Raw genomic sequence first — 288,358 nt, 5'->3', positions numbered from 1 at the left:
TTTTTTTTTTTTTTTGACAACTGGCTGGTTTGGGGAGATGGCGGGGGGGATCCCAACTCTTGACCTTGGTATTAACTATGCTCATGTAATCGCCCCTTATTTTTAACACAGATGATTATATATATATATATTTGGCGGGGAAATGAATGAACCTTGGTCAAATGACTATATTAAGTACACATATATTACTTATTGTTTCCCATGATCTCCTAAGCTTTCTTTGTTCTGTTTTTATTCTTATTGTGAAAATACATGCACTCAGTTGCCTAGATATAGCAATCATTGACATTTTGCCATATTTGCTTCACCAATCACTTCTTTTTCCTCAAGTATTTCAAATTATAGACTTCATGAAATTTTTTTTTTTTTTTTTTTGGCGGCTAGACAATGGTAAGGGGATCTGAACCCGCGACCTCGGTGTTACCAGGCTGCTCTCTAACCAGCGGAGCTAACCAGCCAGCCAACTTCATGAATTTTTGTCACTAAATCCCTCAGACTGTGTCTCTAAAACCCTGTGGAGGGCTTTTCCCAAAATATCTTTTACAACTGGTTTATTCAAACAAGAATCCAGTCAAGGACTACACATTACACATGGTTATTATATATCCCACGTCTCTTTTAAAATCTGGAATAGGGGATAGCCTGTGGCTCACTCGAGAGAGTGTGGTGCTGATAACACCAAGGCCACGAGTTCAGATCCCATATAGGGATGGTCAGTTAGCTGACTGGGTGAGCGTGGTGCTGATAACACCAAGTCAAGGGTTAAGATCCCCTTACCGGTCATCTTTAAAAAAAAAAAAAAAAAATCTGGAGTAGTCCTCCATCCTACCCCATTTTTTTTCCATGATATTAACTTTTTGAAAAGCCCAGGCCAGTTGTCCTGTACAACATTTCACCTTCAGGAAGATTTTTGTACAACTTTAAACTGTTGTCTCATCATTGGACCAAAGTGTATGATCCAGATGAATTCATGATTTTTAAATTCTCTCCTGACAAGCACAATTACATTGCATTGCTTTTTAGGTTTCTTTTCTTTTTTGGGTCTGTTAAAAGTTATTAATTTATAACTGCATACATTTAACATCACACAATTTTGATAATATGTCACACGGTTAGAATACCCACTTTTTATTTTTAATATACAAGTAATCTCCAAAAAATGGAAGTGACTGAGCCTCTCTTGAACCTAATAGCCCCAGATTATACACTCAAAAGAAACTGTGAGCGCTGCTAGTTTTGCATTTCCCATTCACTCTACTTATGGTTAGATATCTCCACCCCCAAATCAATGATTTATTCCCAGTCATACAATATAGTCTTCATTGCATTCAGAGCTGGCTGCCCTTGGGCATGTCACATGCAATATGAATTTGTTCCTGACATGGCCACATCTGCACAGGCACCTTCCTGAAGCTGTGACAATCATTTCCTGGAGATTAAGCTGAATTATTTGGCCAGTGGCTCATGACTCTTTTTCCCCTTGTCACCTTAATTTCATGCCAACGTTTCCTGGGATGGTGAAGTTTTCCTCCTTCAATACAAAAGCCCTCCGCTTGCCAGTGGTTTCAATTATAATCTATGTCAACTGGAAGGATTATTTGATTTGGAGAGATCAGCTGAGCCACCCCAGACCCAAAGACCTGCCAAGACAGCCCAAAGAATCGTGAGCTATATAAGTAGTGGTTGTATTGCGCTATTCAGTGTTGGGGTGGTTTATTATGCAGGAAACAGAGCTGATTTTTTTTTAATGTTAAATTAATTGCTAACATTTAAAAATTTGGTGCATTCATATATAATTCAGAGTACTGGTTCTTTCCCCCCCACCCAGCTGGCTGGTATGGGGTGCTGGTTCTTTTGACAAATGGAAAGGCTGAGGCCAAGGACAGGCTGCCCCTGAAGGTAGGACTGAGCATTCCAGTTGCCCAGTCCCCACTTCCCATATTGCAGAGAGAGAAGCCCTAAGAGGTTCTTGTATAGTCACCGAACAAATGTATTGAACAACTGCTAAGCACCAAGCACTGGAGTAAGCAAACACAGACACAGTTCCTGCCTTTGAATATTCTATAAGATGAGATAGGTAGTAGTCAAGTAGACAGATATTAATCATTCAGTAGATAATGATTGGGCCCTCCCATGTGCTAGACACTATTCTAGGCAGGAGATAGAGCAATAAATGGAGCAGGGTCCCTAATCTCATGGTGCTTGCATGGCAGGGGTGAGGGAAGGGAGACAGACAATAAACAAAATAATCTAAGGGAAATATATAATCTGTTAGATAGTGGTAAATACTGTGGATTAAAAAAACAAAGTAGAGAAAGAAACCAGGACTGATGGGGAGGGATTGCTGTTTTACATACAGAGGTCAGCAAAGGTTACAGAGAAGGTGATTGGAAGGAAGAACAGAGTGAGTGAGGGGGGGGAGGCATGGAAGGTGGAAGAAAGTGTCTCAAGCTGAGGGGACAGCCAGTGCCAAGGCCCAAGGGTGGGATGGCACCTGGGGGACATGTGGAGCAATGAGGGGGCCAGTATGGCTGGAGGAGGTGGGGGAGAGAGTAGGGACAGCCATGGCCAAGAGTCAAGGAAGGTGTAGATCATGGGGACTTGGGCTTTTCCCAAGAGTGCAATCTGAGGACATGAGCAGCCAAGCCCCATCGTCCAACTGGTGTGTTCTTAGGATCCCCGCTCTGTGTAGAACAACCTAGAAGGGCAGGAGACGCCAGGAGAGCAGCTAGAAAGCTACCACCATATGCAGACTTGTCCCAGGATGGGAGCAATGTTGATGGAGAGAATGGTCAGATTCTAAAGGTGGAGACAGATGGGTGGGTTGGATTGGGAACATACAGAGAGGGAGGAGTCAAGGAAGTCCCCTGTTTTTTTCCCAAGTGGCAGGATAGAGTCGCCAGGAACTGATGTGGAGAATCCTCTAAGAGCAACAGGTTTGAGGTTGACCAGAAGTTTGGTTTTGAACGTGTCTCATGTGAGAGCCTCTCTATGCCTAAGTGGACATGTCCAGGAGGCAGTGGCTATTTGAACCCAGAGTTCAGGGGACAGGTGTGAGCTGGAGCGTTGTGAGGAACAACTGGTGTTTAAAGCCATAGAGGCTGCACGAGAGCAAGAACGAAATGCCTGTAAACAGAGAAGACAGAAAGTCCCAGGACTGAGCATTGGGAAGATGTGAATTGGGAGGAAAACCGGGCAAGTGTGATGTTCTGGAAGCCCAGGAGGTGTTTCAAGGAAGATGAGCTATGCTGAGTGCTGCTGGTAAGTTTAAAAAGACAATCTCTGAGAACTGACCATTAAATTTAACAAGGGGCAGGAGGGCGTCAGTCTCTTCTAATCTCTGGCTTCATCCCCCTTCAGTGAACAAAAGCAATCATGTAATCATTCAAAATACATCGAGCTGTGGTAACTGTGGCAGGGCACAGTAGGGACACGCCCCAGGGAGGCTGCTTATAAATATGCAGACTGGATCGGCCAGGACCTGCGCACCAGGCGGGGAAGGAGGGGCAGAGGTCGGCCATTAGGAGTTTGCACGTGGGACCGAGAGGATGGAGAATGTCGGGGCACGTGCATCTCTCTCTGGCGGAGATGCCTGCGCATTTTGGCACATACACTTGCTTGGTAATAAAACCCTGTCATGTTCGGTTTCTCTGTCTCTCTCATTTCCTTTTACCAAAAAAAGAAGATAGATTCTTCTTTCATGGATCAAGAACCTGGATATGCTGCCCGGTAATAGTAACCACTCTCCAAGATGGTACCCAGTTATTCTTCCCTCCCACACCGAATAAGGCTGACCTCTTCATCAATAGGATATTGCAGGAATAAAGGTGTGTGACTTTTGAGACTAAGTTATAAAAGACACATTGTCTAGAATCAGTGGTGATGACTGCCCAAGTTTGTGAATACACTAAATGACACAAAGTTGTATACTTTTTTTTTTTTTTTTTTGGTATCTGGCTGATACAAGGATCAAACCAACTTGGCTAACTGGCCAGCCCCAGAGTTATATTTTAAAAGGACAAACTATATGGTATGTAAATTTATCTCAGTAAAAGAAATATACATATAAATAGATATAAAATAAATGGAAAAAATTAATGGAGGTAGTATGAATCAGATCAGTCATGTCAGGTACCACAATAAATGTGAATGAAATTAGTTACTCTGATTTTTTTTTTAAAGGCACTGTGGCTACCACTGTGCCCTCTCCCTGATCACTCCCTATGGGGAAAACTAGTACCATGTCATGAGGACACTCAAGTAGCCCTGTGGAGAGGTCCACGTGCCAGGAACTGAGGCCTCCTACCAACTGCCATGTAAAAGTCCCATCCTGGAAGCAGATCTTCCAGCCCATCAGGGCTCCAGTTGGTAGCAGCCCTGGCTGACATCCTGGCTGCCACCTTATGAGAGACTGCAATCCAAAACCATATGACTAAGCCACTCCCAAATTCCTGACCCACAGAAACTATGAGATAATAAATGTTTACTGTTGTAAGGCACGAAGTTTTGGGTAATTTATTACATAGTGATAACCAATAGATGCACTGACACTGCTCGAGGCACTGGCAACCGAGAAAGAAGGAGGCGTGGTACTTGCCCTCAGAGACTTTGTGGAGTCACAGGGGAAAGTTTCCATTCTACATGTCACACAGCATTTTATATCACCACTAGTCCCACTTCGCACGTAAGGAAACTGAGGCTCAGCCGGGTCAATGACATGATCGCTTCAGAGTCACAGCACAGTTAGACAAGTGCCACGACAGCTGTCTAAATCAAGGGCTGTGCAGTCACAGAGGAGGAAGCTTCCAGCTCTGTTTGAATATAACCCCAAAGCTTCTTCAGAAAGAGAAGAGAGAACACTTAGAAATAAGAAATACGAGGGGATCGTGGGGAGATTTCATGACCTTAAAAAGTGCTTAACTGTAGAATAATCTCATGATCTGTTCCATCTTTGCCTTCAAGTCCCAACTCGAATGTCACCTTGTGAGTGGAAACTAACTCCAGATACTTGCACAATGCATTGTCTATTCAGCTAAAAACATTTATTGAGCATCTACTGTATACAAGGCTTGTACGAGGACCCAGGAATGCATCATGCGAGTTCCTAGCCCTCAAGAGACTCAGTATCTGGTTGGGAGACAAATTTGCTAACAAGTACAGCAATTTATGTCCCACAAACAAGAAAATGCTGTATAACTTCATGGCAAAGAATGCTACCTCCAGAGACAGACCAGAAGGTGGCGGTGGGGTAAGGGTAGTTTTGTCACAAAGGCTACTTAAAGGAGGAAACCCTCAACTCTTGAAAGATCAGGAAGGTTTTCTGGAAGAAGTGACATTTGAACTGGATTTTGAGGAATATATTAGTGACAATATGTGACCATCACATTGTATTATTTTTAACGTGAGAAATAATGATATGCTTAACAAAAGCAGCATTGTTTGGGTACAGTCATGCATGGCAGACCAAGGCAACGCTTTTTCCCAGTGTCTGTTCTCCTCTCCTTTTAAATTAGCACTCCCGTGTTTTAGCTAGACACATGGCAGCTAAATATTACTTCTCCCTGTCTGCCTTTTTCACTAGTGTGGCCATATGACTAAGTTTGGCCATGTGGTGGGAGAGAGAATCAGGACATGCCCTTAAAGGGACAAAGTATGAGGGCACTTCAAAAAGTTCATGGAAAAATTGAATTAAAAGATAATATGAATCCTTCCGTGAACTTATTGAATCCTCCTATGCCTCCCCTACTTCCATCCCTGCTAGTCAGCACATGGAATAGTCATCTTAGACCATGAAATGGGAGCCACATGTTGGGGATGGCAGAGTAACAAGATAGATAGTGCCTGGGACCCTGTCGCCAGGGAACCACCATTCAGCCCCAGGTTCCTTATCCCCAAACTGTTGCATGATAGAGAATCAAACTTCTATCTTGTTGGTTCTTCTTATAGCCACCAAACCTGTAACCAACAAAAATGCAGACATCATAAATTAGTTCCTTGAAAGCCATTTACAAGCCTTCTTTCCTTTGCCATCCTCTACTAAAGAGGCTAGGAATCTAAAGTACTTATCTTCTGAGACTCCCATGCATTTAGGGGTTCCCTGCTCTGGGCAATGAGATACAGGCAGAAGTTTCTAGGAATGGCATCCCTCTCTGGAACTCCGATTCAGGGCCCAGAGGTGCTGCAGCCATTTGTGACCACGAGGACAAAGCCATATGATGAAGATAGCATAGCAGAAATGTGGGAAGCTGGGTCCTGAAGACATTCTTGAGCAGTTGAATTGCTACATTTCCACTCTCAGATGTATGGTGTCATGCAACACATAAATCTTTGTCTTTGGAAGCCACAATTATCTGTTACCTATAGACAAATACATTCCTGACTGATCCGTTCTAGAATATAAAAGCTAAAAAGAATCATGGAAAGTTACCAGCACAGTTCCACTCAAAGAGTGTTCCTAAAGAGTATTGTCATGGAATATTAACGTCATGCGTATTAAAGAGGGAGGGAATCTTTGTTAAAGAGCATGGGAAATTCTGAGTTAATACAGTCAAACAGGTTTTATTGCTGCAGGGCTTGTCAGGGCCTCCAGGATGCCAATGGGCCTTAAGAGTCTTCCTAAGGAAGGTATGCCCTAAACTGTTTGATCTTTTACTGAGGAACATTTCTCTGGGTAAGTGTTTCTCAGAACACACTGAAGGACAGTCTCTGCATTTAGGAGATGAAGACCAGGGACCCAAAAGGGTTGCTGAATTACCCATGATACACAGTGCTGGGGGATATAGGGCCTCCTGATGAAGGACCCATGAGGTGGCGGTTGTCTTGGACATTCTCTTCTTTGGGTTAAAAGTCTGATTTCTTAGATGATTGGTGGTGACATGAACAAGGTTGGACTAATTATAGCCCTTTCCTGGAGTTCTCTAACAAGTCTTTTCTGTCTAGACAGAGGACAGACCTTTGTGTTCCATGGCTAGTGTTACAGCCTTGTCAGGACACAGGCCTGAAATAGTGGAACCAGTGAGGAGAGAAATACAAGAACACAGTCAGGAAGCCACATTAGATTGTCCTGGGGGTGTCTGAGCCCCTATACACAGTTGCCCTTCAAGCCAACCCCTCACTAACCCCGTCTCCCCTCCTCTGGATTTCTCCCAGGGATCTCCATGTCTTCTCCCCATATTATACAGAACAGCCCCCCTGACCTTCCCACATACCCCTAAACTCTAGGAGGAGGGAGTCGTGGTGTGAATGAAAAATAGAACCTCACCTTCTACCTCAAGCAATTAGGAGAAACCCTAAGGCCAAGCCCTCCTTTCAGGGGTTCTGGGGAAGGTAGTATTCTCCATGTGACAGCACTGGGTGCTTCCTGTGCCTGAGCAAAAGAATAGTGTGAAATATTGTTAACACTGCCTGCCATGTTTTGTCCTCGGATGCTGTTCCATCCAAGAGGACCGTGGTCAGGGACTGAAGTCCATCTGGGCTGCTGAGCCATGAAGGTCATGGTTAAAATAAGTTATTTTATTTTATTATTCATCTCCTAATAAATTATTAGGGAAAATAGACCTTAGGAGAATGGATTAGCCCAGGAGGAAAAAAAGGAGAAGAGCTGAGAGACTAGCCCTGGGGAAGGGCAGGGAGCTGAGGCTGGACCTTCTGCCCTCCTTTCCTTCTCTCTCCCAACCTCACTCTTCCTGTTTTCCTCGGTCTCTCCACCATCACCCACCACCCCATTCTTTCCCATGAGCAAACTTGCTCTGGGGAAAACATAGGAACATAAGCTCAGCCTTGCTAGCCACAACACAATAAAAAGCTAAAACAACCATAGCTTCCAATCATCAAGGGTTCTCCTGGAAGTGCTTTTATGCATACACACACACACACACACACACACACACACACACACACACACTATATGTATGCTCATATTTATATATATGCACACATATGTATATGCACTTATATACCTTTAAAACAACTCTGTGAGGTGGGCACTGCTATTAGCCCCATTTTATAAATAAGAAAATGAGGAACAGAGAGGTTTAGGAACTTGGCCAAGGCCAAGGTGGAGGAGGCCTAGGTTTGGACACAAACAATCATGTTCTGGATTCTATTTGCTTAACCGCTGTGGAATGCATTGGAAGGATTTTAAACAGGTTAGGGATGCTTCTAGACAGCTTTTTAAAGAAGTGCACATTTCACTTGAAATATTTATACATATGGGAATATCTCAAGCCACAAATTCTGATTTCACATTTTTTTAAATACCAAAATATTGCACCAACAAAAATAGTATCACACTTCTTAAAAATAGCACTATATACAGGGATATTAAAATCTCAGAAAGTGGCTTTGCAATGAGTAATCGCTAATGACAAATGAAACTAAAAAGGAAATGAGGGTGGCTGTTTGAGTAAATACAGTCCTAGACACGGGGGTGTGTCGAGTGAAGGATTGGAATTCCACATACAAGAAAAGGAGCCCTTAGCCTGCTATTTTATGTTTGGTCATGTCCTCCTGTTAATAAACTTGCTGGGCTCCTATTGGGCAAGCTGCTGGCTATGCTGTAAAAAGGCATTGTCCTCAGAACATATTTAAATTTCAAATGCATGCTTAATAAAACTGAGCCCAGTGCTGGTTAAATTCTCTGCATAACTCAAGGGGTTATTTCATTTCACTCCAGCTCTTTGGAGTTCTCCAATTGGGTTTTGTCCATGGCCCCCTGCCCCCAAGCCTGTCTTTCTTTCTCTCTGCAGTCTGCTAGTGGCAATTAGCCTAAAAGATATACCTTTGTGCTCTGGTTTGGTTTAAAAAGACATTAATCTTGGTTATAGGGAATACTCTATGCTAATGTGTGTTTTATTTTCAGCAAGTCTTATTGATCTACACTTTCTATTCTTCCTTATTAATGTCCAACAGTCCAACTTTTAAAGGGTCAAATTTCAAAGAGACTACATCCTCTCCTTGGAAAGTACTTCCACTCATATTTCTGGAAATGCAAGCTGAATATCTGGCCCCTGGTCCATATGCATGGATTGGATCATATGAGGTTCCAGGGTGCTCAATCCAGCCTTGGAAACTAAGGGTACACAAATAAGAAATTCTGAAGGTCACTATTTTATAGAATTTTATAAAATGCTAAGAAAAAAAAAAATCACCTCTGAATTTGAGAATCTCTATCTTATGTTTCAGGGCTCACCGTTTCAAACGATGCCTAATCCAACTGGTTTTTTCCTGCTATTTATGGAAATTCTAAATTTAGTCATTTCAATGGCTATTGTTAATGACAGCAACAGAAAGTTAAGTGTGGAAAGATGATTCCAACCTCTGAACTTATCTTTTTAAAATAAATTTCTTGTTTTGGAATAATTTAATTTTAAGGAAAAATTGAAAAGATATTGTATTGAGAGTTCCTTCATACTCATCACCCCATAGCCCCCAATTTTACCATGGTTTGTTTGTCAAAACTGAGAAATTAACATTAGTAAAATACTATTAACTAAACTCCAGACTTTATTTGGATTTCATAGTTTTTTCACTAAATGTCTTGTTTCTGTGCCAGGATTTGATTCAGGATACCATGTTGCATTTTTAGTGATATTTTTAAAACCTTACTTTGGTTTCATTACTTTGGCCTTCCCAACAGAGCCTCCCCTCAATTCCCCCAACTTTTTTTTCCTGCCATTCAATAAAAAATTACAGAAGAATGGATCTTCTGAAAGGAACCCTAAAGTCTATTTTGTTTCAGTATTTCCTAAATGGAGGTACACATCCATGGGGGTACACATGAGATAATTTTAGGTGGTACACTGACTAACATTTCTTAGTTATGTACATATTTTAATCGCTTTTAGAAAAATCTATAACAAGCCAGTAAGACAATTTCACAGATATTATTTCCAAGGATGAGGCGAAATGTAAAACGATGAGTCAGTATAAAGATGGTTTAAAGGAAAATATTAACTGAGTAATTATACAAGTGATTTACAGTTACATTAAATACTGGGAGGGAAGTACTTAAAGGACTGAAATTGGGAAACAGTAATCTCTTTCGAATTCTTCCTGACCCACATGAGGAAACTGAGGCCCAGGAGGGGAGTGGCTTGCACCTGCCAACTGCCATGCCCCACCGCTTCCTGGCCAGCTCTTCCCTGGGTAGTCCCATCCTCATAGAGTCTGAGCCTCTCTGCAGACTCAGGGGACAGCTCCTGGATGGTCCTGTATTTCCTGCAGGTGACGGGTGTAGTTATGGGCTTGAGATGGTTCTGGTCCATCAGAATCAAGAGCTAATCTGCCGGGGCGCTTCTGAGAAAGTTTTTCACTATCTTTAAAAGGGTTAATAAGGACCAGCCCGTGGCTCACTCGGGAGAATGTGGTGCTGATAACACCAAGGCCACAGGTTCGGATCCCATATAGGGATGGCCGGTTAGCTCACTGGGTGAGCGTGCTGCTGACAACACCAAGTCAAGGGTTAAGATCCCCTTACTGGTCATCTTTAAAAAAAAAAAAAAAAGAGTGAACAAACCATGCACCTCCACATAGAGGAGTGCTACAGAGCCATAAAAAGAAGTGAGGAATATCTATTCCCTTTATCTCACTACGGAGGGATGGCCAAGGCATAATGTCATGTGCAAAAGCCAGGAAAAGTGTATATGGTATGCTGTTGTCTATCTAAGAAAGGGAAGTGGGGAAAGCAAGTATGTGTACCTGTTTGCCTATATTAAAAAATCAATAATTGAAAGATGAACCAAAAAATTTAAACACTGTTTACCAATAAGGGAAGGAAAGAGAAAGAACAAAGAGGTCAGGCCAGAATCCTCTCTAAAAACTACTTTGGTAAATATGATATTGGTCCCATGTAAGTGTTTTACATAATTAAAACCTAAATTCAATTTTTTTAAAAGCAATCCCTGAAATTTGAAAACAAAATGAAAGAAAAGAACCTGTGTATTATTTACTTAGTAGCATAACTAGACAAAGAGGAAAGATTTCAAGTTATTTAAAACACAATAATAATTTGACTGTATATCCTTGGTGGGGTATATATGCCCTTAGGACTACAGAACTACAAAAAAAATTTTTAACTGTTTTTCAGTAATCATACTGATCGTGGTACTGCTGTTCTTAGCTGGTTATGTGTACTAAAATTATAATTTTATTAAAAGCCTTTAAATAAAATCTCATTGTAAATTAATACATACTTATTCTGTAAGATGTTGGGCAAGCAAATAAACTTAATAAAAATCACCTATAATCTTATCATGCAAAGATAGCCAGTATTATTTTTCATCCAATTTCCTATGCATAAGAAAGACATATGCATATGTCTTTTACAAAAATGGCATCATTCTTAATACACATTTGGTAATTTTTTTATTGTAGTAAAATATATATATAACATAAAATTTACCATTTTAAACATTTTTAAGCGCACAGTTTAGTGGCATTAAATACATTCGCATTATTGTGCTTTTTGGTAACCGATTTTTTTAAATTACTGCATGAAGTTTTTTTATATCCCTAAGTGTTTTCCTGCTTTTGCCAAATTGTAAACTCCATGAAGGTAGGACTTTTAAACAGTGTTTCTCCAACTTTATTCTCACATCCCAATCAAAAATCTTGCCATATATGCCTAACACCTGAATAATTATTTACCTAATATTTTCCTTTAAAGCAACTCACAATTTTACTTAGTTTAACCTTATGCAATTGTCTTCTTGAAATTATAGGCTTGATATGAATTTTCAATAATACTAATACATACAAATGTTCATCTATGTTTGATTTTAAATCATCTTGTATACAGCTAGATGTGTGTGCAACATATTTTGCCAAAGTTCTATAGCATCATATTTAATGGCTAAATAGATTTTAGATTTTTTAAATTATTGACTTTGTACATGTGTTTACATTCTATGAGTTCTAACATATTTTCAGAGTTGTGTAACCACTGCTACAATCAGAATACAGAACAGTTCAATTCCCCGCTGCTGCCCTTTGTAGACTTCTCTTGTCTGGACAGACTATGTCTCCTACTGTTGGGTCAAGTTGTTTCCTAGTCTTCTCTTTAATGATCAGCTTCCTTCCTTTCACTATTATTGTGCTGGAAGCCTTCTGGAATAGCTTCAAATTGTAATCAGTCTGGGGTTTCTAAGCACTTATACAAACACCCAGACAGACCTATCTGGTCTTCCTTGTGATTTAATTCTCTGTCTCCCTAAGATTTTACGCATTTATAAGGAATTCATGGTGTTTGTTGTATCTGAGCACGACTAAATAAAGATAACTGGTATAAACATTTCAAAGATGGAGTATCTCGGATCTAATACCCAATACACGTGGGTACCTGATTTTGACTTGGATATTCTCTGTCCCATTCCCCGAGTTCTTCCCCACCCTTTCATGATAGGCAATCCAGCCTTGATACTAATAACACTCCCCAGAACACGTGCCACGTCTCCTCTAGCCTGTGTCAGTGAGAGGCATCACTAATCAATTGTTGCACTCTTCAGTAGAACCCTGATACACCTCAGAGCCCTTCTCAACCCAGCATTCCCAACAGTTGGTTGGAGTTGGCACACCAGATGAAATGTATTTGCTATTCTAACTCCATCCTAGGCTGAGGTTAAAGCAATCTCTCTATCTTGACCTGCTGGGTCTCTTCACCCACCAGTCTTCAATTCTTGCACCTGAGTTCACTATACCCATTTGTAGACCCAGCTCCAAATCTATACTTAGAAGTAAAAGAAAGACTATTAAACTGTAGCAAAAAGTAGTTCTTTTAGAGTAATGGAACTGTTTTTTACCCTGATTGTAGTGGTCATTACACGAAATGAAACGTGTTAAAACACATCACATTGTACACCAAAAGAAAAAGTCAATTTAAAAAATTTTAACACAAATGAGGGTGGGTGCTATTATTACAGAGGTAACTTTAATTCCCTCTAGTTTATAAACAAACCAGAAGTAGTGAACCACATTCTGACTTGGGTACTCGAATTCATTAGGCAGGTTGCTTAGCACACATCGCATAAGTCAGGGCATTTATGTCAGGAGACCACTGAGACTGGAAAGTGTGGGCAGGAGCAAAGAGGACTAGCTGATTTTGAACTTCTCTCTTTTGGCCACAGATATTCTCATTTCCTGGTAAGCAGGGTCCTTCACAGTGGGGTAGTTGTTAACGACTTTGGGCACCTGGGCGTCTTCTCTCTGCACACCTGCCCCCACCCCACATTGCTCCCTGAGTTCTTTGCTCAGTCACAGGCATCTTTTTTACCCCTCTTCTGCCTCAGGAAGTTTGGCCACAATGCTGTGGAATAGCCACCTTTCCCTCCTTCTCCTGGCTTTTCTCTAGTCTTTCTTGCTCATCCTTCCAGTTTCCTTTCCACTTCTGGTACACCTAGATGAAGAGATGACTCCCACTTGAATTTATATAGTACCTTTCCTGGTCTGGGGCAGGGGAAGCCTTCCTGGAAATAGACAACTAAGTCAATGCTATGCAGGATCAGTTCTTTGGGGTGCAGGGGCATAGAGCATACAACTAATATTCATTGAAGCTATTCTAATGTCAATCTAAAGCTGCAATCCCAGTCCAGCAGCATCAGCAGCATCTGTAAACTTGTCAGAAATGCAAATTCTCAGGCTCCACCCAAGACCTACTGAATCAGAAACTCTGGGGGTGCAGCCCGGCAATCAGTGTTTGCACCAAGCCTACGAGTCATTTTTGCCTTTGCTGAGAAACTCTAAGGTTTGAGAGCCACTAGCCTAGAGTAGTGGTTCTCATCCTGGCTGCACATTACAGGGGGCTCTTCAATATCAATATCCAGATCAGAAGTGATGGACAAGGGTGGGAGCAACGGGAGGGGTGAGAAGTGGCCAGACGGGGGATATATTTCAATGGCAGAACCAATAGGATTCACTGAAAGGCTAGATGGGAATCCAAGGTTAGAGTCACCTGGGGAACTTTAAAAATCCTAATGCAATGCACCCCCCTCCACCTCCAGGCCTAGGAATTGGTAAATTTCTTACAAGCTCACCAGGTGTTTCAAACATGCAGCCAGAGTTGGTAACCAACCTGGAAGAGCGTTTCCCAAGTTTAAAGTGCATAGGGAACACCTGGGGATCATGTTAAAGTTCTGCAGGTAGGGGTGGGACCTGAGCGTCTTCTTTTGTAGCAAGCTCCCACCTGATGCAGGTGTTGCTGGTTCTGTGGGTCCATGGGCCACACACACAGTCAGAGCCCAGAGCCCAACAACTTGGCCAGCTTCCCCTTCTCGCATACCCTGCATCCAATCAAAAGGTAAGTCCCATCTGCGTTACCTTGAATATATCCAGATTCTGCCCACCTCACCTCCTCCACCACACTGGTCCTGGCCACCATCTGTCATTTGCCTGGACAATTGCAGTAGCCTCCTGGCTGCTATGTCCCTACTTCCATGCTTCCCCACTAACGGCTGATTTCTATGTAGCAGCCGGAGCAACCATCCTAAACTCCAGCTCAGATCACACTGTAGCACTCTCCACTCAGTTCCCTTTGCTGGTCCTACATAACCTGCAATCCCCATCCCAACTTCTGACCTTATTTCCTACCACTGTGTTTCTCCTCTGCATCACTCCAGCCGTGCTGCCTCCTTACTGAACCGTAAGCACATTCCTGCCACAGTGCCTTGGCACTTGCTCATCTCTCTGCCTTGAAAGCTCTTCTCCCATATCACATTATTCAGTCCCCACTTTATTTGGGTCTCTGCTCAGATGCCCCCTCATAAGAAAGGTCTTCCCTGACCATTTAACCTTCTACCACCTTTCACCTCACATCACTCACTCTACATTATCTCTTACTGTGTGACAGATTATCCCCAAAATTAATGGCTTAAATGATAATAATGATTGATCATCTCATGTGATTTCTGTGGGCCAGGAATTCAGAAAGGGCACAGTGGGGACAGCTTATTTCTGCCCATAATAATTGGGACTTCAGGTGAAAGACTAAAAGGCTGAGGACTGAATCACCTGAAGGCCCCTTCACTCACATGTGGGCTGTCACTCAAAACCCTCAAACGTGGCCTCTGTGTGGCCTGGGCTTCCTCCCAACATTGTGGCTGGATTCAAAGGGCAAGCATCCCACGAGATAGGAAGAGAGCCAGGCAGGAACTGTATCGTCATAAGCCACATTCTCACTAGCTGACAGCATCCAAGGGCACTTTCCCAGCTGGCCGTTGCCATAACAAACCAGCTACCTGGGAGAAAGGGTACAGCTCATGGAAGAGTGCCTTAGCCCCCGTTTCCTGGGTTATTTCTGATCTGCTCAAGTGAGCGACTCTTGCCTTCCCTAATGGGCTGCTTGTTCCAGAAGAGGAAGGACTATACCTTATTTTCTTGGTTTTCCACATATAACGCAATATACTTAAAACTCAGTGGCTATGCGATCGAGAGACATCTGGCATGGTGGAATACTAATAACAGTTAGTGTTTGAGTGTGTGTTGGGTGCCACATACAGTGTCAAACATTTGATCTGTATTGCCTCCTGCTCCTTAAATAGAATTGTGTCCATTTTGTAGATGAGGAAACTGAGACCCAGAAAGGAGGAGAAGAAGAAAAAAAAAGACTCAAGGGTCTAGCACATGGTGGGGACTGTTAATATTTGTAGAATGATTAGATTCCAATTATCCGGTTATGCCTCCTCATTGCATGCACTTGACCATTACATACTGTGTCAAGTATGTACTGTAGCTATATAATTGGAGTTTAGAATTTGGTTGTAAATAAATTTATCATTTGTCCACAGGCTACTAGCTCCTGAGAAGCCACATGGAGACTAAGCCAGCAGAGGCACATCAGCCAGAGATATTGAAATGGAGACAAATGTAGCCTCTGATGTTGAAGTCCAGTCCCACTGCAGTTGGGTAGGTTTGTTTTACTATATTAATACTGAGTAGCTGAGGTAGTGTTTCTGGAATTTTATGTCTGTGATTTTGTGAGAATGGTGGCCCCTGGACTTGTGCAATGTGGTGTCTTGTCTTCCCCAGCTAGGTTTTCTTTCCCTTGGCCATCCCGCTTCCTTTGGGGAACTCCTTCCCCACTCCATGAAGTAGTGAGGAGGCTGTCAATCATGGTGGCTTACTGTATATGCCCCACCCACCCAGTCAGCCAATCCGAACTGTATTCCACCCTCCTACTACCAACACTGCCTCCCTAACTGGTTTAGAGATGAACAAAGAGCCAATTTGGAGCATTCCCCAAAACATCTCTTCCAAAACTAGCATAGAGAATAAATTTGCCTTTAAAGATTAAGGAAAACTCTAGAAATCAAGTGCCTTTAGATCTATGTCATCTTCACCGCCACCGCTATCCCAGATACAGTCATCTACTTAATTGCAACTTTCTGAAGGCCAAGAGAGATTTCTATCCTTGCCCCCAATGCCCACCCTCACAGTGCTGATCCACATATATCAGATCTTAGACTGGGGGTAGATGGGGGGGGTGCCTGGCAGTTGCAAGGGAAATGAAAGTATTGGTGTCTTTCCTTTATATTTAGAATAGTATTTTTTTTAAAAAAACAAAAAACTCATTGCATATTAGTACCAACAAAGACAATGTTTACTATTTATCCTGATTTGAGCCTCACATATTGCACACAGGTATTGATATCCAATGCTGTACCCCATAGATATGTACAATCAATTATGTTTCAACAAAAAAAAAGGAAAGAAAAAAAATTGATAATGTTTAAATCTGGATGCTGAATTCATAGTAATGAAGTGTGTGAATGACCCTCTAATGCTTTCATTTGTGTCTACTGCCCAGTGGTTTTATGCTAGTCATTGTGCTAAGCACTGGGAGATACAACAGTGAGAAGACACACTGTTCTAGAGCTTTCAACCCACTAGAACAGCAGAACATTAGAATTCAGCTCTCCTGTGTCTTTAGCTATGAGAAATTTTCTAAACCCATCTACTAGGAGCCTATCATAGTCTGTTAGCCCAGTGAGTGGCTTCAAACATGTCAGTCTCATCCTCTTCCTTAGACTACAAAAAATTCTGATAATTCCTCCCAGTTTCTCTCAGGTTTGTCCTGAGATAAATGAACAGCTACCTATTTGTTCATTTGCCTTGAAGTAATTTAAAATTTCAGAGTTTGATCTTACTTTGTAGGGTTTATTTATTTATTTCAAAATAAGTTATACTCATTTTTTTAAAAAGTCATTACCTAAAAATTCAAATACTATATGAATATATTATGACAAAATTAAAAGTCTGTAGTACATCTTAGAGAAAGCCACTGTTACTAGTTTGGCATATTTTCTATCAGACTTTTAAATGTATACATTAACATGTATTTATTATCTTTTAGGGGAATCACACTCTTCACACTATTTTTCAACAAGCCTTTTCTCTAAACAATACATTCTAGATCTGTGTGGTCCAGTATAATACAATGGGCCACGTGGGATTTAAATTTAAATAAAAAATTAAATTAAACATTAAAAATTTAACATTTTCATAAGTTGCATTTGCCACATTGCCAATGCTACATTTGGTAGTGGCTACCTAATTGGACAACACAGACAGAGAACGTTCCATCACTGCAGAAAGTTGTATTGGACAGCACTGGTGCAGATAATTGTCTATGTCATTACATAAATTTTCTACCTCATTTTTTTATCATCTGATCATTTTTCTTTGTATATACCATATAATTAATCATTTCCCCATTGATGGACACTGAGTTTGTTTTCAATTTTTTGCAGTTGCAAACAATTCTACAAAACACATCCTCATACATAAAACTTGGTTCACTTGTGCCATGATTCTACAGAATGAAGTCCCAGAAGTGGAAACACTCAGTCAAAAGCTATAAAATCTACCAAATTTTCAGTTGTAAAAATATATCCTTTGTTCTGCAGGAGCTAAGACTGAGGGGAGAAGTTCTCATGGGTTGATATGTCTAATTATATGTCAGTTTGGGGTAGAAGAAAGTAAAATGGTTTGTGGCTTTGGGTAATTTTAATATCCATAAATTATAAGAGTACAATTTGCAAAGTTGCATATGAATTAGAAGTATGATTTTGAAGTCACTGTGGAAAGTAAAATAATATGTATAGTCCAAAAATTGCCCTCAAGAAATTCTTTATATTGCCAGTAAAATATCATCTGTCTGACCTTGTGAACACTGTACCTTCTCTTAATGAGCCTGACAGAACCTGGCACTCTTTCACAGCAGGAAGCACTGGCTACCTAATGCGCCAAGAGCCACATGAAGAAGTGGTCTTGAACATAAGGTCCTTTGTATCAAAAATACTTTCGTTGTTTTGTTTTGGTGGGGAGTTTTGTAGAGTTGTCTTACTGAGCAGGTATCACAGAATTTGCATTAAGTTAAATGCATATAGGATGCAACCTCAACATATCTTCCAGGTCTCCAATCATGAGAAAAAAAGTTAGACAAACCCAGACTGAGGGACATTCTGCAAGATACCAGACCAGGACTCCTCAAAAGTGTCAAGGTCATGAAAATCTAGGAAAAATGAAAATGATCACAGGCTAGACGAGGCTAAGGAGAACAACCAGATGCAAAATGGATCCTGAGAACGATCACAGACCAGAAAGGGGACAATAGGGGAACAGTGATGACATCTGAATAAGGTCAGTAGTAGTAGTATTAATAATGAGGGAGTAGGTTTACAATAATGATAATAATGTACCAGCATTAATTTTCTCTTCTTGATCATTGAAATCTGAGTGTGTAAAACAGCATGAGAGAAAGTAGGTGAGGACTCTTCGTACTGTTTTTGCAACTCTTCTGAAGATTAAAATTTCTACTAAATAAAGATTTTAAAATTAAATATTGGCTGTATTAGAGTCTCCAGAGAAACAGAACCAATAGGGTGTGTATATATACACAGAGAGACTTATTTTAAAGAATTAGCTCACATCATCATGGAGGTTGGCAAATCCAAAATCTGCAGGGTGGGCTGGCAGGCTGCAGACTCGGGAAGAGTCAGTGTGGCAGTTCAAGTCCAGAGGCATCTGCTACAGAACTCCCTGTTGCTTGGGGGAGGTCAGTCTTTGTTCTGTCAACTGATTAGATGAGAATCATCCTGTTGGGTTCCAGCAATAGCTATGCTAATTATCTGGTTAGGAGTATTTTCAGACTCCTGCCGACATAGCCAATTATAGAGCTACATGACTATGCCAATTGTCTGGCTAGGCAATTCATAACTAAAGCCAAAATGTTTCATTATTTTAGTTACACCAAGTTTTCCATTTGTATTGTCAGGGCTAGGGGTTAGGGCTCACAGACCCTTCAAACCCATTGTACAGACTGGGTCACAGACCCCTCATACTCCTGGCTGGGTCACCACACTCCTCACACGCAGGTCCATGCTCTGCATAATTGGGAAAAGATCCCGGGAGCCATTGACAGATGACATGAGCTCAGTCCTCAGCTTCTTTGGCAGCAGCTTGTAGCAGCCTCCAGCAGATCCAGGAACAGCAGTAGCGGCCTACCTGTGGCCCGCCCCCCGGGGGCATCCCAAGGGTGGGGGGCATTGTGGATCAGAGCCACTTGTCCTTTATACTTAAATCCATAACCCAGGACACCTGGGTGCACATGCACAATTACATTACACACTAACCAAGGAACACATGGGTGCACATGCATATTTACATCAAATGCTTGGCAAGATTCTGAACATCTGAGGGGCCCTGACCACTTTCCTTCACTTTCTCTACACATCCATATTATGCAGGGCTGTCTGCTTTATTCAAAGCCCACAGATTTAGATGTTAATTTCATCCAAAAACACCCTCACAGAAACATCCAGAATAATGTTTGACCAAATATCTAAGCACTGTGACCTAGCCAAGTTGACACTTAAAATTAACCATCATACTGGCTTTACTTAGGACCAGCTTAAATTAGACCAAGAAGTGGTTAAGTTACTTTAACAACCCTGGGTCATACTTGGGTGCTGTCTTAGTCTGTTTGTGCTGCTATAACAAAATACCACAAACTAGGTAATTTGTAAACAATAGACATTTGTTTCTCATAGTTCAGGAGGCCAGGAAGTCTGAGATTAAGGTGCCAGCAGATTTAGTGTCTTGTGAGGGCCCATTCCTCATAGATGATGCCATCTAGGTGTCCTCACGTGGCAGAAGACAGAAGGGCAAAAAGAGGCTGAATACCGTGTCTTCACATGGATGAGCAGAAGAGAGTGAACCTGCTCCCTCAAGCCCTTCTATAAAGGCCCTAATTCCATCCATAAGTGATCAGCCTTCATAACGTAATCCCCTGCCATAGGCCCACCTCTTAATACTGTCACTTCGGTCATTAAGTTTCAACACATGAATTTTGGGGCACACATTCACACCATAGTAGGGGCTTAGATGCATGGACAGAATTCTGAGCCTCAAGACAAGAGCACAATGTTCTATGTACGAGCAAAGGCAGGGCAGGGGGAGAGGAAGAAAGGAGGGAGATACATTTACAACAGTGACTAACTTTGTATAGCACTATGTAGCTTTCGAGGTCCTTTCCCATCACCCATTACACCAGCTCTCAGAAAAGTGGGCAGAGGAGGTATTGTAAACTCCAGCTTCCAGAGGAAGAGTCTGAAGCTTGGGGAGTTGAAAGATGAACCTGACTGCAGAGAAGCAGAGATTGAATGTGAAATCACAAGGCGGTCACAGGCCCTGAGCAAATGAATCAATAAGGCACCTTTTGATGACCAGGTTGGCTGAAGGAGTGAGGGAGAACTGGAGAGGTACCTACACCAAATAACCTGATTCTTCTCTTTACATGATGCATGTGGTCCTTGGGGATTTTGGCAAACTACTTGCCAGTTTCTGCCATTTTGGTTCTGAAAGTAGTCACGAGCTCGTAAACACATAGCTAAAGATTTTCTTTAGAGTGGAGGAACCCAACAAATACTACCCCAGCCAGGTGGTCTAACTTAACGCCAACAGTGGTGAGTCATGTTGCTAGTGTGCAACCTTGATGTGATGCGATGAAAGTGGCGTCACCTCTGGTCTTCCTCCCCCAAACACATAACATCAGACAATTCCCAGCTGAGGGGCATTCTACAAAATACCTGACAGATACTCCTCAAAACTGTCAAGGCCATCAAAAACAAGGGCAGTCTGAGAAAGTGACAGCCAAGAGGAACCTAAAGAGACATGGCAATTAACATAATGTGGTGTTCTAGACAGGATCTCAGCACAGAAAAAGTACATTAGGTAAAAACTAAGGAAAACTGAAAAAAGCATGCACTATAGTTAATGATAACATATTGATATTAGATCATTATTGTAATATACCATGCTAATGGAAGATATTAACAGGGGACACTGGGTGTAGGGCATATAGCAACTCTCAGTACAATCTTTGCAATTTTTCTGTAAACCTGTTCTAAAGTTAAACTGTTCTAAAATTAAGTTTATTTGTGTTGGGAAAATAGAATAGTTTGGTCAGGGCCTTTGCCTGAGGTCTGGTTGGGTGTGGTTTTAGCACATCCTTTGTAAGCAAATTGTGTGTGTGTGTGTGTGTGTGTGTGTGTGGAGTTAGTGCGCATGCGCACCAATGTATCTTTTCAGGTTTTTTGCTATTTTGGTGTTCTTCAGAGGGAGAGAGAGAGCAAGAGAGGTGTGTGTGTGTGTGTGTGTGTGTGTGTGTGTGTGTGTGTGTTTGGTGAAGCAGGCAGATGGGCATCGGCCTTGGACATCTGCCCAGTGCAGCCATGCTTTCCAACCTATGGCTTCCAAGGAACTTTTGGCCAGTTACCTAGCTCATAGACCTGCGTGAAGGGGTCTGGTGACTCCGCCTGGCATTTGAAGGGCTTGTGACCCAGTCTGGAATAGGCTTGAGGGGTCTGTGAGCTCCAGACCCAGCCCTGTGGCAACAATTGGCCCAGTTGGTGCAGGATTGCCAGCAGGTAAAAGAGCCCGACAACTGGCCTGGTCGTGGAGCTAGACAATTGGCGTCATGAACAGGATTAAGAGCACTACAATTGCCATAGCCATACAACTGGCATAGTTAGCAGGATTCTGACATTAGCAGTAGCTTGACAATTTGTAAAAAAGAGAATTGATTGTTTAAATCAAAAATAACAAAGTTAATTAAGCTTTATAACATCAGTAACAGTAAAATTTGCAACAAATACAGTACAAAAGACATGAGGGGGAAAAGAAGGTCTATTGCTACAAGGCTTTTACATTGTATGTGAAGTGTTATAATATCATTTGATGGTAGACTGTGATGAGCTAAAGATGCTTATAATCCCTAGAGCAACAACTAAAAAAATATATAGCTAATAAATCAATAGCGGATATAAAATGGAATCCTAAAAAAAAAAAAAAAAAAAAAAAAAAAAACTCAATCCAAAAGAAAGCAAGAAAAGAGGGGAAAAAGAAATGAAGTACAGATGGGATGATGGAAAACAAAGAGCAAAGGGCTGGCCGGTTAGCTCAATTGGTTAAAGTTCAGTGTTTTAACACCAAGGTCAAGAGTTTGGATCCCCATACTGGCCAACCACCAAAAAAAAAAAAAAAAAAAAAAAGCAAGGTGGTAAACTTAAGTCCAACCACACCAAAGATTACAATAAGTGTAAATGAACTAAACATTCGAGTTAAAAATCAGAGATTGTCAGGTTGCAGAAGAAAGCAAGACCTAACCATGTGCTATCCCTAAGAAACCCACTTTAAATATAAAAACACAGATACATTAATGATCCTATATACCGAACAGCCTAAAACCTCTACAAAAAAACTGCTGGAATTGATAAATGATTTCAGCACAGTAGCAGGATACAAAATCAACACACAAAAATCAGTAGCATTTCTTTTCTCCAATAGTGAACATGCAGAACAAGAAATCAAGAAAGCCTGCCCATTTACAATAGCCACCAAAAAAATAAATTACTCAGGAATTGAGTTAACCAAGGAGGTGAAAAATCTCTATAATGAGAACTACAAACCACTGCTGAGAGAAATTAGAGAGGATACAAGAAGATGGAAAGATATCCCATGCTCTTGGATTGGAAGAATCAACATAGTGAAAATGTCCATACTACCCAAAGTGATATACAAATTCAATGCAATCCCCATCAAAATTCCAAAGACATTTTTCTCAGAAATGGAAAAAACTATCCAGTCATTTATATGGGACAATAAAAGACCACGCATAGCCAAAGCAATGCTGAGCAAAAAAAAATAAAGCTGGAGGCATAACACTACCTGACTTTAAGCTATACTACAAAGCTATAATAACCAAAACAGTATGGTGCTGGCATAAAAACAGACACACTGACCAATGGAATAGAATAGAGAATCCAGAAATCAACCCACACACTTACTGCCATCTGATCTTTGACAAAGGCACCAAGCCTATTCACTGGGGAAGGGACTGCCTCTTCAGCAAATGGTGCTGGGATAACTGGATATCCATATGCAGGAGAATGAAACTAGATCCATACCTCTCACCGTATACTAAAATCAACTCAAAATGGATTAAGGATTTAAATATACACCCTGAAACAATAAAACTTCTTAAAGAAAACATAGGAGAAACACTTCAGGACTGGGCACAGACTTCATGAATAAGACCCCAAAAGCACGGGCAACCAAAGGAAAAATAAACAAATGGGATTATATCAAACTAAAAAGCTTCTGCACAGCAAAAGAAACAATTAAAAGAGTTAAAAGACAACCAACAGAGTGGGAGAAAATATTTGCAAAATATACATCTGACAAAGGATTAATATCCAGAATATATAAGGAACTCAAACAACTTTACAAGAAGAAAACAAGCAACCCAATTAAAAAATGGGCAAAAGAGCTAAGTAGGCATTTCTCTAAGGAAGATATCCAAATGGCCAACAGACATATGAAAAAATGCTCAACATCACTCAGCATCCGGGAAATGCAATCAAAACCACACTGAGATACCATCTAACCCCAGTTAGGATGGCTAAAATCCAAAAGACTCTGAACGATAAATGCTGGTGAGGTTGCGGAGAAAAAGGAACCCTCATACATTGTTGGTGGGACTGCAAAATGGTGCAGCCTCTATGGAAAATGGTATGGAGGTTCCTCAAACAATTGCAGATAGATCTACCATATGACCCAGCTATCCCACTGTTGGGAATATACCCAGAGGAATGGAAATCATCAAGTCGAAGGTATACCTGTTCCCCAATGTTCACTGCAGCACTCTTTACAATAGCCAAGAGTTGGAACCAGCCCAAATGTCCATCATCAGATGAGTGGATACGGAAAATGTGGTACATCTACACAATGGAATACTACTCAGCTATAAAAACGAATGAAATACTGCCATTTGCAACAACATGGATGGACCTCGAGAGAATTATATTAAGTGAAACGAGTCAGGCACAGAAAGAGAAATACCACATGTTCTCACTTATTGGTGGGAGCTAAAAATTAATATATAAATCCACACACACACACACACACAAAACCGGGGGGGGGGGGGGGGGAAGATATAACAACCACAATTACTTGAAGTTGATACGACAAGCAAACAGAAAGGACATTGTTGGGGGGGAGTGGGGGAGGGAGAAGGGAGGGAGGTTTTGGTGATGGGGAGCAATAATCAGCCACAATATATATCGACAAAATAAAATTAAAAACAAACAAAAAAACACAGATACATTAGAAGTAAAGAATTGGAGAAAACACTCCAGGCGAACACTAAGCATAATAAAGCAGAGTGGCTATACTAATTTCAGACAAAGTAGATTTCAGTTTGAGCAATATTATGAGGGATAAAATGGGACATTTCAAAATGAAAATGGGGTCAGTTCACCAAATGACATAATCCTTCATGTGTATCCCCCAGTAACAGAACTGAAAGAATACATGCATATGGTATGGAACTCAAACAAAAACATGGACTCTGCTTGGCACATGGACAGGGAGTTTATCTGTAGGACAGATTCCCATAAATTGAATTCCTGGGTTAAAGTATATACTGATTTTAAAGTTTGATGGATACTGCCAAATTGCTCACAAATGAAGTTCTACCAATGTATACTTCTCCAACAGTAAGAGATGAGTGAGTACAGGAACAATTGCTTCTAACAATAACCATCCCAGTAAGAATAACAGCTATGATTTTTTGAGCATCTACTGTGTGCCTGGCTGTAATAAATGTGTCCATTTATTAACCTTTTACTCCTCTAAAAAAGATATTGCTTCTCTTCCATTTTATAGAAGATTGCCAGGATAGAGGATTATTAAAAGAACTGTGGATTCAGGCAGGGACAGACACTCCAAGTAATGATTATCACAAAGCCTGGAAATCTTTGCTTAAACACACTCTTTTAATTTTTTCCTGCATCATTGTGTAGTAAATATGGAGCATATTTCTCTCTAACCTCCTCTCCTCCTCCTTTTTACTTCTGGTGGCCTCAGTGCTATTCTCTCCTTTTGAAATTTCAACGAATTATTGTGATTGTTGTATTTTTCTTTTTTTTTTTTTTTTTTTAATTTTGTTTAGCTCCCATTTATGAATGAGGATATATGGTATTTCTCTTTCTATGCCTGGCTTATTTCACTTACCATAATTTTCTAAGTTCACCCATATTGCGGCAAATAGCAGAATTTCATTCTTTTTTATAGCAGAGTAGTATTTCGTTGTGTATATATATATACCACATTTACCTTATCCAGTCATCCATTGATGGACATTTAGGTTGGTTCCAACTCTTGGCTATTGTAAATAGAGCTGCAGTAAACATGGGAGTACAGGTTTCCCTTCAACATGATGATTTCCATTTCTTTGGGTTTACACCCACCAGTGGGATTGCTGGATCTTCTGGCAGTTCTATCTGTAGTTGTTTGAGGAATCTCCATACTGTTTTCCATGATGGCTGCATATAATTTACAGTCCCACCAACAGTGTAGGAGGGTTCTCTTTACTCCACATCCTTGCCAGTATTTGTTATTCTCTGTGTTCTTGATAATGGTCAGTCTAACTGGGGTGAGACGATATCTCAATGTGGTTTTGATTTGCATATCCCTGATGCTTAGTGATGTTGAGCATTTTTTCATGTGTCTTGTCCATTTGTGTATCTTCTTTTGAGGAATGCCTATTCAGCTCCTTTGCCCAGTTTTTAATCAGGATACTTTTTTTTACAGTTAAATTGTTTGAGTTCCTTGTATATTCTGGATGTTAATCCCTTGTCAGATGCATAGTTTGCAGATATTTTCTCCCATTCTGTAGGTTGTATTTTCACTCTATTAATTGCTGCTTCTGCTATGCAGAAGCTTTTTAGTTTGATATAATCCCATTTGTTTATTTTTCTCTTGTTGCCTGTGTTTTTGGGGTCTTATTCATAAAGTCTTTGCCCTGTCTTACATCTTGAAGTATCTCCCCATTGTGTAATGTTGAATATACTAATTATCCTGATTTGAGCATCACATATTGCACACAGGTATTGTACCAAAGGATGATGTTTCAATATATAAAAAATGGACCGATAGATGTACCAATCAATTATGTTTCAATAAAAAAAATAAAAAGGAAAGAAAAATGGAGTGTAGAGTAGCCAATTTGTTTTCCATCTCTCCCTCCCTCAGGATTTATTTGCTTTTCTTTACTATTTTGGTTTCAGAAGCTGTAATCTACATTCCAATAGAGCTTTCTTAATGGACACTGCAATGTAAATTTCATAGAGTTTTCAAGTGTCCTGAAATAGTCTTTTTGATTTTCTCAATTATTTAACCAAAATAAAGTGTTACACCTGTGTGTGTGCATCTACTGCAACCCAATTGAACATTGTGTCCCTCCCTTTCAGAGATTTCAATCACCTCCCCACCCCCACCCAGCTTAACATGTTTCCTTCCATTGTGAAAAGAAAATTCCATGAATGCAGAAGCTGAGACTCATGAATTTTTTTTTCTGCTCAAGGTGCTTACCTAAGAGGAGCTTTGTGATTGGAATGCAAAGAGACATCAAATGCATCTCGGTCGCATTAGAGAAGATAAGCAGTTATCAGATGGTTTGACTGATTGGATGGTAAAGGATTTGGGGAAGGAAGCCACTTTCAGTATCTCACATTCAGGGGGGCTTATGACAAAACACGTCTGGCCTGGCAAAGTCATCGTTGTTAACCTTTCATTTGGGCATACAATTTTTTTGTTTTTGTTCTGTCCGTTGCAGCCAACACGGGTTTTGGTTTACAAATTAAAGGGCTGGAAAACCTCTCTACTTTGTTGCCTGCCAAGGCAATCCCAGATCACTCTGTGTAATCCCTGCCGTAATCAAAGAGACATCTGTTTTTTCACATGAGGGTGTGGGACAAAATAAGATTATTTTAGGGTTTCCTTCCAAGATGCAAGCTTCCATTTCTGAACATTCCAAGGCAAATCGAGCCATTGGTGACACATCCTAAAATGAAAACGCTCATGATTTCCAAAAAAAATTTTTTAAGTCACAAATGCTCCTGTTGCACACTAATCATTCTTTTCTTTCTTTCTCTCTCTCTCTCTCTCTTTTTTTTTTTTTTTTTTTGGTGGCTGGCCAATACAGGGATCCAAACCCATGACCTTGGTGTTATAAGGCTGTGCTCTAACCAGCTGAGCTAACCAGCCGGCCTATACTAATCATTCTTAATCAACTTTTTCTTTCTTTCTGACTAAATATGTTCTCAGCATTTGAAAAGTCCCATTCACTGCATGAGTTGTAATATTCATCATAATAATATCAGTCATAAAAATGACAAGGATTTAAAAAGCCAGATACCAACCCACTAAGAAAGAGTTAATAGGACATGCAGGGAAATCCTGAATCCAACTATAAAGCAAGGACAAAATTCTTGAATTCTTGCAATACATCTATCTTCCCTGGTCAAATTGTATCCTTTCTCCTGCCCCCACACTGCCTCTCCTGCATTTCCATAAACAATATGGCTATCGGCTGAGCCCCTTGGTCAGCAAATAAAGGCAGAGGGCTAAGTAAATTTGCTTCCCCAGCAATTATTTTTGTGAGGTCATGGAGTTAAGCATTAAAAGAATACTAGTGTGGAGGGGAGTATTCAGTAACTGTATGATTTGTGCAGCAAACTGACAAAAGAACTCAGCCTCTCCCTTACTTTCATACCCACAGAAATCATTGACCACGGAGTCTTTGTTCCCTAAATTCATCTAAGAGGAATCTTTCACATGAACGCCCCTGCATATCCCTTGCTAATCCCCCCCAGCACTCGGTTTCTCAAAGAATGTCAATTTGGTCATCTGGTCTGAGTCCACACCTGCAAATTATCAGGATAATTATGATCTTAAGAAAATATAAGAAAATAAAAAAAACAAAGTGGGGGGTCGGAAGAAAAATCCACCAAGGTTTTTAGTACCTAAAGCAGAAATTAACAAACTGCTGCAAAAGGGCAGACAGTGAATATTTTCAGCTTTACATGTTATATGGTTTCCACTCAACTCTGTGTTGCACTGGGAGAGCAGCCACAGACTGTACTTTTTATGTAAATAATGGTGGTGGCTGGGTGCAATTAAATTTTCTTTATGGATACTGAAATTTGAATTTCATGTGATTGTCATATGTCAAATATTCTTTTGTTTCTCAACCAATTTTTTAAAATGTAAAAGCCATTCTTAGTTCATGTGCAGATCTGGCCCAGGGCCTATGTTTGCAGACCCTTGATCTGGAACAACCTGGCCTTGGAAATGCCTTTTGGTCTGAGTGATATGGATTGTATTGAATGGACCTGCATGCATTCACAGGGAGGAGTGGATGCTTTTGAGAAAACAGCTGGATGGTTTCAGGGTTTTAATTTCCTATTCAAAATATGATGAATTCCAGGAATTTAAGCCTAGAAACTGGAAGTCAGTCATGCCATATACACTGAAAGGTCCTTATCAGGTTTTTAATTGCAAATTAACTCGTCCTGACCTAAGAAATTTAGCATTCTGGTCATAGAGCAAGAAGTGTCACCCAGGTTCCTATAAACCATATTTCTCAACCTTGGGACTCCTGACCAAATAATTCTCTGTTGTGGGGCTGTCCTGTGTGTTAGAGCATGTTTAGCAGCATCCCTGGCCTCTACCAACTAGATACCAGCTGTATCCCCCAAGTTGTGACAACTGAAATGTCTCCAGACATTGCTAAATGCCCCTTGGGAGGCAAAAATCTTCCCCAGTTGAAAACCACTGACCTAAATCAGCTCTATCAATAGAACGTTCTGTGATGACAGAAATGTTCTGCAGTGCACTCTCTACTAACTTTTGGCCACATGTGGGTACTGAGCACTTGAATGTACTAGCACGCCCGAGGAGGATGAATTTTTAAATTTTATTTAACTTTAATTACTTTACATTTCAATAGCCAGATGTGGCTAGAGGTTACCATATTGGACAGCACTGCGCTAAATCATGACCAAACTCGCCACCACCACACAGTGCAGGGCTTGAGAGGAAGCACAGCTGGGTGTTAAGTGCAGGGACTGGAGTCAGACACCAATTCTGTCATTCATTTATTCAGTTAACACATTTATTGAGCACCTACTATGTGCCTGGCACTGTGCTGGAGATACATAGATGAACGAAAAGAATAAAGTCCCTGTGCCCACGGGGCTTTCATTCCAGTGGTCAGAACAGACCAAAATATAAATTGAAATAAAGTAATTGCAATTCATGATTAAGGCTCTCTGCAGTAGAAAAAGAGGGCTGGAAAAGGTTCTCCTTTAGATCAGGTATTCCACAAATGCCTCTCCAAAGTCTAGAGGATGGCTTAAATTTTAGTATTTAAATTAAAAATGCAATGTGAATTGCTTAACGTAATGCACAATGCCTGCTCTTAATAAATGTTGGCTGCTTTTCCTCTTGAAAGCCAGCATTCCTTGACCTTTTGCAGCATTTACTACTTGCCAGGCACACTCCTAATTTTCACAAAGATTTTTACATCTATCATCCCCATTTTACAGATGAGGAAAACTGAGGCACATTAACTTGTTCAACATTGCACATGTCGGAAATGATAGAGCTAGGATTAGAACCCAAGCAGCAAAATAGAATCTGTGCCCATTATTATATTAACTATAGCAACTTATTTGAACTTTCCAGAGCACTCTGGGACCAAAATATATTAGCATCAGTTTTCAACAGCCAATCCTTAGGAGAGGGAGAGAGATAACAAGATGTGCTCTCCTGTCCTGGGGGAGAAGGACTTTTGCATTCTTCATCTCTTGATTGAAATCTCCTAGCCACTGAGAATTCTTCAGTAATAAATTGTAACTCATCTTGGGTGTGTGAAATCTCTGGTTTCCATGTGCTATGGAAAATCCTGCCTCTGATTCATAATTCCTGGTGAAATCTGAGGTGCTGGGTCCATTAAGAGACTCTCGGCTGCAAATAAGTGAAAAGTTTTGACTCACATCTCTCTGGCAACAACAGCCCTGCAGCCTTCACCATCAGAAAGAGCAGGCTGGTTCTTCTGACTGCACTCACGCCAAGGTAGCCTTCAAAAGACAGTCAGTGCTCATCATTTGAGGATTGCGTGTTTGCGAATTCACCTCCTGTCTGAAACGTGATGGTTAACTCCAAAAATCAACACTCCCGGTGCTTTTAATGTCATTTGCAGACATGCGCAGAGCATCGCCCGCATGAACAAGGCAACACCCTACCTTCGTGCTCCAGCTCTCCCACGGTGTATAGGTGTCCTTTCCTCAGTCTCTTTAGTGCCTCACACCTCTGTGCTTTTCGTCGGCGGTTTCAAATGCCCCCAAGCACAGTGCATCAGTGCTGGCTAGTGTTCCTAAGCACAAGAAGACTGTGCTGTGCCTTACAGAGAAAAGAAGTGCGTTAGATAAGCTTCCTTCAGGCATGAGTTCTAGTGCTGCTGGCCATGAGTTTAATGTTAATAGATCGATAATACTCGTATATATTAAAGTGTCTTCAAACAGAAGCACACATAAAGGAAAGTTATGTTTTCATCAGATGATGAAAATGTGACCAGAGGCTGGCAGGAACCTAACCCTGCCTTTGCCCTAGGAGCCATACGTCAGTGTTTGCTAATTCGGTGCTAAGGGGGACATTGTAGAACGTAACTGCTACAGACAATGAGAATCAAGACTATGTAGCTTGCTTGGCTGGCCCCAGTCAGAAAACATGCCTGGGTGCAAACCATCTGGGTAGCCCTGCCAGCTGAGACCAGAGTATACCAGACCAGAGCTGATGCATAACAAGTACTTGCTACATGTGGGCAAGGCTGGCACTGCAGATCATGTTTTCTCTTTTATATTATGAATTTTCAGTGCATTTCTGTGTAGGATGGTTTCCATAAAAATCCTCGAGGCTGTTTTTCAGATATACCATAATTGTGTAACTCAGACATGTAAGTAATGACAACAGCTAACATTTTTTTTTTAATTTTTAATTTTTTCTTGATGGCTGGCCAGTACAGGGGACAGCTAACACTTATGAAGTGGAAACTATATGCCAGACATTCTTATAAGGGCATTACTTATATTTATTCACAACCTTCCCAACCACCCTACTAGATGAATTTTATTATTGTGCCCATTTTACAGATGAGGAAACTAAGATCTTGAGAGGTTAAAAATACTTGTTTAAGGTCACACAGCATGTGAGCTACTGAGCTGGTATTTGAACTCAGAGTCCATGACATTGTGTGGCTGTCTGATCCCCACTGATTCTTCCTCCCTCCTTGTCAGTCCACCCCATGCCCTCAGCAGATGTCAAACAGGATGAAAGGAAGACATTTGCCCTTTAACTCAGATCACATAGTGCAAATTTTCTTTCTCAGAAGATAAATCCTAAAAGGCTGGCTTTCCAGAGGAGCCACTGCAGGGAGGAAAGCTGTCAAATTTCCAATGTAATCCTTAGCAGAAAAGATCTGATTACATACGACCAAATATTCAAGTGACTGCTAATCTAGATTGTCAGTATATCTTCTTTATGCCTCACCCATGAGTCCATGCCAAAATATTTCCCAGGATGGCCACAGGCCGCCATTCATCTCTCTGGCCCTGACTTGGCACCATCTTAGATTAATCATTTATTCACCCCCATCATTTACTCCAGACTATGTATTTAGTGCCTACTGTGTGCCAGGCACTAATCTGGCCACTAGATGTGAACAAGACAGAGTCCTGGCATGAGAATATATACAAATCATTTAATTATTCTTTTGAACAGTTCCATAATGGAAACAGGGAAGAGCAGAGTGGTGGCCAGTGTGGCTGCCACATAAGTGAAGTGGCACAAGATGACAGAGGAGTTGGGTGCAGACACCCAGATTTGGGTGGAGCCAAATCACAGAGGGCCTTGGAGGACGGTAAAGAATGAAGACTTTTTCCTGATACAATGGAGATTTAAAGAAAGGGCTTGGGCTTTTTTCTCCCCCAGTACTAATTTTTTTGTTGGGACATAATTTATATACCCTAAAAATTACCCTTTTAAAGTGTACAGTTCAGTGTTTTTTAGAATATTCAATGATGAATATACTAAAACTATGTGAAATTTAGTATAGTACATTATACATTTTTATAATATATATTACATATTATAATTATAAATATAATATATATTACAACATATTATATAATCATATATATTATAATATTCAGTAATATCTAGTATATTAGTGATGGTTGTGCAACCATCACTACTATGTAATTGGAGAATATTTTCACCCTCCCCATCCGGAAAAACAATACTCAATACTGGAAACAAATCTAGCAGCTAGAGGTGAACAAAACTAATATGATTTCTGTCCGTGAATTTGCCTATTCAGTACATTTCATGTCAACGGAATTATATGTGATTTTTTACGTCTGTCTCCTTTCATTTAGCATAATGTCTTCAAGGTTCATCCATGTTGTAGCATTTATTGGTACTTCATTATCTTTTGTTTGGTTGGTTTTTATTTTTATTACGTCAGAGATTTTGGGGGTTTTGTTATTTTTTTATTTACCCTAGAACGGTTTTTAAGTGTATATTATAGCATCATTAACTACATGCACATTTGTTGCACTATGTGCAACAAATCTCTGGAACTTTCATCTTGTACGACTGAAATCTATACCTACTGAACAACAACTCCGTTTTACCCTCCCCCCAATCCCTGGCAACCACCGTTCTGCTTTCTGCTTCTAAGTGTTTGATTACTTTAGATACCTCATGTAAGTGTAAGCATGCAGTATTCGTCTTTTTTGTGGTTGGCTTATTTCACTTACAGTAATATCCTCAAGCTTCTTTTATACTGTACCGTAAGACAGGATTTCCTCCTTTCTTAGGCTGAATGATACCTGTTTTATGTATATACCACATTTTCTTTACCCATTCATCCATCAGTGGATGTGACTACTGTGAGTAATGCTGCAGTGAATACCCTGCACACCTCTCTTCAAGGTCCTGTTTTCTACTCTTTTGGATGTATACCCACAAGTGGGATTGCTGGATCATATGACAATTCTCTTTTTAATTTTTTGAGGAAACTTTATACCATTTTCTATAGTGGCGGTACCATTTTACAATCCCAGCAACAATGCCCAAGCATTTTGATTTCTTGCCAATACTTTGTTTTTTTGAGAGTGGTCATCCCTAACAACATAAGGGGATTCTCATGGTAGTACTGATTCGCATTTCTTGATGATTAGTGATGTTGAGCATTTTTTCATGTGCTTATTGGCCAATTGTATTTTTTCTTTGGAGAAATGTCTATTCAAGTCCTTTACCTGTTTTAAAATCAGTTTTTGTTGTTGTTATTGAGTTACAGGAGTTTTTATATATTCTAGATATTAACCCCTTTTCTGATAAATGATTTGCAAATATTTTTTCCCATTCGGTAGGTTGTCTTTTCACTCTGACTTTTTTCCTTTGCTGTACAGAAATTTTAAGTTTGATATAGTACTGTTTGTCTATTTTTGCTTTTGTTACCTGTGCTTTTGGTGTCATATCTAAAAAATCACTGCCCATTTTGTCATGAAAAATTTTCTCTGTTTTCTTCTAGGAATTTGATAGAGTCAGGTCTTACATTGAGCTTTCTAATTCATTTTGAATTAATTTTTGTATATGGCATAAGAAGATAAGGATACATCTCCATTCTTTCGCATGTACATATTCAGTTTTCCCACCATTTGTTGAAGGAGACTATCCTTTCCCCATGTGTAATGTTGTCATCCTTCTCAAAGATCATTTGACTGTATTCATGAAGGCTTATTTCTTGGCTCTCTATTCCGTTCCATTGGTCTACTTCATTTTTTATGGCTGAGTAATATTCCATTGTATGGATTTATCATATTTTATTTACCTATTTATCAGTCACTGTATATTTGGGTTTTCACTTTTTGGCTATTAGAAATAAAGCTGCTATAAACTTTTGTGTAAAAGTTTCTGGGTGGACATATGCTTTCAACGATCTTGACTATATATCTTGGAGTAGCATTTCTGGGTCAGGTGGAAATTCTTTGTTTAATATTTTGAGAAATATTAAACAACCTGTTTTCCAAAGTGGCTGCACCATTTTACGTTACCACCAGTAGTGCAATTTGTCTATATCCTCGCCAACACTTGCCACCATTCATTTTTTTATTATAGCTACCCTAGAAGGCATAGCGTTGTATCTCATTGCAGTTAGAATTTGCATCTCCCTAATGACTGATGTGGAGCATGTTTTCATGTGCTTATCGATCATTTGTATATCTTTTCTGGATAAATGTCTATTCAAATGTCTGCCCATTTTTCTTTCTTTTTTTTTTTTTTTGTCGTTTTTTCGTGACCGGCACTCAGCCAGTGAGTGCACCGGTCAGTCCTATATAGGATCCGAACCCGCGGCGGGAGCGTCGCCGCGCTGCCAGTGCAGCACTCTACCAAGTGCGCCACGGGCTAGGCCCTGCCCATTTTTCAACTGGGTCATTTGTCTTAAAAACAGTACAATTATTAAATGGTAAGAGTTCTTTATATATTTTGGATACTAGTCCCTTATCAGATATATGATCTGGAAAGATTTTATGAAAAGGTGTTAATTAAGGCAGTGAAATGATCCTATTAATGCTTTCAGAAAATGGCTCGTACAGGTTCACGCATTGCTAGCTATTTACCAAAAGATGAAGACGATAATGGTACCTGTGGACATCCTTGTATGTTCAAATCATCAACTAGGAACGGTGTGGTTTTAGAGAATATGAGTGGTGGCCAGAATAATGATACATTTATAAGGTACCATACATCGGGCACTATTTTAAGCATTTCACATGTTTTAAACTCATTAATCCTTCTGTAATTACTCTTATCCACCCAATTTTATAGATGCAAAATCTAAGGTATAGAGAACTTATGTACCTTGACCAGGTTACACAGCTACTAAATGATGGAGCTCAGATTTTAGCCCTGTCCTGTGCTCCAGAGTCTGAGTATTTAACCACAACACTATCAGGAGCCTTGGGAGCAGCTGGGGATCTTTCTTCTCCTCTGAAATCTCTTTTCTAGTTTGTAACTGTTGGGGAAATAGAATAGTTTAATCAGGTCCTCTCACCTTAGGTACGGTTGGGGGTGGTGCGGCGCATTCTTTGTAAGCAAATTGTGCGTGGGGGGTGGAGTTAGTGCACATGCCTGGTGCTGCAACTTGGCTGGCATCTGCCTCAGGTGTCCATGCCTCACATGGCCATACTCTCCAACCTATGGCTCCAAGGACCTGTTTGCTGGTTGCCTAGCTCATAGACCTGTGTGTGAGGGGTCTGGTGACCCAGCCTGGCATGTGAAGGGTTTGTGACCCAGTCTGGAATGGGCTTGAGGGGTCTGTGAGCTCCAGACCCAGCTCTAGCTCGACAGTAACCAAAGTCAGGCTCTCAGGCTCATCATTCTAAAATCAGGTTGCTAAATTAGTTGGTTCTCAGGGTCTTTTTCTGCTCAAAAATCTGATGTCCACATTTCTCTTGGTCAGGAATTTAGAGACAGCTTTACAACGCACAGTTAATCTCATTTTTATCATCCCAGTAGGCAGCTTTACATTGAATAATTTGGAGTACAGTTTTTTCAGTCATATGTTCCTGGGTTCAAATCCCAGCTCTACCACTTGCAAACTGTGTGATCACAGGCGAGTCACTTAACATCTCTGAGGCTCGGGATCCTCCCTTGTTACATGGGTGTGCTAATAACCGTCCCCACTTTATAGGTTATTTATAGTTAAGCAACATCATGCGTTCGCAACATTTAGCTAATAGGTTACACCTAATTAAATAACTATTTATAATTACATAATTATAATGAAAATAAATAATAATTTAACAACCCAGAGACATAGGTAATATCAGCTTCATTTTACTAATAAGGACATTTGGGGTCAGTGATGATGATTGCTGGGCTCAAGATCACACTGTTGCTAAGTGTTAGGACAAGACTTGAACTCTGACCTCCAAAACCAGGTTTTATGGGGTTTTTTTCCATCTCCCCAGAGGACCTAGTAACCAAACACATATGTTTATGTATGAACTACTTATTCATTCAGACGCTGGAAACAACATAAAATTTTGCATGACGAAATATATAATTTCTATGCTTTTCTGTTTCAAATACATCAACAGGAAAAAAATAAATATTTTCAAGTTAAATATAAATTGTAAGTTGAAAGGAACTATAAAAACCAAACAGGGACAGTGTGAAATGCTGATATTACAATTTAACAGAAATGAAAAAATAACCACCTAACATTCAATTATAAGATTTGATTGAATAAAGTCAGAAGGGGTCAATATATAGTGTCATATGTGCTTTTCTTTAAAATAAAAATAAAAAAAACCCAAATAAGGAGGATATGAAAGATTAAGTTATTTCCTTTTTTCTTCAAATTACAGATTTCAAGATTAAACCTGAGGTATTTGTTGCTGTCACAAATACTGATTTGTCATTTTATTTTATTTTGCTATGGTCACAACACTTAACACGAGATTACCCTCCCAACAAGGTTTTAAGTGTGCAAGGTTTCAAGACCTCTAGAGCTTATTCATCTTGCTGAACTGAAACTTTACGCCTGCTGATTAGTAGCTCCCTATTTCCCTCTCCCCCCAACTCCTGGCAACCACCATTCCATATTTGAGTCTATGAAGCTGACTGTTTTAGATAACCCATATGAGTGGATAACCCATATTGTTTTCCATTACTGATAACTAGCACATCTTCCAGGGGGTGAGGGAGAAATGCTCAGCCTTAAATAAGGTCTATTTCAGGAAGGCTGTTGACTGGTGGGCAAAATACCACAGTGTTTGCCAAGGTACTCTTCTCCCTGCTGAGAAGCAAGTGTTCTGTGGGTTTTTTGGGTTGTCTTTTTTCTCCAGCACCATTACTGTTCAATTCCTCCCCAGTCAGGAGAGAAATGTGAACAGTTTCTAAGAGCCGAGCCTTCCATTCATACTCAGTGGGAAATTGAATGGATTTCGGGTGGACTGGCCAAAATTTCCCAGAGGTGAACTGCGTGGTGCGGAGAATCCCGTGCTGACCTTTCCTAAGCTTTAATTCAGAGTGTGGTGGAAGCAGCTTGGGCGTGTAAATTGCAGGAAGTGCCCAAGAACTAAAGAAGATCCCTCTGAAGCGTTCGGTCAGGAAGGGGTGGCATCAAGGATCATAAATTGCCCTGTGGCTTTTCAGGCGTTTATGAGCCCCCAGGCCTCCTACACAATAGGATGCAGGGTGACTCTTAACACCCCATTAAGGTTGTTTTTTACCAAATGCTAATAATAAAAAGTAGCCCTAAGAGCCCGGCTCATTTTTATTCAGAATCCTCTCTGCCAGAATATAAAAAGATGTCATAAAATGGAAATACAATGGAGAGCCTGCATCTTGGGTGGACTCATTAAAATGTTCATGTTGACCAGGATCCCACACTGGGGGGCGTCAGGCTGGGCACCTGGGGTGGGAAACTGCCTTCCCCTCCTGGCCAAGCTGCCTTCAGTTTCTGGAAAAAATGGGACACCAGTCAGGCCCATGATCTCTGTGTTGCTTCATTACCAACTGTGAAATATTATTTTGAACTTTCTCTTTCTGATCGCAACACAGCTTTGTCACTGGGGCCTTTTCATGAGCTGTCCCTGAAGCCCTTTATTTATAGGATAGTCTATGGCATCTATAAGGGTAAAACTAATTTTTTTTTTAAAGGGAGGACCAGTGCTAAAAAAATTTTTTTAAAAATTAAAAAAAGGGAGGGGGAGGTGTATTCATAAAACCTGGGACAGTGAGGAAAGTTGCTGCCTGTGAGCCCTGGAAGTTGTTCTGCCATCATGTACTAACCAGGCCCAACCCTGCTTAGCTTCTGAGACAGGACAAGATTGGGCGCCTTCAGGGTGCTTTAGGGTGTAGACTGGAATTTGTTCTTATTTCCAGGGATTCTGGAGTGAGGCAATGCAGTTAGAAGTTAAACGTGGACCATCCCTGAATGGAAACCCACTCAGTTGCTGTCCGGCTGCCTGACCCTGGTGTGGGACCTCTTCTCTCTGTGCCTTTCTCTTACTCTGTTAGATAAGATCGAGAGTAGCAGGACCTACCTTTGGGCTGTATTCTGAGGATCACGAGATGATACTGGTAATGTGCTCAGCCTGAAAGACAGAAAGCCCTCACTCAGTGAGTGGTACTTACTATTCCTTCCTTCATTCAACAAATATTTACCTGTTTTGTGCCCAGCACTTTTCCAGCATCAAACAAACAAACAAGTCCAAACCCTCTTGGGCCAACCTTTGAGGTTCTCCAGGGCACAGGGAGGTGAGGGCAGGTGGAATCTCACTATTACTCTGGCCCTTGGTAGGTATGCGAGAGCCTCAGACTCTGAGGTAAGGGGCTCCCCCAGGAAGCCTGGGTCTTTTCTTGGTTTAGACCAGAGCTCCTGAACCTCAGTGCCATTGACAGCTGGGACAACATAATTCTTTTTGGAGAGAGAGAGGAACTGTTTGGTGCAGTGTAGGGTGCTGAGCAGTATCCCAGGCCTCTACACAGTAAGTGGCAGTAGCATCCTCACCCCCAAGCTGTGACAACCAAAAATGTCTGTGGACATTGCCAAATGTGCCCTGGAAGCAAAATCCCCCCCGGTTGAAAACCACTGGTCTAGGTGAATCTCTCCAGCTCTCTACACCTCAGGTTGCTCATCCCTGAGCTGGGGTGACAGTCATCTATTTCACAAATAGTTAGATGTGAGAAGTGAATGAAAGCAAGCATTGCCTGCACATAGTAAGCCCTCAATAAATGTGATCGATTAGCCGATACTGAGGATTAGGACAAAGCTTGCACATATCTCACCTCTGAAGAGAACTTCGGTGAAGCCGATGTCTGGAGGATTTCTGTTTGGTCGCAGGTGCTCTGGACTCTGATGGACCTTGAATTTGGTGGGGAAATCCCACCTCATCCTCCCTCTTGTGCTCCCAGGAGGCCAGGTGAGCAGGACCGGGTCTGTGCAGCCACGGCCAACGTACGTACGTCTGTATGTCTGCAGGTGATTTATTGACCTTCCTTCCAACTTGGCCTTTGCCCATGAAAGCATCCAGAGAGTCACAAAAAGTTAGACTTGACTTTTTTTACCATGGAAATACAGTTTAGCCCCAAGTCCTGCTCCACCGGGGCATTCTCCTACCCTCCTTGGTTAACACTGAGGTATGCTTGCTTCTGTGGGAAAGCAAAATATTTTGGCCCCTTTTATTTTATTTTTTTTTTTTGTGGGAAGTTTCTAGAAGCCCCAGAAACCCCAGTTTGTGTAGGAGGCAGATTAAGAAAGATGAGGAAAAAGTAGAGCAGTTCAGAGCATGAGCTGTGGAGGCACTGACACTATATTAGTTGCAACCTTGGGCAAGTCACTTCAGCTTTCTGAGCCTCAGTTTCCTCATCTGACAAATGGGGGTAACACCAAGCCCATTTGGTTGTGAGGACTGGAGAAAAAGCAAGTGAAAAGCTGTCTTTGCCCAGTGCCTGGCACGCAGTAGAGCACAGTAAATGATAGATAAATATTTTTTAAAAATTCTGTCACCTTCCTGAGTCCCCGGTATTGCTGGCCCCCAAGATAGAGAGGAAATAGAGCGACCAATTTGTCCAGGTTTACTTGGGACTTTCCTGGTCTAGAATCCCAGGAAACTCTAGGTCTCGGGGAAACAGGGACTGTTGGCTACCTGAAAGGATGACTTTGAAAGTGATTTTCTGGTTAAGTGTCTCGGGCAGAGACGGCGGTGGGGTTAAACTGTGACTAGCTGGTGGCTTGGAAAAGGCCACGAGCCCCTCACTCCATGATGGGAGGCTGCAGGAGAGAATCTGCTTTGTGAGTTTTGAGGGGAGGTTTATGAGCACTCTTCCTGAAGGTTTAATGGTCCCGGGTGATTTATCCTATCTGGAGAGTCATTGCTATAAGGAGAAACCTGCTCGCCCGAGCTTCTGCTTTCCTTTACCATCAAACCTTTCATCTTCCCGGAGAGTCGACTCCATCCCCCATAAATAACCTTATTACAGCCACACAAAGGCACGGCCCTGTCCGACTGCAAGACTGGACTTCTCAAATAGTGGTTTCATAAACCAGTTTGACCAGAATGTGGGAATATTTAATAGGACCTACTGGGGATTTTTTAAAATTATTTTTATTTTAGACTGGCTGTTTTCTCGAAATGGGAATGTTTTAAATGGGTAGGAAGAGGCAGCGGAAGTGTGTTCATGGCAGGTCTCTGGAAAGATGAGTCCAGAATCACACATGGCGCACTCTCCAAAGTGATGGAGCTACCCACTGAGTTACCCTCCCTGGCTGTTGCTAAGTCCTTGAAACACAAGAATCTCTTCCCATGGTAAAAATCCTATCAAATGGGGGTGAATGATAGTAATATCCATATATCATTATGTTTTAAGTTCCAACAGAATTTTCCACATTGGTTTAAATGTTCTATAATCTGTGCCATGCAACCCAGCAGCATCTAGTCACAAGTGACTATTAGGCCTTTAAAAATGGGGCTAGTGCAACTGAGGAACTAAATTAATGTTATTTAATTTTAATTAATTTAAATGTAAATAGCTACATACGGCTCGTGGCTATCATATTGGACAATGCACTTTGAAACTAATAAGCTGAGATTTAAAATAAAATCTATCCTTGTGAAAGCCATACTTAACTATTTCCTTTTCAGACCCCAACAGCATGAAGGGAACTTTCCCACCTGACTCCCAGCAGTAGTCCTATGTTCTTGTAGTGTGTGCCGTTCACATCAGACTTAGCCCTGATGCAGGGGCAGGTATGTTCCAGGTCATTAGAGTTTTGTGTTATTTTTTAACAGAAAATTTGGAATCTTAGAAGGAATGAAGCCTTAGAAAAATTTTTGTAAAAGAGCTATACAAATGTTAAATTGTAGAACTAACACATCTTGTATTAAAGATTGAAGAAAACATTCAAACAATTAAACAGGTGCATAAAAATTTAAAGTGAATAATAATATATCCCCCCCCATCCCCCCCTCACCGTTCCCACCCTCCTCACCTGAGTCCACCTTCTCACAGTCAACCATTCTCAACAGCTCTGGGTAAATTATTCCAGGCCTTTTTCTATATACCTCAAAATATACTTGTGTGTTTATGTACAGGTTTTGGGTTTCTTTTTGTTTTTTTTTACAAAAATGGGATCAATAGGGCATACTGATCCATATCTTGCTTAATTTTTATTTTAATTTTATAAGAATTATATTAAAATGTTTTTGTTGTAAAAATGTCAAAAAGAAACAAAAAGTCCACATCACAGTCTTTCTTTCCCCACTATCCTTCTTAGAATTACTGCTTTCATTTTGCCATGTGGTCTTTCAGATCTTTTTCTGTGCATTCACACTCATATAGAAATACATAGCTCTATTTTTTTGTGGGTCTTTAAAGATACGTAAATTGAATGAAACTTGTATATACTGTTCCATAACTTCCCGTTTTCAGTTGAAAAAACTGCCCATGTTAGTATTTAGACTATACCTCATTCTTTTAAACTGCTTCATAGATTTCCTTTATGTAAATGAAACTGTTCAGCTCTTTCTATCGATAATGGAGATTTGGGTGGCTTCTAATTTATAGTGACTATCAGCAGAGCTGCAATGAACGCTTGACGTGTGCCTTGCTTGTACATGTGGGACTATTCCTTGTAGAGATACATCCAGGTAGAATGGGATCCACAATTAAATAGTTCTTCATACTGGGTTGAACAGTGTGCCCCCCAAATTCATGTCTTTTCCAGAACCGCATAGTATGACTTTATTTACTACTTGGTGGAAAGCAGATTGAGAAGGAAAAACCAAGAGCTGATATGAGGCTATTCATATTCTTAATGTGACTATTTCACCTAATATGGAATACATATGTTTTATTGCAAATAAGCAATACGTTTGATTACAGGCGCTGCCCCAGATCCCACTGGCAGTAGTATATAAATTAAGTATCTATGGACCATATTAGCTCTCTAAAACCTAGGTAATTCTAAATTTTGAAACACACCTGACCAGGAGTTTCAGACAAGACATTGAGGGATCTCCACCAAAGTAGTTTCAGATCTCTCTTTATACAATCTCGAAAAGAAACAGTCATTATGGATATAACTAAAATCCTACCCACCCTCCACAATCTCATTTCTCTCTATCCCTCTCCAGTGAGAACCCCTGGCCTGAAGTTGTAGTTTATTCTTTTCTTGGATCTTTTAATAACTTTACAAATATACTCATGAAAAGAAATGGTCGTATTTTGTGTTCTTGACCACAGGAAGAAAGCAAGCTTTATCAAGTTTTAATTTTGAGTATCAGCTGTACCATATCCTCTGACTAAAACGTTAGAAATCAGTACCAAAATGATGATTCCCACACATCTGGAAAATTTAAAACAACATTTCTTTTGTTGTTGTTGTTTTGGTGGCTGGCCGTACAGAGATCAAACCACGGACCTTGGTGTTATTGGCATCAAGCTTTAACCAACTGAGCCAACTGGCCAGTCCTAAAACACATTTGTGAAAAGGTCATGGTTCAAAGAAGAAATGTTTATTGAGTTTAGAAACTATTTATAATTCAACAATAATTAATACGCTACACGAATTTATAGGCTTTAGGCTGCACCTAAAGCAGTACTTAAAGGGAAATTGAGGATCTTAAATGCTTATGCTTGAAAAGAATAAAAAATGAAAATCATTAGCCAAGAACCTAACAGAAGTCAGAAAAATAGCAGCAAATAATCTCCAAAAAAAGCAGAGGAAGAAAATTAACAAAATAAAATACAGAGCCTGGCTAGTTAGCTCAGTTGGTTGCAGTGCGGGATCCCCATACTGGCCAGCCGCCAAAAAAATTAATAAAAAGAAATCAGACACACAAGAAATGACCAATCTAGTCAAAAATTTGTTCTTTGAAGTCAAATAAAATTGACATATATCCAGCTAAAATATCAAGAAAAAAACAGGACAGAATAAAGACACCATAATTAAATATGTTGTGAGGTTTTAAAATACAAGAACATTAAAAACGAACTTATGCCAATAAATTTTAAAACTTAGGTAAAACAGATTAATTCCTAGGAAAAAAGGCAATTTGACAAAATGGACTCACCCTGTAGAATCAGGGTTTTTAAAGAATTTAACAAGCTGACTGTAAAATTTTTATGGCAGAACAAATGGCCTGAAATAGCCAAGGAAACATCCAAGGAAAAACAAGTTAGGAGGAATGTCCCCTGCCAAATATTAAAGATCATTTTATAAATTTATAGATATTAAGACAATGTAGTATTGGCGTAGGGAGAGGAGACCAATGGAACAGAGTAAAAAGCCCAGAAAGCCAAGATGACATGAAAATTTTTCATTATAATAAAATTTAAATTATTATCTTTTTATTTGTTATTTTTTTAAAAGATGACCGGTAAGGGGATCTTAACCCCTGACTTGGTGTTGTCAGCACCACGCTCTCCCAAGTGAGCCATGGGCCGGCCCAAATTTAATTTATTATTAAGTTGGTAGTGCAGAGCTATAGAGAATGAGAGATATTCAATAAATGGTGCGAGATAATTGGATCCTGCCCTCATATATGAGTCTCTTCTAAAAGGTGAATTTTATGATATATGAATTATATCTCAAAACCAAAATCTAGGGCCGAGCCCGTGGCGCACTCGGTAGAGTGCTGCGCTGGGAGCGCGGCGACGCTCCCACCGCGGGTTCGGATCCTATATAAGAATGACCAGTGCACTCACTGGCTGAGTGCCGGTCATGAAAAAACGACCAAAAAAAAAAAAAAAAAAAAAAAACCAAAATCTATTTAAGATGATTGAAGATTTAAATGTGAAAGGCAAATGTTTAGGAGATTATATAGGAAAATATTTTTATAAGCTTGAGTTATGAGATGATTTCTTATATAAGACACAAAAGACACAGTTCATAAAGGAAAAAATTGATAAACAGCTAAATCAGAGGATGCCGCAACAAAATTAAAAGATAAGCCAGTATCTGGGAAAAGATATTACAACATTTATAGTTTTTAGAAGAGTATTCAGAATATATAAAGAATTTCTACAAATCAATAAGAAAAAGACAAAGAATTTAATAGAAAAATGGACAAAATACTTGAACAGGCATTGCATTTCACAAAAGAGAAAACATGAATGCCCAATAAATGTATGCAGTGATAATTGATCTCATTAATATTCAAGACAGTGCAAATTGAAACCACCAGATTGGCAAAAATTAATAAATTTGAGAGTATCAAATGTTGGTGAGGATGAAGGACAATGGAAACTCTTTTCCATCAATGGTGAAAAGTGTGATTGGTATAACCACTTTGAAAATGACTTTGAAGTATCAGATACAGCTGAGGATGCACATACCTTATGGCCAAACAATCCCATTCTTGGATACCTTAAAATGTTCTTGTGTATCTGCACCAGGAGCCATGTACAGGAACACTCCTGACAGCATTGTGAGTAACAGCAAAAAATCTGGAAACAACCCAAATGCCCCTTCCCAAGAAAAAAAGTAAACTATGTGACCGTCGTTCATTAGAATACTCTACAACTGGGAAAATCAAAAGCATTCCTGGATGAATCTCAGGAATGTAATGTTGAACAAAACCTGTAAGTACAAAAGAGGAGTGTGTTTTCAAAAAAGTTTGCAAGAACTGAAAGAATAACTGCTTAGTGATGTATATATGTGCAGTCATACTATAAAGAAAAGCAGTAATAGATATAAGATTCAACAGATGGACAGTGGTGGAGGAGAGGCTGGGGATACAATATGAAAAACTCCAAGGGAGTGTCTCACCTCTTCAGCAGGGCGGTGGGCGGATGAGTATTACTGTAATTCTTTAAACTCATCATATATCTCTGAAATATTTTTTCATGTATTCAAATACTAACTTTTAATGAAAGGTGAGCCTTAATTTGTGACTATAAAGTTGATTTCTGTTGTTGTGTCTTTTTGTGACCGGCTGCACTGCGCTCAGCCAGTGAGCGCACCGACCATCCTTATATAGGATCCAAACCCAGGGCGGGAGCACTGCCCCACTCCCAGCGCCGCACTCTCCCGAGTGCGCCACGGGGTCGGCCCTAAAGTTGATTTCTTAATCCATGAGGTACTACTTCCTAAAAGATACATTTTTTAAAATTTACATCCGAAAGAGAAAAAGTAGTGCAAATACATTGTAGGTAGGAATACTGGCTTTAGCATTAAACAGACTTGGACTGCCTTTTACAGCCGTGTGTCAGTGGCCAGTATCTCTAAGTCTCAATTTTCTCATCCCTGAGTTGGGACAAGAATAGCACCTATTTCGTAGGGTTCTTGTGAAGACGTGAATTAAAATGAAACAGTGGGCTCTTTGAAAGCTCATTTATGTCTTATTCATGTCTCTAGGTTCTATCTGTAGTGCCTGCTGCATGAGTATTTACTGAATGATTTTTTTTTTTTTTTTTTTTTTTTTTTTTTTTTTGTCGTTTTTTCGTGACCGGCACTCAGCCAGTGAGTGCACCGGTCAGTCCTATATAGGATCCGAACCCGCGGCGGGAGCGTCGCCGCGCTCCCAGCGCAGCACTCTACCAAGTGCGCCACGGGCTCGGCCCTTACTGAATGATTTGATAATGTATAAACGTACACCCCATTATGGTCATGGTTCCAACTAAATTTCGCATTCACATTTCTCTTCTGAATGTCAAAGCTGTATCTCCATCTGTCTACTCTATAGTCACTCATTCATCCAGTTTATTCATTCAACATTTTTTTTTTTTTTTTGAGGACCAGTTAAGTGCCCAGCATAGATCTAAGCTCTGGAGACACAGCAATGACCAGGAGAGACAAAGTCCCTGCCCTCATGGAGCGAACAATTTATTAGAGTGAGAAGGACATTAAACAAATAAATGAAAAACTGAACAGAAATATCTTGATATAAACACAGATAAATAAGGAGATAGAGTGGTAGGGAGGGGACTATACCTTGACTAGATGATCATGAAAGCCCTCTCTAGGGAAGTAAATATCTGGGAGCAGTGCATTTCAGGAAGTGAGAAGGGCAAGTGCAAAGGCCCTGTGGCAGGAAAAGAGAAATCAGGAGAGCCAGTGTGATAGAGATAAGAGAGCCAAAGGAAGAGGGGCCGAAGATACTCAGGGGAAGGGGAAAGGCCAGGCCACACAGGGCTTTGAAGACCAGACTGGGTACTCTGGATTTTGTTCTAAGGGTTAAAGATAGTCACTGAGGCAGTTTGAGCAAGGGAGTGAGAGACTTCAAGTTACTTTTTAAATGTGTAATTTAGGCCAGGGAATGGCCGGGCCGGGGGTGGGCGGGAGCCGCAGTGGCGGCAGCGGCTGGGGGTGGTGATCGCGGCGTGGGGCTGCCCCCTCCCCGGAGGCGGCGGGGGCGGCAGGGGCCTCGCCGCACCGCACCTCGCAGGCGGCCATGGAGCGAGCCTAGGGCCCGACAGGAATTGTGGGAGGCGCTTCAGTGAAGAAATGGACCAGTGTGTATAATCATGGGATCTCCTTGCTAACCTTCGCCACCTGCTCTTCCTGATAAGTGAGCGAGAGAGTGGGTCAGGGGAGAAGGAAAAGAGATCAACATGAAGCTAAAGCAGCGAGTTGTGCTGTTAGCAATTCTCCTCGTCATCTTTATCTTCACCAAAGTTTTCCTGATTGACAACTTAGATACATCAGCTGCCAACCGGGAGGACCAGAGGGCTTTTCACCGAATGATGACTGGCTTGCGGGTAGAGTTGGCACCTAAGCTGGACCACACCTTGCAGTCTCCCTGGGAGATTGCAGCCCAGTGGGTGGTTCCCCGGGAAGTGTACCCTGAAGAGACACCAGAGCTGGGGGCAATCATGCATGCCATGGCCACCAAGAAAATCATTAAAGCTGACGTGGGTTACAAAGGGACACAGCTAAAAGCCTTATTGATACTTGAAGGAGGACAGAAAGTTGTCTTCAAACCTAAACGGTATGGCCGAGACTATGTGGTAGAAGGGGAACCATATGCCGGGTATGATAGACACAATGCAGAGGTAGCAGCCTTTCATTTGGACAGGATTCTGGGTTTCCGCCGAGCCCCCTTGGTGGTTGGTAGATTTGTTAATCTGCGGACAGAGATCAAGCCTGTTGCCACGGAGCAGCTGTTGAGCACCTTCCTAACTGTAGGAAACAATAGTTGTTTCTATGGGAAGTGTTATTACTGCCGAGAAACAGAGCCAGCCTGTGCTGATGGAGACACGATGGAGGGATCTGTCACACTTTGGCTTCCAGATGTGTGGCCTCTGCAGAAACACCGACACCCATGGGGCAGGACTTACCGAGAAGGCAAATTGGCCAGGTGGGAGTACGATGAGAGCTACTGCGATGCTGTGAAGAAAACGTCCCCTTATGACTCTGGCCCGCGCCTCTTGGACATCATTGACACAGCTGTCTTTGATTATCTGATTGGCAATGCTGACCGCCATCACTATGAGAGCTTTCAAGATGATGAAGGCGCCAGTATGCTCATCCTTCTCGATAAAGCCAAGAGCTTTGGGAACCCCTCGCTGGATGAGAGAAGCATTCTTGCCCCTCTCTATCAGTGTTGCATCATTCGAGTTTCTACCTGGAACAGACTGAATTGCCTAAAGAATGGCGTGCTAAAGTCTGCCTTAAAATCTGCCATGGCCCATGACCCCATCTCCCCAGTGCTCTCTGATCCTCATATGGATGCTGTGGACCAGCGGCTCCTGAGTGTCCTGGCCACCGTGAAGCAGTGCACTGACCAGTTTGGGATGGACACTGTACTGGTGGAAGACAGGATGCCTCTCTCCCACTTGTAATTCTCAATACAAAAATAAGTGAAACTTCTTTTTACAAAGGTAGAGAAACAGCACAATCAATTCCAAATGGTTTGAGATGGATTAGAAATGGCCAGCAGCAAGTTCTGATGATAGGGGACAGGGTGGCCTTGGATGTCTTTGGTGTTTCTGTAGTAGAAGCTAAAGCAAAGACCTGAAGTTTCAGAGCACAGAGGTGCTACTGCTGAATCACATTCTGACTTCCTCGGCAGTTGCCCATTCTAAAATGGGCGTCATAGTTGGTCAGTCTTACTTCCCATGCCAAAGGACAAACAGGTGTGGCATTTGAATAGGTAAATGCTGGGACTGGTTCTGGATTGTGCGTTTTGAGTTGAACCTTCCAGTCCTTTCTCCACACCTGTGGGTTTTATGGAAACACTTTGCAGTCTCTTGTGTCTTTTTTACCAGAACTAGTCAAATTGGAAAGCTTACTGCCTCCTACAGAGTGGCAGCAAATAAAACTTTGCATTCTGTCAAGCCAAAAAAAAAAAAAAAAAATGTGTAATTTATATGCAATAGAATTTACAGTTTTTAAGTGTATATAGTTCAATGATTGTGGGCACCTATTACCACGCAAAACAAGATATAGTTCATTTTTATCACTCCAGAAAGTTCCCCAATGCTTCTTTCCAGCCAATCCAGTCAATCCCTGTCCACTCTCCTGCTGGCATCCATTTTCTGACATATCACCGTGGATTAGTTTTGCCTTTTCTAGAACCTCACATAAATGAAATCATACATATATCCTTATGAAATCATACATTATGTCCAGCTCATTTTGTTCAGAGGAATGTCTATAAGATTCATTCATGTTGTTGCTTGTATCGATAGTTCACTTATTCATTACTCGTACTAATGAGTAATATTCCATTGTATGAATATACTAGAATTTCATCTGTTCTCCTGTTGATAGGAAATTAAGTGGTTTCAGTTTTTGACATAATGAATAGAACTGCTATGAGCATTCTTGTAAAAGTCTTCTCGTGGAAATATTTTTCATTTCTCTCGGGTAAACATCTAGAAGCAGGATTGCTAGGTTACAAGGCAGTGTACTTTTGACACCATAAACTTCCAAACACTTCTTCAATGTGGATTTTATATTCCCAGGACCAGTGCAATACAGTTTCAGTTTCTCCAGATCCTTGTCAGCATTTGATATCATCAGTCTTTTTTATTTTAGCCATTCCAGTGGATAGAAAGTGCTATGTTATATTGTGTATTTGGTTTTGTCTTGCAATATAATATACATATGGAACAAAGTTCAGATCTTAAGTGGCATTTCAACATATTTGGCAAATGCATATACCCATGTAAACCACAGCCTTATCAAGACATGGAACATTTTTCTATCACACCAGAAATTTCTCTCATGCCCCTTCTCGATTTATCCACCCACCATCCCCAAGCAAGCACTGACTTGATTTCTATCACAGTAGATTACTTCTTTCAACTCTACAATTACATACATGAAACAAGTACGGTAAGTGTGTTTTGGGTGTCTGGCTGCTTTCACTCGATGTAGTGCTTTTTGAGGCTCATCTATATTGTTGTGTGTAGCAGTAACTTATTCCTTTTTAATCGCTGAGTGGTATTCCATTATATGAGTATATCAGAGTTTGATTACACATTCTCATGGAGATGGACTTTGGGACTGTTTCCAATTTAGAGCTATTGAGGACAAAGCTGCCATGAACATTCCTCTTTGAAGTTTGTGTGGACATAGGTTTTCGTTTCTTCTGGATGAATACCTAGGAGTGAAATTGCTGGTCATAAAACTTCCAAATAGCTCTCCAAAGTACATATCCCATTGTACACGCCCACTGGCAATGTCAGAGACTTCCAGAGACTGCACATGCTACTCAGTATTGGGTGTCGTCCGTCTTTTTTATTTCAGCCATTCTAGTGGGTATGAAGTGGTATCTCCCTGTGGCTTGAATTGCATTTCCCCAATGACAAATGATGCTGAGCGTCTTTTCATGCTGAATTTCATTTTTCATAGATTTTACTCTGGCTGCTGGTAGAGACCAGACTGGAAAGATTCACAAGAGGAAGAAGGGTATCTCCTAGAAGGTTAGCAGGGGAGATGGTGACGAGTGATGAGAATGGGTACGTACTTTGAGAGTACAGCTGGCAAGAGTTCCTAACAGACTGGATATGGTTGTGAAAGAGAAGAATCAAAGAAGATACTCAGCTTTTGTCTTCAAATAACTGGGCGACTGGCGATGTCCTTTACTGAGATGGGGAGCACTGAGGAGAAGAGAAACAAGTCGGCGGGACAGTTCACTTTACTCTGGCAAGATGAGATGTCTATGAGACATTTAAATGGTGATGTTGAGGAAATAAACATGCAAGTCTGGAACTCAGGAAAGTGGTCAAGATAGAGTCATCTGCCTGTGGGATGAAGAAGCTCTCCAGAGCAGTGGGTGTCAACTTTAGCTGTACTTTGGAATCACCTGGTGCGCTTTAAAACCTTGATGCCCGGGCCCCATCCCAGGATTCTGGTGTAATTGGTCTGGAGTTGTAGCTCAGGCATCACAACTTTTAGAAGTTTTCTGGATGATTCTAAAGAGCAACCAGGGTTGAGAGCCTGTGATGGGAGCCAGTGTCGATAAAGGGGAGGAGAGTTTTGAGGAGCATCATGGACACTATGTGTTGCCCATGAAGTCTTCTTTGTAGCATTGAGTTAATTTGCCACGTCTTGTTTGCTAGTGTAACTCAACTTCCCGAGAGGCCCTGCTTGAGCTCATCAACGTCCACAGGTGGGAGAATTTATTGATTCTGAGAGCACAGTCACCGAGTGATTGACTCTCAAAGTTTGAACTGACTTTAAAGGTCACAGAGCCTCTATGACACCCCTGCCAGAAAGCCTTCATCCTCTGGTGAGTTTTCCTATCAGTGGGGGACTTGCCATTACTCAAATGTGGGGTACGAGTGAGAACAGGTCAGGGAGGCACATTCCAAGTAGATCCTGCATGGAGAGCTGGAGGTCAGAGAGACCATTTATAACAAGGGACATTTGTTGGGGGGACAAGGAGTCCTGAGGAGTGTTGTTTACGAGGATAAGATCTTTAGGGGATATTTATGCTATTCCTGGGGATGCCGTGGCCTTTCTTGGAAAAGGAAGCCTCTTTGTCCTTTCAATTTTTATTCAGTGGGTGAGTTTCCTTCACAGGCCTCCCCTAACCCTGACCAGGACCTGTTTGTGGACTCTTCGTCAACTCTGATCCAAGCCTTGGGTCCAGGCCTGTACCTTCAGAAGGAGTTCACATTAATTTAAAAGAATGGAATGTTGGAAATGCTTAGAGAATGACGATACCTCTCTCTCCAAATAAAATTTTTACTAATACAAGGGTACTTCAAAAAGTTAACGGAAAGTCTCATATTATCTTTTAATTCTATTTTTCCGGGCCGAGCCTGTGGCGCACTCAGGAGAGTGTGGGGCTGGGAGTGCGGAGACACTCCCGCTGCGGGTTCGGATCCTATATAGGAATGGCCGGTGCACTCACTGGCTGAGTACCGGTCACGAAAAAGACAAAAAAAAAAAAATTCTATTTTTCCAAAAACTCTTTGAAGTACCCACGCAGACTCTCATCATGGACACGTTGTATTTATGCAAATTCAGTTATATAATATGAGCACAACAAAAAGAAAAACATGGTGGTGTCAGGCATGATGGTGATGATGTTGATGAAACACAATAATTTCTAGAACTTTTTCCTTTTCAGAATTTATTTGGAAATACAATTTGGCCCTTCCAACAATTCTGTGGAAGGCATTTGTTTTTTCCATTTCATTGAGGTTCAGAGGTTTTTTTATTACTGAAGTCTCAAAGACCCAGAAGACATAAAATTCAGGGGCAACTGAATGCTTGTGACACTTCTGCACAGGGGCCCGCCTCCTCCCTGCCAGAAAGCCACAAGGCACAGCCAAAGCCCCAGTGCACCAGCCCGCCTTCCGCAGTCTTGGAGTTGTGTTCCTAGCAGAAGAAGCAGCAGGGACAGAGAGGGACTCAGACACCGCACGTGTCACGTGGGCTGGCAGCCAGCCCAAGGAGCGGGTGATAGAGTGGCTGCTTCTCCCTCTGCAGCCATTTTCCACTTTTTGGTAGTAACAGAAGCATTCACCTGGCCACCCAGAATAAAGGACACATTTCCCTTATGTGGCTGCATGACTAAATTCTGGGCAATGGCATGTGAGTGGAGTGACACCAGAGGCTTCTGAGGCATTTTCTTCAGGGACAGGCCCTCCCTTCGCTCTCTCCCCCTTCCTGCTGGCTGGAATGGCATGTGTAGGAAAGCCACCCTGGACCAGGGGACAGGGCAACATCACCCCAGGCATGGCAGTGGGAGGCAAGGTAGTCCTAACAAGGGAGCTGCCCTGCCGGTCCTGCACCACTTACCTCTGGACGTTGGTATGCAAGAAAGAAATCGATTACCTTCTAGTGCAAGCCTCTGTGACTGTGAGTCTCTGTTCGAGCAGCCAAGCCACATCCTAAACTAATACCACTGGAACAGCAGCCCATGGTGGTCCCCTGGCCAATGGTTTCACCTGACCCACCCACACCACTCCCAGAGAAAACCTTTGACTGAGGCGAAGTGATTCTTTGTATGCAGGGAGGGCAAACTTTCTCTGTAATGGGCAAGATAGAGAATATTTTAGGCTACGTGGGCATCAAGTCTCTGCCGCAACACCCTGTTCCACTTTTGTCACACTACAGCCATAGACGGTATGTAAACGAGTGGGCATGGCTGTATTCCAATAGTTATGGATGCTAAAATTTGAATTTCATATCATTTGCATGGGTCATGAAATATTCTGTGATATTCTTTACTTTTCTTTCTTTTTTTTTTTTGACCATTTAAAAGTGTAAAAATCATTCTTAGCTCACAGGTCATATGAAAACAGACGGCAGGCTGGATTTGGCCAACAGGCTATGGTTGCTGATGCTAATCTGATGCAGACCCCTGGGCAGAGTGATTGATTCAGGATGGACATGTGACCAAAGATGGGCAAGCCAGAATCAATCCTGGAATTTCTGTTGAAACTCCTTGGAAAGAGAAGCTTCTTCATTTGTACTGGTGTTGCTGAGCCTATAACCTGCAAGCCTGAGGAGTGGCCTGAATGAGCCGAGAAAGCAGATGCAGAGACTGGGAGAGGTCAGGGCTCGATGACACAGGTTAAGCCCTTGATCCAGCCATACCTGCAGCTGACGGTTCTGACTCCCAGAGTTTTCAGTTACATGAACTGAGGCATTAGCACAGAGAGCAGTATAAGTGGTGGTCACTGGATTCTAAAGGCTCACTGCATGGGTTCAAATCCCATGTCCACCACTTGTTAATTATGTCACTCTGGGAAAGCTGTTTAACCTTTGTTTACCTCAGTTTGCTCATCTGCATAATCAGAGTGTACTTATTAAGGAAATACTCATTCCGTGCTATGATATTTCTGGCACAGGGGCATAGTGGATAATACAGAAAAATCCCTGCTCTCGTGAAGCCTGCTGTCTACTTGAGAAAGTAAGTAAAGAAAAAGAAGCAAAATATATGACAGGTTTTATAAGTGATGTTTTATAAGAGATAAATGCTAATTAAAAAAAAGCAAGAAAGTTATAGGAAGCATTTGAGGGGGCATAAAATTGTAGGTGGGGTGATTTGGGGAAATCTAAGAAGCTGAGTTTCGAGCAAAAGCCTGCAGAAGGTGAGGGGCAAGCTGTGCAGACACCTGCCAGAGGAAACAACAGAAGGAACAGCAATTGCAAAGGTCCTGAGGCTGGACCATGCATGGAGGGTTCAGGGAAGAGCAAGGAGGCCAGAGTGGTGACACAGAGAGAGCAAGAGTGAGGACAGCAGGAAATATGTCAGAGAGGTGACGAGGGAAGATGACACAGGGCCTTGCAAGTTACTGTCAAGATTTTCACTTTTACTCTGAGTGAGGTGGGAGCCACAGCAGGGTTTGGAGCAGAAGAGGGATGTGATCTCACTTAAGTTTGAACAGAATCCCTTTGGCTGCATGTGGAGAATAGACTGGGTTTGGGGGGGTAGGAGGGAGATCTATGAGGAGGGGACTTTGCTCTCCAAGTGAGAATAAGGGGGTGCTCCTATGGAGTCGCTGTGAACCTCAATGAGTTAGTATGTGCCCAACCAATTTTAGAAAGTTAATAATCCCTATTTGGCTTCATCTGTTTCTGTCACCACAATCAAAAACAAACAAAACAGACCCAATAGCTCTCATTCTAAAACTTAAGGCACCGCGTCGTAATTCTGAGCTTATTTCTTGGTCTCTCCCAACAGACATTGAGCTTCATGAAGACAGACCTAGCGACCAATGTCCATGACCAGCTTAAGGGCCAGGACAAAAGAAATGGCAGCTTTCTGGTGCGGATGTAAAAGCAGGAAGGGAACTTCAGACTGGACGTGAAATGCGTCTCTGCAGTTGCACTGTGGCTGAAAGAAAATTCTGTCACCTTCTCTGGACTGTTACTACAGCCCCCAACCCTGGGGCACTGCCCTCAGAAGGGAAGCCTGGAATTCCTCTCTGGGGGAGCTTTTCTTCGCAAACCCTGTGAATGTGAGGAGTCCTGTTTTCTCTGTAAATAAAGCAACCATCCCTAGTGTGACCTGAGCAATATCTTCCCAATGCATATGGTATTTAGTGCAAAATGGAAGGAAAGGATGGTGAAGAAGCTTAGAGGAGACTTTTTAGTTTTGAAGTGTGTGACAGACTGTCACCTTGAACCCAAATGATCTTGTTTGTTTGGTGGGGAGCATTTGACAAAAGGTGCTGGGTCATCCTGTGACTGTGTTAATGAAGCCACATCCATCCCTTGAGCTCTTAGCCATCAAGAACCTGGGAGGCGGGTGAAGTGTCACATATCTTCCTAAACAACTACCAGGGCTAGAACAAAAACTAAACACTTCCCCTGGTTTTCTCTCTCTTTTCCCTTCAGAATTAAATGCTCCCTATAGCCAGAGACCTAATTCTGTCTTTCCATCTAAACTGGGACTTCCACGTAGTTAAGGGTTATGTTTTATTTGTTTTTATAATCTCAACAATCTAGCATAGAGTACCAGGCAAAGGAAGCATGAATGAGTGGGTGGGAAGGTAAATGGAGGGATGGATGGGTGGATAAGTGTATAGAAGGAAGGAAGGTGGGAAGAAAAGAAAGGAAGGAAGGAAGAGTGGATGGATGGATGAATGAATGGAAGAAGGAAGGGTGAATGGATAGATGGATGGATAGATGGATGGATGGATGGGTGGATAGATGTATAAATGGGTGGATGGAGGGATAGCGAGTGGGTGAATGCATAGATGATAGATAATAATAGTGAACATTTTTTGAGCCTTTATTATGTGCCAGGCAATTTATATAGATTATTTCATTTAATCCTTCCCCACAACTTTCAATATATGGAAAATGAGCTTTAGGAAGGTTAAATCATGTGACTAAAATGGTGCTGAAGTCTGCTTGACTCCTGAGTGAGCATGCTAAACCATCATACCCTAATGCTGAATAAATGAATGAATAATCTGTCTATATACAGATTCTTCTCCAAGGATGTACAACAGCTAAATGAGAACAAAATTGATATCTTTATTGTTACCTTTTCGAGGGACAAACCTGAAAGTTTTTCCCCCACTGCTTTGCAAACCAAAAAATGGCAGCTGGGTTATTTTTTAAATAAAATTTTAAAAGTGTAGGTGTTTAAGGGTGTTTAAGGAACTTCCAGCTTATAAAATGCTTTGGGACCCTTGACCATAAAAGGGCTGGGAGAACCATGGATAGAGCCGGGATGGATAGAAACTGGATTCTGCCTCAGGTTGTCCCTGTGTGACTGTGGAATTTGAATAGTTGCTCTGGACCTCAGATTCCTATTGGTCCAGTGGGTGGATTGGACTGGATGATTGCTAATGCCCTTTCTGGAGACTGTTCTGGTCAAGATTTGCATTCACCCTTGGCCAGAACAGAGTGGAGTCCCCAGTGAGCCAAGAGGCAGCAATGATGGAGTGGTAAGCCTGCAGGCTCCAGAATGAATCAGCCTGGGTCTCTGATCCTGATGCTGTGTGGCCTTAGTCTACCAATTTAACCTCTCTATGCCTCAGGTTCCTCCTCTATAAAATTCGGCTAGAGATAATTTATACCTCATAGGTAGTTGGGAAGCATTACCACAGTGCCTGGTCACTGGTAACCTCAATTCAATGTCAGCTGTTATTTTTTGTTTTGTTTTTGTTATTCATTAAACAATTAAAAATACAAAGATAATTCAGATTCTTTTTTTTAGGGTAAGGTTTTTCAAAATACAGAATTAAAAATAAATCAAAGTTTACCTTTAGGGCCCCATAAGCATTACCTTCCCCAGAAATAACTACTTTGTTATATGTATGTGTGCATGTTCTTCTAGAATTTCTTTTTACATAAATACAGTCATTCCATATAAATCATTTCTGCCTTTTGCTCTTTTTGCCTGATATGAGAATTGGGGGGATTTCTGCAGAGCTGCCTCATTATTTTTAATGCTGCTTTCTATTTCATGGGTTATTTCAATTGTAATTTATCTAGCAATTCTTCTGTAGACAGACTCTCTTCTTTAATTCTGTTTTTTTAATTTTTTGCCAGCTGGCTGGTATCCAGATCCGAACCCTTGACCTTGGTCTTACAATACCATGTTTTAACCAGCTGAGCTAACTGGCCAGCCCCTCTTTTTCGTTAATTCTTAATTTCACTAATAATACCAAGAAAAAACCCTAAAACATTACAAATAAGACGAAAGTCCACTTTGATGACTTGCTTAGCCAATTTCGTTTCCTCCCCTCCCTCAATGGAAACATCAGCCACCAGTTTGGAATGTATGTTTCCAGAACTTTTTCAGTGCATGTCCATGTGTAAATATGTATTTATAGAGAATACGTAGTATTGTTTTGTGTTTTCTGTGTTTTGACTTGCATCAGTTCATATAGACCTGTCTCTTTTATTACTGCAGATGTTTTGTATAGTTTGGGTATACCCCATAGCTAGTTGTTTAGTGCCTTATTAATTGACATTTAGGTGGTTTCCAGTTTTTCTCTCTTACCATGAATGCCACAGCCCACATCCTTATCTATGTGCACATGAGACATTCATTCATTAGTTATTTGAAAGCTGTGTGTGTGATACAGAGTAACCAACCAAAAGCCTGTGCTCCTGGGACTTTAAATTTAGAAGTCTTTAGAATCTGGTGTATCTGTTCACCACCAGTTTTGACAACATGACCTGGTAGAAAGAGAATGCATTTCAGAACCAAATAGAGCATGTTTGAATTCCAGTCTCTTACACCAGCTCTGAAACCTTGGGCAAAATTACTTCCAATTTTACATCCACAGCTGCACTCCTCATAGGACAATGGTGAAGACTGACTTAAAGTGTGTTAGGCACCTGCCCCTTCAGGAACACTCAGTAGATACAGACCGTTACTGTTAAAATATAGTCTGTCTCTTTCTATCATCCCATAGGATCTGAGGTATCCTGCTGCTAACTTTTAAAAAGTTAATTCTGGTCTCCTCCCCCTAAAGTGATATTAAAATAACAAGCCAAGGTTTAAGAAAAATCTGAATATTGAGATTGCCTGCCAATTATAAGTCAGCATTAAGTGATGAAGTGTTGCACTCAAGAGAGGGGACACTTCCAGAAGGCTAATTCTGAGGAGATTCTGAGCTTTTCCCACTCACCCCAACCCGATAATTAATAGGAGCCAGGAAGAAGCCCCTGTATTACTAAGTGTCGATTCCTGCTGTACCAGCACTCCAAACATCTGAAGGAAAAACAGTTTGTTAATTGCTGTCTAGACAGTTTATTGCGGCAATAAGATCAAAACCCAGAATCCTAAGGTTTGTGGTATGAATCATGCAGACTAAACAATTGTTTTATTGCATTTACAGAGAACTTGATTTATAACTTCACTGGGTAATAAAATTCCTTCATGGTTTATCCGAAATAATTTTGTTCCTTTTACACCACTCTGTGATGATTCCAACTCTCTGGGCTGTTAAAATATGTTCTCTGTCACATCTAAACCGTTTCTTATCAGATGTCTTGCTGTCATCAAGTAACATACTAGGGCCAGGGTTTAATCCATCTTGGCAGAGCCCAACACAGGGCCAGTGGCCTGGCTGGGGTGGCCTTTGTAACCCAGCTGTCATAGCTGTGCCTGCTCATGCTGGGAGGTGACTGATGAGGGGACAGTTTGTGGGCCTGGCAGCCTCTTGTCCTGCTTGTTGGCAAAGGCCTGGTTTGAGGGCTTTCTCTTTACTCCGTTGACCAGATCCTGGATGACACGTACACAGCTGGCCAGTTCTTTGGTGCCTCTGAGACCCAGGGGCTGATATCCCCGCTGCTTGCAGCCCTCTCTGTACCCTGATGACCTGTGGAATATGAGAGACAAGGACCAGGCCAACACGCACGCATCCTTTACTTCGCTCAATCCCTGCAGTTGTCCGCTGCAAAGGGGCTGCCTTCCATGAAACAGAGGAATTCAAAGCTCAGAAAGTTTAAGCAGCTCCCTCAAGGTCAAATGTTGGGAAGAATCAGTTCTTTGGGCTCCAAGTCCAGCGCTCTTCGGCACCAAAAGTGACTTGAGAGATTAGCATCAGATAAATGTTAATATCTTTCCTTAAAAGGATTTGCCTATTTTGCTCTTCCCTTTCCCATCCCTGCACTGGCTACAGCCAAATCCATGGTGAGGGGCAGCAAATCCCCAAACCCCTAAATTCAAATGCTAATTTTTTTAATTTACATGAAATTCACAAAACAAAATTAACCACTTTATAGTGACCAATTCAGGGACATTTAGTACATTCACAGCTTTGTACAACCACCACCTCTATCTAGTATCAAAATACTTTCATCACATTTTCATCACCCCAGAAGGAAACCCTGTACCCATTAGGCAGTTGCTCCCCATCCCCATTCCACCCCCCATCTCCTGGCAACCACCAATCTACATTCCGTGTCTATGGATTTACCTATTCTGCATATTTCATGTAAAGTGAGTCATATGTGATTTTTTGTGTCTGGCTTCTATCACTTACCATAATGTTTTCATGGCTCATCCACATTATAGTGTATATCAGCACTTCATTCCTATTTACAGCTGAATAATATTCCATTATATGTTTATACTTCATTTTGTGTGTCTATTATTTGTTGATGGACGTTTCGGTTATTTACACCTTTTGCTATTGCGGATAGTGCAGTTATGAACAGGTGTGTACATGTATTTGAGTACCTGTTTTCAATTATTTTGGGTATATATCTAGAAATGGAAGTGCTGGATCATATGGTAATTCTATGTTTAGCTTTTGGAAGAACCACCAAACTTTTTTACAGTGGCTGAACTATTTTACATTCCTACCAGCAATGTCCAAAGGCTGTAATTTCTCCACGTTCTTGCTAACACTTGTTATTTCCTGGTTTAGTTTTTCTCTTTTGTTTTTTAAAATAGTCATCCTGGGGGTTGGCCAGTTAGCTCACTAGGTAGAGCATGGTGCTTATAATGCCAAGGTTAAGGGTTCGGATCCCAGTAACAGCCAGCCGCCAAAAAATAAATAAGTAAAATAAAATAGCCATCCTAGTGGGTGTGAAGTGGTGCCTTGCTGTGGCTTTGATTTGCATTTCTCTGGTGACTAGTGATGCTGAGCATTTTTTTCATGTGCTTGCTGGCCATTTGTGTATCTATTTTGAAAAAAATGTCTATTCAAGTCCTTTGCCCATATTTTGATTGGGTCCTCTTTCTGTTGTTGAGTTGTAAGAACTCTTTATTTATTTTAGATACTAGATCCCTATCAGATATATGATTTGCAAATATTTTCTTCCATTCTGTGGGTTTTCTTTTCTCTTTCTTGATAATATCCTTCAATGCACAAGTGTTTAATTTTGATGTTCAACTCATCTGTATTTTCTTTTGTTGCCCATGTTTTTTGTGTCATATGTAAGAAACCATTACCAAATCCCAAGGTTATGTTTTCTTCTAAGAATTATGTATTATGGATTTAGCTCTGTGTTTAGGCCATTGATCCATTTTGAGTTAATTTTTGTATATGGTGTGAGGAAAAGGTCAAATTTCATTCTTTTGGGGTTTTTTGGGTTTTTATTTTTATTTATTTATTTTTTTTTGGTGGCTGGCCAGTATGGGAATCCAAATCCTTGACCTTGGTGTTATAACACCGGGCTCTAATGAACTGAACTAACAGCCAGCCCCCCAATTTCATTCTTTTGCATATAGATATCCAGTTGTCCCAGCACAAATACTAACTACATTTTGTGGATACTCTTCTAGTCTCATGTTCAAAAATATCTCTGAAGCCCAGAAAGGTTCAAGCACATTTTCTCTAGTGCTTTAGGATACAAACCTCATTCTTCCCCCTTGTAGTTCACTTTACCTTCATGGCCTTCACTGTAAAGGGGGAATGATGCTAATAGCATATTTCTCCTTCAGTTTCTTTGAACACACAGTAAGAATGGATGCAAAGTGCTTGATGTGATAACTGGGACATGTCAGTATTAGACAATGCTAGATAATTTTTTTTTAATTTTTTTTTTTTTTAAGATGACCAGTAAGGGGATCTTAACCCTTGGCTTGGTGTGGTCAGCACCACGCTCAGCCAGTGAGTGAACCAGCCATCCCTATATAGGATCCAAACCCGTGGCCTTGGTGTTATCAGCACCGCACTCTCCCAAGTAAGCCACAGGCCTGCCCAATGCTAGATAATTATTACTCAACCTATCAGCAACATGAAGGTGACAAGTTGACTCATCTGAGGGATGGCTAGAAACCCATTCCCACTCTGGGATATGAAAATGATAATAGCAGCAGCAATGTTACAATATTCCAGGCATAATAGCAGTTAATGGGCACTGAGGTCTCCTGCTCCTGGCGCTGTGCTCAACTCTTTGTACATATTATCCCATTTAAATTCATTATCATAAACTTCAGAGTGTGTTTGGGAGCCTTTTGTTTGGGGAGCTGTCAAGGTTGTGGAGAACATCAGATGGGATCTGAAATCCTGGGTCCTTCCCCCAATGTGCTACTCATGCTGCATGTGACATTAGATAAACCAGGCAACCTCTCCAGCCTTGCTGTCCTTATGGAGAAAGCCAGAGAGTTGGACTAGATCAAATCTCTTCAAGGCATGGCCAAAAATATATATATATATTTGGTGGGTCAGCAGAACAGCGTTACATCCCAGAATAACACGTTTGTTCTATTCTCCAATGTCACCTTCCCTCCAGGGCCTTCCCTTTTTACCATTACAATTGTTCTATCCCTGACCTTTGCAGTCCCCATCTCCATTGCCTGCCTTATTCTCCCCAATGACCTTATCGCTTTGTAATATACTACATATCTTGTTCATTTGCTTACATCTGCCCCACCCTTATTAGAGTAAAAACTTCTCAGGAGGCAGGGATTTTGCATTCATCACTGTTGTGTTCATCACTGAGTGGACAGCACCAAGAACAATACTTACACGTAGTAGGTGCTCCATAAACATTTGTTTATATGAATGAATGAATCAATCAATCAATCAAGGGGAAGAAACTCTTACTTGGACTCTAGGATGTCTTTAATACTTCCCTAACAGAATGCTTGCTAATCTTCCTTCCTAACAGGCTCAGAGCACTGGGCAGGCCACTATATACTATTTTCCTTAAATTTATTTTTAAAATTATTTTCTACTTGCAGCAAATGATCCTTGTTTTCCAATGACAGCAGTGATATAATTGCTCTTATTATGAATGAGCTTATTGACATTTTTAAAAAGCAAACTGATTTAAAGAACAAAATAACAAATAATTGTACAGGTGGGTGTGATAAGGAAATAGAAAAATCACCTAAGCAGTTGAAGTTTAGGAAATCTTGGCCAGTCAGTTCTCTAATAGTCCCATCTTGCAGCAGGCAGCGTCAAAGACGGCCCCCAGTGATACCTACCTCCCGATATTCACACCCTGTGTAATCCCCTTCTCTTGATGTGGGCAGGATTTAATGACCTTTCTGGACAATAGAATGTGGTAGAAGCATTGAGATGTTACTTCTAGGGTTAGGTTACAATAAGACCATGGCTTCTGTCTTAGGCACTCTCTCCTCTCTTACCCTCTTTGGAGGAAGACCCCTCCCATACAAGTTGTCCTATGGTCTCCAGCCATCAGCCAGAGGTGAACTGAGGCCCTTGGTCCAATAGCCCTTGAGGAACTGGATCCTGCCAACAAACACATGAGTGAATCTGGAGGCAGATCATCCCCTAGATGGGTCTTCAGACAAGACCACAGCCTCAACCCACACCATGTTTTCAAGCTTGTAAAAAATCCAGAACCAGAGGACCCTGCTAAGTCATAAAATGGTGAGATAATAAATATTTGCAATTTTAAGCCATTAAAATTGGAGGGTAATAAAGCAACAGGTAATTAATACACTTCTTAGATTCCATATTTCACATTCTTTTCTCAGCAACAGCAGTAGCCAAAACTTAATGATCACCCACCACTGTGCATCAGATCCTGTGCTAAGTACCTTCTGTGTGCTCTTATGTAATGCTCACAACAAACCTGCAAGGTCAGTCCTAATACCATCTTCATTCTATGGCCAAGCAAAGTGAGGCACAGGTAGATTGGTGACTGGCCAAAGATCACACAGCTGGTGGGTGACAGATCCGAGACTCAAAGCCAGGACTGCCTCTGCCTCACAGCCTGTTTTCATAGGCGCCACTCAAGACTTCATCCTTTGAAATTCCAACCTCTGTCTCTTGCTAATAATATAGAGAGGAAGTCTGAGTTGTTTTCCTGAAGGGCACTCACTGGCTTTTCTAGAATAGTCCATAGGAACTGCAAAGTATGAGGTCAAAGAGGAAGAAAAGTGGAGGTCTAGACACCCTCAGGAGTCATTTCTTCATGTCACACATTCTTCCTCGACCTCCATGTTGCCAATATCCATCCCAACTAGTGACCAGACCAGCCACACCTGGTCCTCCCAGCATTCCCTGTTGCCAGATCAGCCATCATCTTTGCATGCTCTGGAGAGCATGTTTGGGATATATCATAAACTGTAAAACTTTCAGGAAAAACACAGGAGAAAAATCTTCAGGATCCAGGGCTAGGCAAAGGATTTTTATACTTGACACCAGAACCACGATCCGTAAAAAGAAAAAGTGATAACTGGACATCATTAAAAGTAAAAGCTTTTGCTCTATGAAAGATCCTAAGTAAGAGGATGAAAAGACAAGCTATGGCCTGAGAGAAAATATTTGCATATCACGTATCCAGCAAAGGACTACTGTCCAACATGAGGGATCCTTGTGGTGGTGGGATATATAAGGAACTCTTTAATCTCAAAAGTAAAATAAATATCCCAATTGGAAAATAAGCAAGAGACACAGAGATTTCACCAAAGAGGATATACAGAAGGTAAATAAACACTTGAAAGGATGTTCAGCACCATTAGCCATCAGAGAAAATGCAAATTAAGACCATAATGAGATATCGCTACACATATCAGAATGGCAAAAACAAAACAACAACGACAAAAAACAACCGACAACACCAGACACTGGTGAGGATATGGAGAAATTAGATCACCCATACATTGCTGGTGGCAATGTCAAATGTTACAGCCAGTCTGGAAAACAGTTTGGCAGTTTGTTAAAAAAACTAAACATACAACTACGACATGACCCAGCAATTGCACTCCTGGGCATTTATCCCAGAGTAATGAAAATTTATGTTCACCCAAAAATCTAACGTTTAATGTACATAAACGTTTATAGCAGCTTTATCCAATGTAGTCCCAAACTGGAAACAACATAGATATTCTCTGCCAGGAGAATGGTTACACAGCTTTCTTTTTTACAACTGCTGGCTGGCATGGGGATCTGAATTCTTGACCTCACCAGGTGAATGGTTAAACTGTGGTACATCCATCCCTTGGACTAGTACTCAGCAATAAAAAGGAACAGGCTATTAATACACATAACAACCGGGATGAATCTCCAGAGAATTATGCTGAATGCAAAAACCAAATCCCAAAATCGCATACTATGTGATTCCATTTATGTAACATTCTTGAAATGACAAAACTATAAAAATGCAGAACAGGTCAGTGATTGCCAGGGGTTAAGGAGGGGGTAGGGGTGCAAGGAAGAGGGTGTGGCTATAGAAGGACAACAGGAGGGACACTTGTGATGATGGAGATCTTCTGTACCTTGAATACATCAGCGTCAACATCCTGGCTGTGGTATTGGACTAAAGTTCTATTAGATATTACCATTAGGGGAACTGGGTAAAGAGCACATGGGATCTCTCTTTGTATTTCTTACAACTACATGTAAATCTTCACTTATCTCAAAATAAAAAATTTAAGTAAAAAATACATACCTATTAAATGATATTAAATTGTTGTGTTTGTATGTCAAAATGGTCTAATATTGATATTCTCACGTAGTTCAACCTAATATTTTTTCCCACTCAACTAGTAGCATCCAAACCACAGTTTGGCAGCTTGTTTTTTTCATTTCACTGTTGTTCATAAAATATTCTATAGCAGTACAAACACAGCTGCCTCCAGCTGCAGAAACACAATGCCATATTAAAGATGACCATAACTTATTTTGACAGTTTCCTCTAATGGACATTTTGGTTGTTTCCATTATTTAGCTTTTACATACAAAGTTGCAATGTATTTCCTTGTACATACATCATTTATCATATATTCCTTAGTGCGTCTGTAGGATAAATTTCCAGCAGAATAGTTGTTTGGTCAAAGGATATGTACATCTTTTATTTTAGTTTATGTTTCCAAATACCCCCAAGGAGGTTGAACCAATTTTAACCCCCACCCACATGGTCATCTGTGCCAGAGACTGTTTCCCAAACCACACCTTGCAAAGACAGTGTTATCAAAATGTTTGATATCTTTTAATCCACTAAATGAAAAACAAAGATATCTCATAGTAATTCATATTTGCATTTTTAAAATAATGCCTGAGGTCAAGAATCTTTTATTTTACCTGCCTGCTAATCTCATCCTCAAATACTCATTTGTAATCTTCTAAAGGGATTTTGTTTTATATTTCTTTGTTTCACATAGCTCAGTAGAGTATTTACATACAGTGGAAGATTAAGAAATACTTAAGAATTTGTTATCACACCTGGACACAAGTCCCCACCCCTCAGCCAGCTCAGAGACTCGCCCGCATGTCCTCAGGCTACCATGAACAGAATGACAGTACGAAATCAGAAATGTGCTTTAAGATAAATAGCAAATAAAACTAGGCAGCCAGTGGGGTCAGTTCCGTTACAGAGACAGGGGTGACTTTGCCTAAATGTTCAGGGATATTTTTGTAGGCTACTGTGGGACTAGATTCAAGGATCTAAGAGCTTTGCAGAGCCAAAGAAAAATATGGAATCCGTAAACAGCTACAAAATGTAGCATCATTGCTAACTGGCATCTGCAACTGGTAGTTTTTAGGAGTCTTTATATCCCAAGAGCAAAACATTCTGTCATATCAAAGTCGATAACGGCACATTTAATTGAATGTGGAGTGTGGGTGTATTTCAATAAATTGGGTGTCATGTATGAGAGGGGTCACCAAAGCAAGAGAGCCTGGGTCTGTCTACCACACTCTCTGGTGGTGACTCTAGAACTGCTGTGACCAAGTGTGGGCTGCAGGAACAGACTCTTGACTGACAGCCCTATCTGCCCCCCTCTAGCCCCACTGAAGCCAACACCCCAAATTTTGCTTTTTTGTTTGACGCCACTTCCATTTCCTCTTCTGTAAAATGAAGGAATGACAGCAACCTGGAGGTAAAATTTCAGTAAGAGCAGATGAAACGAGGTCTTCGGGATGGAGTATCAGGCACAGTGGGTGTCCAGGTGGTGGACGAGAATCGAGCCAGGCCTCCCGTGGTGTCTCTCAAAGCTCCAAGAGCCAGCCAGCGGCATCAGAACGGCCGCTTCTAGCAAAGATCCCTAGAGGGAGCCCAGGAACCTGCATTTTCAGCAAGTGTGCCCAGGGCATACAAAAGTGCCCTAAAATGTGTTTAATAACAGCTTTAACAAGATATAGTTCACACACATTACATTTCATCTATTTAATGTGTACAATTCAATGGTCTTTGGTGTGTTCGTATTCTCTGCAACCACTACCACAATCAATCGCAGAACATTTTCATCACCCTGAAGTGGAAACTTCATACCCATTGGCAGGCATTTCCCATCCTTCCTTCTCTCAGCTCCTGGCTACTATTTGCCTATTCTTGACATTTCATATAGATGGAATCATACAATATGTGGTCTTTTCAATCTTGCTTCTTTTGCTTAGCCTAATGTTGTCAAGGTTCATCCCTGTTGTAGCTTGAATCAGAACATCATACGTATTCATTTTTTTTTTTTTTTTTGCTGAATGTACTCTTAAATTTTGAGAGTTTGAGGTTATGAGGCACTCTCAGAGTATTTTGGTGTTATCTTTGTTTTCTTGGGGTTTTTTTGTTTTTTGTTTTTTTAATAAAAAAACCCCAGAATTTGAATAGAGTAGTCCAGGTTTGCAGAGCTCCCGAGGACATCAGGCTTCTTTATAATGACACCCGGAGGGGAACAACCATCTGCCCTTGCTGTGTGCCAGGCAGCAGCCTCACGTCTCTCCAATCTTCATCCCAGGGAACCCTCACCCAGTGGGTGGTTACCTACTTCCCAAGAGGACACTGACACCTAGAGAGGTTAAGTCATCGTCCAAGTTCACTGGGACAACTGGAGTTGTTCCGATTCTACGACCTGTGTTTTTTAATGAAGCACACAGCCTTCCACCTTTGGTGAAAAGCCTGATGGACTTAGTGTATGCTGTGTGTATAAACACATATACATTAAACACAAATACAAACATACATATTCTGTATTACATATATATAATACAATATAACAATGTAAATTGTATGTGATAGGACAAGGATTGTAGCAACATTTAAAGGGCTGTTTATTTCACCTAGTCATTTAATGTAAACAATGAGCTATTGGTTGAACCATTTATTAAAATATTCATTAAAATTCCCGTACTGGCCAGCTGCCAAGATACATATGAATATATTAATTTAAATATATATATATTCATTTAAATAATATGTATATGAATTAAATCTTCTGAATCAGAGGCAAAGTCCTCTCTTGTCCCAATAACAGATGCAGAACAAAATGGCAGAAGTTTCCTATTTCGAAAACAGGGTGGGTCTCAAACTGATAAGAAACCATCCATGCATTTATGAATGCTAACTAGAAAGATTGTTGCTAACGCCCCAGATGTTTATTCTTTCTCTTCCTCTCTACTCTCTCTCCCACTCTCCCTCTTTCTTTCCCTCTCTCTGCCTCTCTTTTCTTGGGTGCTCCAGTATAACCGTCTTGGCCTTTGGAAAACCCTTTTAGTAAGCTGTCCCATTATATGCTAAGTTATGACAGGCTCAAGACTGATACCTTCACAAAAGTCCTTTGTTTGGGGATTCTCTCTGTTAACTGGGACTCAGTGAATTATGCTCCTTCCTGGAATCCTTCCTTAGCAGGTTATATTTACCTAAGCAAGCATTATTTTCTGTCTTGTTTTCTTCTTTTTCCCAAGCATAATTCAGATCTCAGGAAAGCATGAGAAAGATTAGGAGATTATTAGCTAACAAGGAATTTCTGGCTTCTACACTTTGAAAATGATTGAGGTTTTTCGTTACAACCACGTACCACTGATAGACCTTTCTGAAAAATTCTCTTTTCCTGGCACTGGGAGGGTGTACTTCAAAGGAACTCTTTCTCCCCGAGCCCTGGAGGGAATGTGAAATGTTTTGGTTTTGACATATTTCCCTTGTGCTGTTCCTGTACACTTTTGTTATTTTGTTTTATTTCAAAAGTCAAGGGGAGTAAAAATTCAAAAAAAAAAAAAAAAAAAGGAAGGATGGATGAAACCAGCTCTTTCCTATTGATCATTTCATCCTAGAATAAAACTTATTATTTTTTTAAAATGGGATAATGGGGGAGAGTTAAAAGCAAACTTAAAGATATTTTTAGTTTTATTTTTGGTACTGTCTTTAGAGAGAACTGGTGGGGCCTTTAAGAAAAAAAAAGCAGAGCCACGTAAAATGAGATCAGTAAAGGATGAAATGGCAATAAAGGGAGGATATGTGCATGTTCCCTTAGGATGGAGAGTGTCTCTCTCGTTTGTGAAAAGCCACCTTCTTTTCATGGGAAACGAGTCCCTGGGTTATTGAGTTCCCTATGAGTTCCCCAGATGTAGTTCCCATGAGTTAGGATTCTCAGAGGAACAGAGAGACTTCTAGAGGCTTCTGTCTGTTTTGTTCTGTTCTTATTTTAGTAAGGTTTTGAATAGGTGAGACATCCAAGTGGTCCCCAAATCACCAAGTATAACGAATGGTGAAAAGTCTCTTAACTCCTGTCCTGTGGTCTCTCCTTCACACAGGCAGCCGCTGCTCATTTATTTCACACAGGATAATGTTCAGAGCTATACTGTGCATATGTAACCAAATATATATTCTATGTCCCCCTTTTTACACTTGCTGACATACCGTACAGATTGTGTGGGACCCTTTGTCCTTGCAGCCATTTATCTCAGCCATTGTTTCATCTCAGTTCATACAGAACTTCATCAATCTTTTCTATGGCTACATAGTACTCCACTGTAAATGTTCCTTAATCTATTTAACCAGTTTCCAATTGATAGACGTTTAGATTGTCTTAGGTCTTGTGCTATTGCAAAGTATCCCTTTGAATAATCTTGGCCGGACATCATTTCATACACGTGTGAGTCATTCTGAAGGGTATGTCCCTCCAAGTGGAATTGGTAGGTCAAAGAGTTTATCAGCCCATTGTCACAGAGGAAGGACTAGAGATGCCTATGCTATTTGTTAGACAAGCTTTTCGTGCCTTCCGTTTTATACTACCCTAATATTTAAATTTATGTTACCCAAGTAATACATTAACAGGTTCTCCCTGTAGACTCAATCAATAAATCTGGAAGTGCTTCAGGTAAAATGTGAAAGTCCTCTTTGAGTCCCCAGTGCCCTACTCTTGACCACCACCTCTCCTTTTCTAAATCCATTCTAAATCCATTGGGGTGTTCTTTAGTTTTAGCTTTTGTTTTTGTTTTGTTTTTACATAAGTGAGACCACAATTACTTATTGTCCTGCAACTCACTTTTTTTCTGGCCAAGTCATTCAGGAAGATAACACGGATGCGGTTTTGCAGGCCTAGTGAGCTGTGTGCACGTACCGATGCTATGGACTTTTATAAAGAAAAAGTTGCTTTAATCAATTTTCAAGGAGGGAAGCCTCTGAGACCTTCCCGAGTTGATTAAATCAAATGTAAAGGATCAGTGGCGGTATTTACAGCCGTTTTTTTGGTTTTGTTTTGTTTAGTGAGAAGAAAAGTAGTTAATGAAGCAGTTTTTATTTGCTAATGAAATTAAGCCTCAAATTACATGAGAATTGTTTCCGATGAGTTCATTATCCTGTCCTGGCACTGAGCAATAGTCTGTCTTTTGAGAATGCAACAGATGTGAAGAGAGAAGAGAGGAGATTCAAGTTTCTCAGCATAATTAACTTCATCGGCCAGAAAAGGTTTCCATTGGATGGATTTACAAAGGACATTTCAGTGAGCATAGAGAAAACCAAACAGGACCGCAACGTTCTTTCTTTCAGTGTGTAGACTTCAATGTCATTTCTCCCCTGTGCAAGGGAGGGAAACGTGGTTTGAATTGGGGAAGGTACCGTAGGATCTGTAGTATCCTAGCCAGTTGCTCTAGCTACTGAAGCTGGAAGCCAGGGACCCCTCACTCCCTGCCCCACCCCTCATGCACTCCATCACCAAATCTTCCAACTACATCATGAGTCCATCCATCTGCACCTCTGTTTGATAACACCATCTCTCACTGTAGGGCGGCAGGGCCTTCCTTACTGGTCTCCCCACCCACACTTACCTGCTCTAGTGAGTTCTCCAACTGCAGCCAGGGTAGATTTGATCGAACCCAATGAATCCTATGAATGCCCTGGGAAGACCACAAAGATGCTCCCCCTCACCTGCCTTAGGCAGTTTCAAAGTCTTTCCCAAGTAGGTCTCTGTCTTCTTCTCCAGCCTCATCAATGGACCTTCCTTTCTGGCTCATTGACTTCATCCCCATGGGCTTTGGTCTTCCTTCTACTCATCTGGCTACTTACAAGACCACATTGTTCTCTCTACCTGGAATGCTCTTCCTGACCACTTAACCCAGTCACCTCATCCTGCAGGTCTCAGCTCAAAGGTTCCTTCCTCAGAGAACCCCTCCAGGACCTACCCCAGCTCCTCCTGCAGTGCCCTGCACTCTCTCTTCATCCCAGTTATCACAGTGTGTAACGATCTCTCTCTACACATTTGGGGGTGATTATTTGATTAATGTCCATCACCCTCCACTAAACCATGGGCTGATTGAAGACAGGTAACAACCATGGGATCTAGGATATAACAGGCAGTCAAATAATAATTTTGTTATTTGACAGAAGGAAGGAGGGAAGACTCAGGCATGCTGGCTGTTGGTGGTATTGGAGTTGACCCTGTGGCTGAAGTGCTTTGGTGAGGATGCGGAGGTGATAGACTGGGCAGATTGGGTTGGGATGGTGCAAGGGGTCAGGAGGCTAAGCTAGAACCTTTCTTTGCAGCTGGGCCAGAGGGTAGGATAGTGAGTAATGATGACACCTCAGGGGTCCCCTGGGGTAACCAAGTTTTGCAGGTTTGCACTTGACGGGGAGAAAGACGGCCCCTGGGCCAAGGCCTGCCTTTCAAGGCAATGTTTTGATCCCAGCCCACCTACAAGGAGGTGGGTAAGAGTCAATAAGACTCGACCAACCTTAAGTAATTTGTGGGGTGGTGAAGAGCACCCACTCAGGAGTCATTCGGAACCACACCAGATTCGAATCTTGTCTTGGCCAGTCTTCTCTCAGAGGACCTCTCCCAAGTTACAGACCAACAGTGACCTCCGTTTGGAAAGTGGTGATAATTATAGGTCCCACCTTGTAGGGTGTTACATAGATAATATTGGTCAATGCAACTATAGCACCAGACATGGGTAAGCACTGAGAAAGTGGGGTGTCCTATTGTCTGAGCCAGTCCTGAGCCACAAAGGAGCTAGAGGATGCACAGTGAGAAGTCAGTCAAAGCAAGACTGAGGTCCCTTAGTAGAAGACAAACAATTCAGCACCAAAATACACAGCCCTCGTGCTCGCTTCGGCAGCACATATACAAAATACACAGCTCTCAAGTGTAAAGACTGGATCACACATCCAGCTTCTTTCTGTTTTGCTCACTGCTGCAGCCCCAGTGCCTGGAACAATGCCTGGTGTCCTGCAGGCACCGAGGGTTTTGCAGGTGAGACATTGACACCTGAGCGAGGCCTCCTCACATCCTGTGCCCTGGGTGCCTCCCACACCTCACACTGGCCCACACCGTGGCCTGGCTCAATATAGTAGGTGCTCAATAAATCACTGTCAAATGAACGAATCCAGATATATGTTTTGATCTCAGGGCTGAGCAGCCTTGGGATAACTTGGCAACAGTTTCTCTGATTCTGGGTGTATTAGTATGTTTCTGTTGCTTATAACAAAATATCTGAAACTGGGTGATTTATAAAGAACATGAAATTTATCGCTTACAGTTTCTGAGGCTGGGAAGTCCAAAGTCCATCTGGTGGTGGCGACAGTGACTCAGGGGTCTCATATAGCAAGATTGTGGAAGGACAGAGAGCAAAGAGAGAAGAGCACAGAGAGAGTCAGACTCTTCATACTCCCCTTTTAAATCCCTCCAAACCACACCCATGACCACCATTTTTAATCCATTCACTTATGGTGTGATCCGATAATCTAATCACCTCTTCAAGGTTCCACCTTTCAATTACCACAATAGGATTTCCCACCCTCTTAACAGTCACGGTGGGGGCCGAGTTTCTAATACATAAAACTGGAGGACACAATTCAAGCTTCAGTGAGTTTTGGGTGACATAATTCAATCCACTACATTGGGCTTTGCTGGAAATGTAGATATTTAGATCACCAAAACGCCTGTGATAGTATTGATATTAGACTGTTCTGGATCCCTGTATCTGTCTTCTACAGTTCTTGCCAGAACATCTGAAAGGGCTATATTTGCTTTTAATATGTGCCAGGACTGCAAAATAGGTCATGGCAAGCAGGTGACAGGGGGGAGAGAGAGCATACACATGTGAGCACTGATTGGCTCCTAATCGATAAAGATAATCTCCATGTGGTTGGAAGAGGCAGCCATGGAATAACATCAACATTTTAATCTTTGCTCTGACCTGCTTACCAGCTAATCTAGTTCTATCACTGACCTTTACATCAAAAGCAAGTTTGTGCTGTTTTAAAACTTTAGGATACGTTGCCTTTGGGTTCCTGAAAGCTTTTCAGTTTCCTATTTTTAAAAAAATTTTTTTGCATTACACATTAAAAACTTTTAAATTTATATCATCATAAAAGTTTTTAAAAATAATTCAGATCTTCGGAGGGTCGGAGTGCAGTGATATTCGCAACTAATTGATCACAACCAGTTACAGATTTATTTGTCCCTTCACTCCCACTGATTCAATTAAAATAATAATAATGATAATAATTCGGATTTTTTTAGATGTTTATACAGACATATTTTATTTCCTGGATTTTTTTTTTCATAAAACAATACATGTTATTCATAAAAAAAAATTAAACAATACAGATGAATATAAAGTAAAACCCTGCATCTGTACCCAGCCCCGGTTCTTACTCTCTGCAGTTTTTAATCCACCACCATCAATAGTTTGGCAACTAGTCTTCCAGACCTTTTTGCATTCACATATAAACATATTCAAATAATTTGGAATATTTTGCAAAACATTGTATTGAAAATATTAATTTTTCTGGAACTTATTTCTTAAGCATACTAATGTCTTAGGCATTTTCTCCCATCACTACCTATGGTTTTAACTTTTTCTTTTTAATTTAGTTTTATTTTTTGTCAGCTGCATAGTATTCTAGAATATTAAAAAAAACACACACTTAAAATTTAAAAAAGCATTCTGCTATTGATATGACCAAAGTTTTTTAAAAATTATTTATTTCAGAAGGAATAAAAATTTCAGCATATTATGAAGGATAAGTGCAAATAGCAAAGGAGGAATACTGTGCAGCAGTCATAAGGAAAGAATCACAGTAGCATCATTCATAGATCTGAAAATTACAATGACAGCACCTTCACCCAGGGCTCAAGATTAGCATCACTAATAATCAGACACATTGACGACATGAAGCCCTTGATATGATTCACTGAAAAGGATATATCATTTCTGTAGAATGCTTGCAAAAATGCATAACCTTATTCTAATCATGAGAAAACATCAGATGATCCCAAACTAAGGGACATTTTACAAAATAACTGACAAGTATTCTTTAAAAGTGTCAAGGTCATGAAAGACAAGAAAAGCTGGAAGAATTGTTACAGATGCAATATGGAATCCTGCACTGGATCCTGAAACAGAAAGGGGGAAAAAAACCATCCATGGGAAAACTGTTGAAATTTGAATAAAATTCATAGTTTAGTTAATAGTGTCTCACCAGTGTGAATTTCCTGTTTTTGATCATTATAGTATGTTTCCGTAAGATGTTAACATAAGTGGAAAAAAACATGTAGGAATCTCTGTAATATCGTACAACACTTCTGTAAGTCCAGAATTACATAAAGATTGAAAAAAGCAAGAAATAGAATGAAATATATATATGAATTATTTGTGGCAATTAAACATATACAAAACACTACTATATATATGCATACACATACAGATATAGATATAGTCAAAGATACACAACATAAATAACAGTAAAAATATTGACAGTGGATTAGAATAACTCATTTAAAATACACAAGATTTGTTGTATATGACAAAAAAGGAAATGGGATCTGAGACAGAGATAAAGGGGAAAAATTATATATTTTTTATTTTTTAATTAATTTATTTTTTATGGCTGGCTGGTATGGGGATCTGAACCCTTAACCTAGGTGTTGCAACACTGTGCTGTAATGAGCTGAGCTAACTGGCCAGCCATAAAGGGGAAAAATTATAAAATTTTTAAAGGACTCCCAATATTCTACTCTTGTGTATTGATACTATGGATATATTTGCACATTTATGAAGTTGAAATATGTATGAAATTATACACGCACACAAAATTATACACAAACTCAAGAAATAGAACATTGCTTATAATCACGAAATAATAGAAACAGCTTAAATACTTAAGAATATGTTATAAGTTCTCACCACATTAATTATGGTATATCCATACAGTGAAATACTATGCAGCCATTAAAGAGAATGAAGTAGATCTAGAGGTGGGGTTGTGGAATAAACTCCAAGATACATTGTTAAATGAAAAAAGCAAGGGGCAAGACAGTGTGTAAACAACACACACACAAGGGCTGGCCAGTGAGCTCACTTGGTAGAGTGTGATACTGATAACACCAAGGTCAAGGGTTTGATTCCCATACTGGCCAGCTGCCAAAAAAAAAAAAACCAAACCAAAAAAAACCCCCCACACACATAGTTGTTTGCCAATATATGGATTCTCACTCTCAAAGAGACATAACAAAACTGATCACAGAGGGACATAGGAGGAGGGAAAAATAGGGCAGCTGGGCAGAGGGAGAAGGAGAAGGGAGCTTTCTTTCTTTTATACCTTTTTGAACCTTTTGAATTTGCTAATGCATTCGTGTATTGATTATATAAATCAATAAATTTAGAAGAATCTCCTTTCAGAAACCATTGATGAAACCGGGCCATGGTTGAAGCACATGATCAGTTCCATTATGTGCCCTGGAGTTTCCTCAAAATAAATCCTAAGGCTCAGTGACAAGATGCAGATGATAGCAGTGAGCATTTTCTATTTTTTTTTTTTTTTAGCAGCTGGCCAGTATGGGAATCAAATGCATGATCCAAACCTGTGACCATGGTGTTAGAAGGCTGTGCTCTAAGCAACTGAGCTAACTGGCCAGCTCTGGTGAGCATTTTCCTTCCTAAGGTGGAGCATCCTTTGAAGAGCTCAGACTCTGAAGTCCCACTTGCTGGGGTAACAGCTCAGCCCCGGCTCTCATGAGCTCCGCGACATTCAGCACATCATCACACCACCCTCTGCCTCAGTTTCCTCATCTGTAAAATGGATGCAATGGTGTTACCTTCCCAACAGCGGTATTGGGAGGATGCAATAAGATCGTGCACTTGAAGCTTTTGGAACTGTGCCTGGTACAGAGCACGTGCCTCCTAAACACTACCTGTTCCTGTGCTTTTTACCGTCTTTCAAGTACTCAGGCATAGATGACTTCAGGAATTCAGAGCTTTAAACATTAGGAGGAGAAAAAAAGCTTCATTTCAGAGTTTGTTCAAGAGTCTGCGCGTGGGAGGGCTGCATGTGGCTTCCCCTCTTTGCCTCCGCCTTCTTTACATAAAGAATTGCAGACTTTGGGTTTGCTCAGGCTGCACGAGTTGCCTAAGGCCATCGGGCCAGGGCAAACCTGGGCCATTTATTCTCCCTCTTTCAGCCTGTTCCTGTGTTTATACTACCCTGTTTAGTTTAATGCACATCCCAAGATTACCCCTAATACACATCCTCAGAAATGTTTATGGAAATTCTTTATAAGCAAACGGCTTTATTTCCCTTGAGTAGCTGCAGATACATAGCAGCAGTCACTTTTTTTATTGACAGGCTTAAACACCTCACGATTCCCCCAGCCCCCATCCTGCATAGATCTGTTACCCCAGCCCACCCACGCTTCCATCATGGGTTGCTGTGATTATAAGGAACCAATCCACCCTGGATCCATCCTGGATTCCCAGCCCTTAGTCTTCATTCCAAGGCAGGAATCTTGACGGCTCTTTTTGACATTATGGTTTTTTCCTCTGCTGGTGGTTTCGGTCGGGTAGGAGGAGGATGGGGAGAAGAGAAGCACACGTTGTTTTGTTTTTGTTTCCCCTCCTGATCCCCTCAAAGATTTGCTCAATGCCTATTAAGTGCCAGGCACTGGAGATTCAGCAGTGAGCCAGGGGGTTCTCAGTTATCAGAAAAATGACATTCTGATAACAGAAGCAGACCAGAAATAAACAAGTTCATGAATATGATAACTCCTGAGAGTGAGAAATACTGAGGACAGTAACATAAAATGATGCAATTAAGAGTTGATCAGGAGAGCCAGCATCACCAGGAACGGGTGGCCAAGGGAAGCCATCAGGAGCTTGAATCAGGGCAAGACATGACGTGATCTATGTTTTTAAAAGTTCCCCTCCCCTAGCTCCTTTGCAGAGGAAGATTTGTAGAGGGGGCAGGGAAAGTAGAGAGGTAAATTAGGAGGTGATGGCTTGTGCCGAGATCTAACTGGTGAGATGGAAAGATGCAAATGGATTCACATTACCACATGTCTTTGAGGGATATCCAGCAGGCTCACATGGATGGCTTGAGCAACGGGGTGGTTGAAGGTGCCTTTTTCCAAGATGGGTAAGATTAGAAAAGGAGTCAACTGGATGGAAAAGTTTGGACACCCATAGATATTTAAATGGAGATGGCACCTAGAACTATAACACGTTAGAATGAATAATAGTAAAAGTCCACACTGATTCAATGTTTGCCATGCACCACACACCTTTTTAAGCACCCTCCACCCACTACTCAAAGCATCCTCAGCATAATCCTGCGAATTAACTATGGCTAGTATTAACCCCATTTTCTAGATGATGAAATGGAAACACTGAACAGTAGAAATAACCTGCCCAAGGTGACCCAGCCTGGATTTAAACGCATGTATGTTGGGCTGACCCGTGAGCTCACTTGGGAGAGCATGGTGCTGATAACACCAAGGTCAAGGGTTCAGATCCCCTTATTGGCCAGCTGCCAAAAACAAAAACAAACAAAAAAACCCCTCATGTATGTTGGAATCTGTTATGGGTGGAATTGTGTTCCACCAAAAAAGTTATGTTGGAACCCTAACCCCCCATTCCCTCAGAATGTGACCCTGTTTGGAAATAGGGTCTTTACAGAGATGAATCAAGTTAAAAGGAGGTCATTGGGATAGACCCTAATTTAATAAGACTGTTGTCATTTTGGGGAAATTTGGACACAGAGAGACACATGTGGAGGGAAGACAATCTAACCAGTGACAGGGAGAAGACGGCCATCTACAAGCCAAGGAGAGAGGCCTGGGACAGATTCTTTCCACACAGTCCTCAGAAGGAGCCAACCCTGCTGACATCGTCCAGGCTCTAGAACTGAGACAGTAAATTTCTGTTGTTTAGGCCACCCAGTTTGTGGTACTTTGTTATAGTAGCCCTGGGAAATAAACATGTACTCTCAATACTAAGCCATGTTCCTCCTGTGTTATAATTTCTTATTGACTTGTCTTTCTTCTCTGCTAAAACAGATTATTTCTCGATGGTGGAGACTGCGTATAGCTTGCATACCTAGGACCTGGCATGTAGAAGGCACCTAATAGATACTAAATACTTGTTGTTTGGCTACAACTTTGACCTTGGCCTCTGTACAGTAAGGATTACCTTCCCAGGGGGACAGAAAGCCATCACACTATCAAGGCTCAAGTTCCTATAAGATTTTGATTTCTTATCATAATAAGATATTAATAACTGTGCCCATTTAGGGTCCATGAAATAATTAGAAGGCTCACTCAAACAGGGTAACTGAGGAGAGTATAATAAAGGGGTATTTTAAAAGGTGCAAGCAGGGTGTAGAGAAACTAACAGGGATGAAGAAGAACCCTGGGGCTCCCAACAACATTTTTCCTTAGGCCTGAAAAGGCAAGAGGAGGGAAGAAAGTGGTAAGAGTTTTAGGAGATGGGCCATGCCACAGGAGCTGTGACCTTCAGTAGAGGGACACAGCTACTGCCAACCCATGGCCGGCCAGGGAGTCAAAATACCAGCCTCATTCCCATTGACCCTTCCGTCACCCACCTCTGGCCCCTACTGACTGAACCCAACAAAAAAACAGATATCACAGGAACCAGCAGATATAGTCCCCACAGGTCACACTCTTGGGCACAGAATGGGGACTAGAAAGTAGAGAGTAGATCCAAAGGGACAGAGAAAATTCTGCACGCTCAGGATGTCCACAGAGCTAACACTGGCTAGCCGACAGATCCATTTCTTGAAAACCATCCTTACCCCTGTTGGTTATTTATGTAGTTACCCTTTTGCAAGAACCATATAAAATATTTTACATGCTTTTAAAACTCATAAATGTAATGAAGCCAAGATGTTTCAGCAAATGTGCTCAGTGGACAAATCCTGCCCAAGATCCGCTCTTAGCTGACGTCAGGACAAAAGGCACATCTCATGACCTGCAGAGCATCTGACATTGAAGCCAATAAATTCATCCCCCTGACCCGCAGGGCTTCCAAAATGTCCAAGCTGTCAGTGGATCTTAAAAGTGTATCTATTGCTTCATTTGCTTCCTGCCGTTCATCTCTCGCAGGGATTTACTGCTCTTTAAAAACTGAACTTGGCCAGTTGAAAATGCCTCAGTGAAGAGAGATTTGGGCAGGAATTGTGCATACAACCTCCAATCCAGCTTTTCCGAAATGTCAATAAAAACACATGTGCCCCAAAACATTAGTTGATTGTCTCTCAAAGCTCAGTGTAAAAATCAGTAAGAGTTTATCACAAAGCCTGGCATGTGGAAAGAGTAGTTCATTTGAGTACATACCATGTGTCAAGCATGGTTCTAGCCTTTCACATGTAATAGTTGCATTCATCCTCCAAATAGATGTGGAATGCATGTGCTATTATCCCCATTTTACAGATGGGTAAGTGAGGCCCAAGGGAGCTGAACCAACTTGACTGGGGCCTCATGGCTAGCAGATAGTAGAGCCAGAAGTCAAGTCTAAGCAGTCTGATTCCAGAGGACACTTTAACCTCTATGCAATACCGCCTCTATAAATGAAGGTTATTCTTAGGAAAAATAATTTCAGGCAACAGCGTCTATAGATGGACATGGGTTTGGGTGCTCAGCATATGGGCACTGATGGTTTATCTCGAGCCTCAGTCTTCAGCTCTGCAGCTCAGACTAAACTGCAGTTCTGAGGCATGTGTGTACCCAACACCCATCATTTTGGGTACCTGCTGCTAGGTGCCTGCCACTATACCAGGCACTGAGGATACAAGGTTAGGTAGGATAGATATGGTTCCTACTTAGTACAGTCTGGAGAAGGAGAGAGGCCTTAGTTGAATAATCTCACAAATAAAGCAGAATAGTAACTTCGATAAATGCTATTGGAGAGGTGTCCAGCTCTCCAATAGCCATGTGTGAGGGAACCTTACACTCAGAGAGGAAAGGGAGATGGAACTGAAGACAGGATGCCTGAGTGGGAGGTAAAGTTAGAGCCATTAACAAGATTCAGGAAGGCAGAACGTTTTAAGCATGGAGAACAGCAGCAGGTGCAAAGGCCCTGTGGAAAGGGAGAAGGTCTGAAAAGAAAAGTAGGAGGAGGATGCTGTTACCCAAGGGGTGGCCAGGGAAGATCTCTGAAAAGGGGACACGAATGCAGAGATGCAAATGAAGGGAGGGACTGGGCCACCATGATCTCTGCAGCAAACATGTCCCCGGCAGAAGGAAAAGCAAGGCAAAGATAGGAGGCTGGTTGAGGATTTGGGGAAGGGATGGGGGCGAGGTGCCAGAAACAGAGCAGGGAAAGAGGGCTGAGGGAGGGGATGAGGAGAGGACCCAGCAGGAGAGTCCCCGGCTGCCAGCACGGTCTCTGGCTTGGCTCGTTGTCCTCAGCTGCTTTTCCTCCTGATGAAGGATGTCCTCCTTCCACCTGAGACCAGCCCTGTCTCCTGGCCCCTCCTGCCATCTCAGGGCCTCTCCCTCCCTCTTGAACACTTACACTTTCTTTTGAATTGTGTGCTTCCCTTCAGCATTTTAAACACACCCTGCCTTGGTCCTCCCCCCTCTGGCCGCTGTCCCCTCCCTCCCCTCTTTCTGCAGCCTCACTTGTCAAAAGGCTCACATCCACCCACTCCCCATTTCTCTTCCCACTGGTCTCCACTCTCCAGGGAAACCAGAGGTCACTCACACAGTCACCCAGAACTCTTCCTGGCCTCCTGCCCCTTATAGCTTAATCTAGTAGGCACTTTCCCAGCCCTTGTCTTGATCTCTCAGCAGCATCACGACATTCAGGAGTTTGGACAAGTCCTGCCTCCCGGAGAAAGCCCCTCAGTCAACCATCACTCCCCCTCTGGGCTGTGACCTCCCCACAGCTCCCTCTCCGTCTCCTTCCTACGGCCACTGTCCCTGCAACCCCAACGAGGGCCAGAGTTCCTCAGGGAGGCACTGAGGACCCTGTCACTTCTTACTGGGGACTTTCTCCCCAACCTATCCTCTGCTGCAGCTCTGGAACCATCTATGAACCAGTGTCTCCCCAGGTTCTTTTTCCTCCCCAGACGTCTCCTGTAAAGTCCAAACTCAAGAAATCTCATGGGATTCGCTTATTTAGCAACAGTGGCTGCAAGCCTTCTGTGAGCCGATACCCATCCTAAATGGATTCAGAATTCCTGTTCAGTCCACAGCCCCAGCTTCTGCAGCTCTAGTGGAGGAGACACGTAGGTTAATAATAATATGTTGGGTATGAAAAATGTCCTCTATGAAAATATTAGATCAGGATAAATGAAGATGACCAGTGATGCAGGCCCTCCACCGCTGGCCCATGGTGTGTGGGATTAGGGAAGCTCACTGACTGCTGGGTTGCACTGTGGATCTCAGTGCCTGCACCTAGTAGGTATTCAGGAAGTATCTCTTGAACGAGTATCAGTGCTGTAGTGTTATCAGGAGAATTATAGAAGATGCAGTATACATAAAATGCCCACACTAAGCAGAAGGATAAGGATACATGGTGGTTCAGTCAAAATATTATTTACTCATAATAAATATTTTAGATTAATATAATAAATCTTTATAAAATGCTTTAGGATGATGATAATACTTATCATTATTCCTGTAGTGCTCTTAGTTTTATTTTTCCAAGCGGGAGTGCACGCATGCCTTCATATGATCCTTTGAATCGTTCTTTAAGATAGTATAAGATAAGCACGGTTAGCTTTGGAGTCAGGTGTCCCACTGGGGGGGACTGTTGCTGAGGGAGGTCTTACTGCAGACTGGGGAGGAGGGCAGTGCTGGAGGCCAATGTGGCTCAGGTGCATAAGGACGCAGGACTGGCTGCTGTTGACGTACATATTTCATGCCACCTGGGAGGGACATGTTACTGGTGTCTAGTGGGTGGAGAACAGAGATGCTGCTAAACATTCTACAATGCACAGAACAGCCCCACAGTAAATAGTTATCCTGCCCCAATATGTCAAAAGTGCTAACGTTAAGAAATCCTGATCTAGGGTTTAGATTTAGGATGGCAGGAGGTGGGCACAAAGCCCCTTTGAGAATTCAAGAAAAGCTATGAACCTCTCCCAGGAGAATGTACCAAATTCAGTATACAATGTCAAGTGGCTAAATCATCCAGGAAGCCTGTTTGTGGATCACGAAGCTACCCTGACTTCACAAAGGACCTCATTTACCCAAGTGAGGTGTTCAAGGATTTTGTTGCAATTTTAAAAAGGCAGATATGGCTTCCCAATGACTGAGCAATTCATTTCAACATGCATTATCCTCCTATAACCTGAGTGGGACCTCAGAGCCAAAAAAAAAGAGGAGGAAAAAGATAAGTGACAGAAGAAATGATTATAAAAGAAAGACCAGTTCAAAAGGAGACCCAAAGGAGGGATCACCCATCAACATCCCCACTCCGTTCTTCCAGCTTCTGCCTCTAATCACTCTCTAGTTATATCACCCTGCTATTCCCTTCATGACTCATACAACAGTTTGCATTTATCTTATTTGCATGTTGTTTACTTGTTTATTGTCTGTCTTCCCCAATGGGCTGTGGGTTCTATGAGGCAGGACCTCCAGTGCTGACTCTCAGGGCCCAGAACTTTTCTGCCCTATGGGTAGCATGATGACCAGTCATGTGAGTTCATGCAAAGCCTGGACTTCATGCTTCTGGGGGAGAGGGGGGTGTGTCCTGGGACAAGGAACCTCTTCTCTCCATCCTCAGTTTCTGCACCTGTGAAATGGGAATAATAATATCTCCTCCTCAGAGCTGTGATGATGATTACATAAGGGCCCCAGCACATTGTCTCAAATGTAGATGGAATCTAATAAATATTGATATTTCCCAGAAAACTCTTATCAGAGGACCAGTTCCCCAGAATCTTCTCCCCATCCCCCCAACTCCCATACTCAGTTCTTTTACATTTCCTGTAAAAATATCCCAGAGGTATACAGGGCTTTCTGTGTAGCTGTGGAACTTTCTATCAGGGGTCAGAAACTGAGACAATGGTGGATTTACCCAGGTCCCATTGGCATTCCGTGGGGTTATGGTGACCAAGTCAACGCTCACCCCCAGCAACCCTGCTGAGACTGAACTCACTGCCTCTGCCTCTTCTCCTTTGGATAAGCTCTCTGCCTTGGTGAAAGACCACCCCCTCCTAATTCTCCTCCACTCCTCCCACACACTCATTCATTCACTCACTCATTCAATTGATAGCTAACATTTGTTTAATATCTTTTGGGGTGACACCACAGGGCTAGAGTCATAGCCAGGTTGTTTGGAAGTGCTATGAATTAGGTGCCAATGATTATAATAACATCAACAGTAAAAACCAACATACACTGAGCATTTCCTCTGCTGAGAGAGATGGGAATAGAATCCAGAGGTTGGTGAATTCTTTCTGTAAAGGACCAGATAGAAAAATGTTAGGTTTTATAGGCCAAGAGGCAAAACAAAGGATGTTATGTAGATACACAACAAGAGAGAAACCAAATTTTCACAAATTTTCAGTTGATTAGTTTCAAAATAGATTAACAATAATTGATTATAATTTTTTTCTACTACAGTCTACTGTAATGAGAAGAATGGAATTCTTTTGGAGGGGATAACATTTTGATTAACTGGGATTCAAAATAAATGTTTCTTATCATCAAATACATTGTAAATGTTCATCTGTAAAGCTCATTCTTAGCTTGAAGGTCGTACAGAAAACAAGTGATAGGCTGGATTTGGCCCAATGGCTGTAGTTTACTGACACCCTGCATGGTCCTGAGGAATTACCTAGTTCTGTAAGTGAAACTTGGCCCTAAACCTATGAGATCTTGCGTGAGTCACTTACCTTTCTGTACCTCAAAGTTCTCATCTGGAAAACGAGTCTGATAAGAACTGTAATTGCCCCATGGAATAAATGATTCAACGCAGGCAAAGCGGTTTGAATAGTGTCTGGCCCTAAGTACCCAATTCTATAAACCCAGTTACTTATCTTATCCAATCCCCAGCCACTCCCCCCAACCCCCAACAGTTCCCCAGTGTCTTCTGGTCCATCGTGGCAAACTCTCCTTTATCCTTACCCCTTTGTCTGAATGTTCCTGCATTGTTTTCCCCTAACTGACCCTTGGCTCTCCCCTGAGGACACTGCTTGTTGCCAAGTCCTCTAAAGGGGTGACTGTTTCCCTCCAGCCCCAGTCCACTGGCCAAGAGTTGGGCTAGGTAAGTTCCTTGCTTCTCGTTGTCTCAATGATCTCTTCTTCCTCCTGTGCAGGCCCAGACTCAGATTTTCCTATCCACACACACCCTCCTCATTGCATCCTCTGCAGACCGCTAAGACCCTCAGTTCTTAAAGATCTTGTTACCTGACTCAGGGTCTTGCCCATCTGTAATAATTCTTGACATTTTCAATATTGATGAAGACGATGTTGTGATACCCTGGCCGCTCAGTTCTGTGACCTGCTCCCCGTCAGGGCTTTTGTCTTCCACCCCATCGTAGCATGCACTCCATTCTCTGTCATTTCCAACAACGACATTACCTCCGCCCCCTCAACTACAAGCGTCTCTCCTTCCAGCTATCACTTATCTCCCTAGCTCAGTTCCCTGGGGATCCCAAGTGCAACGATCCTTGGCTTTACCGTAATGTCTGCTTTTACAGACCCCACCATTGTTTCACTCTTCTTCCCTCTCCCTGCCCCACCGCTTCTTGCCAGGCTTGGGTTCTATGGCCCAGCGTTGCAGCCCCTCACGTCCACACTGAACACCCTTGCTCTTGTCTTTCTCTGCTGTGCTTGCTTAGCTAAACCCCACTCCGAGTCTTACCCATTCTGCATTTGCTTGGAATCACTGAAAAAGGCTGAGAAAACACACACCAGCATGCCACCTGGCATCTCCTTACATGCACAACCACTCCCGTGGGCCCAGCCACCCACTGCATGTCCTTAGTTCCTCTGTCCTGGAAGACATCTTACCCCTTCCTTACCCTCTGCTAACACTCAACACCCTCCTTCCTTCCTTACTCTTGTTTCTAAGAAGAGAATGACCACACATTCCCAAGCTGGATCAACCTACCTGCCTTGACACGCACCCAAATATTCTGACTTCCTGCTGTTACCATGACGAGCTGTGTGTTACCCCATTCTAGGCCAGCACCCTATCCCTTCCCACCTGCTTAAGATCATTACTTTGCAACAATTCCCTGTCTCTCCTGCGTTATCAACGTTTCTCCTTCCCTTGGATCCTTCCTGTTGTCGTTCAGCACCAGCAATACGATCTCCCTTAAACTCCTATTCCCCCTGAAGCTCTCCCCAGCTGCCCACTCACCAGGAAACAGCTTCAAAAGAGTTGACCCCACTTGCCAACTCCTCCTACCTTTCTCCAGCCCTCTCCAATCAACTTTTTCCCTACGGCTCCACTGGAATCTTCCCGATGACTGGCAACCTCTTAGCTGTTGAACCCAATGCTCAGTTCTCAGTGCCCATCTCTCTGGAAATGCCAGCATCATATTGCGGCAGAGAGTCACTGCCTCCCCAGGCAGCACATTCCTCTCTTGGCTTCCTGGATGGCTCTTCTTGGTCCTCCTGATTCACTGTCCCCTCTTTCCCAGTCACCTTTATAGGTTCCTCTTCAATTTCCCTCCTTTAAACCCAGGAGTTCCCCAGTCCTCATCCTTGCACTTGTCTCTTCCTTGTCTACATTGACTGCCTAGATCCCATCCAGTCCTGTGGCTTCAAATACCATCAAATGCTGATGTCAACAGCCTCTTGGTCCTTGGCCCTGAACTTCAGACTGGTGTATCCAACTACTGATTTGACTTCTCTACCTGAATGTCGAATTGGCAAATGAAACATAACACATCCCAAATGACTTATGACACACCCGTCTCCGCGAAACCTACATCTCCCACCACCTTCCCTATTTCTGTACCTGGCACCTGCATCCTTCCAGAAGCTCAGGGCAGACATCTAGGAAATATTCTTGATTGCTCTTTCTCATACCCACATCCAATCTGTTAGCAAGTCCTATAAGCCACATGATATATTACCAGACCCGAGCATCTCTCCCTCCCCCACCACTTCCACCATAGTCCAAGCTCCATCTTCTCACTCCTGGACGATTACAATAGTGTCCGCATTGCTCTTCTTGTACTGCCATGGCAGATCACAGCATTCAGAATTCTTCTAAAACTTAGGAAAGATCATGTCATTCCTCTGCTCAAAACCCTCTGACAGCTTTTTATGTTACTAGGGAAAAAAAAGCAAGATTTTTTTTAAAAAAGCGGGTGCTGTCTTATTGCTATTTGTCTTAACAGTCATTAATTTGAAGCCTGGGCTGGCCGATTAGCTCAGTTGGATAGAACGTTGCCTCGTAACACCAAGATCAAGGATTTTGATCCCCTTACCAGCCAGCCATAAAAAAAAAAAAAAAAAAAAAAAAAAGATGAAGCCTGTCTAAATATTTCAACTCAGATGTTTTTGGTGCAGGACAATTAAGACTTTATTAAGCATTCTACTAGTAGTCCCTTTTGAGTATTCTTTAAACCTGTGAAATACCGAAGTAGTTATTCTATATCTATGTGATAAGCTACCACTATGAGATATTTCAAATAAGTGGAAATAAGGTAACAAAATCTTTTATTTGGAATATATATGAGTATATCGTAAAACCTGGAGAAAGATGCTCAATATCACGAACCATTTGGGAAATGTAAATCAAAACCACAATGAGATACCACCTCACATGCATCAGGATGGCTACTATCAAACAGAAATTAACAAGTGTTGGCGTGGATGTAGAGAAATTAGAACACATGTGCACTGATGGTGGGAGTGTGAAATGGTGCAGGCACAGTGGAAAACAGTACGGTGGTTCCTCTAAAAATTAGAAATAGAATTGCCATATGACCCAGCAATTCCACTTCTGGATATATACCAAAAAGAATTGAAACCAGGGACTCTAGGAGGACTTTGTGTTCACAGCAGCATTATTCACAGTAGCTAAGAGTTGGATGCATCCAAGTGTCCATCAACAGATGAATGTGTAAATGAATGTGGTATATCTATACGATGAAATATTATTCAGCCTTAAAAAGGAAGGAAATTCTGACACATGCTACAATATGAATGAACCTTGAAGACATTAAGCTAAGTGAAATAAACCAGTTACAAAAGGACAAATACTGAATGATTCCACTTACAGGAGGTACCCAGAGTAGTCAAATTCACACAAACAGCATGGTGCTGATAACACCAAGATAAAGGGTTCAGATCCCCATATTGGCCAGCTGCAGAAAACAAAAACAAAAACAAATTCATAGAAACAGAAAGTAGAAGGGTGGTTGCCAGGGGCTGGGTGGAGAGGAATCGGGAGTTTAATGGGTATGAAGATTCAGTTTCACAAAACGAAAAGAGTTCTAGAGATAGATGGTGGTGATGGCTGCACAACAGTATGAATGTCTGTAATACCACTGAACTGTGCACTTAAAAATGGTTAAAATAGTAAACTTTATGTGTATTTTACCACAATAAAAAAAAATTGGAAAACAAAACACCTAGAGCCGTGATCTACAAGGACATATGTGCTCTGTCTCCTTTTCTTCACTCACTACATTCCAGCTCCATTGGCCTTTTTCCTGTTCCTCAAACACGCCAGGCATGTCCCTGCCTCAGGGCCTTTGCACTGTCTGTTGCCTCTGCCTGGAATACATGTCCCACAGATATCTATGTGGCTCTCTCCCTTACCTTCTCTATGTTTTTGCTCACATGTCTCCCCTTCAGTAAGGCCTTGCCTGATCATCCTAGAAAAAGCATCCACTGATGTTCTCTATCCCTTTGCCTTGCTTTGCCTGTGTGGTGCTTGCTCATAGCTGACATACATTAAAGGTATTTGTTTATGCAATGCTGAATGCGATAACCTCAGCCCCTACTGTCACAGAGCATCTATTCTGGAAGGGTATATGTCCTCGATTATGTCTTTCACGACCCCATCTCTTCCCAGCCTCATTCTAGGCAAGGTCAATGTACCATAGACTGCCATTTTTGCACAAGCTCACAATGTTGACATTAAGCTTTTACACATTTTAGACTTTGAACCACTTGAGTTTTTTCATCTCTAAATTCCCAGCACCAAGTTCAGGGCCTGGTATATAGTGAACAAAATAATTAATCCTTGAATGAATAAATAATCAAATGAATGACCACGTAAATCAAATAACTCTGACCCCAAAACTATGATGTCTATTGTCTACCTACTTAACATTTTGAGAAACTTTAGATAAACATTCCTGCTGCAGCCTGAAATAATTGGTATGTAATAGATATTTCCTGAACACCAATTATATGCCAGAGGCTTTGCACATATCATTTCCTTTGTTGTTGCTGTTATTTATTTATTTGGGAGTCAGCTGGCTGGTAAGGGGATCTGAGCCCTTGTCCTTGGTCTTATAACTACACTAATCATTTCTGATTTTCACAGCAATGCCACAAAACAAAGATTTGCCTCCCCATTTACTGGGCAAGAAATCAAGGCACATAGCAAGGTGGAGGCCCTGGCAGAGGTTATACAGCCTGGATGGAAATTGCAAAAATCAGCTCCAAATCCAGGTCTGGCTTAGTGTGTGTGTTCACCCCACCCTCTTTAAGAAATTAACTTTCAGATCACCTGGAAGGTGAAAAGATAAATAAATACTTCCTCGTTATTCTCTGTGTTTAACTCTCATTCGCAAGGGACTCTGTTGCCTAGGAGTTTATTCCTTCTATTTTCTTTCTTCCTTTATTTCCCCACATTTAACATCCTCCCTTAGTTTTCTTCTGCTCTTGCCCACCCGCTCGGCTTTTCCCTCTTTCCCTCCATTTCGATTCCTCATCTCTCTCCCTTTGTTACCTCCATCAGACTAGGGCCAAGTCATTTGTTTACTTGAGAGTCTGAGCTGAGAAAAGAGGCAAAAATCTCTCCACGCATTAAAACAAAGAAAAGAACATTTTATATTCCCTTTCATGGTCAAAAGATGATCGTTTCTTCCCCTTCACAAAATCCATTTAGGTGTTTATAGACCAGTTATCCTAACAATGACTCTCTTTTGCTTTTCACTCTGTGCCAATTAACATTCTTAATCGCCTCTCTCTAACCGTCTCACTTTTTGTGTGTTGGGTAGAGTTCTCTGACAAGTTTATTTTCAATTATAATTTATATTGCAAAGATGGATAGATATTTATGACAGTAAACTTTTCAGCGTGTCGGGCTTTTAGCTCTCTAAGCTTTGTTATAAAAAAGAAAGCTTGTGGTGAATTTACAGAAGTGCTTTCTCAGTAATATTTTTCAAAGACAAAGTTCACAATAGGCACTTTTGGTGGGGAGAGGAGTGGGATTTTTGCCTGGTAGATAACCAAATAAAATTAAATAAATGCAAGAGAAAACTTTTAAGAAAGCTTTTGGGCTCCTGAAGAGAAATATTTAAGTAAACAGTGAATCAGAACTGCTAAAAAAAAAAGGGGGGGGGAAGGTAAAATGGAAAGTTTCAATTGTTCAATCAATTGAACCTTCGACTTGTTTCGAAAATCTATACATTTCTCTTGCCCAGTTACGCAACATGTTAAGTGTCCTGATAAGCACGTTTATGGGATGACCCATCTAGCTTGATCGCTCACGTTACTGAGGCCCTGGTCTTGCACAAGAGCCCACAAGAGGAATAAGATAGTATTTGAAAGAAGCTCTTGAAGAGTTGTGAATTTGTGAAACACCAGCATTCATTTCAGAAAGACTCAAGATGTTAGATCTTAAGGAAAAAAATCCAAAATTTGGGTAGAGCTATACAAACAAGGATGTTCACTGAAATGTTATCTATAAGAAAGACAAAGAACTCAAATATACGAATACAATAGGGATTAGTTAAGTAGATTAGAGGTTCATCCACAGACTGAAAAGATTATATGATGAAACATATTTACAAAGATTCGTTTAATGTGATGGAAAAGGCTTATGATATCCTGTTTAGCTAAATGGAATTCCAAAATGTATTTTTTAAATGACCTGAATTATGAAAAGGTTACAATATTCATGGAAGAAAGATTAGAAGAAAAATTACTAAAACGTTTTCTTTCTCTAATCTGCAGGGGAAGCAGATAAATTACTCAAATCATCACAGGAGTGAATATAAAACTGCAATTGTGCAATCTTTGAGGGGAAGGGTCAGAATGCTGGTGACTGATTTAGAGGGAAGGTTAAGAAGGCTCCTACAGAGAAGATAAAGTGATTTGAGCGTGATTTGGTATTTAAAGTTTTATTAGAAAGTATTGTACTATTTAAAAAAGATATTTGATAGATGCAAATACTGTATGGCCTTGAATTCAGATTACCTGTAGATCTAGTTTCTCAGCTTCAGCACTACTGACATTTTGGGTCGGGTAATTCTTTGTTGTGGGGGGCTGTCCTAGGCATGGTAGGATGTTTAGCATGATACCTGCTAGATAGCTGACAAGCAAAAATGTCTCCAGATATTGCCAGTGTCCCCTGGTAGGAGAGGGGGCAAAATTGTTTCCTTTTGAGAACCACAGCTGTGGATTTAGAGAATTAACATTCTCTACAGCATGTATGTGCCTGAGATTGACCTAAAGACCCAATGCATGAACTAGCATGAGCTAGTCAAGTGACTGAGGGGCAAAAACAGCCAGTAGCTCAAACATTTTTATTCCTCGTCCATCTAGTCTTCAACTGAAGAATCTACAGGAGAAAGTATCATTTCTGACAATTCATTCCTGCTTTAATGAAACTTGCTGAAATATTTTTACTTTTTTCCCCCCCCTTTGGCATACACAGTTGTAGGCTTTATTACATCAGCTGCAACTAAGAAGACTAATTGAAGCTAGAAATTGTTCAGTAGCAATTTGGAATCAATGAAAAGGCGACAAGCAAGGAGATATCAAAATGAGGAGGGGGCATATCATCATTTAAGCGGTGATTATTGCAACTAGCCAACTTAGCAACCATGAATCACCCCAACGGGAGGGCTGTGGGACAGGACTCTCAGAAAAGTGGACATTTGGCCCCATAATAAAGCATTCCCATTGAATTACAAGCATGATTTCTGAGGCAATTTTAGCTCAACTTCTAAATCTCTAGAATTTAAAGAGTGCCTTCCAGACATCAAGCTTTCCATTTGAGGTAGGCAGATATCAAATCAATGAAAGTCCATAGCCTCCAACAGGATGGTCCATGTTGAGAAAAAGGCCACTCTTTATACTTCCCGAATCAAACCTTACATTTCCCAAATTAAGGCAGTCGCGGTTACCAAGTTGGTTGACTGTGCTTCCTGGCATGCATAAATAGAGATCCAAAGTGGTGCTACTTTTGCAGTAGCTGATCGTGATTTATGGGGCCCAGCCTAGCCACTTTAGTCATTTTAAGCTTGAGATGCTGGGAATCCCACACAGGAAAAAAACACATAATTATGGTCCTTTCAATTATAAGGATAGCCAAGTATTTAATTGCCTTCTTAAAAACAACTTCATTTAGTTATGCATTACATATTATAAAATTCACCCATTGAAAGTGTACAGTTCAATGATTTTTAGTAAATTTATACAGTTATGCAAACTTCATCGCAATCCACGTTGAAATTAACCTTTTCCCCCCATTGTGGTAAAATACACTTACCATAAAATTTGCTACCTTAACCTTTTTAAAGTGTGCTGTTTAGTAGTGTTAAGTACATTCACATTATTGGGCGACCAATCTCCAGATCACTTTTTCTAAAAATAAGTTGTACTGTGTATATTTAAAGTATACAACATGATGCAGTAGGACACGTATAAATAGTAAAAAGGTTACTATACCGAACAAAATTAACAAATTTATCATATCATAGAGTTATCCATTATTTTTGTTTTTGTGGCAAGAGCAACTCAAATCTATTCATTTATCCAGATCCATTTCATCTTACGAAACTGGAACTCCATACCCATTTGACAACAACTCCCACTCCCCCATCGTTGAGCCCCTAGAAACCACCATTCTATTTTTTGTCTCTATTTATTTGACGACTCTTGGTCTTGGTACCTCATACAAGTGGAACCATATAGTATTTGTCCTTTTGTGACTGGCTTATTTCACATAACATGTCTCCAAGGTCCATCTATATATGCATATTGTAGCGCACATCAGAATTCCCTTCCTTTTTAAGGCTGAGTAATATTCCACTGTATGTATATACCACATTTTGTTTATGAATTCATCTGTTGGTGGACACTTAGGTTGCATCCAACTCTTAGCTATTGTGAATAATGCTGCTACGAATGTGACTATACAAATACCTCTTCCAGTCCCTACTTTCAATTCTTTTGGGTATTTTCCCAGAAGTAGAATTGCTGGATCATCTGATAATTCTATTTTTAATTTTTCGAGGAATTGCCATACTGTTTTCTACAGTGGCTGCACCGTTTTACATTCCCATCAACCATTGCCTTTAACACTTTATTTTATACTCAGGTCCCCAAAGTCATTCACCATTGATGCATTCACTCATTATTTATTGTGACTTCTGTGCTCCATTACTGTGGCTAAGTGCTAGGGGCACAGTGGTGAAGAGGTCTGCCCTCGTGGAGCCTGCAGTGTGAAAGACAAGCAATTAACAGATATATGATTAAATCTGTCATGCATTTTTGACTATGTTCTAATAGGTAAGAACTGGCTTCTTGAAGATCAACACTAATTTGGATGAGGGAAGGCTGGCTTTAGGAAGGGAAATTTGAACTGAGACTGGAAGCTTAGGAATGGGTCAGGTGAAGACAGGCAAGGAGTGGAAGGCAAGAAGGTTCCCTGCAGAAAGGAGTGGAGGTGGGGTGTTGCGGGTAGAGTTATAAGATCTGCCTCCCACTGAGACTTGTACCCTTTAACTAGAAAGTTACGGAATTCATGATTCATTGTGCATCTGTTAGCACTCACAGCGTGTTGATGGGAGCTACGAGCGTCAGTTTCCCCATCAACAAAATAGGAATGAGAAACGAATTTAATGAAGATGAAATGAGATTATGCATCCCAAATCTCCTTATGAACAGTAAATCCTCAGTGTTCATAGACTGCCGAAAAATATACCAAGAGACACATTTTTCGAAAATTCCTGCCTGGCACAAACATTGAAAATGATTGGATTATATAAACAAAGTCTATTGTCATTCTTTACTGTGATTATTTTTTCTTTTCTAACTCTGGTCCCACGCAGGTCTTTTGGTTGCTTCAGGAATAACTTTCGATTAGGGACTTGCCTTCTGCTCCTACACCCTCCGTTCATCCTCTGCTTTTCTTTTTTTTTTTTTTAAAGATGACCGGTAAGGGGATCTCAACCCTTGGCTTGGTGTTGTCAGCACCACGCTCAGCCAGTGAGCAAACCGGCCATCCCTATATAGGATCCGAACCCGTGGCCTTGGTGTTATCAGCACCACACTCTACCGAGTGAGCCACGGGCCGGCCTCATCCTCTGCTTTTCTAGGGTTTTCCTTCATTTTCAGCCTACTAGCTCCCAGCTACAGCTCTTAAATTGGAGGTAAAATCAAAACATGGACTGTGTCCTTCTTTTCTTGGTATGACATTCGTAGAATGTTTCCATTTGAGGGGAACTTCTTGACATTATCTGTTGGAGTGATTTCCACAGACCCTAGATTTTTCCAGGACAGTTTTAATTTAACATATGTTTACTGCACCCCAACTTTTCTTATTTAGATATCTTGTCTGTATTGAGCTATAGCTGGGTGACAGGTATTGAGATGTGATAGGAAGAATTTTTGAGTCAGACTTAGGTGGTCAGTTCCTCAGCCACTTCCTAATTAAGTCACTTCATGTCTTTAAGCCTCAGTTTCCTCATTTTCAAAATGGAGAAAACAGTAGTGCCAACTTCTCTGGGAAGATAAAACAAGACAGTGTGCATTTAATGCAATCTGCGGCACATACTAGGGGCTAGATCAATTATTATTACTATCACTTGGAGATTCAAGTGGCATAATTTTATCTTGTTCTAAGCAGAAATAGCTAACATATTTTAACTATCCCCTACTAAAATAAATAAATAAATAAATAAATAAATAATATCTTAAATGAAATTTTCCTTAAACCACTAATATTTTTTGAACTGTAAATCTACAGTGCATTCATTGAGGTTTGTAAGTTACATCTCCTGCCACACTACCTTACACAGAAAAGGTGTTGGGAATATCAGTAGATTAGTTGGGAAGGCAGGTGTTAATTGGCTTTTTTACTCAGTATCAGAATTCTAAACTGCTCCCACATATTATTAAACCAAATTCTTACTTTTCCAACCCAACTCTTGTCTGTAATTCTATCTACTTACTTGCTTTAGGTGATGTACATGAAACAATGCAAAACATTTTTCAAACAGAGACTCCAAAACTGGAGGTTAACTTTCCTTCAATAAGTTTTTATTGATGGCCATGAATATCAAAAAGATGATCAAGCTGATTTATTATCTGCCTTAGGTTGTCCAAATACCCAGGTGAACACATTTATGAGCCCAGCATATTTTGCTTGCATTCCTGATGAGCTTACCAGCAGCTCTTCCAAGCTAGGAACCAGAGCAATAACTAATCAAGAAAATGCAATGCACAAATGTGGAGGAAGGGGTTATGTTTGCACAGTCCCTTACAATGAAGTAAATGCCAAATAAGGACGCATGCCCAGAGGCGTCATGGAAACACCAATCAAAGACTTAGAAGGCTGAAGATTTCATCATTCATTCAACATTTATTGAGCATTTACGTTGTGCCAGGCAGTTGGCTGAATTAAATATGTAGAGATTTACGGTATAAATGTATATACATATATCATACACACACAACGCACAACTTTATAAAATTCCGGGCATTCTGGTATTAGAACGATACCATCACTTTAAACTATGCATCTTTTCTGTAATAAAGTCTGTACTGAAAAAAAAAATCGAACCATGATTAGTAACACCCAGTTACTCTGACAGTGCCCATTGCTATTTCACTGGAGATGTAAGAATATTGCCTCACTAATAAAATATGATGTTATCTGACATTTATGGCTTGTGGGGAAAAAAAGCAATTGCTTGCTGTTTCGATAGTATCTCTGACTATGCTTGTTTTTAATCTGCCTTTTCTATATTCAGTAGCCAGTCATTTTAAAGTTAACAAAGAATCAAGGTTTCCATCGTAATAACAAACCAATTCTTGTGAATAGGAATCCTGGGGGGCTATTATTCAGCATTTAAAGGAGGTAAATCACGGTGAGGGGTAATCTGAAATTTTGGAAGTTGGAAGCTCACTTTAAGAGTTGGAATGGGTGGAAAAGCTGAATAAACCACCATTCAGTATTCTTCGGTCATCTCGCAACTCAATTTACACATTTCAATCGAAAAGATGGGAGGAGGCACGGGTAGCATCTCTGGTTATTTATTTATTTACTTAGTAGATGCAAAATTTGAATCAAAATATTCCATCGGGAAAAGATCTCCCTTTCCGGCTGGTATATATTAACCTTACAAAAGTAATATTGGAGCATACTACCAAACACGTCGGTTCGAAAACTTTTACGTACGCTCCTAGTTATTAATAAGTACACACTTTTTCTCCCCTTTTTCTTTTCCTCTCCAAGGACTCAGATAGTTGGAGCAAGGATGGGTCCCCCTCTGATTTCGTCCACAGCCCAGCCAATCTGAGCCCGGATGCTAATTAGCTGCGCTCCCCTGATGAACACGCCTTTGTCACATGTAGGGCCGGACTACAAAGCCCAGAATGCCTCGCCCCTCCCTGATCAATGAGGGCTTATTTAAATGATCTCTGAGGTCTTGGACCCAGGCCAATCAGCTGTCAGGGCTCATGATAAATCGCAATGCATTATTGATAATAATAATTACTGGGACATGCGCGTTCCGGCCAAAGGGGGGTAAATTTCCCAACTCCAGGAATTTGTGGCGGAGAGGGCAAATAACCGCGGCTCTCCCGGCGCCCCGATGCTCGCACCATGTCGAGGCGCAAGCAGGCGAAACCCCAGCACATCAACTCGGAGGAGGACCAGGGCGAGCAGCAGCCGCAGCAGCCGACCCCGGAGTTTGCAGATGCGGCCCCAGCGGCGCTGGCGGCGGGGGAGCCGGGTGAGCGGGGCCGGGGCGCCCGCCCGGGGAAGGGAGTTCGCCGGACGTTCGCGGGACCCTCGAGGGCGCGGGCTTCCAGCGCAAATTCTGGAACCGAGATCTGGGGGCTCAGTTCCAGGGAGGAGAGACAGCCTCATACCCACACCCTCCACCCTTCCAAATTTTACACTTTTTTTTACTTCTCTCCTCTTGTGTAAGTTTCACCCCCAGCTCTCTCCCCTCTTATTGTGAAATTGACCCCCACCCACTCCTGTGTCCCCTTCACTCCTCCTGAAAGCTTCCCTTCTCCTTGTCCTCTGCTCCTCTCTTAATTGGTTCCGCTCCCCTCACTACTAGTAACCCCCCCACCCCTTGTAATTTAGTTTCCCCCTCCCTTCCTGGCGCCTCTTTTGAAAGAAAGAGACCTCGGGGACCCCCCACCCTCTCCACCACTCCTTGGGGGCTTTCTTTGGAGGCGGGAGGAGGGGCGCACCCCTGGAAGGCCCCCCGGAGGAGGGCGATCTTTTGCACGCGCCCCTCTCGGGCCAAGTGGGGGGAGGGGGCGCGACCTCTCCCCACCCCCAGGAGCCGGGGTGTGGGCCACCCGCGCTGCGGAGGAGACTGAAGGGCCAGAAGAGCTGGAGGAGAAGGGCACGACATTTCTCTTTCTTAGACATTTATTTTTTCGGTTTTCGCCTTCCCTCCCCGGGCTACGCCGCCTGCCGATCTTCGCCCTAACCTTTCGGGGCCTGACCTCCAGCCATCTTTGATTCCTGACTTCCTAAAAATAGCCGCGGCCCGCCCGAGGGGTGCGCGCCCCCTGGGGCCGGGGTGGCGGGCGCGCGGCAGCCCCGCCGGGGTGCGCCGGCCTCGCCTTCTGCAGGGCTGTGCTGGGGCGCCCTCTCCTCCAAAATGCGCGCCCCAGGGGTGCAAGGGGAGAGGTCGGGCCAGGGCTGGGCGGTCGCAGCTCGGACAGGCGCTGGGGCTGAGCCGGCCACGCGTCCGCGGCGAGCGCCTGCGGGGTCGGGAGGGTCCGGGGCCCCGGCGCGGCGGGGAGCGGCGGGGCGCACTGCGCTCCTCCTCGGTCAGCGAAAGGAGGAGCGTTTAGGAACGAGTCCATTTCCCACTATCTCCTCTCCGTCCCGGCCCGCCAAATTGTCGCCTGATAAAGTTTTTAGCGTCCGCGTGGGGGGAGGGGGCATTTTTCACCTCTTCTCCGGCCTCCCCTCCCCACCTTCTTTCTAATTTCCCGGCAGACGAGGGGTGTGCGCTGCAACGCCGCACTACTCCGACGCCCGGGTTTTTTCGGAGAAAAGACGGTCGCAACTTGTTGGCCACCGTACCCTCCCCTTTTTGTCGGGGTGGGAATTCCCAAATTTATTATAGCTTCATGAAATTCCCGTTCTCCACCCCCCCAAAATAACTTTTCCAGGGCATATCAAAAAGATCGGCTTGACCGAGGGGGCGGCTGTTTTCGGGACGTGTGACGGTCAGGGCAGCGCACGCCCGCGGTCCCCACAACTGGGTGGACTCTCTTTGTGCCTTGGTTGGGGGTGGGGGGAGCCAGGAAAGGCTTCGCCGCCTGGCCCACCTGGAACAAAAGGGTTAACCCTCGGCCCGCCCGCTTCCTCCGGAGGGGAGGGGCGAGCTCCTGGCTCTGACCCCTCCCCTGGTCCTGCTCTGACCTCCCCTTCCCCTTTCATTTTGGGTGGGCGCTCAAGTGGGGCTTTTGGTGGTCTTTGGCATCTTTACGGGGGGGCTTGTTACAGGAGGACTTCTGAAATTAACGCTGGTTGGAGTTTGAAATCGGTTAACCTGAGCTGGGCTAGGCTCTCGGGCCTGGCTGCGCTCCCAGCGCGGTTAGGGAGGGGGGTTCACTATTGATCACCCGGGTTGGAAAGGACAGCCCAGCCGGGTTGAGCGTGGGCGCCCCCTGGAGGCCCAGCCTGAAGCCGGGCCCTTTGCTGGGAGGCGGGTCCCATCGCAGGTACTGGCTCACACCTGGTGGGTGGGACAGGTTGCGGGGGCGGCGAATGCAGGGTTCTGGCTGGGCGGATGATGGGCGCCCCTGGGGGTGCTTGACAGTTGCCTGCAGGATCGCAGTCAGTGTCCGCTATTCTTTGCCAAGTCTTTGGAATTCTCGGAAAGAATCCCTCGATCTTAGAGTGTGTTTGCAAAGCCCCCGGTTGCCTCCTTGGGACAGAAGGTAGTTTTCCCAAGCGGTACGTTTTTAATGGCTGCATTTTGGCTGTTTTCAGTTGATCAACCAGAATATATATGATAGGTATAATTTAAAAAAGTAATATTGGGCTGGTTCTTATTTTGTAAAGCCACTTGAGAATGCAGGTTTGGAGGAGGAGAATGAAGTCTGGTGATCAATTAGCAGATCAAAAAATCTGCAGGTGGTCGGGGGACTAACACTACATACAGAAAATTAGCATTTTCTCAAAAGAGTTTCAAATGCCCTTTGTGATAAACTGCATTACAACCATCAACGATTAAGATTCCCAAATTTCAATAACTTCTAGACCCTGTTTCTCGACTAAAATGATTTACTCTGGGTTTAAGGATTCTGGCATTAGTAGTTAACGTTTCAGGCCACCTTTCTATGGGCTGACTTCGTCTGGGTTTCCGAAAGCGAGAAGGCTACAATTTGCCCACAGTCCCTTTTTGTTCATTAAAAATGCATTGTAAAGTGCATTTCCTCACCCTAAGAATGTAGTGTACACTCCAGCGCACAAGTGAAGGATACTTTGTCATTCGTGCTCTTGTTAGCAAGCTCTTTCATGGGCAGGGGTGTGGAACCATCTTGGGAAGCAGCAGATACAGTTAGCACTTCGTCTTTTTAAATGTAACTTGTCAGGTTGGTGCCTGGGAAGTCAGGTTTTTTGGTAAGGTTTTAGGGTGAGAGCTGCAGTCCAGTCTGGTTGTATGACTTTCAGCTGTGTAACCTTGAGGACAATTTGATTTTTCTGTTCTTTTGGCTCCTTCCTGTTTATACAGCGGAGATAAAAACATCCTGTGTGTCCATTTTGGCCATAAGAAGGCCTACTGTGTGTTGCGAATGTGATCAGTAATTAATTTTGTTCAAAATAACAGCATGTTTTCATTTTTACCTTTTGTGTCAAGATGGTATTGCGCTGCCAATTGAGATAATTCTGCAGAAACAGTAGCTTTACTATGTGCCAGCCACCAGGCCTGGGACAAGTACATTATCTTTATTTCTCACAACCAAAGTTACCAAAGTCATGTTTTTACTCATTTTAGAGTAAATTACAGCTCCTGGTTGAAATGACTTGTCCTGCTTAATTTTAGCCTTGCCCTGAGTCCACAGGGCTGTGTTTGTTATGATCTCAGAGCAGTTGGTGTTGTGATCGGATTTTCTTTGATTCCTTAAATGAGAGAGCCATGTATAGTGTTTGTTTGGTTGGATTTGGTGATCTTCCCGCCCTTTTAATTTTTGAGATGTGCCTTTGCAAGCTTTAGATTAAGAGGTCCTGGGGAAGCAAGTTGGAAATCTGTGCTTGTATTTGGTTGGTTTCTCTGGGGCTTAGTGCCCTGGAAAAAAATGACAGGGAAAAGAGTTCATAGAAGTTCCCTTTTCCATCACCCTTAACCTATTGTACTTTTGATTATTATAAAAAACACCTAAACATTTTTTAAAGCCTTTAAATACAGACCAGAACTGCTTAGTCAGTCAACGCCACCGTTTTTTTTTTCCCCCAACAAATTTCGTGTCTGTGTAAGGCTTTGTTCTAGGGGCTGTAGAGCAACAAAAGCCCCTACCCTCATAGAGTTTACAAATGTGCTTGAAAGATAAGCTCCAGTTGAGGTAAAGTGGGGCACATCTCTATAACTTTGATAGCAAAGAAAGATCACGCACCTTAGCAGCTATAAAGCCTTCCTTGATCCTTTTACTCTTTTTTCCTTTTGAGCAGAGTTCCTGAATTTTGGTCCAAGACTCTGAAACTTCCTTTTTTTTCTTAGATCTTAATTAAGTAGAGACTTAATTTCGCAGCAGATCTTCTTATTCGCCATCTACGAATTGAGTTAAAGGCTTTTTACTTAAGTGTTGAAATTAAACTGGTAAAAGGGCACTTTCTTTCCACTGGCTCAATACTTAGGGACATAGTTCCCTTTTGTTTTTTGGTAAGCAGTTACCCTGGGGGGGGTGGAGGAGGGTAGAGATATTGTGGGCTTTAGATAATCTACTCATTGTAGTTCTTTTAATACAGGAATGAAAAAAAAAAGATTGAGTCATAATGCTTTTATCAAGATATACAGGTTTTATTTTAAGCGTTTTTAGAGTCTCCAGAATTTGATTGGCCCCTATAGATGAACTTTCTTTCTATACAATAGTAAGAGTATTTTCTATCCATTTGGCAGTGATTGAATCTAAGACCCCTGCTGGGTTTACTGCATTCTTCCAACTTATTGGATAACTAGATGCTGAGAGATAACATTCCTAAAATTCGGGGTGGGGGTGGGGCAGAGGGATGGAAGAACTAGTTGCCCTGTAATCCCTCTGAACTTTGCTTTTTTTCTTTTGGGTTAATTTAAGCATACCCAGCAATTGTTCATAACAGTCCTCTTACTCCTTGGCAAATAGGGTTTCAGTATTTGCCAATGGTGGTCTGGATGTAGAAGTATTTTTTTACTGCACAAGCAAACAGCTGCTGCTGTTTTAAGACTCAAGTGGGATGTTGCTGGTATTGCTTAGAAGCTACAGAAGAGGCAAGCTGAGCTTGTGTATACAGTGAAGGCAAGCTGGTATTCAGGCTGTAAATCACTTTTGGGAATTGTTGGATCCTTCTAGTACAGGGGAGCTCAACCTTTTTTTATTTTGTGCCATAGATCTCTTCTCAACATAATGTGTTTCAGTGCATAAAATACATAGAGTATGAGGAAATAAATTGCATTGAAATAGAGTTATCAAAAATGAAAACATTTGTGAGTTGTGCATCTTTATTCATACAATAAATAACAAGATCTAGCCAACCCATCAGGTAACCTCCAGTATTTCCAAGTCATGCAACAACATGACACCATAGAAAATGTCTGTGGTTTCTGTTGATGGCAGAAATCACAGCTTTTGCTAATACCACTGTGGTGTGTTTTTTCTTACACTCATAATTGAAAGAAATGTTAAATTTTAGCTCAGCTTAGTGAAAATATTTTTTTTTCATATTTTATGGGTCCTTGCTTATGGATGCCTGTTTTAGATCATGTATTTTCATTGAAAGGATATTGCCTCCAAAGGGATGAAAATTGTTTTTTGGAAGGGACAAAAAAATTGTCGATATCACAACGATTTGTGACCCTCCAAAGGACCACAATACATGATCATATACAATGTATTTGTGATATTAAAATTTCATGGAGGGGGCAATTAGGAAACAAATGCTAAAAGCCTCCACAGAAGGGTGAAATAGAAAAAAGTTAGAGAAACTCTGCTGTATGAGAAGCAATTATAAATTAGGCCACCCATTTCAGTGCCCTTAAAAGTATTTAAGAATCCAGTACCTGCTTGTCTATATTCTAGCTAGCTGTGTGTTACCTTGAGCCACTTAATTATTTCTGAGCCTTAGTTTCCACATCTGCAAAATGGGAACAAAGATGCTTGCTTTTGTGGCTATAAAGATAAAAGACTTAAGGTATAAGAGTCTGTTTTTGTCCTTGTTTGGGGAGGATGGTGGGAGTTGGGTAGCTTTGGCCCTTAAAAACTGGGATGGAGTTGTCAACATTTTTGCATGGCCTTTATTAGAGATTTCCAAAAGTAGAGTAGCTGAGACAGGGCAAATTAAAGAGACTGGCTTGACCTAGGAGATAGCTGTGTATTTGGGGGGACAGAGGGATAGACGGGGGGCTTTTGACACTAATTTAAAAAGAAGCCGTGGTAGAGAAGTGTGTACAGTTTAGAGTTCTCTCTTCCACCCCAGTCTCAGACCCACTCTCCAGGGCGTAGAGGCCAGCAACTGTTTCTCTTTTGTCATTTCAGACTTTCCACGTATGTGTGTATATCTGCGAACACAAATAGGAGTGCATTATGCATATACATCCTTTTATCTGCCCTTTTTTCCTCCTCTTGAAATAAATCTTGGGCAGTTGTCTTGTAGAGCAGCACATATAACGGAGCTCTACTTTATTTCTGTTGGCTACAAGTGTTCGCCTTTTCTGTACCCTAATTTATTGAACCAGAAACTTACTGACGGACCAGGGCACATCCATTTTTGTGGTTGCTGTTTGTTAATATGAGAAATGCTGCAATAAATATCCTTGTATTACAGAAAGTAAATTTTTTAAAAAGGAATTGCAGGGTCGAAGGAAAATTGCACAAAAAATTAAGATGTTGGCAGATTGCTCCCTGAAAAAGCTGTATCCATTCATTCCGTACCTACCTATAACAGTTTTTAAAAATTTCACTTTTTAGAGTGCTTGACACATAATTACCAAATTTGCTTTTCCAGAAAGATTGTACCACTTAATGCCCCCATAAGCACCCTATTAAAATCATACAGATATATACTATCTGGGAATTGATGAGCATTTTTAACTTGACTCTGGAAAAGGACTGAATCGGAGCAGTCTTGAGGCCTTAAGAAAGGAGGTTTTGTGCTATGCCTGCCTACTGGAACTTGTCCTGGAAGTTGCAGAGGTACATCACTTCAGGCCACTTTTAGCACGACTTCAGGAAGGCCAAGAATAAGATAGTAAGGAGTGTACTATTCCCACCCGACTAACCAGCCCGACCTCCCAGGCTTTTCCTGTCTGTTTAGGATTTCTGTGAGAGGAAAGAAAGTTACAGTCTTAACCAACTGAGAAACATGAAGGAAGAATACACACGAAGGGGGTTCAGTTAGAGGGTCTGGGCATTGCATGCCTGAGTTTTAATATTAGCTCTTTAATATTAGTTCACTACATGTGTTACCTCAGGCAAGTTAATGTCCTCCGAGCCTCAGTTTCCCCCTCTATTAAATAGGATAATAGTCTCTGCCTCATAGAGTCGTTAATAAGACATTATTTAGAATCACACTTGGTACATACATAGTAAGTGCTCAAAAGTTTTGTCACTAATTTTTTTTTCCCCCCAAAAGATGGACTGGTAAGGGGATCTTAACCCTTGACTTGGTGTTGTCAGCACCACACTCTCCCAAATGAGCTAACTGGCCATCCCTATATAGGGATCTGAACCCATGGCCTTGGTGTTAACAACATCACACTCTCCCAAGTGAGTCACGGGCTGGCCCTTGTTACTAATTTTTATTTTATAATTTTTATTTTTTTGACAGCTGGCCAGCATGGGTATTGAACTCTGGACCTTGTTTGTTATCAGCACCATACTGTAACCAACTGATGTCACTTAATTTTTCACTGTGTTGTCTTTGACGAGTCACATGACCTCAGAGTCTCAGTTTTTGTCACCTGTAAATGGGGCTGATATTTAATAGAATTGAATGACTATAGTATGGAGCGTCTAGGCATTCCTAGTCTGGACTGCAGGAAGATACTGGGCTCTTCTTTTCACCATTGGATCTCTGACCCCTACCTTGCACACAGTAGGAGGTGAGAAGTGTTGTTGAATGACTTAGGCATTAAATGACAGTCATTGCGCTCAGCAGTCCTCGTTGAATTAATTGGTTTACTAAATCCAGACATTTGTCCTATGAGGTTGTCGTGTTGTGATTATACGTGTTCAATAAGCATTCTCAGGGAAGGCCCATTGTATAAAACCTGGTACCCCAGCAGGCCAGACCTTCTTAGGACCACTGTACACACCTTGCAAAACATCATGTTATTTCCAGTCTTAAATTAATAAGGATGAAGTCAATTTATTAAGGCCGTGCTTCAAGATCAGTCCCTCCTCCATACTGTTGGTGGCCCCTTCAAACAAAAGCCCATGGCTTTCAGAAGTGTAATCACCCAGGAAATTGAGATAAAGTATGTTAGTTTGCTAACATAAAAAGTAATAATTCATTTAATTAAAAGTGGTGTGGACCTTTTCTCCATGCATTTGTACATTTCAAACATAGGTTTTATTTTACAAAAAAATGTTCATATTTTACATACTGTTCTGCAACTTATTTCCTTCACCTAACTTTTATGACATACAGAAATGCAGCATAAGTTTTGCACTATGGCTAGATGAAAGTTTACTCTTTGGCTGCTGTAAACATTTCTGCAAAAAGAAAATCCCTGGATATTTGTATACTTGTGCAATATCTGTGTGGTTTAGATTCATAGGTCCAGAGTTGTTGGGTCCGAGGTGTGCCCAGGTCTTTGTCCTGAGGCCCCAAGACTCCAATGACTAGTTAGTAGTGGGCATACATAAGGATAGCAGGGAGGTAAGAACAATGACTAGAGACACTATGCTTTCAGGCTGCTTATTCCCAGGACTCAGGTGGCAGGCTAAAGCACAGTCCCAGGACAGGAGTTAGAATGTGTAGGCTGGTACTAACCCTAAAAGTGAATAGTTGTAAAAGAAATCCGTGGGCCAATTATTTTTAGCAACATAACTTTTCTCAAAATGGGACTGTGTTTGTTTTTTGTGTATTTGACTTCAGAGAAAAGGAACTATAGTTATAACAGTACCAAAGTTGTAAGTGGGGAACGTTAAAAATCCATCATTCCCGTTTCTGTTCTCCTATTCTTATATTTTGGCTTATTTTTCTTTTTAATGTCCTAAGTATTAAGACATTTTCAATGTGTTTTTCATAATCTGGAAGGTCAATGAAGTCTTTTTCTTTGGGCAAATTGTTTCTAGACATTATAGTCTTTTTTTCAATGTGTTTTCCCATTTATGAATATATCCTAGGAATATCTTCTCAGTCTTCCTATCTAAATTCATCTAGTGTGCTCTTCTTCATATTTCAGGTAAATTTAGTTACTGCCATCATGATTGTTGGCACCTGTAAACTTTTATTGTCCCTGGTAGGTAGCTGATCATTACATTGAATGAGTGATTTGCTGCAGTTTCACTTTCCATGGGCCCAGAAGGGAGATCAGCAGCTATGATTTGAGCAGGTTTGTAATGTCCTTTTCATTGACTGCATGAAATCCATTTGCCTTTGCAAGCTAGCTCTGAGTGGGATACAGAGGGTTTGGATGGGGATCATTTTAATAAATCATACGCATTTTCTAGGGCTGCTGTAACAAACTGGATGGTTTCAAATAACAAAAATTTACCATCACACAGTTCTAGAGGCCAGACATCTAAAATTTAGCTGTGTCAGCAGTGTTGGTTCCTTCTAGAGGCTGTGAGAGGATCTAATTTGTTATCTCCTGTTGGCTTCCAGAAATCCTTAGCTTATAGCCACCTAACTCCATCTCTGCCTTGTCATCACATGACCTTTATTTATTCTTTGTGTGTCTCTGTCTCAAATCTCCCTTTCCTTTCTCTTATAAAATAATGCCAAGCATTGGATTTAGGGCTCAACCTAATTACATTTGCAAAGACCCTGTCCAAATAAGATCAAATGCACGAGGAGGGTGGGGGTTAGGACTCGGCCATATCTTTTGGGGGACACAATTCAACCTACAGCATAAGTGGTTAGTTCATTCATACTCTTCAGATGACTTTATTTCCCTTACACAGTCTTCTGCCTGTTAGAACACAGATAATGAAGACCTGTCACATTGTGAAATCCTTTTTCGGGGGCAGAGTTCTTAGCTTTCTCTCTCTCGTCACAGGTGCTCCAATGAACCCCCTGGGGAATGGCAGTGAAGCAAGCGGGGATGAAGTGGCAGTAAAGAGGCTTCGTCAGGAGGAGACTCACATCTGTGAGAAATGCTGTGCAGAGTTCTTCAGCATCTCTGAGTTCTTAGAACATAAGAAAAATTGCACTAAAAATCCACCTGTCCTCATCATGAATGACAGCGAGGGGCCAGTGCCTTCGGAAGACTTCTCTGGAGCTGTACTGAGCCACCGGCCACCCAGTCCGAGCAGTAAGGACAGTCACAGGGAGAATGGTGGCAGCTCAGGGGACATGAAGGAGAAGCCGGGTGTGGAGTCTGTCATGTACTTAAAGACAGAGACCGCCCCACCACCCACAGCCCAGGACATAAGCTATTTACCCAAAAGCAAAGTGGCCAACACTAATGTGACTCTTCAGGCACTACGGGGCACCAAGGTGGCGGTGAATCAGCGGAGCAGTGATGCGCTACCGGCCCCTGTGCCTGGTGCCAACAGTATCCCGTGGGTCCTGGAGCAGATCCTGTGTCTGCAGCAGCAGCAGCTACAACAGATCCAGCTCACTGAACAGATCCGCATCCAGGTGAACATGTGGGCCTCCCATGCCCTCCATTCTGGTGTGTCCAGCGTGGCAGGGGCCGAGACCCTGAAGACCTTAGGCAGCCACATGTCCCAGCAGGTTTCTGCGGCTGTGGCTTTGCTCAGCCAGAAGGCTGGAAGCCAAGGTCTGTCTCTGGATGCCTTGAAACAAGCCAAGCTACCTCACACTAGCATCCCTTCCACTGCTAGCTCTTTGTCTCCAGGGCTGTCACCCTTTGCCCTGAAGCCAGATGGGGGAAGGGTGCTGCCCCCGAACGTCATGTCTCGCTTCCCGAGTGCTTTGCTCCCTCAGGCCCCAGGCTCCGTGCTCTTCCAGAGCCCTTTCTCCACTGTGGCGTTAGATCCATCCAAGAAAGGGAAAGGGAAGCCACCAAACGTCTCCGCGGTGGATGTCAAACCCAAAGACGAGGCCATCCTCTACAAGCACAAGTGTAAGTACTGTAGCAAGGTATTCGGGACTGATAGCTCCTTGCAGATCCACCTCCGCTCCCACACTGGAGAGAGACCCTTCGTGTGCTCTGTCTGTGGTCATCGCTTCACCACCAAGGGCAACCTCAAGGTGCACTTTCACCGACATCCCCAGGTGAAGGCAAACCCCCAGATGTTTGCTGAGTTCCAGGACAAAATGGCCGCAGGCAATGGCATCCCCTATTCACTCTCGGTACCTGTCCCTGTAGATGAATCGAGTGTCTCTTTAGACAGCAAACCTGTCCTTGTAACAGGGACCCCCTCCATAGGGCTACCTCAGAATCTCTCTTCAGGGACTAACCCCAAGGACCTCATGGGTGGTCCGTTGCCCAGTGACCTGCAGCCTGGGCCTTCTCTGGAAAGTGAGGGTGGACTCACACTACCTGGGGTGGGGCCAAACCATAATTCCCCAAGGGTTAGTGGCTTCCATGGGAGAGGGACCCCCGAGCCAGGGTCAGAGACCCTGAAATTGCAGCAGCTGGTGGAGAACATTGACAAAGCCACCACCGACCCCAACGAATGTGTTGTTTGCCACCGAGTCTTAAGCTGCCAAAGCTCCCTCAAAATGCATTACCGCACCCACACAGGGGAGAGACCGTTCCCGTGTAAGATCTGTGGCCGTGCTTTTTCTACCAAAGGGAACCTGAAGACGCACCTCGGGGTTCACCGAACCAACACGTCCATAAAGACGCAGCATTCGTGTCCCATCTGCCAGAAGAAGTTTACCAATGCAGTCATGCTGCAGCAGCATATCCGGATGCACATGGGTGGTCAGATCCCCAACACGCCCCTGCCGGAGAATCCCTGTGACTTTACGGGCCCTGAGCCAATGACGGTCGGTGAGAATGGCAGTAGAGGTGCCATCTGCCATGAGGATGTTGTGGAAAGCATCGATGTTGACGAGATCAGCTCCCAGGATGCCCCCAGTAGCTCCTCAAAGGTCCCTGCACCTCCTCCCAGGATCCTCTCAGCATCGCCCACTCTAGGGTTCCCCATGATGACTTCCCTAGATGTCCCAGGAAAAATGGGTCTTGCTACTTCTGGTCTGCAGCAGCAGAGCAGCCGAGAAAATGGTTCAGTGGAGAGCGACGGCCTGACCAACGACTCATCCTCACTGATGGGAGACCAGGAGTATCAGAGCCGAAGTCCAGATGCCGTGGAAACCACGTCCTTCCAGGCACTCTCCCCGGCCAATAGCCAAGCAGAAAGCATCAAGTCAAAGTCTCCCGAAGCCAGGGGCAAAGCAGAGAGCTCCGAGAACAGCCGCACTGAGATGGAAGGTGATAGAGCTTTGGATTTAACTTATGTCCATTTTGGGCTCAAAGTCGTCAAAAAGGAACTTGGGTTGAACTTTACAAATGGAGAGTATGATCTGAAGCAGCTCCTCTATAGGGCAATTAGCTTTTCTTTTCTGTATTTCTGGGTAGAGGGAAATAATAATTACCTCTATCCTAGTAAGAACCATGCTTTTTATTTATGATGGGTAATGCAAATGGGGTATGAACAGCATACTTTTTGTTGGTTTTAATTTTGTCTTTGAGCCCCATGGGGACGCAGGGGTAACCTTACATAAATTCCAATACAAGTATGTTTGCGGAAGTGGGTGCTATTTCTTGAGTCTTGAGATCCCACTCCTTAATGTAATGTTTACAAATTAATCACTCTTGAGGGGAGAAAGACTAACCTGTTTTAAATGCATGTATCAATTCTGGGGTGCCTGTTGATGTCATTAATAGTAAAATAGCAGGACAGCTGCATCATAGAATCGAAGAAAAATGGTGTCTGGCAGTACATAAAAGGCAGAAATTCGAACTTCAATTACATGTGTTCCTGTGTTGCCCATACCTTAATACAAACCAAAATGGTAAATTTTCCGAAATGTTTTGAGTCTTTATTCTTTGTGCAGATAAACAATTGAAAGGAAGCTGCTTTTGAGGTGTAAATTTCCTGAAAGCCATCTCTAGTCTCTTAAACAAGTGGGCAGTTGTCAAAGTTCTTTTTTGGTTTGAAGAATGAGTTAAGTGCTGGATGATAACTATTTGGGTTTCTTTTCCCCTCCACATACTAGGTCGGAGCAGTCTCCCATCTACATTTATCCGAGCCCAGCCAACGTATGTCAAAGTTGAAGTTCCTGGTACATTCCTTGGACCCTCGGCCATGTCCCCTGGCATGACACCTTTGTTAGCAGCCCAGCCTCGCAGACAGGCCAAGCAGCACGGCTGCACGCGGTGTGGGAAGAACTTCTCGTCTGCTAGTGCCCTTCAGATTCACGAGCGGACTCACACCGGAGAGAAGCCTTTTGTGTGCAATATATGTGGGCGAGCTTTTACCACCAAGGGCAACTTGAAGGTGGGTTTCTTTAGGCTTCCAGCAGGGCAAGGGTCTGGGTTGCTAATCATTGTGATCCATGATGAATTCTTCTATTAAGATCAAATGGAATATACAGTTATATCTCATAGCTGGCTCTTGAAAAAATTTTTAAAGAAGTATATTTTCTCACATTGCAGTATCTCAAATTGGGATGCTTCTTACAGTGAGTGGGATAAGAAAGCATTGTGTCTATAACTGATAATGGCTTTTTCTAATCTTAGTGGCACATAAAGCAATGATACATTCTACAAGTGATGCTATACGGGAGCAGGACGTGGTAAGTCCAGCCTGGGTACTATTCCCTCCAGTTGGAGGAGACTGATTTCTTTGAACAATAGTTAAGTAGAGGTATGAAATAAAGTCTGGAACCAGAGATGGTATTTGTCATATGTTGTAATGAACATATGACATTTTGATTATTTATGGTCTGGCATATGCTTTTCCAGACTTGATGACCATGCTAGTTGGTTTTTGTTTGTCTGAGCTGCTAAGTTGCGATAAATACCTGGAGTTAAATGTGTGTATGATACAATACCAGTGGAGTTTTTTTTTTAAAAAGCCCCTAGGTTATCAGCCAAACTTTAAAAAACTCAGCAGCTGGGTCCTTCCAGAGGGTGGTCTATATTGCTGTCATTACTGTTAAGATAAGTTGTTTCCACCTAAGATTTCATCAGGGAGGAGTCTCCCATGTAAGGGTTGGAAGCAGCCAGCATGAGAATGCAGGATGGGGAAGGGGCTTGGCTTTTCCTCCTGGCCCTATCTCCAGTTTGCTGTGTGACCCTTGAGCAAGGTGAATCCCTCTGCATCTCCCTCCCTAATGGCTAGACTAATTGAATTCTTTGTAGTTAGAATATAAAGGTTTAAACTTCAAGTTGAAGTTGACCTAGAAGACTCATTTTATTTATTTATTTATTTTTTTAAAAGATGACCGGTAAGGGGATCTTAACCCTTGACTTGGTGTTGTCAGCACCACACTCAGCCAGTGAGCGAACCGGCCATCCCTATATAGGATCCGAACCCGTGGCCTTGGTGTTATCAGCACCACACGCTCCCGAGTGAGCCACGGGCAGGCCCTAGAAGACTCATTTTAAAATTTAAACTCTCTGGGCTCAGACCTAAGTTCGCCACCACATGGCAAAACACACCAAGAAGGTCGGGATCACTGGGAAATATGGGACACACTATGGTGCCTCCCTTCTTCAGTGGAAAACTGAAGAAAATTGAAATTGGCCAGCACGCCAGGTATGCTTGCTCCTTTTGTGGCTAAACCAAGAAGAAGAGATGAGCCATGGTGATCTGTCACTGTGGTTACTGCATAAAAACACTAGCCAGTGGTGCCTGGACCTACAACACCACTTCTGCAGTCACAGAAAAAATCTGCCATCAGAAGACTGAAGGAATTGAAAGACCAGTAGAAGCTCTACCATTTGAGACATCACTAGCCTATAATAAATGAGTTAATTTACATTAAAAATACAAGAGTAGTAAAATTTAAAAATACTTATTACAAAAGCCATCTATATTAATTTTTTAAATCTAGTTGGCAGAAACATGGGAGGATCACAAAGTAACTTAATCTGTAATATTGACTTCCAGAAATATAAAGCTTAATGAGTTCACAGGCCCTGGGTGAACATCTGAATATGAGGCTTTGGGCAGGTAATTGGCAGTGCCTCGGTGTTTCAGGCTTGGGAGTGGTGGTGGTGGTGATGATAACCTCTGGGTTGTCCTGGAGATTAAGTGAGTTGTGCTAGTGAAGTGTTTCAGATCGTGCCCTGAACATCATTGAGTGCTGTTTAAGTTTAGCCTTATTGCAGTGATTAACAGCTTGTTATAGTGATTAACAACAAGTCTCTTCTATTCTTAAAGAAAAGGATTTTAAAAGGATTTAAAAACTCGAAGGACAGTCAGCAAAATAATCGAAGAAACAGCCAAGTTGAAGAAGCAACAAGTAGCAAGCCGTAAGGTCTCTTCATCAGTAGAACAGATCTTGCCTTGCCTATCACCCGAGGTTAAATAGCATCCACTTCCCACTCTGGCCATCTGCACCTTTCCCAAGGTTTATTTTCCCGTTAGCAATGATTACAGTCATTGATGTGCTATATATTTAGATGTCAGCTCCATCAAGGCCAGATCTGATTTGTTCAAAAATTACTTTTTTAATTTAAATTTTTATTCAAATAATTGTAGATTCACATGTGATGAGCAGTTATAGGGACATCTTTGTCAGGTTTCTTGGCCTGGCTTTCCTCATTGGTAGTATTTTGCAAACCGCACAACCAGGATATTGACATTGATACAATCTACTTATCTTGTTCAGATTTTCCCATTTTACTTGAGCTCAGGTATGTATGTGTTAAGTTCTGTACAGTTTATTACCTATGTAGGTTTGTGTATTCAAAGGTTTTAACACTAGCACTTGGAATAATGCCTGGCACACAGTAGGTGTTCCCATAAATGCACAGGTAAACAGTGGGGCGAGACAGTTGGAGAATTTAAGCCCCACCTTGCTTACTCTAGGCAGAAATGTTGGCCACATGTTGCCACATCATCTGATTTCTTTTTCCAAGAGACCAGATATCTGGGTCTTTAATTTATGAAGTCTTTTTGTTGTTTTGGTGGCTGACTAGTGCAGGGAACTGAACCTTTGACCTTGGTGTTACAAGGTCACACTCTCAGCAACTGAGCTAAGTGGGCAGGCCATGAAATCTAATTTCTTTTTTTCTTTTTTTTTTGACCGGTAAGGGGATCGCAACCCTCAGCATGGTGTGGTCCGCACCACACTCAGCCAGTGAGCGCACCAGCCATCCCTATATAGGATCCGAACCTGCGGCCTTGGTGCTCCCAGCGCCGCACTCTCCCGAGTGAGCCCCGGGTCCGGCCCTAATTTCTAAATATAAAGTGTGCAAATACACTGTTTGGGTAGGACGAAACCCACATGCAGACTGGTTTTGGCTTGCCAACAGGCACTGGCATCTCTGTTTTGATGAAACCTTTCTGTCCTGTTCTCTTAGGTTCACTATATGACGCACGGGGCGAATAACAACTCAGCTCGCCGTGGGAGGAAGCTGGCCATCGAGAACACCATGGCACTGTTAGGTACGGACGGCAAGAGAGTCTCAGAAATGTTTCCCAAGGAAATCCTGGCCCCTTCGGTGAACATGGACCCTGTTGTGTGGAACCAGTACACCAGCATGCTCAATGGCGGTCTGGCCATGAAGACAAATGAAATTTCTGTGATCCAGAGCGGTGGTATCCCACCCCTCCCGGTTTCCCTGGGCGCCAGCTCTGTTGTGAGTAATGCCACTGTCTCCAAGATGGATGGCTCCCAGTCAGGTCTCAGTGCTGATGGGGAGAAACCAGGTGCTACTGACAGTGTCCCCAAACACCAGTTCCCCCACTTCCTGGAAGAAAACAAGATTGCGGTCAGCTAAGCTAAAGGAGAACTTGCAAGGAAGGAGATATGCAGACAGAGTGCTTTTTATCTTTTGTTTTGTTTTTCTTAAAGAACCCATCTCCTCCTCCTGTTTTCTTTTTTCTTACTGATATGCAAATAATGTTTACGGTTGTGACTACAACCTCAGGCAGTCCTACAATCACAATTGTTGCTATGCTGCTTTGCGAAAAATGAAAACAAAAAAAATGAAAAATCAAAAAAAAAAAAAAAAAAACATACCAAAACAAATACAGACTAGAATTTTTTTTTTTTTTTTAAATTCTGGAAAGAAGCGGGTCTTGTAAAGTAGCTTTGTTACTTGCAACAAACTGTATACATAAAACCTTCATACAACCTTAGAGTGACTGTTTCCAAAGACTGTCACCTATTTCAAGGTGGAATAGTTGAGACTTACTGAACCACAGTGGAAAAGACAACTACTTAGCCTAATTGGGGGAGAGGGGATACTGTATACTTCCATGGTGACCATATGCGGGTAAATGGACAAGGTCTGTCATCTATTTAGGGACCTGTTTTATATGCCCCCCAACCCTGTACTCATCTTTTCTTTTGTTTTTTGAATGTACTTTAAAAACAACAACAAACTAAGGTGTGTAGAATTATAAAATTCTTTCAACCTTAGGACCTTAAGTAGGATGCCCTCAAATGGACTTACGTTAGTCCTTAGGGAGTCAATGTGCGTGTTGCTGCTTATTTAAATACAGTTAAGTTGAAACCTCAAGAGTGCCAATGGACTTCCTCACTTCCCGGATGCCTTCGTCTTCCTGAACACCAGAAGAAATGGGCACCTGGGCGGGGAATCTCAGGTGACTTAATTTAGTTCGCCAGTGCCTACTCTATTGAAGAACTGGGTTTTCATTCTTGAGAAGAAGCTCAAAAGGACGTGTTTCCTATCACAGGTTCACATACTAATTTTTAAAAAAATTTCCTCGGTGCAACTTATGCCAAGTAATTATGAAGTTTTTTTTCCCTGGGTATTGCATGAAGGCTACGAAGTTGAAACAGGCAAGTCCTGAGTGTGAAAGCTTTAATTTATCTACCTCATTTATTTTTTATTTTTGTAGCCATAGTCTCTATTTTCCTATCTTATGACCGCTGAAGTATTCCCAGGCCCTGTCTTAAGCCTAAGAGTTGATGTATTTGTGGGAACAGCTGGATGTTCAAGATGTTTTTGTGATTACTTTTTTTTAATCCCCTTTTTTGTACGTCTAATAATATTGAGCAAATGATGAAACGTTGCTCATATGGTTTAATTAGGAGGAAGAAAGAAAGACCCTAACTTCTGATGGAGAAATCTTTCCCCTCTATATGAAAGGCCCTTATTGAAATGTGGATCAAGACTGTTACCCAAAGTTTTGTCTCTTAGTTATTGCACCTGACTTTAGGATCCAAAAAATTTTTTTTGCCAAGTTGTGCCTTTCCTTCTTAAATTGTAAGTGAACACAGTAATAGTACCTGTTTACACTGTGGAGTGGATATTGTTACAGAGAACACACTAGTGGCTTTCTCACTTTGAGCTAATAATGCCTTGTGAATGTATGATCTATGGAGAAACCCCTGTAGTTGTACCTGCTGATGCTGTCTGTTGGAAAATAAATTTTGAATTGTTTTGGTTTTCTTTCCCACCGGGCGTGTATGTAAATTCTTTGGTACTTTCTGCTCTAAACCTGAGAATCTTCACTTGATAATCATTTCCAGCTGCCTCTAGCTCCTAGAGTCAGATAGACATCTGGTTTACCTCCGTACTTGACCCACTTCTCAAGCACATACAACTCAGCTGGTTGGCATCTTCTTTCCTTTTTAAGGCATAAAACTTTGGAGTGAGCTCATTCTGGAGAACTTTTGCTTTGTGTTTGCTTGTGACCATGGAAAAACTTGCCATGCCTTGGATTACCCCACATCTCAACCCATCATAACCTGGTATAAGTCCCTGGGCAGACGGACAATACTTATTTCCACCCATCTTGGCCTGCTTAGAAGGGAATGGGCTGAGCAGGGAGGGGGGAGACGCAGAGTTACCAGATGAATAAGCTCTAGAGATCTGCTGTATAACATTTGTACTTGTAGTCAACAGTGTGCTGGGCTCTTTAAAAAATTGACAGGGCAGATCTCATGTTAAGTGTTCTTACAACAATAAAAGTTTATTATAAAAAGGGGGAGGGCTAAGAGCCATATAGGAGGTGGCATTTGATGCCAAGGGAAGATTGATAGAGAGGGTAGTGGAGAAAGTGCTCACTGGGCAGAGATACAAGAGCAAGACCGGGTTGATGTCCTGATAAAGGACCCTCTTTCCCACCTTTTGCTGTTTGTCTTTGTGAACCCAATGTCAAGAGGCAGCAGCAGGCCCCAGGAGAGTCTTCTGTGGGTGTGGATTTCACACCCTTCTGGAGTGGATTCTCTTGACATCTGTGAAAGGGCTAAGAGTTAGTGAGTGAGAAAGAGTGAGTGTGTGTGTGCGTGTGTGTGTGTGTGTGTGTGTTGTAAGGCTGTGCTCTAACCAATCGAGCCAACCAGCCAGCCTGAATTATGTTCTTAATGATCTTTGGCATGTCATGAGCTCTGCATGTAAGCTTCCCTTGCAGGTAGGTGCCCCGATCCTCCACGGTTTGCCTGTCTTTTGGTCTCAATTCAATTTAGGGTGAAGGAACCACCATATTGGCTCTGAGAGCAAGAGTAACCCAATCTTTCAAATAGTTGAAATGGAAGTTCTAATTTAAACTAATATGCCCTGGTCCCAAGTATCTACAATTTTCACCCTTTCTCCCACTTGACAGTAATCCACAGTTAAGATTTATGTCTTTCTGGATTCAAATGTATGAGAATTATTTTACTTATGTGACAAATTATGTTTCCCCTCCCCCTATATATAAGAAGATATAAAAATAGACAAATATAAAATTATTTTAGACATCTTTCCAAGGTAAAACCCACTTCTGGGTAATCCTTTAAAAATATCTGCAAACTACTGGCCAGCTGCCAAAGCAGAAAACAAAAAAAGTCTGCAATACTACAAGTATGATGTTTTATCAGCTATTGCCAACAGTGGTGGTATTATCCCTCAAACATTTTACTAAATGATTTTGATCATCTTTGTGACAGATTTTATTGCACTGCTGAGTTATTTTCAGGGTGAATTCTTGCTAGGGACTGCTAGGACAGCTCATTAATGTTTTCTTGTGTGTTTGCTGTTTTTTTCTTAAGTGAGTGCACTGTGTGTTTGTGGCCTGCTTTCTCAGCCCTAGTCTTTGAAGACAGTTCTCGAAGGGTAGCTTAGGAGCCTACTTGTATAGCATAGTGATTCATCCAAGTTTGCAGACCACAGAAGGTAAGCCTCAGAACCTGCTCTTACTGGAGGACCTGGCTGTCTTGCATCTTCTATAGGCTCTGTGTATTCAAAACTTTTTTATGCTGGGAGATGTAACAGATTTGCAAAGGTGGTCTTACTCTTCACACTGACTTGTAAAAAGAACCACTTCTGCTTCCCACCTCCCCCCCTCCATAAGTTGAGCCCCACCAGAGCCTGTTTTGCATGGGGGTAAGAACGGGATTGAGGTGTGGGGAAGGTGGTGTTCAGTTCAGTTAATATCTGACCCACACCAGGTTGAGTCAGGTGATGGTTTAACTAAACCACAACATCAAGGAAGGTGTTGACAAATCTGCACCTTTACAGGAAACTCTTTAATAGAATTTCAAGCATAACTCTCACAGCAACATGACCTATTGTCTACAACTTAGCAGATTGTTTGAGCCCTAACGGGAAGTTTCACATGTGTCAGCATATATAAGTACAGAAACAGAAAACTGAAGTTAGATGATAAAGGTATATTTCAAATCAGTGGTGGAAAGGATGGGTTCATGATGAAATAACATCTTTATTTGGGAAAGAAGTCCTGGCTCAACTCTTTGGCTGTGTGCTCTAGGGTAAAATAATTCACCTTATGGAACCTTAGTTACTTCATCCACAAAATGGGTATAATATTTGATTTGTAGGGTTATGTTGAGATTAGATGATATCACGAAAATGCTTAATCTGGGACAAAATAAACATTCCATGTGGTAGCCGTTGCTGTTTCTTTTGTTTGGCTCAGAAAATCTGAACTATCCCATTTAGGCAGAATTTGTCCCAACTCTGGATCAAGTGGATTCTCTTGGTTCAATCTGTTGAGACTGAGGGAGGAATCACCTGGATCAGAAGGCAGCTGGCACCTTTACTGCAAAGGTGACATGAGCTTTTGCAGCTCATAAGCCAGAAGGCATCTATACATGGCATATTTCATCATTCCCTGATTGTTTGCTTTTAAAATATAAAATGTGAAAAATGGGGGTAACTTTTAAGGTAGACCTTCCATGTATCTCCTCGAATAAGGTCACAGAAGCCACTGAGTATTTCAGCTGATGTTAACTGCATTTCATTGATTCTTGCATGTGCCTTTTATCCGTTTACTCCTCTCCACCACGCCACAGACAGACACCCCAGGACATTTAGGTGCAGGTGGCTGGAAGTCACAAGATGGCAGAACCCTGCTGGTTGTGGGCCCTTTACTTGGTGTTGGGGGAGGCTCATTTTGAGTCCATCAAAGACCTGTGTTTCTGCTCTTGTTTGAAGTTCAGATCTAAACACTACAGCAGGTAATTTGCACCTTTGTTTTCTTTTCTCCTTGGCATCTCTCATTTATTTTATGGATTTTGCACCCGTAACGTATTCATTTAAAGGGGGATACTTCTTCCAGTGGAGAAAGCATCAGCTTCCTGTGGAGTAATTATCCTAGGTCCTATCAATTCCTCCCATTTTGTTTTCTGCTTCTGAACAAAAGCATTAAGTACTTAAAATAAGGAATGTCTATTTGTGTTAGAGAAAAGAAAATGAATTGGCTTCTGAAGCTATCAGTTACCTACTGTGCCTAAAGAAGATGTCTAGAAATGAAGATCCCATTAGATGTCTAGGCATTTCTGCTCTTGGCTCCCGTGAAAATTCATAGTAGCTTTTTGCCTTAAAAAAAAAATTCTGACGCTTATAACTTTGCAGTAACCAATTCCAACTATTTCTAACTATCAAAATAAAAATGGAGAATTAGTGCAACTAGGCAAAGAATAAGGAAATAAATATGCCTCTCAAATAAAAGCGGACCTCACAATCGAGGTATCAAGATAAGGCCTTGCAAGTGTGTTCAAAAAGAAGCATCAAGCTCTCTGTTTTAAAGTATGCTTGAAAGTGACCTTCCTGGGAGAAAATGAACATCCCAAATGACCTGGATTTTTCCCCTGCTCTATCATTTCCACTCTCCAACTGTTTGTAAGCAACCTATTATTTTAAGCAAAGAAATAATCGGTGCTTAAATTTTTTAAAAAAAGCCATGAAGCAAACGATCATCTGTGTCATCTGCTGGTAAGCACTGTGGATGTTCCTGGGGTTGATGTTAGCTCTTCTTCCTCTCTCTGTTAATATAAGGCCATCATGATGGGAGAAATTATTTTCGCTGACCTCCCTAAATGTCCTGAGTTGATTGTTGTGTCCGAGACTGATTCCATCTTCATTTTATGATGTGGTGAAGACCATGGAAGAGGGAGAAGAAAAAAGTCTAGTGGAATTTAGGATTGCTAATCTGAAATTCTACAGGCCAGTAAATTGTTTTTAAAAAGATAGGGAAGGGGGAATAGGAGGGAACTGTGTAGGATTGCCAGCCTTTTAATTTTATCAGGAAAGAACGATTAACAACAAACATTTCTTTCACATTACCCTGTCTTATTTACATGGACTTTCCCACTCTAAAATGTTTGCTTGTTTTCTATTTATCCTGTTAAAATATAATTTATAAAAGGAAAATCACAACTCCTATAAATATAAAATGAACACATGTCAAAGGTTTGATTTACAGATTTACAACTGATTCATTGGAGAATTAAAAGGGCTCCCAAATTGCAGGCCATCAGGAATGTTGAAATGAACTTACAAATAGATGCAAAACCTGGTCAGTATCCACAGGGCAGTAATCAATTGCATTCCACTGGACAAAGTTCATTTGCATTTCTATGGACAAGCATTGTTTGCATCACTATCAGTTTTCTACAATTTACAGAGTTGTAAAGTAGCTCCAACACAATGAAAGGCACCGGTAACCTCCAAGGGTATGGTAGACAGGAGGACATCAAGTCATCTTTTTTTTCTTCAACCTTCACTAGGATGTCATCTCCATGAAGCAGGGACTGTGGCTTTCTTGTTAACTGTATCTCCAGTTAACTGCCTGGAACACTGTAGGTCTTCAGCGAAGACAACTTGAATGAATGATTGGATCTTCTGTCAATTTTCCCCTAAACTTCTTAGTGTCCTCTTTGGAGATTAAAAACAGAAAAATATTATTAAATCCTAGTTGTTATTGTTGTTGCTGTGGAAAGCTCTAAACCTAAGGCATTCTCTTTCAAAAAAAAAAGAGGAGGATGGTATTAGTAAGTATTAAGAGAGATGGGTTTAAAAATTATTTAACATCACATTTTGGCCAGTGGTTCTCAACCAGGGACAATCTTGCCCCCTCCCTGGAGACATTTCATAATGTCTGAAGATGCTTGTGATTGTCACAACTGGTACAGGGCTGCTACTGGCATCTAATGGGTAGAGACCAAGCATGCTCCTAAATGTTGTACAATGCACAGGACAGCCCCCCATAATAAAGAAATATTTAGCCCAAATGTCAGTAGTTCTGAGGTTGAGAAACTCTCCTCTAAGGAATACCTACAGCATTCATTCAGAGAGAAGATTCTAGGCACCAACAGGAGGACATCATGTCCTCTCTCCCCAGCTTGAGTTTACCCAAAGCATTTTTATTTATAACTCTTGAGTTCCCACCTTCCATGTCTCTTTCATCTCTCTCTCTCATGTGCCCTCAGCTTCTTGCCTGCTTACCACCAAACATGGCTTTCTTACAGCACATCTAGACAGCAGCAGCCCACTGGAAATCTATGAACACAGGGCTTTATGGTGGGTGAACTGAGTGTCTCAAGGTATATTCTGGCCCAGGCCTGCCACGTATTGGGGATGTTACATGACATCTGTGTGCCACACTTTCCCCAAATCAGAGACTGTACTAGATTGGCTCATCTCTCGAGGACCTTTCCTCTTCAGACATTTAGGAGTCAGGGGCTTACTGTACCCAAGGCCTGTTGCATGGAGAAGGCTGTCATGGACCTCTGAAAGGGGTTGCTCCTGAGAAAGCAGAACTATGAGGTGACCATACCTGGGACCATGGGGAGAAGGCAAGGCTGGGACAGGAAGAAGGACACTGTGTCCCCTGAGGGGGACCCCAGTACAACCCCCCCCCCCCCACATTGCATGTCCCATCACTGCCCTTCTCCCAGACCCTGGTACTGCTCTCCAGGGCCCCATGGCTCCTCTACTATCTCACGCAAACATCTGGACCTCTCTCAAGAGATAAAAGCCCTTAAGAGCTCCATCTTTGAGAGATTGCCTTGCTGGAAGAATGTCCTTTTTAAAAGGGTCTTTCAGCTGGCCTGGGTGCAGTGGTGTTTATGACTAATTGATCACAACCAGTTACAGATTTCTTTGTTCCTTCTCCACTCCCACTGCTTCACTTGACTATACTTTAAAAAAATAAAAATGTGTCTTCTCTGATTATAAAAGTGCACTGAAGAAAATTTGGAAAATGCAAGGGCAGTAAACACCACCTACGATTTCCCTCTCCTCATTTGAAAATGTTATTACCTTTGGAGATTAATAGGAGTATCTCTGGTCTTTTAGAAATTTACTTATTTAAAGAAAAAATGATTGTAAAAGTAATACATGTTCACCAAAGAAAAAATAGAGTTATCAACAAAACAACAACAACAAAAAATTTAAGATGCCTTTGGAGGAAACACACTAATGCAAAATGTTAATAGGGGAAACTGTGTCAAGGTTGGGTAGTGGATTTGGGGTGGGGGTATATGGACCCTCGGTATTATCTGCTCAAGTTTTCTGTAAATTGAAAACTACTTAAAAATTTTTTAAAGTCTATGAATTAGATTCTATTTTAAACATCCTCTGGAATCTTCTTTTCCAGAGACAACCATTGATAATACTATGGTGTTCATTCTTGATTTAGGGAAACATAATAATATACAAGGTCATAGTAGTAGGAATCGTAATAGCCAAACTTTGATGAGTATTTATCATATAGCAGACATTGTACTAAGTGCTTTTTTACATATTCTCATTATTGCATTCAATCCTATTAGGCAATTATGTTTTAGCCGATGTCTAAGACAGCGGTGGGCGGACGGGAGGAACACCCAAAATGGCTGCAGAGAGTTTCAGATCCCTAGAACAGCACGTTTTCTGAGAATCACAAAAAACCCTCTCCCCCTTCTTCCTCACCACCACATCCCCTTCCCACGCACACGAATTTCTCCACCTATAGAAAAATCCCAACTCAGAGCCTGCCCATGGCGCACTCGGGAGAGTGCAGCCAGCGCTTCAGAGCGCAGTGGCGCTCCCGCCGCAGGTTCGGATCCTATGTAGGAATGGCCGCTGCGCTCACTGGCTGAGCACGGTGCGGACGACACCAAGCCAAGGGTTGCGCTCCCCTTACTGGTCACAAAAAGACAAAAAAGAAAAAAAAAAAAGAAAGAAAAATCCCAACTCAGCTTAAACCCCACCCGCTTCCCTCCCCTTCTTTCTTAGCCAATAGGAACAGTCCAGCTCAGCCTGACTGGATATAAAAGGCCCAGCCCAGCTCTCCCTGGGGCTGCTCCCACTTCGGAGAGGGCAACCTGCTTGTTCATTTTGCCTGCCTAATACACTTTGGTTAAGTCCCTGTCTCCTGGTGTGTTTTCTTTTGCACTCAGGCCGGGGCTTTTCCTTTCAAATCCTCCCAAAAACCCTGTAGTAATGACCCTCACGGAGTGCTTCCTCTGTGTGCAGTCGCCCTTCTAATTGCCTTAGTATACAATTAGCTCATTTAATCCTTCCAACAATCCTATGAGGCTGGTACTATCATCATCGCGATTTTACAGTAGAAGAAACTGAGACCCAGCAGAGTTTGTAACTTGCCTCAAGTTCTATAGCTGGGAGGTGGTGATACAGGGATCCCAGATGAGGGAGCCACTATTGTTACTCCATGCTTTAGAAAACAGGGCACAGCTTAATGAGGGTGGCCATAGGTGGGCTCTGGAAGGGCCAGAGGGAGCTTGAAGATGTTTGGAATCAGGCTAGTTGGTGCCTGGAAGTGTCATGGTAACTGTGGTTCACTTGGTCACAGGAGTCCATTTTTCCTGCTTTCTGGAGCTTGAGAGACTGAATCTTGGAGTTTAGCCTTGTTCCTTGCTAACTGCGTGGCTTGGTGCAGGCCACTCTGGTCTTCTATTTCCTCACCTGTAAAATGGATTCTGTTATTTAGACTTAACTAGCAGGGGTGTTGGGAGGATTAAATGTGGAACTCCATGCATGTTTTAGGTGCTTGATAAAAACTATAGCTCAGATTTGTTCAATACCAGCTGTGTGGGGACCTTGGGTTAAAGTTCATGTTTGCCGTCTCCTTGGTCTTCTCTGGTACCTCATGAGGCAGTGGAGTGAAGAGGGTATGGGGTTTGCAGCTTATCTGAGGTGGGTGGGGTTTGAGAGGGGATGTCCAAAGGAGCAGATGGGAGGGGGTGGGACCTACTCTGATGCCATAATTGGTGTGTCGCAGTGTTTACACTTCCTCCACTTGACAAGCATTTATTGAGTGCTGACTGTGTGCCATGCTAAGTGCTGAGCATTGTTCTGGATGTAGGAGAGAGCAGGAAGCAAAGCAGACCAGGAAGGATGCTGTTTTCTCTTCAAAAGTTCAATGCGGCAACTTCTTGTGACATGCATGCTTCTTTGCTTGAGGAACTTCTTTGGGACCTGAGACGCTCACTTCTTGGTTTGGGACCCTCTAGTTTCACTTTCCTTTGCTCAGAGCCCCAGACCCTGGGATATTTGGTGGCCCCACCCTTTGTCATAGCAAACATTAAAAGGCACCCACATCTAACATGCAAGCAACATCAGTAGGTATAACTACTTTAAGTTTGCTGTAGTTGCAGCAGGTTACTTTACATGGTATTACATTTTGAGGTTCTTTAATTACATATTGATTTTTAACCTCATTCCCTCCTTTCCTTCCTTCTCGCTATTAATTTTTTTCTGTTCTCAAAATTTTATCAAGCCTTTGGAAAGTTCATGGGTCCTAGATACCGTATAGAAGAGTGTGCGAGTGGGCCGAGCCCGTGGCGCACTTGGTAGAGTGCGGCGCTGGGAGCGCTGCGACGCTCCCGCCGCGGGTTCGGATCCTATATATAGGACTGGCCAGTGCACTCACTGGCTGAGTGCCGGTCACGAAAAGGACAAAAAAAAAAAAAAAAAAAAAAAAAAAAAAAAAAAAAAGAAGAGTGTGCGAGTGAGTGTGGGTGTGGATGGAGTCAGGTGTGTGTGTGAAAAGTTCTGAGTCACAGTGACAGATGGTGGCTTGTGACTGAATGTCTCAGGACTGAGAGGGGGCACGTGTTCAAGTCCGAGAAGGTGGTTTGGGGGAGTGAGTGGGGGAATGGAGTGTGGGTTAGTGTGAGGGTGTCTGGATAAATGAGGTGTGTGTATGTGATTGTGAGTTCCACAAATCCAGGTGGACAGCAGGGGTGAGAATGGGGAAGGAAGGTGAGCCAAGGTGTGTGTCCCTGTGTGACTGTGATTCCTGGGGGCACACGCGCGAGGCCTGAGATGCAGAGTGCGTGGATGAGTGTGACCAATGCGGGGGTGAGCATGGCCGGGTGTGCACGTGTGTGCAGGGTGTGCGTGACTGTGAGTGTCGCATGTCGGTGGGGGGTGAGCGTGGCAGGTGTGTGTGCGAACGCTGGTGAAAGAGCGAGCGTGCGAAAAGAATGAAGGTGACCGTGATGGGGTGAGCGTGGCTGTGTGTGCGCGTGAGTGTGAAAGTCGGGTGTTGGGGGACGCGACGGCAGGGCGCGCGCGCGCACGGCGGGGTGTGGGCGGGGGGCGCGTGGCCGGGTGGGCGCGCGTGGGGGGCGCGCGGCGCGGGCCAGGGGCGGGGACATTGCGGCGGCGGCGGCGGCGGCGCGGACACGGCCCGGCCGCCCCCCGTGGCAGGCGCGGCTCGAGCGGGCGCAGCGCGGAGCTCGGGCCCATGGTGCGCCCGTGTCCGTCGGTCGGGCCGCGCGGGCGGCTCCGCGCGTGGCCCGGCGCTCGCGACCTCGCCCCCTCGCTGCGGGCCCGGCCCGCCCGCTGCCGCCGCCTCCTCCCCCGGGGCGGCGCGGCGCCGGCGGGCGGCGGCGCGGAGGCCGGACCGGGCGGCGGCCCAGGCGGCGTAGGGGGCGCGGCGGCCAAGGCGGGCGGCGCCGCCGACATGACCGACAACATCCCGCTGCAGCCGGTGCGCCAGAAGAAGCGGATGGACAGCAGGCCCCGCGCCGGGTGAGTGGGCCCGCCCGGCCGCCCCTCCTTTGTCCGCGCGCCCCGGAGCCCGGCCGGGCCTGGCAGGGTGGCCGCGCCCGGCGCCAGGAGCCCGCGGCCCGGCAGGGAGCGGGAGCGGGAGGCGGGGAGCGCGTCCCTTCGTCCCCAGCCCCGGGTCCCCGGCCGCATCCCGTCCCTGCTGGGCTCGGGCGCCCGGCCGCCTCGCTCCCCTGCCCACCTTCCTCTAGGAAACCCGGAGAAGCCGGGCCCGCCCCAGCGCTGTTTACAAGCGCGAGGAGTTAGGATCGGCTGTGCCTGCCACCCGTTCTATTGTTCCGTGATTACTCCTTGTCGTTGTAATTACGCTTAGGTCCGATTTAACCGTGCTGTGCGCGTGCAACGTGTCTCGGGAGCCCGGATTTGCTCAGTGGGGGTCGGGGGGAGGCGCGGCCTCCGCCGCCGGGTGCCCACCAGCGCCTCCGGGTCGCAGCTCCAAGAGGCTGCGCTGAGCCCACCTGTGCTCCGGGTGGCAGCCTGCCCCGCCGGGCCCTGGGTGGACCCGAACCGGCAGCCAGGAGGGTGGGAGGGGCTCCCCCTGGCGGATTGGTGACCCCCCCTCCCACGATCTGGGGGAAGGGCAGAATCAGGGGCTGCCACCTGCTGTGCCCTTCCCGCAGCCCCCGAGGGCAGCCTAGGTGTGGGAGAGGCGTGGGTTTTCCCGCACTTGGAGAGAGAGGACGGGGTGATATTTTGCGCCTTGCCGCCTTCGATTCGGAGGACAGCCGTGACCTGTAGAGGTTTGAGGGGTTGTGGTACCGCCTGCAGCAGACTTACTTGGGGGCGAATGTTGGGGGCGGGAGGGGGAGGTTGGAGCGAGTGAAAATGCAGATTCCCTGGCCGCCCAGACCCTCCAATCAGAGTTCTTGGAGGGTGGGACCTGGAGATGTGTATTGCCCAGGCCGCCAGGTGGGGCGGACGCCAGCTGAAGGCTTAGCGCGGCAGTTGGGCGGGGCCTGCTGCTGTGACCCGCCCTTCGCCTTGGCGTCCTGTCCTCTCCCGGCACTGCCCTGCGGCTGCTGCTTATTACGGCGTCAGTTGCTTGGAACGGGAGACGCAGGGCGGAGGTGGGGTGGGGGTGGGGAGAGTGACCCCCTAGGGTGGCATCACCAGGTGTCAGTGAAATAAAAAAGAGAAAAAAAGGAACGATGTCAGTCCTCATGTTGTGGGGTCTTTGTTCCGGGCTTCCCTGAATCCTCGGGTGAGGAAGCCCCACTGTGTTCTACGGAGGAGGGGACGAGCTCAGCCAGGTTGAGGACTGCGGAAGATGCTGCAAAATGGAGATTGGACTCCGGATCGTCTGACCCAAAGACCCTTCCTTCACTCTTCTCTTGTGTTTTAATGACAGTTCACTTGAGCTCTATGCCCAGATCAGTGCTTCGTGCATAGTACACCTGAGTCAATATTTTAATGAGTTAATATGATCAGTGGACTGTAAGGTCTTCTCGTCCTTAATTCGTGCCAGGGACAATTAGGAGACGCTCACTGTGTGGGCAGGGCTGTGCCAGGTGATGGGGATGCAAAGATGAATTAAGACCTGCCCAACAGGTGTGGGCGCCCTGACCCTGGCTGTGCATTGGCATCACCCAGGGAACTTAACCACCATTCCCTGCCCCATTCTAGATCTTTGAAATAAGAATCTGGGGTGAGATCTGGCTATCTATATTTTATCAAAGCTCCCCTGATGATTTTAATATACAGTCACAGTTGAAAACCTCTGATTCAGTGCATGAGAGAAAAGTGCAAATAATTAAGTGATCATTAACATAAAAATATGCACCACTCATGGAGTCCCACAGGGAGTGGTGCAGATAATTTTATATATATTTAAAATTAGGGTTTCTGGTTGGTGTTGGAATGGAGATCACACCCTTTTAGGGTTTGCCGCTTTGGAACTGATTTATTTCCTAAACAGTGACATGGTTCAGATTTAAATCATGTATCTGGTATGCAATGCATTTCCATATATGTTCTTGTATATAATCTGCATTTATAGGAGTAGCAACGTCAAGGTGGGAATCCTCATGCTTGGAAACAACCTTGGGAAGCGTAGAGAGGTGGAGGGGCTTCCTGAAATATCATTGGGCAGGGGAGTGAGTTAAAGGAAGAAGAAACTAATATGGGATGGGTCAGGCTGTCTGTTGGGCACTTGAGCTAAATGACATTGTTTTAATCCCCGCAACTACCATGTGAGTTTTGGGGGTTAATTTCCCCATTGTATGGACAGGATACTAAGATTCAGTGATGTTAAATAATTTTTTTATGGTCACAGTCAGTGAAGGGGGTGGATTTGAACCCGACCCACTCATTTCACCTAATGGTTCTAGGTAATAAAGCTGTAGAATGGTTGGAGGACTTGTGGTAAAAAACCAAAAACAAGGTGCCACATGTCCCAGGGGACAGAGTATAACTAATTCTGGGGTCACTCAGCATATGTTGCCAAGACATGCAGCTTATTTGCTGGAGGAATCCTCTGGCCCCAAAGCTCTTTTGTCTCTTGAGAAAGTTACCACATCCTCATGTTGAGAAAACTATTGCAGTGTTTCACTTAGTAAATGGGTACTTGCCCCACATTGCTGGGAATCTGATGTCATGTCCTTTTCTTCTGGCTGAATGGAGTTCCTCTCTTGGTAGACTTAGAAGTCGAGGAGCAGAGTTCAAGCCCAGGCTCTGCTGCTTATTAGCTGTGTGATCTCAGGAAAATTATTTTACCTCTCTGGGTCTCAGTTTTTTCATTTGGAAAGTGGGAATAAAATTATATATACCTTACAGGGTTATTTGAGACTCAATCCATGTAAAGTTTAGAACAGCAAGCACTCAATATGAGTTAGGTCTTTACTGGGGCTCATAGTGACAGTTAGGTGTTTGTATGAGGTTTGCTATTGAGGGTCTCCCGAATGTTCCTTTGAGAGGAGGACGGTGGGAAACTAAAGATATTATGTACTTCATTGTTCTTTCCTGATCAAATTCAAGAAAATGAATAACTATTATAAAGTATTCCTTGCAGGTATGTAGAGGCCCTGGTGTGATATTGTAGAAAGGGTAAGGAGCTTGGGCTCTGGCTGACCTGAGACTTTGCCTTGTCATAATAATAATTCTGAGTTTTGTGGCCAAATTGGACAAGGAAGCTTTGATGCTTGGTATATTTGGACTTGGGGGACTAGGAAGTTTTGGATGTGAACTGGGTTGAGAAAGAAGAACTGAGTATTTAGGTACATATTCTACCACAAGACTTGGGGTAGTGACTAGGAAGTTTTGGATGTGAACTGGGTTGAGAAAGAAGAACTGAGTATTTAGGTACATATTCTACCACAAGTGTTATTATTTTTTAAAGCAGCTTTATTGTGAGAGAATTTATATAACATGCTATTCTAAGGAGGTCTCCTCGCAGCCAGGGCAAAGGGGGCCAAATGAGATGATCATGAAAATGTTCTGCTTAAAACCCTCCAGTGGCTTCCTGTATCTGTGAGGTCTGCAGTGCTTTGGGCCTGCGCTGTCCAGTATAGTAGCCACTAGCCTTACATGGCTCTTTAAATTTAGATTTAAAATAATTACAATTAAATACAGTTAAACATTGTGTTTATTAGTGGCACTCACCACGTTTCAATGCCCAATAGGCACTTGTGGCCAGTGCCTGCTGCATTGGGCGGTGCAGATATGGAGCATCTCCACCATCACGGAAAGCTCTGTTGGACAGTGCTGCTGTGGCCCCTGCCTACTTTGTTCTCAGCACACTCTGGCCCTTCCTTGTCCACTACTCGTCCTGTGCTCAGCATCTGCTCTTCCCAGGCTCCCTTGTGTTGCAGGCCCTTTGCACATGCTGTTCAAATGTTCTGCCTGGAATGTCCTTCTCTCCCCTCTTCACCTTGGCTTCCATTAAGACTCACTGTGGTCTCATGTCCTCAAGAGAGCCTTCCCTGATGTTGCCAACTAGAGATCACATCCCACTCTGGGAGCCTCTCAGAAAACTTTCTCGTCTTCTTTCTCACACAGCTTTAGTTTGACATGTGCTGCTGTGCTCATATGGCGGGGGACACCATGGGTCCCAAGTCATTGACATCTTAAATTACTTTTCCACAAAGCCTAGCATAGAGCAGGTGCCCAGTGAATCCTTTTGAGAGAAAGAATGACTGAAGCCAATCTCCAGAATTGTAAAAGAAGGAGAGAAAAACCTCTGCTTCTAGGAGTGGGGAGAGGATACCCTTTTCTAGATGGTCCAGGCAGAAGTTTGTTGGATGTTCTCAGACTACTGCTTACCCATGTTCTGATCATTTCTCTGGCTGGCTCAGAGATCTTCACTGGTTGATGGAATCAGGTCTTCATGTCCTAACCACATGATTTGTGAGAGTGTGTACATTTGTGCATTTATGGAGGGATGCCTAAGGAATTTAGGGTGTGGGTACCAGGAGAAGGGAATGGTAGACAAAAAGATGTCCCTGAGTCCCCTTAGTCTGCCTCCACTGAGGAGCATCAGTTTAGGTGGTGTTTGGCTTTTGAGGTGACTTAAAATTCATCTTTAAATATGATACCATTTCTAGTGAAGACTTTTTTTGTGGAATCATGTTTTGTATTCTTTTATGATATGGTCAGTAAGGTGCAGCCACAAGAGGGAACAGAAGGGGCTCAGGAAAAGAAAAGAAAGTTTATTATACCCACAGGTCCTAGAGACAGGTGTCATGCCATGCCGCACTGGGCCACATGGAAAGACACCAAGGTTGTCAGGAGGCAGAAAACAGGAGTGAGGGGAGGGTTTCAGCCAGAGCCTTTTTTTTTTTTTTTTTCTCCTGGCATCTGGCCAGTATGGAGATCCAAACCCTTGACCCTGGCTGGTCTTGTAACACTGTGCTCTAACCAGCTGAGCTATCCAGCCAGCCCTGTGGCCAGAGCCTTTATTGGTGTTTCCATGGGAAAGGCAGGCAAGGCAGGGTGGACAGCATAGAACAGGCTAATTTGATTAATCATGGTGGACTCTGAGCTTCTGGGATGGTATCTGGCTTCTGGTACCCAGTGTTGGGGTGATTAAAGCAGAGGAATATTGTCTTTTGAGGTGTATAGTAGGTAAGGCTCTGGATTGGTTAGTTTGCATTTTAAAGACATGCTCCTAGCTGGCTGGGCCCTTTGTTAGAATTGACCAGCCCTGAAGGGGCAGCTTCTCTCTAACCAGAAAGGTTTTTTTAAGATGTCAGAACATCATAGTATACAGAAAATTTAATAATATTACCATATAATTTATTTATGTGAAGAATCTTATAAAGATACACTAATAAAGATATAAGAAGTCAAGCATTTAATGGAAAATAATCAAATAATATGAAATTTGGATTCTTCCAGAAATTATAGCATCTATGGTATGGTGAGCAGAATAATCAGATCCCACTGTATGTGTGGGGTGGTGGGCAGAATAATCAGACATCAGTCCCCAAAGATGTCCATGTTCTAATCACCTGTGAAGTTGTGACATTCATTCCGCAGTAGAAGGACCTTGCAGATGTGATGAAGTTAATGATCTTGAGATGGGAAGATCGTCCTGGATTATCCTTGTGGGCCCAGTCTAATCACAGGGTCCTTAAAAATGAGAGGCAAGGGAGTGAGTGTCAGAGTTAGAGAAAGACTAGAAGATACTTCGCTGTTGGCTTGAAGATGGAGGAAGGGGCCATGAGTCTAGGAATGCAGGTGCCTCTAGAAGCTGGAAAAGGCAAGGACAAAAGATTCTCCCCAGAGCCTCCAGAAACCAGCAGCCCTGCCACACCCAGACCTCAGGACTTCTGACCTCCAGAACTGTAAGATAGTAAGTTTGTATTGTTTCAAGCCACAAAATGTGTGCTAATTTGTTACAGCAACAAGGGGAAGTTAATACAGATGGGTACATGCTGTAGACCTTGGGAACAGATTCTTGCACTTGGCTTCCCATCACATGGAGGCGGTTGGGGTCCCCTGCCTGGTGGATGCATCAGAGGCATTTCAAGGCTCATGTGTACATTTTGCTTGAGAGCACAGAACTCAAATCGGCATGTCTGTGTGACTCATTACCTATCTGTGGAGGAGAAAAACAAATATTTATTTATGATCTGCAGTTTTTAGGGCTCTGACCTGGTGTTTTCTCATTCATGCTGCACAATGACCCTTTGATGTTGGTACTTTTTTTTTTTTTATCCTTGTTTTACTGGTAAGGAAACTAAAATGCCCTTTCTTTTTGACATGACGGAGGTAGGGTTAGGTATGATTCTCATTCGCAGGAGCTGTGTTCTGTAAAGTGGCTGTGAGTGCTGAATTATCAAATACTGAACCTTTGCTCCTAGGGGAAATACAGGGTTAGGTGCCTGCAAGCCTCTGGCCAGAACATCTTAGTCAATTGAGCAATAGAAAACCTTGTTTTAGGGTGTTTCTGTTTAAAGATCCCATGTTTAATGTATATTGTTGATTTATTAATATTGAAGTCACAGCCAACAGTACTATAACTCATGCATGAACAAACTTATCTAATGCAAGTATTTTCTCCATAAAGCACATCCCAGCCTTCCTCTTCTTGGGAACACTAGCCTGCACTTCAGCACTACACTTGGGGACCATTTCAAACAGCAAAATCATCAAGAAAAAGCACAAAAATGTAAAAACATGACACTAGATGAGTCAGGAAAAATACTTTTGTTTATAGTATGTGCGTCGCAGCCAGAAGTCTGGGAGTGTCTTGTGTGACCTCAGCTGGGAACGTGCCTGGGGTACCTGGGGTGACTCAAAATTTTGCCATGCCACATGTGTTCATGCATGAACACAAAAGTACTGCGAGTATTGCTCTTGAGGTTACAAATTCTAGGGAGTAGGAGAATTTGCAAATATGGAAACTGAAAAATGAGGATTGAATGTGTATGGGTGTGTGCGTGCGTGTGTGTGTATTTCAGCATCCTTTTGATGAAATGGAGGTAGTATTAGGTATATGGTGTATAGGGGTGTGAGGGGGGCAGGGTTGTGCTGGGGTGAAATCTAGAGACCACTTTCCTCTCTCTGGAGCAGTGGAGAGTTGTGTAAACAGCTCTATGCTCCCCTTGGATGAGGATAGTGAGACTAGGCCTTGGCAGCAGTCCACGGGGAAGTGTTCTCTGCATCCTCTCTGCCCACTGCACCTGTGACATCCACTTCCACGTACGGCGCCCCTGCCCTGCACTGACCAAAACTAGATCAGGCACTCCTTGCCCACGCGGAGACAAGGGGACGTGTCATTACAAACCAGGTAGGGACTCTGAAGGCTAGCACAGGGACACAAGAGACACGCCTGCCAGGGCTTTCCTGCGCAAGAGCTTTTCCTAGCTACATAGTTCATGGCCAGTGAGGGAGGTCCCTCCCCGTGTGCAAGGCCCCGGGGAGATAGGGTGGCCATTTGACCTTGATCTCAGCCATGCATGCAAAAGTCGGGAGGAGGAGGCAAAGTGTTGAACCATCTGTCTTTGAACTTTTGGTTGTGATGTCTCAGAACAGAAAGTTCTTTCTGTATCTTTACTCAGGTGCAAGTAATGAAGGTAGGCCATAGGGACTGGCCAAACTTTATGGCCTCCCTTGGCAGTGCGGGTGAAGTGCCTGTAGCTTCACACATGGAAGTGAGTGGACTTTGGATTAATTTGGAAAAACACCAGTTGTAACATTTTTATCAATGACTTTATTTATTTTATTTTATTTTTATTAAAGATGACCGGTAAGGGAATTTTAACCCTTGACTTGGTGTTGTCAGCACCACACTGTCCCAAGTGAGCTAATCAGCCATCCCTATATAGGGATCCGAACCTGTGGCCTTGGTGTTATCAGCACCACACTCTCCCAAGTGAGCCACGGGCCGGCCCCCATTTTTATAGATGACTTTTACCTACACAGTTAGAACAGTGCTGATTTTACTAACTAGCATCTATGTTCTTCAGTTTGTTTGAGTTCAAAAGATTGATATGTGTATTCAAAGACTGACCAATAGGAAATATTGCCAAAGATCACTTTGGGTGGCTCATGGCCAAACATTTAAAGGATAGTAATCATTTTTATGTTTCCTTCTGTTTGTGCCAAATGATACTTGTTTTCTCTTGTTGTAGTGGCAGGAAGTTTCCTTTTAGAATGCATTTGAGTAAAACACAGGGAATCCACTTAAAGAAAAATAAGATTTTTGTAGATGCTCCAAGTCATGCCTAACGTTTAGGAAGCAATGGTCCATGCTAAAATGGTGCTATTGTTCTAAAAATATTGCTTCAGGGGGAAAGAAACAGGATAATCTGGTTGTGCCCATAGATTAAAACATTTTAAAATATTTCACTAAATTATTCATGAAAATCATGATTTTTTTTTTTTTTTTTTGGTGACTGGTAAGGGGATCATAACCCTTGGCTTGGTGTCACTTGCACTGTGCTCAGCCAGTGAGCGCACTGGCCATCCCTATATAGGATCCGAACCTGCGGCCTCGGCGCTCCCAGCGCCGCACTCTCCCGAGTGAGCCACGGGTTTGGCCCGAAAATCATGATTTTTAAAGAATGGTTAGTTTCCCTGGTTGATTGGGGAATCTTTGTTTTTTTTGGGTTTTTTTTGCGGCTGGCTGGTACAACAATTGAACCCTGGACCTTGGTGTTATCAGCACCATGCTCCAACTAACTGAGCCAACCAGCCAGCGTGATTGGGGAATCTTAATGTTGCTTTTATTTTTGTCTAAACAGAAGTTTGAGGGGACTGTGGAACAGGACAATTGGGAGGAACCCTGTGGAAACACAGAAAGGCTTCTGATGAGAACTAGAAAGATGGGCCTGGCCAGCCGATGCCATCCCTTCCTCCCAGGGAAACCTCTGCACATTTGCTGCATGCCAGGGCAGAGCAGTACATAGCGTCAACAGTGCCCAGATGGTGACGCGGGCCTGGCAGGATTTCCCACCTCTGCTGGGCAGTTTGTGATGATAAGAGTTGACGTCAGCCTTGGTCAGGTTAGACTTCAAGGTCTGTCCTCCTCCGCACTGTTGCTGTTTTGGGTTTGGCAATTCTGTAGTGGGAGGCCATGCTGGGCACTGTAGGATCTTTAGCAGCATCATTGCCTCTTCCCACTAGATGCCAGTAGGAACCCCCTCCAGCACACACACCTGTGACAACCAAAAATGCCTCTAGACATTGCCACATGTCTCTTGGGGGACAAAATTGCCCTGGGAGAGAGCCACTGGACTAATGAAACCAGTGTTCCTTGTGAGTGGCCATGTTCCTTATTCAAAACAAGACCACGAGAACCTGTTGGGTGAGAAATTCATGTCCGATCTATTGCTCTTGACTCTGAGGTCAGTCAGCCTTCTGATTCAGTAATTAAGAAAGTCTTGAGCTACAGTGGACTGAGTTGCACCCCTCTCCCCACAATTCATATGTTGCAGCCGTAACCACTAGTACTTCAGAATGTGACAGTATCTGGAGAAAGGGCCTTTAAAGAAAGAAAAAGATTAGTTGTGATTAATTTAAAATGAGGCTATTAGTGTGGGCCCAAATCCAATCTGACTGGTGTCCTTATGAGAAGAGGAGATTAGGACACATAGAGACACCAGAGGAAAGACCGTGTGAGGATACAGTGAGAAGGTGGCCCCCTGCAAGCCAAGGAGAGAGTCCTCAGGAGAAACCGAACCTGCAGACACCTTGATCTTGGGCTTCTAACCTCCAGAACTCTGAGGAAATACATTTCTGTTGTTTAAGGCCCCCAGTGTATATTTTGTTACGGCAGCCCTAGCAAACTAATACAGGAAGCATTTCATTTATTGCTCTTTTAGCAGTGTGGTATTTCTTAGTGTTATTAATAAAGCGTTATTTTAATCTGATGTTGATGAGTTCCTTAGCAATTTGACGTAGATAGTCTAGCCTTGAGAGCTACCTTGAGAGCGTGTTGCAAAGTCACATTGAGTTGGAGTTAACCCCCTCCTCCCCACCCATGCCCCCTTGAATAACTTAAAATATGTACCTTGTGCTCTGTGGGGCAGGGGCATCATCCCCAGATGTTTCCTTTTGTTTAAAAGGTTTACAGTAGTCACATTTCCAGGCTGTGTTTTGTATGGTTGTTTTATTGTCACTTCCATTGTTCTAGATTAATTAGATGAGAATAACAATAGGTAGTAATCACTATCACATGCTTATTAAGTGCTGGGCTTTGTTCTAAGTGTTTATGCAGACCATCCCATTTAATCCTCCTGACAACTTTGTTTTATAGATGATGAAACTGATGAACAGAGTTTTGTTTTGTTTCTTTTAGAATGGTTTTGGTTTAGAATGACAAAGACTCATTTTAATTTGAACTTATGCTGCAAATAATATATTGCAATTTGTCTCAGTGCTTTCTCCTTTTTTTTTTTTTTTTTCTGAAATGTCCATTTGGAGCAGATGATTTTTATCGAGGGGAAAGGAATTGGAGGTTTGTAAGGCTTCTTTGATCACAGTGGAGGCTGATTATAAGCAGAAATAATGTGATAGAAGAAAATTCTCGAAACTTCAACTTGTCCCAATAACTATAAGTTCTTCAGAAACCTAGTATCTGTCCTCAAAGTTAGTTTATATTGATCTCATATAAGGGGTGAAAAAGAGAATAATGACTAATTCATTCACACGAATGGGGCAGACATTGTAGAATATCTATTTCTAGAATGTCTATACTGACCTCGTAAGAGGAACTCATTTTAATCTGAATACTTTTTAGCTTTTATACAGTTAATCCCTAAATAAAACGTAAAACTGGAGAACATCCCCCTTCCCTGTCTCCTTTCCTCTTCTCTGCTCCCCAAATTCAAGTCACTTAGAGGCTCTCATACAAGAAATGACACAGTTGTGTCCAGATAAATTAAAGGACCGGTAGAAAATGGAGGAACGACTTGTCCCATCTGGCAAGTTTTTTTCTTTTCCTAAATAAGCTGATTTTTGTGGAAAAATAGAATAAAAAGATAATACAGATCTTTCCACAAACTTTTTGAAGTACCCTGGTATATACACTTCCGTTCATGGATACGTACATACCTATTCACACAGAGAAAAGTACGGAAATCACAAGTGCACATCTTGATGATTTTTTTTTTTTTTTTTTTTTGTGGTTGGCCGGTACGGGTATCTGAACACTTGACCTTGGTGTTATAAGGCCACGCTGTAACCACTTCAGCTAACCGGCCAGCCCCTGAATGAATTTTCACAAAGTGAACACATTCATGAACCAGCACAGATAAAGAAACAGGCTATTACCTCAGTCTCCTCCTTGTACCCCTATCCCTAATTTAATGTAGATCCTGACTTCTAACAGCAGAGATTAGTTTCGTCTGTTTTTGAACTTTATATAAATGGAATCATTCAGCACACGGTCATTTGTGCCGGCCTTTTTTGGCTCTGTGTTGTTTATAAGATTTAACTGCATCATGGGTGTATATCATGGTTTGTTCGTACTTACGGCCATGTAGGAGTTGTTTGCCTTCGTCCATAAATACTAGAGACTGGGTGGTTTATAAACAGCAGACATTTTTTTCCTTACAGTTCTGGAGGCTGAAGTTCAAAATCAAGGTGGCAGTAGATCAGGTTCTGGTAAGGACCCTCTTCCGGTTGCAGACTTCCAGCTTCTCACTGTGCTTCCACATGGTGCCTGAGAGCAAAAAGGCAGCTCTCTGGGATTTCTTTAATGAGGGCTCCAACCCTATGACCTGCTTTCTTCCCAGTTGCCCCACCTCCTAATAATATCACCTTGGGGGTTAGGATTTCAACCCATGAATTTTGGGATGCACACATTCAGACCACAGCATCATTGTATGCATATATCATGATCTGTTTATCCATTCTCCCCTTGTGGACATTGGGGCTATTTCTAGTTTTGTCTGTCAGGAATGTCACTATGAACGTTCCTGAAAGTATCTTTTAGAACGTGTATTATGTAGGTTTGGGCCCTAGGGTATCTTTGTGTTTAGGTTTAGTAGAAAATGATAATTTTCCAAAGTGTGTCTAATTTTTGTTCCCACCAGCAGATCCAGTTGCCCCACATTCTCATCAGCACTTGGTATTCATGTCTTCTTTCAGTTCAGCCATCCCGGTGGGAGTGTAGTGGTATCGCAGATATTTATTTATTTATTTATCCATCTATCTATCTATCTATCTATTTGTTTGTTTTAAATAAATAAAAGATGACCGGTAAGGGGATCTTAACCCTTGACTTGGTGTTGTCAGCACCGTGCTCTCCCAAGTGAGCCACAGGCCTGCCCAAGAAATTTATTTTTAATGTGTGATTTGTTTGATCGTGATTTCCCTTTCTCAATCTAAGATTAAATTTTAGACATGTAGGTTAGCCAAGAGGTGGTAACACTGAACCTAAACTGGCAAAATGGTCACATCAAGGTGGTCTTTCCTTCTCTGGGGCCTCACCAAGCATTTTCTTCTTAAGTATTTATGCTACAAGAGAAACAGTAAAAAAGGACAAACTTTATTTTCCTCTAGTTGAAAAATGAGTGCATGTGTGTATAAGAAAAATTGGAGAAGAGAGAAAACTGATAAAGGAGATACTGGCGTTTCTTCCCCTTCGAAGACAACCACAATTAGCACAAGTATTTTAGTGAATGATGTTTTCTTCCTGTGTCTTGTTTCTATGTGTACATTATTTTTAGAATAGGAACCATGTAGCATGTGTTTTTATGTTCTACTTTTTCCACCTTGCATTTTAATGTAAGGTGTTTTGCAGTACTTTGGAAATGACATTTTAAATGGCAACATAATATTTCATTGAGTAGACATCTCTGAGCTACTTATCCAGTACTCTATATTTTCACCAGTTGATTTGTATTTTATTTTCACTTTATAAGTAATATTTTCATTCTGAATGCTGGCCCTTCAGAGCAGAGTCACTCCAAAAACAAAGGGAAAGTTGAAGGAGGTACAGGCCTGCTGGGCCTGAAAAGTAACCTGTCTGGGGTTGGAAAAGCCCTATCAGCAATGTGACACTCAAAAAAATCAGTTTTGTACATGATACCATTGAAAACCAGTGCTTAAGTATCTTAGCCTTGGTTTTTGGACATTTCAGAGGATTGAAAGGGTGTCCAAATCTGGAAGCTTACACATTCACAAAAAAGTCAACAGAAATTTATAGCATGAAAACTAAAAATAACTACTGTTGATTTATCCATTCATTTGCTCCGTAAATATTTACTCAGTACTTACTCTGTCCCTGGCAGTTTCAATGTTAGGGGATATGGCAGTAAACACAAGAGACAAAAATCCCTGCCAACGTGGGGCTTACATTCTAGTGACACATGATAGGTGTTCTCCCGAGAATTTTAACTCTTCAATTTCTTAGGTGCTAGTACCACTGTCCTACATATTTTAAATGGATTGTCTTGTGGTATCTATATGTAGTTAATACTAGGTGCTGTCATGATTCCATTTTCCAGGAAACTGAGGCTCGGAGGGGTTAAATAACTATCCTGGGGTCACACAGCTCATAAGCCGCTGCCTTCTTTTCTCCCACATCTCAGCTCAATTGTCTTTTCTGAGAGGCCTTCCCAGACTACCTACCTGCCCTAAAGGAGCCACCTCCTACTGAGTGACATGTTCTCATTTGGGTGGATTTTTTTTTTTGCTTGTTTTCTCTTCTTACCCTGCCTACTTACAAAATATAGGCTCCAGGAGAGCTGTGCCCTTGTTTGTCTTGTATGAGTCCTGGTGGTTAGCATGAAGGCTGGCACACAATAGGTGCTCAATAAATATTTGCTGATTGAATGAGTGAGCAGAGCTATAGTTCCAGTCAGGTTTGCCAGCACCCTTAGGTTTATTCAGAAGCATTAATAATCCCAAGGGACTTTGCATTCCTAATTAATTAGGGTGACAGTGGTGGGTGGGGCCCACTGTGGGCTGTCAGTAAAGGTGTATGTTGAGTATACATAATGAAGCCTCCTTCTGCACAGAAAAAAAAAAAGAATTCAGACCTTTTCTTCCTTCTTCCTTCCTTCCTTTTTCTGTTTCTCCCTCCTTCTCTTCTTTATCCACATAGCTCATTGCTTCAAGGAATTACCCACAGAGGCAGCCCCTTTTCGGAGGCCTGGGTTACAGATCTCAGATTGATCCTATATCTGCTTCTTGGCTGAAGATGCCCCCATTACAGTCCTGACAGCTTCCTCTGAGCAGCTGTGTCACCGAGATTTCTAATGCTTCCAAGCAATGACATTAACTGGGGCTGAGCCTCCATCAGATAGTCACTAATGTCCTCCTGAGGAGCAGTGGCTGTTTTGCGCCAAGTGATAGAATAAGGAGTTGGTGGGACCAGGGCCTTGCTAGAGAGAGAGCCTTGCACAGCAAAGCCAGAGAGGGTTGACATGGCCCAGAAGGACCTGTCACTCAACCTCAGAATCCTGCCCAACTCTGGTGCCTCCCTCATTAGGGTTTTATTTTTTTCCATTATGAAAGTATAAATTCTTGTTGTAGAGAAGTTAGAGATATAGTAGCTGGAATTATTCAAAGCCTGTTATTGACATTTAGATGTGTTTCCTTCTGATCTGTATCTTTAATGAATTGCTATTAAGTGACATTATTTGTGTTCACTTTGCTATTGTAAATTATAACTTTAGTTTATGTATTTAGACGATCTCTTGATGTCTAAATTTTACCCTAAGTTTTAGAGAATTTTCATAGGCTGGAGTTCCCAGTCACTGGGTTAAATGGAACCCATGGGTGTTCAAAGGCTCTGACTGCCTGTTACTAGGTGGCTTTCTGGAAGGGCTCTACCATTTTACACCCTGTGAAGGCTTGAATTTCCCTATGTTCCAGGGTGAGGATTTGGGTGAAAGCCTTCTCCACCTGCCGTTTTACATAACAAATGCTTTGTTGATGTCCTGGGTGAGCTTAAGCCCTCAGGATGGCATGCAGGGTAGTTATCTAAGCTATGTTTGGGAGTCTGCAAGCATTCAGTAAATATTTGTTGCGTAAACAAAAGAAAGCCTTTGGACATACAGTTTCTCATGACAAAGCTGTACGTAGATGACAGGGCTGACTGCAGTAAAGTCTGGCTTCTCTGCACAGGTTGGGGGTTTGCAGTGTGGTTGGTGCAGCCCAGGGCAGCACTACTTGCAACAGGATCATTAGGGGAGGAGTGAGTACTCTTGTCTGCTGAGTGCCCCTGCACTCCTGAGCTGTCGTCATATTTGGCCCTCTGCTCCTCCACTCCCTCTCTCTAGAGGGAAACTCCTCCCAGTGAACAGTTGTCGTAAGCTCAGGCATTTTACAGGTGCCCTTGGAAACATTTCCCCTGGCCTTCCAGGGGCTGTCTCGGTGCCAGTGCCACACCCAGGGTAGAGCAGTGCTGTAGCAGTGGCTGCTGCCCAGGTCTCCACGGGAGAGGGGAAGGGAAACGGGTTCCAAGTGGAGGTGGTGGCTCCCCAAGGTCAGGGTTGGCTGCTGAGAATCTTGAGGAATTAAGAGTGTGGATTTAGGGCTGGCCAGTTAGCTCACCTGGTAGAGTGTGGTGCTGATAACACCAAGGTCAAGGGTTTGGATCCCCGTTCAACCAGCCATCAGAAAAAATAAAAATAAAAGAAGCATGGATTCAAGCATGTATTCGTCCATTTCTGTTGCTTGTAACAAATACCTGAAGCTGGGTAGTGTGTAAAGAAACAATGTTTATTGATTGCAGTTTTGGAGGCTGGGAAGTCCAAAGTCCAGGGTACACATCTGGTGAGGGCCTTTTCCTGGTGGTGACTACAGCGACATGGTGAAATGGCAGAAACAGAGAGAGCTAACTCCTCCTCCTTTTAAAGCCTTCAGAACCACGCCCATGACCACCATTAAACCATCAATTTATTAATCCATTCACTAGGCCATGGCCCTCATAATCTATAATCACCTCTCCAAGGCCCTGACTTTCAGTTATCATAATAGGATTTCTCACTCTCAGCAGTTACAATGGGGATTAAGCTTCAATGAGTTTGGGGGGACATTCAGTCCACTGCAAAGCAAGACTGTTTCAATTCAAGTTTGCCCTCTGCCACTTACTGGCTATATGACCTTGGGCTAGTGAGGTTCTTATTCTGAAAAATGGGCTCAATGGTTTTGATGACTAAAAGAGTTAAGGTGTTCTTAGACTCCAAAGAATGCGGCCCATAGAAAGTACAGTAGCAGTGTTATTAACCACCATAGCAGGAGTGCAAGGGGGAGCCGTGTGGGCTGGGGCAGGGACACTGGGGACCCTTAGTGTGTTCCTGCTGTGTCCCTGTCATTTGGGTTCCTCCCCAGATTGCCATCTAGACAATACAGAGGTGGCTGTCAGATTCTACACTGGGGTGAGATAGCTAGACTGTGTCTAAGAGTGCCAGCTCTCGGGTCAGCCTGTAGGACCCGCATCCTGGCTCTGCCCTTACCAGCTGTGGGACTCTCTGAGGTTCAGTTTCCTCATATGCAAGAGGGGGAGGCTAAATGCCCCCACTGTAGGGCTGTTGGGAGCATTAAGGGAAGTAATTCACATTGAGGGCTTTGCCACAGTGCTTGGGACACACTAAGCACATAATAAATGTTTTTGCTTATTGTTTGGGTGTCTGGCGAATTGCCTTCCACTGGATTCTGTGCAGTTCTCTGGCATTTTGTAGGCTAGTGCTGCATGTCTGGTGCTGGCTGGGTGCTGTAGCCTAGACCTGTTTTAGAACCTGTTACCAAATGTCCCAGACAGAATACAAGTGAATGAGGTAAGGTAGGAGAGCCGGTGCCTGGGGCATGTCAAAAAGCCCAGGAGAGTGAGTCATGAACCCACACATAGCAACGGGGCTCTTTCGGTGTGCCAGGCCTGGGTGGGAGGCAAGAAGTATCTGTTCTCTGACTGTGAGCTCATGGCTGAGATCTGAGGCTGCAGATTGAGAGTTTGTGCTCTTTGGGCAGCAGAATGAGGGTTTTTTTTTCTTTTTTAAATTAAAAAAAAAAGATTAATCAGTCACTGAGTCAACATAGTTCAATGTTGATAAGGTACAGAAGTGTATACATTGCAAATCAGTCTCCTTCCCACCACCTGCGGTTAGCAACCCTGTAGCCCCTCCCAAGGCAGCCACTGTTTTTAATTTCTTCTGTGTTGTTCCACAGAATTTTAAAGGATTTACCACACACAAAAAATGTATTTTATATCTGTATAGTTATACAGACACACACATAGATTTTTCTTTTTTATCCTGTCGTTTCTACACCTTACACAGTACAACAGGTTTTTTTCACTTAACAATGCTCCCTGGGGTTATTCCATATCAGTATAAAACAACTTCTTCAATCCTTTATTAAATTATTATTTTAATGTCCTTATAGTTTTCCATTGAATAACTGCACTGTAGTTTATTTACCCAGTCTCCCACTGATGGACATTTTGGTTATTTCTAATGGTTTGCTGTTATTAGCAGTGTTACTGTGAATGACCTTGAACATAAGTCTTTGTGCCAATGATAGACTATATCTTCAAGGGGAACCACCCTTCCTTGAGCTTATGATGATTTAGACCCCTCCCAGCAGTGAATGTGCCTGTTTGCCCATCCTGACCAGCACAGGTGTTATTAAGCTTTTTGACCTTGGTCATTGCCCTAGGTAAAGAATATATCAGTGTGGTTTTAGTCTTGCATAATATTTAAAAATTGAATCAGTTGCCAGCATTTAAAAACTGAGTGTTCGTACTTGAGAGCCTGTTTTTTCTTTGTCTTGAAGAATCACTTTGGTTTGTGGTGCTGGCCTTGTGTAGGAATGTACCTTGGCAGGAGCTGGGGGTGTGTCCTATCTCACAGGACCCTGTGTTTGTTTTTGCTCATTTATTCTTTATGGAGTCTAAATGGGGTAGGTTTGAGTTTGCCAGTCTGATCTAGAGAGAAATAGGCCAGTAATGTCTAAGGGAGCCTAGAGCTGCTTCCTCTTCTCTTTGTGAAGAGCGGAGTTGGGTTTTGAAGGATATAGAAGATAGAGGGGGACAGACTTGAGGGGGGAAGTCAGGTGTGAGGGAATCTTGCAGAGGGGTTGGGTAGTTGGACAAAAGTGGGATGGCAAGGCAAGACTGCGAGCACAGAGCTCTGAGACCACCTGCCCTGGCTGCAGGAGGGGGGCTTGATGATGGAGTAGCTTGATGAAAGGGGCTTGATGGGGTGAAAAGGCGAGAGCCAGGATTGAGTCTTGTAATCATTATTATTACTATTTTTTTTTTTTGGTGGCTGGCTGGTGTGGGGATCTGAACCCTTGACTTTGGTGTTACAACATCCTGCTCTAACAACTGAGCTAGCCAGCCAGCCTTTGTCTTGTAATTATTGAATCATTGTGGGGGTGGGATGCAATGTGAGTCATACTTCCCTAAGAGGAATCGTGCCTTGCTGGGCAGCAGGAGACCAATAGGGAAAGACTTAGAGAAGGAGAAATAGGGAAAGCCATCATCCCTGACTGCTCCTCCCCCAGGAGAACCAGTGGTAATAGTTTGGGGGTGTGTGTATGTTTCTCAATGTTTTTTCCCCATGCTTATATTAACATTATTTTTATTAAAATTTGGAACTGTAAATTACATATCACTCAGATCTTGCGCTGCCAGAGTGTGTGTTTCTGCCTCCTTCTTTGGCTTGCTACAGCTCCGTTGCACAGAGGTCCCTCCGTCATGGGCTTTGTTTGGTCACTTTCAGGATTTTGCTCGCTCTGTTGCCGCTATGAGTGTCCTTATGTGTCTCCCAGTGCTCACCGGGCCAGTATTTGTGTGGCATGTGCTCCTCTGGGTAGACCTGCCAGGGCCGAGGGCTTGAGAGTTACTTTAGAGAGAAGTTACACAACGACCTGGCTTTTCTCACGAGGTGATTGATGTATTCCCATTTCTTCTCCAGCCAGTAGTGTTCCTGTGGCCAGACTTCAGTGAATTAGCTTTATTCTTTGCATCCTTCCTTTCCTCAGATTTTACATTCTCCTAGTTTAAAAAAAAGAAAAAATATCTAGCCATCGAGATGTGTTTAGAACAAAGAGCTAAAGTTTTCCTTCATTCCTTCCCTTGCGCTCCTTCTGACGCCCCTCGCTGAAGGTATCTATGCTTAACGATTTGGGTTATGTTCCTCTAGACCTGCTGTCCAATATGGTGGCCACTAGACACATGTGGCTATTTAAATTAATTAAATAAAATTAAATTTCATATTTCATGTGCTCAACAGCCACACGTGGCTAGTGGCTACTGTGTTGGACAGTGCAGATATAGATACTTTCATCATCGTGTAAATTTATTGGACAGCACTGCTCTAGAGTAGGGTTCTTAACTTTTGGACTGTTGATATTTGGGGACAGCCCCTCTGTTGTCAGGGCTGGCCTGGGCTTTGTAGGATAGTTAGCGGCATCCCTGGCCTCTACCCACAAGATGCCTGCAGTCATGACAACCATATATATCTCTAGACGTTGCCAAGTGTCCCCAAGGGGCAAAGCACTTCCTTCTTTCCATTGAGAACCGCTGCTGTAGACTGTTCTCTCCATATTGCTTTTAATTTTTCTTAATATCCTTCCTGGTTCTCCTCAGTGTTGGAGCTGAGACTAATGCTTCCTGGACTCTCTGGCTTCAGGAGGTTGGCGAGTCAGGCAGGCAATTCAGCAAATATTTACTGATTGCTTACTGATTGCAGAGGCACTGAGTGGAGATGATCACTTCTGTGGAGGCCAACTCCTTGTTACATTAGTTACCTTTTTCAGAAACATTGTTCCCTTGTCCATTCTCCCTAATATTTACTTTTCCCTTGACTTTCAGCCAGGTGGCATGAAACCACCACACACCTGGTGAGCAGACTGTCTGCTGTCAAAACCTTTATTTGTTTTAGAGTCATATCATAAGAGAATCCACTTTGGTTTTCCTTTATATAAATGGTCTAAACTGGAAGCAGTGTAAATTAAATTATTTCTAGCCTTACATCTTAACTTAGTTGAGTAGCTGTTGCTATCAGCAGGTGAGAAAGTTGTTTCATGTTTTCTTTTTTATCTAGAAAAATAGCTTTTCCAGAAATAATATCATATCTACTGTTAACTGAGTACCTGTTATGTGCTAGGCACTGTCCTGTGCTTTTCATGTCTAAATTCTCTAATCTTCAAAGTAATTCAGCAAAGCAGGTCTTATTTTTGTCATTTTACACATAGAAAAAGTGGCAATCAAAGATGAGTTGCCCAATGCTACACAGCCCCTGTGGAGCAGGGCTGGGATTTGCACCCAAACCAAGACATGGTCCTGCTGTTTTCAAACTGTGTCTCTTGCCTGTTGTTTCTATTTCAGGCTCTTCCTTAATTTCTCACTCTTAAGGGATTGTGTCTTGTAGCCCATTTCCCCAGCCTGTCTAGAATGTGGGATAGGAGTTTCTTGGTTGTGGCAGACGACACTTCAGTTTGGTGTTAAGAAACAACAGCAGTGTCTATGACGACAAGATGAGAGTGGCCACAATAGAGCTCTGGGCTGAAGTCCACCCATTAGACACACAAGGTGTGGCAGCAGCTGCCAGGAGAAGAGAGTTTGCAGGTATAAAGCCGTCGATAGGGAGCCTGGCTGCCACCTCTTCTGTTTGGACAGATGTTGGAGAATTTGGTCACAGTTTGCCAAATTTGCCACCCAGCTCAAGGTTTCTACTGTAGGACAGCAGTTCCAAAAATGTGGGTGGGGGATGATGGAGTTTGGATGTGTTGTCCCCTCTAAAACTCGTGGAAATATGATCTCCAATGTGGCGGTGTTGGAAACTGATTGAGTCATGGGGGCGGATCCCTCATGAATGGATTAATGCTCTCCCTGGGGGAGGAGGGGTAGTGAGTGAGTTCTTCCTCTATTAATTCCTGCAAGACCTGATTGTTTAAAGGACCCTGGCACCTCCTCTCTCTCTCTTGCTTCCTCTTGCCATGTGATCTGCTTGTACGTGCCGGCTTCCTGCCACGTTCCACCATGAGTAGAAGCAGCCTGAGGCCCATGCCAGATGTAGCTGTCCCAGAATCATAAGCCAAATAAACCTCTTTTCCTTATAAATTACCCAGTCTCAGGTATTTCTGTTATAGCAACACAAAACGGACTAAAACAGGGGATGATTCTAGGTACTGTAGTGGTGAAGGTTAAGTAATTCATGGATAGGAACTAAATCACTTTAAGACGTTTAGTGAGACACTTAACTTCTTTTTTCAATTTTCCTTCTACTTTTTATTTTTATTTATTTTTATTTATTTATTTATTTATTTATTTTTGTCGTTTTTTCGTGACTGGCACTCAGCCAGTGAGTGCACCAGTCAGTCCTATATAGGATCCAAACCCGCGGCGGAGCGTCGCCGCGCTGCCAGCGCAGCACTCTACCAAGTGCGCCACAGGCTCGGCCCTTAGCACCAAACACTTGCTAATGTTTCTGTGATGAAGAAAGAGGAGCAGAGCAGGCTTCAGGCTCAGAGACACTGCCAGCCACAGCATCGTGCTGGAATTAACATCTTTTGCTTTTCATTGTGCAGAGGAGGCCAGGGCATGGGATAGCCATACTGAGAGGGCCCATGGAAGGTGACCACCAGGCCACGGTGGTGCTCGAGGTTGCTGAGGGGTATCACCTTCTGGGAGCAGGATTAGGGTGGAGCACTGTGGGGGGCACTCACAGTGAGGCCACAGGCCACTGACCACTGCACGCCAGCCTGGAAACCACTGGAGAGCCTTTTCCTATAGCAGTGCCCCTCCAGCACCCTCTAATGAGAGAGTTTAGCACTGCACTCTCATTGTAAGGGAGACAAGCAGACAGGAACTCCGTTCATTATCCCAGAGCAGGTATTGAAGGGTGACTTTGGTGCCGGGAGGCAATACATTAATAACTGGCATGAAGGTGAATGGGTGTGGGGCAGGAGAGCCCCTGATGACATGCAGAAGAGCTCCTGCATGGACAGGATGGTCACTCTTGCTGGCCTCCAGAGAGGCTTCCAATTTGTGAAGTGAGAGACTGGAACAAAACAGAGCTGCAAAATAATTGTGCAGACAAGACTGTTAATGGCATTGCAGGGTGCGGAGAGCTCTTAGCTTGGGGTCTTAGTCAGACACACCTGGGTTCCACTCCTGCTTCCACCACTCAGTAGCAGATGTAGCAGTAGATCTTGGGCAAGTCACAGAGTCCTCTAGGGCTTAGTGTATCCACTGTGAAGTGGGGGATGCTGCTAGTATCTTCCTTGCAGGATGGTTGTGAACATCAAATGAGGCCATGCATTTCTCTATCCTTAACATATTGATAATCTGTGCCCTTCTCATCACCCTCCACTGTCACCACCCTAGTCTGGACCCTAGTCTTTGCTGGTCTGGACCATGGCAACAGCCTGCTAAATGGTCCCCATTTACACTTATTTATTTATTTATTATTTTTGCTGCTGATCAGTTCTGAACCCTTGACCTTGATGTTATAATGCCATACTCTAACTGAGTTCACCAGCCAGCTCCCATTTTTTTGTTGTTAATAAAACAATTTTAGTAAGATATAATTCATATACCCTAAAATTTGACTATTTAAAGGGTACAATTCAGCAGGTTTTGGTATATTCATAGAGTTGTGCAGCCATCACCACAATCAACGTTAGAACATTTCGTTACCCCAAAAAGAAACCCCATACCCATTACCTGCTTCTACTCTTGCCCACTGCAAGTCAGTGTCTTCTCTGCTCAGCAGCCAGGGAGACCCTTTAAAAATATAAATCTGGTCATGCCATTCCCCTGCTTATAACCCTCCAGTGATCCCCACTGTGGATGGAATAAAATCCAGACAACTTGCCTTGGTGACAAAGCCCTGTGTCATCTGCCCCACCCTCTCCTCCTCTGATCTCGTCTTTTACTCTCTCCCCTATGATTGGTGCATTCCTGCTGCACCAGTCTTCTTTGGATGCTTCCCGTCTGCTAGGCTACTTCCCACCTCTGGGTCTTTGCTTTTGCACATCCATCTGCCTGGATTGCACTTCTCTGCATGGTTGCATGGCTGCTCCTCCTTGTCACTCAGCTCAGCCGTCACCCTAGCCTACCTAACCACCCAATCTCCCCTCCTTGTCACTCAGCTCAGCCATCACCCTAGCCTACCTGACCACCCAATCTCCCGGAGCCACACCCCCTCCCCACTCATTCTCTTGCCCTTGGCCTTAGTTTCTTTGGGGTATTTGTTTACTGTCTCTCTCCCCTAGACTACAAACTCCACAAAAGGAAGACTTCTCTGTCTTGTTCAGCACTGAATGCCTGGTACCTAGGCGAGGGCCCGGCACTCTGTGAGCACTTGCGATGCTTGATGAATGAATGTGTGACAAAAAAGCAGCTGTGATTACTTGCCTTATTTTGTTGTTATTATTAAGCGTTCACTAAATACTATTGACCTGATAGTGAAATTAATCCTGTGTTGAAAATGTTCAAGTTATATTCAGTGCAGGTAGAAAGTGAATGATGTAGAAATCAAATTGATTAAATGAGATGGGCTTGGGGCAAATTACACTGGGCTGAGGTGACACAAAGTCCTTATTTTATCCTGTGCCAGAGATTTACCCCTGTTTTGTAGTGAGATTGTGAGGCAAGAGAAGGCAAGGGTCCTGCTCCAGTGTTTGGTCTCCACAGGACCTAGAGTAATACTTTGTACCAATACTTAATAAATGGATACTTACTATTATGAATTTAGCTGAAAAAACATGTAGTTCCATAGACAATATATGTACAATATAAAAAATGCAAATGTTACTAAAGAATATATAGGAAAAGTTCTCCCTACTCCTTCCTTCCCAAAAGGAGCCAGTGTTATGAGCTTATTGTGGAGATTTTCTGTGCTTGTGTGAGCATGTGTCTGCGTGCATCCCTGCTTGCTTTTGCGCAAAGAGTAGCATCCTGGACACACCTTTTAGCTCCTTGCTTTTCCATTTAGCACATCTTTCAGGTGTGGTCATTTTTGCATACAGCTCTAGCTCATCCTTTAAAGACTGCTGGGAATTCCATTTTATGGATGATCCCTGTTCATTTAACCAGTCTCCCTGTGATGAATGGTTAGCTTGTTTCCCGTCTTTTGCTACCACAGCACAGGCTGCGTAGAGTATCCCAGTGCTTTGTGTGCAGCGCACATCTGTAGGTTAATAATGAATAGTGTAACCAACAGCTTGACATGTGGAACCTTCTGCCAAGACGAAACAGGAAAAAAACCAAAAGTCATCTAAGCAGTCAGTCTGAACCACAATCTGCGGTTCTCTGAATTCGTTTTTCATCTTTCATTAGAAGTGTCAAGCTTATGGGCTTCATCGTTACACGATTGTGACGGGATGGGGAGAGAATTACTGGCTCCCTCATGAGTCAGTCATGATCATCAGGAGGGTTTCTGCACATGGAGTGATGTGCTTCCTGCCAGAGTCAGCTTATAAAGGGGCCCAAGGAATGAGTTACTGTCCTTGTCAGCGTTCCACTCCACACCAAGCACCAGTTTACTGGAATGAGGATGCTTTTTAAAGAAAGAGCATTGTCTTTCATCATGGAAATGTGAGCACCTGGGCAGGCAGCTTGCTAGCTCGCTCACCATTAGGGTCCTGGTGTCTGGGGACTGTGTCTGCTCAGCGCTGTGTTGCAGCAGCCCACGGGGGCCTGGCCTGGAGGAGGAAGGGGAGGAGGAGGGTCTGCAGCAGACAAGTCATATTATGTAAGTTGTAGTCACCATGGCTGGTTGGTTTCAGTTCAGCTGGCGACATCTCTGGCAGGGCTGGCAGGGCTGGGACTTTCTCCCTCCCAGCCTGTGTGTGCTGTGGCAGTGAATGGGCAATTCAGCATGGGGCCATTTTATTGCAGGGCTTAAGGGTGCTGGCAGTTCTTGAAATGCCTTGTTTATAAGTTCTCTTGAAAGACAAGCTGCCCTTTTGGGAGGGTCTCAGAGTGGTTTTGTTTTGCCGTAGTGGTCCAGATTCCCTGATGTTCCCTTGCCTTGCATGGGGGTGACTTGGGAGTGGGGTGCTGGTGGGTTGGCGCTAGTGAGCTGCCCTCAGGAGAGCCAGGTTGGAGGCGCCACTTGGAGTGAGTCTGCCTATAGCAGGCACACTGGCCCATCTCTAGGTTATGTTGGGCTCTGAGACATCGTCTTTCTGGCTTGCTCCTCCAGTATGTTGCTAAAAAGGAGAGCCAGGGGTGGAGAGGAGATTTTCCCCTCCTCCCTTACATAGTAATCTTGGGGTAACCAGCAGCTTTGAAAGCATGGGGTAGTGGAAAGACACTGGGCTTCGGAATAAGATCCACATTTTCAAGTCCAAACTCAGATGTTTCTCATGTCTTGGCAAACTTGGGTGCTTTATTTAAACAGTTCTGAGCTTCCCTCTCTCATCTGTAAAATGTGGAAGTGATAATAGTGCTTATTGCAATATCTTTAATGTCTTAAGTCTTTTTGTTTATAAATGAATTCTACTTTTTGAAATAACTAATTTGGGACTGGTGAGAAAGCATCTTGTACGTGGACCACAGCTTCTTACAAGCCTCTGCTGTGTTTTCCCATCTCATGAAAAGTGAAGCCTCAAATAGGGCTGTGGTCCTGACTCAGCACAGAAGCTTTAGAGAAAAACATTCTGAGAAGGGTGGACAGGTGTGGGCGTGGCCTTGGTTGTGTGGGCGTGGCCTTGGTTGTGTGGGCGTGGCTTGACTGTGTGGGCCTGTCTTTCCTACAGGTGCTGTGAGTGGCTGAGATGCTGTGGGAGAGGGGAGCCCAGGCCCCGCACTGTCTGGTTGGGGCACCCCGAGAAGAGGGACCAGAGGTATCCTCGAAATGTCATCAACAATCAGAAGTACAATTTCTTCACCTTTCTTCCTGGGGTATGTACAGGCAGGGACCATGCTCTTTTCTTTCTCCACCACAAATACATGTGATGGTACCAGTCTGAGAAGACTGAGGTCCTGGGGCAGATTTTGTGAATACCCTGTGTCTTCTCCATGACACCTCAGGCACTGGTCATTCATCCTCCGTGGCGTGAGGACCTGCAGGGGGCTGCCTTCTGTCTGCAAGGCTGTGAGACTCCACGTGGTTGGTTAGAATAACTTCACATTTATTTGATGTGTTGGGCCTAAGAGTGAAAAAGATATTTTGGGGACTGAGCAATTATAAGCAAAATATTGGAAAAGAATATCAGCAGTGCTTAAATATTTTCCTTTATCATCACGAAACATGTACTCAATATAGGAAAGTTGGGAGATTACAGTAGAGAGACAAAAATAAAGATACATTTTATTAATTTATTTATTTGTGGCTGGCTGGTGTGGGGATCTGAACCCTTGACCTTGGTGTTATAACACTGTGGTCTAACCCTTGGGCTAACCAGCCAGCCCTATTTATTTTCTCTCTTTTTAGCTTTTTCTCTGCAGACAGGTAAACACATTTTAATCCTACCATCTAGAGAGAGAATGTCTATGAACATTTTTGCTAATAAATGTGCCTGGAGCCATAACAGTCCCCACATAAACTTACACACGTCCATGGACTCATACTCAGCAACCCCCCCCCGCAACGCACGTATGCATTACATATCCATTTATGCAGCATGGCCTCCACATACACACCAGTTGACGTTGAGAAGCAGCAGCTGCCATCACCTTTGATGCAGGAAGGGAACAATGGTAGCATTAGATGTTGAGTGATCATGCAGAGACACAAATATACTGCAGCATAAGGTCCATTTGAATGTGTTTTTAACAGTGATTTCTGACTATATTCATTGCTTGCTGCCTCAGCCCACACCCTCTTCCACCCCAAATCTCAGTATCTTAAGTCAGGAGAAGAATTATTTCTCATCCAAGGAAAGTCTGATGCAGACTGGGACACCCTTCTCCATCTGGTAGCTATACCATCTGGAATACTTGACCATCAAAGTCGCCATGGTGGGGCAAAGGGCACGGTGGCTCTTAACTGCCTTAGCCTTGAACAGACACGATACTTCTGCTCATTGCTCATTGGCCACAGCTAGTCGTGTGGTCTCAGTCTCACTCCCCAGGCACATGCCAGCAGTTCCAACTCTGCCAGAATCCAACTGCCACCCTGAGTAGGATTGTACTATATTGTTTTATGGTGTTGAGATCATATTGTGGATATAACTTTTTGTTTTCCTATTTTAATTCAACCTTACAGTGTAAGCATTCCCCACTACAAGCTCTTCCTAAACAGCATGTCGAGTGGTCCACCTGTACTTACAAAATACACAGTTTAAGAAATAAAACATAACAGATATAGTTGATGCCCCCGCATGGCCCTCCCCAGTTGCATATCCCAGCCAGGAAGTAAAGCACTGTCCTGAAATTGGTGTTTACAATTTCCATGCATATCTGTATTTACCTTTTTACTGTTACAAATGATATTTTTATTACCCATATGTGTTTTCCTAAACAACATATGGATGGGCTGGCTGGTTAGCTCAGTTGGTTAGAGCCTGGGGCTGATGACACCAAGGTCCAGGGATCAATCCTTGTATCAGCCAGCCGCAAAAAAAAGAATAGGGAAAAAAAAAAAAAAATCATACCTAAACAACATATGGAAGTGTTGCAGCTTTATGTGAAAGGTATTATGTAAGTTGCATTCTTGTGTAGGAATGTTTTCAAATATTATTTACTTCCCTCTAAACCGTCCAAATCTCATCAGACAAGTCCTGAATGTCTCCTGTCTTTCTCTCTGTGTTCCAGGTACTGTTCAACCAGTTCAAATACTTTTTCAACCTCTACTTTTTACTTCTCGCTTGTTCTCAGTTCGTTCCTGAGATGAGACTTGGAGCACTCTACACCTACTGGGTTCCCCTGGTGAGTAAATCAGTGGTGTTGTTTGTTCAGTAACCTCAGAGGTTTGGTAATAGAAAGTTCTTTGTTTCTCTCACCCAAGCATCTGGAAAGGGATAGTGGCCCTTTAAGGGAAAGGATGCCCTCAAGCCCACACACTGGGAGTGCCTGGGATTTGACTGTTGCAGCCATTTGTGCACCACAGGGACAAACCAGAGCAAAGCCTGTGCAATTCATTTGGTCACTCGGTCAGCTGTTCACTCATTGGTTGTTTCAGCAAATATTTATTGCATGCTTATTGAAGAAGGTACAGTTCAAGACTCTGGGGACTCGGTAGCAAGTGAGAAGACAAAGCCTCTGTCCTCATGGATTATATTATTTGAACTGTTTTCTGAGATCCCATTTCCTGTTTGTAGAGTATTTCAGTGTGAGGGGTTGCAAAAGTAACAGAATCTGTGCTTTCATGTACACAAAGTGTAGCCAAACTAACTGGCTTCTCCATTCCATTCCTTCCCTTGTCTCCTTTTCTTTCTTCCTTCTTTTTGGCAAGCAGTTTTTGAGCACCTACTGTGTGCCAGGCACTGTGCTGGCTGCTGGGAGTGCAGCCATGAAGGAAATAGATGAAAATTCCTGCCCTCAAGGGCTGGCCCGTGGCTCACTCGGGAGAGTGTGGTGCTGATAACACCAAGCTGAGGGTTGAGATCCCCTTACTAGTCATCTTTAAAAAAAAAAAAAAAAAAATTCTTGCCCTCATGGAGCTGATATTCACAGGGGATAGACAATAAACAGAGCAACAAAATGGTTCCAAATTGTGGGAAATGCTATGAAGATAAGAAATTAAGGTCAGAGGATGGACGTGGAATCCCAGGCACATTTAGTATTTTTCTGATGGATGAAGGTAAAGGGTGGGAGATGTGGAGGGGGCAGCCTTAGCCAGGGTGGTCATGAAAGGCTGCCTGAGAAGGTCATGGGAATAGGCTGGGAGGGTTAAGAATATTCCAGGTGGCAGTGATGCAAAGGTCCCGTGGTAGGCAGACCATCTGAGGAACAGAAAGAAGCCCAGTGTGACTAAAATGTGGAGGGGATGGAACTGATATCCCTTTTCTTCAAACAGACACGTATCAAAGTATAGTTGCTGTTTATATCTCACCAAGCAGGACTCGGGGAACTCTTGGATTCTCTGCTCACAAATCTTATAAAATTTTTTAATTAAGAGAAAGTTGTAAAAATAGAAAAGATTTAAGCCTCCTTAAAGAAACAAAACCAAATAAACTTTTTTATTTTGGTAGCAGGTGAGAGATGATAAGGATTTGGTGCAGAGATACCTATGGAGTTGGGGTAGCCAGCTGCTAAGGGACCCGTAAATGGGTCTTTACACCTGTGCATGCCAAGTTAATCAGACAAGTTATGCCAGCAACTTTAGCCCTAGAAGAGGAGGGGGAATTATTTCTTCCACACTAGCAACGAAGGTACTTTTGGGATGCAAGAGCAGATCCTTCCTGCTCTGAGTCATTTGTGGATGAGGTAGGATGCTGGGAGCTAGAGAACCTTTGTCTGACCATCCTTCCCTGGGATAGCAGACGCTCCTGTCTGTGTCCGGTGGCATGCTTAACCAAATGCTAGGTGGTGCCTGTGCTTTTAGGCACTGAATGTTGTGATCATCTGGAAGCTGTTGTTGCCTTCACCCTGCAAAGGCTGCTAGAATGAAGCCTTGGGAGCGTATGTCCTGTCCAGGTGGAAGCAGGCACTGTGCTCATTTCCATCAGGGATACATGGACCAGGAGTTGCCAGGCCCAAGAGTTGGAAAGTTTAGAGTTTTACGTGAAACACCCTAACTTTATTTTAGTTTTTTAGTTCCACAGCTGTTTACTACATATTCATGTAAAATCAAACCATAAGTTACTTATTTTTAAAAATTTAGTCTATAATATATACAAAATATCATATATCACACTACCTTCTATTATCTTTTTAAAGTGTAAATTATTTGAGAGGTTATACAGTCACATGATTTAAGAAATGCAAAAATGTCTCTAGTGAAAATTCTGCTTCCATCCAGTTTTGCCCCCAACATATTGTCATTCATTTCTTGTCCATCCAGTTTCTTTATCAACAAACCAGCACAATGAATAAAAATTCTTACACCTTTTTTCCTTTTTAGAGAAAAGGTAACAGAATACACATAGTTCTAAGTCAGTTTTTCTTTTTAATTTCCAGTATGCCTTTCTCTTGATTTTTGAATGTTGACAACTCATTAAAAAAAAAAAAATTAAAGCACTATGTGAAGTGGACCCACTCCTGATGGTCTGTTGTTCAAGCTGCCCCTTTGTAATCTCTGCTCTGGTTGAAGATAGGAGTGTCTCTTACTCCTTCACCCTAGTGCTAGCATGGAACCCTCCAGACCCCATCTCTCAAGCCTTGTCCATTGGATTCTTCCCAAAACCAGTTCCTGCCACTCTCCCTACTGCCTCCAAAGTGGCTTCTGTTCATTTTTCTTTTCTTTTTTTTTTTTTTAATTACAAAGGATCTCATAATATTGGAACAAAAATTTGGAGAGCCAAAAAAACACACACAAAGAGGGGAATAAAAATGGCTGTGCAGCCACTACCCTGAGATACCCTGTTTATGATTCTGCTGTGTTTCCTTCCAGTCTCTTCTTACCTATGCATGTGTTTTATACACATTATAACATGCATTGTATTAAACTATATTCTGTGAGGGCACATGTTTTTAAAATTGAGATCCCAAGATGTCCATGAGGGCAGCCGTGTGTTTCCCTCTCCTTTCTGCCATTTGCATTTCAAGTACGATATACAATCTGGTCTGTGCTCTCTCCTCCCCTTGTCCATCTGCCCAGTTTGTAGTATAGTCCCATCATCTGAACAGTTCCTGAGGTACAGACATATTAGCATCCCCACAGTCTCATTTGCATTGTTAATTGGCATCTGTGGTGGACAGGGGACTTTAGCCACATTTGGCATAAATTTTTCCTTATCTTAACCAAGATTAATGTACATATGGCTAAGGGGAAGTGGAATTATGCAAGAATTTAAATGAGAAATAGCTAGGTAGGAAATAAGATCAGCTCTGTCGAATTCTTTGAAGGGTGGTTATTGGAGGCTCCTATTTACTAGAGGGAAAGGGGCTGGTAGGAAAAAAGAATTTCTCACTTGACAAAGAGAACTTGGGGCCTAAGGAGAATAAGGAGCTTGTCAAGATCACACTAGGATATAAATTATTAAAGGGACCAGGGACATTCTCTCTTTTTCCAAGGAGAGGAGTTTGGAATATATGGTGGGCTTTGGGGTATATGTGTGGTGTAGGGGGTACAAAGATGTTCCTTGCAGCATGGTTTATATAACTTCAACATTGCAAACAAGCAAATGTGCATCAAAAGCTACCTAAATGATGATATAACCATACTATGCAATGTTGCCTAGGAGTTGGAAACCACGAGGTGGCTCCATCTGTGTTAACATGGGAAGATATGAATCATATTTTTCTTTTCATGAAAAAAGTAAGTTGCAAAATAACATGGACAGCATTCTCCAATTTTTATGAGCCCCCTACCCCCAACACACACAACGAATATTTGTACATACTTAGACATGTAAATACATAGAGGTCTGGAAGGACCTTCACCAAAGCCAGTGGTTATCTTTGGAGCTGGGAGTTGCCTTTAATTCTTTTGTTTTTGATCTTACTTTATGGGGACTTCTATCTTAAGTCCCCTCAGCTCCCTTCTGGAAGTTGGTGAGTTATAGGAAACTAAATAGATAAGATGGGCACACAGGGTGTTTGAGGCCCTTTCGAATGAGGTTGTTCCCTTCTACAGCAGAGGCCAGATTGTACTTGGGGTTGGTGAGTCAGGAACAAGGGGTTAATTGTGACTTTATTGCAAGTGCCATTCCCTTTTCCCTTTTCCCTTACTAGTAATATTCCCTGCATCAGCAGTGGAGATGAAAAACTCCAGTGTCTGCAGTGGGGTGAAGCCGGTGGGCTGTGGTGGGGACTGGGACGAACTGGAGGGCTGGCACCCTTCTAAAGAGCCCTGCCCTTGGCTCCAGCCACTGTCTCCTTGCTAAACGATGCTCTGATTTTCCAAAACGTAGGACTTTCAATGTAGTCAGTAACTGTGATTTTTAAAAATTTTTTTTTTTTTGGTGAAGCCTCCCCCTACCCCCCACCTCTGCTGTCTCCCATCTGACTCACCTGGTTTCCTCTAACTATGACTTAGGATAGGAGTCAGGCAGGTTAATAGCTAGGTTTGGGCAACCTGTGGAGGTCTGGAGGTTTCTTTTCTAACTCCACATTGTGGGCTCTGTCATAGTCAGCTTTTCCTGTGATGGTTAAGTTGGGGCATATTTGTCTTGTATTTCTGCTTCTTTTCCCAGAGACTACAGAGAAGGAGGTTTGAGGTAAAACGTGAACTAGACAGCCTCCATTTCTAGGTGACCATAGCTGATTTCCCCTAATAGATGTTAACATAGATAATGAATTTCCAGTTCTTGCCTAGAACACATTTCAAAATGCCTTCTGACCACCCTGAAAGTCCTCTGTTTCCGAATCCAGCTGTAAGCACAGTGGCTCTGAATGAGGGGTGTGGAGGCAAAGGGTTTGGATTCAGCTCTTGACTTCACTTTGAGAAATTGTGTAGTTTGAACAAGCTTTAGTTTTCTGAACCTCAGTTTCCTCATCTGTAAAATAGGGGAGATCATGCTCACTTCCTTGGCTTGTTAGGAGGATTAAATGAATTACTGCAAGTAAAATGCATCATACAGCTCCTGACATATCGAAAATTCCCAGGAAATGTTCCCATTTCAGTTTTTAAATTCTGCCACTAATGAACGGATGTTTATTGTCCAGATTAAGGTTTAGCTTTTAATAACTTTTTTCTTGGTCCTAATATGTTAGGGGGAGAAATTCCTCAAGAGGTAGCTGGAATAATCCATAACATCGTTTGTGTGATGACCAAATAATCTAGGTTTTGTTGCTGCTGCTGTTGTTATTGAGATATAATCTACATACCATAAAATGCACAGATGTTAAGTTTTCAATTCAGTGAGTTTTGACATTTGTCAACACATGTGTAAACACCACCTCAATCAAGATATGGTACATTTCCATCACTCCAGAAAGTTCCTTAGGGCCCCTTTCCAGTCACTTCCCACTCTCCCTCTAAGCAAATGCTTTTCTGATTTCTATCTGCCATGGATTAATTTTGCTTTAGTAAGTCTATTTTGATGTACAATTTTACAGAAGAGGCTTAGCACCTTCAGAATTGCTTGTTTGTGTGTTATCAGTGCCTATGATTTCATTACAAGCCCAAACAACCTTAGGCACCCCCTATTAGAGCCACTTCCTAAATATCTGTGGATATTAAGGACGTCCTAAATTGGATGGTTGAAACTTATTTCTGGACTACTTTTGCATCTCTTTGTAAAGCAGTTTCAAGCCTAAGGGGCAGTATGTCCTCTAGGATTAATGAGACGTGTGTGCGCGTGTGTGTAGAGGCGGATATGATAACTTCGGAGGCTGTGTTTATTTGCAACAGGGAGGTTAGCTAGTAGCTCCTGTCTTTGTATGAGCACTTCCCATTAGTATCAATGGGATTTAGCCAGGCCCATGCACAGAGAAATAGAAATGGGAACATTTGAAAAAACAAACAACAAAAACTCAGGTTCTGGCACAGAACCACAAAACAGCAGCATGGGGGACAATGTCCACAAACCGGGTCTATGCTCCTTCCAGAACAGGTTTTCTCTTACCTCCCTATGTGGTCTGGTTATGCTTTTATTCTGAAATGTACCCGTTTTCCTTTGGCTGCAGTGTGTACTTTACATCTGATTGGAAACAGGAGTAATCCTTTGATTGTAAAGATGGATGAGTCTTGGAGGAGGTTCACAAAGCAGCACATCTCTGGATAGATTTACATAAGAGATTTAACGTCCTTTGAATTGAAGTTAATATATTTCACGGGGTAAACAGTATGAAAATGAAATCCTCAGAGAATCATGATTGCTAACCCCTGGGTGGTTATGCTTTCTGTGTTTAAAAAATAACTTCTGGCAAGCTTTAAAAGGATGCAGAGGAGAGGGATGGCAAAGAAAATGAATGAATGTAAGAAAAATGAATTAAAGTTTTTTTGCCTTTGTAAGACGAGATAGATTGGAAATAGATTCTTCCTGTGGGTGACCTTCCGCACTCCCCCAACCCCGCCTCCGATTTTATGAGGGGAAGGTTGGGCAGTTTTCAACTTCTGTGTGTAGTTGGTACTTATACAGTTAGTACTTTAGTATGGTTTCTTTATAAAAACTTAAAATATTAAGATAAGATTGACATCCCTTTCAGTCCCTCCCCACCCTAATCCTAGTTCCCTTCCTTGCAGAGGCATGTAACCAGTAGTTAAAGAAACTGGAAAACATTTAGTAGTATAGAGAATCTTTGGTGTTATTTATATAAGCGGTGTTACATTGTGTGTTCTGAAAGGTTGACTTCCCGGCTGGTCTCTGTCAATGCAACTTGGATGTATCTCCTTCTTTTTAACTATTGCCTGGTGATTCTTCTTATCGGCTTCATCCACCCAAATTTCTGGAGATGCAGAATAATGTGGCAGTTGAGAACAAGGTGATTTCCTGCATCCAAAATCCTGCTTATTACTTAGTAGCTTTATGTCCTTGGGCAAGATTACTCCACCTCTCTGTGCCTCAGTTTCCTCGTCTGCGTGGAGATCTCAGTAACAGGAGTGAATCTCATGGGGCTGTTGGTGAGGGTGAAGTGCACTCAGAATAGTGCCCGGCACGTGGCGAGTGAGAAACATATCAGTGTTACCATCACTCAGCCGTTGCCTGTGGATGGACAGTTTGGGTGTTTTTACGTTTTTTGCCCTTAACAAACCCCGTGCGGTGGATGTCCTTTTCTGTGTGTGTCAGTGAGGGTTTCTCTCGGGTAGCATTTCTCCAGGGAGCATGTGTTCCCTAAAAGATTTGAAGGGGATTTATAGGGGGGTGCATTTGAAGTAATTCGAGGGTTCTGCCCTGCTGCCCTCACCTTTTCTGTTCCCAGCACCAGGAGAAGACATTTGCTTTCAGCCGGGCTCACCCCCTGTCCCCTCTCTCCGCAGGGCTTCGTGCTGGCCGTCACCATCATCCGCGAGGCGGTGGAGGAGATCCGATGCTACATGAGGGATAAGGAAGTCAACTCCCAGGTCTACAGCCGGCTCACAGCAAGAGGTCAGCCTCCTGGCTCCGGGGGCCACAGGGTTTCAACTCAATCATGGGCCGCTGACAGTCAGGGGAGCAGAGTTCAAGGCCTGGGCCGCGGGTGTGCGGGTGCCGTGTGGTGGGACGGTCACTCAGTTGCCCCAGCCTGGGGAGGCCTCCATCTGCCAGGACCTGGTGGGCCTCGGGCAGCACCACCAGGCCACCGCTGGCCTCTTAGCATTGGTTCCGTCAAATAACTTGCACATCATCAATGTGGAATTAAATCCAGAGCATTTGGCATCCTCCTTTGCTAGTCCCGGCCCCTTTTTCCTCCTCCTCCAGTTCACACAGGAGCCTGCCAACTGCTTTAAAAGATAAACAGCTTTTGACTGTGATTACTTTACAAATCAAACCGTTGCAACATTAGTTTTAAAAAGGCAACAGATTTATATAAATACTGCATCCATGACGATTTCTTTGAAGACATCTTATAAATCCTTGAAATTGAAATGTGAGAGAAATGTAGTCTGATCTAAAGAGAAATGACCAGATAATCTTTAATCATTGACCTCCCCCCTTGCAAGACATGAACACTTTAAATGGTGGATGGAACTTAAAAACCCACCTGAAGACACACTTGGAGAAGCCACAAGACAATCCAGCCAACGTTGACCTCTTTTTCCAACTACAATAGATTTACTTTAAGGTTGCATTCAGAAATGAGAGACTGTTACCTAAAGTTTGCTAATCTGGCTGGGGAAAAACGTAATTGATTGTCCCCTAAGATTACTGATCCCATTCAGGGATTAGTACTGTTTTAGCAGAGGCTGAAGGGAATAAAAGCTATGCCTTGCCTGCAGGAAATTGAGAATTCAGAGAGATAAGATAGATGCCTAAGGGACTTAGCACCTGAGCCAGAGTCCAACTGCTTTATGTTAGAAGCTTTAGCTTCCAAAGCAGCAGTCCGTCTATGGTTTCAGGGTTTTGAGTAGTATTCCTTCTAGGAAGAATGTTGAAGGAATATGTTTTGGGTTCAAAAACAAAAAAATTAGAATTTTAATAACATTTCTTGAGAGCATGAAAATATTTTGTTTTAGTGCATTTGAACACATTTTCATGGTTGGTGGTCTTAAAAATTTGCAAGTCTCTGGGAGAAGGGGGAATTTAGAGTTGCTATGGAAATGCTTTATTAATGCTAAACTACTGTATTGAAGACATTTTGCTACCTAAAGAAGAAAAATCAGCATAATCTTTACAAAGGCAGGTGGCTTGAGCTTTCCACGTGGGTAGTCAGAAGACCGCTCTGGAGGGTTTTTTTGTGTGTGTGGTTTGTGTATATTAAATCCTCCCTTAATAACATATTCTTACTATAACATTTAAAATGCTTGGCAACCGACAAAAGCCCCGTCGGAGAGGGTGTGGCGGATCTCTTTAGAGCTCAAGAGAAGGGGCCTTTGGACTCCATTCATTCATCTATCCAGCTCCAACTTTCCTTTGGTTCTTTTCATATTGCAATTGCTCTTCCTGTGAATGATTTTTCTGCCCTCTGCTGCACACCCTTTTCCAGCTCTTGCTCACTCAGTTCTTGAAAAGATACTAAGGGGAATTGGCAGATGGCTCTAGCATTAAAAACTTGTCTTCCTTTGTTGGCCTCCTTTTGTGGCCCTTGGTCTCTATTGTCATGTCAATGGCATGGTGGAGGAAAACAGAACACAGTTCTGAATATTAACCTAGGCCCCAGCTCTGCAATTTGCCTTGAAAATGAAAACCAAACAAAACACTGAGGAAACCGTCAGCTCAGAAAGTGATCCAGGCGAGTTGAGTTATTCGATACACTTTGTGGGGAGAGGGCCAGAGTAATAAGCCCACACTGGAAGGTTGCAGGGAGAGGAGGAAAAAGAAGCCTTTTTGGCCTTACTGTTGAATTACTAAATAATATTTCCTTGAGCAAAGCTTTTCACTACTATCTTCACTTAGTAAGTTCAAAAGCAAAATGAAGCAAATACTGTATGTGTATGTATATTCATGAAGGTCTGCTTTCCTTTTTATCACTTGAGATCTTAAAATATACTTTTCAGCACTACTCTTGGGATTCAGAATGTTCAGAAACCAGAATACTTTGATCACTAAATTATGATATTTACCTCCATGCCACATCATTTCCTGATTAATAATAGCAGTACTTGTATTATTATGGTTAAAATTTGTTTGTTTTGTAATAATTTCTAACTAGCAAAAAAAGTTGCAGAAGTCATACAGAGAACTCCTATATGCTTTTAACCCAGATTCACTAATTGTTACATTTTACCACATCTCTTTCTCACTCTCTCTCTCCTTTTTTTTTTTTGGCAGCTCACCAGTACAGGGATTGAACCTTAGACCCTGCTGTTATCAGCACCACACTCTAACCAGCTGAGCTAACCGGCCAGACCGTTTAATATTCTCTCTCTAGAGAGAGAGAGTGAGAGATAGATAGAAGTACATATCTAAAGTCACTAGAGAGGGCTGGCCTGTGGCTCACTCAGGAGAGTGTGGTGCTGATAACACCAAGGCCGCGGGTTCGGATCCTATATAGGGATGGCCGGTTCGCTCACTGGCTGAGTGTGGTGCTGACAACACCAAGTCAAGGGTTAAGATCCCCTTACCAGTCATCTTTAAAAAAATAAAAATAAAAAAAAATAAAGTCACTAGAGAGTAAAATTGCAAACATCATTTCCTTTTACCCCTGAATACTTCAGTGTTTAATTCCTAATGAGACGTTTTTCTTATATAACAATACAATTATCAACATCAGGAAATATCATATTGATACATTACTGTTAATCTTACTTACAGTCCTTACTCAGATTTTGCCATTCGTCCCTCAAATGTCCTTTTATAGCATTTTATTTCCCTGGTCCAGGAGACAATCTGGGTTTGCCAGTTGCATTTCGTCATCCTCTGTGCTTGGTCTCCTCTAACCTGGCATAACTCCTTGGTTTTGTCTTTCATGACATTGACATTTTTGAAGAGGACAGGATAGTTTCAGGCCCATTGCTCTGTAGCCTGGCCCTCGATTTTTGTGTGTTTGATGTTGTCTCAAAATTAGATTTTCACAACATGCATTTTTGGCAGGAATTAATGTAGTTTTAGGAATGCAGGTGGCACAGATTCTTGTTGGGACATTGCCAGAGTTTTAGAGGCTTTAATTTAATCAAAGTGAAAAACTTCCAAACTTTGAGAAAAAAGATTTCTATTTTAAACAGCTGAACTAAAAGCCTTGCTAATAAGGAATTCACCAGTGGGAGGAAAAATGCAGGACATTTTTTTTTTTTTTTTTTTAATGGCTGCTTCCAACATTCCTAGATCATCTTATTTCATTAAGGTATAACTTAACAACATATCAATTGGATTAATTTTTAGTGTAACTGTCATGGCTTCATAATAAGTACTGGAAGTATTTTGATAATAAAATTAGCCATCCACATGGAAATTACCTTTTATTCATTTTTTTAAAGAAATATTAGAGACTTTATCATGTGCCAAGTGTATGAAAGTTTTCTGCATTACAGAATCTGAGGCATCAGGGAAATCATAGTCCGTGGGGTGGTATCCAGGCGTGTTAACAGGTAATTACAAAAAAGTAACTAATAATTATACTTTGGTGGCATGAGTGTGGTGGTTCTCATAATTAATGTCCTCCTTTTTCACCACTGTATTTCTGGTCCTGCGTGTAGTTCCTAGAAGTCGAAAGTAGTAGTTTCAAGTTTATGCTCTGCCTGGGTTCGAGAGTCCCGCTTCCATCTCTCCTTACTGTGTGGGTGGATCCCTTAAGCTCTCAGCAAATGTAAATCAGGGATAATAATAGCACCTGCCTTAGAGGGTTGCTATAATGTAACTCTTGCATAGGAAGAGCTTAGCACTGTGCCTTGGGACTCAGCCTGTGCTGAAGAGAGGCCAGTGCTGGTGGTATTTCAGCAGGAGTTTGTCCATTGGGTGTTGGTGGTTAAATAAATGGAGGTATGAGCCAGGGGTAGTGGGAGGTTATGGGAGCCCATCAGAAAGGAGCCAATGATGTCTTTCCAAAGAGGTGACCTTCTTCCAGAAGTTTATTGGATGGAAGAGAGCAGGACTGGCTACAAGCTTCATGGGGCCCAGTGCAAAATGAAGATGTGGAGTCTTTCTTCAAAAATTAAGAATTTCAGGGTGGCTACAGGAGAGCATTAAACCAAGTATGGCACTCTTCTGAACATAGGGACTGCGCCAGTGCCCAGACGGCATGCCCATGAAGCTGGCCCTGGAAAAGATTTTTCCAAAAAGACCATCAGGTTGAGCACGAGGCCACAGCTTGTGGTGTTTGGGAGTGCGGGCTGCAGAACCCCAGGTTCTGGATCCATCTCATTCTTCTCAATTAGGCCATGTTTTCTGAGCCCCTTTCTCCTGGGCAAACAGAAGAACAGACCAGGTAGGCCAGTGAGAACCTGAGGCTTGGGGAAGGTTGATTCTGAGATCCAAGAATTTGCATACAAGGCATGCTACAGTAAGAAGGTGGCTTTGAGCTGTTTGAAAAAATGTCCAAATAGAAAAGCAGGAGAAAAAAGGAAGGACAACCTACCATAAGCCAGGCAGGTGCTGGATGAGGTCTGGTCTATAATTTTTGAAACAGCCCTGTGGAGGTAGCTTTTACAGATGAAGTGGTAGGGAAGGGAAAGGTTTCTGTTTTTCACCCATCACTAGGTTCATAGCCTAGGCCCCTATGACAAGAGAACATCTTGTCTGAGATGATGTGGCCAGTCAAGGGGCAGAGCTGACATTTGAATCCAGGCATGCTGGGAAATAAAACCTCAGCCTTTAAGTCTAGACACCTACTGGGTACCAGGAGCTGAGCTCAGCACTTCTGCTTATAATATCTCAGTGACTGCCAGTGTTCAGCCTTAATACATATGCAACAGAAAGACTTTTAAGATTTAAGTCATCTTATTTATTTATTTCCCTTTATTTGGGCATCAGTAAAGTCATTTTAAAACACATTTCTGAGTCCACAGAAACCTATCAATCCAGCCTTCTCGTTCTAAGGTGGACAGACCGCTGAAAGCCACAAAGGAGAAATGCCTTTGGATAAACAAGCGTCACCTTTCCTCCTACTCAAAATTCACATTTAAAAGTATGACCGGAGACTTAAGAGCAGTTCTTAGACCTTTATGAGTTTCTATGGTTTTAATTATAGAGCTGTCTTCCCAAATTAATAGCAGTCAGTGGCTCTGGAAAGAAAGCCCCCAGAAGAGAAGGTCTTGAAGTAGTAACAGACACAGCAAAACTTAGTTGTGTTGCTTAAAAGATTTGGGTTGGGACAGGAAAGAATAATTGGTGAATAAATTATTTCTCTTCTTTCTTGTCTTCCCCAAACCAAAAGTTTAATTCTGGAGGTGGGGGGCGGGGGGGGTGGTGGACTGCTTCGATTATCACAGGTAGTGAGGGAAACTGGTTTCACATTTTCGCAAGATGAATTCCCTGTGTCTTCATACCAGGAATGCTTTCCCATACTAACTTCTGATCAGGGGCTAAATGAAGCAAGCTGATAATTAGCCTTGAAAGAAAGTGCAAACAGAAGCATAATTAACGCAATTGCGGATGCTTCTTTCCTGCTGGGGACATCTGTGCAGACAGTTAGCTGTAAGTCATAAGCCAGAATTCTGTGCAAGAGGGAGAGACTCCCTCTCGTCTTCAGCTGTTTTGTACATATGTAGTATGAAAATCCAACCTGATTGATATCTGTCCTCTTCTAGTGCTTTTAGGTAGTTCAGTAAAGCACTGTGCTCACCCTTTCCCAGTTACAGAATCACCTATAAACTCAGGATCTCGTTTCCATTTGAAGATATCTTTTTTCCAACTTAATTCAAAATCCACTTTGGACCATGATCTAGGATTGCAATTAGTGTGACTATGTTTTGAGACCTAAGGATATGCATGCTTTTCTTTTTGGGAGTTATATTCCGTTGGAGTTAATCAAAAGGTAGAATAGTGTAGGGAACATGGATTCGTTAATGGAGAATTGTTTAGCTAATAGTTAATTATCTACAGTGAAGCTCTGTATTCTTAAACACGGTACTATTTATGTTTTCAAAGTATGGACTCTATTGTCTGAACAGAGTTCTCCCATGTCTATGGGGAACACTAAGATATGCTTTGTGATTTTTTTAATGAAGAGAGTTTTTAAAGAAGGGATGGACTTTCTGATGTCACTGCAGCAGAATTACTGCAAAGGTCTTTTATGAAGGATTTCAAATTCAGCTCAGCGACAAAGAGTTCTCCTTCCCAAACTTCCCTCACTAAGATTCAGAGCATCAGCATTAATGAGTCTTATTTAAAATAGATTTTGTCAAATACTTTCTCATGCAGTCTCTGACAGATGCAGAGTTATTTCAGATCCATAAACTTCAGTTTTTTTCTTTCAAAGTACTCAGTTTCACTTTATCACAAATCATTGATGAAGTGGTGTATGGTTTAATTAAAAAAAAACCCAACAATCTGAAAAATCTCACATGCAAATCACACTATTATCTTTCCCAAAAGATCTTTGCCCCCGACAAGGTGTTAGTCTGTTTCATCGTTTTTTGGGCACCATAAGCTGGCTAGACCATTTATATATTTATTTTAAAAGCCTCTGTCAGTTATAAACTTCTTACATTTAAACTTCATCTTTTTTTTTTTTTTTTTTGTTCACATTGCCCCTACTTTAAACAAAAGCCCAGGAAGTGGTAGTGATATTTATAATACTTTTCAACCCTTTGCCTGTTTTCATATAACAGTCTTTTCTTAGGTTCTGGGGAATGCAGACAACTCTATTTGAATATGAAAATTTCAACTTTAAACCTCTGAACTCTGCTGGATCTGCAGAGGCGTTTTAATGTCAACCCCAGGAAATGTACACATGGAGCAGAATTTACAACTCATCATTGTCACAGTTAGATTAGAGTGTGAGTTAAAGAGTAATACATTAACCAGGGTTAGCGCATGGAGACTGTTGTTAGAGATCTACAAAAGCAGTCAATGCCCTGCGTGCACAATGAAAAATAGAAGTATAGCTGGAGGTGTTCGGGGTCAAAAAATAGGCCCACACAGACTAGAGCCTGGAATTTATTAAAAAAAATTCTTTTTTTTGGCAGGCTGTTCTGCAGTTTGACTGAATTGTCATTTGCTTGTTTCGACTCAAGGGAAACATCTGGTTTCTCCCTGCAACGTAGACAAACTGCTCTTATTCTGAAGCTGTCATCCATGAAAGGCATGGTTTGGGCTCAATAGGTTTGCTTATGAAAGGCTTGGGGTCCCTCTCTATAGAAATAAACAGCTCTAGTCACTGGAAGCTTGTTCCCTGTTATAAACTCCAACTGAGAGATGACTTAGGTGAAGAGACGGAAGTTGAAAGGGGTAAATTTACTAGAAGACATTTAATGATTTAGGATGTGGTGGGCAAAGAATTTTCCACTTAACTTTTGCAAAAGTCTCTTACCTAGCTTCTGTAGAGTGTCTGCAAATGTATTTAAAAATCCTCAAGCCTTGAGTTTAGCCATGTGGTGTTACGGGATCCAGAAGAGAAGAAAGATCTTAGGGGAAGATTCAAAGTTCTGTTTCTCCAGTTCATAGGACAGGGCCAAGCTTTCCTGTGTACTTTATAAAGAAGATGATACTGGGTGTTTTTCCTTACCTTTCCGACCAGCTACATAGTTATGGGGCCAGTGTGAAATGAAAATGTGGGGCATTTAAAAAAAATTACTGAGAATTTTAGGATGATAGCAATAGTGCATTTATGCAAGCAGGGGGCTTTAGTAGGCTCTGAGGGAGCCAGACGAATGAGTAAAATAGGGGTGCTTGGGAAGTGTGCCTTCCCAGTGGAGTGTTGGGAGAATGTTGTCTTTCCAATTGAATGAGCTGCAAGGAGAGTTCCTGCTCTCTTTGGAGATGGGTAATAATCACTGCAAATGGGCTGTTTTTTCTTTCTTGTGTCACTTTTTGAAGAGGCTCTGCCAGATTGCTTCTCTGTATCCTGGTTTGTTCCCCCCCCCCCCCAAGAACATTTATAGAAAGCTTAGAATAGTGGTTGATGTGATGTTAGAAATTGTGTTTTGGGCCCTTTCTACAATCTTAAGCGTTTTCTCACTGTGTGAGTCAGTCAGTCCTAGCCACTGAATGCTCGGCTCTTCCAACATATTTTTGATCACAAAATACTGACTTCTAGAAAGCAACCTGGCATGCAAAGTCTTCATTTATGGTCAGCACCTTGCATTAGCTCAGTAGAATGGGAGTCTGGGGGTCCATCTTTGTTGAAGCTGCAAAGCCAAGGCTCATCCCCCTAAAACACTGAAATGCTAATGAGTGAGCCATGGCTAGGAAATACAAACGACCTCCTGATGGTGTGGCTCCCGCGGGCCTCCTGAGATGGAGCCAGAGACCTGCTGGCTGACTGTCAGGTACAGTAGGAGTGTTGCCATGAAGGATCGGCCTGCTGGGGTTACTCAGAAACTGCTCTGCAAACACAGCGGATTAAAGGGTTTTTGTTGAGGTAGAGCAGATGGACAGAAAGAGGCAGAGTTCAAATTAACTGATCATAAATCAGGGCTCAGTTGCAGAAGGGAAAAATCTGGGCCTGGTCACTTAAAAATTTCAGCTAATTTAATTTGTTATTATTTTTCTTTTTAGAAATGCAACCTCATGCTTATTGTAAGAAAATTAATGTGAAGAATTTAGAAAATATCTATGCCAGAGAAAGAGATGAATCCCTCATATCCTCAGAAAGAATCACTGCCAGTCCTTTCAGTATAATCCTCCTGATTTTGTCCTCTGTCCTGCTAACATACACATGTATACAAAGGCAATTATTATTTAGTAAGAATTAAAACATACTCTCTTCTTTGAGTTAGATTTTAAGAGAAAACTCATAACTAGGGCTTGATGATCTGAACACAGGTGTGATCGTTTAGGTCAGGCCAGCAGCATAAATTTTAGTAATAAAACCAAAGGCAATGTGTAAATTTATGTTCGGGAAAGTTGGGGCAAGCTCAGGTGAAGGAAAAGTTCATTGGCGCTGAAGGCCATGTTGAATTTACGATCTTCCTCCCTTAAGCGCACCAGAACGGTTCATCCACGTGTGTTCTTTCTGTCGCCCCCTAGTGGAACAAGCGGAGTGGTTCAAGCAGTCAAAGAATTCTGCCGATCAGTCCCTCTCTCTTTACTCATTTCTAATCATCTAACTGTTTGGTTTAGTGGATGTTCTCCTGTCCCTCTGTAAATATAAAGACTGAAGCCCAAGATATAATGAAACTTGAGGCTTAGTGGGTCTGTCTGTAGCACACCAGGGTTCAGGCCATAGGGCTGAATTTAGCATCATATTTTATGAAAATGAGGCATCATGAGATGCTAGATGTTCACTTAGTAGCATGATATCCTCACACCAGGGGAGTCCAGAAGTCCTAGCAGCAATTGTGGGTTGGTCTAGCTCGTCACCAAGCTTTCTACAAATTGAGTGCTTCTTGCTGAGTGCTTTCTAGAAGTCAGTAGTATTCGTATGCAGACCCTTTGGTGCCAGTTCTACTTATAATGACAAAATTTAATGAAATACAAAAATGAGTTAAGATCAAACCCGGTGGAACCTATTGAAGAGAGTTGTGTCAATAGAAATAATTTGAATGCTTTGAAAAATCTCAGTAGTGGTGAATTAAAAAACACATGGCATTAAATTATGTTCAAAGTGTAGAACTGTGAGAAATTGTGGAAATGTAGAGTTGTGCACTCAGATTATTTCATAAGTGTCAAGCTCTTCATAAAGCTAGAGAAGCAGAGGTAGGAGTCCTAGTGAGTGAGCACTGGGTATTTGTTGAATGAATGACTACACTGAGGGGAGCGCAGGTTCCTGATTCCCATTTCGCTCTTGCTATGGGACATGTACTTACTGAAGGGGTTTGAAGATCATTGTTTATAATGTCTCAGCTGAACATTTGCAAGTTAAATGTGCTTACTACAAGACACCAGGAATGTAAAGATTTTACAGTGCTCCCTTGTGTAAAAATTGGGCCCATCCCTAGAATAAAGGCCCATGTCCTCTCCGGCCTTGCTCACAGGGGGCTGCATCACCTGGCCCCGACCAGCGCCTCCACCTTCATCTTTTGCTGTTCCTTGCCTTCCACGTGGTGCTTCAGGTCTTGCTGGAGGTGTCCAGCCTTGGGTCATGTGCATGCCATGCCCCCCTCGCAGGCACCCCTTTCTCGCATCTCACGCCACCTCCTCACCTGTTATTGGCACCCAGGGTGTCATTTGTCTGGTTAATTCCAATCTAAGCTCTGATGCAGAGAGTTTGTTGACACCTACCCCTCCAGGTCCCCACTCCCATCTGTTCCCTGTGTGTTTATTGCCTCCTGCTCTCCACTTGAATCTGAGTTCTGGGTATCCCTAGCTTTAGAACACCTGGCATATAGCAGGCTCTCAGTTAATATTGCTTGAATGTTGAGTGAATAATCAGTGCCTTCTGTGTGCTGGGCACTGCTCCAGGTCCACCTTCAGAGGGGGAAGTTTCCCCCCTTTCTGCTCCCCGAGGACCCAGGACTCACTGCTGTCGCATCATGTGCCACTTTGCACCGACAGCATCTCTCTGGCTGGTGTTCTCACCAGGTCGTGTGCTGCCAACCAGAGCCTGCGCACCATAGTCAGCTCTCCATTTGTTTTTGTATGGCCAGAGAGCTAAGGGTGATTTTCACATTTTAAAATGTAAAATGTAAATGTACAGAAGACTATCAGAACAGTTGTTGCAGGAGTCAAGGACATTGTCTCTTGGCACTCTTCAGTTTCTGGCCCTTCACAGGACAAGTGTGTCCACTCCTGTGCCAGGCTCTGGGCTTTTTAAGGCTTTGGGGACTTTCATCTTTGAACCCCCAGGATGTAGCACTCAATGGTGTTTTTTGAGTTGAACTGAACTCATGACTTCTTACTCCATACTCGGAGTTAGATGTGAGTGTGATTCCTGGTGCTGATGGGTTCTAGCTCTGAGACTTGGGGAGGATGGAGTGTCCTAGGCCTGCTTTCCTTCTCTGAAAACTGGAGATGATAATAGTACCTTCTTCTGATTGCTGTTGATGGATTGAACGAAGCCATCAATCTCTGTACAGTGCTTAGCACAGAATGAGTGTGTTTGATGTTAGCTTTTAATGTTTATCCAGATAAACATTCAGCAAAAGTTACATAGTCTGATCGTAATCCTATAAACCAAACTGTAGAGCAATTGTAAATTAAAAAGTAAATCAGTCCTTTTGGGTTAGCTTCTTTCTTTGTGGTGGTGTTGAAAATTAAGAGTTGACTTTTTCCTCATGGATCTGACTCTTAATTTTCAGCCCTATTTCTGGTTTTTTTTTTTTTTTTTTTTTTTGAGGCTGATTAGAGTCTTATGGTGCTGATTTTAAAAAGCTTCTAAGTCACTGTTAAGACAGACTGTCTTTCTCAAAGGGCATGGGTTATTCCAGTGCCCTGTGAAGTGGGGATTTAATTTTTGGAGCCGTCACTGCAGCAGGTTAACTTTTGCTTAGAGAGACAGGAGATAATGACACTGGGGGAGAGGGAAGTGGCAGGTGGGGGCACACACACTTCTGGGTGTACTGTAAATATGACTTTGTGACTGGTGGATGCTCAACAAAGACATACTGAATTGAAGCGAATTAAGACAGTGATGTGTCTTTGCAGGGACGGTAAAGGTGAAGAGTTCCAGCATCCAAGTTGGAGATCTCATCATTGTTGAAAAGGTGAGTGGAGCCTCCAAGCTTGTCACAGGCTGGGCTGCTGTCAGTATGTGCAGCCAGGATGTCTTTGCCACCACTGCATGGATCCTAACATGTAATTTGTGTATCTGGTAGACAAATTGAATGATGCTTTTTGGGATTCCATCCAGCAGCTTTGCCTGGGGAGAATAATTTCTTTCCCAAGCAACACATACAAGATACTTTTTTAAAGTTTGTGTGAGCTGATTAGCCAGCATTCCTGTTTACGAACACAAGTACAAGTTTTGATTTCCTGTTCGATGTGTTTGTTTTGGGATTTAAAAAAAATAATAATCCATCATAAAATCTTTCCTAGAATACTGCTTGCTACATAGACACTTAAAAATATTTACCTAATTTACCTTTTGAGCAGTTTCAGCCTGCATTTTCTGACTTAAACATTGTGCTTGTCTACTGTTTTATAGGGAGCAGAGGTTAAGTGTAACACGAGAACGTTAAAAAGGCCAAAAATGCACTTTTAAAAATAGCAGTGTTAATATGTTTGTTACTTCAGCAAACACTCGTATCTTTTTCTTCTGTGTATATTTGGAAGGTATTGGATTTTGGGGTGGCCCTGGAGAGTCTTGGAATAATATTTGATTAGAAAAGAGTTGTGTCTTAACTTGTTTCTGTAGGAATTGAACTCTGTGCTCTTTTAAAAGGATTAAATCCAAGAACTCAAAGTCGATTTGAGGTGAAGTGAAATGCTTTCGGGTGGCAGCTCAGAACCACACAAACCCTCTTTATGTTATCAAGTACTTTTCTGTTCATGATTAAACGGGGGCTTCTGTTGGCTTCTCTCTTTTTTTGAGAATGGCTTGTGTTACTTCTTACTACTTTACTTCCTTATTAAAATTCCACTGCAAGCCAGACATCAAGCTGGAAAATTGGTGGAAACAGAAAGCATGAGCAGAGCGTGTCTGTCTTGAATATCAGCAGACACCCTGGAAGACAGCCAGCCGGGGTAGTGGGCTTTCGCTCCCGTGTCCCCTGGCTGTAATTTCAGGAGGGAATGGTTGGACTCGCCAGCAAACTAGAAGCTCTCTTTCCAAGATAAGATTTTAGTAGAGGATTAGTAAAGTAACAGCTGTGTGCAAGATTTTTCAGATTCAAAACAAAATAAATCCCCAAATCTGCCTTTGACAAAGGAAGAGACTTAAAAGAGGCTGTGGATTTGGGTCGTTCCCCACCTCCTCCGACCTGAGGGGTTGGGGTAGGGGCGTACAAACCCTTGCACATAGATATTCACAGTAACAGGCTTTCTATTCATAACAGAACCAGCGGGTCCCTGCTGACATGATCTTCCTGAGGACATCAGAAAAAAATGGTAAACATCTGAGATCAATTTGGAAAATAACCATTAACCTTTCAGTGGTAATTTGGCAAAATAGTCATTTGACAGAAGTTGATTATCATTTTGGAGCCCTAGAGGTGAGTCAGAAACATCTTTTTTAATAGAACAGTTGTCTTTTCAGAAAGTGTTTTTGGGGCTCGCAAGCCAATAGATTTTGATCATGTAAAAGATACAGTGACTTGGATGCCCATGGACTCACAGCTGGTAAAATCACACATGCAGTTGCCTGGGTTTTTCTCTCTGGGCTACGTTAAACCCAACTTCAGGAGGTGGTGGAACGAGGAAGTGTCTGTAATAATAGAAGCAAACAGAAATCCTCTCTCTTCTAAGGCCACACCAGGCAGTGTGGGATGAGATGGGGCAGGAGAGAAACTGGGCAGAGAGGTGGGTGCCTTTTTTGTCCTTGCTCATGAGTTGCGGAGCTGTGCCCACCGCGCCCACCGATTGATTTATTGTCACAACCAGTGTTTGCGGGAGTGAATCTCTCTCACTCCTGGCTGTCACCATTGTCTGCCCACCCTATCCATTGACTCAAAATTGCCATACTTTTAATTTTTGTTATTTAAGTTGTTCTGAGGAAACAAGGTTGTTTCCTTTTTCTTGCTTATCTGACACAATTGGAGGTTTCTCAACATCTGAAAAATTTCCATTCATGTTCCTTTGAGATTGCTGTGACCTATTTTATTATGAATCAAATGAAAGTACAAATAACATTTTATGGCAATAATATATTAGAAGTTAGGAGACGGGATGGAAGGCACTAGATTAAAACAGTCTTCTTTTAAAAACCGCAGCTTTGTCCTCAAATTGGTTCTTGTGTCCTATGCAATGAAGACGGAGGATTGTGGATCAGGGCCCCCAATTATGGATTAGGACACCTGATATGCTCTCCCTTTCTTCCAAAAAAAGAGTATTTTACCTTAATAGTTCTTAGAAGTCTTACCTGCAGTGTCAGTGAATTGAATACATTTTCTGTCTGATGAAATACATAGCTAATTGCATGGGCTTGTGTGTAAGACTGAAATACACATCTACAAAACGTGTAGGCCAATGATAACAGCGGACCCTGTGGTACCACCATCCCTGGGTCAGTGCTGTTCTGAGCACTTTGCACAGATCAACTATTTTATTCTCATAACATTCTTGCGAGGTTGATGCTGTTACTATCCCCATTTTTACACAGGAGGAAACAGGTTCAGAGAGGATAAGTAACTGCCTAAGGCACAAAGCTACTAGTAAGCAGTAGAGCCCAGACCTGCACCCAGGCAGCCTGACTCCTGAGAATGTGCTCAGAACCCTTGCCCAGGATGACCTCTAATGCTGCTTGCCTTGTGCTGGCCACCCAACCCTTACAGCAAGCTTGTGAGGTCTATGTTTCTCCCCATTTTATAGACCAGGACACACTGTGGCTTAGCAAGTTCAGAAACTAGCCTAGCATCCTGCTGTGAGTGAGCAGTGGAAGGAAGATTTGAACTGAGATCCCTCTGACCCCAGAGCTTATGGGGGAAGGAGCAAATAGTGTATTCATTTTTCCTATTGTTCCCTGGCCATTGACTGGCTGTTTTTACAAGGACCAGAGCAGGAGCTGCCCAGAGCTGGTAAGGGAAGGATTCTCAACTTGCAGGTGAGCAGATGGTCCCCAACTTCCTCCTACAGGGTCTTGCTTCTTGCGGACGGATCAGCTGGATGGGGAGACAGACTGGAAGCTGCGGCTTCCCGTGGCATGCACGCAGAGGCTCCCCACGGCTGCCGTGAGTAACTCTCCCTGTGCAGAAGCAGCCCCTGCCAACCGTGTCCTTGCAGGGCTCTCAAACTCAGATATGCCCTTGGGGGCCAGACGGTGGGGGTGGGTGGGGGGATGAGGAGACTCAAATGTGAAGTGGGGCCAGTTGGGGAGTGTGGGGTCCTGAAGAGCCTTGAGTGCTTCTTGGTTTTCATTAGTGTGAACATGCCAAATACAGACCCTGCATGCAGGGAAGCTCAAAATCCTAAGAAACTCTGGCAAGGTACCTGGGAAAAAAGAAAAGATAAGAGCATGTCCTTCCTCTGTCCAAAGCTTCCAAAGGCTTCTCATCTTAGTGAGAATCAATTCTAGGGTCCATGCTGTTGTCCTCAGCCCCGTGCAGTCTGTTCTCAGGGTTCTTCCATGTTGTAGCATATATCAGATGGTTGTTCCTGAGTAGCATTCCATTGCATATTGAATGGATAACATTTTGTTTATTTGTTCATCCATCAGTGGATTCTCGGTTGCTTCTACCTCTTGGCTATTGTGAATAATGCACATGCTGTGCAAATATCTCTTCGAGTCCCTGCTTTCAGTTCTTTTGGGTTTATACACAGAAGAGGAGCTGCTGGGTCATATGGACTTTCCTTTCTTGTCTAAGGGGATGGCCACAGTAGTTGGCCAAATGTAATTTAAATGCTCAGAATTGGCATGCCCACATGTAGTCTGGAAGGATTAAGTGGAACATGGAAGCTTTTCCTGTGTTTGTGTCACATGCATTGATGCTACTCCTTATCCGTGAGGAAGGAGCAGGAGGGAGAAAGTTCTGTGTCTTAATATTGAGTTAACATAATAATAGATGTGGCCACGGTACTAATGATTTTTCATGGCTAATAAAAAGTGAAAGAGCACGATCATTGCTGTTAATTTTTAAACCAGGAATTCTAGAGCAGTGAGTTTCTTTCTTTCTTTTTTTTTTTTTTTGTCTTTTTCGTGACTGGCACTCAGGCAGTGAGTGCACCGGCCATTCCTATATAGGATCCAGGATCCGAACCCGCGGCGGGAGCATCGCCGCGCTCCCAGCGCCGCACTCTCCCGAGTGCGCCACGGGCTCGGCCCAAGCAGTGAGTTTCTAACTGCAGTCCAGGAGCCCCTGGGAACTTTTAGAAGGCACCGTCATGCCCGTGAGATGGAGCTAACCTAATGAGCAGGCTCTGATTTTGTCTGGGGAATGTGTTTACTTCCTGGTTAGAGTTCACCAAGAGAAAGATTCTGGTCCTCAAAATGACTTGAAGGTTCTAGAGACAGTTTAGAAGAGCTTCAGATTGAAGATGCCATTACCTTCCTCAGCATGGAGTTGCATTTCTTGGTGTGTGCTTTGGAAGTGTCACCCAGTTTAATAAATGCTCACTTTGCCCTTCGTCTGGTCCAGGCCTTGGCTGGGGCTCAGAGAGAGGTGAGGTACCGCTGTGTCTATGGCAGGGAGCTCTTGGCCTTGTGGGCTTAGGGGGCCTGAGTGGGGAGCAGCATTTCATTTAACTTTTAAATATAAAATTTTAGATGAAAAAATTATATAAAATGCTTACACAAGTAATACACGAGTGTATTCTTGTTAAAAGAAAAAAATCAAACTGTACAGAAAGCTATTGAAAAAAAAGTGAAAAGTCTTGCTCACTGTCTCTACCCCAGATCTTTTCCTCCCAGAGGGGATCATGTAAAGTTGGTGGTGGTCTTTCCAGATCTTTTTCAGTGAACTGACTTATAAACATGCACACGCAGAGTGTTTGCGGGTTGTGGTTTTACGTAAATAGGATCAGACTGTATTTGTTGTTTTGCAGCTTTTTTCCCCTCCACATTTAACGTGTCTCTGGGCCTTTTCTTACCAGTACACAGAGGCTGCAGCGCAAACATGTATGCATAAGGTGCCTCCTAGTTAGTTATCGGGAGTGCAGGCTCTGTCTGAGGGGTGGCTAGTAGCTTTTACTCAACTCCAACCCTTGTTGCCAAGTGTGTCATTGGCCCGAGTTAGCCTGACCACCTGATTGTTTTTGGATGAGAACCCAGAAACCCAGATTTTCATGCAAAGTCACTCAAATTTTACATGTTGGTAGTTAATTGAAAATTCAGAGCACACTCTTATTCTTTTTTGCATCTGCATAATATTGAAGATGTGGACATCATAATGTATCCATTTTCTATCCCTTAATATTTTGGGGCAATTTCTATCCCTTAATATATTTGGACAATTTTATCTAGCACTTTATAATCAGGTATCTTGGTGATAAAGTAAGATTTATCTAGAAGGGAATCCTTGCTTCCCTTTTTTCTATAAACTATCCTACCTCTCTTTTAAGAGGTCGGGTGAGGGTGAGGTAAAAAGAAACTTCCAGATGTCAGGGCTGGGACATGTCACAACAGGCTACCAGCAGGAACTGTAGTTTTTGGATGAGAGAAGTGCTGGTAGCTCCGCAGGCTCGCGTGAAGGGCCAGGATGCCCTGTGCCTGCAGAGGTTGTGGACTTGGGTCACGTTGTCAGGATGAGCAGTGCTGGTTCTGAAAGAATTTTGTTAAAGCGAAAAGGAAGTAAGAAGAATCAGGAAAGGGGAGAGAGGAGAAGGAACAGAGCAGGTAAGTAGGTGGAAGGTCAGAGTTGGGTTCAGCGACAGCAGAAAGGGCCTCAGGGTCCCTGGTTGGATACATGTCCTGCTGTAGATGATGCTGGTGATAATGGCCACTGCCTCCCACCGCATGCAGATGTAGTACCTGGCTCTCCACAGTGTCTCTGTTAGTCTATACTGGTCACCTAAAATGTAGTGGTGGTGTGGCTATTTCATAGGTAAGGAGCCTGAGGCCAGAGGGGGTTAGTAATTTCTCCAGACTCTCATGGCTGGTATGAGGGGTTGGGATTTGCTCTCAGCTCTGTTTGTGCAAAGCCTTATCTTGGACCAGCAGTTGATTGGCCAACGAGCCATCTTCAAGATCCTTCCTGTTAGGTAGCAAAAGCCACTGAGAAAAATTGGCTGAAGATATACCCCCTGTCATCATGCCATCTATATGTGTGAGTGTGTGTGTATACACGACATCATAACAGTACGTTTTAGCTGGGCCGTTAGCTTGTTACGTGAGCTGGGCCCCACATTGCCATTTCCTCCTGGAACTCCCTGAGCCAGTGCGTGGTCATTCCCTGTTCCTGCTCCCCGGGGCTCTCTGTTTCTGGACTTTGCCCTTCCATGCTGTGTTTTGGCCTTCCTTTCTTCCTCCCGGGCTTTACTTCTATCCCCTCCCCTGCCGTTCTCTTTCCGGCTGCCCACTGCCCCTTCCTCTTCCTTCATTCCTTGTTCTAGCAGTGACTGCCTGTACCTGTCATAGGCCACTTCACATGTCCTGCTTTGAAGTGCAGTTTTTGCCAAGGTATTTTACTTCTACGCTGTCTTATCACCTAAGGTTGGCTTCTTGTTTGCTTTGCTTTTTTTTAATTGTGGCAAAATACATATGAAATTTACCACTGAGCAATTTTTTTTTTTTTTTTAAAAGATGACCGGTAAGGGGATCTTAACCCTTGACTTGGTGTTGTCAGCACCACGCTCACCCAAGTGAGCGAACTGGCCATCCCTATATGGGATCCGAACCCGTGACCTTGGTGTTATCAGCACCACACTCTCCCGAGTGAGCCACAGGCCAGCCCCCCACTGAGCAATTTTTAAGTGCACAGTTCAGTGGCACTAAGTACATTAATACCATTGTGCAGCCATCACTGCCATCCAACTCCAGAACTCTTCATCTTGCAAAACTAGAACTTTGTTTGCATTAAACAATAACTCTTCATTCCTCCCTCCACCCAGTCCCGGCAACCACCCTTCTGCTTTTTGTCTCTATGAATTGACTACTCTAAGTACCTCATATAAGTGAAATCATGTCATCCTTTGTGTCTGGCTTATTTCACTCAATGTAAGGTTCTCAAGGTTCTTCCATGTTGTAGCATGTGTCAGAATTTCCTCCCTTTTCGAGGCTAGTATTCCACTGTGTGTATATACCACATTTCGTTTATCCGTTCTTTCATTGATGGGCATGTGGGTTGCTTCTGCCTCTTGGCTATTGTGAATAATGCACGTGGGTGTACAGATATCTCTTTGAGTCCCTGCTTTTGGTTCTTTTGAGTATATACCCAGAAATGGAATTGTTGGATCATATGGTAAATCAGTGTTTAATTTTTTGAGGTACTGTCATACTGTTTTCTGGAGTGACCAAACTATTTTATGTTACCACCACCAGTGCACAAGGGTTCCAATTTCTATACATTTTTGCCAGCTCTTGCTATTTTATGTTTGTTTTCTGATAGAAGTCATTGAATGGATCTGACATGTCTTATTCCTTTTTCAGCCCTTTCTAGGGCTTTGCACAGAGTAGATGTCCAATAACCATTTGTTGATTGAGCGAGTATTTTCTTTGGCACAAACAAATCTTGGAAGCCAGAGTTTAGCAAAAGGGGATCTGCCCATTTCAAGGGTATTAATAGCTGTGTAGTGTCACCTGTCCCATCAAGTTTGGAAAATGCTGGATGAATACAGATTAACAGGTGTCTTTGCTGTAGAGTCTCTCAGAGTGTCTTGGGATATTATATGTAACAACTCCTAAACTTATTTACTAAATGGAGGTTTTTCTTCTTGTTTCCACCTGCCCTGTAATTTTGAGAGCCCGTTGCTCTGTTTGGAAAATACAGTTGCTTCTGAAAAATAGTGGGTGCCTCCTGAAATCTTTTGAATCATAAGCTGACATTGTTTTAATTCTGAAATGTTACCTCTGTTGAACAGGATCTTCTTCAGATTCGATCGTATGTATATGCAGAAGAGCCACATATTGACATTCACAACTTTGTGGGAACTTTTACCAGGGTAAGTAAGCTTATCTTAATAGAATCCTGTTTTAAAGTATGCATGGGTGAGGAAGGCCTGCAAAGTGGTGTTGACAGTTCTTTGTCAGGAAGTCGTTTTATGCCAGATTGGAGATGAGATTTCTATAAGGAGGCCCTTCCTTAAAAGCTGACATATTGTTTCTTAGTAAGGTAGACACAGTTCTTTGTCAGGAAGTCATTTTATGCCAGATTGGAGGTGAGATTTGTAAGAAGGCCTCACCTTGAAAGCTGACATTATTTCTCAGTGAGGTAGACACAACTGGAATTTTCTTCCAGGCTCAGAGCAGCTTGAGTTACCTGACAAGGTAGAGAGGCAAGTGTTATTATAATTAATGTTAACTCTGCTGTCTGAACACAGTTACTCTGTCTCCTTCAGATGGGACCGTGTCCTTTTTTATTCATGCAAATCCTCTGCCATTTTTGTAACTTATGAGCCACTTCCAGATCTTTCCAAATAGAAATTAAATTCAAATTTAAATTATTTGAGGAATATGGGGCAATAGACTTATAGAATCCATGTTAAATGGTCTGTGTTCTCTTTCTGTGCACATAAGACTGGTCTGCAAAGAGCCTAATGGATTTGCTTATGCATCTTAGTTCTTACCTTGTAAAATATCCCTTTGGTATTAGTGACCTGCACTTCTTAAATATGAGCCAGCTTTGACCAGTATTTCTGTGGGAGATGAACTCTGCAAGGACAGTAGTTGGTGAGCCTGGCCCTCCTCTCCTGGCTGAGCTATAGGCTTCCACACTGCTGCGCCCAGTCTGATCGGGTAGAGCACTTCTCCTGTGTTGGGAGGAGGAGGCTAGAAGCAGCCTGCGGATCCGGACCAAACCTTGGTAGAACGTGTATCTGTTTGGTCTTTTTCAGGAAGACAGCGACCCTCCCATCAGCGAGAGCCTGAGCATCGAGAACACGCTGTGGGCAGGCACCGTCATCGCATCGGGTGAGGCGCCAGTTTTAAGGAATGTGTTAGCAATTTGAAAAGGAAAGAAAATCCTTTAGTAATTAGAATAATCACCTGTCAGTTGGGAAAATTGGTTGCTGGGCAAATGGCATTTTCCACTTGTTCCGGCACCTCCAGGGAATTAAGCTGATACCTAATTGCAGCTCGGACCCTCGTAGACCTTTGGAGGAGATGCTGCTGGGGCCTTTTCTGCAGCATCCACTCTGGGAATAGCTCCTAATTGCCACTTCAGATTGACATTCTAATCTGTACCAGAAACTGAGTTGGCCTGGATGCTCTGGCCTGAAGGTGTGTCCATGCGTGCTGCCAAGTGACAGAAAAGGGCCCGGGCCTGATTTGGAGACAAGATGAAGTGGACATCAGTGCCTTTCACTATTTTGTTTTTGGGGGGCGGCTGGTCAGTACAGGGATCTGAACCCTTGACCTTGGTGTTACAACACTGCCCTCTAACCAACTGGGCTAATTGGCCGACCCTACCTTCCAATTTTGATTGCTGGGATGACACTGAGCAGAAGGTTCCCGGGGCTGAGTGTGGTCTACAGTAGCAGTGGGTGATCTTGGTGGCATGCAGCTGTGTGTCAGGCACTGTGCTGAGCGCTCTGTGTGTTTCACACACTTCACTTGACCCTATCAGCCCCTCGAGGGTGGTTACTACTACTGTACTCGTCCTGTACACAAAGGAGATGAGGATCAGTGAGGTTCAGTAACTTGACCCAAGATCACCCAGTGGGTAAAAAGCAGAGTTGGCACCTGAACCCAGGCACTTTGCTTCAGAAGCAGAACTCATTGTGCAGTTATTATATTATTATTATTAACATAATGTTATAATTAATATGTTTTATAATTCCACCACTGGCAATTTTCTTTTCTTTTTTTTTTTGAAAACTTTCTGTGTTTACTATTAGAGCATCAATTTTTTTCCCCTCCTCAAACATGGTATCTTTCCCCTCGATCCATTTTCCTCTGCTTGATGTTTCTTTGTGGGTCTTTAATGCAACACTCAGTCGGAATCCTGTGTGACAAGGAGGAAAAGAACCAGCTCAAACTACACCCAGATTACTATCTGTCACCATTCACAGACTCACTACTTACTACTTAATGCAAAGGGTACAGATTAGCTCTCCCTTGAGGCTTTTTTTGGCAGCTGGAGGGTACAGGGATCTGAACTCTTGACCTTGGTGTTATGACACCACACTCTAACCAACTGAGCAACCGGCCAGCCCTCCCTTGAGGTTTTTGCCACGTGTGTTTTCCACTGCCTGCCTGTATTTGCATCACAATCTGGAACATCTCTCAGTTCCAGTGATAACTAAAGAAGTGAGAAATTGGTCCGTAAGATTCTGCATAGCCACGCCACAGCCACGGCCACGGCCACGGCCACAGCCACAGCCACGGCCGCCCAGGGCATGCACAACCTGTTCACACTCTGCCTCTCCCCTCCTCCCCTCCCACTTACTTGTCCACCCAAATCTCTGAACTGGTTACTCTTCCTCACCGGTTTTTCTTCACTTTTAAGTTATTTACTAACAAGTACTTATTCTTTTTATTCTTTGATAATTTGACTCAAAAATAAGCATCTCGTTTCAATTTGCATTTCCCACACTGTGTAGGAGGTTGGTCATCTTTCATCCGTTTTGTTTCTTCCCTTGTCAGTTACTTACTCCTGTCCATCGGTCATCTTTCTATTGTAGTCTTTATCTCTTTCTTATTCATTTGTAGGAGTTTCTCATTTCTCGTGCATATGCCTTGTATTCTTTTTTCCCACTCAAATTTGTCATTTTTTTAAAACTTTATTGTGTATTTTATAAAGAGTTAAAAATATTATTTTTATTCTTCTGTAGTCTGTTGGGTGGTAAATGGAATCTTGTTATTGTCAGTTTTGATTTAATTGTGAATATGGTTGGACATCTTTCCACAAATGAGCCATTTCGTAATATTTTGGTCTGCTTTCCTTTTGGGTTCTTCTTTTTTCTTATTAATTTGTAAGAGTGTTTTGTAGAAGAAAGAATATCAAACTGTCACCTGTCGTGGGTTACAAATATTTTTCTCACGGTTTATTCTTTGTTTTTGTTTTTGTGTGTGATAGGCTTTGTTTGATTTTATCATATAGAAGGTTAAAATTTTTATATTGTCAGCATTTTCATAGAAACAGGATTACTAGGTCAAAAGGGTATATGTACATTTTACGTTTTGATTTACACGGCAAGATTCCTTTTCTAATTCATACTCCTGATAATCTTAACTTACCTACGTGTCCTAGCCAGTACCATGTCTGACTTGTTAATTTTTTTCTAGGTAGTAGACATTAAATAAATATCTAACACGTTGACTTGCCTTTTAAAAAATTGTTTGTGAAGTTGAACATCTTTCTTTATGTTACTGTTCATTTGTATTTTCTTAAATATGTGTGTGAATTGCCAGTTTGTGTTCTGTGCCCATTTGTTCTGTTTATGGGTTGATTTTTAAAAAAATGACTTGAGAGGACTCTCTATGTCCTGAGGGTATTACCCTTCTGTTTGTCATCTTAATTGCAATTACTACTCCACTTTATCTCATTTGTATTTTGGCATACAGTTTGTAATTTTTATCTAGTCAGACCTGTTGGTCTTTTTCCCTTTATGGTTTCTGGTTTTTGTGCCATGCTTAGAGAAATCTTCTCTGCTTTAAAATTATAAAAGTATATATACTGACATCTTCTTACAGTGTTTATATAGTTTTGTGTTAGAATATTTGATGCATCTGGAATTTATCTTGGTTTAAGGGGTGGAGTTAGGACAACTAACTAGCAAGGATATCTTACCTTGGCTCAAATCTCAAGCTCTAGACACTTGTGCCCAGTCTGTGTTTGCCGCCTTGTGTGAAGAGGCAGCCTTGTGGGGAATTGAGACGTGAAATGAAAAAGCAATGCACTGAGGGGTGGAGAACATCTGTGTCAGATGCCTGTCTCTGCGGGTGGAATAGAGAAGTGTTAAAGGAGATCAGAACAAGATGAGGTTAAAATCACCATGTCCTGCTGGACTTGGCATGGGCAGGGCTGGAGTGCCTGGAAGCATGCGATGCGCCCATCTTCTCACCAGGCAGAAAAGTACATAAATCCTAAATATAGCACTTGATGGATGATAGAGTTTGGATATGTTGTCCCCTCCAAAACTTATGTGGAAATTTGATCCCCTGTGTGGCAGTGTTGGAAACTGATTGAGTCTTGGGGGTGGATCCCTCGTGAATGGATTCATGCTCTCACTGGGGGAGGGGGGAGTAATGAGTGAGTTCTCCCTCTGTTAGTTCCTGCGAGAGCTGGTTGTTTATAGGACCCTGGCACCTTCTTTCTCTCTCTCTTGCTTCCTCTCGCCATGTGATCTCCTTGTACTCACCAGTTGCCTGCCACTTTTCCGCCATGAGTAGAAGCAGCCTGAGGCCCGTGCCAGATGCAACAGTCCCAGAATCGTAAGCCAAATAAACCTCTCTTCTTTATAAATCACCCAGTCTCAGGTATTTCTGTCATAGCAACACAAAATGGACTAATGCAGTGGATTTTAACAGGGAATGCCCCATGTGACCAATAGTCAAATCAAGAAACAGGATATGGTCAGCCCCCCAAAGCTCCCCTCAACCCTCTTCCAGTCCCCCCAGCTCTACCTACAAGGTAACCGTTACCTTGACTTCTCATAGCCTAGATTCATTTGGTTAGGCACTTGTTTTGATGATACTAACATTTCAATAATAGATACGTTTGGTTTTCCTTCTGGCAATTTTCTTTTTCCTTCCTGCTTTCCTTCTCTCCATGCAGCAAACCTTTATTGAGCACCTATTGTATGCCAAGCTCCATTGCTAGGTCCCAGGGCTACAGTGGTGCATTAGGAGATGCTTGTCTCTACCCTTGTGAGATGGTTCGCTGGGAGTTTGAGATGGGAGGAAATGGGAGACAGTTCCATGTGTTTCCTCTGAAATGAGTAAAAAGGAAAATGATTTTGGTGAAAATGAGAATTCTGAAGTGTAATTCAAGTGAGGTTGAAAGGGTTTTTATCAGTCTTTTTTCACGTTTTTTTTTTTTTTTTTTGCGGAGGTGGCTGGCTGGTCTGGGATCTGAACCCTTGACCTTGGTGTTACAACACCGCATTCTAACCACGTGGGCTAACCAGCCAGCCCAGGGTTTGTCAGTCTTAATCTCAGAGATTAAAATAATAATTCATCTTTTATTTGTTTTATTTACCAAGTATTTTGCTGCCATTCTCTTGTTTTGGTCTCACAGCATTAAATGAGGACATCTAATGGAATGAGGAACTGAGTTTCAGAGAGGTTAAGCAACTAGCCCAAAGTCACACAGCCTTAGAGAGGTTATCTCCTGGGAGGAGAGGAGTGGAAGGCAAATTGGCACGTTGAAGATGCAGTCAAGATTTCAGAGTTCATGGGAAGCACATTGTGGGGTTGAAGTGGCATTTTCTTTTATCTGAATTCCTCTCTTTGTGCTTGGTTATGTGGGGGGTAGGGGGAGAGAGACAGAGAGGGAGATGGAGAGCAGTGATTCCATTATCCGATGACATTGCCATGCCCTTCAGTGGGCATAGAAACACGAACATATGAGGAGCTGGGCATTTAGTCTTTCCTTAATTGGCCTTAGTTTCCCCTGCATCTCACTGAGTAGACATGTAACTGTGCTCTGATTCTATTGGAAACGTGGAGCTAAACGCAAGCCATTTCCTTCTGGTGCTCAACTCAAGAAACAGCCAGCAAGAGTAATCTTAATTATGTAAGATTTCGTTTCTGTGTTCCCCTTAGAATTTAACCCGCCGTTATCCTTTGAAAGAGAAATAAGAAAGCTTGCTGAGCAGTGCTGAGGGTCCACCTGCATTGGCCAGCATCACTCTGCAGAGGATGCGGTTGCCATGGTAATCCGCACACTTCTGCAAAGCTGAGGAGTCCCTGGAGCGATGGAAAGGGAAGGGATGGGGAGGCCCAGGGCCTGGCAGAGAAGGTGGCCTGGCTGTTACGGAGCCCAGCCTTCTAGCCCAGTTCTTCTCAAACTCTCAGTGGTGAGGGGCCAGTTTGTTGGGATTTCCCCCAATCTGTCACAGATCGATTTGTGGTCTTACTACTGTGCAGGATCAGCATGCAGTCACACTGTGTGCTCCTTGCCACACGAATTTGATAATGCCCATCTGGTCTATACCCAGTCAATGAGATTTGTCCTCTGATCACATGCTCAAGTGCAGCAGCAGTGTCACATTGCTCAAAAAGTTTCTGGATGCTCACCCTCAGGGTTCAGCATTTATCTCATTGTGGATGAGGTACAAAAGGGTCATAGGGTAGCCTTGACCCCAGCAGAACCGTGTTGTTCTGGATAGTTAGTAAGAACGTCGTGAAATGCCCAACGATGATCACCCAACCTGTTGGGGAAACCAGGTGGGGACTGGGTGGGATTATCAAAGGAGTTCCGTGGTCTGCGGGCTGTGGAGGGTGAGAGTGAAGAGAATGCTGACAGCAAAGAGGGACCTCAGAGGTGACAACATAGGGAAAGGGGATCAGAGGCCCGAGGGTGGAGAGGTTGGGGTCAAGAGTTGCAAATTGGGCAGGGGACTTAACAGCTTTGAGTAGGCTGGGTTGGATGGGGACGGCAGTGAGCTAAAGTACGTGCCCGTCTAAAGGGGTGACTGTCACTCAACACCAGCTGGTTATACTGTGAGGAATGTGGACCCGGTGTCACTGAATCCTCCACTTTTCCAGGAGAAGCCAGAGATGTCAGATTTTTTTTTTTTTTATATGAAAGCTCCTGAATTTAAAAGTTGGCAACCAATTCAAAACCTTGGGAACATGGTGCAGACCAAGCCGATGAGCACACGTGGGCTGCGGGGTGTGCTTTCTCTTGGAGTGGTAGTCACGCTCAGGATGAGCTCAGGGTTTGGGTCTCCTGGAGGCAGAGCTTCGGTCCTGAGCACAGGGAGGTGTTGGGTGGGAAGGGCCATTTTTAGCAGCATTCGATGGCATCAGGGTGGGCTGAGCCCATGTGGGAGACACACCCCTTGTTATTACAGCTCACTCTAACCTGGGCATCGGGGACCGAAGCTGAGCTGCGTCTGCTCAGGAGTGGATACAGTGGCCGTATATCCACCTGAGCTCAGCCCAAGCTTGATTCCCACTGTCCAGCCATCTGCTACAGCAACAGGGGCCGCCTGCTTTCACAGGAGCCTGCCATCTGCCGAGTGCTGCTCTGGCAGGGGCCCGCCTTAAGCAGGAGAACACTGTTTGCATTAAACTTGAGAGGAACTTTGGTGGCTCCTCCTAGGGCTCTTTGTCCAGAGACATAGTCACAGCACTGCATTAGGGTCGGGGTTTTTTTTTACCGCAGAGGTGTTGGAAGCTCTTTGAGTGTTGGTGTCTCCCTCTCATGGTGCCATCCCTGAGAGTGAGGGGGGACAGGAGCAAGGGTAGATGTCTTCTCTTACCAGCAGAGACTGAAATGTTTGTGTTCCTGGACTTTCCCTGAGAGCGCGGCAGGGCTGGCCCCTTCTCATGTTTCAGGTGTCAGCTCAGATGTCGTCAACTCAGAAGCTTCTCTGACTGCCCAGTACGAGCCGAGCTGTGTTCTCCCTCCTACCTCCCTGTCTCATCTGTGCCTCTGCCTGCATTTTGTATGAACCCCACCCACTTGCCCTGCTGGTCTTGTTTCTTGGTTTCCTTCTTTATTGTCTGTCTTCCCTACTGTATTGAACGTTTTCTTGGCATACACTGAAAAGTGGAGACAGGCACATTTTTGATAGATATTGCTGAATTTTCCCCCAAATAGATTGTACCAATATACACTTCAGCCAATGGAGTGTGTGATAAGACCCATTTCCCTGCCTCGTGGCTAACACTGGATGTTGTCAGTCCTCTGACTTTTTGCCAATCTAATGGGGATAGACTGTTTTATTTTGCATTTCTTTGATTATTCACTGGATTGAGCATCTTTTCTAACGTTAACTGGCTGTTTGTATTTCTTCTGTAAATTGTTTATTTTTAGAAGAATTGATGCCTTTCCTTATTGTGCCTGGAGGATGGGAGAGGGTGGGGAAGTTTTCAAGAAAGGGGTGTCATCTGGTCAAGTTAGGCACAGAATCTGAAAGGAATCAGACTCACCAGGAAGAATGTGCTCTAAAAAGAAAGGTGTGTTCATAAGTTTCCATAATAGTTTATGAAGATAGGAATGTTCTGGGCACTGCTGGAAACCTCTAAGGCCAGGGGTGCAAAGGACAAACCACTCTTCCCCCGACTCTCCTGCTAGTAGAGCCTGCTGGACCCCATAGACCGGATGCCCTATATCTTTGCTGTCCCCTGAGGCAGTCAGTAGCCTATGTAGTTATTGAATACTTCAAATGTGACTAGTAAGAGTGGGGAACTGTATTTAATTTTAATGGAACTTAAATAGTTGCATGTGGCTCGTGTCTATTCTGCTGGTCAGTGTAGCCATAGATCATTGGCCCCAATGTAGAATTTCTGACATTCTGGTGTGGCTGTTGGATTTAGCAAACATTCTCTCAAGCAGGCCAGACTCTTCTACTTGCAAGCCTGACTTAATATTTCTTTGTAAGCCTCTATATTTCTTTGGGTTTTGTTTTCTCATTTTAGGTACTGTTGTGGGTGTCGTTCTCTATACCGGCAGAGAACTCCGGAGCGTCATGAATACCTCAAATCCCCGAAGTAAGGTCTGTAAGAGGTCGTGGGATGTGTTGATCCCATGTCTATTGATGACCCATGTTGGTGGGGTCAGCAACTAGATTTAGAACAGAAATCCCGAACAGTGGTATTTCATTTATACAAACATACTATCTTTTCATGCATATACAAGGGTACTTCACAAAGTTTGTGGAAAAAAGGAGCTAAAAAATAATGAGTCTTTCCATGACTTTTTTGAAGTGCCCTCATGTGTGTATACACACATACATAATACAGTATGTAAATTTGTACTCACGTGTATATGAATACATGAAACTTTAAAAGCTTTTTGAATCGTTAGAGCAAATGACTGAGGGTGTGCTACTTGCCAGGTGGTGTTATTTCCTTCACCTGTGTCTTACCTGATGCTTGCGGCAGCCCTGGAGTGCAGGTGCTTTGGCGCCCTTCTTCACCTTACAGGCAAGGCATGCTCTGTCCAGGCCGTGCAGCAGGAGGGGCTGGCCCGCAGGACCCAAACCCATGTTGAGTGACGGGCTGGGGCCTGGCTGCGGGGTCGTAGCTGTGGTCTGATGCCTCCATCATCGCTCGTTTCCCACCAAGACCCTCCCTCCCAGCCCCACCCCCTCAATTTTTAAGGGTCAGAACATTGCAGAATGATGTCCTTTGTCAGTAGCATGAAGGAATGCTGTTTCCCAAACTTTGTTCTATTGGCCACACTGTCACAACCATCATTACAACAATAACGTCATTTATTTGATGCTTTAGCCCTATCCTGGGCTGTATTTCTGTGGCATTATGGATTTGATGTGCTAGTTAAATTTTTTTGTACTACATGTGACAATAAATATATAAGTATTAAGATACCAATGTTCATTAATACAGCACCTAAAAATCACATGCCACAGGGGTATGTGCCCCCAACTTTTGGCAGTAGTGAATTAATGTGTGACACCATGATGAGAGTGTAGGAGCCGAGTCATTTTATGGGGCCACAGTGTAGGGTGCTAGGGGCTAGGCAGCACACAGTGCAACCCGCCGCAGCAGAAAATTGTTCATGTGTTTTTAAGTCTAAATCTTCTTAAGTTACCAAGAAACTTGGAAATCGGAATTCCTTGAGGTCCCTTCGATGTCTGATCTGAACTCCAGCCTATGGAGCCTAGTCTTCTCAGACCAGAGACAGGAGGATCGGTGGATTCCATTGTCTCACCTGGGGTGGAGGTGTTCATAGGTGAAGGACCAGCTTGCCAGGTAGGCTGTGGGCTGTACCCAGTAGTCTCAAGCTGCCCCTTGTGCTTGGTGCCACAGATTGGCCTCTTTGACCTGGAAGTGAACTGCCTCACCAAGATCCTATTTGGCGCTTTGGTGGTGGTCTCGCTGGTCATGGTTGCCCTTCAGCACTTCGCGGGTCGTTGGTACCTGCAGATCATCCGCTTCCTCCTCCTGTTTTCCAACATCATTCCCATCAGGTAAGCAGGGGTTGAGTTTGTATTTGGGGGCTGTGATGATTTCTTTACTCATTCAAAGATCATGGTTGTGGTTTTTAGAAGGAGCTGGTGTCTTTGTAGAGTGGTGACCAGGAACCAGCAGGGTCAGGAGTATGAACCACGCTCTGTGGCTATAGCATTGGAGGGGCACGTTCTTCCATAAAGTATCCTTTCTTGAATCACTCTCTGCTCAAAACATCTTTCCTTGCCTTGACCAGTCTATGCTACGGATGCCGTTTAGGGTTCATCTTACCTGCCGGTCCTGTGCAGTTGGTAGTGGCTGTTGGGAATGCTGTGTTGAGAAGGATTCTGAATCTGAGTCTAGGCACAAAAAGAAATAATATTGTGATTGATTAGCACTGTCTGCCATAGATAGCAATGGAAGCTTGGTGGTGCATGCCAATCATTTGCATACCTAATTTGGAAGCAGAATAAATGGTTTTTAAAAATGATGTAAGTAGTGGATTTTCATAGTAGAAAATAAATGAAGATCCGCATTAGTAAAAGAAGAAAATAAAAATCACCTCTAATCTCATGACCAAACAAAAATCATGGTTAATAATTTGGGATATATCTTTTTTCTAGACTGCTTTCTATTTTAGAGAAAGGAGATTTTGTTCTACATAAATCTGCCTTTTAAAAAAAATTAGAGCAGTATGTTGTAAATAACTTTTCACATCAAATGTACCCCATCACTTTTTATTTTCTTTATTGTTTTGTGGCTGGCCAGAAAGGGGATCCGAAACCTTGACCTTGGTATTGTAACACGATGCTCTAACTGACTGAGCCAACCAGCCAGTTTCCCCATCATTTTTTAGAGATGTTCTGTTATATATTCTAGATACAGCAATCTGTTTTTTTCCCATATTGTTGAATACTTGTTTCTACTTTTTCCCTGTAGTAATCAGTAAATATTTCTTAAACAAAATATCTTTTTTCTTGAAACTTTCAGTGCTATATTCTCTCTTATATTTGATATATATTATCTTATATATTGTCTTGCTGTTTTGCATATTTATATCATCCTGGTTAGAATCTGTCTTTTTCTGAGGACAGAGATTGTAGTTTTTGGCATGAGAGCGTGACTCACACAAGGGGATTGTGCCTTAACCAACGTGCTTGGGATGATGGTATCCAAGAATAAATCAATCTACCCGATTGCTAGCAAAACATGTTTATTATGGTGTGCTGCTTGGTGAAATTGTAGGCTTTAAAGTTCTGTCTATAACATGGTTAAAAATTAGTGGATTGAATCTTCATATGGCCTAGGGCTAGCCAGTAAAATGGCAAGCAGTTTGATTAGTTTACAGGATTATGAGTCAATTTGAAGATTTGTTTATTCTTTTGCAACAAAATAATATTTAAAAAATGAATATAGCACATACGGTGGAATATTGTTCAGCCATACAAAGGAAGGGAATTCTGGCATATACACTAAGGTGAATGAACCTTTAGAACATTATGCTCATTATGAAATGAGCCAGACACAAAAGGACAGGTAGTGTGAGCTTCCACTTATGTGAGGTACCTAGAGTAGTCAGATTCATAGAGACATAAGTAGGATGGAGCTCCCCAGGGGATTCATGGGTGGGGTGGCGATGGGGAGTTATTGTGTAATGGGTATGGAGTTTCATTTTGGGAAGATGAAAAAGTTCTGGAGGGGGATGATGGTGATGGTTGCACTGCAGTGTGAATGTACTTAACACCACCGAACTGTACACTTACAATGATTAAAATGGTAAAATTTATGTATATGTTACCACAATTTAAAAAATGAATAGAGCATGAAAAATATTTATTAAAAAAAAAAGTAAGATTGAAACAGCTGCCCTTTCTATATTTTAAGTGACTTTGGTCCATAACGGAATCAATTCATGAAAATAATGATTTGTTTAGTGCATTATTTGATGATGGGTTAATTCTTGTTAAATCTGTGGATTCAGCCCCAGCAGTGCACTTCTGTAGGGTGTGAGTCCAGATGTTATGGCACAAACGTATTTAGAGTCCCTGTCATTCACAGAAAGATACCAGGAACCTCACATCTGTCCTGCTAATCTGTGTGCTCTGGTTTTCTGACTAGTTTGCGCGTGAACCTGGACATGGGCAAGATTGTGTACAGCTGGGTGATTCGGAGGGATTCAAAGATCCCTGGCACCGTGGTCCGCTCCAGCACGATTCCTGAGCAGCTGGGCAGGATTTCTTACTTACTCACAGACAAGACAGGTGAGCTGCTTCCTGGGCCTGTGTGGGATTCCAGGTGAAGGAAGGTGCACCAGGGCTTTGACCAAAATCTTGGATTCTCTCTCTGGACGTAGGAGAGATGCATGAATGCTGCTATTTTATTCTCTTCACCTTTTGGCAGAGATTGATTACTTGTTGATGACAGTGGTGATTATAGCAAACCCTTACATAGGACTGTGTGCAAAGCACTGTTCTGGGGTGTTAATATGCAGTTTACCTGGTTAGTCCCCACCCTAACCTTGTGAGTTAAGTTGTGTTTCCTCCTGTAACATGTGACACAGAGAGGTTAAGTGACGTGTCACAGCACATAGTGGCTGAAACAGGGTTGAACTCAGGCAGTCTGGCTTTCAGTCCTGGTCTCACAACAACACCCGATACTGCTCCACAGTTTAGCGTCTGTCAAGCTATGAGGTTATCATAATGGCAAAGAGCAAAGATCGGGGAGTTGGGGAGTCTGGCTTGAAGCTTCATCTCTACCATTTAGTGGCCATGGCGTGGAAGGGAAGCCGTTGCAGAGATCCTGGGTGGCTCACCAAATCAGAGAAAAGGGAGGTTTCAGGAAGGAGAGGAACCAGGAAAGTTGTGGACATGTCAGCCTCAGGACCCCCGGAATGGTCACTGTAGGGCTCTGCTGTTGGGGTGGCTGGACTCTACTCATCTTCCATCTGTGTGTCTTTCTGCTCAAGGTTCAGGTTCCTTCAAGATAGAATCTGATTGGCCTAGTATGTCATGTGTCACCCTCTTGGCCAATGGAACGAGTCAGGCACCCTGACTGAGAGTCCTCCTGGGTCACCCCAGGGAATGGCATGGTAATTTCCCCGTGGAAGTTTAGGATGCCATTTTCAAGGGGAATGGGATTCTAGGCAGACAAAATACCACGGATCCTACTCCAGCGGGGCAGTACTGAAGCCTGCGTGTGATGTATAGTGAACTCTCAGAAAGCAGCAGCTGTCGTTACTGTTAATGGTAATAATGCCCTGGGACGCAGGCACAATTACTCATTTGTCCTGTGTTTCAGGAACTCTTACGCAGAATGAGATGGTTTTCAAACGGCTGCACTTGGGAACAGTGGCCTATGGCCTCGACTCAATGGACGAAGTACAGAGCCACATTTTTAGCATTTACACCCAGGTAAAGCCCTCTGTTTCCATACCCGGAGCAATTGATTTGCGTTTTTTAACAGCTGAATTGAGATATAATTCCCAATACCCTTCTCTTCTCAGCACACGCGGCCTCCCGGCCTTTAGGGCAGGGTGAGCCACCTCATTTCCGTGTCCTGTACAGGCTCTTCCCTCTGAGCCACCAACCCAGCTCCTTCTGAGGGGGTTTGTTGTTTGGCCTGTGGTGCTTATCAACACCCGGCTACGTATCTGCTTCCCTGTCAAACACATGTGTTGACAGTTATATAGACAGTTTCATGGGCGGTGGTGTGTGCTCCTGGCCAGATACACACCCTCGCCCATTTTGGTGGTATTTTTAAGAGCTTGTGGGATTTGCAGAAGCCATCCTGCCAGGATATTTGCATATTTCAGCTTTTATGGGTCATTTTTGATTTACCACCGATACCACTCCTTGTAAAGTGTTAAAAGTCAGAAAACAACATTTCTGACCATGAACTCTACCTCAGACTCTTTCCTTTGTGGAAGCTCATAAATTGATTTGCCCATTCTGGTGGTGGGTCTAAAATAGCTAATTTTGTAGGGTTAGGTCTTAGGCTGGTGTGAGCTCAGAATTCTAGTACAAGTTCACCCCAGCGAGGCCATGTACATCTTTCTCTCATGACATCTAAATATCCTGCAGGAAGCACATGAATACTTTTGTGATGAGACCTATGAAGGCTTTCTCATGTGTTTTTTTAACAGCTTTATTGAGTTAAAATTTATATCCCATAAAATTGAGCCATGTTTATCATAATTCAATGGTTTTTAGTAAATCTGCAGAGTTGTGGAACCATCACAACCATCCAATCTTAGAATGTGGCCACCACCCGAAGAATATCTTCTCTGGCCATTGCAGTCACTCCTCTAACTTTTGGAGTTTCATAGTAGGATTTTATAACAGTGTTTCTTAAAGCATGAGAAATCTGGGCCAGATTGCTTGGGCCAGAGTCAGGAGCCCTCAGAGTTGTGCCCAGACCTGCAGTTTTAATAGGTGAACCAAGTGATCCAGAGGACAGCAGAGTTTGAGAACAGTCTCTGTGAAGGTGAGGTTCGCCCTTCTTTTTCAGAACGTGAGTATCTGAGTCTGTGGACTCCAAGGTGGAGTTTGCAAGATGACTGTGGGCAGGAAGAAAAGATGAGAGCGTCTGTTTACATTTCATTTTCATCCCCAGAATTAATGCAAAATTTAAATCTTATGAATAGTATTCAGGATTGACCCAGGGACCATCACTCCATATATATCAGACAAGCCTTTGTTAGGTCCAGTCCTTTTTTTTTAATTTTAAAGATGATCTGTAAGGGGATCTTAACCTTTGACTTGGTGTTGTCAGCACCACGCTCTCCCAAGTGAGCTAACCGGCCATCCCTATATAGGGATCCGAACCCGTGGCCTTGGTGTTATCAGCACCACACTCTCCCGAGTGAGCCATGGGCCGGCCCTTAGGTCCGGTCCTTGAGGTGTCCTGTGGAAGGAGCTGGGACTCTACCATTGTTTGTTCTCAAAGCATTGAAATGTAGATGGCAGTTTATGAGTGTCCAGGTGACTGGTTTAAGGATGTTATTTAACTGAACTAACCTCATAAAGGGAGCAGCTGGTTTTAAAAGATTCCTGCAGGAGAACTCCAGGTTATTAATACAAGGCCAAGTAAACAACAAGAAAATGGCAAACACATTGTGAGAGAAAACAGTAACAGGGTGATCCCCCACCCCCCAGCTTATTTGTTTATTGGTACCTTTTTAAAAAAAAAATTGAGATATAATTTAAAACCCATAACAACTGCCCTTTTAAAATGTGATTCAGTGTTTTTAGTATATTTACAACCCTGTGCAACCATTGCAACTATCTAATTTCAGAACATTTTCATCACCCCAAAAAGAAACCTCACATACCTTAAATCCCAAAACCCCTTTCTCCACTCCCGCAGCCCCTGGCAGCCACCAGTCATCTACTTTCTGTCTCTATGAATTTGCTTATTCTGGAGGTTTCATATAAATGAATTTATATTTCATATAAACATGTGGCCTTTTTTTATCTGGCCTCTTTCATTTAGCATAATGTTTTAAAGTTCTTCCAGGTTGTAGCATGTATTCGTACTTCATTCTTTTTTATGGTTAAATAACAGATATGATGATTTGAAATGTAAATTTAAATCTGTCATTCTCAGTGCCCTTTACCCTGACTATATGTTATTTCGAGATATAGCAAATTGTGTGAGAGATGCTGTTTTTCATTTTTATCATATTATTTTAGAATCTCATTTATTGTTACAGAGTGCACGGTAGTACAATACAATATATATGCGAAGTTAAATATGCATATGTAGAGGGTACTCAGAAATTTTTGTCCCAATGTGTTATGTGATCACAATATTTTGAGACAATTGGTCTGTATTACTTAGAGTTTGCAGTAGTCTGTTTTGCTTTTACCTCTCCTGCCCCCAGCAAGTGGAAATACCTTTGTTTAACTCTTGTTGACCTGTGCATCTGAGAGAAAAATAAACGACTGTGGATGGAACTTTGTGGCACCTGCTTCACAGATGCCCACCACTGGTGCTTGTGTATGCCCTTCTAGCCTGCTTTGTAGACATAAATTCATGTTTTTCAAAAAACATAATTGGGATTATTCCACGCACTTTGATCTGTGAACTGTCATTTTTCACTTAATATTTTGTCTCCAATATTGTTTTAGGATTTGTTCTTAGGATTGGAATACACTGAGATTTTTTTTTTTTTTTAATGAGCATATGAGTTTGTGGTTTATTTTCTTGCCCAAGACACGCATGCATCTGATACATTTAGTTTGTCATTACTTATTGTGTGCCATACAGTATTCTTCTCACTTTCTACACCCATAGGAAACACATGGACGGGTCAGTTTATGTCTTCTCGAGGAAGAGTTTTTCTTAATCACTGTTATATTATTTTTGCTCATTTAAAACAATCTCTGTTATTTATTTATGATACTTTTTTTTTTGCTGCAGAAAAAAGTAATAATATAGATAACCATGAAGAGAAAACATTAAAGTCACGTGTATTCACATCACTCAGCAATAACCAATATTAAACACTTGGGTGTATAAAATGCCAAACCAGGTGTTCTGCATTTGTGTATCTGGACAGATGTGTGCTTTGTTTCTCTGTGTGTTTGTTTTTCTTTTCAACAGGAAGACATCATATTCTTGTCATGCTTCTTTTTTTTTAAATTTAATTTTATTTAATTTTTGGCGGCTAGCCTGTACAGGGATCTGAACCTATGACTTAGATGTTATAAAGCTGTGCTCTAAGCAACTGAGCTAAGTGGCCAGCCTCCTTGTCATGCTTTTTAACTAGAGTGGAGCACTAGAATTGCCTGTAAAGTTTAAAAATAAAACAAAACAAACAAACAAAAACTGTGTGTGTGTGTGTGTGTGTGTGTGTGTTTAAAAATCTTTATTGGTTATTCTAAGCCTCCTTGGTTAAGAACTGCTGCTAGAATAATACTATCCAACTTCCTTCTTTTCCGTCATGTCTCTCATTGTGATTATTTTTAATGGTTTTGTAATAGGACCCATACTAAGGTAAGTCAAGTAAGAAACTTGCCTAGGAAGCAAATTTAATGGGGTGCCAAAACTCAGTGATCAAAGTAAATCATATTTTAATACAATATTTTTAAAAACCCTAATGCAAAAAAATCTATGAGGAACAAAATATTGAAATTTTAGATGAAGACAGGTTCCAACCTTGCGCTAGCAAAATTCAGCTTCGTTTGTTTACCCTAGTCCTGGCTCTGGGTTTATCGATCAGTGGCTTTGTATCAGGATTCCCAGCGTTACATCAGGATTCTTACTGTTGACATTTGGGGTGAGATCATTCTTTGTCGTGGTGACGCTGTCCTGTGCACTGTAGGATGTTTAGCAGCATACCTGGCCTCTGCCATCTGGATGGCTATAGTGTCCCTCCCCTCTCCCAGTTGTGATAACCAAAAATATCCCCAGACATTACCAAATGAGGGGTAAAATCATCCAAGCTGAGAACCCTTCTGGTATATAGATGAATATTCAATAGTAAACATAGCATTTACTCAGTCACTTGATCTGTCTGTAACTCAGCTGATTCATTTGGAAGTAGCAGCTCCGAGCCTGTCTCTGTCATGGTGACCCTTTGAGGTTATTGAATCATCAGCTTGGAGCTTTTCGGGAGGGGCAGGGTAGGGCTCTCATAACAGAAATTCCTTCTCTTTTGTAGTGTGCTTCTACCAGTCGCAGCCCATTCATAACATCCATTCATATGATGAATGCCCATACATGAAGGTTTAACTGCATTTAGAAAGAAAACTGGTATTCATGGTGACTCAACATTTAATTTTTGTAGTAATCTTTCCTGTAATTCAGCTTGGAGTTCTCACTGAGAAATGGCCCTGCTGTGGATCATTAATGGGAAATGGAAGCCAGTTTTTCATCAGGTTTCATTTGTTGGCTGGGATGGTGTAGAATGACTCTGCAGCATCATGTCATGCGAGATTCCCACCCACAGGCCCAAGGCAGGGGCCTTTGTCTATGGAGACCTTAATTTCTCTCCTAACATTGACTTATGAAATCACTTCTGACCTCATGTGGAGCAGGTTTTGTCTTCCCTCCCTTCTTCCCTCCATAAGAGGACCAGTGGTTTTTCCCCCGGGGCAGAAAGAGTCATAACCTGCCTCTGTGGATACCACATCTGTTTTTGTTTTCCCCTGGTATTTTTTAAGTAAGAAGAAATGTGTGTAGGTTAAAGGGCCGATGGGGAGGAGGTTACAGATAAACACTGTACAAAGTGAAACTCTTCCATATGGGGAATGTGAGGGTGTTTGAAGACCGGGCCAAACACGAGGCATCGTCCTAGCCGAGGCCCTGGTAAGTGTCAGTGCCTTAATGATGGACGTGGATTCCCACTCGGTGTGCAAATGAGCCTTTATTTGACAATTAAAAGAGACAGTTTCAGCACCAATGGTTATTTCCTCTCCTCCCCGAAACATCTTAGTAGGAAAGGGACACAAGTGTTAATTTAAAAGAGAAATAAACGGATGTGGAGACCTTAAACCTGTCACCTGTGATGTCTTCTGATTTGTTGTCAAATGGTCCCCTGATCTGAACGTGAGACCTTTGCGAAAATCTGCCTGTCCGTGGTTCTTTTTTTTTTTGTCTTTTTCGTGACCAGCACTCAGCCAGTGAGCGCACTGGTCATTCCTATATGGGATCCGAACCCGCGGCGGGAGAGTCGCCGCGCTCCCAGCACAGCACTCTACCAAGTGCGCCACGGGCTCGGCCCCTGTCCGTGTTTCTTTTTGCCTTGCTTGGAAGTTGTTTCACCTGGAATGCAAAAACCCAAAGCTCTGTGTTATCCCACATTTGAAACATTAGAGGAAGTATTTGATTTCTGTGGACATGAAATCAGATTGCTTTACCAAATCCAGAAGTTTGTGAGGGATGTCCTTAGCTCAGCCTTTCATTCCAACACTCCATTAACTGTAACTTGTCAACCACAGCAATTACTTCGTCAAAGGTCTTGTTATTGCCTCTAATGTTAAATAATGATTTGGCCCAGGTGCTGAGGAATGTGGGCAAAAATGAAGACACGTGTCTGTGGCTAGAACATAAATTACAGAACTTAAAAAAAAAAAAAGTTTCTTGATTTAGTCTCACCCGTGGAGAGAACCTTTCTGTAAATCTTCAGTCCTCTTTATAATTTCAGAGTAAAATTCTTTGTAATTAAAAGCACTTGGCAAATCATGATTCATTTAAACCAGAGTTCTGATTCATTACTCTAATTATTGTTACCATGCAGTGCCCTTTGGCCTGGAAGTGAAACTCGTGTGCTCTTGACACCAGAGGTTAACAGAGCAGGAAGCCAGAGCATTGTGTGTCCCCTCAGTGACCAGAATAATTTAGTAATTGTCTAATTACCTGAGGAGTCTAATGCCACTACTAAAAATAGTATTAAAAAATTAAATGAAAGTCATTTTGTTTCTTGTAACACATCTGTTCTCCATTTTGGGCAACCATGTGTCGTGGGTATAAAAATGTGATTAATTCTGAAGGATCAGGTTGCTTCTTTACTGTTGGATAAATATGTTTTTAATGGAATGTAGAATCCAGTATCTCCATAAACATTTCCAGTTTCTGGAATTCAGTTAACTGTGGAGGCAGTCAGACTGTTGCAGGTGATCCTTTGTCCAAAATTGATTTAAAATCTGGCACTGATGTTGGTGAATTTTATATTTATTTATTCTTGGAAATGGGGGAAGAAAATTCACGTTAATTGAGGACTCCCCATCACTATCTCAGGAATATTAAGTTATTAATTTGTTCATTCATTCAGCAAATATCTGCTGCATGCCAGGCACTTCCCTGGGTATTAAGAATACAGTGATGACTAACACACAGAGACATGTTCTCTGTTCCTGTGGTGTGATGGAACAGAGGATCATCAAGGAAACAAGCCACTTTTTTCACTTTCCTGACAGTGAAGACAGTGATGCAGAGGGTGATGAGGAAGCTTGACTTGCAGTGAGGAGGGTAACGAGCAACATGATTGGGGGCCTCAGGGAAGGCCACTGGGAGGAGGTAACATTTGAATTCAGACCTCAACAATGAGACCGAGCAAGCCAGCCCTGTGTAGAGATCAGGGGGATGGAGTTCCAGGCAGAGGGTACAGCAGGTGCAAAGGCCCTGAGGCAGGAAGAAGCTTGGCAGGGTTCAAAGAACAGAAAGGCCAGTGTGGCTAGAGCAGAGTGAATGAGGAGAAAGATGGTGGGGGTGGAGGCAAAGCTAGAGAGATGGGCTGGGCTGATTGGGTGGACCCTGTGGGCCATGGGAGGACATCTGGATTTTATTGAATGCTGAGCCATAGACTATTAACAAGTGGTTTTTATCACCAGTGGTCTTAATTTTTGAAATTATATTACAAGGCAGTAGAATCTTTTCTTCAAAGGAAGGCCTAGATGGTGCCCGATGGTAGCACAGGTAGGAATGGGGCTGTCCGCGGCCGTCTCCCATTTCGTATACACCTGAGCAGGGTTCTTGGGATCCTTGGAAGTTGGTGTGGAGCTTGGGTTGAAAACCACCTCTCTAGCCCACTCCTCCCATTTACAGGAAACTGAAACTCAAAGAGCAGACCTGACTTGCTTGAGGTTGCACAGCTGTTAACAACCCATCCAAGAATAAGGCTCAGATTTCCTAACCTTCAGTGCTCTTTTTACCATGCTGCTTGAAACCATTTTGCCAAGACAACCCATTTCTTGGCCCTTCAGAGACTCAGCCATGTGTTGAAAGGTGTGGAAGAGGCCGTGTAGGCAGTGGAGCTGCTCCTTAGGCAAGAGTCGGGGTCTGAAGTCAGCATGGAAGGGAAAAATTAAGCCCAGTTAAAATTACTCTTAAAATACTCTCAAAGTCTACCTTCAGTGGAGAGCTAGGTACCGTTTTGCAGTAAGTTCCGACTGGCCAGGTTTTCTTCCAGTTGTTTCTGATGATGCCTTGCTGGGCCTGTCCTGGGTTGCTGGTTACTGTTGGTTACTTCCGTAGGGCATCTGTTGAAGATGTTGCCTTCTACTGTAAACCAAGAAGAATGTACCTTTAAAACAGCAGCTCTAAACCAAGGATGATTTTGGCTTCCACAGGATGTTTGGCGATGTCTAAAGACATTTGGTCTTGGTTCAACTAGGGGAATGGTGCTGGCCTGTGGTGGGTGGGGGTGAGGGATGCTGCTAACATCCTCCAATGCACAGGATGGTCCCCACAACAGAGAGCTGCCCACTCCCAATGTCAGTAGTACCCAGGTAGAGAATCCTTCCTCTACAATGCCAGTGCAGTGGGGACATCATTCTGTTGGAGGCCCGTGACACCACCCCAAAGAAGACAGATTCACACTGTCCACAGGTAGAGTTATCCCCATTCATTCAATTGTTATGCCTTACTTTCCTCATTTTGCTTTTTTTTTTTTTTTGCCAAGCATAAATGATCAGAACTCTGGAAGTTACATGTCATTTCCCGCAGCATCACCAAAGATATACTGAGTTACGTGTGTTGAACACGGAAGAAAGAAAAGCACTAACTCTGTGGTTGTTCTTCCATCCTTCTCAGACTCTTCCTTTCTCTGGTCCTCTTCCTTATTCATTTCTCCTTCCCATAGCAATCCCAGGACCCCCCAGCTCAGAAGGGCCCCACGGTCACTACCAAGGTCCGGCGGACCATGAGCAGCCGTGTGCATGAAGCCGTGAAGGCCATCGCGCTGTGCCACAACGTGACTCCCGTGTATGAGTCCAACGGGGTGACCGACCAGGCCGAGGCCGAGAAGCAGTACGAAGATTCCTGCCGTGTGTACCAGGCGTCCAGCCCAGACGAGGTGAGACACGGAGATGCCCTGCCCACTTTCCACATGCCCCTAATGGGGGTTTCCTAGGGAAGCGACTTGTCAGGGTAGACAGGAGTCAGGGTAGTGCCGTGCTGCCAGGGAGGCACGTTTTCAGATACAGAAAGGGATTGCTCTTTTGAAAGTAGTAGTCACAGGCTTGAGATATGTCCTGAACTAGGGTAGTGTGAGAGGTCTTGATTTGTAGCTCAGATGGCCAGCACAACAGGGGCACAAGGTCCCATTTAAGCCACATACTTTTTTTTTTTTTTTAAATAAAAGCTTTATTAAGATATAATTCATGTACCATATAATGTACCCATTTAATGTATACAGCTCAGTGGTTTTTTTTTAGTATATTTGCAGCGTTATGCAACCCTCCCCACAATCAATTTTAGAATATTTTCATCACCCCAAAAGCAAACCCCATACCCATTTTCCCACTTCTCCTTCCTCTACCCTCACCCTAAGCAACCACTAATCTACTTTCTGTCTCTACAGATTTACCTATTTCAGACATTCTATGCAAATGGGACCATGTAATATGTGGATATTTGGAATTAGCTTCTTTCACTTAGCATGTGTTTTCAGGATTCATCCATATAGCAACATGTATCAATACTTCATTCCTTTTTATGGCTGAATAATATTTCATTGTATGGATATACTATGTTTTGTTTATTCATCGATTAATCGACACTTGGGTTGTTTTTGTTTTTTGTCTATTATGGATAATGCTGCTATGAACATTTGTGTTCAAGTCTTTGAGTGGGTGTAGATTTCCATTTCTCTTGAGTATTCATCTAGGAATGGAATGTCTGGGTCATGTGGTAACTCTGTGTTTAACCTTTTGGGGCACTTTCAGACAGTTCTCCAAAGTGGCTGCACCATTTTACATTCCCTACAGCAATGTGTGAGGCTTTTAATTTCTCTACATCTTTTCCAATACTCGTTATTGTCAGTCCTTTTGATTCTAGACGTTCTAGTGAATATTAAGTGGTGTCTCATTGTGATTTTGATTTGTATTTCTCTGATGGCTAATAATGTTGAGCATCTTTTCATGTGCTTACCAGCCATTTGTATATCTTCTTTGGAGAAATGTCTTCCCATATTCTTTGCCAATTTCTGATTGGTTTATTTTTGTCTTTTTGTTGTTGAGTTTTAAGAGTTCTTTAAGGTACAGGTCCCTAATCAGATACATAATTTGCAAATATTTTCTCCCATTCTGAGGGATATCTTTTTACTTTTTTGATGGTGTCCTTTGAAGCACAAAAGTTTGTAATTTTGATGAAGTCCAGTAAGCCATGTATGTTTGAATTGTCATTCATATCTAAGCATCTTCTGTTGCTGAAACCAAGAGGATTCATTTGATTCCATGTTCAAAAGCATGGCCCTGGCAGCACAGTTGCCCCTTTAATATTTGTCTATTGTAAGCCCCTAATTGCTTTCCCTTTTGGGATGTCATAGTAGAAACACTCCCTGCATACGTGTAGGCGGAGAACTCACCCAGCATGAGAGCTGCACCTGTCCTTTCTCCCTAACTCAAGTGTAGTTCAGACACAGGTCCGTGTTTCACTGATCTGTTAACATTTTGGTCTTTTTCCTTCTAGTTTCCCTCCCTTCCTCCTAGGAAACATTTTTTTTTTTTTTTTAAATTATACACATTTATTTATTTTTGGCAGCTGGCTGGTATGGGGATCCGAACCCGTGACCTTGGTGTTATAAGGCCACGTTCTAACCAACTAAGCTAACTGGCCGGCTCATCCTAGGAAACTTGTTCTGCTTATGGGAGCAATTTTTATTCAGTGTAGAAAATTAGGAAATTTCAGAAAACTCTAAAGAGGAAAATGAGTCCGTTGCCATCTCACTCATAAAAGGTGGCAGTAGCTACCATCCCTCCAGCACTTGGTGTGCAGAGGGCCCCATTCAAAAGGCTTTCTGTGTGTTATCTCATTTCATCCTCCCAGCAACTGCAGAGGCACTGTTATTTCCAGAAAAGGAAGTCAGTGGCAGGTTAAATATTTATCCTGAAGTCACCTGGATTTTTTTTAAAAATTTTAATTTTGAAATAATTTCAGAACTTAAAAAATTTGCAAAATTAGTACAAGGAATTCCCCTTTACCGAAGCCCAGATTCCTCAGATGTTAACATTTTCCCATATTTGATTTATCATTCTTTCTCTTACCATCGAAGTGTAAACTGCAGACAAGATCTTCTTTTACTCCTACATGTTTCACGGTTTTTCCTATGAAAACAAGGGCATTCGTCAGAATCAGGAAATTAACATTGATACAGTACTATTATCTAACTTGCAGATCTTACTCAAATTTCATCAACTGTCCCACTGACTTACTTTTTTAAAAAGAAAAAAATACTGTCCTCCTGATCGGGTGCCAGCCCAGGATCACAGGTCCACTGAGTTGTCCTGCCTTTTAGACTCTTAACCTGGAACAGTTTCTCAGCTGTCCTTCCCTCTAATGACATTGACATTTTTGAAGATTACAATTATTTTGTAGAATGTCCCTCAATTATGTCTGTCTGACATTTTCTTATGCTGTGGACTCTGGGTTTTGCATGCGTGGCTTGTCTTTGTGCATGCTCTCAAGAGGTGCCTGATACTGGTGCATCTCCAATGATGTTGTTAACTTTGATTCCTTGCCTAAGGTGGTGTCTCCCAGGTAGCTTCATGATAAAGTTACCATTTTCTTTTGCTAATTAATCTTGTGGCACTAGCCAGGGCCAGGAATTTAACCCAAGGAATTCATTTTCAGAGCCCAAATGCTTAATTATTGAACTAAGTCATTTTTCAGAAGCCATGAAGAACATTTTGATACATAGCTTTCCAATATCTTTTCATACATTTTTTTCTTTAAAGATGGCAATTTTAATATGTCTTTTTGTATCTTCCTTTTTTCACCTAATATTTTATCATTTCTGCTTTCCAATTTTCTCAAATATTAAAAACAGTTTGTTTTAGAATTACTGCATATATATGCACCCTAGTATCTTTAACTGTTCTCATATTGTTGGAACTTGGGTTAGTCCTAATTTTTCACAACAGTATTTATAAACATTTTGCCATGAGCATCCTTATACCTAATATTTCTAGAAATGGTGCAATTGGGTTCATTAATTCAGCAGGGATTTTTAGGTGGGCTAGGCGCTGTGCAGTCAACACTAAACAAGCCAGCAGCCCATGTCTCTAGGTCGGTGGCCTGAGTGAGACAGTGTGGCACCTGAGTCGGGGGATCCCAGCTCCCCACCTGGGCGGCTCCTCCTCCTTGCTGTGTCTCTACTCTTCTGTGACATGGGACCCACAATAGGGTTGTCATGAGGCCTTTAATAGGTAGTCAGTAAATCCTGTGGGTCAAACTGAATGAGTATTTTTTAGGCTCATGATACCAATTACCAGAGTGCTTCCAGAATTTTTTTATTATTATTATTTTTTTACTATTTTACTCTTCTCTCTTCTACCAACGTTACAAGGGCTCCCAATTTGTTGTTGTTATTGTTGTTGATTTTAAGAAGGAGGAGGCTTCTCTGAGTGAATGAAGTGTGTTAAAGGTCTGGACTAAATTAGCTGTGGCCATCAGTGAGCCTGTGGTTAATGGTGATTGTGGGGAGCAACGCAATGAGACCCTTTTCCAAATTTCACAAATAAAAGGACGCTTGGACGTCACCTTCCCTGACGTGTTGCTTCTTTCTCCTTTTCTGGGGCAGTGGAATTTGTCACCTGGGAGACTCCTCCTTCCAGCCAGCAGGGTGTTTGTGGAACAGCTCAAGCTGTAAAACCCAGTTCATCCGTGACTGTTGACATTTGAACCAGGCTTTTTAGGACTGGAAAACATTGCAGCCCCAGCCAACTTCTGAGATGGGAATTGTGTGTAGAAGAGAGATGGGGAGGGAGGGCGGGTCTGGCGAGCCTACTGATCTACTCAGACTTGCCCTGCAGTGACTGGAAATCTTGCAGGTTTATCATCGTTTCTTCTCTGTGCAGCTCATTGGGTTTAGTCTGCTGGATCTGGTTTTTCCCATTGGGAACGGGAGCATGGAGTGATAGACGTGAGAAAGGACCATATTCTTGATAGTTACCATGGGGAATCAGTAGGTTATGGGCATTTAATGGAATTCAAATTCTGATCAGCACTTCTGTCTGTGGGCTCCTGATATTCGTGCTGGCTATTGACATGCATCTCTGGAGGCCTTTAGTGCCTGTCCCACACCCTGTTCCCACTGAACTTTGATATATTTGTTTTAGGGCTGTGCAAAGATTTTTCCATGAGGGTAAATCTTTCATGGAATGCTTTGTGCTTCTCGGCTCCTTTTTCTTGAAGAGAATAGTGCTTTATCTCTTCTGTCCATTAATTACACTTGCATTCAGACTTGCCTTGTTTTTCTAAGATTCAGAGTCATGATTTAAAAAGAAGAAAAGGTGTTTTCCTTTGGCTTTTGGTGTCTTCAGAGAGGCCAGTGTTACCTTACTGCTATCTTTTTTTTCTTTTACAACTTTATTATTTTTTATTGCAGTTATCTCATGTTTATGGAAGAACATGTAAAGAGACAGATAAGAAAAGAAGTAAACCATGATCCTATTAACTAAACGGGTAGCCACTGTTAATATCTTACTGATCAGCCTTCCAAACGGCTTGAGAGTATGTGTACTACAAAATACAACTATGTTTATATAAATACAACATGGGACACAAAAGAAGCTAAATCCAGTTTATGCAAAATCTTTCAGAAAGCCGTACTGTTTCCAAATCTCTGTGGAATTCCACGTAGTCTGGGCTGACTGAGAATCTTAGCTTTGAAATTCAATATCAATAAAACATTACTAGTCTAGGCAAGGTCAGTTTACAGAGTACATGCAGAAACCAGTATTCATTTTACTTTGGAGCTACTGGAGGAATTTCTACCGGTTGGCATAGGATTCATTTCCTGTAACACAAAGCAGGATTTCCTAAATTTGTTTCCTGTGCAGATTCCACTTCGGAAGTCTTGAAGTGTCTTTATTCAGCTATCGGTTACAGCTCAAGGGACGCTAGGTCCTCCCTGCCACCACACAGTAACTCACAGGGAAATGGGATCGATACAATCTGACCAGAGGGAAACACTGCTCGGAGGCCTCAGCAAGCAGGTCTCAGCCTGACAGCATTTCATCATTTCCAGGACATTTAAATGGCAGCGTTGGAGGTGGGGTACAGTGGGGGGCAGGGGGTCCTGGTGTTGACACAGTGTTTAAAGCACTGGTTTCTTGGTGTGAGTGGTCAAGGAGATATAGTCCTGGGAGCATCTAGAATGAACCCTATGACTCATTCATTTGTCTTTTCCGTGGGTTCTTTTCTATTAAAAAACTTTTTAAAGCTTTTAAAATCACAAGTACTAATGTCCTCACTACAGGAAAGGTAGAAATGGTAGTAGAATCAAAAAGAAGTTGATAAAAATAACCCGTAATCCTCACCAACTAGCGATAACTACCGTTTATGTTCTGGAGTAGATTTTCCCAGATTTTTTCTAAATTTGTGCATGTACTCGTATATGTAGAAACATAATTGGAATACAGAATCATCCTGTAGTATGTATCATTAAAGAGGAAGGAAGGTGAATTGAGTTAAGTAACATCCTTTAAAAGGTCATATGATTTTTATATTTCTGTAGGATTTGTGCATATGTATGCATGTGTGTGTTTGGGTGTGAACCCGTGTGTATATGTGTGATGTGCCATGTGAGTGTGTGTATGGACATGCATGGATGTGTGTTTGTGATGTATGTGTACATGTGCCATATGAGTATGTGTGTGTGTATGGATATGCGTGCATGCATGTGTTTGTGTGTTGTGTGTGTTTGTGTGTATGAAAGCTTCTTGCTGTATTTGGCCCTGTCTTGAAGAACTCAGTAATTTCAGAGCAATGAATGTTGAGGTCTAGATAATATGTAGAATATTTTGCATGGCTACCATGTGCTCATGGCACAGAGTGAGAAGTCTGTCTCCCTCCTGTCCTAAACCTTCATTCTCCCATGTCTCTTCCTCGGAAGCACCTATTGTTATCAATATCTGAGTATCCTTGCAGAGGTAATTCTTTGCATATGTTATAATTTCTTTTGTTCTTTATTAAAATATTTTTTAAAATTCAAAAACACATTTGTAAATTATAGATGCAGTTTTACACCTTGCTTTTAGTAGCTTGTTTTTTAGAAGTATATCAGGACATGGAGGATCACTGCACTGTGACCTCAGCAGAGGGCCGAGTTTTACTAAAACATTTGCTGTGGTCTCCTGAAGTCTCTCAGTAGCATAAACCAAAGTCTGCACTTTAAGACCCATCTTTCCACTAACTTTGATGAAAGGTGAGGGCATCACATTGACCCTCCGTGCTCCACCACTGCGACTGCTGGTGTTGAACTTCTACGTTCTGACTCGATTAACTGGGTGATTTTAAGCAAATCATTGCCACACCTTGGGCTCCTCATAGGAAAGAAGGGGCTATTCCCACCAACCTCCTGGGCCCTCAATGAAGTTAGAGTAGTCATGGTGACGACAGTGTTGCTGACAGCAGTAAGAAATGACCACCTGTTAAATACCCGCTCTAGTCCAGGTCCTGGGCGATGGGCCTCTCTTATGACATTGAGTTACTACGATTGTGCCCATTTTGCAGATGAAGTGTAAGTTGCTAAGGAATTTTCCTAAAATCACATGGTTGGCAAGATTAAAACCAGGCAGCTTCAACCATAGGCTGGATTTGTAACTTTAGACCACTTTCTACCCATGGGATGATGGCTCGAAAGCACTTTGTAAACTCATGAAGTGCTACAGAGAGCTGGGGTGCCTGCATTTGGGGAACTCAGGTATGATAGTGTCTGACTATTCTTAGTTACTCTAGTCCCCTTGGGTCCCCGTTTTGAGCTAGTGTTCAGAGACTATGTGTGTAACACATTCAGTGGAACATTTGTTTTTTGTCCTTTCCCTCTTTTCTTATCTTGGGAAGCTTCCAAGCTTGGTGAAAATAAACCTTTTACCATACCCTGGAAGCCTACCTTCTGAGTGTCTTGCCTTTACCACCCATCTCTCCAGGATTCTTCCCTTAGAAAGGAAAACCGAAAGGAGTGTGTTTCCTCTCTAGCCCACATATAACCTTGAGACAACCCCTTGCATGTGGCCATTGAGAGCGGGGAGTGGGGTGGGGGTGTCTCTCCCCTCGACAGCAGAGCCTGCAGGTGGAGAGCCTGCCTGCATCCATCTGGGATGTCAGGGTGCTGGCAGCAATTCAGGCGGGTGATAGAAGAATGAAGACACAGCTAATCCAGAAGCACATGTTAGTTTAGTTTTTTCCCCCTAATTATAGGAGTAATACAAGCTTACAGAAAAGGTGCCTTCTAGAAAAAGTAAAAAAAATTAGAGAAAAAAATAAAATCATCCATAATCCCCAAACTCAGCAATGATCACAGTTAACATTTTGATATTTTTTCTTCTTCTCTTTTATGCATACAATTGAAATATTTAGTATCATTCCACATTCCATCTCCATTCGATCACTTAGTAATAGATTGCATTAGCCCTTTTCAGTAACCATCTATGTATGATAAGAAGATTTTTAATGGCTACAGTATATTCTGCTGCTTAGATACACCACAGATTATATATTCTATCCCCCAAGCTTACCATTTAGGAGGTCTCCCAGTTTTAATGATCATAAATAATGCCCCAATGTATTAACACGCTCTGCACATCTCTGACAGTATGTGTAAAAGGTCCCAGTGGTCTCCTTTTGCATTTTCTTGAACTTGTCACTGAGAGTTAGTGTCAAAACCACTCTGGATACTGGATCACAAGGGCTAGGGGAGGGCCAGCAATCCACGGTCCTTTTGCAGCCATGAGGTGGTTTTTCCTCCCTTGACCACGTTCCTATCTCAGTGCACATAAGGTATATACAGTTCCCCTGAGTGCCTTGGCGTGCTCTCAGCCTCAGCCTCACGCCCGGACAATGCCAGCATTCAGACGTGTGCGCAGATGACCGCGGGGTGTTGAGTCAGAAAGACTCAGGCGGGTGGGGGGGGGTTTTACCATCACGTTGTCGTGCCCTCAGACCCAAAGGCTAAGGTCAGAGAGCACAGGTCAGGAACTATAGAAAAAAAACTCCTCTATTAATGGTATTTATTAGCCACAGAGGTAGAATCTTGAAATAGGATTCTGGTTGTTTAGAAGAGATCGGGGGCTGTCTGAGGCAGGACTGGCCAGTGTTTTGGGACAGTGTAGAAAACTGTCAAATGAGCTTCCTTGATGTGAGCTCATCTATGGGCCATTGATGTCGAGTTCTGGACCATATAACATTAGCGTTGGCCCAGAATGGACTTAAGGGGTAGTCATTTTCAAGTGACTAAGTTTTTATGGAGATGGTGTTATTCTTTTTTCTTAGGTATTAAGTTTTATCAGAGTTAAGTTATAGGAGGCTGAATTTCAAGGGCAGGAAATTTGGGTCAAGGAGTGGGCTTTTATACCACTGTCTTGCCCATCGATTCCCAAATGCAGAGGGCTGTGTTGTTTGCTTCATGCTGCCTTTTAAGAAAAATGTAAAGCAATATTTAAAAATCACTTGATTTTATATAAAAATCAGCTTCTCTTGAGAAAGATCAGATATGGAAATAGTGGGCCCAATTTCTACCTTGCAGTGGTTGGCCAAGCTGGGCAGCTACTGCCTCAGTTTACCCCGGCCCCCACATGGTCTGTCCTTCTCCTGTCCGCTATCTTCCCAACCCCTGTTGGCATTCGAACCTGCACCCGCCATCTGGCACATTGTCGAATGTATTTCCTTATTAGGTAATGAAAACCTTAGGTCTGTGGAAAGATTTATAATCTTGAAAGGCTGGATTAGGACTGACTGGCTACTCTTTGTAAGCTTGGGTATTTATCTTATTGAATGCCACCAAAATCCCCTATAATCAGATGTCAGAGTCCTGTCTTCATGTCATACAGGCTCTTATGATTAGTATGTCTCCTGCTTTTGACAAGAATTCAAGGCTCCTGAGCGTGATCTGGCATATGTCCCAAGCACACAGTCCCAGGTACAAAGGGAAAATGATGAAAACTTGTCACGGGGGGTTCATTGCTGACCAACAAATGATGAAAAAGCCCTTTCATGGGTGGTTTCTGGCATGAGCTCTTCAGGTGGGCATTTTAGGAAGGGAAAATAGTAGTGCCTTTTTGATTTTCTTCCTCGACTCAAAGCAGAACATGCAGCAGACTCATGAGACAAGATTCCCTCCCTGGCCCCGTCTTCTTTCCCACACATGATCTAGTTCACTTCTCATGTGTTCATTCACTCATCTGCACGAGGTTTCTTTTTTGGCTGCTCTTCTGACCTGAGGGCCCCTGAGACCCCACCTCAGGCTGTTAAGGGTGGTGAGACACAAGACCCTGAATTCTTGATGATTTTGTGATATGGAGGGATTGCTTTGAACCGAAGCTTGGAACTGCCATGATGATAAGTAGCCTTGTTTTACGTCATTTCGTTCTGGAAGGGAGTGCAGTTATCTCACCCCTCGCGTGTTGTCTCACCCGCAGTTGAGTAGTGCTAGCAAACACCGCGCTTCTTAACTGGTCTCCCCCATAGGTCTGTGGGGGTTCTATGTGTTCCATGGGAAAGGAGCTTTCAATTAACGCGAACCAATGTTAAAGTTAGGAGGGTGGAAGGTGCAAATGAAAGCCCCCTGCAAGGCTCATATCCTGTTGGAATCAGCCCTCCCGGGAGACTGATGGTTTTGATTAGGGTGTTGGATCCTTGGGGCGGGCAGGGAATTGGGGTGGGGAGCTGGCAGGGGGGCAGCAGCGTCTCCTTACTCCATTGAGAGGTTTTGCTGGAAGAAAGCACGGTTAAAAGATGTTTGCATGCAGTTGTCATTCATCCTTCCTCAGGAACATGTGCCACTTTAGACCTCTTGAGATGCAGAGCTCGACTCCTCCTCTCACACAGACCTGTGGGGTCCATGACCTGGCCGGCCGGGTTGGCCAGAAATCACTTCCCAGCCCTGGAAGCCACCTCCTGTCCTGGAGTTCTGGATTCTTTCTCAGTTGAAGTTCAGAGCAGGGTTTTGGGGAGTTAGGATATCTATGGGGAGCCTAATATTTTCACATCTTTTCAGGGCAATTAAATAGGTTTTTAAGGGGTGAAGGAACAGCCGTTTAAAAATAAGAATGAAAAAATCCTTTCACTAACAATGTTTTGAAAGCACCCAAAGAATAATTTTCATTTTTTTTTTGTTACCAAATTGGCATGTAATGGAGAATGTAAATTTCGTCAAGCTTTTGTGCTTGTGCGGAACTAGGTATTTGTTATATCTTGAATTGTGTTGGGATATTTACTTAATTAAAAACTTTTTAAAAATGCGCATGCATGTTCACAATATTTCAGTGGTACAGAAAGATAGAAATAAAATCTAGAAGTATTTCTCTGCAAGTGTGTCACTCCATGAACATCTTTACACATATACCTAAGCTTTTTTTTTTTTACAAATTCAGATTATTTTATATATATGGATATTTACCAATTTGTTTATTTTAAAATTTGAAAGAAAATTGTTAGCTGACAAAAGAGGCTATATTGAAAGCCAGAGTGTCTTAATTTGTTTGGCCTGCCACAACAAACTACCATAAACTGGGTGGGTTATCAACAACAGAAATGCATTTTTCACAGTTCTGCAGGCTGGAAGTCCTAAATCAAAACACTGGCAGGTTTGGTGTCTGGTGAGAGCCACTTTCTGGTTCATCGAAGGTTGTTTCGTTTCTGGGTCTCATATGACAGAAGGAGTGAGAGAGCTCTCTGGGGTATCTTTTATAAGGGCACTAATCTGTTCATGAAGGTCCCACCCTCATGGCCTGATCACCTTCCGAAGTCCCCACCTCCAAATACTATCACCTTGGGGATTAGGTTTCAGCATATGAATCTGGAAGAACATAAACATTCAGTCTATAGCACAGTCATTAAATTAAACAAATAAATGAGTGGGTTTTCAAAGACTTATGCAGCCAATAGCATAAAATCATTACTATTAGCCCTTTCTTTCAAAGGTGGAGGTCAGTATGACAGTCTCTTCCATTGGTCAAAGTTGAAATCTAGTCAATCTTGGTTGACTCATTATGACATTAATTAAAACAGGGTAGAGTATTGAAAAAATAACTTCTTGCTAATGGAAGTTCAGTTAATAGCAACAGAAACCAAATTAAATATCTGAGCATAGCTGACTAAGGATGCATAAAGATACGTTTTCAGAGCTGGAACAGAAGTGAGAAGTAATCTACTTTTAAGCCCCTTATTTTGCAGAGGTCTAGTGGGGAACAGGGCTGGTGGTAGAGTTGGGACCAGAACCCAGTTTTGAGCTCTACCTTGTAGAGTAGCAGTTCAGCCAAGATGACATCTTGGGGTTCCAGAAACAGGACCATGGATCAGCAATCCACAGGTGTCCTCCTTATGGCTTTGCAGAGCTCTCTTGGTGAAAGGAATGGGGACTTAGGAAGAACCCGATAAAATAGAAGTACCTGGGGTGGTGAGCACTGCTACAGGAGTCTCTTGAAAAGTGACTCTGTTTACCTTCCACTGCCCTCAGTGAAAAAGTAATCATTATGAAATAGTTCTGGAGTGCAGAAAGTTATATACTATACAGTACCCGCTACTGGGCTTGAAGATAGTGTAACATTTCCAGTGGAATTAAGGACTTTTGGAGACCCTCTTCCCCTAACACCTACCCTTAGTCCCCCAAGTCAGCACTCCCCTAAAACCTGCCTCCTTTTTTCCCTCTGAAGATTAAGCTTCATAAGAAGAAAGTGTGAGGGGCTACTTTGTCTTTCTCTTTATTTGGACACCGAGCCTTTGGACTTGGATCAGAATGACAGCTTGTTTGGCATTAAAGTTGGAAGCCCTCCTGTATTTGTTTCCTGTCACAACTGTAGCAAATGCCTGCACATCTGATGTTTTAAAGTGACACAAATTTATTATCTTACAGTTCTGTTGGTCAGAGGACCACTCATGTCTCTCTGAGAGATGAGCATGGTGTCAGCAGTTCCACGTCGCTCCTGGAGGCTCTGGGGAGGATCTGTCCCCTTGCCTTTTCTAGCGCCACACTCCTTAGCTTATGGCCCCGTCCTCCATCTCCGAAGTCAGCAGCATCACATCTCTCTGACTCTGCTTCTGTCCTCTCTCTCCAACCACAGCCAGGAAAGGCTGCCTTTTGAGGCCTCGTGTGATTACATTGGGCCTACCTGGATAATCCGGGATGATCTCTCCATTTTAAGGTCCTTATTCTTGGTCACGTCTGCAGAGTCCCTTTTGCCATGGAAGGTAACGTATCCCCAAGTTCCAGAGATTAACATGTGGGCATTTTTGGCAGGCGTTATTCTGCTGACCACACCTTCCATCGACTTTCCAGCGGTGGCAGTGGGCTGGGGTGGCACCTGCTGAGGGTGTGATTCAAGCAGGGGCATCTGGATAACCAGATTGGCACTTTCCCTTGGGCCTCTTACTTGGGCCAGCTAGACCTAGGATCAGATCCTGTCCCATCCTGTCTCAGCTGCCAACCAAGAGCAACTCACCTGGCCTTACTGAGTCTCGGATTCTTCATCCCCCATGTGGCCTTGGCACTTCCTACCCCAGTGGGCTGCTCTGAGCAGTAAGCACGGTGGCCCTGCCATTGGCTCATCTGGCACATGTGGGCTCTGCATACTTGTTCATGCCTTCCCCACCCCCATTGTGGCCTCCTTCCTGTGGCAATAGGGGTGGGGGGCAAGCAGGGGTGGGGGCTCAGTGGTCTCCAATTCCTCCCCCACCCCTCTCTTTCCCCACCTTTTCTCTCCTTTTCCTCTCCTATTTCCTTCTTTTCCTGGAGACCCCAGGCCAGATTCATCTGCAGGTGTGTTTTATTTTCTTCATGGGCTCTTAAAACATACAAATTAATTGCTTACATTTGTTTTATTTCTATCATATTTTTTTTTTTTTTTGCAGTACGGAAATCCAAACCTTTCACCTCAGTGTTATAACACCAGGCTCTAACTAACCAGCCTGGTGTTTATAAGTGAACTAACCAGCCAGCCCTTAATTGCTTACGTTTAAAAGTTGGGAGATCTCAGGGACAAGTCCAGATCTTTGGTTTTTCATGAGAAATCTGAAGCTCTGGCCACCTGGTGCCCACATTCCTCGGGGTGACATCCTGCACAGTGTGTCATGGTGGTGGCAGCCCCTTCAGACGTGGGGGGCACCTGCTTGCCCCTAGCCCTGCCCCCTTCATTCGCTTGCGCCACCAGTCTGGCCTGTCTTGGCATTTGTGACCCACGTGCCTTTGGGCTTAGGTGGAGTCAGCCTGGTTGAGGCTGTGAGAAGGTTCTGACTTGAGACCCAGATGGTGCCTCCTGGAAGTGAAGAGTTTTGTGGTGCAGATCTTCGCATCAGGCAGACCCAGATGTCACCAGGCCTAGCCTTTGTCACTTCCCAGCACTGTCACTTTGGGCAACTGCATTGACTTCTCTGAGTCTCATTTTCCTCATCTGCATAGACCAGTGTTTTCAACCTCAGTGCCATTGCATTTGAGGCTGGGTAATTGTGATGGGGGCCGCCCTGTGCACTGCAGGATGTTTAGCAGCATCCCTGGCCTTTACCCCCTAGACACCTGTAGTTCCTCCTTCCCAGTTGTGAGGAGCAAAAATGTCCCGACATTGCTGCGTGCCCCCTGAGGGCAGAATCGACCAGTTGGGGACCAGTGTAGATACTCACGCAGTGGAGCATGTGCGAGGCTGACAGGAGAGGCAGGAGGTGAAGCACTGAACTGGCGTCCTGTTCTTTTGGTTCCTGTGTGTTATGTTGCTTGGCTTGTGCAGATTCTTCCAGAAATAATCTGTGCTTTGTGCCAATCCCTCTTAACACCGTGCACTCTCTCTGCCATGCCACTCGCATGCGGCCTGCTTTGGAACCTGGAGGAGGAGGAGAAGTATGCCTTATGGAGGGGCAGCTCTGAGTGTGGGAGCCCCGCAGGCCCAGAAGAACAGACACTGTCACCACCAGCACAGCCTCGGGAAAAGCCCTTGCCTTCCTCAGGGAAAGTGACTGTTGTGTTCGCCTGCCTCTGCTCCCCCTTCTGCCTTTGTGTTCACGTGCATACCCTGTGAACCAGGACCCTCGGCCGCGTGTCTGACCTTCGACTCTGTGTTACATTTAGGTGGCCCTGGTCCAGTGGACCGAAAGTGTGGGTTTAACCCTGGTGGGCCGAGACCAGTCTTCTGTGCAGCTGAGGACCCCTGGCGACCAGATCCTGAACTTCACCATCTTGCAGATCTTCCCTTTTACCTATGAAAGCAAGCGCATGGGCATCATCGTGAGGGTGAGTTGTTTTCATTCGTGACTTAAAAGGGCTAAAAACCTCAAGTACGCTGCACTGCATATGTCCTGTGGCTTGACGTTCTTTCATACCCCTTTCTCACCCTGTTGATTGTGGCATCTGCCGCCCAGACTAACAAGGGAATATAATCCCTTAAACAGAAAGGACGTTAGCTCATCAGTTGGACTAGATTGATGATCAGATTATGGTCATCAGTTGTTGACTAGATTGTGGATCAGCTTAAGGTGATTCCAGTTCTAGAGTGAAAATTCTGCTGAATATAAATTGGGCATTTCCTGGTAACATTTCTCATTCTCTTTTCTTTAATTAAACATATTTTTTTTATTGAGGCGAGGTTCACATGACATAAAACAGTCACTTTAAAGCAAACAATTTGGTGGCATTTAGTACATTCACCATTGTGTGACTACCACTTCTGTCAGGTTTCAAAACATTTTCACGACTCCAAAAGAAAATCATTAAGCAGCCACTCTGCATTCTCCCCTGTCCCTCGGCCGCTGTCAGCCACCAGTCTGCATCTGTCTCTATGGATTTTTCTATTCTGGACATTTCATATAAGTGGAATCATACATTATGTGGTCTTCTGCGTCTGGCTCCTTTCACTTAGCATAATGTTTTCAAGGTTCATCCATGTTGTAACATGGGTCAGTATTTCATTCCTTTTTATGGCTGGCTAGTATTTCATTATATGTATATACCAAATTTTGTTTGTTCATTCATCCATGGATGGACATTTGGGTTGTTTCTACCTGTTGACTATTGTGACTAGTGCCGCTATGACCATTCACGTATAAATATTTGAGTAGCTATTTTCAATTCTTTTGGGTACAGACCGAGGAGTGGAATTGCTGAGTTATGCTGGGTCATTTTCCCAGCTGCTGGATAGTTCTATCTTCAGCTTTACGAGGAACCTCCAAACTGTTTTCTCCAAGCTGCACCATTTTACATTCCCACCAGCAATGTATGAGGGTTCCAATTTCTCCACATCCTCACCAATACTTGTTGTTTTCCATTTTTTGATTATCACTGTCCTAGTGGTTATGAAGTAGTATTTCATTGTGTTTTTATTTGCATTTTCCTAATGGCTAATGATATTGAGTACCTTTTCATACGCTATGGCCATTTGTATATCTTCCATGGAGAAATGTCTATTCAAATCCCATTTTAATTTGCCCAATTTTAATTGGGTAGTTTGCCCATTTTTAATTGGGTTGTCTTTTTGTTGTTGAGTTGTAAGGGTTCTTTATATGTTCTGGATACTGGACCCATATCGGACGTATGATTTGCAAATGTTTTCTCTCATTCTACAGTTTGTCTTTCACATTCATGATAATGATCTTTGATATATAGAGATTCTAATTCTGATGTAGTCTAATTGATCTATTTTCATTGTTGTTGCTCTTGACTTTGGTGTCATATCTAGGAATCCATTGCTAACTCCAAAGTGATGAAGACTTACCCCTATATGTTCTCGTAAGAGTTTTATAGTTTCAGCTCATGATCGCTTTGAGTTAATTCTTACGTGTGGTGTGAGGTAGGGGGTTCACTTTATTCCTCTGCATGTGGGTATGCAGTTGTCCTAGCACCATTTGTTAAAGAGACTATTATTTCCCCTTTGACTGCTTTAGTTACACTTGTAATTAAACATTCTCAATGGTTTTTTAATTCATACAATAACAAAGTTAGCAAAAAAATATAGCGACCACTCAGCATCATCATTTTGCCATGTTTATTTCAGATTTTCTCTTTATATTTTTTGAAACTTTTATTGGCATACAACATCACAGAGAAAAGTGTAAGTATCATAAGTGTATAGCTTAACCCTTTTTCACAAAGTTAACACACCTGTGAAACCAGCGTCCGTCTGGTGGGAGGAGCAGAACCCGACCCCTTCACCTCTTCTGCTCCTGTGCTACTTTCGATTTGCTACAGTTCTCCCCACAAGGATATAACCCCTGTCCTGATTTCTATTAGGATTAATTGTGTCTGTTTGTATTTTATATAAATGGAATCATACAATAGATACCTGTTTGTATATTCATTTGCTCATATTTATATTTGTGAGATTTATCTATATTTTTGCATGTATTGTAGTTAAAAAGAATTTTTTTTAAAGAAACCAAACATTATGGATTCAGTTGAACCCCCAGCTGTACCTCCTAGATGCCCTTCCTCTCCATCCCTACTCCAAGTTCATCATTCTTATTTTAAAATACTATTATCATGATGGAAATTGGAAGTGCAATATCTTATTTGGATTAAATTACTGATTATTTTTAAAAAATACTATCATCAGACATGTTTCGATATGAACAATATGTATTATGGGTTTACATGTTTTTGTTCTCTATGTAAATGGCATCGTAGTCTGTGTGTCATTACTGCAATTCTTGTTTTTTGCTTAACATTAAAAACCTTTATCTTCATACATTTAACCCTACTTCATTAATTATAGCTATGTTATAGTACTGCATTGTGTGAATATACCTCTACTCCTTTGGTCTATTGCAGTTGCCTTTTGATAGACATTCAGATAATTGCCACTTTTTTTTTTTTTTTTTTTTTTTTGCTATTAGAAACAGTGCTGCCATGCGTATCCATGTCTGTTCTGGTCTCCTTTGCACGTATGTGAATGTTTCTCTACGGAGTATACCTAGAGATTGCTGGGTTGTAGCATATATATACTTTCAACTTCATCAGATATTGTCAACTTTTTCTCCAAAGTGGTTGTACTAATCTCCATCCCAGCATTCCTCCACCCCTCACCAGCATTCGATAGTGTTAGGCTTTTTAAAATATTGCCAATCGGAAGAGTCTGAATTAAGGTCCTGCTTTTCTATTTAAATAGCTCTTTTACTTACAGAGATCACACTTGCGTTCTGGGAAGCTTGGGAAACCTGGTGTTCACCCTGCACTTTGTTCAGTAGTTCTTAAGCCTGGATGATCATGCGAATTACCAAGGAAGGTTAGAAAACACAGATGACTTGGTTCCATCCCAAACCTATCTTGGTACTGGTATAGTTCCCTGATATTTGTAAAGGTTCTTCACATTATTTGGCTTGGTTGGAGAACACTCTGCCTCAAATCATACAAATCTTTGGAATAAAACTCTTTCATCTTTTCTGGATTTTTTTTTTTTTTAAACAAATGAGAATCCTCCCCATCCTGATCTACCCAAGTGTTTCATGCCTTAGGGAGCAAAAAGTTGTGGATTCTACTATAGTAAATTAGTAACAGTAAAAATTGCTGTGCAGACCGTTGGGCATACAGCCCTCCCGCTTTGTGCTGGGACTTGCAGCTGGCAGTGGGCTCATCACCCACAGCTCTGCAAGTTCCTCAACTTCACAGGACCCGTTGTAGCCTCTTGCTCGTTTCTTTCATCGTGTTTATCACACGATGAAACACAAAGTTCTTTATTTATTGTGGGTTTACTTGTCAAAGTCTGTCTTTTCTATTGGTTGGTGAGAACAAGGACCAGGACCGTTTCGTTCATCCTGCTGGCCCCTGTGTCCTGCATTCTCGCCTGGCACATGGTAGACTCTCAGTAGGTGCTGAAGTTAATGGTCTTCAACGGTGATCGTCAGTCATCTTTTTTGTGGTGGTGTTGTTAGGGCAGCTCTCAGAAAGGATAATTAAAAGAAACAACTCACAACTTTTTCTGGCCCTCCTGGATTTTCACCATTGTCCTTGATCATTTACCTTGTAGCCTCAGTGCTTGGGGTGGTTCCATGTTAGTAGTAGTAGTAATAGTAGTACTAGCAGCAGTAGTAAGGGTAGTAGCGGTGGGAACAACAAAAGTAGTCAATGATAGGTAACATTTAAATGGCGCTTATTGGGTGCCAGCAGCTGTTCTAAGTGAGTTGCATAAACTAACTCATTTAATTCTTACCATAACCTAGTGGGGGTAGGTACCGTTATAACTGGCATTTGACAGAGGAGAAAATTGAGATATAGAGAGGCTGAGAAACCTGCCCAAGTTCACACAGCTAGGGGCTGAGATCAGCCCTCAGGCCAACTGGCTCCCAAGTGCATGCCCCTTACCCCCAGGACCTGCTGGTTTGGGTGAAGGGAGGAGCATCATGAAGCTCACAGAGCACCTGTAATAATGTTGGAGCAGTGAATTAATTGCATATTGCTGCATAACAGATTACCCCACAGTAATGACTTAAAACAACGATGTATGTATTTCTGGTAGTTTCTGTGGGCCAGGAATCTGGGTGTGGCTTACTGGGATTCTCTGGCTCGGGGTCTCTCACAGGCTGAGGTCAAGGGGTTGGCCAGGGCAGCTGTCATCCAAGGTTCTGTTGGGGCAGGATCAACTTCCAGACAACATCAGCGTTGTTGGCAGGATTCAGTTTCTTGGGGGTTGTCAGACTGAGGGCCTTAGTTCTTTACTGGCTCTTTGCCAGAGGCCACCCTCAGTTCATTGCCACATGGGCCTCTTCATCAGCTACCTCCCATGTCAATTGGCTTCATCAGAGAGAGGAGGTGGGAGTGTGAGCAAGACAGAAGTCATGGTCTATTGTAACCCAGTCTCGGAAGCAACATGCCTTCACTCTAGCCTTATTCTATTATCAGGAGCAAGTCATACGTCCAACCCCACACCAGTGGGGTGGATGACACAAGGGCATGAATACCAGGAGGTGGGGACCATTGAGACTCATTTTGGAGATTGCCTACCCAGGCAGAAGATAAAGGCAGCTGCATGAGCCGCTCTTCTGATCCAGTGATGCAGCATCGACATGCTTTGAAACGGCACTTTTTAAGGGACTTTTTGTCCCAGATGCGAGTAGGTACTTTCAGACTGTGTAGGACATGCGTCCATGGTAACTTTCGAGGAGGGAGGGAGGCTTTCCTCCCACCCAGCTGCTGCTTTCCCCACTGGCCCACACCTGGCCTGACCCCTGGCTCCTAAGCCATATCTTGAGTACACATCTGATATCAAGAACATCATGGCTGGAAGCAACACCATAAATCCTTGGGGGTGGGGGGGGGTTGTTTCCTGGAGCATTAGAGTCATTATCTCCTATGGAATTACTTTAGTTTTGTTCCAGCCTTTATTTTCTCAAGTTCTGGGGCTGTGGGCTGTGGGCTGTGCTGAGGTCATTTGAGGGTTGAATCATCGTTGAATAGTCCCCAAGAGCAGCCATGCTAGACCAAGTGAGCGGCATACACCACCCTTTGTTTAGTCGTAAGCGACTCTCATCCCCAGGGACGTGTCATGTTTTATGAGCTGTGACCCCTGTGTCTTCCCATGGCAAGACAGGGACTCTATGTCTGGAAGTATGGGATACTGTTGGATGGGCATAGCTATTTTTATTTTAAAATAGCGTGCCTCTCCTTCCCAGGTTTTATAAAAAAAAAAAAAAATCAACATTTACAGTTAAGGCATTTAGAACAACTGAGTAGGTAAACGAGTGGGCATCAAAGCTATTCATCTCCTTTTTCACCACCCAAGATAACCAATTATCTTTTCAGGGGGTTTTCCTTTCAGTCTTTTTCAAAGCATGTACAAGTGTAAATTTTATACACATTTTTATAAAATTGGCATCAAACTTCCTATAAAGCTTTCTGAGCTGCCCCCCACCCACTAAACTATATGTATACAATGAAAATGTTCTCATATAAGTAGAATATGATTTTTATGATTTTTAAAGTATGCCTGGTGTTTTCATGAAAGAATGTACTGCTATTTCATGAACTTTTCTTATTTTGGATGCTTAAGCTGTTTCTCATTTTTGACTGCTAAAAATAACGCTGTGAGCATCCATCTTTGCAAAGCTGTCTTCAGTGAAATACATATTATTTTGCTAAGTTTTCTTATTTCCTGACCTGTTTCTTTGATTTGGGTGGGTGGAAGGAAATCAGGGTCCAGGGTTTTGAACTAGTTTTCTACTTTGCACAAATATCACTATACTCCTCTAATGCAACAATTCTCCTCCTGTGGGGCATTGGAAAATGTCTGGAGACATTTGTGATTGTCACAACCCTGGGTAGGTGGTCCTACTGGCATCTAGTGGGTGGAGACCAGGGATGCTGCTTAGCATGGATAGTTCCTATGACAAAGAATGATCTGGTCTCATAAGTTAATTGTGCTGAGGCTGAGAAGCCCAGTTCTGATGTGTTCATATAGCCAACCTGTTATATGCAAATGACTGTTCAATTACCTGATGGGGAAGTTTTAGCTTAGTTACAACACTGCTCTCGGCTTGGTTTACCATCTGTTGACATTTACAGTTTTGCTTTCCCATGTCTGTTTCATCAAGCTTTTTGAACATGTGTGAGTTCATGCATGATACTTGGCAGCATCTTTTTGCATCCACAAAGTAAGATATTTTCTTCGCATGGATCTCTGTCTCCTAAGCAGTTAGGTAAGCTTAGAGAAGCCAGTTGCTCTGAGACTCTTGAGTCTGTCTTTCTGAAGGAAGGTTGTGTCGCCTGTTTTTGTTTTGTACAGGATGCCTCAATGCCATTGCCCACTTCCCATGTGGAATGGTGAAGTTGGGCCACTGGTGTAGATCACACCGTTGTCATTGTTTGAATAAAGGAGGCCTTTGAACGGGTGCCAGCCACAGACCAGTGGGAAAACATGAGGCTTGAAAACAATACAGCACAACCAGCCCATCTCTGTAGATTTATAGCGTAATCTTGCCATAATATGGGAACAAAGTAAACTTGTGATGAACTTGGTGGGAGGAAATGACTCATGGGAGGAGATAGTTGATACAGTATTTATATTGGACAAAACTCTGAACTTGCTTGAGCCCCATCTATAATAAAGGAAGCTGGGCGGGGGGTGTGTGATTTCCTACAGCCACGTTGTTAAGCATCATTTGGGTAAAGGGGAAAGGAAGAGAAACCTCTGATGCTTTCATGTTCAGACCCCACAGCTTTCTTTGGCCTGAGTCACACGCAGGCTACAGCAGCAATTCATCAAAGATAACACATGCCATTGAATGTGTTTAAAACACGGGTGCCTCTTCTTGCCCGGGGGTGATTTTAATGAGTCAGCGAGTGGTTCTAAAAGATTGTCAGTGATTAGAGAGCATCAAAAGTTGTTTTAAATGCAGAAACTGTAGTACTAACCTGGCTTTATTTCATATTGAATGAAGACTTTGTAGACATTCATTCTGGGCTTCCTGGGGTAGCAGAATTTAGGCACAAGATGTTGATGGCCGTACACGGTTTCCTTGCCCGTCTCTACTCTCTCCTTCTTGGTTGTGGAGCTGTCCTGCACGTTGTAGGATGTGTGGCAGCTTCTCTGGCCTCTACCTACTAGATGCCAGTAGCTCACACCCCGAGTTGTGACATTCAGAAGCATCTCCAGGCATTGACTGCCAGGTGTCCCTGGGGACAAGATCACTCCTGTTGAGAGTCACTGGGCTAAGCCTTGTTTTCTACATGCAGTAGACCCAGGGACTTAAGAAATTATGATCATCCCACCAGAAATAATATCATTGAGGGACACTTTCTGTGCATCTGCCCTGCGCCAACTGCTTTGTGTGGATTATCTAGTTTCAGCCACCACAGTTTAGGTAGTAAGGATTGTTGGTATCCTGTTTCAGATGAGGAAACTGGGGTTTAGAGAAGAGAAGCGACTGTGCACGTGCACACAGCTGGAGCTGGTGCCAGGTCTGAGCACTTGGTGCCTGTGGAGGTGCCACCTACCACCCAGAAAGTCTGGTCAGGGTGAACTGGAACTCTGGGTGATTTGATATCTAGGTAAGTCCTTGGACAGACATAGAGGTCTGGAAGTTTCTAGATTAGTGATTCTCAGCTGAGACAGTTGCCCCCCCAGGGAACATTTTTGATTGTCACCAGTGGGGCTGCTGCTGGCATCTAGTGGGTAGAGGCCAGGGGTGCTGCTAAAAGTCCTACAAGGCACCAGACAGTCCCTACAACAAAGATTGATACAGCCCAAAGGTCAATAGTGCCGAGGGTGAGAAACCCTGATCCAGATTGTTATCTTCCCTGCTCTTTTGGTGATACTGGCAGTCCTACATGTAAATTTAAAATTATCTTAGAGCGTAGGAAGCCATTCCTGTTGGAATAGCAATAACTTTGAAAACAAAGGTCTTAATCCTTTTGATCTTGCTCTCATCATTTAATAATTTTCCAAATAAATGCTTTGAATTTTCTTCTGATTTCTGTGGCCTTTGCCCCAAAGTGAGGCCCCCTCTTGCTTTTTATCTCTGGCCAAGTGAAAGAACGCTGGCGTCTGTGACGTACACTCCGTACACCCTCCATCGTGGGTAGCGGGCGCTGGAGCAGAAAGCGTGTTCCTTTTGGTTACTCATTCTTCCTGGCCTCCCTCTCTAGGATGAATCAACTGGAGAAATTACGTTTTACATGAAGGGAGCGGATGTTGTCATGGCTGGCATCGTGCAGTACAACGACTGGCTGGAGGAAGAGGTAAGCAAGACGTGGGCCATGAAAACCGGGCCTTGAAAGCAGTTCTGAAGCGGCATTGCCTTGCATGGGATAGTGAGGTGGGCCTCTGTATTCGTTGTCTGTGGTGGTGGAACAGACCACCCTGAGACTTAGCTGTTTGAAACAACACATGTTGATTCCTCATGGTTTCTGTGGGTCAGAAAGCCAGGCATGGCCTAGCTGGGTCCTGTGCTTCAGGGCCCCCCGATGCTGCAGTCAAGGTGTCAGCTGGGGCTGTGGTCTCATTTCAAGGCTTGACTGGGGCAGGATCCACTCTGAGCTCCGTCAGTGGTTGTGGGCAGCCTTCAGCCCCTCCTGTTCCTTGCCACGTGGGCCTCACCAGAGGGCAGCTCACACCTGGCTGCTGGCTTCATCAAAGTGAGCAAGTCAGGGAGCAGGAGAGGCTGCTAAATAAGACAGAAGTCACCGTCTTCCGTAACCTCATCTCAGAGGTGATGTCCCCTCACTCTTGCTGCTGTCTGTTTGTTAGGAGTAAGTCATGAGGTCCAGCTCACACTCAAGGGGACGTTGTCACACAAGGGCATGAGTTCCAGGAGGCAGGGACCCTTGGGGGCCATATCAGAGGCTGTTTACCCCAGTTTGTGACATGTACAGTTGGCCGGCAGCCAGAGGGGAGGAGCTCTCAGGTTTATCAGGCTATTTTGTTTCCTTTCTCAGCTCCAGGTGGGGAATTCACATTTTACATTTAGTAACATGACGTTTTCAATTTGGGGGTTGCAAACCCATGTACCTACAGAGGCCAGGCAGGTAACGCAAATGGATGAAATAGGCCTGGGTGTGTTTTCCTGGCACTTTGCGTGTTAAATGTATTGGAAGGTTCTTCACTTGACAACTGTGTTTTCTGGGAACACACAGGAGCAGCCACTTCTTAGCCATCACTGACTGTGGTTATTTGGGAAAGTGCACCTGGTTTTGTCAGATGTTCAGTGTTTCTACCGAACCTGTGATCTAGATTTGGGGTGACTTACAATGTTGACTTAAATTTCAAAACATATACTGTGCCAGTCAAAGAAAACCTACATGTGGGTCATACTGGGTCTATGGGCTGCCCCTCTGCGGCCTTCCCTGTAGACGGTTTGCTTCAGGGAAGATCATTTTAGGGGAAAGCAATTGTCTGATTTTCCATTTTCCCTGTCCCCTTGGAAGGGGCACATCCATGTCAGCGTCCTCAGTGAGAGTCACAGCTCCCCGCTGACTTGGGTCTGTTTTTCAGTGTGGCAACATGGCCCGAGAAGGGCTGCGGGTGCTCGTGGTGGCGAAGAAGTCTCTAGCAGAGGAGCAGTATCAAGACTTTGAAGTAAGTCATTTTGTGACCTTTCCCATGTGTTTGCAGCCCTACTCACCTTCCCGGTGACATCTCCTGCCAGCACCCCCTGGCTTATTCTCCTCAAGCCCTGCTGCCATCATTTCTGAGCACATTAGGTTCACTCTTGTGTGGGGCCTTTGCACCTGCTCTTCTCTCTGCCTGGAACTCTCTTCCCTCACAGAGCTCCATGGCCCACTCCCTCACTTCCTTTGGGTCTTGGTTCAAATGCCACCTCCTCCGAGAAGTCTTCCTGGACCACCTGTCTAATGCATCCCCACCCTTTTGCTTTCCATCCTTCACCCCGTTTAACTTTCTGCATGACACTTAACACCATCTTTAATGACCTTGTTTGTATTTTTTAACATTCATCTTACCCATCTCCTCTCTGGAATGCAATCTTTTTAAGGGCAAGGGCTTCATCAGTCTGGTTTGCTCTTATATCCCCAATGCACATAGTATACCTTCTGAAAAATTTGTCATAAATCACCCTCTTGGAGCCCAAATTTCTTTAAGTATAAAAAATGTTGGAGTTGAACTAGATCATTGACTCATCTGTTGTCATCTCATCCTATAGATTGTGCATTCCCTGAGGGAAGGGTCCTTGTCTTGTTCACTGCTGTGTGCCTGGCATGAAGCCAATGTGCATGAATGCAGGGGAGGGGCAGGGGGCTGGGGGACAGGCTCTTGGGTCCTTGCCCAGCTCTTCCCGGAGAATTCTGTGTGGGTCTGTCTCGTCTGTGTGGTTGGGTTCCTGCTTTATTTTTTTTTTTTTTTAATCAAGAGTTCTACCCCTGATAAATAACACCTGCCTTTCAATTTTTAAAAGTATTTGCTTTGAATGGGCCCATGAAGGGACTTTTGGTTTTCTTTCATGTTTTTGCTAACATGGTAAAGATGGAATATGCAGAAGAATTGGGTTAGTGGTCTTCAGACGTGGGACTTTAGAAAACCTGGCAATCCAGAGTTTTGGTTATGCAGTGCATGGTATGTGTGGCAGCACCTACTGTTTTTTGAGGTCTTGGGTTGTGCTAGTCCTCGAGACAGCCCAGTGTGATTGGTGCTGTTATTGTCATTTCGTGGAGGAAAGCAAGTGAGGCTGGGAGAAGTTAAGGGACCTGCTGGAAGTCTCACAGTGGGGGAGGGTAGAGCAGAGGGTGGGACTCAAGTCCTTTCCAGCTCCAGCGTCTGTACTGGTGACTCAGGAGGAGGCCAAAAGCCTGTTTCCCCCCGCTAGGGTCCAGCCCACCTGTTGGAGTCCCCCCACCCTGTGTTCCTCGCTCAGCAGGGTGTGGGCAGCCCTGCCTCCCCCTTCCCCGCCCTGAGCGGTGACTGCATCTCCTGCTGTGTTCCAGGCCCGCTATGTCCAGGCCAAGCTGAGTGTGCACGACCGCTCCCTCAAAGTGGCCACTGTGATCGAGAGCCTGGAGATGGAGATGGAGCTGCTGTGCCTGACGGGCGTGGAGGACCAGCTGCAGGCTGACGTGCGGCCCACCCTGGAGACCCTGCGCAACGCTGGCATCAAGGTAGGGCGGGCCTGCCTGTGGCCTGGTCACGGTGTGGGAAGGAGCTCCCACGCCAAAGGGGCCATCATTTCCACCCTCACGCCCTGGTTTTGGGAGACGTCTTGTGTGGCGTTTGCTTTTGCCGTCTGCCTCCTCTAAGCACCCTGGGCTCCCTGAAGGTGAGGACCATGTGTGTCTCCTGATGGCTCAGGGCCAAGCACAGGGTCTAGTGCACCGCTGCTCATTATGTTCTAGTTGAGTGACTGGTCAGTCAGCCATCTGTCATCTGACTGACCACCCAACAGAGTGACCACCAGCACCAGCAAACTGCCACACAGTTGTGCCCCCCACCGTATCCATGGGTTCTACCCACCAATTGTGAACCAATTGTGGACTGAAAATATATTTTTGAAGTCAATAGGGAAAAAAACAAAACAGTACAACAGCTATTTACATAGCACTTACATTGTATTAGGTATCATAAGTACTCTAGAGATGATTTAAAGTATACGGCAGGATGTGTGTAGGTTGTGTGCAAATACTACGCTATTTTATGTCAGGGACTCGAGCATCTGTGGATTTTGGTATCTGTGAGGGTCCTGGAACCAGTCTCCCACAGATACTGGAGGACAACTTCATGTACATTTTGTACTCTATTCTTTGGGGCCCAAAGCCTCTATCTAGTAGTTTAGTGTAGAGAGGCCGGCAGAGGGCGTCTGAGGACCAGGCTCTGTCTCAGTGAGCCCAGGCAAAGCGTTAGCAGACTTACGGCCTGAAGCTCCTGTAAATGTGTGTGTTTGCCACTTGCCTCCACTCAAAGCAGCTCTCGCTGAGTCCTGGAGCCTGCATATGGCAAAAGCGCCTGCCCTTTGACCAGGGCCACGTAGGAGCACAGAGCAGTCTCGGCACTCAGGCCCTGGGAGGTCACATGCATGGGTCATGTTTCCTACTCAACCATTCTGTCATGTACCTTTGGCTCAGAGGCCTGGTTCATCACAAGGAAATTGCCAGCAGGATCCCGTCTGTGGACATCTGGTGGCAGCAGGCCCATTTCTGCTGCACGCATTGTAGTGTTTAAAATTGGGCACTGGCAATTTCTGAGATTTTCTCTTAGACTTTTGAAGATTCCACTTTCTGCTTCCAGCTTTGTCTTGGCATTTTTCTCCTTCTCAAAATTGTTCTATCCAAGAAGAGCTGTTTTATTCAAGGATGGCCACAACTTCTCTTTCTGGCTTCCCCTGTTGGATGTGAACCGGGGGAGAGCATGTGGAAGGGTGGCAGGCTAGTTTGTAATTAAGGTCTAAGGTACCATCATTCACAGGAAAATCTCTACTTCAGCCCCTTTTACAGATGCAGAAACTGAGGCTGAGGGAGGCGGTCACACTCCCCAGGTTCTCACGCTGGGAGGTGGCAGAACTGGGGCTGGAGTTTGGGTCTTGGCACTTCCCGCAGCACCTTCCTCTTGTCCCAGCATGGGAGATGGCCACGTGAAGAGCCGGATAATTCTTTTCATGGTTTTCTAGGACTTGAGCCTCCTAGCTCCTTTCCCAGCCCAGAGTTTGTTCTCTTACACTGAGCCCTGAGAGCTGGTACTAAACCAGGATTACTTTAAAGAATACTGATTTTAGGCCAGATGGGATATTGAAGGGAAACACTGACCCAAACTGGGGTCAAACCCAGAGGAGTGGGCCCGGGACACTCAGCCCCAGGGGTGCCTGGCACCTCCGTCTGCCCGTCTCCCTGCCCAGATCCCCATTCCTGCTGCTCCATCTGTTGCTTCTGTGACCCTTGGCAAGTGACTAACCACTCAGTGCTTCTGTTTTCTGCCTCACAAAGTTGTCGTCAGGGTGAACGCGTCTCACCACGGGCAGCACTTAACAGGCGCCTGGCGCTCAGTGCACACCCGAAGTGTCTGTTGTTGTTTTCTTTCCTATCCTTCCCCGCTGTCCAGATGTCCTTTGTCTGATGACTCTAAGTCTCCTCCCTGCTGGGAGCAAAGAGAGCAGAAGGGTTCATGAGTTAATGAGGTAAAACAGCAGAGCAGGAAGCACAATCCGGTTGGACTCAGAGGACCCGGGTGCTGAGCCTGGTTGGGACGAGAGCTAGCTGTATGGCTTTAGGGCAAGTCACCTCCTCTCTCTGGGCCCACAGCAGTGAAATACAGAACAATCTGATGTAAGAGCTGGAAGAACCTGGCACATTTATGGTCAGCATTTTCTAGGCAGGGTTAACCCCCAAGAAAGTCTGTTCCGAGCATCTGACATGTAAAAGACCATAACATCACAAATCATGGTTTCCTATAGGACACGGAAGTGACCCCCACGCAACCTTTCTCTTCTTTTAGGTTATTTCTTGCTTTTGGACAAATTCCCAGAAGGGGATTGCGAGGTCTAACTCTGCATTCTGTAGTGTGTGGCCAAGTGGCACTTTCTAGAAGTGTCCCACCCTCTTTTGCTGCCACCAGCAGTGGTTGCCCAGGGTCCCAAAGCCCTTGAACTGGGTGTTTCCTGTGGTGTGTTGGGGACACTATGAGTGTCAAGGAGGTAAACAAAGCATACCAAGTTCAGCTCGATGTTGTTGGAAACTCAGCTGATGCAGATGGCAGGTCAACCCCAAAGACGAACAGGACCTTTTTCATGCTGTGATTTCAGGTTTGGATGCTGACAGGGGACAAGCTGGAGACGGCAACGTGCACAGCGAAGAATGCACATCTGGTGACTAGAAACCAAGACATCCACATTTTTCGACTGGTAAAGCCTTGTCTGTGTCGGGGCACTGTGGGGGTTATGCTTTGGTTTGTCCTGTAACCCCACAACTTCAAGTGGGCCCCTAAAGATGGGAGGGGAAGCATGTGAGCCACCTAGGTGGGGCAGCTTTTAGACCGTCACTGGTCTGGGTGGGATTACTGAATGACCGGGTGCAGGCTGAGGAATTCCTTCTGGTAGTGGTTTAGGAGCACCTTGTCACAGCCCTGTGCTAATATTGCTGTGCGCTTGACCTTCTGGAGGGTCACGGTTCCCTTTAAGAAGCTGGTGAAAGTTAGGCACTGTCTCCGGAAAGAGGCAGATCAGCTCATGCACGTGAAATTGTGCGTTTGATTCTCAGGATCTCACTGAACCCCTGGAGGCCAACTCCTTGGATAAGAAAAAATCCCAGGCCACAGATAGTGGCCTGTCTGCCTTCCTGAGGGGAAGCATTTAGGACCATTGAGGAGCCTTCTGAAGGAGGTGAATTGGGTGGGCAAATGAGGAATTGCCCGCCCTTGTGGCAAGCACTTGAGCAAAACAATGCACTCATTGGGAGCTTCTCCCAGCAAGGACTGTACTGAGCTTATTGAGGGAGGGCAGTGAGGGCCACCAGCTCCGCTTTGGGGCAGGATGCAGCAACCCTATGTATCTGAAACCAGAGCCACCATCCCAAACAACCAGAGGGGTTCTAGATGTTTTGTGGGTCTCCCCTTCACCCCTGCCTTTGGTCCATAGCACATAGAAGCTTCAAGAAATCCAGCAATTTTTGGAACAGCACAGTGTTACGTAAAGGCAGATACAATTGATTCTCATTATTTGTGGATTCTGTATTTGTGAATTTGTCTACTCACTAAAATCTATTTGTGACCTCAAAATCAATACTCATGGCACATTCACAGTCATTCACAGATATGTTTGGAGTGGCGAAAAGTTTTAGTTGCCCAACGTGCACATTCCTAGCTGAGGTTGAACACCGTAGCCTTCTGCCTTCTCGTTTCAGCTCACAAACAGTAAACTAGCGTCCTTTTTGTGGTCCATTTAAGTATCAGGTTTTGGGCATTTTTCTGCTTTCTGTTGGCAGTTTGCTGTTTTAAACAGCCCCCCAGCAGAGTGCTGAAGTGCTGCTGTCTAGTGTTCCTAAGTGCAAGAAGACTGTGATGTGCCCTGTGGAGAAAAAGCATGTGGTAGATGAGTTTCCTTCAGGCACCAGTGGTAGTGCTGTTGGCTGCAAGTTCAATGTGAATGAATCAAGTGTCTTTATACAGAAACACACATAAGTCAGGGTTACATATTGACGAAGATATTGTGACCAGAGGCTTGCAGGAACCTAACCTTGTGTTTCCTCTAGAGACAATGATTCAATATTTGCTAATTCAGTGTTTGCAGTGACTTTATAGAACTTAGCTTAAAACATAAGAATTGACTGTACATTCTAGAATTCAGGGGATTGCAAACTATGGCCCACGTGCTAGCCACCTGTTTTTTGTACATAACAGGTGTTTTATTTTATTGGAATATAGACCTAGCCCCTTGTTTACGTATTGTCTATGGCTGCTTTTGTGCTACAACAACAGAGTTGGGTAGTTTTGATTGAGACCGTATGGTCGGCAAAGCCTGCAGTGTTTAACATCTGGTCCTTTACAGAAAAAGTTGGTCACCCCTGCCAGGTGCATGGCTTCAAATACCTGCTCCACAACTTACTTGCCGTGTTACTTTAGACAGGATGACAGATCTCACCATGCTTCAGTTTCCTTAGGTGTAAAGTAGAGTTGTTTTCAGTATGCACCTGGTAGAGTGGTCGTGAGAAATAAATGATAAAAAAAATCCATGAAAAGTGCCCAGCACGGTGCCTGGCACATAATGAAAGTGCAGTCGCTTTTTGTCCTGGGGGAAGTGGAAGGTGATGGTTGGGGCACAGGCCTCCCAATTCCTAACACAATCGTAACAAACAGGATTTCATTTGGCTCTGGGTCAGGTGTCAGGAGAGGGGCCAAGGTCCTTGGCTGGGGTGGCCATTGTCCTCAGACCGGCTCCAGGAAGCCGTTGTTTATTGTTCTATCATCTCTGGAAAGCAGTGCCTTCTCCATCTCTCTGTTCCCTTCCAGGTGACCAACCGTGGGGAGGCCCACCTCGAGCTGAACGCCTTCCGCCGGAAGCATGACTGCGCCCTGGTCATCTCCGGAGACTCCCTGGAGGTAGGCGTGGGGACCCTGATAGCCACCTCCTCCCAGGAGCACAGGCCTCTTCCTGCTGCCGTGGGGGGAGCTGCGGGCCGGGAGGAGACATGGGCTGAGCCACCGCCTCTCCCTCCAGGTTTGCCTCAAGTACTACGAGTACGAGTTCATGGAGCTGGCCTGCCAGTGCCCGGCCGTGGTCTGCTGCCGCTGCGCCCCGACCCAGAAGGCCCAGATCGTGCGCCTGCTCCAGGAACGCACCGGGAAGCTCACCTGTGCAGTGGGTAGGCGACTGCCCGGGCCCATCCTGCTGGCACACTGGGTTTACTTTCCATAGGATAATTGGATTCTACTGCTACATTCTTCCAATTCCCCAGCCACTTTACTCGGGTCATGATTTTTTCCTCCCCGTGGATGTTGGTCATCTACTGGTTATTTTTAATATTTGCATTTGAGAGAGAGTAGATAAGTGTCCAAGGGCCTCCCTGCCTTTCTAGTGACACGGGAACTGAGCATCACAGAGGGGTGAAGACCATACACTGCAGAGTTGGATCTGGGTTCAAATCTCTCCGCCGATTCTCACTAGCTGGCTGCTCCATGCTGGAGCCCCGGGCCAGTCGCCTGGTCTCTCTGAGGCTCAGCAGCTTTGCCTGTGAGATCGGATCCTGATAGCACAGGTGGTTGGAGAGATTACGCTAAGATTACTTAGTAGGCACTCAGCAAAAGGTCGAAAATGGATTGTTATTTAAAGGAGGAATGCGATGTGGGGGCTGTCTTTTCTTGCCTCTCCTCACTTTCCTGTCTTTTCTCTCCGATCACAACCCGCAGGTGATGGAGGCAATGATGTCAGTATGATTCAGGAGTCCGATTGTGGCGTGGGGGTGGAAGGAAAGGTGAGCAAGCTGCCTGCCACGAGCTGGAGTCTGTCTACCTGTTTCTTTCCCCCCAAAGACACAGCTTTAATGCTCCCGGAAGTTCTAGATAAGAATCCATGTATCTAGATAAGGAACCGTGTCTCACGGTTTCCTTGGTTCACCTGGAAGTCCTTATCACTGTATCTTACAAATGGACAAATGCTGACTGTTTGCTTGTCAAAACCTAAATTTTAAAAACAGGTGTTCTGCTATATTTTTGGGGTAAGATAAATGTACTTCAGACTTTTTGGTGGTAGTCAGCATTGTCACTTAAAGCCTTGGTTATCAGGCCACGTGCTGATCTCCTGGGGTTTATGGAAGAACATGGTGTGGTTTCCCCTCACAACAGGCCTTGGCAGCTATGATTTTTTAAAAAGTTTGTGTTATAAAATAATTTTGCTGTCTTTCCCTCCTTGTCGACTGTGTAACTGCCTCTTACAATTTACTTTGCCCTCTCTAATTCGTAATCTGTAAGTTACTATATGCAAGAAGATTGGTCACCAAGTTTGTTAGAACTATGTGTTGAGTAAGAGTACATTGGGCTTGAGGGAGGACCAGAAATGCTTTCCCGTATATTTTGTTGCAGATCTTCATGAATTTGGCTAATCTATAGGCCTTTTTTTCTTTTTTTTCCTTTTTTTCCTTCCCACCCTTTCTGGCTCTCAGCCAGATGACTTGAGGTTGCAGAGATAAATGATTCTTGAATGAGATGATATGTTTGAAATCCGTATAGGTTACTAGAATGTTGGTTTTGAGAAAGGATGCTTGAGTTTAATAGAATTCTTTACCAGTTCTATATAGAACTAAAACATTCCCTTTCTATTAAAAAATTATATCCTGATCTCTTTGTTTATTAGAGTATAAAATAAGTGCTCACTACAGAAAATTAAAACAATTTGGAAGTAAAGTGCATCATTTCTTTTAGACAGCTGCATCAAACTAGTAACATTGGTTATTCTTCCAAAATTTTTTCTATGTGTATATAACTGGTTATGGGCGTGTATATATTTGTTATATATACATATGTCTTACATGTGTATATATATATTATTTTCAAGTATAATTTTAAATTAAAAACATACTGTGCATTTTGTTATGGAGCTTGTTTTAAATCTGTTATATCTTGGATTTCTTTCTACATCAGGGCATGTAGAGCCATCACTTTTATCCTCCCTCTGACTTTTTATTTTGAAAAATGTCACCCCTTCAGAAAAGTTGAAATAGAACGAGCTTCCGTGTGCCCTTCACTTCAGTTTACCGGTTGTTAACATTTGCCACATTTTCTCTCTGAATCAGTTGAAAGTATGTGTCAGACATAATATGTTTCCCCTAAATACTTCAACACGTATCACCTAAGAACAAGGATATTCTCCTACCTACACAAAATAATATTATCACTGCCAGCCAAAAGTAACATTGATATGATGGTAATATATAATATTCATAGTCAGATTTCTCTAATTGTCTTCAGATGTCTTTGTAGCTTAAAAAAAAAAAGCCGCAGGAGCCAATCAAGGGTCACAAAGTGCATTTCTTAGCATGCTTTTGTGTCTCCTTAATCTTCCTTAATGTAGAACACTTTCTCCGTCCATTTTTGAGGAGGGGTGTTTTTCACTATGTTTGGGGAGGGGTCTTTTTCACGACATTGCTTTGTTTTTTTCTTTTGGTAGCTGTCTGGTCCGGAGATCTGAACCCTTGACCTTGGTGTTATAATACTGCATTCTAACCAATTGAGCTAACTGGCCAACCCTGTGACACTGGTGTTTTTGAAGCATTCGGGACAGCTGTAGAATGTCCCCAATATCTGTTAGATTGATTTGATTCAGATTCTGTTTTTGGTGTGAGTACCACATAAGGGGAATTTGTGTTCTCCCAGTTGTACCACATCAGGAAGCCCTAAGTTCCCTCTGTCCCATTATTGGCATCCAACAAGGATCTTTTAAAATGAGAGAATTCCATTAAAGATTGCCCTATAAGTTTTCTATTCTATAAATGTGCAGAGCTGTATGTTCAGGAATATTTCATTTAATATTGTTACTAGCATCAGTTTATTTTATTTATTTTATTTTTTTATTTTATCATGTACATATGTATGGGGTACATTGTGCTTTTTCAGTACATGCATATATTGCACAATGATTCACTTAGGGTAGACAGCTAAGTTTTGTACCCGTTAGTCTACCTCTTCTCCTCCCCTCCACCCCCAGTAGCATCAGGTCATTTCTCCTGTTACATTTAATTCTTAAGGGAGCTGAATTTTATGGAACACCCACTTTTGAGTCATACTTTGCTGCTTATGGGGTTGGCCAAACCCTCAAGACTTAATACAAGATCCACTTGTCCTCCAAATTATAAGTATCTGTGATTCAGAATGTTTTTTATTTAAATAAATTCTTCTTTTAGAACCAAATTTAGACTTGGACCATCAACTGCATACGGCTCGAAACCAAATAATCTCTTTATTGAAGTTCCTCAAAGATCTCTTTACAGTGTCTTACTTTTTCAATTAAAAAAGATGTGTTTGCCTTGACCCCTTGTGCTTCTGACAGTGCCTGATTTCATTGGATTTTAGGAAGGAAAACAGGCTTCCCTGGCTGCAGACTTCTCCATCACTCAATTTAAGCATCTTGGCCGGTTACTCATGGTGCATGGCCGGAACAGCTATAAGCGATCAGCTGCCCTCAGCCAGTTTGTGATCCACAGGAGCCTCTGTATCAGTACCATGCAGGTGGGTGGGCACCCAGCAACCTCTGCACAGATACACATGCCTACAGCATGCAGGTGGGCGGGCAGCTCTTTCCTTTACCCAGGTGCATATGGCCATGTGGTTGTCATGGAAAAAGCCTGGGAATTAGACGATGCTTTAGAAATGTTACCCTTACCTGGCCAGTTTAAATCCCCCACCTAGCCACGTTCCAGCTGATAGACCTTGGGTAAGTCACTTAATCTTGGTTCTCCAGATTCTTCCTCTATTAGGTGGCTGTCCATTTTCTGTTGCTTATAACAGAATACCCGAAACTGTGTAATTTATAAAGAAATGAAATGTATTTCTTACCGTTTTGGAGTCTGGGAAGTCCATGGTTCAGGGGGTATATCTGGTGAGGGCCTTCTTCTATGTGGGACTCTCTACAGAGTCCCATGGTGACTAGGGTGTCACATGGCAAGAGAAATGTTCATGAGCAAGAGAGAGCTAACCTTCTCACTCACTGTCCTCATAAAGCCATCAGAACCACACCCATTCCTCCATGAATGGATCAATCCATTCACAAGGGCACAGTCCTCACTGTCCAATCACCTCTTGAAGGCCCCCCTTTTCAAATACTGTGATTGGATTTCTCACCCTCTTAGTCCTGTTACAGTGTGGGTCAAGCTTCAGTGAGTTTTGGGGGGACATTCAGTCCACAGCAGTGGTGACGGCCATCCTTTCCATGTGGCAGTGATGCCCATCCAGTGCTTGGCATGAAGCGGGTGGAGTATAACTGATGGGAATTAATAGAATTAGGGGTGCGTTATTATAATTGGTTTGCCAGAGTGAGAGACGCAGAGTTGAATGCTGAATGAATATTCTGGCCCTGATGTTTTCACTTGCAGAGGCAAGGGTCACAGAGAGGAACCACAAAAAAAGAATAACTGACTTTTCTTGAACTCTTCCTATGCCCTGGGCATCAGGCTAAGTGTTCACAGTGCACTGTCTCATTTAATTTTCACAATAGCCTGAGTCCATTTTACAGATGGGGAGGCTGAGGCCCAGTAAAGGTGAGAAATTTGTGCAGTGTCCCACAGAGATTTATTCTACCCAGGAAGGTAGATCCTGAAGCCTGCACTTAAAGTCAAAATTCTCCTCCCTAAGTGCCCTCAACATTGGAGGGCTGAGGCCACCTCGACTTGCAAGGGTCAGCGTGTCTCATGGTGCGGAGGTTGTCACAGTGTCACGGTTTCCAGCAGAGCCTGGCTGGGAGTCGATCCTGGTTATCATGATTATTGATACCCTTGAGGATTAACATCTTACTCCCATTTAGCTTTTTCCCAAAAGGATTCTAGGGTGTATATTTTCCCACCTTCTCTTTCACCAGCTACTTCAAAATCTGTTGTCAGGCTGTAGCAGTTAAGGGAGGGAAAGAAAACATTTTGGGTTTTGAAAAGCTGATTTTCCTCTGGGAGGTGACAATACTCCCAGTTAGGTGGTGAGAACATAGGAATGGCAGATCCTGAACCCACATCTCTTTCTGACTAAACCACTTAGTATCTATGAGGCCTTGAGCACATCACTTTACCATTCCAGGTCTCAGTCTTCCCGCCTATAAAATGGAAAGATCTGCCTTGCCTTTGGACACGGCCTCTTTGAAACAGTTTTTTCTAAGGCATCAGTGCTGAAGGCATCCTTTCCGTTGTTAATAAAAGCAAAACAGGATAATGTATAAACATAAGGTGATATTTTAATTTATAGGGAAGGTGTGTAATCATATGTCAAGGGCAGTCTGCCCTGCAGAATGCGTCCAGTGGTGCTGCTTTATGTACTTGAGAATTCTCCCTCCACTGGCCTCATGCAGGCCTTCTGGAGGTGATTTTACGTTTTAAATATCTATTCATTTGTGAGTGGAAGGAGCTTTAAAGTGATTTTCATCAAAATGATCTAAAGCCAAACAGCTGGTGTGCTTCATCAGACCACATCTGTACTTTTAATTTATGTTAATTAATCAGTTGAACTGGATAATGCTGTGGCTTTAATCACTGGGAGATTAATCAGCTTGTCCCTGAGCAAACTGACTTCTGGAGTGCCCGGATGTTACCATTAATGTCGATTCAGAAAAACATTTGTAGGATGAGGCATAGTTCTTAAGGGAAACAATGCCTTTAACCCCTGTCTGCTGTGTTGAAAGTGGCTGAATGAAAGCAGGTCCCAGCTGGAGTTGAACCTGGACAGTGGTCTCCCACAGACGTGGACATAGTGTTTTTATTTACCCCAATGTGTGCTTGTCAAGATGAAGGCTCTCTGGGCAGTGTGGCCCTTTAAGAGGAAGGGGCTTCTGATGTTGATTTGCACAACAAACACCAGATTGTTGACATTTTTACAACCATCCTTCCTGTGCAGCAGCCCAACCTGGGTGAGACATCATTAAAAGGTGGTTTTCCTGGTGCTTTGATTCTGAAGTCATGACCCGGGTGAACCTGTCGCTGCATGTGGCCACAGCACTCAGTGGCACCTGCGTTCTGAGCTCAGTGCCACGGAAGGAAGTGTGTGTCATTCATGTGCCTTCTTGCTCTGCCCATTGCAGGGGATAAGTGGGAGACAGCTCTGGGTAGACACTGTTTCTAGTCACTAGGATGGTTCAGCCTTTCTCTCACTGTTTAGGTTTTAAAAAGCCTTCAGGCAGTGCTTGCCCCGGCTGTCTTTTGGTTTTATACGAATAGAAATGAGCTTGGGGGACACCTTCCTCCCATTACTCAGTATATGTCCTGAGGAGGAACTCACTGAGATCCAGCCTGATTTGGTCTCCGCAGTATTTTCCAAATCAGGAAGCAGACATCTTGGTGAATGTTTGTAAATACCTTCATTGTTTTTGTCTAATTGCATGAGTAGACTGTCATGTGCTCTTTGTAAAAAATTCCAAAATTACTAGAATGTGTAATGTGAGAAGTAAAGCCTTCTCTGCCTGCCAGCCTCCCAGGTGACTGGTGTGGAAACGCTGGAGGCTCTTTCCATGTGTTTCCACACATGTGCCAACTCGCTCACCAGTGAGTGCACTGGGAGAGGCAGTAATCACAAGCTGTTACGAGTGGGCTCTGGAGACAGAGCTGGGGGACTGCTCAGTTTCCCCTTCTGTAAAATGTGGGTGATACCACGACTCGATCTCATGGGTTGTTCTGGAGACTCGCTGAGATCTTATGCAAAGCATTCCTGGGTCAGCACACAGAACTTAATACATGTTCACAAAGGCAGTGAGGTTCCCTCTGCTTTAACCCCTACTCAGTGGCGCTGTGGAGTACGTGCTGCATAAGTGGTGGGCGTTATTTTTTTATGTGAACAAAAGGGCTTTCATCACGATCCTTGCTGACGTCCTGCTTTCTCCCTGGCACAGGCTGTCTTTTCTTCCGTGTTTTACTTTGCCTCCGTTCCTCTCTATCAAGGATTCCTCATCATCGGGTAAGGAAATCCAGGCATGGTATTAATTTTTTATGAAACCTCCATACAGTGCCACAGAAGAGAGAAGAGACATCTGTGTAGAGACTCTTCAGTCCCCAAGTCACCTTGTACCCCTGGCCCCAGTGAGGCAGGCCCAGCAATGTGGTTTAGAACCTTTTTGAATTAAATAAGGTTTTGAATCGTCAAGATCTTGACCAAACTGAAGAAGTAGAGTCCAATACGTTTGTGGTTTATAGGACTTTGCCATTTGTAACTGGTAACAAGAAAATACCCACCCCGGAGAGTCCAAGGTTATCAGCTGATTTGTGAGAGAGAGATGGAACGTTTGCAGACTCTGTGATTCCACTGGGGTCTTAGGAGAAGGGACAGGGGATCTGGAAACTGCCCTCCTGGCCATAGCTGAGCCCAAAGGAGGGCCAGAGCCTGCTCTCAAGGATAATGGAGCATTCCTGCTGGAGGTCACAGTGATAGAGTGTCACTTGGACATTAGCCACTATCAAACCCATCCTCATTCCTGACCTGGAACTTCACAGTGTTCCATTTGGCCTTTCAGAGAATGTGCTCAGTGTTTGAATTTCACAAGTGGGTGGAGTCTGGTTACCAAATGCCCTAGATGTGGATGCACGCAGGGTTGACTTGGTTATGAAGACCTGGAAGGCATAGACCAGCTAGTCTCCAGGGAGAGTCTTACAAAGTCCACTTTCCATCTTATTCTGTTTTGCCAGTTAGTCTATCCTGAGAGCAGGCACTGGAATTCTACCTGCTGCTATTGGAAAAACGGACTGTCCTTTGGTCCTGGAAGAGTGCAAGAATATGCCAAATATAGCTGGGGTGCCCTGAGCCACGCTCCATGTGACCTTCCATAATCTGGCCCTCTGGGTCCTCATCTCCTCCCCTGTTACCTTCAGATTCAGTCACATTGGCCTCCTCACTGTTCTGCCAACATGACAGCCACACCCCACCTCAGGGCCTTTGCACCTGCTGTTTCCCTGCCCGGTATGCTCTTCCTCCCTGTATCGGCATGGCTGCCCTCGCCTCTGGTGGGCATTTATGCAAATGTCTTTTTCCCTGGCCAGCCTCTCTAATAAACACACACACACACACGTACATGTACACGTCTTACTCCTCTGCCCCATTATACTTTCCCCCTTAGCAGTTATCTCTAATGCACCTAAGTTCACTTTATTTGTTCAGTGACTCACTAAATAGTATGGAGGCTTTCGAGGGCAGATGGTTTTGTCTGTTTTTCATCATGAATCTCCAGTGCTTAAAGCTGGCCCTGGCACATGACAGGCACTCAGTAAATACTAGTTGGAGGAACGCGTGGAAACTGGGCTGCAGAGGCTGGCATAGCGGTTGCTCCTATTCCACTGGCTGGGTCTTACCTGTGGCGATTTTCTCTCCCAGGTACTCCACAATTTATACTATGTTTCCTGTATTTTCTCTGGTCCTGGACAAAGATGTTAAGTCGGAAGTTGCAATGCTGTATCCCGAGCTCTATAAGGATCTCCTCAAGGTTTTATTCACTCCTCTCTCCCTCCCTTCCTCTTCCCCCTTCCTTCCCCTCCCTCCCTCTTCCCCCTTCCTTCCCCTCCCTCCTATTTCTTCCCTCCCTCCCTCCTTTTTTCCTTTTAGTTGATTTCACACAGACCCTCCATATCTGAGTTGAACACCCTTGAACTGGTGGCTTTCTGACTGTTGTGGGGGAGGCATGGGAGTTTATGTTTTTTTCTTAAAACAGTAATATACGCACACATAAAGAATGTGAAACAGTCGAGTAATATATACACCAAAAACAAACCAACCAACGGCTTTTATTTATTTTTTTTTTTTTGTCTTTTTCGTGACCGGCACTCAGCCAGTGAGTGCACCGGCCATTCCTATATAGGATCCGAACCCGCGGCGGGAGCGTCGCTGTGCTGCCAGCGCAGCACGCTACCGAGTGCGCCACGGGCTCGGCCCCAACCAACGGCTTTTAAAAAGCCCCGGACAGCTCTGTATTGCAGCTGCAGCTGTGTCTGCTCCTAGAAACATTCCTGTGCACACTCCCAGAAAGTGTGCATGGTGCAAGTGTGTGCACACGTGTGTCTGATTTTGTTCATTTGTCTTCAAGGGACTTTAACTAACGGGCAGATTTATTCCCATCTAATATCAATTCTCTTTCAAAAATGTAATTTCTCTACTGTACACAGATGTGTGTCAGCCACTTTTTTGATGAAAATGGGCAGGTTATTTCATCTGGTGGGAGAGTGATGTGAGTGTTAGAAGAGTGATGTGCAAGCCGGCGGCACACTGCTGGGCCACGTGTGGTACCCTGTGCTAATCTCTCTCTGTCTCTCACTTAGGGGCGACCGTTGTCCTATAAGACATTCTTAATATGGGTTTTGATTAGCATCTATCAAGGTAAGGACAGGCAAAGCCATCTGTTTGACTTGTGCTCTGGTGTTGACCCAAGGGAGTCCCTTCACTGCCCGTAGGACATGATGAGTCTGAACTTAAATAGCAGTGGAGGGTGGGGGGTGACAGCACGTCTCATGGGAAACCCTGCTCAGTGAGTTATAAGAACTCAAACATTCAATGAAAAGCGGCTACTTTCTGGGATGTTCTAATACCTTTTCTGAGTTAGGTCAAGTTGTAGTTTCTTTTTTTTTTTGTCACGCGCACAGCGTTTCAGCCCCCACATCAGCCCAAGTTGTAGTTTTTGAAAACGTATATTTGGACCCTCCAGGCAGGGTCCCAAAGACTATAGGGGCTTTGTAAAATGATCTACTGGAGAAAACAGGAAGAAAATTCAAGACTTCAATTTGAATCTATTTTTTCCTTACTCTGTAGAATTTCTTTTCTTATGTATGTTGTATAACACACATAACATTTGTACAGTGGTCCTAATATCTTTATATATCCAAACAGGTACATATATATAATTTACAAATAAACATGTATATTTGGGATTCATTCTCAATTTTTTTTAGCAGTGGGTTGTACAATCAAAATGTTCAGAGACCACTGAATTTGTTGGCAGAGGGTTAAATTGTTAAAATTTCTTTGGTGTTTTTAAGAAATATATCAAGGTGTAATACATGCATCTGGTTAAAAAAGCAAATCCTGCATGAAAGTTTATAATAATAAGTAGTGGTCCTCCATTCCGCCCCCTCCATCCTCAGTCCTGTTTGTAAAAGGCAGTCACTGGAAGAGTTTTTACCCTCAGTGTCTCCAGGGTACCTCCTCTAAGTAATACCCTCGTGTGCTGCTAATGTCTGTGACCAGCAGGAGGCGTTATCAGTTCAGTTCCTGTGATGTTAGGGAAAGATGGACTTATGCTAACCTCCTCCACTTCTCTCAGGAGAGGTGCATAATTCTTTCAGTTTCTTGGTTATGTTTACCGTTTGTGTGTGTGTGTGTGTGTGTGTGTGTGTGTGTGTGTGTGTGTGTGTGTGTATGTGTGTGTGTGTGTGTTTAAAAACATAACATAAAATTTGCCATCTTGACCGTTTTTGTGTCCAGTTCAGTTGTGTCAAGTATATTCACGTTGTTGTGAAACTGATCTCCAGAACTTTCCCATCGTGTGAAACTTTATCCACATTAACTGATCCGCCCCCGCCCCCAGCAGCCACTGCTGTACTTTCTGTCTCTGTGAGTTTGCTGCTGACACCTCCTCTGAATGGGAATCACACAGCGTTTGTCCTTCTGTGACCAACTACCTCTATCATTTTAAATAATATGTTTAAATTTCTATTTCTTCCATCATTTCCAGATAGTTACTCCCTCCCTCTGTTCCCTCGTCCTTTTTCTTCTCTGTACAGTTTTAGATTATTTATTCTGTGAGGCCAAAGGGGAAAATAGGAAATCCGTAGGGTTAAAACCCCATAAAGCAACATTCACTAACCTCATTGTACAAGTGGTGCCTTTCATGTCGAAATGAACAGTCAGGACAGGGTGTCGAATGTGGGGGGCAGAGGGAGCCTTGGGCACGAAGGGTGTGAGGGCCACTCCTCTCCGGCCTTTCCAGGGAGCACCATCATGTATGGGGCGCTGCTGTTGTTCGAGTCGGAGTTCGTGCACATCGTGGCCATCTCCTTCACGTCGCTGATCCTCACCGAGCTGCTGATGGTGGCACTGACCATCCAGACCTGGCACTGGCTCATGACGGTGGCTGAGTTGCTCAGCCTGGCCTGCTACATCGCCTCCCTGGTGTTCCTACATGAATTCATCGGTAAGACCCCGAGTGTGTAGATCCCAGAGGTGTCACCCACGTGTGCAGGAAGGTGGCCTCCCCAGCACGCGGCTGGGGCCTGGCTCTGTCCAGCAGTCTTTTGCACTTGCTGTCTACCTTTTCTTACAAGTGGCAATTGTGAATCAGCATGTGGAGTTGAGGAGTGAGGATATAGGGCACGATCTCCATGTAGAGGGTTTTCTTTTTTAAAATTACGCAGAGCTAACTGGCTTAGAAGGAGAATCCATTTGATTCAGTGAATCCACTTAATTAGTTATTGGGTTTCTCCAGTGAGCAGGCCACTGTGCTGAGCTCTAAGGAGCTATGGGGATGTCGGGTATCCAGGTCTTACTTTCTAGTAAATGATAGACTAGGATGGGTCCTTAAACAATGCCCCAGAAACAACAAAAGAGAGGCAGTGGCTTCTTCAGCATCATGCCTGAGCTGATGACTTTTTAAGCTTTTTTTTTTTTTTTTTTTTTTGGCCTCAAACCCCTTTGTGCCCATTGACATCTTAATCAGAAGGCCAGTCTATAAAAGTGGTAGAATTGACCTGGATATGGCCAAGTGGCGGGGCTGGGAGGCGCCAAGCCCTGGAGCTTTGCCCGTGGGACCCTTCCTTTGCTGCTTCGTCCTCATCTAGCTCCTATCAAACCAAGAAGTGACACGTGTCATCAGCAGTGGGCATTGGTCCATTCAGTGAATACGTGGGAGCTCCTGCTGTGTGCCAGGGCTATGATGGCAAACGAGGTGGGTGGGCTTACGCAGAACTTCCCTTCTGATCGGGAAGACACACAGTGAGCAGGTCAGTGGATTTGTGAGCACAGGAATGTCAGATGCAATCAAAGCTGCAGAGAGAGAAAAACGGTGAGGTGATAGAGACCCGGGCAGACCCCAGATAAAAACGTCATAGAAATTTACAGATGGGCAAGTGTAGGCCCCACCCCAGCTCATTTCTCTGACCACAGAGGTGATGCCAGTTACTCCTGGCTCACTCATCACCAGCCACCATCTCTAGAGGGACTAGCCTGGGTTTCTTGCTCCTCCAAGCTGGCCTCTTGCTTGCTACAAGGTGTTGCTGTATCATTTCCATTCAGCCAATACTTACGCCTTGATTGTGAGCCACAGGTCCCTGCAGGGCCACCAAGGTGACCCCCATGCCACGCTGGACCCACTGTGCTGCTGAGCCCCCAGGTGCTGACACAGGCTCCAGTTCCTGTCCAGAAGCCAGTTTCTAGCTCAGCTTCATAAACTCGCAGCACAGTCGTAACTCAGGTGGTCCCGCACTTTCTGTGTTGTGCTGTGGACAGTCTCAGGGGACTCTACTGTGGTTTTCCCAGTGCAGGGCAAACTCAAGCTTCCCCAAGCTTCGAAACTTCCAGGCCGGGGTCACTATCTTAAAAGCCCAGCAAGGAGGCAGCAGAGAATCCTCTTTATTATTGCAAAGCCTCATACACCTCCTTCCTCTTCAGTAGGAACATTTAAGTTTCTGTCCGTGTTTTTTAATCAAAACAAAACTGAACATCCTCAGAACCCAGAGGCTGCTTCCCTACTAAGATGCTCCTCTCTGCTCAGAATTGCAGACAGACTCCCTCTGGGGGAAGTTTTCAGTTATAGGACACCCCCTTCACATACTCCTCCTGCCCCGCGGGAGGCCTGCGGGAGCCAGGGGTTCTCTAGCAGCTGCTGTAGTGTAGCCTGGCTGCTGGACCCCTGCGCCTTTGCCATGGGCATTCTCAGCTGGGGGTGATGTGGCCCCACCAAGAAGGGAGCAAAAATTGGTTTGGGCTGGGGTGTGAACAGGTCTTGCTCCATTTGTGTATTAAGTGCAGACTATTCACAATACTATAAACATATATACAGGATACCTGTGGCATTAAAATTTCATGGAGTAGGTCAATTAGAAAAAAAAAAGTCTAAAAAGGCTCCTTAGGGGGTGATTCTGAGGAAAAGGCTGAGAAACTTTACCTTACTGTGGAAGCATGTTTGATCACGGCTCTTTTATCAGCTTTAAAACTCTTGGAGAAGGTTTTAGTAAAGGTAACAGGAGCATCCCTGTGAAAAGTGAAGTTTCAGAACAGCTTCACATTGGTCCCCAGTCTCTCAGAAAGGGTTTTGTGAGCACCTACTGTGTGCTTAAGGGCTTGGTCCTGAGGGGGTCCCAGAGATGTGTTCCCTGCCCTCAGGAGGCTCAGGCTGCCTTTGACGTGGGCCAGCCACAGGGCTGCGGAGGGGCACATGGTGAGACTGCATGGTGGATTGGGCCCTGGACCCAGCCCTGCGCGTAGTAGGTGCTTAATCTGTGCCAGCTGCATTTCTGCATCCTGTGCTCAGGAAGTGGGAAAGGGGTTTACTTTGGCATCTGCTGTGTTAAAAACCACAAGTTTTTATTCCTCTCTCTTGAAAAGCCGGTAACTGCCAGGTTTACTATCCCTCATCAGGGAAGGGAGCACTCCATCCTTAGGTCACGGTCCCCAAGGGTATGCCTGCTTCTGACAGTAGGGTGTCAGACTTGTACCGTGCCTCAGATCCATCTCGTGGCTTTCTGTGACTGCCACTGAGACAAAGAGAAAATGTTTCTGGGAAGCAGAAATGTGCATTTGAATGTCACTTTCTGCTGTCCAGGGGTTGGGGTTTAGAAAGAAACTCCAACTGTCAGATTCCAAATCAAAAACACTATCTCCCACTCCACCTACCCCACCCAAGTTTTCTTTTCCTAGTTGTTAAAAATAGCATTTCACTAAATATCAGGAAGCTACAGAGACAGGTCAGAGAGAGGAGGCAAGAACAAGGGAAATAAGCTGACAGCAGAGGTCATGTGTTTGTGACATGAGACAACTTCCCCTTTGATAGCTGTGACTACTGTTTTTGGACCACATGCACCTTCCAGAACATTCCCACCTGTTCACCGCTGTCTTCCCTGTTTGCTTTCAGATGTGTACTTCATCGCCACCTTGTCGTTCTTGTGGAAAGTCTCCGTCATCACTCTGGTCAGCTGCCTCCCCCTCTACGTCCTCAAATACTTGCGAAGACGGTTCTCTCCCCCCAGCTACTCGAAGCTCACATCATAGGCTCTGCGCTTGGTGGAGGGGACCCTGGTCTCTGCACTTTCCTGATGGACAGAGTTCAAGTTCCATTCATATTAACCACCTCCTGTGGATTTTGCAGTAATTGATAACACGTGCAGTTTTGATGTGACAAGGCTCTGCATTCACACGGAGTCCTAACGCTGAATAAACAGGAGGGAGGTTCCTAAAAGGCACCCACGCAGGCCTGGCTCAACCCCTGGTTATTCATATTTGAGTGGATGTGAATATGTTAAAACTGGTGGCTCAGCTGAGAGATTTATGTGGGTCACTGTGCAAGCTTCCTTATGACTTGAATTTCGTTGTCATGTGATAAAAGTTTCTGTCTAGTTGAAGGTCGTAGAAGGCTTGTTTTGTGTGTTTTTTCTTACCACTCTTAATGTGTGTGTACTCTTTAAGTCTTTCCTGCTCTTAAAAAGTGGTTTCAGAAAATATAGAGCTCTTGATGTAGGTTTGGGAGGACAATGCAGTGACATTTGGTAAAAATGTATCCAAACAATCATCTCCATTTGGAAATGCTAAATATCCTCTCTAAAGTTAGCTCTCCTTATTGAAGCTGCACTGGCTTTCTAGGATTATAAAAAGTAAATGAGAGGGAGAGCGGGTGCCATAAATCCAGTATTATCCTTGATCGGATTTGACATCCATGGTACTTGAGTTAATTTCACCCGCCACCTTGTGAAAGAATTTCAGAGGTGTGATCCTGCTTTGCCGGGACCTGGTATCAATTACAAAGACAGTGGCTAGCTGAGGACACCCTCGACATATTCAGCAGAGTTGTTTTAGCAGGAAACTTGCCACTGAATGGCCCCTAAATGTGTCGACAGTGTGATAAGAGACTCAACTAATTCTTTAGACAACATAGCAGGTGTGACTCAATCCTCTGAGTCCAAGGCAGAAAGGTCAGGGAGCTGGGGCTCTTCTCTTCCACAGAAATCTGTTTCCTGTTAGAGAAATTATTGAGGAGGGATGGACAAAGACAGGCATCTTGCCACGTGGCCATTCATTGGTGGCAGCTTTTAAAGCAAGGATCCCTGGTGACATAAGGCCCAGGCTGCATCTTAGGGATCTGGGATCTGTTCCACCACCTGCAGATTTCAAGGGGAACTTGATGAAAGGCAGCCAGTAGTAAAGATTTCTCCCCTACCAGGATGGACAACATGCATGTGTGTTTCTTATAAAGCTGTGGATTCTCATTTCAGAGGAAGCAGGGAGTTTGCAAGCACTGGGTGTGGCAGGGGAAGGCGTTCTTGGGTTTTCAAGTCACTTCTTGCAGAAGTCACATACGCACGCCATAAGGGTTAAGTTGGTGGGTCTTCAAGAACGGAGTGTGGTTGATATCTTGGATTTATGATTAATTCTTTATGAGTACATACCGGTCAGATCTTCAGCATGACACTACTGGTGTGTGCTTCAGAGATGTAAGATGCTGATGCCTACCAGCTTACCTTAGGGAGAGTTGGGGACTCAAGGATCAGACAGTTCCTTGTCTTTGGAGTCCTCCTGAATGCACATGTATTTTGTGTTGTCCTTTTAAGACTTTCTAGAATGACAGTACGTTGCAAGCACTGATAAATTATCTATTGACATCACTTCTATTTTGTTTTAAGATTCTGTAGTTTTGCAGTATTTCCCTCTTCCGGATTCAACCATTTCTGCCAGACAGAAAAGGTCTACAGAAAAGATGTATTGCTTTAAATGAAGGGTTGTTTAGGAATAGGATCTTTGTCCAAAAATTTCAGAAAGTTGAGCAAGTCTGACTTCTTCATGGAGTGATTTTTATGTGGTTTCAAAGGTAGTGGAAGAGAAAGTTGTTCTCAAATTTTTTGAGCCTCCGTTTGCTTTCTCGGAAGTCAGTCTGTAAACTGGAAGTCTTAAGCTAGTTCCGTTCTGAGTTCGCAAACCCTGAACCTGGCCTTGTTTACAGAGATGGGCAATGGCTTCTGCAGGTCAGTCACGTGGAACCCTTGTGAGGAGATTTTAGATGTTTCCAGCAGGTATAGAGACTGAAGATGACCTCTCTGCTCTTTTTATTAATTCCCAATTTTGGTTGAGGTGCACAAGTTGACTATTCACGTCAACACTTAAGATACCGCTTGACATCTCGAAGGGAGAAAGCTTCCCAAAGAGGCTGAAAAAGCCATACGTGGAAATCAAAGATGCTTGCCCATGTCCACCACGAACCTCCTTGTTCTCTTGTCTCGGCCACACTTGGGTGGAGGCAGTCAGGGGCGAGAAGGACCGAAAGCCAAGTGGAAACAACCTTGTCATAGGATCATCTGGCCAGTGGGCAGTTTGCTGCCGCCACCCGCTGGGGGGTCCCCAAGTGTCTAGGAACGGGCACACCATGCTTCTCAAACACTGGGTCACAGGGGGCATCCAGTTGGTTGAGAGAGTACCTGACCCTTACCTGAACAGATGGAACTGTAATCCCAATAGAGCACCTGGGAGTGCTCAGGCACTTCCAGGGGGTGATCTTAGTTGTAGGGGGGGGAGTAAAGAAACAGCTGACGAGAAACCCGAGCTATTATATAAGCAACTCTCCTGAGTGTATACAGCTTAAGCATAAGATTATAGTTGACCTTTTTCTTGGTTCACCAATCTGGAAAGTGCTCATATGAAGCACCATGGACACTCTCGCCTTGGAAGGGACTTAGGTTTCTGACAGCCAATTTAATTTGAGGTCAGAGGGCCTCGAGGCACAGTCAGCACTGTTTGACACGTTACCCCATGCCCTTTGATATACCTTTTGATGATGTTTGTTTTGTCTTTTTTCCCTCCTCCCTTCTCTAAGAAAATGACCAGATAGGTTTCTCCATCTCGAGTCATTTCTCAAATTAGACAGTCCTGGTCCTAGTTTTGTGAGCACGCGTGCACACATGTGTGTTGTCTATGGTGCTAGGTGAGACAGGTGGCACTAACTTCTTGGAGGGCATCCCTGGGCGCATTTTAAAGTTGAAGCAAACCACCTGTTTCCAGCTGCCTTGAGCTGGTAGGCCACATACTGGCGTTTCTCCCACTTGTAGCATTGTTATATCCCATCCCAGTCGAGCTCACCTTGAGTGGAATTCTTTTTTGTAACAATTATCTTAAATATCATCATCTCTTTACCAACATTTCCTCTGTTTGTTCTCTGCTGAAAATTTAAATTGTACTGACAAAACTTTTTAATGTATTTTGAATTCTGTGCTCATTGGAAATTGACAAGTTAATGCCTATTTTTTTTTTTTTTTTTCCTCTAGACTTTTGTTTTTATACTTTGTCTTGTTTTTACTGGGGCGGGGGTGGGCATGCACAGATGCCTTTACATGCATCATTTAAAGTCTTTGCCAAAATTGCAAATGGGACATACACATTCTGCTTTATCCTGTTTAAAGCAAACACCTGTCGGTCACTTTTACCTTTTACGTGTGTTTGAAATGTGTGTGTGAGAGTGTATCTCAAGTTTTTCTTAAGAGATATTGGGTTTCCATTGTATTAAAATTTTATCACTCCCAACTCTGTTTTCATTTTAAAAATATGCAAGGAGCTTTGTAAATACAACAGATTTTATTTCTCCCCCCTTCTTATAATGTAAAGCTATTTGTCATTTATATATACTTGAAGTATTTCCATTAATGATGTCCATTTCTGTTTGGAAAAAAAATTATGTTTTTGAGTGGAACTGAAAAGTATCCCACCGTGTGAGCAGCGCTTCTCCCTGGAGCTCCAAAGCATCTTCTCATGCCAAAGCCCCATTACCTGTGAATCTGTCTTCTCCGTCACAGCATGGTTTGAGATGCATTCTGTTAATATAGCTGGGCAGTGTCAGTGACTATTGTGTTTGTGGGGTCAGGTAGGGGAGAGGGTGTGGTATTTGCAAAAAAGAAAAAAAATTGTGGCTAATTTATTATTTTGTTGCAGTGGGGTTAACTGTAAACTCATCTGGGAGTCCATGATTTCCTTATTAGTAAATCTCTCTACATGTAATCCTCATTGCAAATATTCATCAGGACAGAGTTTTTTGATTAGAAGGGAAGCTGTGGTACAGTATGCTTTAATTTAGCAGGAACTTCCAGATGATTTAAATTCTCGATTCTATGATGACACACATGTGATCATTCGTGTTTCGGAGAGATTCTACTTTCATTGTTTGCCAGCGTGGCCCATTCCTGTTGCCCAATAAAGCTCGTGTACTTTCTGCCTTGAGGGGTCATTTTAATTTGTACAGAAACATGAATTCTGGTGTCAAAATGAAGACTTTTTATTGTAATGCTCCTATTTTATGCTTATCTTGTGGTACATGAAAATGTAACAAACTTGTTTTCCAGTTAAAAAAATTATATTCATTTTGGCAAAACAACCCCAAACCAATGCATGTTATTTATTATTCTGTACTATTGCCCGTTCCAAACATGTCAGAATTTCAAAAAGTAATTGATATAAAATGGGAAAAAAAGGTGAAAAACATAAGATTCATATTGTATTTATACATACAGTTCTTGTTGACTTTGGAATCTTTTCGGGTTTTTTTTTTTAATCAAGGGATGAAGATTTGGGAATGCAGTCACTTAAGTTTTAGAACGAAAAAGGTTTTTAAGTTGTTGTGTAGGAAGCAGGGGACATCATGTTTTATTAATTTAATCTGATTTCAACCAGGGGTGATTTGGGCCCCCAGGGGATTTGTAACAATATCTGAAGGCATTTTTGGTTATAACTGGGGGTGGAGGGGGTGCTGCTGGCATCTGGTGGTGTTGAGGCCAGGGGTCCTGCTGAACTGCCTGCAATACACAGGGCAGCTCCCACAACAAAGAATTATCCAACCCAAAATGTCAGAAGTGCCGAGGCTGAGAAACCCTAACTTAATCAGCACATGTCAGTTTTACCATTTGTCTGTCTTCATTTGTAAAAGGGCCCAGCGGTATAAGGTATAAGTTCACTGTCTCAGGAAGCAAGTTATGCACGCAGCTGGCCAAATGGTTTCATTCATAGCTCTCTGCAGTGTACGCTGCTGGTTTCTTTTCATTGATTCTCAACGGAAAGGGCCATTCTCAGATTATCAATTAGAGAATTGTCATTTGCTTGTGTTTTTATCGACCGTGGCTCCCCTAAGTGCAAGGAGGGCATGTGCTCTCAAAGGTGGAGGCCAAAGTACTTTTCCTTAAACGTGCTCTGTCAGTCCAGTCTTAGGACCGCACGTTTGCCTGCAGTGAAATTCCATTAATTTGCAGACACTCTTCCATTGCAGCCACTAGGGGGAACTTGAGGATTGAAATACACGTCCGTTTCCTGTTTTCAACAAGAGCCAGGCCCAGCATGCCCAACTGCCCTGAGTTTTAAGACGTTGCTTTCATAGCTTCAGAATTTATTTCATGGCCAACAGTTCCGTTAAAAACAGACATTTCTTTTCATGTTGTTGACCAGAATATTTTGCTGGACTTAGTTTTTTCTTTCTTTTTTTTTTAAAAAAGAGTAGGGTGGGATGGGAGATGAATATTTATTTGATCTTGGATATTTGCATTTTTTAATAATTGGCAACTGGGAAGCCTTGCCCAACTCACTGTTCAGGCTAATAAGGTTTCGAGACGAAATGTTCCAAGTACTTTTAACTGTTTTTGTTATGAAACTTTTCAGGGTGACATGAAACCCTGCGGTATTTGTGAGGAGGTCTATAAATGATGGATTTGCTCACCTCAAAATAGAACTGTAGTCGCTCCAAACTTTCCAGAAGTGGGAGCACAGTAACAGAATTCATTCAGGACCTGCAAATTTCCTACTTTAAATGGGTTACATAACAGAACGGCCCCGCCTTTGCGCCTCTCAAAACTGCCCATGAAGTGGTGGTGAAGTGTATCATTAAAGCTAGAAATAGCTCTGCTAAACGCTGGCAAAAAGATAGGCTTTTTCTGATGTCCCTCCCCCCTTTTTTTTCACCCAAACATTGCATAATGTTAAAAAAGTCAGATCTTTCCATGGGATTTCATTTCATTCTCCATGTGGCTGTGGTCGAAGGGGTAACTTAAGCACTTTGGGGGCTGGCGGATTTTTTGAGGATCACGCATTGCCGGATCAGTTTTCGCCTAAAGCCTTAGCCGAGAAATACGCCCAGTCCTAGGGTTTCTCCCCTTCTTTCCTGCCCCCCTTTTGTGGGTGAGTTATCTACAACATAGCATCTTTTCAGAAAGCCTGCTTTCTTGCAGGAATGCTGAAACAAAGCCACCCTCCACTTTCCATGTTGAGGTTTTGATTTTGAAATTGATTCACCCTGAAATTTGGGGTAACTGAGTCACACACGAATCACCAGCCCCACAACCTCTACTCAATGACAATCCAGGTCTCTATGTCTTAGAATTCAGCCTGCAGGTTCTCTGTGCTCATTCTAAGAACTTGGTGTTCTGGAGCCTCTGCTGTCCATTTTCAAGAGATTTAAGAGAAAAACATATTTTCTTTTATGAGGTGCAGATAAACCCAGGAATATTTTTTATTTCCATTGAGAAAGACTGCAGAGTCCAGAAGAAAGAGAAAAGGGGGGGGCGGTATTTGGAATATGCAGACGATTTCATTGGTTCATTCACCAAATATTTTCTGAGCACCTACTGTGTGTTAGGCACTATTCTTTGTGCTGGAGGCATGGCAGAGAACAAGACAGACATAGTTCCTGCCCTCATAGTGATTATATTCTTATACAAGGATACTTCAGACAGTTCATGGGAAAATAGAATTTAAAGATAATATGAATATTTCCATGAACTCTTAAAAGTACCCTTGTATGTGTGTGAGAGGGAGACAATAAACAGATACAGACTCTACTATCAGGTGGAGATGAGGCCTGCAAGGATGAATAAAGCTGGGCAAGGGTTAGGCAGAGGTGGGGGGAGGTGGGGGGACAGTCAGGTAAGAATAAGAGTGGACAAAGTGGGAGTCTGAGAAGGGCCCTCTGGGGATGGGCTATTGGAGCAGAGGCCTGAAGGATGAGAAGGAGGGAGGTGTGGAGCCATCTGGGGGAAGTGGCATTCAGGCAGTGGTGTGTGCAAAGGCCCTGGGGTAGGAGCAGCTGGGTATGTTGGAGCGGCACATGGCTGGAATGCTGAGACCAAGGGGGAGCGTGCATGGAGATGAGATCAGGGAGACAGGTAGGGTCTGCAGGTGTTGGCATTTAGGCTGAGGGTCTTGTAGCAGCACCGAGCAAGCATTACTAAAGTTAGCCCTCTGCTCTTCACCTATGCCCGAGGGTTGCCTTTCACCCCTCCTCCTACCCTGCCTCACTGACCCATCCCCACCCGTTCTCATTTTCTCTCTGGTGCCCAAGGAGTCTCAAGTGAAACCCCTCCCACTGGAACCGACCCACTCTCATGCCTGGTATTTCTTCATGATTTTATTGGCAGAAACCACACTAGCTACTAAAGAAAGGGCAGAGGGAGCCAGTCCTTGGGTGAAGTTCTTGCTTCTCCTGCAAATAATATGAAGGATCTCTGTGGAGGCCTGGAGCCTGGGGTGCCATTGGCAGAGGCAACTGTTCACTGGAGAGTCCCAGAAAGCACAAATCAGCCACCTAGAAGTGGGAGATGAGTCTGGAGGAAGAACAGGTAGAGAAAAGTTAAGTGGGTCATGTTCTTTAAGCTGCACATTTCCTGAATGTACCCACTTGGGTCAAATTTCGAAGATGAAGCCGTTTGCAGTCATGAGCTGCAGGATTGCAAGCTGTGTTCAAATTCCTCCTGAAGAAAGAAAGAATAACAAGAACAGTCTGTGGAAAAGAATGTAGTTAGTGTCTTAAAGATGGCCAAATATTCATTCTCATTTGTCCTTTTATGTGAAACAGATTTTTAAAAAGGCAATTGGAGTAGCTAACGACATCCAGAACCCAGTTGACTCGAGTGGAGCTGGGGGAGGGGGCTTAAATTGGCACAGACAGCTAATCAGGCCCCAAGAAAGAGGTGAGTTGATTACCCTGGAAATTGCACAGGAATTCTTCAAAGACGTGGCCAATAATTAGAGTTTAAGATGCTACTCTTTATGCACATAACTTAGCATAATTTTATTAGGCAGCTCATCACTACCAGAATTAGAGAAAATCAAGCCAGAAAAAAATCCAAGAGCCAGGCTGGTTTATGCAAACATGGAGACTTGTGCTCCAAAATGGCCTGCTTGAGGAAGACACCACCGGAAAGTGCTTCCTTCCACCCGGGTCTTGGGGGATAGTGGAAATGGAAATAAAAGCAGTGTCATTTTAGGGGGCTGGGCTGCAGCTGGGGAGAGGGCAGCATAGGGCCATGTGTGGACGTGGCTGGGACTGACACAGGCCTGGTTTGAAAGCCAGCTCCCCAGTGGCTAGCTGAGTGATTTGGGGCCAATTCCTTAAATTCTCTGAGTTTACTGTTCCTGGGAGTGGGATCCCCATGTGTGAGCCCCATCAGCTGGGGACAGTGCAGATACGGGAATGGGAGCCGTTGTTACCACTCGAGGCCTCTGTCAATGGAGGGAGGCGGCGTCTTTTGGCAGCTCACAAGTTCTTCGTAAAAGTGCATTTGTGCACATGGTTTCCCCAAACACTGTGTCACCCATCTGGCCAGAATTCTTAGAAGATGTCAAAGTTTGGGGGCAGAGGCAGTATCCGACCTTGAATCTTTCCATGCACCTTACATCAACTTTGCAGGTGCCGTGCCTTTGCTTATCTGGGCCCCGTTCCCCCAGCCTTTGCTCTGAGTTGGAAGTGAACCTGCTTCTGAGAGGTGGGGCTCGCCTGGGCCTCCCTAACTGGGGTACCATACACTTTCAGGGCTGGGTGTATGTAGCCAAAAGAGAAAGTGCAGGGTACCTCCCTGTTTACTTGGGGACATGGGAGGGAGAATGAAAGTAATAGAATTGGCAGATCATTTAAAACATTTTTTTTTTTTACATCGAAACAAATTTATCAATAGGATAGATGGTGGAATTTGCTTGAGTTTTAAGAAATAAATCTCAAGGCTTGAGAGAAGTGATGGGGGAGGGATGGCTGGTGCCCACTGGGGAAGGGTCTTTGTTCCTAGTTTCTACTCTTCAAGGAGACAGGGGGACAGCTGGGGAGAATTGGCTTCTGGTTTTATCCTTAGCCAGCCCAGCATCTGGCCCAAGGCTAGAGCTCAGTAAACTTTTGTGATGTTTGAAGTTTTGTTTTGTTTTTAAATTCCAGTAAAATATATATAACATGAAATTCACCGTTTTAGCCATTTTTAAGTATATGGTTCAGTGCCATTAAGTCATTGAGTTTTCAGAGTAGATTCTAGAAGATTCAGGAAACCAACTGAACAAAGTGGGCCTTGTCTTTTTGTGGCATTTTACAGTTGCAAAGTGCTTTCCCATGTACACCTCACAGTCCCGTGGGGCTGGTGTGATTATCCCCATTTTGCAGATGAGAAAAACAACCCTGAGAGAAGCTGAGGTTGAACCAGCCCCACACAGCACCTGAGAAGGTTCTGTGGTTAAATTTTGACAGAGAATGTATCTGTGAGAAAAAACATCCAGCTGTGTTATAATAGAAAACTCCCAGACAACAGTTTGAGTAAGATAGAAGGTTCTTTCTTTCTCCTGTAAAAGAAGGCTGGGGTTAGGAAGTCCAGGGGAGGGACACTGGCTGGGACAATCGTTGGAAACTAAAGCTGCTTCAACTCTCCATTGTCCAGTCCCAAGGCTGCTGCCTTTATCCTCACGGTTCAGGATGGCTGCTGGAGATCCAGACTTCCTCCAGGCAGCAGGAAGGAGCAAAGAAAGCCAGCCCCGTCCCTTGAGGGAAACTTCCCAGAATTCCCACACATTATTTCTGCTGACATCTCAGGCAAATGAGCACATAGCCGCACCTGGCTTATAAAGAGGCTGGGAAATGCAGCTTGTTTCACTGGGCACCCTGATGAAAACTGAGGTTCTGTTTCTGAGGCAGGAGGGGAGTGTTTGGGGTGGGCACATAGCAGTCTCCACGCTAGAGAGCGGAAAGATGTGGGGTCCTAAGGAACCCTTTCCTTAAAAGACTCATCCACTTACCCCACACTTAAAGTTCACTGGATGCCAGAGGTGTGTGAACAGGTATGAGGTGTGAGCTCGCCCGTGTGTGAGAGAGACAGTTGCAACTCACAAGGCATGACCTGGCCCAAGACACCATTCCTTTTTTTCCTCTTCCTTTCCTTTGGCTTTCCTTATCCATCCATCTTAATTTTCATAGAAACCTTTAATTTTTCATCTTCTCCATTGAACCTTTAATTTTTCATCTTCTCTGTTGCATCTTCATTTTTTAAAAAAATATAAGTATAGCAAAGTATACTTTACATACAGCAAAGTAACTAGTAGGCTAATATTAAATGCATATTTGATGAATCTCTTCATAGGTTTACACCCTTGAGAGCACCGTTGAGATCATATGGGAACTGTCACTTCATAAGAAACTACAAACAAACTTGCAGTGAGATACCACTTCACACTCTCTAGGGTGATTATAATTTTAAAAAGACACGATAAGTGTCGGTGAGGATGTGGAAAACTCAGAACCCTCCTAACCTGCTGGTGGATTGTAAAATGGTGCGTCTGCTTTAGAAAAGTCTGCATTTCCTCAAATAGTTAAACACAGAGTTACCGTATGATCTAGCAATTCCACTTCTAGGTATATACCAAGAGAAATGAAAACATACATCCACAAAAAAATCATACATAAATATTTATAACAGCAATATTCATAAAAGCCAAAAAGTGGAGACAACCCAAATCTCCATCAACTGATGAAATGGATAGATAACATACGGTATGTCTACCCAATAGACTGTTACTCAGCCATAGGAAGAAATGAAGTATTGATACATGCTACAGCATGCATGAACCTTGAAAACATTATGCTAAGTGAAAAAAGCCAGACACAGAAGACCACGTGTTACATGATTCCATTTATACGAAATGTCCAGACTGGATAAATCCATGGAGACAGAATGCAGACTGGTGGTTGCAGGGGCTAAGGAAGATAGGGGGATTAGGGGTGACTGCTAATGGGTACTGAGTTTCTTTTTGGGGTGATGAAAATGTTCTAAAAATAGATTGTGGTGATTGTTGCACAACTCTAAATGTACTAAAAACCATTGAGTTATACACTTTAAATGGGTGAATTTCATGGTATGTATCTTATATCTCAATAAAGCTGTTTTAAAAAAAATCCTGCAAAACCATTTTTCTGATTGGCTATATCATTTTGCACTCCACGCCACCACGTGTGAGAGTTCAAGTTGTTCCATGTCCTCATCTGCACTTGGCATTGTCAGTATTACTTGTTTTAGCCATTCTAATAGGTGTGAAGTGGTACCTCATCATGGTTTTAAATTGCATTTCCTTAATGGTTAATAACATTGAAGATCTTTTCACGTGTGTCTTTGCCAGCTGTATATCTTGTTTGGTGAAGTGTTCATGTCTTTTGCCCATTTTTAAAAATTAGGTTGTTTTCTTAAAGTTTAGTTTTGAGAGTTCCTTATCTTTTCTGGATACAAGTATGTTGTTGGATAAGTGATCTGCAAAATCTCCTCCCCACAACCCAAAACATGTCTTTTTATTCTCTTTATTGTCAATATTTTTAATTTTAGGCATTCTGGCGGATGTGTTGTGGTCTATCATTGTGGTTTTAATTTGCATCGAATCATTTCTTAGTCTGGTTTGTGGGGTCTTGGTTCAACAACAGCTATGGCTATATGCAAAGTGCTTTACCTGTGTAATCTTTTTGAAGAGGGGGACGTTCATTGTATTTTCTATAGATGAGGTTTTAAGAGAAGTGGTGACTTGTTCAAGGTCATACAACTTGTAGGTAAGAGGCGGAACCAGGATTGCGGCCTGGGTCTCTTGTCTGAGGGGCAGCTGCCTTTTTTAATTCGATTCCACTTCAAGGCTCCTGGTAAAAGCCACTACTCACTTCTCTCCAGTAAACTGCATTCTTTTCTGGCACGTCACGGAGGTTGAGAAATGCCAGCGAAGATGACGAATGAACGCTCTATTTATTCTGAATCCCATCTTCCCCAAGGACCGTCCTCGTCTCCATCCCTGACATAGCAGTTCCCAGGGAATTGCCACATTCTCTAGCTGCTGTCATTGTGGCTGTTCCCAACTCCTAATTATGAGCAGAGCCAACCTCAGGATGGGGCAGAGGCCTCGAACCATGACTCATTGCAGGATGTCGTCACTCTGGGGGAAGAGAGCCCCTGAGTTGGCTGGAGGGACCATTTGACATCCATTGCATGAGTGTTTATTGAGTGCCTACTGTGTGCCAGGCAGCTCCTAGGCACCGGGGATGTGATGATCCAGACATTCATGGGCCCTGCTTTCTTATGGAGCTTCTGCCTTAGGTAGAGGAGAAACGAACAAGCACCCATCAGGTCTTTGCTGAGATGCCCTTTATCAGAGAGGTTTTCCTTGCCTTTCCCATCTGACATTGCAGCCCAGTCACTTCCTAGCCCCTGACTGTGCTGTGTTTCACCCCAGCACTTAGCCTCTGCCTTATTCACTAAAATGTAAGCTCTGTGAGGACAGGGGCTTTGACTTATTTGCTATTATGAGTGCATAGAAAAAGGTGGCACATAGTGGTGTTCAATAAAATTGAAATGAATAAATAAAGTAAATGAGATAATTACATGGCACTGTTGAGATCCCACTATAACCTTGTAGGTAAAGTGAAATTAAACTTGTCTGACAGATAAAGAGAAGATACACTTAAATTCCAGACTTAGCAACTATTAATTGTGAAATGCTCAGTGAACATTGCACTCTGAGCCTGAAGCCTTTTCAGCTGTTAAGTGGGTATGTGTCTGTGTGCTTGTTTTCTAATTGATGGTATTTGTTGGGAGAAATAAGTGTGGTGATGTATGTGACGTGCCTGGCATGGTGCATGAACGTATCACGGAATATCAGCTGTAGGTCTGTAGTTGCATGCAACAGAAATCAGCACTGGCAAAGTTAAGCCAAGAGGGGGAATTCATTGCCAGGATGTGGAGTGGCTCCCAGGCCAGAACTTTGGCTTGGAACCAACAAGAACGAGGACGTGCTAGGGATGCATTTAGCTATTGCACCACATAGCCAGGTCCCTGAAGCTTGTTTTGTTACCTCCAGCCATCTTGTCACCCCACCCCTACTCCATCACCTCCACCTTACATCATTCAAGAGTCAAAGTCCTGGTGTGAGAATCAGATGGGCCAAGCTTGGGTCACGTGGCAGAGCATTTTGATTGACAGTTCCTCCAAAACTATCTGCTATGGGGAAAAGGTAATTCCCCAAAGGGATCGTTTTTGTTTTTCCCAGAAGAAAAGGTGAATGAATACTTGGTGGTCAGTGAATAACACATGTCCACTGCAGTAATAATGTTGGCTTTACCACTGAGCTCTCTGGTCAGGACAATCACCTCTCCAGGCTTCAGTTCCTATTCTGAAAAATGCAGATGCTGAGCTCCACACCAGGGTGACCCTCAGAATCTCTGGCGGAACTTTAGAAAAGTGAGGACACTCTCTTCTAAGCCATCTTTTTTGATCAGCTTTGAAACCTTTTCCCTGAAATCCTCTTACGTCTCATTGGCCAGTACTGGGAGACACACCCACCCCTAAACCAATCACTGGCGAGAGGGGAATGGATAAAGACCAATCAGAGTTGACCCCTAGTCTTTCTGAAGCCAGGGAGAAGGGGTGGCAGGTGGCAGGCACCACAGTGCTCTGCTAGGCTTTTGCTCTCTCAAGGATAGTGGGTTCTGTTGAGAGAATTCTCCAAGCCAGTAAAACTTGTAAATGGGGGTCAGAGTGTCCTTTTTGGTTTAGAAGATGTTCTTAAAGGTTGGTTCGTGTTGCCACTGCCCCATGGAGCACCTCAGAGAGAGGCCATCTGTTACCCCACCAGGTAGCTCAGCCACCCCAGGTATCGAACCTAAAATGTGCCAAAGTGAGGCATGAACCTTAAGACGAAAGAAACACCAGGTGTTAACATCCAATAAATAAATAAGGTTGAGACTGAATTGAAAAAAAAAAAAAAAATCTTGCCAGGCACTGTGGCCATGTCAGTGTTGACTTAAGGCAGGTTTTAATTATGGTGCCAGGTAAGCTCTGCTCTGGCCATTTGGGGCTGTCCCTATCTCAGCTGTCAACTCAGCTTACCTTCCAGAGAGTTGACAATTACATGGTGGCACTTTTCCACTTATGTGTAACCTAACACAGTCACTCTTCTCAAGAGTTGGTAACGAAATTGGAGGTGCTGAAAGAAATATTGCAATTGAAATAATGTTTCAGGGAATGTTTATATGCCTCGGAGTGAATTAATGTCTCGGGACAAAAAAGCCCCTTCTCTAAGCACAAATACATACATTTCATGTTCCTTTTTAGGCACCAAGGATTTTAACAGCAGTGTAAATCAGATTTTACAGGCCACATATTTCAAGTATGGAGTTCATTAAACGTGTGAAGTTTGACATTTGCTTCAGGGCATGGGTAAGGGTCTCTGGTAATGAATCACAAATTGCATTGGGCTTTCTGATCAAGTTCAATATGCCAATACCCCCTCAGAGTTGCACAAAGAGGCAATTTCTCTTCAAGTCTTCCCAACGCTGTCTCTCTCTGGAGCCCTCCTTCAGTGGATGATGTACTAGTAAGATATGTGATTCCGTTATCTTTATTCAAGTTGAGAAACATGGGGGACATATTCTTGTAACTGACTCTTGACTTGTGCCAGTACATTTGTCAATTCTATAGCCATTTACTGAGCACCTGCTATGCCAGGCTCTGTGCTGGGCTCTGAGAACCTAGTTTCTGTGTGAGGCCTGATAGAGTTTGCAGTTTTGGGGGATACAGACATAGAATACTTAATTGCAGCAATAATTATGCAATCTCCAACTATGAGATGTGCTATGAAAGAAAACCTGGAGTGTTACGGGGAGACCTAATTTTTTTCTGGGAATATCAGGAAAGGTCTTTCTGGGAGTAATAGTTAACATGAGACTTGAAGGATGAGTGGGTCTTAGCTGGAGTAAGAATTCGGAATGAGCCATGGAGGGCCAGGGAATGGTAACAAGGTGGAGAACGAACCTTGCCCTCAGTCAGTTGATGACTAAATATGTAAAGCCACCTGATGTGCTCTGGGTTAGGCATAAGGATGCAGAGAAAGACTTAGAACTTATCCATTTAGACTCATGGTTGCAGATGACAGAACACAATTCATTGGGAATTTATTGGCTTATGTACCTAAAAAGTATTGAGTAGTCTGTCTTTAGGCATGGCTGGATCAAGGATGCAAATGCTATCAGCCATCTGCCTCTGTCTCCTGGTTCTGTTTTGCTTTACATTTGCTTCTTTTCAGGCAGAACCTCTCTATTGGGTGGCCCCAACAGCCCAGACTCACATCCTATTTTCTTATCTCAGCCCACAGAGTATCACGCTCTCAACAGTTTCAGCAAAAGTTCTAGGTTTGAATCTCATTAACCTTGGTTATGTGTCCAACTGTGAGATAATCACTCTGGGTAGGAGAATGCAATGCCCCAGATGACCAGGTCTGGGTCACATGCCATCTGTGGAGCCACAGAGAGGTTGGGATGAGTTCCTCCTAAGCCTCAAGAATGAGAATGGAGATGGAGTGGTTCCCCAGAGGAAAACTGGGGTGCTGGTATGAAAAGACAAGGTAGTGGATGTGGAGCAGGTAGAACTTCTGTGTCAAAATTAAGGCTTCAAGTGAGTGAGTCTTGGGACGCTCTGCTGGGTAGCTGTGAGTACAAAGGTGCCTTTCTGGGGTTTCTGTTCTGTGTCGTGCATTGTGCTTAGAAAGAACTGGCCATGGATGTCCCCTTGTCCTCAAAGTCCCTGTCTCTGAGAAGGGAAAGGAGATAAACAAGTGACCAAAATTCAAGGAAGGGTGGTAAACTCATCCACAGCATTATAGGGACAGAAAGTAAGGAAATGACAGCTATGACGCTCTCATGCAAGACAGACCTGCTGGAGAAAGACCTTAAAGAAGAAAGAGTGTTTCAGCAGGCAGTAATGTAAAGAGGGCATTTCAGTGAAGCCAACAGCAGGACTAGAGGCATGGAGGCTGCAATGCGGGATGTGTTTCACCAACTGTTCAAGGGGCCTCTTCCCAGAAGCATAAAGACATGTAGGAAAATGGGAGTAGAGCTAGAAAAGGAAGTTGGAGTCTGTTGTGGGGGCTACAATAATTAGAATTCCTTTGGCTGCCAGTGATAGAAACTCATCTCACACTAGTTTAAACCTAAAGAAAGAGGCATGTTAGTGGGTGGGTAGTGCTGGCTTCAGGCGTAGCAGTATCCAGGGACTTAGTGATGTTTTAGATACCAGTTCTTTCTTGATCTCACAGCTTTGTTTTCCCCTGAGTTGAGTCTCCTCTTTTTTTTTTTTTTTTTCCTGACTGGTACGGGGATCGCAACCCTCGGCATGGTGTGGTCCACACCACGCTCAGCCAGTGAATGCACTGGCCATCCTTATATAGGATCTGAACCCGCGGCCTCGGCGCTCCCAGCGCCACACTCTCCCGAGTGAGCCACGGGGCCGGCGCGAGTCTCCCCTTTTGATGGCAAGATGACCCTCAGACACTCCTAACCTGCATCTTCTCAGCCTGGAAGAGAGAGAGAGAGACAGAAAGACAGACAACCCCTCTTTCTCAGTAATTCCAGACAGGGATCTAGGGCTGACCTGGGTCATGTGGCCAACCCCAAACCAACTGTTTGTTCAAGGGAATGTCACACCTACTGACCCAGTCTGGGTCCCACAACCTCTTCCTGGACTTGGGATTGAGGGCAGCCCCCAAACCACATAGACTCAAAGTTGGAGTGGTATAATTCCCTGAAAACTATCAACAGTGGAGTTACCAAAGGAAGAGAAAAGGAATGCTGGAAAAACCAAAACAACAGACATCCATCATAGGAAGGGTTAACATCACAGTGAGGAGCTGGTATTTAATTCAGGAGACAATGGGGAGCCATCGAAGGTTGTTGAGCAGAGGAGGGGTATTATGATCTGAGCTGTTTTAGGGGACGATGCCTTGAGCCGTGGTGAGGGGGAAGGGTCAGTTGGAGTGGAAGGAGAACAGGTGGAGTGAGGGGAGAAGAGGCTTTTGTGATGGACCAGGAGAAATGAGATACAAGTCCGAGATAAGGCAATGGCTGGCAGAGCGGAAAAGAGAGACCCAAGTGGGAGGGATATTGATGGGGAGGTGTCATGGACGTGCTGGGTGTGAGGCAGGCCCAGGAACCTGCTGGACACTTGGTCAGGGCTGCAGAATGGGGGCTGGAAGTCATGCCCCTGGAGGTGGTGGCGATTTTGGAAAGACATGACCCCAGGGGAAGCTAGGGTGGTGGTAGGAGAACAGAAGGGCCTTGCTTCTCCTCTGAGAGCACTTGGGGGCCAGTTGCAAGTCCCATGGGCACTTGCGTTCTGACTCCAGGGAGGGTGGGTCCTCAGAGCAAGATGCCATTTTCCACAAAGCTTTCCAGATGTTTGCTTTGTTGGTTTGCTTTATTTATATATATTTTTTAAGTGGTAACAACAAAGGAAAAATTTTTAAAAAAACAAAGCAAAACAGAAGTTGAGAGAGAGAGAGAGGAGCCTGGGAAAGGCCAAGGAGGCTGGAAGTGGGAGGTGTGGCACCTGCCCCCAGGTGACCCCCAGGCTTCCTCTGCTGCCCCTGCTGTCTGAGGATAGCTTGTTCGATGTCCTTCCATTTTCTTGGGCCCAGGCCCTTTAAGTCCCTCATGGAAGGAGCCCCCTCGGCTTTCTGCTGATCCCACGCCCTCCCTTCCAAGCCACACAGTGACTCAGAGCTCCCCAGGCTTCCCGACTCTACCCAGAGGGTGACCATGGGGCTTCCTCCAAACAACTCATGGGGAGGGAGGCATCGACTGCAGAAGTATAATCCCTAGGACCTGGGCTTGGTAGGAAACATGGCCCTCTCTCTTTTCAGCTGTGTGACCCTGGGTGAGTCACAAAACCTGTGAGCTTCAGTTTGCTCATCTATAAAATGAGAATGGTAGTTTGTCTACCTCCTAGAATAGCGCTATGGGGAGGAAGCGAGAGGATGTAGGTCAGGCCCTTGATCTTGGTCTGTGGAGGAAGAAGGCCCAGAGGGTACTTCTATGCCCTGTTGAAGGGGCCAGGGTGGGGGCATCAGTTCAGACTCTCTTGGGTTCAAGTAATCAGATACCTAGCCCAAACTAGTAGGGTTGCTGGATAAAACACAGTATGCCTAGTTAAATTAGAATTTCAAATAAATAATTTTCTTTTTGGTGTAAGTATATCCCAAATATTGCATGGGACATACTTATACTAAAAATATTATTTGTTGTTTATCTGAAGTTCACATTTAGCCCATGTCCTGTATTTTTATTTGCTAAATTTAGCAACCTTACAAACTGATCTAAGCAAAAAGAGGGAGTTTATTATGGAAAAGTCCAAAGCTGGACTTCAGGCTTGGTTGGATTCAGGGGTTTGAACACTGGGACTAGGATTTAGTTTCTGTCTCACTCTCTTGGCTCTGCTTTTGCTGTACTGACTGGACTCTAGCTTACTCCTCCTGTTTCCATGTCAGCCACAGCCTTCCATCTTCATTTCCAGCAGGGAAGAGAGTCTGCCCAGAGCCCAGCTAAAGGCTCCTTGTATAACTGGCCTTGTCTGGTTCACGTGCCCATCTCTGAACAAATCACTGTGGTCAGGGGAATTCAGTGTGTTGATTGGCTTAGACTTTGGTCACAAGACCTAACATGAAATGGGGTGAAGCCCCCTCAAAGTGTACAAATGGAAGGTGGGAACAGGTGGACCTCCAGAGAGAAACCAGGGAACTGTTTTACCAGAAGAAAGGAACTGACATGCGCTACTGTGGGTCCGGGTGAAGTCCCAGCTCCAGTTTCCCCCAGCCTGTTCTTACAGTGTCCCATGTGGTTTCATCGGAGGGACCAGTAACTGCTGCACCTGGAGGCCCCATCCTACCTGGCCCAACTCAGTAGCAACACGGCCTTCAGGCTGCCCTGCGTGGGGCCAGCAGCAAGGAAGCGGGAGAAGCGAAGGGAAGCGTTTGAGGAGACCCTGCGTTGTCTGTGGGGCTCTGGGCAGGAGCCTTTGCACATCTGGTCTCTATTCGTCACAACTGCTGTTTGAGATGAATGTGACTATCTCTGTGTTACACAGCACAAAACTGAGTGTATCACTTGGGGCACTTTTGGCCATGAGTAGTACAAAACCTGACTCAAAATGGCTTAAACCTTAAGGAACAGAATCGTCTCACTCTCAGGAATTTCAGTGGAAAGGTGGGTTTCAGGAATTGCATGATCGAATCTCTGACTCCATTTCTCTGCATTTCCCTTGGTTTGCTCCCCTCCAGATGCTGGTCTCGTCCTCAGACTGGCCTTATTCGTGGTAGTGAGGTAGCTGCTATTAGCAGCTCCAGATGCTTAGATCTCTAACTCCTGCGGATGAAATAGAGGATTGTTGCAAGTGACAAAACATCCAATTCAAAGTAGCTTAAGCAAAATAGAAGTGTTTTCATATAAGTGAGAAGCTATGGAAGCTTCTTTCGGCTTCAGGTATGGCTGGATCCAGGCACTCAAATGTTGTTGGCAGCACTTACTCCTTTTTATCTCTTGACTCCACTCTCCTCTGTGCTGGTTACATCCTCTGACATCTTGCTGTGTAGAGAGCAAAGCACCAAGATGCTTGAGAACAATTCCCAGCTTCCATCCCATATCTCAGGAGGAAAGAGAGAGAATGTTGATGTGAATGTGCTTCTCTTCCCTAACAGCTCAAACTGTGGTCCCAGGGCTGATTCTCATTGGCCTCAGCCAATCACTCTGAATGCTGATTAGCTGGACCTGGGTCACTTGACTATCCCAAGAGCTGGGGGTAGAGACAGCCCCTCCTGAACTGTGTGAGCTGAGAGTCAGGTCTGGTACCAAAATAAAAATTAGAGGGAAGGGGCTAGGTGCAAAAACCAGTGAATATTTAGAGGGGCCTTTCCACAGAGAGGATCCCCCTCTATCCTTCATGCCATAGCACAAGGCCCCTCCTTCCCAGTCAGGGTTTAGGGTCTGTCAGGATTGAGACTCTGAGATTGTCTCCTGCTGTTTCATGCTCTAACTTTTCAGGTTTAGGTGGGGAGGCCAGTGGCAGGCAGCTACCCTCCTGCAGCCTTTTACTTGTTATTCTCATTTTGTTTTTAAATTAGTTTTGCTCTTAAGGCTGGTTACAGTGCAATTTCATACTGCCCACCTGACGACAGATTGAGTCAGCACTGTGAAAAAGAATCACTTTGAGAGAATCTGGCCCATACAGCCAATCTGGTAGACCAGCATGTCTTTGAAGAAAGAAAGAGAGAGAGAGAGAGAGAGGAGAGGGAGGGAGGGAGGGAGGGAGAGAGGGAGGGAGAGGGAGGGAGGGAGAGGGAGGGAGGGAGGGAGCTAGACAGCAATCAAACATAATTCATGGAATGTAAACAACCCCCAAAAAGTGCCGCCACTGTCTCCCGCTCCATGGGTCAGGGTCTATTTTAGGGCTCCCTCTTGATTCACCAGCTCAGGCAGGGGCTCCCAGATACTAAAGGGTGGGCTGCAGAAAGTGCTTCTAAGAAAATGCCAAATGGTTCCCAAATGGGGGCAAATCATGGGATCTTCTAAGAGGACTCAGATCTTTCCACATCGTCTACTGCTGGGAGGAGTGGCTGTGTACACATGTGAGCTGGGAGCTGTAGGAGTTTTTGGGTAAAACGATTGAGAAATTGGCATCCATTTGGCCCTGAAAACAGATGCATCTAAAGTAGCTTCAAGCTTCTAGTTTTTCTCTAGAGCTGGGGTCAGCAAACTTTTTTTTTTTTTGTAAAAGACCAGATAATAAGCATTTTCAGCTTTGCGGCCATATGGTCTCCATTGCAACCACTCAATTGTACCACTCTGCCACCACAGCACAAAAGCAGCCATAGATAATCCTTCAACAAATGTGCATGGCTGTGTGCCAATAACACTTTCTTTACAAAAACAAGCAATGGGCCAGATTTGGTAAAAGTTTGTTAACCTCTGACCTAGACCAAAGAAATTGTAGGAATGGTTGGTACCCTGAGTCAGGAAGCTGGTATTTTAAAAATCAACTTTACTAAATCATACTTCACATACAATGAAATGCACATTTCAAGGGTACAGTTCAATCTGTTTTGACCACCACCTGAGTCAACATACAGAACATCTCATTGTCCTTTGCAGTTGACCATCCCACCCCCACTCAGACAACTATTGATTTGACTTCTAGCCTAAAGATTGATTTGGACTGTTCCAGAGTTTCATGTAAGTGGACTCTTACAGGGTGCACTTTTTTTTTCTTTTTGGTCTGGGGAAGCTAGTATTTGAGACCCTTCTGGTCTGTTTAGGGAATCTATTTGGTCATTGTCATAAAAACTATACCTGTAATTTTTTGACATTCCACCCTTCAAAAGGCAAAGGGGAAGCCTAATTCCTTTGCCCTTGAAGGTGGGCTGGACTTAGTGACTTGCTTCTGAGGAAGAGGATGTGGTTGGAGTGACAGTGTGTGACTTCACAATTGGTCACAGCCTCTGGTACTGCCTATTTCTCTTTCTCTTCAGTCACTCACCCTGGGGAAAGCCAACTGCCATGTTGAGAGCACACTCAAGCAGCCCTGAGGAGAGGCCCACAGGGAGAAACTGAGCCCTCCTCCCAATGACCAGCACCAGCTTGCCAGCAATATGAGGGAGCCACCTTGGAAGTAGATCCTCCAGCCCCAGTCAAGCCTTTGGATGAGGCAGCCCTGGCTGACATTTTAACTCCAACACAATAAAGGACCCTGAGCCCAACTAAGCAGCTCTTGAATTTCTGACTCATTGAAACTATGAGAAATAATAAATGCTTATTGTTGCATTAAGACACTAAGTTTTGAGTGACTTATTATGCAGCAATAGATTACTAACACAGTCACTTAACATTCACTCCATCCATTCATCCATCCATCCATCATCCACCCATCATCTTTCTATCCATCCATCATCCATCCATCCACCCACCCACCCATCATCTATCTGTCCATCCATCATCTGTCCATCCATCATCTATCCATTCATCATCCATAATCTATCCATCCATCATCCATTGTCTATCCATTCATCCATCCATCCACCAATCACCCATCCATTTACCCATCATCTATCAATTCATCCATTCATCATCTATCCATCCATCATCCATCCATCATCTGTCCATTCATCCATCATCATCCATTCATTCACTTTCTCCTTCATGCATGCATGCATTAATTAATTAATTCTTTTAACAAATGATTTCTTTGACAATGATTTAATAGCTAACACTTCTGCACTGTGTACAATTCTCTTTTAAGCATGTTCCTTACATTAATTTAAATTAGTTTCCCCATTTTGCAGATGAGCGGACTGACTTCTGAAAGGTTGAGTCACTTGCCCATGGTCCAGTGAGTGGTAGAGCTGGATTTGAACACAGAGCCCAAAGTGTTCCCTGCTGCACTGTGTGCTTCTCTCCTCTCTGCCCTAGCTTGTTTCCAGGGAGACATCTACCATGGCACCTGTGGGCTTACGTGCTTCCACATTTGTTGCCCTGCAAGGCCTGTGCTCCTCCAGGGCAGAGACTATACCTTTTTTGTGTGATGCTGGCCCAGAGCAGGACCTCAACAGATGTGTGTTGACTGATCAACTGGGGGGATGGATGGGTGTGGCGTGCCTGGCATACACAAGCCTAGGGGACCCTGAAGAGCAATGGCGCTGTCCTCTGCTCTAGACAGGGTGGACAGTCCCAGAGCTTGCGCTCCCAGGCCAGATCACAGTTCGGAACACAGCCCCAGGATAAGAACGACTGCTCCCATGCTCTGTGGCCCAGAGCCTGTGGCCAGGGCTGGGGATGAGCTCTGTTTACCTTGGAAGGCCCAACCTCTTTTATAACACTCATTGTTGCTGGGAGCCCAGAAATACTTTTATTAATGGAAAAACAGGGATGGCTCCACAAAGAAATATTTTGACAAGCCCAAAGAAGCCAGTGGGAGTGTTCAAAGCATATCCTCAGGAAGCTTGGGTTTCTTATCTTCCAGGGAGCCCCCTGCGGGAAAAGTGCAGCTTCTCCAGGCAGGGCGCCTGCCCCATTTCCATGTGGGGCTCCCAGACATGGCTTCCTGGGCCAAATTGTGCTGAGATGGCTTTCTGCAATGTGGCCTGGTCCCAGTCCATGCCTCATTCTGAAGATAGCCCCCTGGGGTCCAGTGGTCTTATTCTGGGTTACAGCCTCATCCAGGTGTTCTCCCTCATGACCCATTTCCCATGAGTGCAAATGAAGGCACAGCACCCTGTGACACATTTCTGGGCTCCCTGTGGTCTCAGACGCACTGCTAGGAATGGGCGGTTCCATCAACATGCTTTTCCAGCTCTGCATCAATACTAAAGGGTTCAGGTAACGGATGTCCCACTACAGCTGCACTCCCAGAGCCTAAGGTTCTTAAAGTGTGCCAGGTGCTATTTTAAGCCCCTTTACATGTGCTAAATCATTTAATCCTCACAGTAGCTCTCCAGATGGCTCATGTTACCGTCATTTTGCAGATGAGGAAACCAAGGCGCAGAGAGGTTAAATGCCTTGCCCAAGGCCACAAAGCTAGGGAGAGGCAGAGCTGAGATTTGAACCCAGGTCAGCTGGCTCTAGAGTCTGACTCAACACCAGTTATGGCCATCTTTCTAAAGTGTGTATCTAACCATGTCACTTAGTGTCTCCGTACTTGATGATTTCCCATTACTGTTAAAATCCATATTGATTAGGACATAGGTTTAGCTGTTATACTAAAGATCCCAAATAGCAGTGGCTTACCAAGTTAGATATTTATTTTTCTCTTATGAAAGCATCTTGGTAGGAGATCCAGGGTTGCTATGGAGGCTCCATGATCATTAGGGACCTGAGCTCCTTCTATCTGGCAGCTCTGTCTTCCTTAACACAGTTTCTACCTCATGGCCCCAGATGGCTGCTTGAGCTCCTACCATCAAAGCCTCATTTTAGCATGAAGGGGAGAATGGGTAGTGGAGAGAGTGTCACGCTTCTTTAGGGGTTTGATTCCAGGCTCCTCCATTATGTGGCCTAGGGCAAGTCATTCAGCCTCCCTGAAGAGGAGCACTTGTGTGTGTTTTCCCACTGTATATCCCTAGCATCAAGTTTAGGGCCACATAGCAGGTGCCTAGAAAACTTGTCAATTGCATGAAGGAATGAATATTTTCAGTGAAAGCAAGCTCACTACTTTGCAGGATGCTTCCCCAGGGCCTTTGCACATGCCATTCTCTTTGCCTGCAATGAGTGTCACCTCTTTAGTGAAGCCTTTCCGACCACCCTGGCTCACCCTAGCTCCTTCTCCCATCCCTCTACAGCTTCCTGCTTTGCTTTAGGTTCTGTCTTGGCACACATCACCAAACAGCGTCATCTGCATTTGCGTGTGTATTCTCAGTCTCACCACTGGACTGAATACTCAGCAAGGGCAGCACCTGCGTCTGTTTGTTCACAGCTGCATCTGCAGGGCCCAGAACATCGTAGGCATGTGGCAGTGTTTGCTGAATGAACAAACAGAGGAACAAGATACCCATTTGATTTTTAAAATATGAGAAGAAAAATTCTAGTTATATGCATCTTAGTTCCTTCCTTTACCATGAGAAAGACTTGATGTTTCAAGCTTTACTCTCAAACGAGTGCAAAGGAGATAACCCCCCTCCTTTCTTCCCACAGAAGCAGAAATCCAGGCCAAGCCGATTGCAGCCTCAAGAGCCAGGAGCCAAGTCCCTTTCCCTCCACGTCAGCTCTCCAGCCTCTAGGAAAATCTTCCCCATCTCCGAGGGCCTGGGGCATTCCAAGGGCTGCCTTGGCCTCCTATCACATCCAAGTTCAGCAGCCTGGAGCAGTGGAGGCAGCCCCGTGGACAGGCAGGCTCTCCCTGGAAACTTGCTGTCAGTAGCCCTGTGAGCTGGCAGGGAGCGTTGGGGTTCTCTCCAAATGCCTTGGAAACCTCCCTGTTGGGTCACATTCCATCTTGGGGGACCCTGGGATTACCACGGCTCTCGGTGGCAGCCAGCAGCTGATTGGGAGGTAGCAAGATTCAGCACTTCTGAGTTGGAAAAAGCGGCGCTGGGTATTATTTTGGGAACAGCCAGTCATGAGAACCTCCAAGAGCAGATCAGGCAGGCTATTAAAAGCAAGACAATGTATTTTGAAATGAACCAGGCCAGGGAGACACCTCACTCCCTGCCACAACGGCGGATGAGGTGAACCTTTCCATCTCTCAGAAATGGGGAAGGCCTTCCCTGCTGCCAGCCACCGCCCCGTTCCTTCTCCTCTGCCAACCCCAGCCAAGCACCTTGCCCACCTCCTCGTCCATATGACAGGGTGAGGGTCGTCCTCAGCCAGCTGAGCAGGTGGCCAGTTATGCCTACCTATTATTTATTCATTCAACAAGCATTGACAAAACCTAGGAGTAAGGCTCTGGAGCCAGGCCATCACTGTCCAAATCCACACTCTGTCTTCTGTGGCTATTTGGTGGCCTTGGGTCTCCATGCCTCAGTTTCCTTACCTGCAAAATGGGGAAAGTAATAGCCTTCATCTCAGAGAGTTATTGTGGCTTGGGGGAGCGTCTGTCACATAGTCACCACTCAGTAGACATCAGATAGGATTATTTACCGAGTACCCACCAGTTCCAGACATCATGCCAAGCCCCGAGTAAGACAGATGTGCCCCTATTTTTCTAGTCTAGCAGGGAGATGAGTCATAACCAAGTAAACAAACAGATGAGACAATGTCATACTCTGTTATTCATTTGACAAACATTTTTGAGGTCCCACCATACACCAGGCATCATTCTGGCTGCTGAGGACACAGAGGATAAAACAAAGTCCCTGTCCTCATGAGTTGATATTGCATTTGGGAGGCAGGAGAGACATATATTACACAAATGAATATGTAACTTATTTGTGGGGTATGATAAATGCTATAAAGAAATACAACAGGGTGACGTGATTGAGATTTGTGGGGTAGAGCAGAGGAGCCACTTTCAGAGATGAGGGTCATGGAAGAGTGCTATTCGAGGATGACATTTGAATTGAGGCCAAAAAGATGAGAGAAGGCAGCCATGGAGATCTAGGGACAAAGGGTTCCAGGCAAAGGGGTAAGGATGGACACAGGCCACCTGGTGGCTTTAGCAGGGGGAGCAGGTGGGAGATTAGTCAGGTGGGTAGGGCTGGGCCTTGGAGGCCATCATATTAGTTTTCTGTTGCTTCCCTCAAATTTAGTGGCTTAAAGGAGTGTTTATTATCACACAGTTTCAGTGGGTTGGGAGCAGCTTAGTTGGGTGGTTCAAGGTCTTCCCCGAGTTAAGCCATTGGCTGTAGCTACAGTCACCTGAACACTTGACTGGGACTTTCAAGATGGGCTGTTGGCAGGGGGCCTCAGTTCCTCAGCACATGGGCCTCTCCAAAGGGCTGCAGCAGCCACATGCCTTTTATGCCTGGCCTTTCTAGATCATGCACCATCATTCTCCAATATCCCAGTGTTCCATGGTCGGGAGGAAATCACACAGGAGCAGGAATGCTAAGGTGGGCACCACTGGGTTCTTCATGGAGGCTGGCTACGTCAGCTGTGGTGAGGAATTTGGATTTAATTCTAAGAGGGATGGGAACCCCTGAAATATTATATTTGGTTGATCTGGCTGGGTACTTGCATGATGGCTGTATGTAGTGGCAAGATGATAGTAATCATTACTACCATTACTGAGTGCTTACTGTGTACCAGGCACTGTACTTAGAGGTTCATTTGACACAATGGCATCAGATCCTCATGTCTCCCTAAGAGGTGGGTACAGCTCCATTTTACATATGCGGAAGCTGAGACTTCTCCCGAAAAAACGTTATCCAAAGCAAGACTGGGAGGCCAGTAGAATTACCCAAGTAAAGAGAGAAGATTAGAGGTGGGAGGAGAGAGACAACAGCCTGGTGGAAGGCCCAGAAGTGAGGGAGGACATGAAAAGTTTGGGGAGCGCTGAGTATTTTTGTAGGGCAGGAACATGGAGTTCAAGGGTGTAAGAGGTGAGTGGTGAGGCTGGAGGAGGCGGGTAGATTTTATGGGTCTTTCTTTGTTGGGCACAGGTGGGATTTTGGGCTCTTTTTTAAAATGTAACTATAATCCAATAGAGGGGTTTTTTTTGTTTTTTTTTTTTTGGCAGCTGGCCAATATAGGGATCTGAACTCACAACCTTGGTGTTATAAGGCTGCGCTCTAACCGACTGAGCTAACCAGCCAGCCTTCAATGGAAGGTTTTAAGCAGGGGGAAATGATATGATCAGATGTCCTCCTTAGATTCTAAAGTTTAAAATAATTATGTTGGTCGTGCTGGAGAGAGCAGACCTTAGGGGAGAGAAGCAGAGAGAGCAGCAAGGAGTCTGCAGAGTCACCCAGGAGGGAGATGTCAGGGGCATGGGGGCCTGGCAAGCTGGTAAGGTAAGGAGAAGACAGGTGGACAGATTCAAGGTTTTTAGGAGGGAAGCTGTTTTGTAGGATGTGGCAATGGAAGGGGAGGAAAGAGTCAAGGATGGCCACCAGCAGGCTCCTGACTGAGGCCGCTGGGAGGAGAAAAGCCCCTGGTCGAAGCTCACCAGGCCCCGCTGACCACCTTCTGTGAGTGTCTCCAGCATTTACAGCCATGCAAGCAGTTCCTGCTGCTGCTGTCATTGACTCCCACTCCCTTGGCATTGCAGTGTCCTTGTCAACCAAGTAGAAGGCAAGGACCACGTCTTCTATTCCTATTGCCCATGCCACCATCCAGCCAGGCCCATGGAATAAGCCCAACAAATGAATAGATTTTTGATCAGAGGCTAACTAGAGCAACTGAGAAGACACTTGAGAGGCAGTGTCATCTCATGGCCGAGAACATGGGCTCTAGAGCCACGTGGCTGGGGTTCAAATCCCACCTGTGCCACTTACTGGCTGTGCAACCTTGGGCAAGCTGCATAACCTCTCTGTGCTGCAGTTTCCTCCTCTATAAAATGATCATCAGAAGATTGTTATGAGGATTCAAGAGGTTAATGCCTGGCACATGGTGAGTGCTTTGTAAATGTTCATTGTTATTCTAGGTAGGTCAATAAACCTCACAATTCCGGTTTTCATATAGCTACTTTCTGTGTTTGAGACATATGCAAATCCAGACTAATTCTCAATGGCTGTCTACATTTCAGCCAGGAAGAGGTTGGCAGTCAAGGTGACCAGCAGGTGCAGAGATGACACCTGGGCTATAAATTCAGTGAAGGGACAGTGAGGTGTCCTCATCTAAGCTGCCCCAGTGCTTTGTAATATTCCTGCTGTTGAATCAGTTGTTTGGGGCAGCATCAGTGAGTGGTGTCTCAGCAGAAATATCTGTGTTTCTTATTTATGAGGCTGTCAGAGGGAAGAAAATCTAATAAAAGGCTTCCCCGGTGATTCAAGGTCTCCTTGAGCCCAGATGTCTCTGCAGCCTCCTGGACCGTCCCCTCCGTGGCCACCTGGACGCCTTCTCTTTGCTTTGATTCAGCTTCTCTTTTGCTTTTTCCTCACTTGCTGGCACATTCCCACCCCAGCTGAGAGCTTCTATTTTGGGGAGTTTTCGTGGATAATTTAGTGGGTGGAAGCTCCCCACCCACCCCCCTTGGAGCATCCCTTAAAAAAGCGAGAGTGCTCTAGAGAAGTGAAAAACAGTGGGTGGTTCAGTTCAAAAGGACAAAATATTTCTTGCCCTGGCATTGGGAGAGGAAAGAAATTGTCTGAGGAACCAAAGAACAGCTAAACTAAGAAGTCGAAAGCTGCGGCCCATAAGGGCAAATTAGGTGACTCAGCTGTGACTCCCCCCGCTTCAGCCCTGGTAGTATTAATGTGCTTTAAAAGGGAAAAACACTTAACTGTGACAAAGAGTGGGCTCTATAAAAATGTGGCTAATGCTGATTTTACCGAGTTCCAAAAGGCATCCCCCGCTCAGCAACACTGGGCACCTGCAGAGATGAGGACTTGCTGCAGAGGCCTGAGCCTGGGTAGGACTGAGTCTAAAATTATCCCCAATAATGAGTCTGCCAGATGAGGGCCCAGCAAGCTTGTTCCCTGCCTCACTTCTTGCCTGTAAGACCTCGACTCTGAGGGAGTCCCAGGTGAAGCAGGGGTTGTGGTGTCAAGATCATGGGCTCTGTTGCCAAACAGAGTGGGTTCAGCCCTGGGCTGGCCATTTACTGACTGTGTGTGTGAACATCAACTCATGGAGCCTCAGTCTGCTCATCTGCAAATGGGGCTCACAGCATCAAGCTCAGTGGGAGGGCGAAAGGAACTAGATCTTGCAAAGAGATTGCTTCATGCCCTGGACGAGGCAGTTGTTAAAGGGAGGTCTGGAGGTGAAGGGCATGAATACAGAGTCAGTCTTACTCCTGGCTTAATCACTGCTCACTCCTTGACCATGGGAAGGCTTTTTAAAAAACATATATTTCTAACGCTTATCATGGGCCTTACTGTTCTTGGCACTTCAATTAAATAAACTCATGTAACCTTTACATCAGCTCTCTGAGGAGGGCATTCAGTGTCCCCATTTTACAGAGCAGGTAAGTGGTTACATGGCAGGGCTCAGAATCTGATTCAAGCCTGAGCTTTATGTCACCTCTCAGGTTGTCTGCTCCAGTGCTGCCCAGGAGAACTTCCTACAGGGATGGAATGTTCTATTCTGTGTTGTCCAGTGTGGTGGCCACCAGCCACATGTGGTTTCTGAGTACTTGAAATGTGGCTTGTGCAACCGAAAAACTGACTTCTACATTTTACTTAATTGTTAATTACTTTATTTATTTATTTGTTTATTGTTTTGGTGAATGTTTTTTTTTTTGTTTTGTTTTTATTGGTTATGAATATTCATGGGGTACAAAGCTGAGTGTCCCCACTCGTGCCCAAGATATGATGGTCAGATCCATATTGGCAGCATGCCCATTACCACAAATTGTGATTATACCATGTGTACCCCACCCAATTATCCCTGACCACCTCCCCCCCCCTTTGTATCCCTAGGTATGCTCTCTGCCTCTGCAAGTCCAATGCACCACTGTGGTATTTTCTTCCTTCCTTTTCTCTTAGCTCCCACTTATGAGTGAGGACATGTGATATTTTCACCTCTGTGCTTTCCTTATTTCACTCATAATTGTTAATTACTTTAAATGTTAACATGGCTGGTGGCTACCACATGGGACGGTGCAGGGTTAACTCCTTCCAGCTTCAGCGTTCTACTTTGCAGGGAAGTCGTGAGCAGGAATTTAGAGATGAGCCTAGCTCAGGGCCTGGCACGTAGTAGGTGCTGAGTGAGGGGTTGCTACTCATAGTGTGACTAAGTGCAGCAACTGCCTTCAGAAGACAGTGGTGTGCAGGCTGCCTTGGTATCTGGACATTGGCAAAAGGAAGTTGAGGTCTACTCGTGCCTAGGATGACGAACTTGTCCCAACTTGCCTGGGACTTTCTTGGCTTTAAAACTGGGAGTCCTGCATTCTGGGAACCCCCTCAATCCCAGGCAAACCAGGACAGTTGGTCACTCTGTTCTTGCTTCAGATGATTGGATAAAGAGGCCTCAGGGAATGGGGCTTTCTCTATAGGTTCCACTGAAAAGAACCACCTCCATGGCCTTATAGGCTGCACTCTAGAATTTGCCAAGTAAACCAACAGGCAAGCTACCTGCCCTGTATGTGCCTCAGTTTCCCTTTTAGAAAGTGGGGAGAGGATCTCCTGCTTGCAGGGTGGCTGCAAGGAATTCAGTGGCTCCAAGATTGGCCTTACTCAAGAGGCTATGAGACTTGCTTACCTTGGATTCCTTGGTGCACAGTAGGTGGACAGATAATGCTTGCTATTGGGGGGAAGAGCATTCCTTAAGCTCTACTGCCTTGACACAGGCTTGGGAGAGAGTCCTCTGGGCGGGGATGGGGCTTTCTCAGGACCAGTTCCAGCTGATCTGAGGGGAGCAGCACCTCCAGCAGGAGTGGTTACGTCTGAGAGCCGCCCAGCGAGGCTACTGTGGGCTGAGGCGTGGAAAGTGAGTGGTCCCATGAATGGAGCCAGCTCGCTCTCAATGCCTCTTTAAGTTCAAGTCTCTCTCTGAGAGAGTCGGGGGGTGGGGAATGAGTCACCAGCCTTGGTTGCTACCCACAGTTTTATCAGAGCTCACAACAGTATCTGAAATGTCCATTTTCAAAGCTGGCTTTATCTGTGGGCCAACATTTCCCACCCTGCATGCAGGTGTTCAGTCAAATCTAGTCTAAGTCCAGAAAAGGCAACTTGACAGCCGCACCTCTCCTTCCTCATGCCCCTTCCCCACTGGCCTTCTGGGGTCCACGGCCTGTTGATGGGAACCACGCGTGGCATCCCACGGACCTCGTTCTGGAGGCTGTGCAAAGTTCATGACATCCCTTCCCTTTATTTTCCTGTTTATTCAGAGCATGTGTAAACACATGGGTTGCCTGGTTTCGGCGTCTCGTTGGCCATTTCATTATTGCTGGAGCCTCTGAGCATCACTGGAAACCTTGGATTTTCTAAATGAATCTAAAAATAAACTCTTTGAAAAAAAAAAATCTTGAAGTTGGAGAGTTGACACAAGGCACCGTTATTTATTTCTTTCCTTTCCTCCTCCCCACCACCCCTGAACACACAAAAATCTGGGCAGCCAGAGGCCTCGAGGGACCGAGAAGGGCCCCTGGGCTAGTGTCCAGGGGCCTCGGCGACCTGGGTATTGGTCTGAACCCTGGGAAGCTTTCTCTGAGAGGTGCCCGCTTGGAAAATGGGGGGCTTGGGAGTCTTGGGCATGATTTATTAAAAGGGGCAGCGGGCTAGGGAAGGCGGTGGCTGGGGCAGCCCTTGCAAACAGGAGCCTTGGACACCCGCGCGCCCCCACCCCCTGCTCGCCGTCGCCTGCCCGCTTCGCTCCCTCTCCCTAACTTTTCTCCCGAACAATCAGGGACTTGTGCTGGCGGCCGAAGGAGCCACGGAGCTGGCTGGCTGAGGAGGAGGCGACGTCATGGATTCCTGAGTGTGAAGTTTGCAGGAAAGCCCTTAGTTTTGGAGATGGACGGGATCCAGCGGTTTCCATGGCGCTGGATAAACAGGAGGAAACAGTGAGGGAATCCCGTTATTTTACTGCATTGAAAGCCTATAAACACGGAGCGCGGGGAAGGAAGTCGCGTTGCCTCTGGAGTAAGCCCGACCGCGGAGCCGCGCCGACTCCGCCGCGCCCGGAGTCGGGAGCCGGGAGGCGCGCAGCCCCCGGGCCGCTCGGAGGCTCCTCGGCTGGGGCAGCCCCGCGGGCGTGCTGCAGAGAGGACGGCGCCCCCCTGGCTGCTGGTCTATAAAAACAGACCCCCCTCTCCCAACACGCGCCGGGCCCCCATCCCCTCCGGATGCACAGAGAGGCTGCGTGCAGACTGGGGCACTGCCGTCCCCTCCGCATCATGGGGTCTGTGGACCAAGGTAACCGACTCGCGATCCCTCCCGGCCCTTTCCCTTCTGCTCGCGTCCCGGGAGGCACTTTCTGCTCCGGCCCGAGGTCGGTGCGGGAGGCCCCGGGGATCCCGCTGTCCCTGGGCTCCCAGGTAGGGTGGCCAGAGGAGAGGCGCCCGCGCCCTGGCCAGGGAGGGACAATTTGGGAAGCCGGACTTTCGACCACTTTTGCGCGGGGGCAGGGAAGCGTCCCAAGGCGGGATTCCCTAGGCGAGTCTGTCGGGAGGATTTTCCCCTCCACGGGACACCGGGAGGGATTCTCGCTACTAACCGCTGGCTGCTTAACCATTTCAGCACCGGGCTTTTGACAGCAAATGCCGTTCAGAGGCAACATCACCATCGCTTCTATGATTATTTAGCTTTTTGTTGTTGTTTTTGAAAGAACAGGGTTGGCATTTTACTATATTGTAAATATAGTCAGGAAGACCTTGCTTTCTAACAGTTACAGCAGCAGATGCTCTGGGACATTTACACAATTTTCTTCCCCTTTTTTGATGTGCCTGATGGATAAAGTCCTCCAGCTCCCCCTTTAAAGTGCAATGTACCATCAGTTTGTTCTGCGATCCGATTACGTTCTACTTTCCGTGTATTCTGCTGCTTTCCCCTTCCTCTTGGATTTAGTCTTGGAATTATACTACTTGGATCTTATAGGGGTGGTTAATATATAAGAACATGATATGAAAATATCCCATCTGGTTGGGATCGTGGAGGGGTTTGGGCTGTACGATAATGAATTGGTTTTTAAAGGTGAAAACTGGGCGGTGCGATGTATTTTTCAGAGGCGAGCCCTGCGTTGGGCGTGGGGGGGTTACTGCCAAGCGGGAGGGCTGCAAGAGTTAAGTGAAATAAACTTGTGTAGGAGGAGTTAGCCTGGTGTCATAAAATCAGAGCTGAATGTAGGTTTTGTGCTCTGCGTGGCTGATTAAAGTTCGGGGGGGGGGGCAGAAATGAGAAATGACAATTTCAGTAAATAAACCTGAGGGACTTTTTTTTTTTTTTTTTTTTTTTTTAACTAGATTAAAGCCAAATGCCTTGGGTTAGGTAAATGGTGTGCTTTGCCACAGCGGACCTCAATGACACATATTTTTAGCTGAGTTGCACTTTTGAAAGCAAGACCCTGCCAACACTTTGAACGTTTTAACTGGTACCAGTTTATCCTGTCCTCTGCTAGTGGTCAAGCCTATGACATAACAGCAAAAAATTTTTTACTAATATCACATCATCTGTAAAAGTGATGCTCTCAGACAGGAGACAGATATATTAAGGACGTGAAATGGTTTTTACTGTCATAAATACTGAAACTGAGTGTTTGATGTTCTGATGGTGGTGGCCAGCGGAGACTAATGCCAAATTTAGCTCTATTTGGAAAGAGAGAAAACATAGAAGAGAAATTGGGCTTCTGTTTTACTGTGTGATCTAACACAGCCCCAAATTTTATTCGGGCTGCCAAATCTCTTTTCCAGGTTTATGAACTTGTTGCTCTGTTAAGGTTTCCAAGCATGTGTATTTTGTGTGTGCACGTGCATTGGCTACACACCCCAGTCCACATTTCTGTGTGCAGGGGTTGTGTGTATGTTCATGCCAGTGTGTGTCTGTGTACACATGTGGGAGACAAGGGCACCAGATTTTTCCTGGCAAACCACACTTGGCATGCCAAGGCAACTGGGCACACAGAATGCAATTATAGGCATCAAAGACAGCTGGCTTTGAAATGGGCTATCCAAATGCTTCAACAATGCCCTGCATAGGAGTCTCTTGAGGGAAAGCCTAACTCTCCTTTAAACTCAAATATGCCAGCATGACCACAGACACAGACCTACGGTGTGCATGCAGATGGGTGGGGTCATTAGATAGAGAATAGAAATATTTGCATGGTAAAAAATTACTGAACTTTCTGTGCAGCTTTGGGCTGAGGCGCTGGGAAACACTGAAGATTTGAAAGAGGTGTGTTCAGTTTTATCTGAAGTGAGATGATGGAAAGTATTTCAGGAATAAACAAACCCAGGGTGAGCTTAGTTCACCCTCATACTCAAACTCCTTGCCTTCTGCTTGAATTGGAATTTCTGCTTGGCTGTATCACAATTATATAATCTTGGGCAAGTGACTTGACTTCTCTGTGCCTTAGTTTCTTCATCTGTAAAATGGAGCCAATAATAATGCCTCCCTTTAGGGTTGTTTTGAGTTTCAGGTGTCTTGCTTATAGTCAACGCTCCATAAATGTTAGCTGCAATTACTATTATATTAAAAAAGCAAAGCAATAACTGATGTTGTATTGAAACTGGATTTCACGGCAAAAATTTTTTGAAAAGATGCAGCACTTCATACCTCTCAAGGTACTTCTAAGAAAGTATTTATTTTTAATCGACACATCATTGCACATATTCATGGGATACAGTGTGATGTTTCAATACATGTATACAATGTGTAATAATCAAATTAGAGTAACTGGCATATCCATCACCTCAGACATTTATCCCTTCTTTGTAGTGAGAACATTCAAAATCCTCTCTTCTTGCTATTTTGAAATATACTGTTAACTATAGTCACCCCACTGTGCAATGGAACACTAGAGCTTATTCTTCCTATCTGACTAACTTTGTACCATCCTCATCCTCCCCACTCTCTTCAAGGCGCTTTTTAACTTACTGGAACTTCACGATGACATAGTTTGGGTTAAGATCATGTCTTATGAAGCTTCAATTTCCTCATTTTCAAAAAAGGAATAATGATGCTGTCGATTTCATAGGGTGGTCACAAACACCCTATGAAATCACACACGTGAAAGACTTAGCTCTGTGCTAACATGCAGAAAGTACTGCTGTTATTATTGTCTGACAGTTGAGGACAGTGAGACTGAGCTTTGCCTAAGATCACACAACAGAGTAGTGGCATGGTGCTGGCGTGCAGTGAGGGCTCCATTGCTCTCGGAGATGGTGAAAGCAAATATGTATTCACCATTGATTTCCAGGTGGGCACCCCAAGTGCTTTGCAGGTATGAAGTCTTTTAATTGTCACAGCCACTGTTTGTGATCATTGCCTTCTTCATGGCTGAGGGGAATGAGGCACAGAGAGGTGCTGTAACTGGCCAAGTGTTACCCAGTGTGGAAGGGGTGGAGCCTTAATTTGAACCCAGGCTCTCGATAATATGCTCTGCTGTCTCGGAGACTCACCAACATTCTCATAATTTTTAAATAATACCGTCTGACAGATGAGGTAACTGAGGGAGGATGTGGAGGGGATTAGCATCATTGTTACAGATGGGGAAACTGAGGCAGCATCTGATTGTGAGTCAGGGAAATGAAAGCACAATGTTTCCACTTCCACTTGAGGAAGAAAAGTCCCCAGCCTGCCATCAAGGAGGCTCCAAAGCCAGCACTGTTTTCTGTACTTGCAGACCTGAGAGCCCCCCAAGGTTCTCTCCTCCTGTCCAGTCCCTCCCTTGCTACCCAGATGACTGCTCCTCCAGTGAGTTCTTCCATCCCACAGGCCTCTCCTCTTCTCAGAATATCAGAGATAATCACTCAGTTCCCAGACATTCCTCTGTCTAGTTTTATTAAGAACTTTCCTTAGCTTGATTGTAAACCCCCTAAGGACAGGGACCAGGTCACCTCTTTCTGTGAGTCCCCATGGGTCCCAGATAACATTTCTGCAACCCAAGAGGTTAACAGCTTGAGCTCTGAGTCAGAAGTTCAAACCCTGGCTCTGCCCCTTGCTAGCTGCATATCCTTGTGCAAGTAACTTCTCTTTTCTGTGCCTCAGTTTCCCCACGTGTAAAAGAGTGATAGTAATGTTTGCCTGTTAATAAATGTAACAACCAGGTATAAACCAATCAGAACAGTAGGAGCTGGGTCCCAAGACACTCTCCTGCTGGGCCAGGCTTTAATCCATTATTTGCTGAATTGTAGGGAGGGTCCCAGGCAGTAGAAGTCCATGGGGTTGGGGGGACAGCAATTTTAACAATCTATGGAAGTTCTCAATCTTTTAATAACCAGTATGACCCTCACAGTACCCACTCAATAAATAATTGCTGTCACTATTATTGTACAATTCATTAATTCAACATTTACCTTCCCCCCTCCAAAAACAAACCCCCCACCAATAACCAACTGCTTTTTTCTTATGCATTTTCCCATTGGATAGCTCACACTTCATACGTAAGTGAGGAATTGAGTATTTCACGTCTTACCTGGAAGAAGCCATTCAGGTTCCTACATTTGTTTCTTTGCTAGAATGGGAACCAGAGAGTCTCTGACTGACCGGCTTGGACTGGAGATCTTCTCAGGGCTCTCAGGCCTCTGCCCTGTGCTGCCGCCATCCTGGTCCTGGTCACACTGAGGGCAATTGTCTGACCCTTCATCCATGTCTGATGCCCCCCTTGACCATTTAATTTGTTTTCATCAACAGTTTTAGAGCATCTGCCATGTGCCCATTGCTGTCCAAGATGCTTGGGGTAGGGTGGTGAAGACAGACTCTGTCCTCAGGAGGCTTGCATTCTGGACCAAGTGAGCTAAGAAGTATCCAAGATGATTTCAAACAGTGCTCAATGCTGGAGACTGAAATAGGAGAACAGGGAGTGAATGAGTAGGGGCATGTGTGCGTGCGGTGGGTGGGTGGACGTATTAGTTTCCTATGGTTGCTGTAAAAAATCGCCACAAATTGGGTGGCTTAAAACAGCAGAAATTTATTCTCTCATGGTTCTGGAGGCCAGAAGTCTAAAATCAAGGTGTCGGCAGGACTGTGTTCTCTCAGAAGGCTCTAGGGGAGGATTCTTTCTTGTCTCTTCCAGCTTCTAGTGGCTCCTAGAAATCCTTCCGTGGCTTGTAGCTGCATCACTCCAGTCTCTGCCCCGGTCTTCATGTGACCTTGTGTGTATGTGTGTTCACTCACCTTCCTATAAGGACACCAGTCATTGGATTAGACCCCTTAGCTCTCTTATGACCTCATCTGAACTTAATTACATCTGCAAGGACCCTTTTCCAAATAAGGTCCCATTCACGGGTATCTAGGGCTAGGACTTGAATACACTTTTTGGGATGGGGCAGGGACAATTCTACCCACAACAGTAGGACTGCTAATTCAGACTGGATGGCCCCTTCCTCTCTAAGGAGATGTCTTTCTTTTTGTTGTTGACTCCTGAATGGCAAGGAATCTGCCTGCAAAATGTCTCGGGGAAGAACATTCTAGACAGAAGTTACCGTGAGTGCAAAGGCCCAGAGGAGAGGTGCTTGGGATGTTCAAGGAACAGCAGCAGGAAGCCCAGTGTGGCTAGAACAGAAAGGGCGGGGAGAGGGGGGAGTGTGATAGGAGATGAGACCGTGGAAGCAGACCAGGGCCTGATCGCTAGGATCTTGTAAGGAGTTTGAAGTTCACTGGCAGGGCAATGGAGAGCCCCTGGAGGAACTTTAAGCAGCAGAGTGCATGGTCTCATTAATCTTTTTAAGGGATCATATTGACTTTTCAGTGAACAGCCTGGAGCCGGGTAAGAGTGGAAGCTGGGGAAGCAGGAGAGGGTGGGGGCTGGGACTGGCGTGGGGCAGAAGAGGCGATCGGAAGCAGCGGCTCCCAGTCCATAGAGCTTTCTCCTTTGGAGTTCTCGAACTGTGTTTCCTTGGGCCCTGGGGTTCTGCAGGGATGGTCCTGTCTTTGGCACCTGAGGGTAGCTGCCGTTATTCCTGTGAATACATGACCCACTTCAGATATGTCTTCCTCTTGGCCCGGCCTCGTTCTCTGTGTGAGCTTCTGTTTTGCCCTCTGCTATCACTGGGAGTCATCAGACTTTTTTCAGTGTTTCATCTTGGTCCAGAAATGTCCCTCGGCAAACCCATCCTTTACTAATAACCCAGGAATAGTGTGACTCAGTAATGAGTATCAGACTTGTGTGGGATAAACCATTTCCAGGGTGGCATGTGTGACTTTGCAATAACATCACAACCTGCTCTATGCCTTAGTTTCCTTAACTGAAAAGTGGGGGTAACTGTAATTCTTACACATGGGGCTGCTTTGAGCTTTAAAAAAGATATGTCTGTGAAGTGTTTGGCATAAGCAAAGTGGTCCATTCATGTTTGCTGCCATTTTAACTAATACTTTACTGTTTTAAATTCAAGTTATTACTATCCTTCAGCCAAATACCCTTCAAGAGCCCTTCCTAAAGGAGATAAATCCATATTCTACCAAATCTCGGGGGTCTTTTCTGGATGGGCTCTGGATGACCTGCTTCAGTCTTTCAGACAGTGAGTCCAGAGGTGTTGGAGAGTCTAACGGATGCGAAGCGCTTGGCTAGTGGCGTATGGAGAAAGTCCAGGATGTACCAGACATGCTCATTTGCATTTGAAAGATAAAGATTTTTTTGTGAAGTTGGGGCAGACACAATCATGCAAAGTCATTCACATGCTAGGTTACTAAACGTTTAGGTGAAATCTAGCAACTGCGTTGATGGAGGAATGGAGGTGAGAGAGAAAAGCAGATGCCATATGCTTTTCTGGAGGGGGAGGAGGAGAACGTGCTCCAGGGTTTTGTCGTGTTGACGGGAGGCTGGTGGTAAGTAGCTTTGAGGTCCCTGAAATCGGTACACTTGTCCTCATCATTCCCTGCCTTCAAAGATTGTGAAATTGATAGATGTTCGAGTCTGCAAAGAATATGGCAGGAGAATGGAGAAGAGAAACACAACCCTGGGGGTGCAGTTATCTAGGAAGGCAGCCTGGAGGACAGAGGGGTGACAGTGGGCTGAGAGTGACAGATAGATGGCTGAGAACGGGTGTGGGGGTGGGCAAAGACTAAGCAACCCTCCCCTGCCTACCCCTAAGGGCTCTGCATTAGTAGAAGATGGCACCTCCCTGGTGGAGGGATGCTGGCATCTCCTGTTCATTTAGGGGTGAGGACAGTTTAAGGAAAGGGCAAGTTTGCTAAACCTGCTCTCCTTCTAAACTTTGGTTCCATAAGGCATAGGGGAGTGTGCTATGAAGCAAGGAAAAAAGAAGAGAAACAAAACCAGGACAAAACAGGGGCTCAGGGACCAGGTAGAAGGCACGAAGAACCTGGAGACCAGGGACTCAGGCATGCACGCTCACCTGGAGCTGGCAGGTATCGTGAATGAATGAGGCAGCCAGGCGGGGGTGGTGCAAACCCAGAGCTGCAGAATCATCCCCCTGGGTCAGCCTCTGCTCAGCTCCAGCTGATTGGTCCACATGGGAATATGGGCCCAGTGCGGCCAGATCTTCCCACTTTTTTGAGGAGAAGTTGGAAATTTGGATTTTTATATGAAATCTCCCAATTTAAAAATGTTAGTTCTGATTTAAAAAAAAAAATTACCAGATAGGCCACACATAACATGCCTGCAGGATGGATTTGGCTGAGCTTTTGCAAACCTGGACTTCTGCTGCTGTCAAATGGGGCATCTTTTTACACTCCAAACCTTGATTTGGGTTCTGGCTTTTTGTAGAACCCTGCTCTCTTTAGAAGGTGCTGGTCAATGTCTGCATGGTGGGAGGTGGATTTTAATTGCCTTTTGCTGCCATCCCCTCCTGGAAAATCGTTTTCTCACAGCAGAAGCCTGTTAAGGCTTTAAATGATAATATATGAGATGGTAGATTGAAATGAATGTCAGGTTTGATATTGTCTTCCTGTTTCCCCAATCTACAGGGATCTCATTCCTGGAAGTGGCTTTGCAAGAGTGTGGGGGGAGGAGTTTAGTAAGGTATTCGAGGGAGCAAACTGTAAGGGGGTCCCCAAAACCACAGTAATCCAGATGAATCATATTTTATGGTAATATTTTAAAAATCAATATTAATGCCAAAAATCCATGATAAATTTAAAAATAAAAATAAAAATTTTGAATAAAGATGGGATCAGTATTACTCATTTTCCATTTGGCCTTGGCTCCAATATGGCTCTGCATGGTCTGTTACTGATCACGTCTTTATTAAAGTTCTAATAGTTCACCAAGTTTGTGTGTGTGTGTGTGTGTTCATTTTGGTTTTTTAAAATGCTACATGAAAATATAATTTATTTGATAGCCGAGTTTTATGGTGCCCTCTTGAATTTTGCCTCTCTTGCCTGACCCTAGTGCCAGCCCTATAGGAATCAAATGCATCCTGTAAATTATAATATTAACATCTAGAGTGACAATGAAACCCAGGGTGTGCTTAAGTTGGGGGCAGATTGTTTCTGGGATCTGGTAAAGAATGTTCCTACTTTTTAGATTAGATTTAAAAACATTTCAGTGTCTGCATCTTATAGTCAGGGTTTTATTGTAGTGAGGATTGTCAGGATGTGGGGTTTGTGATGAGAACTTGGGACTTATTCAGTACATACTTCTGTCAGGACTGGCTGCATAATTTTCAGGGCATAGTGCAAAATGAAAACACACAGCCCCTTGTTCAAAAATTATGAAGAATTTTAAGATGGTGACAGTGGAGCATTAAACCAAGTATGGGGTCCTTCTAAGTATGGAGTCTTCCAAGTGTGGGGTGCTATGCATGTCAGAACCCGTGATGACATGCTATGCATGTCAGCCCTGGCTGCTGCAAGTTTAGTTTGCTTTTCCTCATTAGTGTTAAAGAATCCTTGAATATTAGAGCTGGAATGGGAACTCAGGTATTCCTTAATTCACCCTCCCCTTTCATTCTGCAGATGGGAAAACTGAGGCACAAACAAGTCAGGTGTCTTGCTTAAAGGTCACAAGTGAGTTAGAGGAAGAATTTAAATTGGATCCTGGGCCTCCCAACTTTGGGCTGTTCCTTATTATAGTACAAGATCACTCCAGCCTTGGCCAAACATTTGTATCTTCAGGAAGGTCAGCTAGGAAGGGGTTGAAGGAGGATTTAAATCTACCAATCTTGTTATAATGACTTCAGGAACATATTTTCTATAACAGGACATGTTCCTTTACAAAGAAAAGTCTTTCTTTTCCTTTTTTAAAAAAAATACATGTAGGCAGAATTTCCCTGAAGCCATTGAGTCAGATAAAATGTTGTTTATATAAAAACGATTACAGGTATTATGACCATGCTGGAGGTTGGGCTGCCAACGGTGCAGAACACCACTAAATTTCACAACATTGCTGTCGAGTTCCATCGAACCAAGCAAAGCAGGGACTTGGGTTCTTCTTTCCATACAGTTTCATTTACTGATTAATCTCTCGGGTGGAAACTGTTTGGCATCATTCTTCCATTCATTCCTCTAGCTACTTTTTAGTGAGTACCTACCATTTACTGGGTACAGAATACAGCCAGGGTTGCCAGATAAAGATTTGAGTTTCAGGAAAACAATGAATAACTTTTTAGTTTAAGTAAGTCCCGTACAATATTTGGGACATACTTGTATTTAAAAAAAAAAAAAAAAACACCCAAAAACATTGTCTAAAAATTCAAATTTTACTGGGTGTCCTATATTTTTATTTGCTAAACTTGACAACCTTAGATACTCTCATAAAGAAAAGAGATAAAAACCCCTGCCCTTGTGGGGCTTCCATTCAAGTGAGAGGAACAGCTATAAGCAGATGAACAACTACACACATAGATAAATTATACCATACAGATAAGGGCTATGAGGATCAGAAAGTGGGAGAGGGGACAGGGAATGCCAGGGGTACCATTTTTATTGGGATAGGTAGGGAAGGTCTCTCTGAGGAGGTGGCATTTGAGCTGAGAAATGAACAAAGCAAGGTAGCCGCCAGGCAAATATCAGAGGGAATGACAGGTGCACAGGCCCTGGGATGGGGTCATGCTGGGTGTTTTCAAGAAACAGGTGCACGATCCGGGTGGCAGAGGGAGCAAGAGAAGGGAGAATACACCCAAAGAGAGCTGGGGTGGGAGCAGCTTTTGTAGGGCCTTGTAGAACAAGGTCTTTGTGTTTAATTCTAAATTTGATGGGAAGCCACTGGAGGGCTTGTTGGACATATATTTTTAAAGGATCCTGCTGGCTGCTCTGTGCAGGGGCAAAAGTGGAAGTAGCAAGTTGAGGGAGGTGGCTACTGACTCTTCTGGTTGAGAGATGATGGCACTTGGATTATTGGGGTGGGAGGAAGGAGAGTGAAGTTGGTGAGAAAGTGTTGGATTGGGGTTACATTTTGAAGATAGAGCTGCCTGCATTTGCTGAGGGTTTGCATGTGGGTATGAGAAAAGGAGAGGAATCAAGGACCACTCCTTGATTTTTGGTCGGGGAACTGGACTAAGAGGGTGAAGCATGAGCTGAGGGAGCAGTGGGAGTGAGTTCAGAGGACAATGTGGTTTGGCTTTGGACATGTTCACTCTGAGATGCCTGTTAGATACCCACATGGAGATGTGAGTCGGCTGTTGGATGTACAAGCCTGGATTTCTGGGGAGAGGCCCAGGCTGCAGATAAAAATGAGCTTTATGCCAGAAGGTGGGAAGGAGGGCAGTGGGTAGTGGTAAGTCCAGAGCCATCGTGAAGGAGCCTGGAGACTCATTGCCACCTGGGGTGGTGGGGGGAGCCCAGGAGTCAGTGTTTCTCAAGTATTTCTATTCAGGCAGAACCAAATTATGCTGCATTTTAAGGGGTAGCCTAGAAGAAGAA

At 43.6% G+C, this 288,358-nt stretch overlaps 3 protein-coding genes and 1 pseudogene across 4 annotated transcripts; all 4 read left to right on the top strand.

Moving 5' to 3' along the window:
* The first annotated feature begins 46,805 nt into the window (after positions 1-46,805).
* Positions 46,806-48,746, top strand: LOC134387202 (glycosaminoglycan xylosylkinase-like). The gene has a single exon (XM_063109601.1). It carries the CDS (start codon positions 47,026-47,028, stop codon positions 48,253-48,255), a length of 1,230 nt encoding a protein of 409 aa, XP_062965671.1. The 5' UTR covers positions 46,806-47,025; the 3' UTR covers positions 48,256-48,746.
* Positions 48,747-95,703: 46,957 nt separating this feature from the next.
* Positions 95,704-112,372, top strand: SALL4 (spalt like transcription factor 4). 2 transcript variants are annotated; one of them, XM_063111255.1, is made up of 4 exons: positions 95,704-95,833; positions 105,500-106,531; positions 108,637-108,917; positions 111,953-112,372. In XM_063111255.1, exons 1-4 carry the CDS (start codon positions 95,704-95,706, stop codon positions 112,370-112,372), a joined length of 1,863 nt encoding a protein of 620 aa, XP_062967325.1. The 2 variants fall into 2 exon arrangements, with proteins under 2 accessions (XP_062967325.1, XP_062967316.1); XM_063111246.1 differs by having other exon boundaries at positions 105,500-107,848.
* LOC134388318 (large ribosomal subunit protein eL43-like) lies at positions 110,070-110,353 on the top strand (annotated as a pseudogene).
* Positions 112,373-123,699: 11,327 nt separating the features above from the next.
* On the top strand, positions 123,700-249,702 carry ATP9A (ATPase phospholipid transporting 9A (putative)). The gene is made up of 28 exons (XM_063092336.1): positions 123,700-123,829; positions 149,474-149,618; positions 151,473-151,586; positions 158,686-158,794; positions 170,468-170,526; positions 171,817-171,868; positions 173,552-173,646; positions 178,430-178,510; positions 179,402-179,477; positions 187,101-187,177; positions 188,454-188,614; positions 190,713-190,855; positions 191,892-192,004; positions 200,179-200,391; positions 214,594-214,755; positions 223,093-223,185; positions 224,438-224,521; positions 225,883-226,053; positions 228,684-228,782; positions 230,885-230,974; positions 231,093-231,237; positions 231,782-231,846; positions 234,440-234,595; positions 237,948-238,012; positions 239,420-239,528; positions 240,358-240,415; positions 242,022-242,225; positions 245,160-249,702. Exons 1-28 carry the CDS (start codon positions 123,762-123,764, stop codon positions 245,294-245,296), a joined length of 3,144 nt encoding a protein of 1,047 aa, XP_062948406.1. The 5' UTR covers positions 123,700-123,761; the 3' UTR covers positions 245,297-249,702.
* The last annotated feature ends 38,656 nt before the right edge of the window (positions 249,703-288,358 follow it).

Source organism: Cynocephalus volans, chromosome 1 (genome assembly GCF_027409185.1).
Source record: "Cynocephalus volans isolate mCynVol1 chromosome 1, mCynVol1.pri, whole genome shotgun sequence".
Taxonomy (NCBI): domain Eukaryota; kingdom Metazoa; phylum Chordata; class Mammalia; order Dermoptera; family Cynocephalidae; genus Cynocephalus; species Cynocephalus volans.
The sequence above is the reverse complement of the archived record's forward strand: the minus strand, read 5'-3'. Positions and strand labels throughout refer to the sequence as shown.

Excerpts from the sequence above, each read along its gene's own strand:
- LOC134387202 (XM_063109601.1), top strand. The coding sequence starts at position 47,026 with ATGAAGCTAAAGCAGCGAGTTGTGCTGTTAGCAATTCTCCTCGTCATC.
- SALL4 (XM_063111246.1), top strand. The coding sequence starts at position 95,704 with ATGTCGAGGCGCAAGCAGGCGAAACCCCAGCACATCAACTCGGAGGAG. Across the intron at positions 107,849-108,636 it reads CAGCCGCACTGAGATGGAAG|GTCGGAGCAGTCTCCCATCT; the intron begins GTGATAGAGCTT and ends TCCACATACTAG. Across the intron at positions 108,918-111,952 it reads CCACCAAGGGCAACTTGAAG|GTTCACTATATGACGCACGG; the intron begins GTGGGTTTCTTT and ends CTGTTCTCTTAG.
- ATP9A (XM_063092336.1), top strand. The coding sequence starts at position 123,762 with ATGACCGACAACATCCCGCTGCAGCCGGTGCGCCAGAAGAAGCGGATG. Across the intron at positions 149,619-151,472 it reads TCTTCACCTTTCTTCCTGGG|GTACTGTTCAACCAGTTCAA; the intron begins GTATGTACAGGC and ends TCTGTGTTCCAG. Across the intron at positions 226,054-228,683 it reads TGCGCAACGCTGGCATCAAG|GTTTGGATGCTGACAGGGGA; the intron begins GTAGGGCGGGCC and ends CTGTGATTTCAG.